A 273,701-nucleotide genomic window follows, 5' to 3' on the forward strand; every position below is an offset into this window, starting at 1 on the left:
GTATGGCGGTGGTGTATAAATAATCGAGTCTGGACTAGATAAACCAGTGAGCAACAGCATGACCATCGATCTACGCAATTAGGATTCGATGACGTGTCAGCCAAATCAGTGAGCCTGTCCACCCGATCCCATTAGTCGCCTTGATTGCCAGTATATACAAGGACGCACAAGGGCGTGCAACAACGAGAACGTTTGAGTAATACAACAGATCCTCCTGTGTTTCTCACTGGTTACAACACGGTGTCTGTATGCAGTTTTCGCTCCCCATTTCCTTCACATATTTAAACGTTTTAATAGCGCCACGATGACCCTTAATAACACGGAAATACTTCATCACAGTCCTGACTAACATATAGTTATATGAATCATCTGAAGTGTTTTGTGGTAGTCAACACACTGGAAGCAAACACACCTATTATGTTTTTTCATTATTTTTGTCTGAAAACTGTGATCTTCTTTGGAGGCATACTGGAATTTGCTGGTAAGCGTTTATCTTTACTTTTTATCATTCCAGTTAGGTATAAGGTGTGTTCTAAGTTTGTCATATTTTGGCAGAAACGTTTGAACTTATTTGGTGTTTTGTTTTTCGAAACATTCGACAGAACTTTAACTGAAGTAATCATCAAAGAGTGATTAATACGATGTGCAAGGTCGGTGTTGCTGGGCAACAAGCCACTGTCTGTCCACTTGATCCATATTACTCGCCTCCTTCCACAATGTCAGGTAAAATGTGTTATATCTTACACGAGGTCAGAAAGAAGGCCCAGGGAAGCTTGGTCAGAATGCGGTCCTTTTGTGAACATAACTGTTATCATAACTATTTTCTAGTAATTCATTCACACATGCTCTTGGCCGAAATCTGAAACCGGGACACCAAGCACCCAACTGAGAACCATCCTTTTATATCATCATTAGTGTTGAGTGAGTTTGGTTTTACGCCCCTCTAATTGGCAATATTCCAGCAATATCACAGCAAGGGAGACGGAAAATGAACTTCACACAATGAACTCCAAAGAAGATCGAACCCGAGTGTTTGGTGGGGCCAGTGAAAGTTTTAGCCACTAGGCTGCCCCGCCGCCATTTCTGTATGATAAAGAAGTCTTGTGAGGACATGTAACTAGATAAAGACATATCAGATCACAAAATCTTTAAAACGTCCTAAAGGACATGATAGTGGTTGGTTTTATGATGTATATTCGTCTAGAATGGAAGATAATGAGATCGTATTTTATATTTAAGACGCGGTTTATACTGTACGAATGGAACATTTCCATCAAAATACGATAGTCAGGCGTTCGTAAATCCAAACGAATGTTTTAAACGTTCGTGGCATGTTTACGGTACTTCAGAAAACTGCCATTAAAATTAGAAGCGGTGCGACTTGTGGCAACCATGTGCTGCTACAAATATCAATGATAACGAAAGTCAACTTCTGTTATACATTTGTCAACTTCATGAAATTGGTGAAAAGACGAAATAGATGCCAATCGCAACATCCCATCACGAAGTGTCCAAGCTGGAACGTACCAGACCGGTTTTGCAAATCACATCAACGTACACAAGAACACCATATCTCGTTTAATTAACCACCTGAAAGCAATCATGAATGTGGGGTAGCCTTGTGGGTAAGGCCTTCCATGTGGGTTCGATTCCCAACATGGGTACAGTGTGTGAAGCCAATTTCAAATGTTCTCAGCTATAGCTGGAATATTGCGAAAAGAGGCGCAAAACTAAAACACTCATTCACTCATTTGTCTCTAGTATTGTGATCAACCTTCAGCTGCTGGTGATCTTTTTTCATTCTTCTGCTGTCTGTAGTGATTGTCTTTATGATATCGTACAAGTTTCAAACTAAGAGCAGTGAAAATCTAATATTTTTACTGTCCTGTGATGACAGCTTTACGTTAAAAATCTGTTGATTTTAATATTGATATAAATGAAATAGTTCTCGTCACGATATTGGTGCAATAGTCGTGACGTGAGGCTAAATATTAATGCAAGCACTCACGCACTCACGCACTCACGCACGCACTTCAACCCGAGAAGTGGTAGTGAGGAGTCACCAATCTCGCAAAACATCGCAACTTTCGTGTCTTTTATCAACCTCACCGCCATATACCACCAACGATACTGCTGGACAAGTGTATACCCATGTGCTGTTGATCGACCAAACAACATGAAATTAGAAAGTATTTGTTCCTTTGTTGAGTGGGGAGTGAGTGAGTAAGTGAGTGAGTTGAGTTTTACGCCGAACTCAGCAATATTCCAGCTATATGGTGGCGGTCTGTAAATAATCGAGTCTGGACCAGACAATCCAGTGACCAACACCATCAGCATCGGTCTATGCAACTGGGAACCGATGACATGTGTCAACCAAGTCAGCGAGCCTGACCACCCGATCCCGCCTTTGTTGAGAAGTCTGCACCGACAACGCCGACGTGAGGCATGGAGAAACACCTTGCATGTGTGGAGAAAATGGCGTTGTGTCTGGAGCAATGATGATTCATGAATTCTCCCTCAATGCTGAAATTGTAGGTAGCCTGTCGTCTGACGTCAAATGAAGGTATTGAGCACTTTACAACAGGTCGACAGGTTTGGTGTCGAAAGTGTGATAGTGTGGGGAATCATGTCCTGCTTGGGAAGATCTACAGGGTTGCGGTTCAGGGAACTGGTGCAGGGACCATATGTTTCAAACGGCAGACATCGTAGGATCTTAATCCGATACAGTATCATAGTGTTTGCATCGAGGTCAACATACGACAGAAACACGTTTACAGTGCATTGCGGGAAGAATGGCAGAGAAATCCACATAACATAGTACAGAGAAGTGATGATCGACAGCTCACTGAGCGGGCATCTTACGACAGGGCAGTTAGCATTGCCATTATGTGATTATCACCATAATGTCATCTTTGTATCAATCAAAATGGATCAAATATGCAATTACGCGTATTTATTTTTCAAAGTTGGCCTTTATGTTTCTTTTCTGTATCGTGTACTAATTATGCTGACATGTTTCAGCTTCTTCTACCAACACTGTGGCCCGTGTCGGACAAAATGTCAACATGACCTGGAGTGTCAGTCAGTCAGTTACGGATTTTAAGATAACATCTATCACACATAAACAACGGACACCCAACGGAAATCGTCCCATTGTCCTGTTCATTGTGGGTGACAATAACCTTCTTGCTAGTGTCAACACACACACAGAGAACGGGACGAGGATACAGCTGACAGTCAATACATCCATGGACGGGAGGAAGCTAGTCAGTCTCAAGTTCCACAGTGTTGACGTACAGGACGCCGGAGTCTACAACTTCGGCACTCATAACAGTGACGAGTCTCCTGGGATCCAACTTCTTATTGTACTGCGTAAGTGTGAAGACAATCTGAGTACCAAATATAAATATAAATTCCGCATCAAAAGCTAGATTTTGAGACACATTGAGAGAAATATGGCGGCCACATGCAGATAATCTGCGAAATAATACTTAAAATGGAGTTTTATTATCTTAGCATCACAGTTTAATGTCGTTTACACAGATGTCATTGCAAGAACTAATTACGATAACGATGAACGCCACCATAAAACTTCATCCAGTAACAGAATCCAGATGAAATATTACTGTTGAATGGTACACTATGACACTGACCAATCTGCTTCCATGGCACTTTCATGAAGGTGTTGCTTGTGTTTTATGACACCTGACCTTTCTTTCTCCTTACAGACGTTTTGTAACACCTGACTTTCCCCTCTCACAGCAGACGCTTTATAACACCTGACCTTCTCTCCGTGCAGACGCTTTATAAGACCTGACCATCCTTTCTCCGTGCAGACGCTTTATAACAACTGACCATCCTTTCTCCGTGCAGACGTTTTATGAACAGTACCACGGATGTGGTCAACCAATTCTGCCTCACTACGTTATTGCTTCCTTGGGAATGGATAGAACATATGTCGGGAATGACGTTCACTAAGATCGATTCAAATATACTCTCCGTTCAAACGACATTCTGGCAAATGGTGACTGAATGTCACTGAATCTATAGTACATATTCATATATGTTATTAATAATTAATAAGACTAAAGGCAAGATTACAACCACTTCCATTCATCTTTTCACAGAGAAACCATCAGAACCGAACATCATCACGACAGTTCCTGACCCTGTATCCGGTGATCCTGTCAACCTGACCTGCTCCACAACCTTCCGGAGTCTTCCTACAGACCAGTCTCTGTACCCGTATACTCTGAACACGTCCTACACCTGGAGGAGAAACAACAGCAGTGTAGACAGCAGGGTAGACAACAGAGTGCACGTGGACGGACAATTCCTGGCCATAGACTACGTCACCAAGGAGGACAAGGGAGTGTACTCGTGTCAATCTGGAGAAGAAGGACTACTGTCAGACTGGAGTCGAGGATACACACTCAATGTTCTATGTGAGTTCAGGTTGATTAATAGTGAAACAATAACTAGAAACTAGATGTTTCTTCATATACAATCCTCAAAAAATCTCATTCTACACCATGTGTTGTCACTATCAACGTTTGATGCCTAAATTCAAGTGAACATGAAGCTTGCCCATTATAAACAGAAACTACAAACTTCCTGAAATGGATTTTTTTTTTATGGAAAGACCAGAGTTATTCTGTCTCGAGATATCGCCACAGAATTCCGATCCGATTCATCATCACGCCGTGTCCTTTGTTGCAATTGCTCAGCCATTCTGCACGTATAAGCATTAATAGAGACTATCACCTTCGCGTCTACTGATATCAGTTATATAAACACGAGTTGATAGAGTTACAAAGGCTTTCCCAGGATGTCTTTATTTTTATCAATGTGTGTGATATCAGTAGACACGAGGCTGGGATTCTAGTTACAATCAAATATCATTCTTCAATCTTGAATCCCTTTGGAAGACAGCCACATTAGATATATGGTGGCATGGGTATGATAGAAGACAATTTCAAATTTCAATATTTCAATATTTCTGACCATCTCACATTGGTGAGCCTGGACTCGACAAGGCTAGCAGATGTAGATGTGATCAGCACTAAAAGTAGAATTGGCATGAGTAAAAAATAAAACTTAACCAACTTCAAAAGTCTAAACCGAAAGTTGATGAAAAATTATTTCAAGAGAAATTGATATACGGTGGTATTGGTTTGATAGAAGAAAATATCAAGTTATCAAATTATTATTTCTGATTATATCACATGCTTTTTCAGATGGACCTGACCAGATACAGTTTGACGGCACAAGGGACAAGCTGCAGGTAGAAGAAGGGAAACCTGTAACAGTGAGATGTTCTGCTGACTGTAACCCTGCCTGCACTGTAACCTGGAGGAACACACCCAGAATGATGGTGATTACAGGACATAGGAAGGCTGTGTTGTCCATACCAGCTGTAGATGTGTCTGTGTCTGGAGGGTACACGTGTCACGTCAACAACAGCCATGGCAGTGCATCACGCAACCTTACACTGGAGGTCCTCAGTAAGACTTGCACACATTCTTTAGTAACATAATATGCAACATTTAAAGTTGTATTTGGACAAAACTTGGAATGACACTATTCAAAATCAGTGATCATTTCAACCCGCAGTATTCATTAAGAATTCAATTTTGACCATAATGCAATAGAAACATTCCGCCAAGGTTCTCATTTATCAGCTACAATCACAGAGGCGGTGGGGTAGCCTAGTGGTTTAAGCGTTGACTCGTCACGCCGAAAACCTTGGTTCGAATCTCCACATGGGTACAATATATGAAGTCCATTTTTGATGGACCCCTTTGTGGTGTTCCCAGAATATTGCTGAAAGCGGCGTGAAACAGAAAGAAGTCAAGCATTCAGTCCAACAATCTCAAATGTTTCTGTTTGTCCTATAAACTGAAAATATACTCTGAAAAAAAACATGCAACGTGACAAAATGAAATATTATTTTAGATGTCGTTTGGAAGTGCCACCGTATACCCTTTGTAATATTACGCATTGTAGAATACTGAGAGACATCCAAAGAAAGAAAGTGCCATGCACACGTACAGAAAGTGGATACGGTATTGCCGATATAGTAGATAAGGTATTGCATATTTGCATTTAAAACAGGATTAGACACATACTAAACTGCATGGTACATATTAAATGTTTCAGCACGTGCGGTTACTGTATCTGGTGTCGTTTCCGTCGTCCCCGTGGCTGCTGTCTGTTTGGTCCTGATCGTGGTCATCGCCGTTGTCGTCATAGTGCTTGTTTGTAGAAAACACAGACTCGGGGGTAATACGGTGTGATGTGAGAGTGAATGAAAAAGTGTTCCACCGCCGTATTTTAGAATCCTGCGTTCGTGTTTGTCTGTACGTGGTATTATTAAATTTATGCTATGCCATGATCCAGCTTGACCTTATAACCATGGAATGCATACGTTCAAAAGCACTTCTTTCGCACTTTAAGGGACGGTGGGGTAGCCTAGTGATTACAGTGTTTGCTCATCACGCCAAACACCTGGGTTCGATTTCCAACATAGCGACATAGGAAAAATATGTGAAACCCATTACTGTTGTCCTGTCCTATTGCTGAAATGTTGCTAAAACTAAACTTACTCAGTTGCAAAATTTAGTACTTTATGGTGTGTTGCGACTATTCCCTGCAATCTTAATAGCACGGTGTTCAGGCATTGATGTTAACAAGAAAGGAAGAAAGTCGCTTCTTTGTGAAGAAAAGGAGTCCAGCCTTTAGTGCAGTGTTTATACCCTTTAAGATACACTATTATTGAGTGACATAAACTCATCCGAGAAGTCATGTGAAATAACAGCCACCTGTGTTCTATCTACTTGATATTTTGTTCCCTGTCTTCACCTAAAAATTCTGTAAAGAGTCTAGTATTGTTCTGCAAAATTAAATTTTGTATTTATGATTCACCTGTGTGCAACTTTACTAATAATTCGTTGATCGTATATTTGTCATCTAACATTTTGCACGTGTGATTGTCTACTCCCTTTCAGGGAGGGGATACATTCTTAATCGGTGAGTATAATGGCTTTGAACTTTCTAACACAATCTTAATTGATAGCATACCACAGATCAGGCTGCTGGTGGTTGGGAATAAATACGTACCCTTGTAAGCTAAAATCTTGAGACTCACCATCACCACCATCACCACTATATCATATCTTTGGAGTTTTCATCTCTCTTGACGTTTATGTATGCACAATTGTATTAATCTAGTACCACCGCTTTTTTATGACAAGTACGAAACACGACCAATCCGGTCTACACACACAAACGTGAACATCAACATCGACTTGAAGTATGGTTCCCATCAGTGCGTCACCGACTGGGTTGTGACGCATTTCTCAAATCATGGTTACTAGACGAATCACCACTAGCGACCACAGGTGACTTGAAACGCTTCACAGTGCATTAAGTCTAGATATAATGTACTGTGAAGAGTTTCAAGTCGGGGATCATCTCAAAATTTTCATATTTAAAAAAGTCTTTAATCCTCCCAATGGTAGCGACCACATTAGTACCTAGATGTCGGTCTCATGACACATCCCTCAGTCTTCTTATAATGGGAATCAAGCCTCGATTCCTCTGCCATTCATTTTGTAGAACTACGTCAATTCCTCCAGAAGGATCTCCAGTCCAAATTTGTCATAACAAATAATCGAAAGACTTTCGATTTGGTTCATATCGTCAAATGATGGCTTACAAAATGTGGCACGACAACGGTATCTAATACATCCTGTTGTTAAAGTCGATCGGTGGCTGTTCCTCAGAACCGCAGCTACAATCTCATTCTAATGGTACTGGATAGGAACCCGTGAAATCCGGGTGAGTCAGCCCATGTTTGTTGGAGGCGACTAACGGGATCGGGTGGACAGGCTCGCTTATTTGGTTAACACATGCTATTACATCTCACATGTATAGGTCGATGCCTTCGGTGTTCATCACTTGATTGTGTGGTCCAGACTCGATTATTTACATCCCGTCACCATATAACTGAAATATTGATGTGTGCAACATTGAGAAAAACAAGCAAACAAACAAAACTAGTGGAGAGTTGGACTCGCCAGTCTTCATTACTGACAGAGTTCTTCTGTCTGTGTCATGGTATTACATGTTTCCAGACGAATTAAGACTCGATCATCAAGGCCATTGGTCTTTCTTCGTCTTTACTTTCCCAGTGGCCACTTGCTTCCTCACTAGGCGACTAAAACAGGTTTGGTGACCATACAAGTTAGCATCGAGTCAACAACAGGACATTTCATGCTTGTCAATAGCTTGTCATCGTGGATTTTCTGAAAGTCTGTCTTGCCGGTGTAAAAACATTTCCAGTTATATCACTTTCGTTAGGAAACTGCAATTATGAAATTCCCAGCACGTGTACATGTATGTAATAGATTTTGTGAAGCAATTACGTTCCAGTGTGTTTGACTGTCTGTTTGGACAAACTTTAACCATTGTAAAATTCTGTCCTCAGCATTGTCACATATACCCAGGACTCAGGAGCAGACGGGGGCTACCAGCAGATCGAAGGTTGGTGTCATAAGTCATTTTTCTAACATATTTAAATGAAATATGTAATACATCAGAAGACGTTCCTTTAAAGGTTAAAAGGTACCCATGAATCATTAAATACTTAATGCATCACTTTTGGGTAACACTTCCTGCTTTTCTTTTTTTCATTTAAGAAAACTGTCTGAACATTCTGAACATTTGAAAATTCACGACAAATGGTGGTTACTTATTTCAGCGCAGTTACTTTTACACTTGTAATTTCTTAAACGTGTTTAAAGAGTACCAAAGTCGCATATCGACGTGCAGTAATAAAATCATTAAGGGTGGACAAAGAACCATCTCTTTGAGTTCATCATTAACGACAGAATATTGTAACTTTCAGAGGCAGGATACGCTGATTATCGGTGAGTTTCAAATGAAATGAATAAACAGTTCATCGCCTCGAATAGCTGCCAAATTAATGCGACATGAAGCAATACTCACTCATTTATTCTCCACAAAACGGTGTGACCTTGAACGACTTCAGAGTGAAACTACACAAAATCCACATCATAATGTAATATTTTGTGTCAGTGACTTTGTGTGGACCTAATTATCATCACGTTTAATATTCATTTCCTCACATTTTCCTCGTGTTCAATAATCACTTTCATCAGTCTGGTATCGTATCACAGGGAAGGTGAAAATGACGGCAGCTACCAGGAAATAGAAGGTTGGTGTCTGAAGGTTAACTACGAGCATGCTGTGAAAGGACTGTGAACTGTGTCAATTCGGAGCCAAGAAATGTTGCCATATGAGTCTTATTAATTATTACGATTTTATTTTTATTCATGATTCCTGTTATAAATTAAATCCGATAAAAACATGAAATCCCTTAGTCACATTCTTATGTGTTCTGTTGTCATGACACGTCTATATGACACTTCTTAATTTCCACGAAACGTAACCAGGGTACAGTGATAAAAGATCCACTAGCCTGGATAGATGTAACGGTCATGTTTCCGGTCATGCCTCACGGATAATTCTTCCTTCTTCAGTAATTGCTTGCTTCCTTTTCCTTTTATGTGATGCAGACCGCACTGTCTTGGTTTATAAAGAATCGTAGTTTCTTTGACAAGTTGGTCATAGAACAAATACAATTTTGCTTAGTTTTAAAAACTCTTAGTTGGCGATTATTGATGTCCGAAATATATTCAGTGTTTAGTAGGAATGAGGTAATATTTCATACCTCACGAATGATTCTTTTTCCATTGTCCATCTCTCGCTTCAGTTGATGTTTTGTGATGAAGACAGGGATCTGTTACTGTGTTATGAATTGCAGTATCTTCGAAAAAAATACAAAAAGTATTTCTTCCAAATGTACTACAATCAGTATCTATGATTTGAAAGTAATAAGGAATATTAACGACGGATCTCATATGTGTCCAATACTAAATACATGTGTTATGTCAGGAGGTAATGTCAACGTAGGCGACATCGTCCCCATCGTAGCTGTCTACTCCGTTATGCTGACTGCTGTGGCAGTTGTGGTGGCAGCAGTCACTGTTCTTGTCTGCAAGGACGTGAAAGGTACAAAGAATGCATGAATATTTTTCATCAAATGAATCAAATGCATTAAGTCATCAGTTCACTCCCCCTATAAACCAACAAACCTCAAGCAGCACGCCCTTATCCTTTGCCCCAAAGTGAATTGGTCTTCAGCAACCCACTGGTATGCTCGTCATAACAGGCGAATAACGCTATCTGATTTCTTCAGCGATTTCAGTATAATTTACCAATCTATGAAGGGGTACCCGGTAGGATGAGATGATAATGACTGTAAACCATATACTGTCTTACAATACACCTTGGAGATCCGGGTTAGAATTGATCCTGTGCAACCTATGCTTGTCACAAATGCAAATGTCTCTTTTATTCGTTGTTGTTTGGATTCAGTAAAGGTCAGTGCAGTAGCCTAATGGTTAAAGCGATCATTCGCCACGCTGAAGACCCCTCATAATGTGTGAAGCCCATTTATGGTGTTGTTGCAGTATAGGTAAAGGTGACATGAAACTACAAGCAGTCTGTCACCCTCGCGTTCCAATCCGTGATATTTTATGAATATTGTCACAAGCAGAGAAAAAACAATACTCACTCACCTACTCGTGTTCAGTAAGTGGTAATGTAGACGATTAATTCATTTTAAGTCTTCCCTTTGTTTCGTTTTCAGATTACCAGGGAAGAAGGTACATAAATTTACTTTTGTATCTTAAATGCTGGAGTAGTACGGAGTAGAATCTTTTTTTCTTGCCCAGCTGCTGTCTCATGTCTATGTAAAGACTATTTGCTCGACTTATATCAGAAGACTAACATCATATTTAAAGAAACAACGACATTTGGTTGACCGATGCTTTTGCTGTTGATAATTGGATTGTGTGGTCCACACTCGATTATTTACAGACATCTGCCATATAGCTGAAATATTACTGAGTGTGGCGTTAAACAACTAACAACCAAACAACAACCATCAGGATCATCTATAGAAATATAAGTGTAATGTTGTAATTACAGATGTGGTGACTACCTTACTGTGATGGCAGAGAGATTATCCCATGACTTCAGTGATGTACCTCGTGCTTCCAACAACGATATCTTACCTCTACACGATTACGAGCGACTCCTGAGGGAACAATTCCACATCTACACGTCTCTCCACCCTTCATCTTCCTCAACAGAGGACCACAGTACCTGGCGAAACCCAAACTAACGGTACAGGTCCACTTCTACAAGTGTCTTCGCCCTTCCTAGCCCTAAACAGTGGACCACAGTAACAGGTGAAGTCTAAACTGACGGTACAGTTCCATATCTGGACATCTCTCCACTCTTCATCTTCCACAACAGAGGACCACAGTACCAGGTGAAACCTAAACCGACGGTACAGTTCCACATCTACACGTCTCTCCACCCTTCACTTCTTCAACAGAGGATCAAAGTATCAGGCGAAGCCTATATAGTTCAACATCTGCAAATTCTTCCAATTTCAGCTGGAAAAATAAGAGTACTCCAATAGGTGTGAACAGGAATGTCCACGATGTCCTCTTTTACAGAGGACGGTACTGATATCGACAGTTATGAGATATGTTCCTGCTTGCCCTCTACATACCCCTTCGAATGCAGTTACCGAACAGTATGTCCTTTCAGCGAGCGGACGCTTGTAACGAAAAGCTTTGAGCTTTACTCACAGTACATATAGTATATCAACAACACTGATTTGGCAACAGATTATGTTTTTCACCACAATGGCCCATGAGAAATGTCTTGGCAAATATTAAAACTGAAATTATAAATCTAGGTATCAGTAAAGCTGTTTCCACAAATGCCATTCTTGGTCAGACAGGCAGACACCCGCTTTGTGTTAAATATTATACTCGCTGTATCAAGTACCGGTGTCGACTATTATACATGGAACATACAGGATATCGAAAAGCCTGTTATGAGATGCTCAAGATATACGACAAAAATGGGATAATAAATTGGGTGTCACAAGTTAGATTATTACTTTGGTACACTGGTTCCTCATATGTATGGGTCGCCCAGGATTGTGGTCACGCTGGCATATTTATTAAGCAGTTTCAACAACGTTGTGAAGATATCCAGTTTCAAGACTGACATTCTAAGATTAGTAATTCTCACTTTTTTGGTCATAATATGAACTGAAATCACTATTAACTCCTGAGAAATACATAGCCGCACCTGCTGACAGACACGATTTGAGAAGAATCCTATGTAAGTTTCGTTGTCTTTTAAATAAGTTAAATATTCAACAGTATAGGTTTGATAAAACTGTTGAGAAAAGAATGTTATTATGCACTAAGTGCCAATTGCAGCAAATCGAGGATGAGTACCATTTTTTGCTTATTTGTCCTTACTATTCTGGAAGCCGCAAGAAAATTATTCCATCATATTATCATGCTAATCCATCACGTGCTAAATATTATCAGTTACTGACATCAACTCACTATGAAAACATACTAGCTTTAAATATCTATTTGAAACGAAACTTACCAATTTGAGTATAATGGCAGTACACAACCCTCCACTCTCCCTCCCTACACCGCTGTGCACTGTTTCTTTTGAATATTTAATGTACTTTAGGCCATGTGGTCTTCATACTGAAATAAATTGTCATTGTCATTGTCATTGTCATTGTATATCAACAACACTGATTTGGCAACATTTTTTTCAGTCAATAAAACTTTAACCTTTAAAACATATTTTAAATCAATATAGATTTAACCTGTTTTATCAAAAAGATATAACTGTTATGTTGTCTCCACACACTGGTCAGTATAAATGTGTTTGAACAAAATTATCTTATATCAAACACTGCACACATAAGATTGCCCATGATAATTATCACACGGGGTAGATAGGAATATCGACTAAGGTTCCACAAGTTTTGTTTCCATGACCCAGCAAGTACAGGTCGGTTTCCGATTGTGATATTCTGATTGTCAGCACCTCAAATAAAACTCCATATGAATAGAACACCCATTTCAAAATAAACACACGCATGCACACACGCGCACACACACTCACACACGATTCAAATACATAGCTAAAGAATTGTTTTCACATCTCTCCCACAAATGGTTTAAAAGCATTGCTGTAGTTTTACATGCTGTAAGCTTGATCAAACTGTTTATTTCATACAAATGGCGTGACAGGGGTGTCCATTATTGTACAGGAATGCTCAGAATTCACATTACTGCTATCCTACTTCTGTATTGGTATCATCCTGCCTAGAATGTATTCCTCGGGAAATATTTGTCTTAAGAGTGACGTATCGTGATCTGTAGCTTAACACCAGCTGACATTTGAACAACTGTTAACAACCCGTTTCCTGCAGACATCACTGAACCATTCTTTCTCGTGCAAAGAAATGCTGAAGCTGTCATAAGGATGGAATGTGAAATATCCCTCTTGAAAATAATACAGTAGAGTATTTCTGTACTGCAGCGCCGCAAACAATTTTATCCATGCGTGGCTTCAGATCGGACAAAGTCACAAGACTTGTTTCGATACAGTTGAGTTGAGTTGAGCTGCATTTTATGCTACACTGGTGTTGATGCAGCCATGTAGGAAGCTCCTGTATGTAATATGTGCAACTGTCCGAGAGGTTTTGTTTGAAAAACAACATTTCTCTCCTAAAAATCAAAGCAACTTTGCTGGAATAAATCTAACATCGAAATAATCTTGTCAAAGTTTCAACTACATAGAACTTTTAGTTTAAGAAGCCAAGTCTGAATACATGCATGATCACTAAAAACATTTCCATGTCGCTGTAGCTCACGTGGACATGTTTTACAAAGTTTAAAGGTCAACGTTGGGGATGAATGGGTGAGTGAGTGAGTTAAGGGACCTTGAAGGAGTTAAGTACTGACCTTGATTTATATTCCTAATGTGAAGGTGCTGTACCCTGGTGGACAATTTGTTCGTTCGTCGCGCCAAAAATCAGGATTCCGTTTTCCCCACATTCACAACGTGTGAAGCCCATTTCTGGTGCTCCCCGTCGTGATATTGCTGGAATATTGCTAAGGGTGGCGTAAAGCCCAACTAACTCACTCATATTCCTCAGACAGACTGGATATTTTGGAGTTTACCAGTGAGCAGAATTACCATTTTATACATCTGGGTATTCTGGGTATTCGCGTGTATACGTCACAGACACAAACAGCACGTATATATCTCGGTACTCATACATATACGTCACAGATATGATCTGTAAATACACCTCGGTATTCACACATATACATCACAAAACAATCTGTACATACACCTCGGTATTCACATTCGGATCATTATATCAAACCTTATACGCCACGACTTATCAAAAACAGCTACATGCACAATTTCACTCCCAAATCATGGATCACCAAAGACAGCGAAAACGTAAATTCGTTTATTAATTTCAGTTAAGGCCATTTATGGCCGACAAGTTGGTACGATTTTGGAAATGATATATATGATGTTGCAAAATTTTTTAGACCCGTGGAATACTGCTGTCGATCGATTCTAACCCTACACAGGTGAATTAATAAACGACTTTGAAAGGTGAATTTTGGCTGTCTTGGGAGATCCAAGACCACTATACAATAATTGCTCATATTGTGACCAGTCATCTACCTCCAGTTGCTGGAGATCTATAACCCATCCCTATGTTCTAATGTCCTACTTGGTATACAATTTTCAGCTACATGATAGTTTTTAATGCCTTACCATGATATACTAGTGGTGTTCTTGTCGTTTGGTGACAGGTTTTAATGAAATAAATTTACATAACATTAACTGTTTTAGTCACGAGATGGTTGAAATATTGCCAAAGTGGCTTTAAACTCACTCTATCATCGTTGCACTTTCTTCTGACTTCCAGCACATTCTGACTACAGGTACTTCTGACCTGAGATAACCGTCACTTCTGTCATCACAACGTTTACTTTTACCAACGCGTTTCGTAGACGGGTGCTTCGGACATAGCATAACCGATGCATAAGTGTACAATTGATCTTCATCTGTAACATCTTTTCTTCACCTGTAACATGATGTACACTTTAAATACATGCCCAATGTGGAACATAAAGACGGCAGTGGGTTCAACATTTTGCAGTCCGATTTATGAAGTCCATAACGAAGTCCACATCCACAGTGTTGATGTAGCAATACCTGGACACCACCTACCATTCGGGAAATATAAGCAAACTCCTGGAGGTGATTTGGCGATCTAATAGTATGTCAATAGGGTTTACTCCTACTGTGACCACCTTTTTAAATGCGCCTTGGCAGTGTCATAACAACATATCAATCTATCTGGAAACACCAGTTCACTGACAAAATATAACATCCGGCCATATGGCCTACGAAACACAAGACACTACAGAACGTATAGTAGTGCTGGAAGTGAATAATCTATGACAGTATATAAACACCAATGATAAAAAATGTTATAGTGAATAATGTATCGCCAGTTCCATGTTCACCAGTAAAGTGTTATATGTGTAGGTACAGGACTACAATATGCGTTTACGTCTATTTTGTTTTACATTGATACGTTATTGCTAAGCAAATTACGGGGTAAACTAAAAATGTTTGAAATATTTGACAATGTTAGATAGATAGAACTAAGTATATATATAGAGAGAGGTTAATATGTTAAATGTACTCCCGAGCGTAAGCGAGGATGCACTTTTGGATATCAGCTCATGAATATTCAGACTTCATGCCGTGGAAGAAGGAGAACACACACATCCTGTTGTACCATTCGAAATGGAGGTTGCCCAGTTCAAATCGAGACTCATTGATAGATCCAAGGAAGAGTGTACCCCCATACCCCCATCTACGACGATGAGGTTTCACTTCTCCGGCGCAACCATGACAGATTTCCAGACGGATTGCTGCCAGAGATTCCATCTTTCAACTCTGTGAAGACAATCATGTATAGACAGAGACACAGGACTGTTCCCAGACTGCCTGCTTCCAGACCCGAGATTCATCTTGAGGACAAGTGGGCTGAGACAGAAGCTGGCGAGAGATTCCTTCATCGAATCAGCAACGACATCCTCCTCTTCACCACAGACAAGAACATGAAGATCCTGTGTGACGCAGATACAATATATTGTGACGGAACATTCTTTGCTGCACCTCGTCTCTTCCACATATATACAATTCAAGCCCAGTTCCAAGGACACATATGTTTCCCCTAGTGTATGGACTACTACAGATAGGAAGGAGACAACTTACTCTGCTGTGTTGGAGTACCTTCATCAGTTGGCTGAGACCCTGAACTTACATTTCAGTCCTGTTGTTCAGCTGGATTTTGAGTTGGCAGCCCATAATACAGATCGGCTTTTCCCCCCAACAACCCATCTTCGGGGGTGCTTTTTTCATTATTGTCAGTGTCTTTGGAGGAGAGTCCAGAAAGAGAACCTCGTCAACGACTACAAGGAGGACGATGATGTGCGGAGGATAGTACGTCGGGCTGCTGCTCTTCCCCAGTGCCCCCTTGACAAAGTAGATGATATTTGGTTAGAATGTATTGCTGACAGCCCCGATGACCTCAAAAGTGCGATCGTTCATGGATTATGTGACTGCTTCGTGGGTGGAGGGTAACCAGTTTTCCCTATTGGTGTGGAATCATTTCGGAAACGAAGGACCAAGGACAAATAACCACCTAGAAGGGTTCCATAACAAACTTAATCAGCAAGCCAGAAAGAGTCACCCCAATATTTTTGAAGTCGTTGGACTTTTCCAAAGGGAGCAGTCAGTGAGCGAAGTGTCCTGTGCCCGACTAACAGCCTAGCCTAGTGCTCCACAGAGGAAACGCCACTACCGGCAGATAGACAGTCGTCTTAGATCCCTGAGTCAAGATCTACGGAACCAGGACATAGATGATATGGAATATGTTGACTGTGTATCTGAACTGTTAAACTGGAGTGATGTGAGGATTACAATAATGAAATGGCAGTAACTGCTTACAGGAATATTTTTTGTGTAAACTTACATTTTACACGTATATACATTTATTTCATTTACATTGTTTGTAATATATGGCAAGCAAAACCGAACAAATTAAATATGGTGAATACGGTAACTTAGTTTTTCATTGCCTTCATTCCCGGCAAAGCTATATCTCCGTAATCACATACCGTGACGCACCCCATCCTCTATGACCGGTAAAGCTACCCCTACTTTCCTCATAATTAAGAAAGTAGCTTTCCCGGCCCACAACCAGTGGGGGTACACCGTCAAAAGTATCGGTGTCAAGCATATGCCAGATCATTTCTACCTGATGCAATAAAACTGTGGAATTACCTAAGTTCTGAAATTCAGTTACTAGTATTTATACTTTTAAAAGTTAAAAAACTCGATATTAAAACCAAATAACAACACTGTTATGTTTGACCTAAACTGGGGAGTAAGAAGTCTCAGGTTCCGTTGTAGTGATTTGGATGCTGATAGGTTTGATAGACACATCGTCGACAGTCCCTCGTGTTTATGTTGTCATCCAGTCAAAATTTTGTGCATTATTTCTTCACATGCAATAAATACACGGAAAAAAGCAAAAATCGTAATTTTAATTAAAGACGTTTAATATCAACTTGCCACTATGGAGATGTGCATCCCTCACAAGCACCAATGTACATGTGTATGCCATGTGTATGAACCAAGAGAATCAAAATATTTACCAACTCATTAAAAATATTATATTGTTGTATGGTTTCTCCATGTACTGTATCGTTATTACCACCTGTTGTAAACTCAACCATCTGTATACCATGCTTTATATACATGTGTAAATGCATGTACATTTTGTATATGTATGTTATACGGGCCTGTGGCCTATAGACGATTAAAAAAAACTTGACTTGAAACTAAAATATTTAATTTTTAATTACCTTAATTGTTTGATCTTTGTTAGATATATCAAAGAGCCCGACCTATTCAGCTACTGTATTCCTAAGAAACAACTCCTATTCAGGTAGGCCTAAACTCAGCTTACTGTTTATGTCATCACAACGCTAACGCTACACTAAACGCCGTCTTTAACGTCAGTACGTATACCGGTTGTGACTTCCGTTCGCTTGGAGCACTGTTTGGCATCTCCTGGACATAGACAGAATAAGTGTTCAGATCCCAGCCCTGGGTATTCTAGGTCATTCATTATGCAATGCTTGCCGTAGTTGTTGAAGCGTCTGGGCTCGTGGAAGACGTTGTCGGAGCCGTCGATCGAGATAATCTCATAGGTGATCGATTGGGTTTAAATGCGTGGCTTTAAAAGGCCATGGAAGCATTGGTTTCTGGTTGGTGAAGAAGTTCATTGTTTTCTGAACTGATTTAGTCGACAGTAATAAATGAACTTCTCTTGATATAGCAAAGCGTAGTCGGTTAGAACAATCATGATGGCGATTCAACATTGGTGCTAACTTTAACCACACAAATTATTTGAGCGACATTCTAAACGCTGAGGAATCAATAACGAATCGAGCTAGAAGACTGTACCCTTGGTTTCAACAGACGCTATGCAGGTGATTAAGGGCACCGGTCCAGAGTTCCTTTGTCCGAAGTCGACCCAGACATCTCCTAGGTGAGTGGTACAATGGGCGAGGGTCCATCAACCGGTTGGTCATGCAAGGTTCTGTGCTACTATGCTATGTTACAAGTGATAACGAATGAGAACAGGAATATTTCAGCCTTGGACAAATGATTTGTATCTAGGAATGTCAAAAGCATAATTTCAGTTTTATTATTTGAATGGCTCATGGGCCATCGTGGTGAAAAAAATAATCTTTTAGTTTTTCTGCTGGAGTATATCATCTGAGTACCTTTGTAGTTGGTAACTTTTAGTTTCTAGCATCTTCTTTGTGATACTCCGTGGTGGGCGGGCAGCTCGGATGAACAAACGTAAACACTGAAACTGGCTTGAAAAACAATGAAGACACACCATTCACGTGACACTGATCCTGATGATAATAAACATGGTTGCCTGGATGTTTAACGTCGCGCTCAGCAATAGTGCAGCTGTATGGCGGTGGTGTGTGAATCATCGAGTCTGGACCAGATAAACCAGTGATCAACATCATGACCATCAATCTACGCAATTAGGATTCGATGACGTGTCAGCCAAATCAGTGAGCCTGCCCACCCAAACCCGTTAGTCGCCTTGATTGCCAGTATATACAAGGACGCACACGGGCGTGCAACAACGAGAACGTATGAGTAATGCAACAGATCCTCCTGTGTTTCTCACTTGTTACAACACGGTGTCTATATGCAGTTTTCGCTCCCCATTTCCTCCACAAATTAAAACGCTTTAATAACGCCACGATGACCCGTAATAACACGGAAATACTTCATCACAGTCCTGACTAACAAATAGTTATCTGAATCATCTGAAGTGTTTTGTGGTAGTCAACACACTGAAAGCAAACACACCTATTATGTTTTTTCATATTTTTTGTCTGAAAACTGTGATCTTCTTTGGAGACATACTGGAATTTGCTGGTAAGCGTTTATCTTTACGTTTTATCATTCCAGTTAGGTATAAGGTGTGTTCTAAGTTTGTCATATTTTAGCAGAAACGTTTGAACATGTTTGGTGTTTTGTTTTTCGAAACATTCGACAGAACTTCAACTGAAGTAATCATCAACCAGTGATTAATATGATGTGCAAGATCCGGTGTTGCTAGGCAACAAGCCATTGTCAACTAGCCACTTGACCCATTTTACTCGCCTCCCTCCAAGTCCACAATATGTGGTAAAATTTGTTATGTCATACGCAAGCACAGAAAAAAGGCCCAGGGAGGCATGACGGGAGCGACAGCTAGGTCAGAATGCTGTCCTTTCGAAAACACTATTTCGCGAACTATTTTCTGGTAATTCATTCACACATGCTCTTGGTCGAAATCTGAAACCGGGACACCACGCGCCCAACTGAGAACCATACTTGTATATCATGATGAGTGTTGAGTGAGTTGAAGAAACGGTTTATACTGTACGAATAGAATAATTTCTATCAACCTACGATAGTCAGACGTTCGTAAATCCAAACGAATACTTCTTAAACGTTCGTGGCATGTACTTCAGAAAACTGTCATTAAAATAACACAAGCGGGGCGGCTTGTGGCAGTCATGTGCTGCTACAAACGTCAGTGATAACGAAAGTCAGCTTCTGTTATACATTTGTTGACTTAATGAAATTGGGGAAAAGACGAAAAAGACGCCAGTCGCAACATCGCCTAACGACTTCTCCAAACTGGAACGTACCTGACTGCATTTGCAAATCACGTCGACGTACACACCATATCGCGTTATATTAACCACCTGAAACCAACCATGGCTGTGAGGTAGCCTTGTGGGTAAAGCCTTCCATGCGGAATCAATTCCCAACATGGGTACAATGTGTAAAGCCCATTTTAGGTGTTCCCCACTATTGCTGGGATATTGCGAAACGCGGCGCAAAACTAAAACACTGACTCACAGCCTCACTCACTCACTCACTCGTCCCTAGTGATCAACGTTCAGATGCTGGTGATTTATTGCCTTTTTTTTATAATACTGTTGTCTCCAGTTTATTTCCATGACAGCGTACCAGTTTACGAGTTGTGATATTTGTACTGTCCTTTGATGGCAGCTCTTACATTCTAAATGTATTGATTTTAATATAGATATAAATTAGATTGTTCTCGTCACGATATTGATGGAATATTGCCGGCCGCGACGAGACGCTAAGTATGAAAGCAAGCACTCACGCACTCACTCATTCACTTAAGCGATAACCCGAGAAATGGTAGAGAAGAGTCCCCAATCTTGCAAAATATCGCAACACTCGTGTCATTTCATCTACCTCACCGCCATCTACCACCGCCGATACTGCTCGACATGTGTATAGTATGTGCTGTTGACCGACGAAACAGCACCAAAGTATTTGTTCCTATGTTGAGAAGTCTGCACCGACGACGACGTGTAGCATGGAGCAACACCTTGCAGGTATGGAGAAAATGGCGGTGAGTCTGGAGCAATGATGATTCGTGAATTCTCCCTCAATGCTGAAATTGATGGTAGGCTGTCGTCTGACGTCCAATCAAGGTATTGAGCACTTTTCGACAGGTCGACAGGTTTGGTGTCGCAAGTGTGATAGTGTGGGGAATCATATCCTGCTTGGGAAGATGTACATGATGGCGGACCACATTTTTCAACGTCAGCTTCTTCAACTGAAGCAGAGACTTCAACATGACATGGCATGACATGGCATGACATGACGATGCCGCATACACAGCCCGTGTCATTTTTGTCTCGCTTAAAACGTCAGTGCCTTGCCCTGACCCTCCAGATCTTCGGATCTGAATCAGATACAACATCTTAATGTTTGCATCGAGGTCAACATACGGCACGTTTAGAAGAATGGCAGAAAAATCCACATGACATAGTACAGAGAAATGATGATCGACAGCTCACTGAGTGGGCGTCTTACGACAGGGCAATTAGCATTATGTGACTATCACCATGATATCATCTTTGTATCAGTTAAATTAGATCAAATATGCAATTACGTGTATTTGTTTTTTAAAGTTGGCCTTTATGTTTCTTTCCTGTATCGTGTACTAATGATGCTGATATGTTTCAGCTTCTTATACCAACACTGTGGCCCGTGTCGGACAAAATGTCAACATGACCTGGAGTGTCAGTCAGTCAGTTACGGATTTTAAGATAAAATCTATCATATACAAACAACAGAAACTCAACAGATCTTGTCCCACTGTCCTGTTCCTTGTGGATGACAATAAGCTTCTGTCTACAAGTGTCAACACACACACACAGAACGGAACGAGGATTCAGCTGACTGTCAATACATCCCTGGAGCGGAGGAAGCTAGTCAGTCTCAAGTTCCACAGTGTTGACGTACAGGACGCCGGAGTCTACAACTTAGCCATTCATAACAGTGACGTGTCTCCTGAGACTCAACTTCTTATTGTACTGCGTAAGTGTGAGGATAGTGTAAGCACCAAATAGAAACTTCGCACCAAAAGCTAGTTTTTGAGGCACATTGATAGGAAAATGGCAGTCACAGGCAGATAATCTGCAAAATAATCATCCATACTTACAAAGGAAGTTGTATCATTTTAGCATTATAGCCTAATGTCGTTTACACAGATGTCATTGCAAGAACTAATTACGATAGCGATGAACACCGCCAAAGAGACTGTAACAGAATCCAGATGAAATACATCTTATTACTGTTGAAGGGTAAACTATGACACTGGCCAATCTTCTTCCATGGCACTTTCATGAAGGTGTTGCTTGTGTTTTATGACACCTGACCTTCCTTTCTCCTTACAGACGTTTTGCAACACCTGACTTTCCCCTCTCACTACAGACGTTTTATATCACCTGACCTTCCTCTCTCCGTGCAGACACTTTATAACACCTGACCATCCTCCCTCCGTGCAGACGTTTTATAACACCTGACCTTCCTCCCTCCCTACAGACGTTTTATAACACCTGACCCTCCTCTCTCCCTACAGACGCTTTATAACACATGACCATCATTTCTCCGTGTGGACGTTTTATGGACAGTATCACGATTGTGGTCAGCGATTTTGTCTCACTACATTCATTATCCATCCACAGACACGTTATTGCTTCCTTGGGCATGAATAGAACATATGTCGGGAATGACGTTCACTAAGATCAATTCAAATAAACTTTCCGTTCAAACGACATTCTGGCATATGGTGACCGAATGTCACTGAATCTATCGTACATATTCATATAATTTATTAATAATTAATAAGAATAAGGGCAAGATTACAACCATTTCCATTCATCTTTTTACAGAGAAACCATCAAAACCAAACATCATCACGACTGTCGCTGACCCTGTATCCGGTGATCCTGTCAACCTGACATGCTCCACAACCTTCCGGAGTCTTCCTACAGACCAGTCTCTGTACCCGTATACTCTGAACACGTCCTACACCTGGAGGAGAAACAACAGGAGTGTAGACAGCAGGGTAGACAACAGAGTGCACGTGGACGGACAATTCCTGACCATAGACAACGTCACCAAGGAGGACAAGGGAGTGTACTCTTGTCAATCTGGAGAAGAAGGACTACTGTCAGACTGGAGTCAGGGATACACTCTCAATGTTTTATGTGAGTTCAGGTTGATTAATATTGAAACAATAACAGAAGCTACATGTTTCTTCATATACAATCCTCAGAAAATCTGATTCTACTCTATATGTTGTCACTATCAACGTTTGATGCCTAAACTTCAAGGGAACATGAAGCTTGCCCATCCGCTTATAACTCAGAAACTACAAACTTCCTAAAACGGATTTTCTCATGGCAAGACCCGAGCTGTGGTGTCTCATCCGATTCATCACCACGCCATCTCCTCTGTTGCAATTAGTCTTCACGTATACGCATAAATAAAGACCTTCGTGTCTACTGATATCAATTATATAAACACGTGCTGATAAGGTTACAAAGGCTTTCCGAGGATATTTTTATCTTAATCAACGAGTGTGATATCAGTAGACACGAGGCTAAAATTCTAGTTATAATAATAAAAACATTCTTCATTAGTTTCATTATCATCTTGAATCTAGATACTAGTATACTCTGGCAGGGGTGTGATAGAAGAAAATTTCAAATTATTATTTCTGACCATCTCACATGCATTGCAGATGGACCTGGCCAGATACAGTTTGACGGCACAAGGGACAAGCTAGAGGTAGACGAAGGGAAACCTGTAACAGTGAGATGTTCTGCTGACTGTAACCCTGCCTGTACTGTAACCTGGTGGAACACACCCAGAGTGATGGTGATTACAGGACATAGGGAGGCTGTGTTGTCCATACCAGCTGTAGATGTGTCTGTGTCTGGAGAGTACACGTGTCACGTCCACAATAGCCATGGCAGTGCATCACGGAACCTTACACTGGAGGTCCTCAGTACGACTTGCACACATTCTTTAGTAACAGAATATGTCACATTTAAAGTTGTATTTGGACAAAACCTGTAATGACACTATTCAAAATCAGTAATCATTTCCACTCGTAGTATTCATTAAGAATTCAATTTTGACCATAATGCAATAGAAATAATACGCCAAGGTTCAATTATCAGCTACAATCATAGGGGCGGTGGGGTAGCCTAGTGGTTAAAGCGTTGACTCGTCACGCCGAAAACCTTGGTTCGAATCTCCAGATAGATACAATATAGGAAGCCCATTTCTGGTGGACCCCTCTGTGATGTTGCTGGAATATTGTTTAAAGCGGCGTAAAACATAAAGAAGTCAGACAGCCAGTCCTACAATCTCAAATGTTTCTGCTTGCCCTATAAACTGAAAATATGCCATGAAGGAAAACCTGATATGCAAAGTGACAAAATGAAATATTATTTTAGATGTCGTTTGGAAGTGCCACCGTATACCCTTTGTAATATTACGTATTGTGGAATACTGAGAGACATCCAAAGAAAGAACGTGCCATGCACGCGTACAGAAAGTGGATACGGTATTGCCGATATAGTAGATAAGGTATTGCATATTTGCATTCAAAACAGGATTAGACACATATTAAACTGCATGGTACATGTTAAATGTTTCAGCACGTGAGCTTAATGAATCTGGTGTCGTTTCCATCGTCCCCGTGGCTGCTGTCTGTTTGGTCCTGATCGTGGTCATCGCCGTTGTCGTCATAGTGGTTGCTTGTAGAAAACACAGACTCGGGGGTAATACGGTGTGATGTGAGAGTGAATGAAAAAGTGTTCCACCACGGTATTTTAGAATCCTGCGTTCATGTTTGTGTGGACGTTGTATTATTAAATGTATACTATGCCATGATCCAGCTTGATCTTATAACCATAGAATGCATACGTTCAAAAGCACTTCTTTCACACTTCCAAGTGCAAGTACGGGCGGTGGGGTAGCCCAGTCGTTACAGTGTTCTCTCATCACGCCAAACACCCGGGTTCAATTTCCGACATAGCGACATAGGAAAAATATGTGAAACCCATTACTGTTGTCCTGTTCTATTGCTGAAATGTTGCTAAAACTAAACTCACTCACTCAGTTGCAAATACTTTAAGTTGTGTTGCGATTATTTCCTGCATATGTTATTTCCTGGAATCTCAAAAGCACGGTGTTCAGGCATAACCGGGAAATAGCTGGATAAAATATTTTAGTAACAAATCCAACCGGAATAGCTACAAAAATGAAGGAAGAAGAAAGTACAACTGAAAACTAGTGTTCTTTTATATAGTACATACATTATACCACTTTTAGTCAGGAGGTGAATATAGTTTTATCCTCATAACTGATATATTCACCCATACGAAAGTTTATTTTTTTACTTTGACTATAGCATAATAAACTCAGCACTACATAAATGTCTACATTTACAAGTTTCACATCATACCCACATACTATCATCTTCTTCTTTGATTTAAATCAATGGATTTATGTCACAGCAGATTAGTCTATTTTTTTATGTTCGATTTTGATTGAGTTTAAAGACGCCATTGGTGTTAACAAGAAAGGAAGAAAGTCGCCTCTTTGTGGCGAAAAGGAACCTGAGTCAAACCTTTAATGCGGTGTTTTTTATACCCTTTAAGAGACACTATTATTGAATGACATAAACTAATCCGAGAAGTCATGTGAAATAACAGCCACCTGTGTTGTACTTGACATTTTGTTCCCTTTCTTCACCTAAAAATTCTGTAAAGAGTCTAGTATTTTTCTGCAAAATTAAATTTTGTATTTATGATTCACATGTGTGCAGCTACACCAATAATTCGTTGATCGTATATTTGTCGTCTAACATTTTGCACGTGTAATTGTCTACTCCCTTTCAGGGAGGGGATGCATTTTTAATCGGTGAGTATAATGGCTTTGAAGTTTCTGACACAGTCCTAATTGATAGTATACCACAGATCGGGCTGCTGGTGGCTGGGAATAAATACGTACCCTTGTAAGCTAAAATTCTCATTTCTCAAATCACGGTTGTGGTTACTAGACGAAACTTCACACTACATTATGTCTAGATATAGTGTACTGTGAAGAGTTGGGGGTCATCTCAAAATTTTCACATTTAAAAAAATCCTGAGCTAGCGACCACATTAGTACCTAGATGCCTGTCTCGTGGCTCGCATCCCTCAGTCGCCTTATAATGGCAATCAAGCCTCGAATCATCTGCCATTCATTTAGTAGAACTACATCAATTCCTGCAGAAGGATCTCCAGTTCAAATTTGCCATCACAAATAATCGAAAGACTTTCGATTTGGTTCATATCGTCAAATGATGGCTTCCAAAATGAGGCACGACAACGGTATACTTTCTGTTTATAACGTCGATCGGTGACTGTTCCTCAGAACCGCAGCTACAATCTCATTCTAATGGTTCTGGATAGCAACCTGTGAAATCCGGGTGAGTCAACTCATGCTTGTTGGAGGCGACTAACGGGATCGGGTGGACAGGCTCGCTTATTTAGCGATACATGCCATTGTATCTCAGTTGCAAAGATCGATCCTCATACTGTTCATCACTTCATTGTCTGGTCCAGACTCGATAATATACATCCCAGCAAATTTAGTTGAAATATTGCTGTGTGCAACATTAAAAAACAAGTAAACAAACAAAACTAGTGGAGAGTCGGACTCGCCAGTCTTTATTACTGAGTTCTTCTGTCTGTGTCACGGTATTACATGTTTCCAGACGAATCAGGACTCGATCATCAAGGTCATTGGTCTTTCTTGGTCTATACTTCCTCAGTAATCACTTGCTTCCTCACTAGGCGACTAAAACAGGTTTGGTGACTATACAAGTTAGCACCGAGTCAACAACAGGACATTTCATCCTTGTCAATAACTTGCCATCGTGTATTTTCTGAAAGTCTGTCTTGCCGGTGTAAAAACATTTCCAGTTATATCACTTTCGTTAGGAAAACTGCAATTATGAATTTCCCAGCACGTGTACATGTATGTAATAGATTTTGTGAGGCAATTACATTCCAGTGTGTTTGACTGTCTGTTTGGACAAACTTTAACCATTGTAAAATTCTGTCCTCAGCATTGTCACATACACCCGGGACTCAGGAGAAGACGGGGGCTACCAGGAGATAGAAGGTTGGTGTCATAAGTCGTTTCTAACATATTAAATGAAGTATGTAACACATCAGAAGACGTTTCTTTAAAGGTTAAAAGGGTACCCATGAATCATTAAATACTTAATGTATCACTTATGAGTAACAGTTCCTGCTCTTCTTTATCCATTTAAGAAAACTGTCTGAACATTCTGAACATTCACGACAAATGGTGGTTACTTACTTCAGGACCCGTGAAGGTCCCGGGGTAGAATAGGCCTTCAGCAACCCATGCTTGCCATAAAAGGTGACTGTGCTTGTCGTAAGAGGCGACTAACGGGATCGGATGGTCAGGCTCGCTGACTTGGTTGACATATGTCATCGGTTTCCAATTACGCAGATCGATGCTCATGTTGTTGAACACTGGATTGTCTGGTCCAGGCTCGATTATTTACAGACCGCCGCCATATAGCTGGAATATTGCTGAGTGGGGCGTGAAACTAAACTCTCTCACTCACTCACTCACTCACTACTTATTTCAGCGCAGTTTCTTTTACACTTGTAATTTCTGAAACGTGTTTAAAGAGTACCAAAGTCGCATATCGGCGTGCAGTAATAAAGTCCTTAAGGGTTGACAAAGAACCATCTCTTTGAGTTCATCATTAACGACCGAATATTGTAACTTTCAGAGACTGGATACGCTGATTATCGGTGAGTTTCAAATGATATGAATAAACAGTTCATCGCCTCGAATAGCTGCCAAAGTAATATGGCATGTAGCAATACTCACTAATTTATTCTCCCCAAGACGATGTGACCTTGAACGACTTCAGAGTGAAACTATACAAAATCCACAGCATAATGTAATATTTTGTGTCAGTGACTTTGTGTGGACCTAATTATCTTTATAATGTCCTCATCACGTTTAAAATTCATTTCCTCACATTTTCCTCGTGTTCAATAATCACTTTCATCAGTCTGGTGTCGTATCACAGGGAAGGTGAAAATGACGGCAGCTATCAGCAAATAGAAGGTTGGTGTCTCAAGGTTAACTACGAGCATGCTTAAGGACTGTGTGAACTGTGTCAATTCGTAGCCAAGAAATGTTGCCATATGAGTCTTATTATTTATTACAATTTTATTATTTTTAATTCCTGTTATAAATTAAGTCACGAAACATAACCAGAGTTCAGTGATAACAGATCCACTAGCCTGGACAGATGTAACGGTTATGCTTCCCGTCGTGCCTCACGCATAATTCTTCCTTCTTCATTAATTGCTTGCTTCCTTTTCCCGTTATGCGATGTAGACAGGACTCTCCTACCTTATAAAGAATCGTAGTTTCTTTGACAAGTTTAACAAATACCATTTTCTTATGTTTAAAAAATCTTAGCTGGCCATTATTGATGTCCGAAATATATTCAGTGTTTAGTACGAACAAGGTAATATTTCATACCTCACGGATGAATCTTTTTCCATTGTCAATCTCTCGCTGCAGTTGATGTTTTGTGATGAAGACAGGGCTCTGTTAGTTTGTTATGAATTGTAGTATCTTTGAAAAAATAGCTACAAAAAGCATTTCTTCCAAATATACTGCAATCAGTATCTGTGATTTGAAAGTAAACAGAGGATACTAAACGACCTTCCGTGTAATACCATTTTTATTAAACGAATTAATGGTTTGGTATCAGACGAGTGAAAGTGAGTTTGATACTAAATCTTTAACGAGTTTAATGTTTATTACTCGCCAGCATAAATTGACAGAAACTGCGGCGAAATTGCCTACAGTGTGAGGACTCTCAGCCTTCAAGTCAAACAAGGTCTAGTAAAATCGCGACATCAACATTAGCATTGTGACGTCACAACTGTGAACCACTTTGACGTCATACGTGAAGCGATATTACACCAGTGTATTACTGCAACCGTCGGTTCCAAATGTATTCCCGTGCTTCAAATACTCAATAACACCCGGAAATTGGCCAACACATGATGTTTATCTCCTAAATATTAACGACAGATCTCATATGTGTCCAATACTAAACACATGTGTTATATCAGGAGGTGATGTCAATGTAGACGACATCGTCCCCATCGTAGCTGTCTACTCCGTTATGCTGACTGCTGTGGCAGTTGTGGTGGCAGCAGTCACTGTTCTTGTCTACAAGGACGTAAAAGGTACAGTGAATGTATGAATCCTTTCCATCAAATGAATCAAACGCTTTGAGTCATCAGTTCACTCCCCTCCACAAACCAACACACCTCAAGCAGCACGCCCTTACCCCAAAGTGAATTGGTCTTCAACAACCCACTGGTATGCTCGTCATAACAGGCTAGTAACGCTAGCTGATTTCTTCAGCGATTTCAGTATAATTTACCAATCAGTGAAGGGGTACCCGGTAGGATGAGATGATAATGACTGTAAACCATATACTGTCTTACAATACACCTTGGAGATCCGTTTTAGAATTGATCCTGTGCAACCTATGCTTGTCACAAATGCAAATGTCTCTTTTATTCGTTGTTGTTTGGATTCAGTAAAGATCAGTACAGTAGCCTAATGGTTTAACAATCGTTCGCCACGCTGAAGACCCTTCATAATGTGTGAAGCCCATTTCAGTCTCTCACCCTGGCGTTCCTATCCGTTATATTTTATGAATATTGTCATAAACAGAGAAAAACAATACTCACTCACTCACTCACTCGTCTTCAGTAAGTGGTAATGTAGACGATTAATTCATTTTCAGTCTTCCCTTCGTTTTCAGAGGACCAGGGAAGAAGGTACATATATTTACGTTTGTATCTTTAATGCTGGAGTAGTATGGAGTAGAATCTTTATATATTTGCCCAGTTGCTGTCTCATGTCTATGTAAAGACTATTTATTCGACTTATATCAGAAGCCTAAGGTCATATTTAAACAAACAAATCAATTGCGTAGACCGATGCTTATGCTGTTGATCATTGGATTGTCTGGTCCACACTCGATTAATTACAGACAGCTGCCATACACCTGAAATATTGCTGAGTGTGGTGTTAAATAACGAACAACCGAACAGCAACCATCAGGATCATCTATAGAAATATAAGTGTACTGTTGTAATTACAGTTGTGGTGACTACCTTACTGTGATGGCAGAGAGATTATCCCATGACTTCAGTGATGTACCTCGTGCTTCCAACAACGATGTCTTACCTCTACATGATTACGAGAGAGTCCTGGGGAAACAGTTCCACATCTACACGTCTCTCCGCCCCTCATGTTCCTCAACAGAGGACCACAGTACCAAATGAAGCCTAAACTGAGGGAAGAGTTCCACATCTACACGTCTCTCCACCCTTCACTTCTTCAACAGAGGATCAAAGCCTATATAGTTCAACATCTACAAATTCTTCCAATTTCAGCTGGAAAAATAAGAGTACTCCAGTGAAAGTGAACAGAAAATGTTTTCCACGATGCCCTATTTTACAGAGAACTGTAGTGATATATCGACAGTTATGAGATATGTTCCTGCTTGTCCTCTACATACCCGGTGAACGTTGATGTTTGTACAACGCCATGATGTATGCAGTTACCGAACAGTATGTTCTTTCAGGAAGAGGACGCATGAAAGGAAAAGCTTTGAGCTTTACTCAAAGTATATATGGTATATCAACAACCCTTTACTCACCGTATATATAGTATATCAACAATATTTTTTTTCAGTCAATAAAGCTTTAACCTTTAAAACATGTTTTAAATCAATATAGCTTTCCTGTTTTATCAAAAACATTTAACTGTTATGTTGTCTCCACACACTCATCAGTATAAATGTTTTTGTAACAAATTTCACTTATATCAAACGCTACACACAAAAGATTGCTCATGAGGTAGATAGGATTATGGACTAAGGTTCCACAAGTTTTGTTTCCATGACCCAGCAGGTACGGGTCGGTTTCCGATTGTGATATTCTGATTGTCAGCACCTCAAATAAAACTCCAGATGAATAGAACACCCATTTCAAAATAAACACATGGGCGCTAACACACATGTACTCACACACACACACGCTCAAACACGATTCAAATACATAGTTAAAGAATTGTTTTACATATCTCCCACAAATGCTTTAATAGCTTTACTTCAGTTTTACATACTGTAAACTTGATGAAACAGTGTATTTCATACAGAAGGCATGACACACATATCCCTTATTGTACAGGAATGCACGGAATTCACATTACTGCTATCCTACTTCTGTATTGGTATCACCCTGCCTAGAATGTATTCCTCAGGTAGTATTTGTCTTAGGACTGACGTACTGATCTGTAGCTGAACACCAGCTGACATTTGAACAACTGTAAACAACCCGTTTCCTGCAGACATCACTGAACCATACTTTCTCGTGTAAAGAAATGCTGAAGGTGTCATACGGATGGAATGTGAAATATTCCTCTTGAAAATAATACAGCAGAGTATTTCTGTACTGTAGCGCCGTAAACAATCTTAACTATGCATGGCTTCAGATCGGACAAAGTCACGAGACTTGTTTCGATATAGTTGAGTTGAGTTGAGCTGCAATTTACGCTACTTCGGCGTTATTGCAGCCATATAGGAACCTCGTGTATGTAATATGTGCAACTGGGCGACAGTTTTGTAAAAAATGTTTCTGGTTTTGTTTGGAAAACAACATTTCTCTCCTAAAAATCAAGGCCTTTTTGTTGGAATAAATCTAAAATCTAAATAATCTTGTCAAAGTTTCAACTACATAGAACGTTTAGTCTTAGAAGCTAAGTCTGAATACATGCATTATCACTAGTCACTAAAAACAGTTCCATGTCGCTGTAGCTCACGTGGACATGTTTTACAAAGTTTAAAGATCAACGCTGGGGATGAATGAGTGAGTGAGTTAAGGGCGCTTTTAGCGGTGTTCCATATCAGTTGCCATTATAACATTTTTAGCAATAAATACGAAGGATCAAAATCTCACACTAATTATAACGGTATATGACGTCATAATAACAAGTACGTACCTACATTTATATTCTTCTGGTGAAGGTGCTGTAGCCTGGTGGATAAAGCGTTCGCTCGTGGCGCCAAAGATCTGGGTTCCGTTTTTCACACAGTCACAACGTGTGAAGCCCCTTTCTTGTGCTCCCCGTCGTGATATTGATGGAAGATTGCTAAGGGTGGCGTAAAACCCAACTAACTCACCCATATTCCTCAGACAGACTGGATATTTTGGAGATTACCAGTGAGCAGAATTACGTTTCTATCTTACTGTCACTTTGCTCTGGGTCACGTTCTCTCCCTCACTGTCCCATTGGCACCCGTGGCGCGAGCCACCTCCTCGTGGTGGGTGCTGGATAACGCTGAGAGCTCGCCAACATCCCCGTGTGGACCCGGGGGCATATTTGGTCCACCAACCTGTTTGCCGGGGATTGAGGGGATTTTGTCGATAGAGGACGTTAGTCTGGGGGTTGACGCGTTTCCTTTGTTCAACACACCAGTGAACAGAATTACCATTTTGTACATCTGGGTATTCGCGCATGTACGTCACAGAAACAAACTGCAGATATATATCTCGGTACTCATACATATACGTCACTGATGTGATCTGTACATACACCGCGGTATTCACACATTTACATCCCTAAACAATCTGTACATACACCTCGGTATTCACAGTCAGTATTCACGGGATCTTTATATCAAACGTTAGACGCCACGACTTATCAAAAACAGCTACATGCACAATTTCACGCCAAATAATGGATCTGTCGATCGATTCTAACCCTACGCAGGTGCTGTCAACGTGGCTTGTATTAATAAACGACTTTGAAAGGTGAATTTTCGCTGTCTTGGGAGATCCAAGACCACTATAGAATAATTGCTCATATTGTGACCAGTCATCTACCTCCAGTTGCTGGAGATCTATAGCCCATTCCTATGTTCTAATGTCCTACTTGGTTTACAATTTTAAGCTACTATGATATACTAGTTGTGTTCTTGCCGTTTGGTGACAGGTTTTAATGAAATAAATTTACATAACATTAACTGTTTTAGACACGAGATGGTTGAAATATTGCCAAAGTGGCTTTAAATATTAACTCACTCTATCACTATAATCACTCTATCACTTTCTTCTGACTTCCAGCACATTCTAAATACAGGTACTTTTGACCTGAGATAACAGTTACTTCTGTCATCACAACGTTTACTTTTACCAACGCGTTTAGTAGACGGGTGCTTCGGACAAAACATAACTGATACACAAATGTATTGATCTTCACCTGTAACATGATGTACATTTTAAAAACATGCCCAATGTGGACCATAAAGACGGCAGTGGGTTCAACATTTTGCAAACCGATTAATGAAGTCCACACTCAGTTTTAGGTTCTTGTATCTCTACAGTCCATGTGTCTGTAATAGTGTCTCCCGTCCTTCTGTGCTGTGGCAACATTCATCCTAATCCTGGGCAGAATTATTCAGACCCTTTGAAATAATACATATTGGAAGACAAACTTTATTTCCCTGTCACAGAATTTTGACTTCTGACTTTAAATGTCTTACAGAAACAAGGTTGCACGCAGACATCCGCAGTGTTGATGTAGCAATACCTGGACACCACCTACCATTCGGGAAATATAAGCAAACTCGCGGTGGTGATTTGGCGATCTAATAGTATGTCAGCAGGGTTTACTCCTTCTGTGACCACCTTTTTTATATACGCTGTGGCAGTGTTATAACAACATATCAACATATCTGGAAACACCAGTTCATGAGAGACACAATCAAGGTATTGCGGAACAGAATTTCTTCCATGGTGGAGAAAATCCTTCAGGGTTAGGAAATTTACTGTTTACGTCTCAATACCTCCTCTTTGATGAACACAGCTTGCCGTAGTTCTACTGATGAAGGATGGTTCTTATTTAAGTCATTCATCCATAGTCGCTCGGCAGTCTTTGACACAGCATCTCCAGTAGTCTATTATTCTTTCTATTCTTAATCCTAAACTTACAGCTGCCATATATCAGATTTTGTCCACCACGTGCGTAGCTACAATAATATAGAAGCTCACTGATATGCTGTATTTTTTTAAAATGTGCCAAAAGAGGTGAGACTCTAACAAATAATTGTCTGTCCAGAATAAAAATCCCCGGGCTTACAATTGATTGTTACTAAAAAGGCTGTACAAGCCTTCAATACTATCTAAAAATGAAGTTTTGTAACCTATCGGGCTAACACCAAAAAGAAATGGCTTACAACACGTCTGTCCACCTTGTGGATTTATGACGTACTGGACGCCTAGTTGGGCATTAGCCATGATGGTGAATGATGAACTGGGGGATCGTTTTATCATTCATATTCATGGCTGTGACATTTGTTAGTGTTCACAGAGAGAAAAGAGAGAAAATTTGTATTTATGTGTCACGTGTTATGAATACATAAAATATACATACATAATTTAAAACACTGACAAAATATAACATCCGGCCATATGGCCTACGAGACACAAGACACTACAGAACGTAGTGCTTGAAGTGAATAATCTATCACAGTATATAAGCACCATTAATAAAAGAAAACGTTATAGTGAATAATGTATCGCCAGTCCCATAGTCACCAATAAAGGGTTGTATGTGTAGTTACAGGATTACAATATGCGTTTACGTCTATTAAACATTTCAGTAACCATTGCAGCTAGAGGTTTAATTATCTTAGCATTACTAAGTATGAATGCAGCGTGGTCGGTAGGTGACAGGAGAGGGGAAAAAGATTAGTGTTTAGTACATATTCCTATAAGTCATATCGTAAGTCCGAATATAACGGACATTTGTTCTGAAATGTGCTTACCAATTTAGTGAGACTTGTGGTCACGGTGTCACCAGACATACCTTGAAACAGACTATGTAACTAATCCCCCTGTTGTTCTATGGGTGACTGCATTTTGCTGTTTTAAGAAATTTGGGCATAGTGGGGATACACCGTCAAAAGTATCGGTGTCAGGCATATGCCAGATCATATCTACCTGATGCAATACAACTGTGGAATTCCCTAAGTTCTGAAATTCAATTACTAGTATTTATACTTTATCCCGATTAAAAAACTCGATATTAAAACCAAATAACTCCCCATGTTTGACCTAAACTGGGGAGTAAGAAGCTTCCATTGTAGTGATTTGAATGCTGATAGGTTTGATAGACACATCGTCGACAGTACCTCGTGCTCATGTTGTCATCCAGTCAAAATGTTGTGCATTATTTCTTCACATGCAATAAATACACGGAGATAAGACGAAAATCGTATTATTAATTAAAGACGTTTAATATCAACTTGGCACTATGGAGATGTGCATCCCTCACAAGCACCAATGTACATGTGTATGCCATGTGTATGAACCAAGAGAATCAAAATACTTGCCAACTCATTAAGATATTACATTGTTGTATGGTTTCTTCATGTACTGTATCGTTATAACCATGCGTTGGAAACTCAACCATCTGTATACAATGCTTTGTATACATGTGTAAATGTACGTACATTTTGTATATGTATGTGATAAGGGCTTGTGGCCTATAGACGATAACAAACTTGACTTGAAACTAAAATATTTCATCTTTAATTACCTTAATTGTTTGATCTTTGTTAGATATATCAAAGAGCCCGACCTATTCAGTTACTGTATTCATAAGAAACAACTCCTATTCACTTAGGCCTAAACTCAGCCTACTGTTTATGTCATCACGACGCTAACGCTACACTAGACGCTGTCTTTAACGTCAGTACCGGTTGCGACCTTCGCTCGCTTGGAGCACTGTTTGGCATCTCCTGGACATAGAATAACTGTTAAGATCCCAGCCCTGGGTATTCTAGGTCATTCATTATGCAATGCTTGCCGTAGTTGTTGAAGCGTCTGGGCTCGTGGAAGACGTTGTCGGAGCCGTCGATCGAGATAATCCCAAAGGTGATTGATTGGGTTTTAATGTGTGGCTTTAAAAGGCCATGGAAGCACTGGTTTCTGGTTGGCGAAGAAGTTCATTGTTTTCTGAACTGATTTAGTCGACAGTAATAAATGAACTTCTCTTGACATAGCAAAGCGTAGTCGGTTAGAACATACATGATGGCGATTCAACATTGGTGCTAACTTTAACCACACCAATTATTTGACCGGCATTCGAAACGCTGAGGAATCAATAACGAACAAAGTTAGATTGTACCCTTGGTTTGAACGAAGCCTATGCAGGTGGTCCCAGAGTTCCTTTGTCAGAAGTCGACCCAGACATCACCTAGGTGAGTGGTACAATGGGCCCGGGTCTATCAACCGGCTGGTCATACAAGGTTCTGTGCTATTACGATATGTTACACAAAAGTGATAACGAATGAGAACAGGAATTTTTCAGCATTGACCAAATGATTTGTATCTAGGAATGTCAAAAGCATACTGTCAGTTTTAATATTTGCCAAGACGGTGTGGCTCAAGGGCAATCATGATAAAAAAATAATCTTTCAGTTTTTCTGCTGGAGTATATAATCTGAGTACCTTTCCAATTGGTACCTTTCAGTTTCTAGCATCTTCTTTGTGATACTCTGTGGTGGGCGGGCAGCTCGGATGATGAAACGTAAACACTGAAACTGGCTTTAAAAACTAAAACCTAAAGAAGACACACCATTCACATGACAATGATCCTGATGATAATAAACATGGTGGTCTGGATGTTCAACGTCACACTCAGCAATAGTGCAGCTATATGGCGGTGGTGTATAAATAATCGAGTCTGGACCAGATAAACCTGTGAGCAACAGCATGACCATCGATCTACACAATTAGGATTCGATGACGTGTCAGCCAAATCAGCGAGCCTGCCCACCCGATCCCATTAGTCGCCTTGATTGCCAGTATATCCAAGGACACACAAGGGCGTGCAACAACGAGAACGTATGAGTAATGCAACAGGTCCTCCTGTGTTTCTCACTGGTTACAACACGGTGTCTATATGCAGTTTTCGCTCCCCATTTCCTCCACATATTAAAACGTTTTAATAGCGCCACGATGACCCTTAATAACACGGAAATACTTCATCACAGTCCTGGCTAACAAATAGTTATATGAATCATCTGAAGTGTTTTGTGGTAGTCAACACACTGGAAGAAAACACACCTATTATGATTTTTCATTTTTTTTGTCTGAAAACTGTGATCTTCTTTGGATGCACACTGGAATTTGCTGGTAAGCGTTTATCTTTACTTTTTATCATTCCAGTTAGGTATAAGGTGTGTTCTAAGTTTGTCATATTTTGGCAGAAACGTTTGAACTTATTTGGTGTTTTGTTTTTCGTAACATTCGACAGAACTCTAACTGAAGTAATCATCAACGATTAATACGATGTGCAAGGTCGGTGTTGCTGGGCAACAAGCCATTGTCTGTCCACTCCATATTACTCGCCTCCTTCCACAATATGAGGTAAAATGTGTTATATCTTACACGAGGTCAGAAAGAAGGCCCAGGAAGCTGGGTCAGAACGCGGTCCTTTGTGAACATAACTGTTATCATAACTATTTTCTAGTAATTCATTCACACATGCTCTTGGCCGAAATCTGAAACCGGGACACCAAGCTCCCAACTGAGAACCATACTTTTATATCGTGGTCAGTGTTGATTGAGTTTGGTTTTACGCCCCTCTAATTGGCAATATTCCAGCAATATCACAGCAAGGGAGACGGAAAATGAACTTCACACAATGAACCCATGTAGAAAATCGAACCCGAGTGTTCGGTGGGGCCAGTGAAAGTTTTAGCCACTAGGCTGCCCCGCCGCCATTTCTGTATGATAAAGAAGTCTTGTGAGGACATGTAACTAGATAAAGACATATCAGATCACAAAATCTTTAAAACGTCCTAAAGGACATGGTAGCGGTTGGTTTTATGATGTACATTCGTCTAGAATGGAAGATAATGAGATCGTATTTTATATTAAAGAAACTGTTTATACTGTACGAATGGAACATTTCCATCAAAATACGATAGTCAGGCGTTCGTAAATCCAAACGACTGTTTTAAACGTTCGTGGCATGTTTACGGTACTTCAGAAAACTGCCATTAAAATTAGAAGCGGCTTGTGGCAATCATGTGCTGCTACAAATATCAGTGATAACGAAAGTCAACGTCTGTTATACATTTGTTGACTTCATGAAATTGGTGAAAAGACGAAATAGATGCCAATCGCAACATCCCATCACGAAGTCTCGAAGCTGGCACGTACCAGACCGGATTTGCAAATCACATCAACGTACACAAGAACACCATATCTCGTTAAATTAACCACCTCAATGCAATCATGAATGTGGGGTAGCCTTGTGGGTAAGGCCTTCCATGTGGGTTCGATTCCCAACATGGGTACAATGTGTGAAGCCAATTTCAAATGTTCTCAGCTATTGCTGGAATATTGCGAAAAGAGGCGCAAAACTAAACTACTTACTCACTCACTCACTCACTCACTCACTCGTCTCTAGTATTGTGATCAACCTTCAGCTGTCGGTGTATAGCCCATCTATAGCCCATTCTTCTGTCTCTAGTGATAGTCTGTATGATAGCGTACTAGTTTCAAATTAAGAGACGTGATAATCTAATATTTTTACTGTCCAGTGATGACAATTATATTGATTTTAATATTGATATAAATGAAATAGTTCTCGTCACGATATTGCTGCGATATAACTTGCAAAACATCGCAACAATCGTGTCTTTTATCAACCTCACTGCCATATACCACCACCGATACAGCTGGACATGTGTATTCTATGTGCTGTTGATCGACCAAACAACATGAAATTAGACACCAAAGTATTTGTTCCTTTGTTGAGTAGGGAGTGAGTAAGGTGAGTGAGTTAAGTTTTACGCCGCACTCTACAATATTCCAGCTCTATGTGGCGGTCTGTAAATAATCGAGTCTGGACCAGACAATCCAGTGACCAACACCATGAGCATCGGTCTATGCAACTGGGAACCGATGACATGTGTCAACCAAGTCAGCGAGCCTGACCACACGATCCCGCCTTTGTTGAGAAGTCTGCACCGACGACGCCGACGTGCAGCATGGAGCAACACCTTGCATGTGTGGAGAAAATGGCGTTGTGTCAGGAGCAATGATGATTCGTGAATTCTCCCTCAATGCTGAAATTGTTGGTAGCCTGTCGTCTGACGTCAAATGAAGGATTGAGCACTTTAAGACAGGTCGACAGGTTTGGTGTCGAAAGTGTGAAAGCGTGGGGAATCATATCCTTGGGAAGATCTACAGGGTGGCGGTTCAGAGAACTGGTGCAGGGACCACATTTTTCAAACGGCAGACATCGTAGGATCTTAATCCGATACAGCATCTTAGTGTTTGCATCGAGGTCAACATACGACAGAAACACGTTTACAATGCATTGCGGGAAGAATGGCAGAGAAATCCACATAACATAGTACAGAGAAGTGATGATCGACAGCTCACTGAGCGGGCATCTTACGACAGGGCAATTAGCATTGCCATGATGTGACTATCACCATAATGTCATCTTTGTATCAATCAAAATGGATCAAATATGCAATTACGCGTATTTATTTTTCAAAGTTGGCCTTTATGTTTCTTTTCTGTATCGTGTACTAATTATGCTGACATGTTTCAGCTTCTTATACCAACACTGTGGCCCGTGTCGGACAAAATGTCAACGTGACCTGGAGTGTCAGTCAGTCAGTTAAGGATTTTAAGATAAGATCTATCACATACAAACAACAGACACCCAACAGAAATGGTTCCACTGTCCTGTTCATTGTGGATGCACATAAGCTTCAGTCTACAAGTGTCAACACACACACAGAGAACGGGACGAGGATTCAGTTGAATGTCAGTACATCTATGGAGGGGAGGAAGCAAGTCATTCTCACATTCCACAGTGTTGACGTACAAGACGCCGGAGTCTACTACTTAACCACCCATAACAGTGAAGTGTCTCCTGGGACTCAACTTCTTATTGTATTGCGTAAGTGTGAAGACAATCTGAGTACCAAATATAAATATAAATTCCGCATCAAAAGCGTGTGTTTTTGAGACACATTGATAGAAATTTGACGGTCACAGGCAGAAAATCTGCGAAATAATAATCCATACTTACACAGGAACTTTTATCATTATAGCATTATAGTTTAATGTCGTTTACACAGACGTCATTGCAAGAACTAATTACGTTAGCGATGAAGCTATAAAGCTTCATCCTGTAAAAGAATCCAGATGAAATATATCTTATTATTGTTGAAGGGTAAACTATGACACTGGCCAATCTTCTTCCATGGCACTTTCATGAAGGTGTTGCTTGTGTTTTATGACACCTGACCTTCCTTTCTCCTTACAGATGTTTTGTAACACCTGACTTTCCCCTCTCACTACAGACGCTTTATAACACCTGACCTTCTCTCCGTGCAGACGCTTTATAACACCTGACCTTCCTCTCTCCCTACAGACGTTTTATGGACAGTACCACGGATGTGGTCAGCGATTCTGCCTCACTACATTCATTATCCATCTGTTATTGCTTCCTTGGGAATGGATAGAAGTTGATGTCGGGAATGACGTTCACTAAGATCAATTCATATATACTCTCCGTTCAAACGACATTCTGGCATATGATGACTTAATGTCACTGAATCTATCGTACAAATTCATATATCATTCATAATTAATAAGAAAAAGGACAAGATTACAACCATTTCCATTCATCTTTTCACAGAGAAACCATCAAAACCAAACATCATCACGACTGTCGCTGACCCTGTATCCGGTGATCCTGTCAACCTGACCTGTTCCACAACCTTCCGGAGTCTTCCTGCAGACCAGTCTCTGTACCCGTATACTCTGACTACTTCCTACACCTGGAGGAGAAACAACATCAGTGTAGACAGCAGGGTAGACAACAGAGTGCACGTGGACGGACAATTCCTGACCATAGACTACGTCACCAAGGAGGACAAGGGAGTGTACTCTTGTCAATCTGGAGAAGAAGGACTACTGTCAGACTGGAGTCGGGGATACACACTCAGTGTTTTATGTGAGTTCAGTTTGAGTAATGTTGAAACAATAACTAGAAGCTAGATGTTTCTTCATATATAATCCTCAAAAAATCTTATTCTACTTCATGTGTTGTCACTATCAACGTTTGATGCCTAACTTCAAGTGAACATGAAGCTTGCCCATTCGATTATACACAGAAAGTACAAACTTCCTGAAACGGATTATTTATGGAAAGACCCGAGCTATTGTGTCTCGAGACATCGCCAGAGAAATTCCGATCCGATTCATCATCACACCTTATCATATTGCAATTGCTCAGCCATTCTGCACATATACACATAAATAGAGATTATCACCTTCGCCTCTACTGATATCAATTATATAAACAGAGTCTATATATTGATAGAGTTACAAAGGCGTTCCCAGGACATCTTTATTTTTATCCACGTGTGTGATATCAGTAGACTCGAGGTTGGGATTGTAGTTATAATCAAATATCATTCTTCAATCTTGAATCCCTTTGGAAGACAGCCACACTAGATATATGGTGGCATGGTTATGACAGAAGAAAATTTCAAATTATTATTTCTGACCATCTCACATGCATTCCAGATGGACCTGACCAGATACAGTTTGACGGCACAAGGGACAAGCTGCAGATAGAGGAAGGGAAACATGTAACAGTGAGATGTTCTGCTGACTGTAACCCTGCCTGTTCTGTAACCTGGATGGAGATATCCAGACAGGTGGTGATTACAGGACACCGGGAGGCTGTGTTGTCTATAGCAGCTGTAGATGTGTCTGTGTCTGGACAGTACACGTGTCATGTCAACAACACCCAAGGGAGTGCATCACGGAACCTGATACTGGAGGTCATCAGTAAGACTTGCACACATTCTTTAGTAACAGAATATGCAACATTTAAAGTTGTATTTGGACAAAACCTGTAATGACACTATTCACAATTAGTAAGCATTTCAACTCGTAGTACTCATTAAGAATTCAATTTTGACCATTATGCAATAGAAACATTACGCCAAGGTTCTCAGTTATCAGCTACAATCCCAGGAGCGTTGACTCGTCACGCCTATAACCTAGGTTCGAATCTCCACATGGGTACAACATATGAGGCCCATTTCTGGTGGACCCCGCTGTGATGTTGCCGGAATATTGCTGAAAGCGGCGTAAAACCAAAAGAAGTCAGACAGTCAGTCCTACAATCTCAAATGTTTCTGTTTGTCCTATAAACTGAAAATATACTATGAAAGAAAACATGATATGCAAAGTGACAAAAGGAAATATTATTTTAAATGTCGTTTAGAAGTGCCACCGTATACCCTTTGTAATATTACGTATTGTGGAATACTGAGAGACATCCAAAGAAAGAACGTGCCATGCACACGTACAGAAAGTGGATACGGTATTGCCGATATAGTAGATAAGGTATTGCATATTTGGATTCAAAACAGGATTAAACACATATTAAACTGCATGGTACATGTTAAATGTTTCAGCACGTGAGCTTAATGAATTTGGTGTCGTTTCCATGGTCCCCGTGGCTGCCGTCTGTTTGGTCCTGATCGTGGTCATCGCCGTTGTCGTCATAGTTGTTGTTTGTAGAAAAGACAGACTCGGGGGTAATACGGTGTGATGTGAGAGTCAATGAAAAAGTGTTCCACCACGGTATTTTAGAATCCTGCGTTCATGTTTGTCTGTACGTGGTATTATTAAATTTATGCTATGCCATGATCCAGCTTGATCTTATAACCATGGAATGTATACGTTCAGAAGCACTTCTTTCGCACTTCCAATTCCAAGTAGGGGCGGTGGGGTAGCCTAGTGGTTACAGCATTTGCCCATCACGCCAAACACCCGGGTTCGATTTCCGACATAGCGACATAGGAAAAATATGTGAAACCCATTACTGTTGTCCTGTCCTATTGCTGAAATGTTGCTAAAACTAAACTCACTCACTCATTTGCAAAATTTAGTACTTTAAGGTGTGTTGCGATTATTCCCTGCATGTGTTATTCTCTGCAATCTTAATAGCACGGTATTCAGGCACTGATGTTAACAAGAAAGGAAGAAAGTCGCCTCTTTGTGGCGAAAAGGAACCTGAGTAAAGCCTTTAATGCAGTGTTTATACCCTTTAAGAGACACGATTATTGAGTGACATAAACTCATCCGAGAAGTCATGTGAAATAACCGCCACCTGTGTTCTATCTACTTGATATTTTGCTCCCTTTCTTGACCTAACAATTGTGTAAAGAGTCTAGAATTGTTCTGCAAAATTAAATTTGGTATTTATGATTCCTCTGTGTGCAACTACACCAATAATTCGTTGATCTTATATTTGTCGTGTAACATTTTGCACGTGTAATTGTCTACTCCCTTTCAGGGAGGGGATACAATCTTAATCGGTGAGTATAATGGCTTTGACATTTTCTGACACAGTCTTAATTGATAGTATACCACAGATCAGGCTGCTGGTGGCTGGGAATAAATACGTACTGAGTTTTCATCTCTATTGACGTTTATGTATGCACAAGTCTATTAATCCAGTACAACCACCTTTTTACTTGATAAGTACGAAGCACGACCAGTCTTGTCTACACACACAAACGTGAACGTCAACATCGACTGGAAGTATGGTTCCTATCAGTGCGTCACCGACTGGGTTGTGACGCATTTCTCAAATCATGGTTGTGGTTACAACTGCTAGACACATATTAGATGATCCTGCGCACTAAACGCATTTGTGACAAGAGAGGCGGTACAACGAATTGGGCGAGTACACTTGACTGCTACAGGTAGCTTGACGATTATGCACGTGCAATACATGCTAACCGTGACATGAAATCAACACCGCTGCTGATTAACACCTGTCTCGCTACTGTTTTACACCTGTCTCAATACTGTTAAACAGATATAAACATATCAAAAAGTTAAATGAAACACAATTAACTATATGTAGTTATTATCTATTTAACATTTAGCAGACGAAAAGTCAACTTTACCCATTAAAACAACACCGCATATTCCTTCGAATGACAAGACTGCAATTTCAGGCATAAGATACTGATATTCCACGCTAACCTTTACTTAAGACGAAGACATATAGATGATTGGGGCATTGACAAGCATTTTAGATATTCAACAATTTTGTTTAAAAAAAACCCCAGCAAAATGTCATTTGCTTCGTTAATGGATCGGTGGTCCTAAACATATTTGCTCAGTATATTTTGTTGATTCAATTCGTTGGAATTGTACCTGTTCCCAAATCGAGTGTGCTATAACAATTCATGCGTGACACGCACGGGGAAAATGAACTTCTCGATATTTACCAGACAACCTGTCTCCCTCTTGTTTCAAGTGGATCGTTCTGTGGGGCGTTCCCAAGTATGCAAATTGGGGTCATTTGTCAGGTCGTGAATCATCTTATATGTGTTTAGCAGTAGACGAATCACCACTAGCGACCACAGGTGACTTCAAACGCTTCACAGTACATTATGTCTAGATATAATGTACTGTGAAGAGTTTCAAGTCGTGGGTCATCTCAAAATGTTCATATTTAAAACAATCTTTAATCCTCGCAATGACACAAGTGCCTGTGCTAGAGACCACATTAGTACCTAGATGCCTGTCTCATGGCTAACATCCCTCAGTCTCCTAATAAATGGGAATCAAGTCTCGAATCATCTACCATTCATTTTATAGAACTAATCGAAAGACTTTCGATTTGATTGATATCGTCAAATCATGGCTTCCAAAATGTGGCACGACAGCGGTATACTTCCTGTTGATAACGTCGATCGGTGACTGTTCTTCAGAACCGCAGCTACAATCTCATTCTAATGGTACTGGATAGAAACCCGTGAAATCCGGGTGAGTCAACCTATGTCTGTTAGAGGCGACTAACGGGATAGGGTGGACAGGCTCGTTTATTTGGTTAACACATGCCATTGTATCTCAGTTGCAAAGATCGATACTCATACTGTTCATCACTTCATTGTCTGGTCCATAATATAGATGAAATAGTGTCGTGTGCAACATTAAGAAAAACAAGTAAGCAAACAAAACTAGTGGAGAGTCGGACTCGCCAGTCTTTATTACTGACAGAGTTCTTCTGTCTGTGTCATGGTATTACATGTTTCCAGACGAATCAGGACTCGATCATCAAGGTCATTGGTCTTTCTTGGTCTTTACTTCCCCAGTGGTCACTTACGTCCTCACTAGTGGACTAAAACAATTTTGGTGAATGTACATGTTAGCACCGAATCAACATGTTTTTCATGTTTTCTGAAAGTCTGTCTTGCCGGTGTAAAAACATTTCCCGTTATATCACTGTCGTTAGGAAACTACAATTATGAAATTCCCAGCACGTGTACATGTATGTAATAGATTTTGTGAAGCAATTACATTCCAGTGTGTTTGACTGTCTGTTTGGACAAACTTTAACCTTTGTAAAATTCTGTCCTCAGCATTGTCACATACACCCGGGACTCAGGAGCAGACGGGGGCTACCAGGAGATAGAAGGTTGGTGTCATAAGTCATTTCTAACATATTAAATGAAATATGTAATACATCAGAAGACGTTTCTTCAAAGGTTAAAAGGGTACCCATGAATCATTAAATACTTAATGTATCACTTATGAGTAACAGTTCCTGGTTTTCTTTATTCATTTAAGAAAACTGTCTGAACATTCTGAACATCTGAACATTCACGACAAATGGTGGTTACTTATTTCAGCGCAGTTTCTTTTACACTTGTAATTTCTGAAACGTGTTTAAAGAGTACCAAAGTCGCATATCGGCGTGCAGTAATAAAATCATTAAGGGTGGACAATGAACCATCTCTTTGAGTTCATCATTAACCACAGAATATTGTAACTTTCAGAGACAGGATACGCTGATTATCGGTGAGTTTCAAATGAAATGAATAAACAGTTCATCGCCTCGAATAGCTGCCAAATTAATGCGACATGTAGCAATACTCACTCATTTATTCTCCACAAAACGGTGTGACCTTGAATGACTTCAGAGTGAAACTACACAAAATCCACATCATAATGTAATATTTTGTGTCAGTGACTTTGTGTGGACCTAATTATCATCACGTTTAATATTCATTTCCTCACATTTTCCTCGTGTTCAATAATCACTTTCATCAGTCTGGTATTGTATCACAGGGAAGATGAAAATGACGGCAGCTACCAGGAAATAGAAGGTTGGTGTCTCAAGGTTAACTACGAGCATGCTGTGAAAGGACTGTGAACTGTGTCAATTCGGAGCCAAGAAATGTTGCCATATAAGTCTTATTAATTATTACGATTTTATTATTCATGATTCCTGTTATAAATTAAATCCGATAAAAACATGAAATCCCTTAGTCACATTCTTATGTGTTCTGGTGTCATGATGCGTCTATATGACACTTCTTAATTTCCACGAAACGTAACCAGGGTACAGTGATAAAAGATCCACTAGCCTGGATAGATGTAACGGTCATGTTTCCGGTCATGCCTCACGGATAATTCTTCCTCCTTCAGTAATTGCTTTCTTCCTTTTCCTTTTATGTGATGCAGACACATGGTTTATAAAGAATCGTAGTTTCTTTGACAAGTTGGTCATAGAACAAATACAATTTTGCTTAGTTTTAAAAACTCTTAGTTGGCGATTATTGATGTCAGGAATATATTCAGTGTTTAGTAGGAATGAGGTAATATTTCATACCTCACGAATGATTCTTTTTCCATTGTCCATCTCTCGCTTCAGTTGATGTTTTGTGATGAAGACAGGGATCTGTTACTTTGTTATGAATTGCAGTATCTTCGAAAAAAATACAAAAAGTATTTCTTCCAAATGTACTACAATCAGTATCTTTGATTTGAAAGTAATAAGGAATATTAACGACGGATCTCATATGTTTCCATTGCTAAATACATGTGTTATATCAGGAGGTGATGTCAACGTAGACGAAATCGTCCCCATCGTAGCTGTCTACTCCGTTATGCTGACTGCTGTGGCAGTTGTGGTGGCAGCAGTCACTGTTCTTGTCTGCAAGGACGTGAAAGGTACAAAGAATGCATGAATATTTTTCATCAAATGAATCAAATGCATTAAGTCATCAGTTCACTCTCCCCCATAAACCAACAAACCTCAAGCAGCACGCCTTTATCCTTTGCCCCAAAGTGAATTGGTCTTCAGCAACCCACTGGTATGCTCGTCATAACAGGTCAATAACGCTAGCTGATTTCTTCAGCGATTTCAGTATAATTTACCAATCAATGAAGGGGTACCCGGTAGGATGAGATGAAAATGACTAAACCATACACTGTCTTACAATACACCTTGGAGATCCGGGTCAGAATTGATCCTGTGCAACATATGCTTGTCACAAATGCAAATGTCTCTTTTATTCGTTGTTGTTTGGATTCAGTAAAGGTCAGTGCAGTAGCCTAAAGTTAAAGCGATCATTCGCCACGCTGAAGACACCTAATAATGTGTGAAGCAGTATAGGTAAAGGTGACATGAAACTACACGCAGTCTGTCTGTCCAATCGGTGATATTTTATGAATATTGTCATAAGCAGAGAAAAAACAATACTCACTCACCTACTCGTGTTCAGTAAGTGGCAATGTAGACGATTAATTCATTTTAAGTGTTCCCTTTGTTTCGTTTTCAGATTACCAGGGAAGAAGGTACATATATTTACTTTTGTATCTTTAATGTTGGAGTAGTATGGAGTAGAATCTTTTTTTCTTGCCCAGCTGCTGTCTCATGTCTATGTAAAGACTATTTGCTCGACTTATATCAGAAGACTAACATCATATTTAAAGAAACAACGAAAATTTGGTAGACCGATGCTTATGCTGTTGATCATTGGATTGTCTGGTCCACACTCGATTATTTACAGACAGCTGCCATATAGCTGAAGTATTACTGAGTGTGGCGTTAAACAACAAACAACCAAACAACAACCATCAGGATCATCTATAGAAATATAAGTGTACTGTTGTAATTACAGATGTGGTGACTACCTTACTGTGATGGCAGAGAGATTATCCTATGACTTCAGTGATGTACCTCGTGCTTCCAACAACGATGTCTTACCTCTACACGATTACGAGCGACTCCTGAGGGAACAATTCCACATCTACACGTCTCTCCACCCTTCATCTTCCTCAACAGAGGACCACAGTACCTGGCGAAACCCAAACTGACGGTACAGGTCCACTTCTACAGGTGTCTTCGCCCTTCCTAGCCCTAAACAGTGGACCACAGTAACAGGTGAAGTCTAAACTGACGGTACAGTTCCATATCTGGACATCTCTTCACTCTTCATCTTCCACAACAGAGGACCACAGTACCAGGTGAAACCTAAACCGACGGTACAGTTCCACATGTACACGTCTCTCCACCCTTCACTTCTTCAACAGAGGATCAAAGTATCAGGCGAAGCCTATATAGTTCAACATCTGCAAATTCTTCCAATTTCAGATGGAAAAATAAGAGTACTGCAATAGGTGTGAACAGGAAATATTTTCCACGATGTCCTCTTTTACAGGGGACTGTACTGATATCGACAGTTATGAGATATGTTCCTGCTTGCCCTCTACATACCCGGCGAATGCAGTTACCGAACAGTATGTCCTTTCCGCGAGCGGACGCTGGTAACGAAAAGCTTTGAGTTTTACTCACAGTACATATAGTATACCAACAACACTGATTTGGCAACAGATTATGTTTTTCACCACAATGGCCCATGAGAAATGTCTTGGCAAATATTAAAACTGAAATTATAAATCTAGGTATCAGTAAAGCTGTTTCCACAAATGCCATTCTTGGTGAGACAGGCAGACACCCGCTTTGTGTTAAATATTATACCCGCTGTATCAAGTACCGGTGTCGACTATTATACATGGAACATACAGGATATCGAATAGCCTGTTATGAGATGCTCAAGATATACGACAAACATGGGATAATAAATTGGGTGTCACAAGTTAGATTATTACTTTGGTACACTGGTTTCTCATATGTATGGGTCGCCCAGGATTGTGGTCACGCTGGCATATTTATTAAGCAGTTTCAACAACGTTGTGAAGTTATCCAGTTTCAAGATTGACATTCTAAGATTAGTAATTCTCACTTTTTGGGTCCTGAGAAATACATAGCCGCACCTGCTGACAGACACGATTTGAGAAGAATCCTATGTAAGTTTCGTTTTCTTTTAAATAAGTTAAATATTCAACAGTATAGGTTTGATAAAACTGTTGAGAAAAGAATGTTACTATGCACTAAGTACCAATTGCAGCAAATCGAGGATGAGTACCATTTTTCCTTATTTGTCCTTATTATTCTGGAAGCCGCAAGAAAATTATTCCATCATATTATCATGCTAATCCATCACGTGCTAAATATTATCAGTTACTGGCATTAACTCATTATGAAAACATACTGGCTTTAAGTATCTATTTGAAACGAAACTTACCAATTTGAGTATACTGGCAGTACACAACCCTCCACTCTCCCTCCCTACACTGCTATGCACTATTTCTTTTGAATATTTAATGTACTTTTGGCCATGTGGCCTTCATACTGAAATAAATTGTCATTGTCATTGTCATTGTCATTGTCATTGTCATTGTCATTGTCATTGTCTATCAACAACACTTATATGGCAACATTTTTTTCAGTCAATAAAACTTTAACCTTTAAAACATATTTTAAATCAATATAGATTTAACCTGTTTTATCAAAAAGATATAACTGTTATGTTGTCTCCACACACTGATCAGTATAAATGTTTTTGAACAAAACTCTCTTATATCAAACACTACACACATAAGATTGCCCTTGATAGTTTTCACACGGGGTAGATAGGAATATCGACTAAGGTTCCAAATAGAAATCCATATGAATAGAACACCCATTTCAAAATAAACACACGCGCACACACACTCACACACGATTCAAATACATAGCTAAAGAATTGTTTTTACATCTCTCCCACAAACGCTTTAAAAGCTTTACTGTAGTTTTACATGCTGTAAGCTTGATCAAACTGTTTATTTCATACAAATGGCGTGACAGGGGTGTCCATTATTGTACAGGAATGCTCAGAATTCACATTACTGCTATCCTACTTCTGTATTGGTATCATCCAGCCTGAAATGTATTCCTCGGGAAATATTTGTCTTAAGAGTGACGTATCGTGATCTGTATCTTAACACCAGCTGACATTTGAACAACTGTAAACAACCCGCTTCCTGCACATATCACTGAACCATTCTTTCTCGTGTAAAGAAATGCTGAAGCTGTCATAAGGATGGAATATGAAATATCCCTCTTGAAAATAATACAGTAGAGTATTTCTGTACTGCAGCGCCGCAAACAATTTTATCCATGCATGGCTTCAGATCGGACAAAGTCACGAGACTTGTTTCGATACAGTTGAGTTGAGTTGAGCTGCATTTTATGCTACACTGGTGTTGATGCAGCCATATAGGAACCTCCTGTATGTATTATGTGCAACTGTGCGAGAGGTTTTGTTTGAAAAACAACATTTCTCTCCAAAAAATCAAAGCAATTTTGCTGGAATAAATCTAACATCGAAATAATCTTGTCAAACTTTCAACTACACAGAACTTTTAGTTTAAGAAGCCAAGTCTGAATACATGCATGATCACTAAAAACATTTCCGTGTCGCTGTAGCTCACTCGGACATGTTTTACAAAGTTTAAAGGTCAACGCTGGGGATGAATGGGTGAGTGAGTGAGTTAAGGGACCTTGAAGGAGTTAAGTACTGACCTTGGTTTATATTCCTCGGGTGAAGGTGGTGTACCCTGGTGGACAATTTGTTCGTTCGTCGCGCCAAAATCAGGATTCCGTTTTCCCCACATTCACAACGTGTGAAGCCCATTTCTGGTGCTCCCCGTGGTGATATTGCTGGAATATTGCTAAGGGTGACGTAAAACCAAACTAACTCACTCATATTCCTCAGACAGACTGGATATTTTGGAGATTACCAGTGAGCAGAATTACGTTTCTATCTTACTGTCCCATTGGTCTGGATCACATTCTCTCTCACTGTCACTTTGCTCTGGGTCACGTTCTCTCCCTCACTGTCCCATTGGCACCCGTGGCGCGAGCCACCTCCTCGTGGTGGGTGCTGGGTAACGCTGAGAGCTCGCCAACACTCCCGTGTGGACCCGGGGGCATATTTGGTCCACCAACCTGTTTGCCGGGGGTTGCGGCCCTGACGCGTTTCCTTTGTTCAACACACCAGTGAACAGAATTACCATTTTGTACATCTGGGTATTCGCGCATGTACGTCACAGAAACAAACTGCAGATATATATCTCGGTACTCATACATATACGTCACTGATATGATCTGTAAATACACCTCGGTATTCACACATATACATCACAAAACAATCTGTACATACATCTTCATATACTCACATATATGTCACAAAACAATCTGTAAATACACCGCGATATTCACACATATACATCACAAAACAATCTGTACATACACCTCGGTATTCACATTCGGATCATTATATCAAACCTTATACGCCACGACTTATCAAAAACAGCTACTTGCACAATTTCACGCCAAAATCATGGGTCACCAAAGACAGCGAAAACGTAAATGCGTTAATTACTTTCAGTCAAGGCCATCTATGGCCGACAAGTCGATACGATTTTGGAAATGATATATATGATGTTGCAAAAGGTTTTTTTAGACCCGTGGAATGCTGCTGTCGATCGATTCTAACCCTACACAGGTGCTGTCAACGTGGCTTGTATTAATAAACGACTTTGAAAGGTGAATTTTCGCTGTCTTGGGAGATCCAAGACCACTGTAGAATAATTGTTCATATTGTGACCAGTCATCTACCTCCAGTTGCTGGAGATCTATAGCTCTTTCCTATGTTCTAATGTCCTACTTGGTATACAATTTTCAGCTACATGATAGTTTTTAATGCCTTACTATGATATACTAGTTGTGTTATTGCCGTTTGGTGACAGGTTTTAATGAATAAATTTACATAACATTAACTGTTTTAGTCACGAGATGGTTGAAATATTACCAGAGTGGCTTTAAACTCACTCTATCATCGTTACACTTTCTTCTGACTTCCAGCACATTCTGACTACAGGTACTTCTGACCTGAGATAACCGTCACTTCTGTCATCACAACGTTTACTTTTACCACCGCGTTTAGTAGACGGGTGCTTCGGACATGACATAACCATTACACAAATATGGGATTCCAGCCTGTCCCATTTGATCTTCACTTGTAACATATTTTCTTCACCTGTAACATGATGTCCGCTTTAAATACATGCCCAATGTGGAACATAAAGACGGCAGTGGGTTCAACATTTTGCAGTCCGATTAATGAGATCCAAACTCAGTTTTAGGTTCTTGTATCTCTACTGTCATGTATCTGAAATAGCCTCTCCCATCCCTCTGTGCTGCGGCGATATTCATCCTAATCCCGGGTAGAATTATTTCAGATCCTCTGAAATAATACACATTGGACGTACGCAGCTTGAAAGACAAAATTTATTTCCCTTACACAGAATTTCGACCTTTTGACTTTAAATGTCTTACAAAATCCTGGCAGCACGCAGACATCCGCAGCGTTGATGTAGCAATACCTGGACACCACCTACCATTCGGGAAATACTTGGTGATTTGGCGATCTAATAGTATGTCAGTAGAGTTTACTCCTACTGTTACCTCCTTTTTTAAATGCGCAGTGACAGTGTATCAACATATCTGGAAACAACAGTTAATGAGAGATACAATCAAGGTATGGCAGAACAGATTTTCTTCCTTAAGGGTTACGTCTCAATACTTCTTCCTTGATGGACACAGCTTGCTGTAGTTCTGCAGTTGAAGGATGGTTGCCGTTCTATTTGATAGGTCCTTCATTTATATTCAGTGTCGCTCAGCAGTCTTTGACAAGGACTCCAGTAGTCTATTATTCTTTCGGTTCTTAATCCTAAACTTATAGCTGCCGTATATCACATTTTGTCCACAACGGGCTTAGCTACAAAAATATATACGCTCACTGATATGCTGTATGTTTTTGAAATGTACCAAATGAGGTGAGACTCTAATAAATAATTATCTGTCCATAGCAAAAATGGCGTGGGCTTACAGATGAATTGCTAAAAAGGCTGGACAAGCCTTCAATACCATCTAAAAATGAAGTTTTGTAACCTATCGGGCTAACACCAAAAGGAAATGGCTTGCAACACGTCTGTCCACCTTGAGAATATATAACGTACTGGACGCCTACTTGAGCATTAGCCATGATGATGAATGATGAAGTGGGCGGATCGTTTTATCATTCACGTTCATGGCTGTGACATGTGTTAGTGTTCACAGATAGAAAAGGGAGAAAATTTGTATTTATGTGTCACATACTATGCATACATAATTTGAAACACTGATAAAATATAACATCCGGCCATATGGCCTACGAGACACAAGACACTACAGAACGTATAGTAGTGCTTGAAGTGAATAATCTATCACAGTATATAAGCACCAACGATGAAAAAAATAGTTATAGTGAATAATGTATCGACAGTTCCATATTCACCAATAAAGTGTTATATGTGTAGTTACAGGACTACAATATGCGTTTACGTTTATTAAACATTTTAGTAACCGTTCCAGCTAGAGGTTTAATTACCTTAGCATTACTAAGTATGAATGCAGCGTGGTCGGTAGGTGAAAGGAGAGGGGAAAAGGATAAGTACTTAGTACATTTTCCCATAAGTCATGTCGTAAGTCCGAATATAACGGACATTTGTTCTGAAATGTACTCACCAATTTAGTGAGACTTGTGGTCACGGTGTCACCAGACATACCTTGAAACAAACTATATAACTAATACCCCTTTTGTTCTACGGGTGACTGCATTTTGATGTTTTAAGATATTGGGCATAGTGGGGATACACCGTCAAAGTATCGGCATCAGGCATCTGCCAGATCATTTCTACCTGATGCAATAAAACTGTGGAATCCTGTAAGTTCTGAAATTCAATTACTAGCATTCATACTTTATCCAGATTCAAAAAACTCGATATTAAAAACAAATACATGTAACAAAACTTTTATGTTTGACCTAACCTATATACTAAGAAGTCTCAGGTTCCGTTGTAGTGATTTAAATGATGACAGGTTTGAGAGACACATCATCGACAGCCCCTCGTGCTCGTGTGGTCATCCAGTTAAAAATTGTTGTGCATTATTTCTTCACATACAATAAATACACGGAATTAAGACAAAAATCGTATTTTTCATTAAAGACGTTTAGTTTCAGTCCGGCACTAATGGATGTGCATCCCTCACAAGCAATGGTCTACACAAATTCAAAAGAATCGATTCCCCCGCCGTGTCCCACGCCGTGATATTGCTGGAATATTGCTAAAAGTGGCGAAAAACTAAACTCACTCACTCACTTCAAAAGAAGTTCATGTACATGTGTATGCCATGTATATGAACCAAGAGAATCCAAATACTTACCAATTCATTAAGATATTATATTGTTGTATGTTTTCTCAATTCAGAATCTCCTTGTGTGATTTCAGTGAACACTCTGATCGTAAATGTGAAAATTTAAATCCAAGTGAATTTTTATGTGTAAAATGTAATAGCAATGAGGTCGAGGATAAATATCATGTGTTATTTGTGTGCAAGAACTACCGAGACCTGCAACAATAAATGTCTTTCAAACTTATGTACAGTGTATAAAGATCAACATTCCATGATAAATCTTTTAAATTCTAAGAATGGAGATGGTATTATCTCCGTCGCATGTTTTCTGAAAAAAAGTACTAGTTTTGAAACAAAAACATATAACTGTACTATGGGTCGTTTGGCCTGAATTACTGTATGTCTGTCTTTGTTAGACATATCAAAGAGCCCGACCTATTCAGTTATTGTATTCATAACAAACAGCTACTTTTCAGTTAAGCCTAAACTCAACTTACTGTTTATGTCATCGCAACGTTAACGCTACACTCGACTCCGGTTTTAACGTCAGTACCGGTTGTGACGTCCGTTCACTTTCAGCATTGTTTTGCATCTCCTGGGCATAGACAGAAGAAGTGTTCGGATCCGAGCCCGAGATAATCTCATAACTGATCGATTCGTTTTGAATGTGTGGATTAAAAAGGCCATGGAAGCACTGGTTTCTGGTTGGTGAAGAAGTTCATTGTTTTCTGAACTGGTTTAGACGACGGTAATAAATGAACTTCTCTTGACATAGTAAGGCGTAGACTTTTAGAAAATACACGATGGCAATTCAGTATTGGTGCTCACTTTAACCACACCAATTATTTGACCGGCATTCTAAACGCTGAGGAATCAATAACGAACGAAGTCTACGCAGGAGGTTGAGGGCATAATTTCAGTTTTATTATTTGCCAAGACGGCATGGCTCATGGACCATCGTGGTGAAAAATAATCTTTTAGTTTTTCTGCTGGAGTATATCATCTGAGTACCCTTGCAATTGGTACCTTTTAGTTTCTAGCATCTTCTTTGTAATACTCTGTGGTGGGCGGGCAGCTCGGATGAAGAAACGTAAACACTGACACTGGCTTGAAAAACTAAACCCTAAAGAAGACACACCATTCACATGACACTGATCCTGATGATAATCAACATGGTTGCCAGGATGTTTAACGCCACACTTAGCAATAGTGCAGCTGTATGGCGGTGGTGTATAAATAATCGAGTCTGGACCAGATAAACCAGTGATCAACAGCATGACCATCGATCTACGCAATTAGGATTCGATGACGTGTCAGCCAAATCAGTGAGCCTGCCCACCCGATCCTAGTAGTCGCCTTGATTGCCAGTATATCCAAAGACACACAAGGGCGTGCAACAACGTATGAGTAATGCAACAGGTCCTCCTGTGTTTCTCACTGGTTACAACACGGTGTCTATATGCAGTTTGTTTTCGCTCCCCATTTCCTCCACAAATTTAAACGTTTTTACAGTGCCACGATGACTCGTAATAACACGGAAATACTTCATCACAGTCCTGATTAACAAATAGTTATCTGAATCATCTGAAGTATTGTGTAGTAGTCAACACACTGAAAGCAAACACACCTATTATGTTTTTTCATTTGTTTTGTCTGAAAACTGTGATCTTCTTTGGAGGCATACTGGAATTTGCTGGTAAGGGTTTATCTTTACTTTTTTATCATTCCAGTTAGGTATAAGGTGTGTTCTAAGTTTGTCATATTTTGGCAGAAACGTTTGAACATGTTTGGTGTTTTGTTTTTCGAAACATTCGACAGAACTTCAACTGAAGTAATCATCAACCAGTGATTAATATGATGTGCAAGGTCCGGTGTTGCTAGGCAACAAGCCATTGTCAACAAGCCACTTGACCCATTTTACTCGCCTCCCTCCAAGACCACAATATGAGGTAAAATTTGTTATGTCATACACAAGCACAGAAAAAAGGCCCAGGGAGGCATGACGGGAGCGGCCGCTAGGTCAGAATGCGGTCCTTTCGCAAACACTATTTCGCGAACTATTTTCTGGTAATTCATTCACACGTGCTCTTGGTCGAAATCTGAAACCGGGACACCGCGCGCCCAACTGAGAACCATACTTGTATATCATGATGAGTGTTGAGTGAGTTGAAGAAACGGTTTATACTGTACGAATAGAATAATTTCTATCAACCTACGGTAGTCAGAAGTTCGTAAATCCAAACGAATACTTCCTAAACGTTCGTGGCATGTACTTCAGAAAACTGTCATTAAAATAAAACAAGCGGGGCGGCTTGTGGCAGTCATGTGCTGCTACAAACATCATTGATAACGAAAGTCAGCTTTTGTTATACATTTGTTGACTTAATGAAATTGGGGAAGACGAAAAAGACGCCAGTCGCAACATCGCCTAACGACGCCTCCAAACTGGAACGTACCAGACTGCATTTGTCACGTCGACGTACACCATATCGCGTTATATTAACCACCTGAAAGCAACCATGGCTGTGGGGTAGCCTTGTGGGTAAAGCCTTCCATGCGGAATCAATTCCCAACATGGGTACAATGTGTGAAGCCCATTTCAGGTGTTCCCCACTATTGCTGGGATATTGCGAAACTCGGCGCAAAACTAAAACACTGACTGACTGACTGACTGACTGACTGACTGACTGACTGACTGACTGACTGACTCACTCACTCACTCACTCACTCACTCACTCACTCACTCACTCACTCACTCACTCACTCACTCACTCACTCACTCACTCACTCACTCACTCACTCACTCACTCACTCACTCACTCACTCACTCACTCACTCACTCACTCACTCACTCACTCACTCACTCACTCACTCACTCACTCACTCACTCACTCACTCACTCACTCACTCACTCACTCACTCACTCGTCCCTGGCATGGTGATCAACGTTCAGATGCTGGTGATACCTAGTGATTATTTCCATGATAGCGTACCAGTAACTTACGAGTTGTGATATTTGTACTGTACTTTGATGGCAGCGCTTACGTTCTAAATGTATTGATTTTAATATAGATATAAATTAAATTGTTCTCGTCACGATATTGATGGAATATTGCCGATTGCGACGTGACGCTTAGTTTCAAAGCAAGCACTCACGCACTCACGCACTCGCGCACCCGATGACCCGAGAAGTGGTAGAGAAGAGTAGACAGTCTTACAAAATATCGCAACATTCATGTCTTTCATCTACCTCACCGCCATCTACCACCGCCGATACTGCTCGACATGTGCATAGTATGTGCTGTTGACCGACGAAACAGCATGAAATTAGACACCAAAGTATTTGTTCCTCTGTTGAGAAGTCTGCACCGACGACGATGACGACGTGTAGCATGGAGCAACACCGTGCAGGTATGGAGAAAATGGCGGTGAGTCTGGAGCAATGATGGTTCGTGAATTCTCCCTCAATGCTGAAACTGATGATAGGCTGTCGTCTGACGTCAAGTGAAGGTATTCAGCACTTTCCGACAGGTCGACAGGTTTGGTGTCGAAAGTGTGATAGTGTGGGGAATCATATCCTACTTGGGAAGATCTACAGGGTTGCGGTTCAGGGAACTGGTGCAGGGACCATATTTTTCAAACGAAAGAGATCGTAGGATCTTAATCCGATACAACATCTTAGTGTTTGCATCGAGGTCAACATCAGACTGAAACACGTTTACAATGCATTGCGGGAAGAATGGCAGAGAAATCCACATAACATAGTACAGAGAAGTGATGATCGACAGCTCACTGAGTGGGCATCTTACGACAGGGCAATTAGCATTGCCATGATGTGACTATCACCATGATGTCATCTTTGTATCAGTTAAATTAGATCAAATATGCAATTACGTGTATTTGTATTTCAAAGTTGGCCTTTATGTTTCTGTTCTGTATCGTGTACTAATTATGCTGATGTGTTTCAGCTTCTTATACCACCACTGTGGCCCGTGTCGGACAAAGTGTCAACATGACCTGGAGTATCAGTCAGTCAGTTACGGATTTTAAGATAAAATCTAATACACAACAGAAATCCAACAGAACTGGTTCCATTATCCTGTTCATTGTGAATGGAAATACGACTCTGCTTGCTACTGTCGACACACACACAGACAACGGGACGAGGATTCGGCTGACTGTCAATACATCCCTAGAGGAGAGGAAGCTAGTCAGTCTCAAGTTCCACAGTGTTGACGTACAGGACGCCGGAGTCTACAACTTAAACACTCATAACAGTGACGTGTCTCCCGGGACTCAACTTCTTATTGTATTGCGTAAGTGTGAAGATAATGTGAGCACCAAATAGAAACTCCGCGCCAAAAGCTAGTTTTTGAGACACATTGATAGAAATATGGCGATCACAGGCAGATAATCTGCGAAATAATTATCAATACCTATCATAGCTTTATCATTATAGCATTATAGTTTAATGTCGTTTACACAAATGTCATTGCAAGAACTAATTACGATAGCGATGAACATCACCATAAAGCTTCATCCTGTAACAGAATCCAGATGAAATATATTGTATATATTATATTCTTATATTTTGTTATCGTTCAAGGGTACACTATGACACTGACCAATCTTCTTCGATGGCACTTTCATAATGTTATATAACACCTGACCTTCCTCTCTCCTTACAGATGTTTTGTAACACCTGACTTTCCTCTCTCACTACAGACGTTTTATAACACCTGACCTTCCTCTCTAACTACAGACGTTTTATAACACCTGACCTTTCTTTCTCCCAACAGACGTTTCATAACACCTGACTTTCCTCTCTCCCTACAGACGTTTTATAACATCTGACCCTCCTTTCTCCCAAAAGACGTTTTATAACACCTCACTTTCCTCTCTCCCTACAGACGTTATATAACACCTGACTTTCCTCTCTCCCTACAGACGTTTTATAACATCTGACCTTCCTTTCCCCCTACAGACGTTTTATAACATCTGACCTTCCTTTCCCCCTACAGACGTTTTATAACACCTGACCCTCCTTTTTCCCAAAAGACGTTTCATAACACCTGACCTTCCTCTCTCCCTACAGACGTTTTGTAACACCTGACCTTCCTTTCTCCCTACAGACGTTTTATAACACCTGACCTTCCTCTCTCCCTACAGACGTTTTATGAACAGTATCACGGACGTGGTCAGGGATTCTGCCTCACTGCATTCACTATCCATCTGTTATTGCTTCCTTGGGAATGGATAGAACATTTGACGTTCACTAAGATCAATTCAAATAAACTTTCTGTTCAAACGACATTTTGGCGTATGACGGTGACTTAATGTCACTGAATACATACTACATATTCATATATGTTATTAATAATTAATAAGAATAAGGACAAGATTACAACCATTTCCATTCAACTTTTCACAGGGAAACCATCAAAACCGAACATCACCACGACTGTCGCTGACCCTGTATCCGGTGATCCTGTCAACCTGACCTGCTCCACAACCTCCCGGAGTCTTCCTACAGACCAGTCTCTGAACACGTCCTACACCTGGAGGAGAAACAACAGGAGTGTAGACAGCAGGGTAGACAACAGAGTGCAGGTGGACGGACAATTCCTGACCGTAGACCACGTCACCAAGGAGGACAAGGGAGTGTACTCTTGTCAATCTGGAGAAGAAGGACTACTGTCAGACTGGAGTCAGGGATACACTCTCAATGTTTTATGTAGGTTCAGGTTGATTAATATTGAAACAATAACAGAAGCCAGATGTTTCTTCATATACAATCCTCAGAAAATCTGATTCTGCTCCATGCGTTGTCACTATCAACGTTTAATGCCTAAATTCAAGTGAACATGAAGCTTGCCCATTCAATAATAACTCAGAAACAATAACATCTGAAACGGATGTTTTATGGAAAGACCCGAGCTATGATGTCTCGAGATATCGCCACAGAATTCCGATCCGATTCATCATCACGCCGTGTCCTCTGTTGCAACTGCTCAGCCATTCTGCACGTATACGTATAAATAGAGATTATCACCCTCGCCACTACTGATATCAACTATATAAACACGGGTTGATAGAGTTACAATGGCTTTCCGAGGATATCTTTATTTTTATCAACGTGTGTGATATCAGTAGACACGAGGTTGGGATTGTAGTTATAATCAAATATCATTCTTCAATCTTGAATCCCTTTGGAAGACAGCCACACTAGATATATGGTGGCATGGGTATGGTAGAAGAAAGTTTCAAATTATTATTTCTGACCATTTCACATGCATTCCAGATGGACCTGACCAGATACAGTTTGACGGCACAAGGGACAAGCTGCAGGTAGAAGAAGGGAAACCTGTAACAGTGAGATGTTCTGCTGACTGTAACCCTGCCTGTTCTGTAACCTGGTGGGACACATCCAGACAGGTGGTGATTACAGGACACAGGGAGGCTGTGTTGTCTATACCAGTTGTAGATGTGTCTGTGTCTGGACAGTACACGTGTCATGTCAACAACTCCCATGGGAGTGCATCACGCAACCTGATACTGGAGGTCATCAGTAAGACCTGCACACATTCTTTAGTAACAGAATATGCAATATTTAAAGTTGTATTTGGACAAAACTTGGAATGACACTATCAAAATCAGTAATCATTTCAACTCGTAGTATTCATTAAGAATTCAATTTTGACCATAATACAATAGAAAGATTACACCAAGTTTCTCAGTTATCAGCTACAATCACAGGGACGGTGGGGTAGCCTAGTGGTTAAAGCGTTGACTCATGACGCCAAAAACCTTGGTTCGAATCTCCACATGTGTAGCCCATTGCTGGTGGACCCCTCTGTGATGTTGCCAGAATATTGCTGAAAGCGGCCTAAAACAAAACGACAGTCAGTCCAACAATCTCAAATGTTTCTGCTTGCCCTATAAACTGAAAATATACCATGAAAGAAAACATGATATGCAAAGTGACAAAAGGAAATGTTATTTTAAATGTCGTTTGGAAGTGCCACCGTATACCCTTTGTAATATTACGTATTGTGGAATATTGAGAGACATCCAAAGAAAGAAAGTGCCATGGACACGTACAGAAAGTGGATACGGTATTGCCGATATAGTAGATAAGGTATTGCATATTTGCATTTAAAACAGGATTAGACACATACTAAACTGCATGGTACATATTAAATGTTTCAGCACGTGAGCTTAATGAATCTGGTGTCGTTTCCATGGTCCCCGTGGCTGCTGTCTGTTTGGTCCTGATCGTGGTCATCGCCGTTGTCGTCATAGTGCTTGTTTGTAGAAAACACAGACTCAGGGGTAATACGGTGTGATGTGAGAGTGAATGAAAAAGTGTTCCACCGCGGTATTTTAGAATCATGCCTTCATGTTTGTTTGTACCTGGTATTATTATATTTATGCTATGCCATGATCCAGCTTGACCTTATAACCATGGAATGCATACGTTCAAAAGCACTTCTTTCGCACTTCCAAGTGCAAGTAGGGGCGGTGGGGTAGCCCAGTCGTTAGTGTTCGCTCATAACGCCAAACACCCGGGTTCGATTTCCGACATAGGAAAAATATGTGAAGCCCATTACTGTTGTCCTGTCCTATTGCTGAAATGTTGCTAAAACTAAACTCACTCTCAACTGCAAATACTTTTAAGGTATGTTGGGATTATTTCCTGCATGTGTTATTTCCTGGGATGTCAAAAGCACGGTGTTCAGGTATAACTGGGAAATAGTTGATAAAACATTTTAGTAACAAATCCAACCGGAATAGCTACAAAAATGAAGGAAGAAGAAAGTACAACTGAAAAGTAGTGTTCTTTTATATAGTACATAATTTATACCACTTTTGGTCAAGTGGTGAATATAGTTTTATCTTCATAACTGATATATTCACCCATACTAAAGTTTATTGTATTTCACATCACACTCACATACTATCATGTTCGTCTTTGATTTAAATCAGTGGATTTATGCCACAGGAGATTAGTCTATTTTCTTATGTTCGATTTTGGTTGAGTTTAAACACGCCGTTGGTGGTAGCAAGAAAGGAAGAAAGTCGCCTCTTTGTGAAGAAAAGGAACCTGAGTCCAGCCTTTAACGTAGTGTTTATACCTTTTAAGAGACACCATTATTGAGTGACATAAACTCATCCGAGAAGTCATGTGAAATAACAGCCACCTGTGTTGTATCTACTTGATATTTTGTTCCCTTTCTTGACCTACAAATTCTGTAAAGAGTCTAGTATTGTTCTGCAAAATTAAATTTTGTATTTATGATTCACCTTTGTGCAACTTTACTAACAATTCGTTGATCGTATATTTGTCATCTAACATTTTGCACGTGTAATTGTCTACTCCCTTTCAGGGAGGGGATACATTCTTAATCGGTGAGTATTATGGCTTTGAAGTTTCTGACACAGTGTTAATTGATAGTATACCACAGATCAGGCTGCTGGTGGCTGGGAATAAATACGTACCCTTGTACGCTAAACTCTTGAGACTCATCACCAGTTTGTGCTCATTCGTAGGAGCTGTTTTGTCCCTTATACTATGTCATACCTTTGTGGGGACAGTGCAGACTGAGCTTTCATGTCTGTTGACGTTTGTGGATGCACAAGCATATTAATCCAGTACCACCACCTTTTTTCATGATAAGTACGAAGTACGACCAATCCGGTCTACACACACAAACGTGAACATCAACATGGACTGTAAGTATGGTTCCCATCAGTGCGTCACCGACTGGGTTGTGACGCATTTCTCAAATCATGGTTGTGGTTACTAGACGAACCACCACCAGCGACCAAAGGTGACTTGAAACGCTTCACAGTACATTATGTCTAGATATAATGTACTGTGAAGAGTTGGGGGTCATCTCAAAATTTTCACATTTAAAAAAATCTTTAATCCTCGCAATGACACGAGTGCCTGAGTTTGCGACCACATTAGTACCTAAATGCCTGTCTTATGGCTCGCATCCCTCAGTCTCCTTATAATGGGAATCAAGCCTCGAATCCTCTGCCATTCATTTAGTAGAACTACATCAATTCCTGCATAGGGATCTCCAGTTCAAATTTGTCATAACAAATAATCGAAAGACTTTCGATTTGGTTCATATCGTCAAATGATGGCGTCCAAAATGAGGCACGACAACGGTATACTTTCTGTTGATAACGTCGATCGGTGACTGTTCCTCAAAACCACAGGTACAGTCTCATTCTAATGGTTCTGGATAGGAACCAGTGAAATCCGGGTGAGTCAACCCATGTTTGTTGGAGGCGACTAACAGCATCGGGTGGACAGGCTCGTTTATTTGGTTAACACATGCCATTGTATCTCAGTTGCATAGATCGATGCTCATACTGTTCACCACTTCATTGTCTGGTCCAGACTCGATAATATACATCCCACCAAATTTAGTTGAAATATTGCTGTGTGCAACATTTAAAAAAAAACAAGTAAACAAACAAAACTAGTGGAGAGTCGGACTCGCCAGTCTTTATTACTGACAGAGGTCTTCTGTCTGTGTCATGGTATTACATGTTTCCAGACGAATTAGGACTCGATCATCAAGGTCATTGGTCTTTCTTGGTCTATACTTCACCAGTGGTCACTTGCTTCCTCACTGGACGACTAAAACAATTTTGGTGAATGTACAAGTTAGCACCGAGTCAGCAACAGGACATTTCAAGTCTGTCTTGCCGGTGTAAAAACATTTCCAGTTATATCACTTTCGTTAGGAAACTGCAATTATGAAATTTCCAGCACGTGTACATGTATGTAATCGATTTTGTGAGGCAATTACGTTCCAGTGTGTTTAACTGTCTGTTTGGACAAACTTTAACCTTTGTAAAATTCTGTCCTCAGCATTGTCACTTACACCCGGGACCCAGGAGCAGACGGGGGCTACCAGGAGATAGAAGGTTGGTGTCATAAGTCATTTCTAACATATTAAATGAAATATGTAATACATCAGAAGACGTTTCTTCAAAGGTTAAAAGGGTACCCATGAATCATTAAATACTTAATGTATCACTTATGAGTAACAGTTCCTGTTTTTCTTTATTCATTCTGAACATCTGAACATTCACGACAAATGGTGGTTACTTATTTCAGCGCAGTTTCTTGTACACTTGTAATTTCTGAAACGTGTTTAAAGAGTACCAAAGTCGCATATCGACGTGCAGTAATAAAATCATTAAGGGTGGACAAAGAACCATCTCTTTGAGTTCATCATTAACCACAGAATATTGTAACTTTCAGAGACAGGATACGCTGATTATCGGTGAGTTTCAAATGAAATGAATAAACAGTTCATCGCCTCGAATAGCTGCCAAATTAATGTGGCATGAAGCAATACTCACTCATTTATTCTCCACAAAACGGTGTGACCTTGAACGACTTCAGAGTGAAACTACACAAAATCCACATCATAATGTAATATTTTGTGTCAGTGACTTTGTATGGACCTAATTATCTTTATAATGTCCTCATCACGTTTAATATTCATTTCCTCACATTTTCCTCGTGTTCAATAATCACTTTCATCAGTCTGGTATTGTATCACAGGGAAGATGAAAATGACGGCAGCTACCAGGAAATAGAAGGTTGGTGTCTCAAGGTTAACTACGAGCATGCTTAAGGACTGTGTGAACTGTGTCAATTCGGAGCCAAGAAATGTTGCCATATGAGTCTTATTATTTATTACAATTTTATCATTTATCATTCCTGTTATAAATTAAGTCACGAAACATAACCAGGGTTCAGTGATAACAGATCCACTAGCCTGGACAGATGCAACGGTTATACTTCCCGTCGTGCCTCACGCATAATTCTTCCTTCTTCATTAATTGCTTGCTTCCTTTTCCCGTTATGCGATGTAGACAGGACTCTCCTACCTTATAAAGAATCGTAGTTTCTTTGACAAGTTGGTCCTAGAACAAATACCATTTTCTTATGTTTAAAAAATCTTAGCTGGCCATTATTGATGTCCGAAATATATTCAGTGTTTAGTACGAACAAGGTAATATTTCATACCTCACGGATGAATCTTTTTCCATTGTCCATCTCTCGCTTCAGTTGATGTTTTGTGATGAAGACAGGGCTCTGTTAGTTTATTATGAATTGTAGTATCTTTGAAAAAATAGCTACAAAAAGCATTTCTTCCAAATATACTGCAATCAGTATCTGTGATTTGAAAGTAAATAGAGGATACTAAACGACCTTCCGTGTAATACCATTTTTATTAAACGAGTTAATGGTTTGGTATCAGACGAGCGAAAGTGAGTTTGACACTAAATCTTTAACGAGTTTAATGTTTATTACTCGCCAGCATAAATTGACAGAAACTGCGGCGAAATTGCCTACAGTGTGAGGACTCTCAGCTTTCAAGTCAAACAAGGTCTAGTAAAATCTCGACATCAACATTAGCATTGTGACGCCACAACTGTGAACCATTTTGACGTCATACGTGAAGCGATATTACACTAGTGTATTACTGCAGCCGTCGGTTCCAAATGCATTCCCGTGCTTCAAATACTCAATAACACCCGGAAATTGGCCAACACATGATGTTTATCTCCTAAATATTAACGACGGATCTCATATGTGTCCAATACTAAATACATGTGTTATATCAGGAGGTGATGTCAACGTAGACGACATCGTCCCCATCGTAGCTGTCTACTCCGTTATGCTGACTGCTGTGGCAGTTGTGGTGGCGGCAGTCACTGTTCTTGTCTGCAAGGACGTGAAAGGTACAGTGAATATATGAATCCTTTCCATCAAATGAATCAAACGCATTCAGTCATCCCCTCCACAAACCAACACACCTCAAGCAGCACGCCCTTACCCCAAAGTGAATTGGTCTTCAACAACCCACTGGTATGCTCGTCATAACAGGCCAGTAACGCTAGCTGATTTCTTCAGCGATTTCAGTATAATTTACCAATCAGTGAAGGGGTACCCGGTCGGATGAGATGAAAATGACTAAACCATATACTGTCTTACAATACACCTTGGAGATCCGGGTCAGAATTGATCCTGTGCAACATATGCTTGTCACAAATGCAAATGTCTCTTTTATTCGTTGTTGTTTGGATTCAGTAAAGGTCAGTGCAGTAGCTTTATGGTTAAAGCGATCATTCGCAACGCTGAAGACCGCAAAATGTGTGAAGCCCATTTCTGGTGTTCGCAACATGATATTGCTGGAGTACTGCCAAAGGTGACATGAAACTACTCTTAGTCTCTCAGCCTGGCGTTCCAATCCGTTATATTTTCTGAATATTGTCATAAGCAGAGAAAAACAATACTCACTCACTTACTCGTGTTCAGTAAGTGGTAATGTAGACGATTAATTCATTTTCAGTCTTCCCTTTGTTTCGTTTTCAGAGGACCAGGGTAGAAGGTACATATATATACTTTTGTATCTTAAATGCTGGAGTAGTATGGAAGAAAATCATTATATACTTGTCCAGTTACAGTCTTATGTCTATGTAAAGACTATTTACTCGACTTATATCAGAAGACTAACATCATATTTAAACAAACAACCCAATTGCGTAAACCGATGCTTATGCTGTTGATAACTGGATTGTCTGGTCCAGACTCGATTATTTACAGACAGCTGCCATATAGCTGAAATATTGCTGAGTGTGACGTTAAATAACGAACAACCGAACAGCAGCCATCAGGATCATCTAGATAGATATAAGTCTAATGTCGTAATTACAGATGTGGTGACTACCTTACTGTGATGGCAGAGAGATTATCCCATGACTTCAGTGATGTACCTCGTGCTTCCAACAACGATGTCTTACCTCTACATGATTACAAGAGAGTCCTGAGGGAACAGTTCCACATCTACACGTCTCTCCACCCCCAATCTTTCTCAACAGAGGACCACAGTACCTGGCGACACCTAAACTGACGGTAGAGTTCCACTTCTACACGTCTCTCCACCCTTCATACTCCTCAGCAGAAGACCACGGTACCATGTGAAGTCTGAACTGACTGTACAGCTCCCCATCTACACGTTTCTCCACCCTTCATCTTCCTCAACAGAGGACCACAGTACCAGGTGAAGCCCATATATACTCGTCCAAAATAGAAAGCGTGCATTGAAGAAATTGATCAAACTAAAAAAGAAAACAATTTCGTAAGTGTAAAAAATGTTAACCTGTTCATGAAAAAGTTATTTTGAACACAAAAACGGTTTTCCCCGTTAAAATTGCGGTAACGTTAAATGACGTGCTGCACGTTTGTGAAAAGGCATGTTTTACACCTGGAGAGTGTGAAAATGCATGCAGCAGTGTGAAACCTTGGGTATTTAAACACAAAAGTAACGCCTTCCTATCGTTCACATTTAAACTTGCGCTGCTGTTGAAACGACTCCAATTTAGTATGTCAAGATTGACAATAAATCAACATCTCCTTGCCCGTGTTTATGATTAGAGCTGGCAGAACACACAGAGAGGTTGCCCAGCATTTCAACTGTCACCGTAACACTGTAGACAGGCTAGTCCATCGACCCCTCTCCTGGAGACCCCGAGTTACCACCCCTGAACAAGATCGGTATATCCGTGTCACCCATCTCCTTAACCGGCAACGACGACAGCCAGGAACATCCCTGACCTGAGACGGATGCATCCTCAAACAGTAATCAACCGGCAGAGAGAATACGGCTTACGTCCTCGAAGACCTGCAATTCGTCCGATTTCGACGTTACGTCATCGTCGTGCTCGTCTGCAGTGGTGTACACAACATCATAGGCATCCCTTACACTGGTGGCGACGTGTTTTATTCACAAATGAAAGTCGTTTCCATCTTTCATCATCAGATGGCCGCCAGAGAGTGTACAGATGTCGAAACGAACGCTACGCAGATCCATTTGTCGTGGAGCGAAACCGTTATGGAGGAGGGTCTCTCATGGTGTGGAGTGGCATCACTGCCCGTAACAGAACTGCGCTGGTCATTATTGATGGCAACCTCAATGCAACCAGATATCGTGATAAAGTGCTTGCACCTGTTGATGTACCGTTTCTGCAACATCACGGCCCCGGCGTCATTCTACAGCAGGACAACACCCGACCAAAAACAGCTCGTGCTGTTCAACAGTATCTGCAGCAACAGCAAGTGGATGTTCTTCTGTGGCCCGATATCTCACCCACTGAGCACGTATGGGACGAAATGAAACGTCAGCTACTCCGGCTTCCCCATGCACCGTCAACGCTTGTGGAACTCCAAAGACAGCTTATCAGAATATGGAATAACATCCCACAACACTCCCATGCTAACCTGTTCGCTTCCATGAGGCGTAGTAGATGCACAGCAGTAGTCGATGCAGACGGAAGTCATACTAGATACTGAGTGTGTGACTTTTGTGTTAGACCCCTTGTGTCTGACTCTCCATGGCACCAAGGGTAGCGTAATGAAATTTCTCGTGTTGATCACAAATTGATTGATCTGTGATGTAATGAAATTTCCATGAAATAAAATTATATATCATGGAAATTTGTGGTATTTGTGTTATTTTTTAGCATGCACACTTTCTTTTTTGGGGAGAGTATAGTTCAACATCTACAAATCCTTACAATTTCAGCTGGAAAAATAAGAGTACTCCAGCGAAAGTGAACAGAAAATGTTTTCCACGATGCCCTATTTTACAGAGAACTGTAGTGATATATCGACAGTTATGAGATATGTTCCTGCTTGTCCTCTACATACCCGGCGAACGTTGATGTTTTCATAACGCCATGATGTATGCAGTTACTGAACAGTGTGTCCTTTCAGCGAGCGGACGCTTGTAAGGAAAAGCTTTGAGTTTTACTCACAGTATATATAGTACATCAACAACACTGATTTAGCAACATTTTTTCAGTCAATAAAACCTTAACCTTTAAAACATTTTTTAAATCAATATAGCTTTAACCTGTTTTATGGAAAACAATTAACCGTTTTACATCTCTCCCACAAATGCTTTCAAAGCTTTACTTTAGTTTTATATGCTGTAAGCTTGATCAAACTATTTATTGCATACACAAGGCATGACACACATGTCCCTTATTGTACAGGAATGCTCAGAATTCACAGTACTGCTTTCCTATTTCTGTATTGGTATCACTCTGCCCGGAACGTATTCCTCAGGACGTATTTGTCTTAGGACTGACGTATCGTGATCTGTAGCTTAACACCAGCTGACATTTGAACAACTGTTCACAACCCGTTTCCTGCAGATATCAGTGAACCATACTTTCTCGTGTAAAGAAATGCTGAATGTGTCATACAGATGGAATGTGAAATATTCCTCTTGAAAATAATACAGCAGAGTATTTCTGTACTGTAGCGCCGTAAACAATCTTAACTATGCATGGCTTCAGATCGGACTAAACAACGAGACAGTTTTCAAAGGAGCTGTGCGTAATAGATCGTTAATGACCAGGAAGGAAGACGTCATTACATGCTGGTTCTTAAAATATGTATTCCAACTACTTCATGTTTCCACTCATTTATCAGTCTGTCATTAACATGCCCAGCCACCAGTGTCATGCCGTTATAGCCAAACGTGACTGAGAACCGTAGAAATACGTTCTTAACATCTAATACGTCAGCACAATTGTCACAATATATATTCTAGAAACCACACAGTTGATCTCCGTAACGGGTTATAATAGTCGGTATGGTCGAGTACGTTTACAGTGTCAATGCCACTGTCTATATTCTAGAGACCTCAAATGGTCTGTAGTCACGTCAACCGCCCTCGCATGGGTAATGAGAATCAGTATGGTCTTACTTACAATGTCAGTGTCACTGTCTATATTCTAGAAAGTCATCCACACTGGCATGGGTTCTGATGAGTATAGCCTTGTAGAAGTCGGTTCTACTCAAATTACTTGATTAAATTAGAATATCATGTCATTTAATTACAATGGCCATTTGACATATTGGCTTTGGCACAGACACACTATGAAATTCCTCATACGACACGAATAGTTTATTATTACATGTAATCCAAGGGTTGAGTAAAACTTGTGTGAACGAGTTGGTCTGCTAGCTTTTAACAATGTATTATTATTATTTATTATCCGTGAATATGCGGGTTACAATGAATCTTCAGCACCCCATGCTTGTCCTAAGAGGCGACTGACAGGATCAGGTGGTCAAGGTCTCTGACTAACACGTCATCGTATCCCAGTTGCGTAGATCGACGTTCATGCTGTTGATCACTTGATTGTCTGGTCCAGGCTCGCTTATCCACAGACCACTGCCATACAGGTGAAATATTGCTGAGTGCGGTGAAAAACTAAACTCACTCACTTCATCCACCCATCCCTTGTTTAAGTTTTGTCTCGTTTCTATATATCAAAAATGAATTCTTACTCCTAAAATTGGTCTTGCATATAATGAAAAGGCCCTCCAGAACATTCCACTTGCAAAGTGAGTGAAACGGGGTTGTCGCCTACAATTTAACTAATTTCCTCGTGCGAATCGTGTCTGCGGGACACGTGTTAAACAGAAGCGGCATTGAGTTCACGCCACAGTCAGCGTGTATTGCACGTGCTTAATCCCCGATCTACCTCATGTACCTGCAGCAATCAAATGTATTTGTCTACATTCCCGCCCCGCCTACTTGTCACACACGCGTTTACTGCGCAGGCTCATCGCATTCGTGTCAAGCAGTAGTATTATGCAAAGATATGTGTCACGATAACCTAACCACAGGTTGATTTTTTCGTACCATCAGTTCGCAGACAAAAACGAACTTCATTGTGCCAACCATGCACCTGTCCAGCATCAAGAAGGGGTTTTGCAGTTCACTGTATACCTGGATATTTCAATCCATAAACATTGGTAAACTTTTAATGCGAGGTTTATTTTTCAGACCATAAAATCTTGCCTCAAGACGTGCTCTCTCACATTGTAATGCCACGCCCACTTGATGCCACAGCTGTCATTTCATTCTTGCCTGCCCACGAATACACAGTGGATTGTTCACTACTTACTTGGAATCCTCCATAGTCATCTTTCTAAGCCTCAACATTTTGACAATGTGCATCTTTGACTATTTTCAAGACCCTTGTCTGGACTATGTGGTTTACGTTCACTCATCATTCATCCATTTACCCATAGGGGCACAGTGGTAGAAAATAATCTTTGTGTCTTTACTGTGATATTGCTGGGAGCAGTGTAAACACTGTGAAGACAGTGAGGGAGGGAGTGAGTTCAGTTTTGTGTTACTCGTTGCACTTTTCCAGTAATATTTCTGCAAGTGACACCAGAAATGAGCTTCACACATTGTGCCCACGCCAGGAATTAAACCCAGGTGTTCAGTGTGCCTTAACCACTAGACTACCCTGTCGCCTCATATTTGAATGGAAGTGATTATACTTTTTGTCAACATCCGTCAAATTTCCAAGATACTTTAACATTTGCAGCAAATAAAAAAAACTGCTAAATGGACAAAACATTCAAAAGCTAAGCATATAGAGCAGTTTATTGGAGTCAACTCACAGTGCATACAAATACATAAGAAACTGGTTTCCTCTCTTATGTACATATTTCAACAACAGCGCAGGGAGTGACAGACTTCCAGGTGTATTTACAAAAGAATGACATATACAAGACACATTGATAGTTTTATTTACCTACAGTCGTCATTACCATAAATAAGCACTTTGGAGATTAAATGCATTAGCATGTTAACTATTAACCCAAGTAACGCAACTGAGAAAAACAGATCATATTGTTATAGTAAATATATTCTGAGGATTACTCAGAAAATACTATATACCGTTAAAGGGCATCACAGAAGTTATTTATTTTTAAAAAATAACAATAGAGCACTGACGCAATGTAGGACACAAGGAATGGGCACTGACCATGCAAGGCATTGAACAAGTCCCTGTGGCATAAGTGATCACTACCCCACCTCAAAAACACCTGGACACAAATGTCTGGAACAGACCTCATTAGAAGCTAGGGTGATGTTCCTATTATTAAAAATGGATCAGTCTTGTCTCAAAATAGGTATCATTTACTGCAGCTGCCTGGAGATCAAAGGAATCAGTTCTACACGATGGGTTCATGCAGAAAACAATATTTCCTCAGCCAGAAAAACATCAGCCATTTTAAATATTACAGGTATTTGGGTTTGAGACCCCTACTATCTCTAAATAATAAACATAAAGGTAACAAAAATATGGAAAGACCATTGTATTCGTTCTCAGTTTTGAATTATGAAAGATTGTATACTTAATGACAACTGGACTACATCTTGATAATCTATTGGTTGGTGACTTGCTTTTCCCCCACCTGATCCTACAACCGTATCTGCTTGCCAGGCATCACGTATTGTCCTGCCATCTTACAAATGATACGCCCTCATTGGCTGCATGAATGTATCTACAATGCATCTTAATGATTCATTAAAAACACTGACAGATGTGTCATACGTATTTCATTTTTAGATGCTTCCATGGACACACCTTGGACCTTCAACAGAACATCTTTTGAGTTGATCGTGAATGATAAGCTGTCTGCCCTTGATTTGATCCGCAAACTATCTATCTACCAATTAAGTTCCTGCTTGCTGTCATACTCCAACAATGTTCTTGTCAGTGATCATATTAAGTTAGCCAGTAATGTTTCTGTACTAGTTTCCAGGGGTTGACCACCAGTTTCAGTTGTGCTTCCCCAGTAAACTCTCATGACAAGTATTTAGCATGCATGATGACTTACTCTTATGGCAACGTACTGAAATGTGTGAAAAAGTTGACAGATATGAGATACTTTATGTTTTATGTACAAAGAGGCTGAAAACATGGCCCACGTTTCCCCACACAGAATATATACAAGAACATTCATCGCTTTCTCTCCCACATGATAGAAGAAAACTTGGCTGCTGACTGTCAGACAGTGGACTTACGACATTCATCACACATCTCGAAACTCTTAATCAAGAATATTCTGTTCACTTCCGATGGGATGTCACACCAGTTTGTTATCATGTATGGATGATTCTCAAAGATACATCCTGATGTTACGTGATGTTTCACACAGATACACCATGATGTTTCATGAATTTTTCACGCATGCCAACCGTGATGTTACACAAATGTTACACAAGTGACTTCTTCCCCAAGGTGTGTGGATGTTCTTCACCAAATGAATGACAACTATACTGATCTTCAATCCAATGCCTGCTAGTGATCGTATATCAGCCGTATTCAACCCTAACTTTACTTCGTACACCTGCTTAACATTCACGTGACACCCAAGTTGATATAACTGTATTATAAATATGACATTCTAGCTTCTCATGCTGATGTGTGTTACATAATGTAACATCCCTGTTACCTCTTGGTGTTGCTCCATGCATGGCTTCCAAGCTATCATTTCTCTCTCTCAAGTCCACAGCCTTAATATGTCTTCATAACAGAGTTTAAGTTAACAAGTGTCATATTCTATGGGTACACTGCTATTACACTATCTCATACTTGTCCACGTAGAAGAGAACTTCGTCGGAGTACTTGACTGATTGGTCATCTTCGACTGACCTCACATCCTTGATCTGAAGTAAGAGAAATCAATCAGTGCTGCAGTTCCTTGTGTCGGACAAATGGATGGAATGCATGTACAGGATTTACTGGCCTTCATGCCAAGCCAAGCAAAGAAACAAGAATTAATTTCTTTCAACAAATACATCTACACATTAAAATTAAGAGTGTTCCTAATACAAAAACTAATGTTACATCTTGGATAAACCAGCATTGTATCTTTACAAAATGCAGGTTTTGTTCAACTCTCAAAGGCCAGTAGAAATGGGAAGTTGCCTCACCTGAATATCACAATAAGATTTCTTAGAGACAAAGGAAACATTGACAGGGAAGAAGTCATCTGGATGGCCTGCTATGGAGAACTCAAGGCTGCCCGACTTGTTGGCGGCATCGATGACAGGCATGGTCCACTTGAGTTGGTGGGCGCGGGAATCATACTGATAGTCTCCATCACAGTCACCGACCACAGGAGCACCCACTCCAGATCTGTAATAACATCATCGTTTTAAGGGGGGCATTTATGTCTGTCTGAAAGTCAAGGATAAGCCTTATTCAATCTGTATTAAATGAGTCAGGGGGTACAGTTTCATGCAGCTTCTACCAATATTGGCACCTCAAATGATCTCCACATCACACGTCTTTGACATGAGCAAAACCAAAAGTTTGAAGTGAGATGAATGACCACAATGAGTCAGGTCATGTCAAGTCATATCAAACATGGGTGACTGAGCTTAGTATGATGCTGAACTCTGCAATATTCCAGCTATATGGCAACGATCTGTAAATAATTCAGTCTCGACCAGACAATCCAGTAGTCGACTGCATGACGGGAACTTTTATCTCAGGGTGTAATGCTATTCATGCAAGCTGGCATTATTCCAGTGATCCATGATGTAAGTGAATAATTCATCCTGCTTCAGACAAACTGGTAGTCATCCATAAAAATAACCCTTGGCATAATTACAAGCTGTCACAGGTGTACTGCACATTACTTGGTCTATAATAAAGACAAGGTCCAATGAGATACACGGAAAGGATGCATGTGCAAGATTTGTCAAATATTCCAACAGCAAGATCATATACTCACGGACAAGGTATAGATATAACAACATCTTCAAGTTCGAGTTCTGTTCTTTCCAACTCAAACTCAATATTGACATCGCAGCCACTGCCTGTCTCGGACGGCCAGCAGTTGACTGAAACACATACAAATCTGTTAGCAAACAACATGAAGTGGCCAACTGTACATGGCCAACTGGACAAAGCAATCATAGTACCAGGACTTATTAAACCTCTGCTTAAGTGTAGGAAATACAATCACCTAAGTTCTAAGAAAAACCTGTCTGCAGCAACTTCCCCTACTCCAAAACTTTAGAAAAGACAAATGTTGATACTCAAGGATTGTTTTGTGTAATTTCAATCTTAATTTATGAGTTTTCGTTAACCCCACACAAATTATAGACAATAACAAGAACTACACAAGAGCACATCTGCACTGAGTGTACCTTGGTGACGCATTTTGTACAGATTGTACTCATCAGACCAATCAGACTTAATTTGGAACACCATGGCACAAATTATCTAAAATTTGAGATCATCACACAACTCAGAGAGAACCCCATCCTCGATATCTCCAGGGTATACGTTCCGATAAGTCTCCACTATACCCTGGACACATCTACAGCTCTGCCAGATAAATTTATTACCTCCCTTTGCTGGCTCCGCCTTCTCACAGTAGCCAATCAGCTAAGCCGTCGTTATAACTGTGCTTGCCAGTGTCAACAAAGGTAGCAGTCGCAACTGCAAAGGTTTGCTCGCAGTGCGTCCCAGATTTTAGGGAGATCATACAAACAAATTGACAGGTCCGAAACTTTAAAACAACATATGCAAGAACTCCTTCTACCTCTTCCAGAGAACCTCTGCATGGTTTCTGTTGCCAAGTATAATCGGTTAGATAATTAAAAAAACGAAAGTGAGTTGTGATTGGTTCGCTCAACTTCCCAGCGTAAACACCTCACTGGATCAAAAGACAGTCAAGGGAGGTAATAAATTTATCTGGCAGAGCCGTAGATGTAGAACGTATACCCTGGAGATATCGAGGATGAGAGAACCCAGACTCTCAACAAACCACCAAAAAAAGGTCTCTTGAATTAAGGTGGATTTTTGAGCTCCACATGTTCCAACTGCAAGGACTCCATGATGGGATAGTAGGTTAAAATATACCCTTTTTCACCTACTGTACTTTTTAACCACACGATTCTAGCTAAATGACAAGGAATCAAGTGGACCAGACAATCCTGTGATTGATTCCATGAGGTCTCATCTACTGAAGAGATCAGACAACATGCTATCAATCTGGTCCTGACCACCTCATCTGTTTTGTACACTGTTATGACAAGCAATATGTTGCTGCATACCCACAACATCTGCAAACCAAGTGTTACAGTGGAGTAGGAATGGAAATTAGGTAAAAGACATTTGTATATAGATTCACCAATAAATCACTTTTAATCACAGTTATTGACCAGTTTGACAGACTGAAACAGCCCTGTATTGACTTTTTTTGGGGGGGGTGGTAGGGGAGGGGAGACACATCCAGTATGTACGTGGTCATCAGTGAGAAGGTGGGTTGGTTACATGCCACTTTTCAAATATTTAAAAAATTCATGAACGGACAGTCTAAAAGAGGAATTGGTTTCGATCATTTGGAGAATGAGACTTATCTTAAGCATGGTTGAGACTCACTTGACAAGGGCATGAGAGACTCATCCTGAGTCTGTAGTCGCCACTTGAGGACTCCAATGTCTGTGTTGAGGGGAAAGGGTTTGTCAGGGTTCTTCAGTCCAATATTTGAGGATGCAAGGAACATCTTCTTGTCTATGTTAGGGTGGGTCTGTGAACAAATAATACAAATAAAAAGTGAGAAAGTTTGCCTAAGAAAAGAATAGTTGTGAATGTTAAGGTTGGAGGAAGATCAAAGGGAGACAACTTTTGGTGAAACTCGAGTTGGATTTTGATCAGAATTTATCTGAACGAAGGGACACAACTCACTCTTGTACATGTTGTGAACCATAATAGGTTAAGGATCAAGATCAACTACATAGACATGTTATGAACCCACTGTTTCAAAAACAGGAATACAGTAACCTAAACTGTAGCTCAATTTGTATACTACCAGTCTCTGTTCTTAAGTTCTGTGGATATGATCATGTTCAGGTTGAAAAAACACCAGAAGCAAAGGACAACTCAAATGTTTGTTATTAAACCTGCTCTTGGCAACATATAACCTATATGGCAGCAACCTGAAAATAACCAAGACGGGACCAGACAATCCAGTGATCAACTGCCTGGTCACTGATCTGCATCTGGGATAGTGAAAAGAGTCAACCACCCAATCCCAATAGCCACACTTCTACAAACAAACACAGGTTACTGAAGACTGATGCTAACCCTTACCTTCACAGTCAGTGAATGAATTATTGCCAAAGAATGGTTTCCGGGTATTTAAGCAAAATCATAGTTGGAGACGCCAGAAATAGGCTTACAACAGTACATACCTGCATTTGAACACCTTTGTCATCATTGGTTGCCAAAATAATTCTGACACGGCCATTGGTATCATCGGTTATCTTGAGTTTGATCATGCCAAGCACTTCCATGTTCTGCAAACCTCCATCACGACCAGCTGTCACGGAAATCTTCTCCTCAACCACTATATGGACACTGAAATGCAGACGTACACTGTCAGATCTTGCAGTAAAATACTCCAGGACACCACAAAGTTTCTAAACTTGTGGTTTGATTTAAAGCCTTAAACTGCATTATTCCAGTCATGACAGCAGAGGAGGAACACTTTTCATTGACAGACAACTTCTTTATTGCAACAGATGCACTGTTTTGTATATATGCTAACACTTATGAGACAAATGATGCATCTACTGCAACAAAAAGAGTGAGCGAGCGAGAGTGGTTGATTTTAGGCCATTCCAAGGCAGGGACCAAAAACGGTCTTCACACATTGTACCCATGTTAGGAATCAAACGCCTTGTCTTCAGCGTGACGAGCAGATACTTTAAACAAGAGGCTATCCCACCAAGACTACAACAAAAAGTTGTCTATCCATAAATTGCATTCTTCTTCTTCATACTAGCTTCTAAAGGCCACTAAAAGAATTCCTATGTCAGCAGTTTCAAATTACTTGAGCCTGGATCAGATAATCTAGTGACTGACATCATGAAGACCAATCTATGCATTTGGAATAAGACAACATGCATCAACAAAGTCTCTGAAAGTTACCATGCCATCAGATTAATCTGCAACAGACAGGAATCTGTGGTATTGCTGATTAAGATGAAAGAAGATCTGCACTTCCTGTCACTAATGGGAACTTACCAAGAGGGTCAATGTGTCTTAGCCATACCTCTAATATTAAATGCTAGAAAAACAGGGACCAGATTCAAATACTAATGGAGCAAACCTTCAGGACCACAGTGACTTCATTTGAGCACAAGGTCAAGATTAGACATTTTATTTTCATGGTGTACTCAAGGTGAGAGCGGGACAATAACTATAACTGTCCATGGAACAATTCATTTCTCCTTGCATGTCTTGCAGCCATAACCTATGGGAGACAAAAGTGTGTCTGTTCAGATGTCTGAGATTCTTCGAGGAAACACCATGTGACAAGTGCTTCTTTATTTTCATCACCTCTCTTCATTTTCCTCTCTTTCTTACGAGTAAGCCCATGGAGGGCCAAACCCGCCTTATCAAGAGGTCTAAATGGAGGACTATACAAAGCATCGAGAGAGAAAGCATGGGAGGTCCATGCCCTTTTTATGGAGAATACAAACTTCAGAATTATGACTATCAAACATAGGGGACCCAATGGAGTATGACCATCTAATAAAGGACGAGTGAGTGAGTGAGTGAGTGAGTGAGCGAGCCTCTAGAGGGGTACTCGTGATAAAAGCTTCACGTATCGTACCCATGTAGGGAATCTAACCTGAGTCTTCTGCATGATGAGCAAACACTTTAACCACTAGGCTACCCCACTACTCCTGCCACTAGAATACATTTGAACTGATGATGTACTATGTATCCAAATACAAAGATGAGTAGTTCCTCCATACATGAACATATATCCTTCACATACAACTACATCATATAGATCATATCTGTTGTCTCTTATTACCTCTCTTGATTGGCTGCTGGTGTTGACATTTTGGCGACAGTTGAAGACATGGACTTGTTTGAATCAACCACCTCTGCAAAATCATACAGTAATTATTGACCTTGTGATTGAAGACGTTATGCCAATATACCGAGTAAGCAGGTTCGATGCCACAACTACATGGCAGCTGTCTGTAAATAACTGAGTCTGGATCGGACAATCCATCAACAGCATGAGCATTGATCTGTGCAATTGGGAACCAATGATATGTCAACCAAGTCGGCGAGTCTGACCACCCAATCATGGTGGCCAATATCCTAAAACGGACCTTCAAGAGTCTTATGCCACATATCTTCTTCTCGGGTAAATAATTGAACCTGGGCCTTTATAACAAGGAGTCATTTAGAAGGCAGGTCAAATATCCTCAAACCAGTGGCCCATAAGACAAACACACCACACAGCCAGCACACAGCCAGCACATACAGTCAGCACAGTCTTCAAGGATTGTCAAACTGAAAATTTCAAATAATACATGAAAAAACATACAAAGAATGACAGACGCAGACAAAAAGCTTACTTTCTCCCTCTGACTCGAGCTGCCCTACGAATGTGTCCACATCCTTCTTCTTGGTGCTCAGCTTGAGCGCCTTGCTTGGACCAGTAGGTTTGCTGAAGAACGAAAAAGGGGACATGTTACAGAGAATACATGTTAGTCACCTCCTACAACAACATTCACTGGGTTGCTGAAGATCAATCCTACCCTGGATTTCCACATGTTCAGTAGAAATAAGGAAATCATGGTGAAACAGCACCTTGTTTAGGAGTTACAAATACATTACCTTCATGACAGTGGACATGATGCAGCTTAGTTATTAACTAACCTTGGTTGAGAGTATGATGATTTGACAGGTTCTACAGGTGTCGGTTCAAATACTGTGTCTGATCTGTAAGTATTGCTACCGAATCCCCCTGAGCCACTGAAGCCGGACCGAGACCCCTTGGCCATATCTCGCTGCCTCTGTTGTATTTCCTTGGCTTTCTTCCTCATCTGGTCCCGGGCTTCACGCTCTTGGGTCTGAAGCACGACAGAGTCAAAGTTTGGTCAAAAATAATCTAATTTGACAAAACTCATTTTCGGACACAGGAGAGCAAGAGTTAGAATACTGCTGCAATATGTTAGTCCCCAGTAAATGATCAAGTCTGGATTATTCATACAACAGAATGAGCAACAATCTGAGTCAGTGGGGTTCCATAACACTATCTGTTGTTGTTACTATCAATTAATCAGTTAAATTCCTCAATTTAAACACTTCATATTGTCTGTGAACCTGGTCTACCAAGGACGCAAATCCATCTAAGATTTGTCAACAAAATGTAATCTAGATCATAAGTCTCCAACTACATAATGATCATTACTGGGCATTGTGGGGAGTGATATAACTTTAACAGTACTGCAGCAAAATCCTGCCAAAGGACACAAGAATTAAAATCTAGGTCATCAGGATGAGAAAACACTTCATGTTCAACCATAAGGCTCCACCTGATCTAAGTTGTATTGCACACTAATAAGTGCATCTTAGTCAAGGATATTGTTTCAATCCTACAAACTCAATCAATTAAACATGAACATAAATGAGACAGTAATTAAGTGCATGCGAGTCTAGTTTTATGCCACTTTTAGCAATATTCCATCAATTACACGGTGGGGGAACACCAGAAATTGTCCCCATTATGCTCATGTGGAGAAGTGAACACTGGTCTTTGTCTTGTCAAGCTAACACTTTAATCACTAGGCTGCCCCACAATATACTAGCAGTCTTAGAACAAAACATAGTGATCTTAGCTAGAAGTTTAAAGTGAAAATGGGATTGAAACTGCAATACATTTTCTCTGTATTCCCTGTAACTCTGGAGTCTAATGCAGGTTGGTTTGGTTCTTGTTAAATGCCGCACTCAGCAATATTCCAGCTACATGGAGGCAGACTGTAAATAACAGAAGTGGCATACGATGACATGTGTCAACCAAGTAAGTAAGTCTGACCACCTGATGCTATTTGTCAGCTTTTACAATAAGTATGAGGTGCTGAAGACCAATTCTAACCATGGTCTTCATAGGGTATCTTGTGCAGGTAATCATGGGAGACAACTCACCTGTCTGACAGCCTGGAACACCTTCTCTTCATGGGAGTCCATCTCTGTGAATGTGCGTATTTGAGCAAGGTTGACATTCTCTCTGTAGCCAAGGGCAACAATCTCATCAAAGGCAAATATCAGTGAGAATGACTGGTCCACTATTTCGGACTCCTCCATGTTGCGACAATACTCTGGTATCTAAATGAAAGGAATGAAATTATAACAGTTGCTCAGAGGACATGGAACTGGGGACATGCAGACTGGAGCTGCAGAAATATTTCATGTAATATGATGTATGAACACACCCTCATATAGAGACATTGTGCTCAGAAACCTTTGAACAATTAGGTTGAATCTGTATATGAATGATCTGGGTTTGAAATGGGCTATAAATAGTACGCCAAGGCAGTTTCGTAAAAACAATGAAACTGCATTTGAATCAACAATGATAGGTTTCTGGAATAGAGAAAGGGACATAACTCTGCATGGGAATTGAGAAGCTTTAGGTGGCTCAGACACGTGACCATGATTTCAATCCAGAATCACAGTTCTGACTTTCCTGACTGAGTGCTGAACATTTTTAGAATTAAAAAGTCATCACTGCTATTAATGACAAAAATTATACCTACCACCTTAGCAAAGAGGCGAAGGGTCTCCAGATCCTCCAGGATGTTGCTGGCCTTGGTGGTGATGAGCAACATGTACAGTTTCTCTAATGGCTGGTATACATATCTCACACTCTCTGTCTCAACAAATGTGTGCTGCTTGCCAGTGTTCATCAACTTGGGAAAAGCAGCAAGTAAACCCTCTATGCGTGATCGAGTCATCTCCACAAACTGTCGGGATATTATGGCTGTGGGGTACAAAGAGGATAATGAAGGCAATGCCTAAAGATCTATAGATTATGACAATACCTCAAATATGATGCTGGTGAACCAAACTACAGCTGCTTGCATATATCAATCTTTCCAGATCATCAAGAAGTTGCATGAGTTCACTAGACTGAGTGATTAACACTAACGACAAGGGTAAAATTTTCATTCAGCCCCATCACTGTAGTAAATCAATAATGTCTGAAATACACACGAAGGCAGAAACTGCATTCAGTTGAACAGTCTCTGAAGGAAGCTTACAAATACATCCCTTAATTCAGAAAGCCTTAAAAATCCCCATGTTAGGTTGTGTATTAACAAAAAATCTGGAATGGATTGTCTATGATTTAAATCCATCCTGTAGGCCCCAGCAAATAACAAACACAACTCTGCTTAATGTTACATCACTGAGACATTAGAAATGGGCTACACACAATAAATAATGCTTTTCGGCATGTGGTGCTGTGCATAAGCTGAGGTCACAATCAGGTGAAGTTAAGCAATGATGGACGTGTAGAGTGCTCGGATGGGTGACAGGCAGCTTAACTCCTCAGAGTTTCTAGGCCTTTAGTCCTGCCCCACAACGAAGCACATGACACATGTGGTCTCACCCTAGGTCAGTGAGTTTGCTCCAAATTGCCTCTGTTCACCCAGCAGAAAATGGGTTACCGGTGGAATAAGTCATGTAACCATAACCTTCTGGCGCCTACCAGGCAGCTTGGGTTACCCGGGGTAAAAATATGCTTGCTTTGACTGTTAGCGCTATGAGCATTCACCTAGTGAATGGAGTTTGGTGCAATATAAATGCACATATTATTAAATTCTACAAGTTTCAGTATGAACAACAGCAATTAAACAACAATTTATTAAAAATTTACGGGGAAAAAATGATTTTTTTTTATCCTTTTCCACTCAATTGATTCTTTAACTCAAATTTATGTAACTGCAAATAATACACATGACATTAAAGGACGTACCTTTCCCTGCCTTATTGCACACAGCGGCAGCCAACAAAACCTGAATATAGCAAAGGAACAAGCATACTTATTAAAATTAGTACAGTGTACATACTTCTTGTCTATAGACTCAAAACATTCCAGTTCAAGCATGTACTACGAGCATCCAGTACTACAAAGATCATTACTTTGATAATGAAACAACAAAACTGATACATCCTAATAAAGCGAAGTTGACCAATTCTGACTTTGGATACATCAGTCCCATTCTTTTCCCACTGTGGTTACTCCTATCACATCTCTGTTCTAAAACAGCGATTTCATCATGCGAGTTTTCAAGAGTCGCGATTGGAAGCGTTCAGATTTAGTTGTGCAATCAGAGGCACTGTTTCAAGAATGATCATTGCAAGATCTCAGTAATTTCCAAATGCATCGGGAAAACTTGCCACTACCAGTTTTGTTTCTACAAACACACCATGGCGATTGATCCTACAGTCTCTTTTGCCAGTTTCTGATTTTCAGTTAAATGTGAAATACCGAATCTTTCCTTCGCACGTTGATGAACCAACTCCATGGGGGCCGCCATATTGGAGCTAAGTCTATTTAACACATGTTCCGATTGCATAGTAACAAGGGAGATAATTCCTGTTGCGATTTTTAGCCGCAAGAGGATTTCTCAATGACAGGGAACTATGGTCGTATTAGAACAGAGGTTACGTAGGAAGATATGACAGAAGTAACCTCTGTGGGAAGAGTATGCATCAATCCAGGCCATGAGTGCTTCAAAGGAAAGTAGCACTTGATTGCTCAGTCATTGGCATTCAATTGTTTACTTGAAACTGTGTGAACAGAAAGGCACTGTCACTGTGCAATTTTAATAACAAAATTGTACAAATTCCACAATGACATGTGATCATCACTGTGCATAGCTTTAACAGATTCTTACACTTCTGCATGAAACTGCATATTAGCTGACAATGCAACACTGATGAGCCCTGACATCACAGCAATCAGTTGAAATCATATACTCTGCCATGAATACAATACTAGTCATTCTTATTTAATCTACCTCAAAACTAGCCTTAATTTGTCATAATTGGTAGGGAGTTCAACCTAGAGTGAATGAATATTTGTTACTTCGCTTTAAGCACTATTCCACCAGTATTACAGTGAGGGACACCAGAAATGGGCTTCACACATTTTACCCATGTGGTGAATCGAATCTGGGTCTTCCTTGTAACAAGTGAATGCTTTAACCACTAGGTTACCTCAGCACCCCAACCCAATCTAGATATTGTGAAGGGGTGTACAATCAAAAAGAAGACCCTGCATTATTTGGTTAAATAGGAGTCATTCAATTAATATATTGTAGCAGCCACAAAATGTCCAAGTCCCATACTGGGATTTGCACTACGGACCTTCTGATCTGAAGTCAGACACATTGTCCACATGACCAAAGAGGTTAACCCGGTCAGCAAGCTGACAAGGTAAGGTTGTCCTCTGTGAGATGACTCCATACCTTACGATATTCTCCCCTGTCAACAGAGGGCATGTCCCTGGATGCATAGCAGGGTGCCGAGGCTAAGTTAGCTGAAATTTTATATGAATGTGCTCAGTCCCACATTGGGCACCAATATGGCAGCCACAAAATTTCCCATGCTGGGATTTGAACCATAGACCTTCTAACTGAAAGTCAGACGCCTTGTCCACATTACCAAAGAGGTTAGTCCTGTCAACAAGATGACAAGGTAAGGATGTCATCTGTCCGAGGACTCCATGCCCTGCTGCAATATCATCCAAAGTTTTAGGCAGTGTTGGGCAGCAGTGGCAATTCAAACCAAGGCTAGAATGCAGTTTACCTTGGGGTTAGGCTTTCAGGTTAGACACCCTTTACCCTTCACACTTTACGATCTTTGGGTAGGGTTTGGGGTTGGAGTTGGAGCGCAAATTAATGAGAAATAGTGCACCCGGTAAAGTGCAGTACTCCCAAATGCAATAACAAAATCAAAACAGCTAAGAAAAACTCCTGGTTGATTACAATTATGAACTTGGGTAAAAAATCTAAATTTTCAATATGTCACTATTTTGTCAGTGTTTGATACGTCTTCCAGTTTTCTTGGCAGTCAATGTGCAGGAACAGATCGTCTGTGGTGGTGTTTCAAAGGCATGACCATTCCAATGAACATACACTTTCTTCCTGAACTCTTTAACACAAATAAGTAATATCTACCATGACAAGTGCTCTCCGATTTTGATGACATGTAAGTGACAACTACAAGATAAAAACCGGTAAATAATTCTAATTGTCATGAAAAACAGCCCACAATGTGTGACACTAATCCGTGTCATTAGAGATATCAGCTTCCTGAACGTACACTTACCATGGTTATAATGCACAAAATATATACTCCTCTATGTAAAGTTGTCTTCACAATCTACCATGTACGCTAAGTTGTGATCTATCTTCCACGGGGGCACTTCCAAGATGGTGGTGGCCACGTCGTTGGAGATGTGTTATTACGCTACCCATGAACAACCTTTGGACACACTATGGGTGCATCGGAATAAACTAGATGTGACCATTGACATGCCTGATAAATTTATACAGCATCGCGTCGATAGAAGATAAATCTATTTTGGAAATACATTGGAACTACTTTTGTTTGCGTTACGATAGCCACGTCACATAGCCGGAAGTGCACGGCGGTGCTATTATTACATGTCAGGAAAATGCCTCAGCCAAATTAAAGAATGTTATCAGCTCGTTATAGTTATAATATATACTATGCATATTTTGAATTAACAGAAATATAAAACGACTACAATACATGACATTCTTGAACATTTTATTTTAGGCCAATCAAGTACTAATATATTCTTTGTGCACATCTGCGAATGGCGGTCTCTGTTGATTTGCTACAAAGAAATTGTCACGAGCATAGACGTTATCGTTGACTGCTGCGACCAGCTGAGAAGTAACTAAACTCTCAACTTAAAAACTAATCGTCAGTTTTGAAAATAGCCCGGTAAGATGAACGGTATATATCTGCGCTATGAATTTACGCATATGATTTTAATAAATTTGACACTGACAGGTGTTTGGCAGTGTTGAATCAGTTATAGGAGTGTTCAATGAGTCTGTTGACATTAGACACCATTGCCTCATCTGGTTTTCTCACCCAGACTACACAATGGCAACCATGTCATTATGACCGAAATATGAATTTGTACAAAGTTAAATTTTAGAATCAAGTATGCATACGTTACTGATCAGTTGAACTAGGCAACGTTGGCGATACCAGTCGTGTAAGGCGACATGTTTAGATTTCATTGATTTCATTTCAGGTTTGATGGTTTACTGATATTTCTGATTTTACTTTGACAATGACGTTTCAACAGGTCATCAAGGGATCACTCTTTTGTTTAGAACTGAACCTTCCTCATATATCTTTAGATTATCACCATGTTTTGGTTTTTTTGACGCCAAAGAACATCCTTTTTAGCCTTGATTTTCACATGAACAATTGTAAAACATGTCCCTAATTTAAATTAAATGCATTCAACCTTAAACACAAGCCATCATCACAGTATTTACAATTTCTATGTGAGTCAGTGTTCCTGTTCCAATACCAGAAATTGATGCCGGAAAACATGTAGAAGGCAATTACACAAGCTATAGCTATGATATTGTAAATACTTGACAATCCCGATTTTTTTGAGTTAGTGAGATGGATTACAGTTGTTCATGTATTTAGAACAATGTTTCTGAAGTGCCAGAAAAACCCTATAGTACAAATGTAATCATATGAAACAAAGCAACTTTGAAACCTCAGTCCTATGGTGCCTGTTTTAATGTGTCATTGTACCCTAACATGGTTTGGACCAAAGGTGACTGTCATTGATGCAGAAATTCACAGGAAACATTGCAGTTGGTTTCAGTTAGGAAACGTTTTTAAGTGAAATTATCTGATAGGCCAGTTGTTGTACTGTAGCCTGTACCATGGTCTGTTTCTTCATGGAAGTAGTTAAATGGACATGAAACAATAAGACAAGTGAGCCATTCCAAAACTTCTGTCCTGTACATCCCTACTGTTTGTAAACATATGAAGTACAGTCAGGCCGTGTTAATTGGGACACTTCTGTTTTTCATCAAAAACGTTCGGATAGTGAAACATACTGACTACTGAAACAAACTTTTATGAACACCCCTACAGTAGAGTTACTTCCCTTTGATACGGCAATACAAAAACATACGTAGACATAACAACTTGAATATTCATATAACAACCAATCAATGCATACAGTCATGTCTGGATAGATTATACATACACGTAACAAAGCTCACTGTGAAAGAAATCTCAGAGATTAAACTTTTGTGGCTGGTCGTCTTCAGCACACTGGATGAAATGCTTGACAAGATATTTCTTGTAGTGGACCTTGAGAGTTCTGCAATGTAGTGTCTGGGGGTAAGAAATGAACTTTCACGTTGGTCAGTTTGACGTTGGCTCACTTGTGACTGGAAGCATTCTCACAAAATAAGATCACATGTTAACCACGTGATCGCATCTGTCTGTCAAATGATTGTAGCCAAACACAAAACATATCCGATGTCATCCATGCTTTCTTGTTAAACCGATATCGGACATACATTTCTGGATTTAAGTCTCTTCCAAAACACCTGTGACGTCTAGAATTTCCGATGACAACGGTCTTGATTTTCACCAATCCAGCTGCATTTGCACACAAGGCAATGGTGATTCCTTCTTTCGATTTCTTTTGTGCCAGCCATTTTCTTGTTTGCCAGGGTGTGATTTGGTCCGAGTTTATGAAACAACCCCGTCTTGTCCATGTTGTAATCTAATAATTTTGACACGATCGGTGTTATTATACAGCAAGTTAGCATGACAGGCATTACTCAAACTAACCCAAAGTGAGACTTACTAATTAATCAAAATCACAAACTAACGACATGTTCAACACGGAAGTGTAACTTAACAATTACCACAGAATGGGGCTCACGGTGTGAGGGGATTATCCGAATCTTTTTGATGTACCGCCGGATTAATGAAGCAAAACTATGTGTAATTAACTAATCTGTTACCACTAATTAACATCCAGATACGGAGAATGAAGTACCGGATTAATGAATCAACAGGTAATGAGTTTACATAGTAAACAAGATTGGTTACAGCTAGCTATTGTTCGGATATCGCGGGAATCGGATTATTGGGACTAACGCAGCCTGACTGTACTAGTTGAGGACTGGCATGTTAGTGAGCATGTGACAGTAGTATCCTTGTTTAAGCATCATTAATTTTCTTTTCTTGGGACCGTCTGCTCGGTGCAGTGGTCACAATATCCCCTCAGAGAGTGAAAGGTCACAGGTTTCTTCTTCAGTGGCATTACACCAACAGATGTTGAAATATGGTACTTGTTAGTCACTGCTTGGTGACCGGCACTAATAGGTACAACAAGGACGTGTTGGCTCAGAGTCAGTTTAATGTGTCTGAGTGGGGTATTGAATGCTTAACTGGATCATGATATGTCAATGAGCTAGCACTATAAAACCAGCTTCAGTTTGAGGTAGTACAAGTAGCCACACATACAATACATACACATGCACATTGTCGTATGAGTGAAATATTCTTAAGTATGTCATTAAACCCCTTTTCACCTCACCTTGTTTCAGGAAATGGGTTCAGTGAGCCAAGATTTTGTACTTTTTATAGTTTTTACAGCTGTGGCCAGTGAAATGAATTGTTCTAAATTGTTTGTAAAGCAGATATCTCATGTTGATTCCATTGTTTATTTAGAAGTTTATTTAGAACTGTTGAAATGGTAAAATCATTTGAGAGTTGAAAAGAATTCAGTTTCAGAGACTAAGCATTAGCCAGCCCTGCTACATGTGCCCATATTTGATGTGTCCCCCCAGATATGGCAGAAAAAAATGTAAAATCTAACAAACTCACTGATATGAATGTTATACTAGTAAAGAAAACCAACAATACACAGAACCAGGATAACATGAACTGAAGTTTTACTCACATTTGCTATCAGGGCACATGTGCCAGCTTTTTGCCCAGGTATAATTTTGGTCATCCTTGATATTTCCAGGGTATATATATATATATATACTGATAAATCTCCACTATACCCTGGATGTATCTACAGATTAAAGAATTTGTTACCTCCCTTGGCTGGCTTTTTTATCAGGTGTCTACACTGGGAAGTTGAGTGTAATAACTCACCTTTGCTTTTTAAGTTATCTAACCAATTAGACATAGCAACACAAATGATGCAGAGGTACTCTGAAAAGGGTAGAAAGAGTTCTTGAATATTTTGTAAAAGTTTCAAACCTGTCAATTTGTCTGTATGATTTCCCCCAAATCCAAGTCACACTGTAATTGTGAACAAACCTTCACAGTTGCAACCACTATCTTTGACAGTGGCAAGATCGGTTGTAAAGGTGGCTTAGCTGACTTGCTACTGTGATAATGCGGAGCCAGCAAAGGGAGGTAATAAAATTATCGGGCTGAGTCGTAGTTGCATCCTGGGTATTATAGCGACTTACTGGAACATACACCCTGGAGGTATCGAGGATGAATTGTTGCGAATAAGTGTGGTTTTAAGCCTGTTTTACAATATTCAGCAATATGATGTTGGGAGAACATCAGAAATTGGCTTCACACACTGTAGCTATGAGGGAAATCGAACCCAAATCTTTGGCAAATGCTTTAACCACTTGGCTACACCACCCTTATAGTTTGTGTGTTAGTCACTGCATCTTTCTGTACACATTCTGTAATATGCTTTGTGTAAATTGTTAGTTATGCACTAGTTTCAGAATGCTGTGTTCTTGTCTTCACAGATCACAGATGTTAGGTGCTGCAGGAGGAATGCCTATGTGAGTGATCTGCTCTGTCAAGGTAAGGGTTGTCCACAGGGTTGTCTCCCTTGTATTGCTCACTTCAAGTTCATAGCCACCAGTCCTGAAAGGTATAGATGCTCTGTCAGCTAGCTTATCTCCCTTGGTTCTTGAGGAAATGCTTCAGCTACCTTCAAGATTGTAGCATAATATTTATGACTGTAAGGCATATGTTTTCTAATACAAACTGTTTTCATATTGTAAATATACTGAGGGAAACAAATAATGGAAGACCACTTCATTGCAGTGTTCCTTTATTTATACTCGGATTTTCACTCATCGTGGTGAAACCTGGAAAAAAAATCAAGGAACACTTGTACTTGCATGTGTTGCCTTATCTGTTTGCCTCAGTATATTACCTGCACCTATAACAACATCCATCAGCATGTGATTCCAAAAGTCCTTGAAAGTGGAATCTGTCGAAACCAAGCTCCTTGTAATAGATGTTTGTCGGTACTACGCCAAATTTATCTTTCTTAACCTATAACAATTACAGTTGATAATCATTGACGTTAAATATAAGCAATTTAAGTTATGGTTGTTATTAAGTATTCTTTTCTGGTAAACATAATTCAGCCCGCACGTTCATGGAATGAATAGCTGTATATGCAAGTAAGGCTTTCTGGTCTACGTGTCAGTTCACTTTTAAGCAGATAGAAGGCTTTCTGTCTTTGTTTGCTTGACACAATTTTGCTGATCTCTCTTTAAGATTGATGTCATCTATTTCATGTGACATGCAGAAGTAATTTAACTTGAGGCCTTTGGTCAATCTGCTCCAGAATGTATGGGTAAACATGTACCAGATGGAAGGGTAAAGATGTACTTGATGGATGGGTAAACAAGATGGATGGGTGAACATGTATCAGATGGATGGGTAAACCTGTACCAGATGGATGGATAGACATGTACTAGATGGATGGGTAAACGAGATGGATGGGTGAACATGTATCAGATGGATGGGTAAACCTGTACCAGATGGATGGATAGACATGTACTAGATGGATGGGTAAACGAGATGGATGGGTGAACATGTATCAGATGGATGGGCAAACATACTAGATGGATGGGTAAACGAGATGGATGGGTGAACATGTATCAGATGGATGGGTAAACATGTACCAGATGGATGGATAGACATGTACTAGATGGATGGGTAAACGAGATGGATGGGTGAACATGTATCAGATGGATGGGTAAACCTGTACCAGATGGATGGATAGACATGTACTAGATGGATGGGTAAACGAGATGGATGGGTGAACATGTATCAGATGGATGGGCAAACATACTAGATGGATGGGTAAACGAGATGGATGGGTGAACATGTATCAGATGGATGGGTAAACCTGTACCAGATGGATGGATAGACATGTACTAGATGGATGGGTAAACGAGATGGATGGGTGAACATGTATCAGATGGATGGGCAAACATAGCAGGTGGATGGGTAAAGATGTACTTGATGAATGATAACCTCATCTAAGATGGACGGCTAAACGTACCAGATGGAAGGGTAAACATGTCAGATGAATAGGTAAACATGTACTTGATGGATGGTAAACTCATCTCAGATAGATGAGTAAACATATACCAGATGGATGGATAGACATGTACTAGATGGGTGGGTAAAGGTGTACCCTGGTCTTCAGCGTGATGTGTGACCGCCTTAACCACTAGGCTACCGCACCACCCCTACACTTTAACTAAATCATATGGATCATCAGAGGTTCAGAAATCCCATTGCCAGACGCCCAGGACAAGTCAATTTTCATTTCAGGCAATCAGAAAATGATATCTTACTTAACTGTGGGCTACTAAATAATTTTCTGCTTACAATTTCAATTTCAAACTCAAATATGCTCAAAATGTAGCTGTTAAATTTCAGTGATAATAAAGTAGAGTTATCTTTCTTTATTTATAACTTCTCTATGAACAGTCACGCAAACATTAACATCAAATACCATGTTGATTTATTCTTTTAAAATTACATCATCATGATTACATCATAAAAATCAGGGCAAGTGGAAAATCAGTGAGGACAAGTTACTCTGCCCTCTGGCAAGTGGCTTTTATGCTACATGTACCATGGATATCATGTATCTTATTACCTATCTTGAAGGGCTGCTGGTGTTGACATTTTGGCGACAGTTGATGGCATAGACTTGTTGAAATCAACCACTTCTGCAAAGTTGTACAACAGTTACTGAGCAAGCGGCCAATGGTGGTTTTATGCCACACTAAGCAATACTCCTGTAGCAGCACAAAAGGTTGCCAAAAATGGCTTCCACTCATTCTTCCTAGGTAAAGAACTGAATGTGGGCTTTCATAATAAGGATTAATTTAGAAGACAGTTAGAAAACATTCTCATTAGTGTGGTTGATATGACATGTGCTGCTGAAAGATAGTCTTCAATGATTATCAAAAGGAAATTTCAAATTTTGAATGAAAAAAATGTATGATAGAATCACAAAGGCAGATGAAAAGATGGGCTTACTTTCTCCCTCTGACTGGAGCTGCCCTAAGAATGTGTCCACATCCTTCTTCTTGGTGCTCAGCTTGAGTGCCTTGCTTGGACCGACAGGTTTGCTGAAGGACAAGAGAGGGGACATTTTACAGAAAATAAATGACAAAGGTCAACAGCTGGGGCAGCTTGCTTCCATTAGGATGTCAAATGTTTCATATCATTAGTGTAGCACAGAGACAATATTTAGAAAGTGACAATGTTGAGAAATCATACAACCCCTGGATATGGTTGGTTGGTTGTGGCACTCAGGAACATTCCAGCTATGTATATGGCAGCAGTCTGTAAATATTCCAGTTTGGAAAAGTGCCTTGTATGACAAGCATCAGTTGCTGAAGAACAATCCTAACCTGGTTCTTCATGGATTTGGAAGGGATATAAATCATGAAACAGCACCTTGTTTCAGGGAGCAAATATGTTATAACCCACTTGTGGTTGTCCAAACTTTACACTATATGGACAAGTTGACACAACACAATTGAGTTACTGACTAACCTTGGTTGAGGGTTTGAAGACTTGACAGCTTCTACATGTATCCCTTTATATACTGAGTCCGATCTGAAGGAATTACCACCGAATCCCCCAGAGCCACTGAAGCCTGAACGAGACCTCTTGGCCATATCTCGCTGCCTCTGTTGTATTTCCTTGGCTTTCTTCCTCATCTGATCCTGAGCTTCACGCTCTTGGGCCTGGAACATGGCAGAGTCAAATTAGGATACATGTTGGCACAGTATAATCTAGTTTGACAAAACTCTTTTTCGGAGACAGTGGAGAGCAAGAGTTGAGGAAACAAGAACTGAAATCTAGGTCATCAAGATGATGAGCAAACACTTCAACCATAAGGCTCCACTAGATCTATGTTGTATTGCACACTAATACTGGTAATAGGTGCAGCCTTCTGCTGAATATTGTTTCAATCCTGCAAATTCAGTCAATACATAACATGAACATGAATGGGACAGTTTTTGAAGTTTTGACCTGAACAAATCACGGTGAACTTATCTGGACAATGAAAATAGGATTAAAACAGCAACTTTTTTTTGTGTGTGTTCTCTGTAGTTCTGAAGAGCTCTCTTCCCAGTCCCCAGTCCAGTACAGATTGATCGGTTGGTTGGTTTGTTGTTAAGCGCTGCACTCAATCTCAGCTATGCAACAAACATTCTATAGATAATCGAGACAACCCTGTGATCAACATAATGAGCATCGATCTATGCAAATGGGATATAATTACATTTGTCAACTAAGTGAGTGAGCCTGACCACCTGATCCCATTTGTCGGCTTTCACAAGAAGTATGGAGTGCTGAAGACCAATTCTAACCATGATCGTCATTGGGTATCATGGGAGACAACTCACCTGTCTAGCAGCCTGGAACGCTTTCTCTTCATAGGAGTCCATCTCTATGAATGTGCGTATTTGAGCAAGGTTGACATTCTCTCTGTATCCAAGGGCAACAATCTCATCAAAGGCAAAAATCAGTGAGAAAGACTGGTCCACTATTTCGGTCTCCTCCATGTGGCGACAATACTCTGGTATCTAAATGAAAGGAATGAAGCTGTAACAGTGGCTCAGAGGACATGGAGCTGGGGACATGTGGATTGGTGCTGCAGAGATATTTCATGTATGCACATACCCACAGATAGAGACATGGCGCTCAGAGACCTTTGAACAACTGGATTGAATCTGTAAATGAATGATCTGGGTTTGAAATGGGCTTTAAATAGAATCAATAATGATAGGTTTCTGGCACAGAGAAAGGGACATAACTCTGAATGGGAATTGAGGAGCTTAGATGACTCCGACACATGACCATGATTTGAACCCAGAATCACAGTTCTGACTTTCCTGACATAGTACTGAACATTTTCAGAATTAAAAAGTCATCTCTGTCCGTAATGACAAAAGTTATACCTACCACCTTAGCAAAGAGGCGAAGGGTCTCCAGATCCTCCAGGATGTTGCTGGCCTTGGTGGTGATGAGCAGCATGTACAGTTTCTCTAATGGCTGGTATACATATCTCACACTCTCTGTCTCAACAAATGTGTGCTGCTTGCCAGTGTTCATCAACTTGGGAAAAGCAGCAAGTAAACCCTCTATGCGTGATCGAGTCATCTCCACAAACTGTCGGGATATTATGGCTGTGGGGTACAAAGAGGATAATGAAGGCAGTGCCCAAGATCTATAGATTATAACAATACTTCAGATGTGATTTTGGTGAACTTAACAACAGTTCCATGCATATATCAGTCTTTCCAGACCATCAAGACATTGCTGGAGTTCAGTAGACTGAGTGATTGACAGGGGTAAAATATCCATTCAGCCCCATCACTGTAGTAAATATATTTGTTGCAAATTTAACAGTTTGTAATCTTGATGGATATTATTTTCAACAATCAAAATATAGTGCAGATGTTTGTTATGGACACTAATTCACATTCTTCTCAGAGCAAAAACTCAACATTGTTACAAAGTGCTGGAAAATGTTTTGCTATAATTTAAGCAAATGTAATCAACATAGCTTCAAATTCAGTAACAGTTCCTGAGTGGAGTAAAGGGACATTGTTATTCTCCTTTTTCTTTTCCTACTCAACTACTTTCTCAACTTAAGTATACCTGCATTTAAAACACGACATTGAAGTACATGCCTTTCCCTGACTTACTGCACACAGCGGCAGCCAACAGAACCTGAATATAGCAAAGCAATAGACATAAATATTAAACTTAATATGCTGTACGTACTACTTGGCAACAGACTTGTAAAAAAACGTTTCAGTCAAAGGGTGTAATATGACCATGAAGCCTCCAAACACACATGCCATTTTCTTTCTTCAAGTGTCACTTTTCCAACTGGTTCCAGTCTTGTGAAGAATCATTAATTTGACAATGAAATAATGTGGTTGATGCATCCGTTTAAGTCGAATTTGACCAATTCTGACTTTTGATACATTATTCCAGGCGTTTTTGCTCATGAAATGAGCACTTCATTGCCAAGTCATTGGCATTCGATTGTTTGTTTGAACATGTGCATGAACAGAAGGCATTTTTGCTGTGCAATTTCCATAGCAAATATTAACACACAATTTCTGCAAGTTACATTGGATATAATTGTGTACAACAAATTAATCAGTTTTAGTCACATTGATTAACTTAACGCATTAGTCAGTATAATTACAATCTCAGTGAGTTTTACTCAGTAAATACAAATCATATTTCACAACATAGTTCAAAATTTAACAACACCCAGTGATTTAATCCCTTATATCAACACCCGCACAATATCAAGGAGATGATATTGTAATAACAAAATTCTACTTCACAAGAATACCCCAACTTACCATGATTGTAATGCACAAAACATGTACTCCTCTGTGTAATGTTGTCTCTTAATGTTTACCATGCACAGGAAGTTGTGATATATCTTCCACTGGGGCACATCCACGCTGGTGGTGGCCACGTTGTTGGAGATGTTGTTACGCAACCTTTGGATACATTGTGAAATGTATCAGAATAAACTAGATATGGTTGTTGACATGTGATACATTTGTTACATTTGTGCAGCATTGCATTGATAATAAGACAAATCTATTTTGGAATGATGTTATAGATCTGTTTTACCAGTGTGTCCTTTAATGAAACCAGTGATCGAAATATTGACCTTCCTGTCTGACCAAGGCTGGCAACTTTCATGTTAGGCTGCTTGAAAAAACTCTTCACCAACCTGAATGTCTGATGTTTTTAATATAATTAATTAATTAATGGCTGAAGCTTCATGCGAGAAGGTATATTTGAGGTGGTTATCACCTTAAACTTTTGCTGGTAATTTAATCTCAGGGAATATATCATTTCATATACTAGAATATTGGAATAAGTTTAACAGGCTCTTTTCAAATGTTACAGACTGGGCGTGTAACTGAGTATTTAATTTCATGCTTGTCATTAATTCGCATTTGAAACAATAATGCTGTTTGCTTTTTGTAAAAAAAAGTACAATTTATGAGTCAAAAGTACGAGCAGGCAACTTTCAAGACAGACAGGCAACATTTACTGATCAGCTGCCCAACTGTCTGGTTGAGTTTGAAAATTATTTCAGTCACTGAATGAAATCATCCGCACTCTCCAGCACCTCCTTGATAACCTTGATAGCCAGTTGACAACAACATCTCCACTGACTCCATCATCCAGCTCATATCTAACTCCCAAAAAACTGGAAAGCATTATGTCACCAGGAGCTTAGCCAGCAGTATAGAAAAATGCCCAGGCTTACACAAGATTGTTGTGAAAAAGGTTGAACAAGACCTCAATACTATCTATTAAACAGTCAGCTTTGCAACCTATCAGGCTTACATGAAATAAACTGGCTTGCTATGCACCTGGTCACTAAATACATATCACATTTTTCAAAGGGATGTTCCTCCTCCACTCTCCCTTCCTAAATATTTTGGGATTATCAAAATTTCATTTTCCTGAAATGAGACAATACTGGAAATGGTACACATCTGCATAAGTCATTTTGATTGTTCCTATTCCAAGTTTTGAAAACAGCATTTAGTTACAATTTCTTCTGTTAGAGAAAACATTGAAACCTCATTGGACTGACCTTATTTGAAAGAACGTCTTCAAGGTTTAATCAGTGCTAATTAAATGCAGACATGGATATACACCCCACATAGTGAAATAATACAAGCTGGTCGGCAGGCTGGCTAAAGAGAAGTATTATCTTTGAAAGCTGTATATGAGCAGGTTTTAGTAGTTTACCCTGCACACTTCAACAGACACCTGTATACAGGTACCAGGTCTAACCAAATTAAGCCACAAACATAAACGTCTGCTGTTTATTTGGACAACAAGCCTTTTAGTTGTTTTCAAAGAAAGGGTTTGAGGGTGAGCTGACATGTATCCTGGCTCTGAGCCAGACAGCAGGTATAATTACTTGCACTTGGTAATCACTTCATATCAGGTAGTTCATTGGGATGTAAGTAAAACAGCTTTGAAATATTTACCTGAATTTGTGCTGTTTGATGTAGAGACTATAAAACACACGAGATGAAATGAGCAGGATGGAAGAGCTTTGAGTCTGATGCTGAGAAAGTGTATGGGATCTTGAGCTTAATATTTCCTTGAACCTAATAGCATTTGGCTGCATAAGATGTACTTCTGACTCATTGGTGATAACACATCAGCATCGTATAGATGTGATACCAGGGGAGAATGCATTGCTATTTTGAATCAAGAACCAATCAATTTTATTTTTAGTCTTATTATCTGTATTTCCTTCTAGCATGCACAGGGCGGTGGGGAATCCTAGCAGTTGAAGCATTTGCTTGTTACACTGAAAACCCAGGTTCAATTCCCCACATGAGTACAATTTGTGAAGTCTAATTTTGTGTCCCCCACCATGATATTACTGGAATATTGTTAAACTTTTTCCAGCGTAGAAGCCACTCACTGACTCACTCATATCACACTGTTGCCTGCTTGTAATTTTATCCCCCGATTTGTAAGTTAGACGGTAAGGCAATCAACATGTCTGTAAGTTGTCTGTTTTCTTTTTATGAAACTCTAAACCCATTGAATATGTATGGATGAAGCCTGCTGCTCCGCTCATTCTTTTGATGTAGTGGAGCCTTTTGATGTTTCATCTCTATTTGTCCTCTTTTTTTCATTTTGGTTTTGGACTTCTGAAAATGTGCTTGTTTCAGAAGCAGAACTCCAAAATTGTTAGAAAAATTTCATTGAAACTTGCTCAAACTCAAACAATTAGGAAGCTGGTGCTATTTGAAGATTTGAAATATTGAAAAATACTTAACAGCATTAAAATTTACTCAGAACTGAAGATACCAAATGGCAGTGAGTCGCCAAACTTCATTTTCAAACTGGTCCTGACTTAGCGCATGTGTTATCTCCTTATGACTCATGGCCTGTGAAACCTTTAATTGAATAGTTCATGAGTTCATATTCCAAGTGGATACGGATGAAGATATTTTAAGGTTTAATGTAGTCATGTCATACAGACCCTGAAATAAATATACAGAACCTGAAATAAGAAAGCGCATGCAAGTCAAGGGTGTATGGCAAGTTTAGGTTATCAGTTTCAGGAAATGAAGAAAGTTTCTGGGCCCCATTTTAGTATGTTTCATGAGATATTAGGAACTGTACTTTCTGTAGAATGTTTACTTATAATCTAGATGTTAGTACAGATTTAATGACAAACCGCTGTTAGTGTGAGAACATCATCGTTGCTAAGTCTTCCCAGCAGTTGATACCCTTAAGTAGAGTTTTTCTTGTTGTGAGTAATACCTCAGTAGCTAGTTTCCTTTACTACAAAATGAAAGCAGCTGTCAGCTAGCCTCGAGTGGTTAGGACAGATGCTGGTGACAATTGTTAGGTTCTAAGTATTTACATGTTGTCTTTAGCTCTGCATATTTCCCATTAATTAACTTGCTACTTTTGTCTACTTCCTTAGTATTTACTCAATTCTCTTGAGGATTGCTTGCTTTCAGATTCTTGTCCTGTGATGCTTTTTGCAGAGTTGTCTCCCATGGACTTGAACCCCAGTGCAGCCTGATGCCTTTCCATTTTCTTGAGATGAATTGATTTCTGGATTATTTGAGAAAAGTACTCTGACGGCTTAGTAAATTTGAGGGCTGTATAGAGGGGTGCACTCTAAGGTACAGATTCATGTCACCCTGAGTCTTCATGATGTAAGGGAAAACAATCATGACCACAAAATCACTCCTCGCTTGCGTGAGATATCTGTAATGTTTGAGTGGCAGTTTTTAATGATGTGTTTGCATTAGTAATTAGAATGGTGTTGCTGATACATTGAATATGTAGTTACTTATTCTCAAGGAAAGGGGTGTTAGATTCAACAATCTATTTTATGTTGAACCCTTTTTTTAAATCTTAGCTCCAAACACCAAAAGGAATTCAGTCAGCAATTAACCTGGATTAGGTCCATTGTGAAAAAAGCATTTCCACTGTTTTCAATTTGTCGCCATTGAAAAGTGAAAAAATCTTTGCCAGATGTCTGCTGAAGTATGCAAATCAAAATATCGCAAATTATCTTTTGGTAACACTGGGTGTAACTGTAATGAATCTGAGCTTGTGTAGACATGAAGTCCCTACTGGTCAAACTGATGCAATACCACAATGATACCTTGCACACAGGTGAAGCCGGGAATAGTGTTTCAAGACATGACCAAAACATTCAGTGATGTCATTCAACTTCATTATACTACTTGAGTGGGGGAGTTAGGTTTTATGCCGCTGTTAGCTGTATTCCAGCAATATCATGACGGGTGACTACAGAAATAGGTTTCACACAATGTGCCCATGTTGGTTATTGTACCCTGGTCTACCTGAGCTTTAACCATGTTAACTACTAGGCTACCCCACCACCCCTCAGAGTGACAAGCAAACGCTTTAACCACTGGGCAATTGTTAAGCTGAACTCGCTCAATGAGACCTGCATCATGTCCTATTTTTTCTTCCCTTGAAACTCTTGCACTGTTATTCAGCAGGAATGCTGTTGAAAGCTGCAGTAAACTTAACTTCCTCATTTACTGATAGATTTCCATTTATGAGGACACAACCACTGAGCTGAACAAAACCTCTTTGTGTGAAGATATCAGATACAAAGGAAAAAATGTGTTACGTACCATGTTATGGAAATATTGACCAAGTGGAATGAATATGATGAGATGTGTAAGTGTAAGATGTCTGCCATAATTGGGTGCTTGTTTTGACACTGAGATGTGCATGCACCCATAGGGTGCATTAAAGTTCAAGGATATGTATACAAGTCTACAACAAGCACACATTGTACCAGGGATTTGACATTTACCGATTCCTCATGGAATCAACAGGTTCTGGCAGAGGAATGCATTCTATGTATTTCTGGACACATGCAAATGCTTGCATCATGGCTAGTCCAGATTTGGGGCCACTGACATGGGCAACAGGTGCTCCCAATCACAATGCATTCTCATTATACCACATCTCATCACAGCATCACTTCAGTACAGCCTCACTATTACACATCCTGTTAACATAGTAATATGTTGGATATGGATATCAGTACCTTACACAATCTGATAAACATGAGAAATGGCCAATCGTTAAGCTTAGTATAAAGCATGACTTTCTCAGTTCTGATGTGAAGTAGGGAGATATGTATTTTGGCCTGGTGTTACGTGATTTCCGTATTTCTAGTGCATGTGTCTGCTATCCCACGGATGTTTAAAGAGGGGAAGGAAGCTGAAGGAGGTTTTGTGTTGTAGTGTAGAGGTGGAATTACACCAGCTCAGGTGCAGCTGTGTAAGTAACCTACATTCACAAAGATGGTAGAAACTGTCAAACTGCACAGCAATCAAGAACTGTGTTTGGTGTTGTAGATAGACACCTCCTTTCAGTTAGAGAAGCATATCGGGCAACTGATGCAGATTCATGAATGTTATGGTTTCATTTGTACAGAACCAGTTGAACTTGCTTAGTGGGTGCCTGGGTTCTGTTGGTGTTCACTGCTTGGGTTCTGTAAGTGTTGACTGCTTGGGTCCTGTTGGTGATGACTGCTTGTGGTCTGTGAGTGTTGACTGCTTGGGTTCTGTTGGTGATGACTGCTTGCGGTCTGTTGGTGATGACTGCCTGGGTTCTGTTGGTGATGACTGCCTGGGTTCTGTTGGTGATGACTGCCTAGGTTCTGTTGGTGATGACTGCTTGCGGTCTGTAAGTGTTGACTGCCAGAGAAAGAATTGATTTACTATTTAGATAAATGTTATTGTCAATCTGTACAATGGAGCAGTTTCACTCACAGTAATGCAGTCATTAGGCTGAACAGAATCCCTAATGATGGGAATATGAAGTATTGGGTAAAGAATTCAGTAGCAAGTGGTACACCTACAGAATACCGGATACCTGCAAGCCGTATTCATTAATGTAACGTCTCCTAACCCTAACCCTAACCCTAACCCTAACCCTAACCCTAACCCTATTCAAAAGTAAACTGCTTTCAAAGATGGCGGAAGGTATCAAGTATTCTGTTGTCTTACCTAACACATCAGCAGTTGGAGATTATTATTCATTTTATTCTGTGCAAAAAAAATAAAACAATTATTTGACATGTTTGGGGGAGACAGTGTTAATTTATCACGTTATAATCAGTCAGCACATTATTGTAAAATCAGATGTTAAAGGGTGTTGGCTATTATCTTTTCTTGGTTGGATATATTTTGCGCATTTTGATAACACCAAAATTCAAGTTAAAATCCTCCATGTTTTAAAAAGTCATGAATATTTTATTATTCATAGTAATTTGAATAATGAAATGAGTTCATGATACAGTTTGGTTCATTGAATACACAAGTTTATTGTAACAGCCTGAGTAGTAATGTGTATTTACACATATTTACATACACAGGAAGGGATGAACTTACTTAACTTTCAAATATACACACCTTGTGAAATGTTTATGTTAACAGGACACAAATAAACAGTTGTTTTGGGGAGTCCTGTGTGTATTTAGTGTGAATGTTTTAAAAAGGTTATCATAAACACTATCATCAACTGAGAGTATCTTGTGATTGAAATTTGGCAAGGCCCATTCCAGGGTTTATATACAAAATAGGCTCCTGTTTAAAAATCTGGTGTTATTTGGTTTTCTGTATTAAATTAGAATATCTCTATTTTTTCACTTGTGAGATTGTTTTTTCGGAAAATAATCAGGAGAGAAATATTGTATAAAATATAGTGTGTAGTGTTTGCCTTATAAGGAGTGGAGGAGCAGAGCTGGTATTGATGTGCTGGCTCCCACATGTGGTGTTATAACGAGGAGAAGCAGTTGTAAGTTGTGGATCTATTTATACCAGGAGTGGTGCTGCCTGCACTTCCAGGGAGAGAAAACAAGCCATTTCCTATCTGGCATCAGATACTCTCTCTTTTCCATACTACAGTAGTAGTATCTTCTTCATTATCTGCTGCCACAGCCGTCTGCTCTTAGTGTGTCTGCTTCAAACACAAGAATATAAGAAAATATTTTCCCAAGCATCGAAGATGGAAGGATTTGATTAAAGAATGATCTCCAAAGAGGATACCATACTCCTGTCTTTCAAGAACTTGGTCAAGGTCTGTCAATGTTCATTGAGATTGGATAATTACAACAACAGTGTTTGTGGTGATCAGTGGTGGTTGTTTGGCTGTTCTCAGCAGCCACTGAGGCAGCCGCTACTGAGACACTTTAAGCCTGCTTAGGTACAACCAGCACTGGTCAGCTGCTGGTCTGTGCAACTCAAGGGGGATTATTGGATTATATACATGTGTGAGATTATGTCTGGATTATGAAGTCAAATCAGCAGTGGGTAATGTATCTGTGGCCAGTGGCTGTAGGGGGTGGCTTCTTGATTTCACTCAGGATCTGCCACAACAATTGCCTTTCAGACTCTGTGATTGTTCAGATTAGGAGCAGGTTAATTCTCAATTCTCCAGTCGGGAATCCTTGTAAATTCAGTTTCATTTCAGTTCTCACAGAAATGTAGCCATTGTTGTTTATGATCATTGGTCAAGGATGTAGGTCCAATTTGGTTATCTGTGAACTTCTTTGCCTTCTTGTATTAGATGTGTATGGATGATGATGGATAGATTGTAACAGTTCTGGTGTCTTGGACACTCAGCATGCAAGGAAATCAATGACAATTTGTTTGAAAAGAGAGACAGCTAGTGAGGGAAAGCTGAATGTAAACACAACCACTTGGTCCATCAGTGCTACAGGCTCTGACATTTTCCCGAATGTGTCACTGTAAATGGGTCATCAAGCTAAGACCATCTTAGGTATTCAGACTCAAGGAAGCAGATATCAGTGGTTGATGAGAAAATCAGGAGGGGGAGCAGGTTCATAGTTGAATTAGCAGGACAGGGGCAGTGTGCAAAATTGTTTTCAAATTTTGCTAGCCAATCGGGCTAGCTATGCCTAAAACTTACTAGCCCAGGAAATTATTCACTTGCCCGAAATTTGAATGTAGAAATTAAACAAAAGATTACAAAAGGGTAAAATACCACCATTTATCTGGCCATGATTCAAAGTGTATTATAACTTAACAAGTTGTAGAGAGTGATATATTAAGTAAAAAATTATCCCAAAATTCACTAGCCAGTCAGGCCAGTGACTGTGGACATTTACAGGCCCAACTATTTTTTACTAGCCACAGGCCAACAGGCCAGTGGCTGTTCCAGTCACTGGATAGGATATTCACATTTATTACCTTGAAGAATGCTGGTGAACATATTTCTAGTTTGTGATGCTTCACTGGGTGAGAGTGCCTGTGAACTGACTTCTGGAGCTACTTCTGGTAGTGGTTCTACATATAATCATCCAGTGTTTTGAAGTATTTTTACCTTTTTTGTTCCATTCCCAGGGTTCTTCTGTCAGTATACAACTTGATTGATTGTGTTGGTGGTGGTCTGGATAATTTTTCATGCAGTTATGTCATTGTTTGAAATTGCTCATAAAAGTCAAAGGATCATTATCACTGCAATAATGTTATCAGCTGAATATTAAGGGTTCCTGTTGTCAAAGATATCAACATCATGGTCCCCCAAAACATGAACACAGCTTTTTCGCACACCCTTTTCTCTGTTATTGTCTTCACCTGTAATATTCTTTGGGGCTTTTTTGGCACTTTGACAAGTTTCATGTAGCTTGATGGTGATGGCAAGGGTACGTTCAGATGTCAGAGATCCTACATGGGTACAGACACTGGTCAGTAAGCTCACATGGGTACAGACAAGGGTCAGAAGACTAACATGAGTACAGACAAGGGTCAGATGACTAACATGAGTACAGACAAGGGTCAGATGACTAACATGAGTACAGACAAGGGTCAGATGACTAACATGATTACAGACAAGGGTCAGATGACTAACATGAGTACAGACAAGGATCAGATGACTAACATGAGTACAGACAAGGGTCAGATGACTAACATGAGTACAGACAAGGGTCAGATGACTAACATGAGTACAGACAAGGATCAGATGACTAACATGAGTACAGACAAGGGTCAGCTGGCACACATGGGTACGGACAAGGGTCAGCTGGCCAACATGAGTACAGATAAAATTCGGGTGTCCTGTGTGATTAGTAACAGACATGGGTCCGAAGACCAGCATGGGTACAGGTAAGGTGCCCCACATGATTACAGACAAGGGTCAGATGACGAACATAGGTACAGACTGCGCAAGATGGGTTCTCAGGTGACCTACAAGGATCAGATATGGGCCAGATGACCTCATATGGGCTTACTTTGGGCTGCTTTTTAGTAGCAGTTAGAAAGATAGCAAAGACCATTAATGTCACAGGTCTGAAGTCCCCACTAAATCTGTGATGTTTTACATTTTCATTCTCAATCACAGTTTAATTCTATGGAGAAGTGCATTTGATGTACCATTTAGCCCTACAATAAGGGAGCGTGAGACAGCTTCAATCAATATCCTCGGTCAGCGTAAACTGTTGATGTCAGGCTGTCATGAACCTCTCTCTCCTGGGCTGTGTTGTATTGTGTCCTAGTGAGTGAGTGAGTGAGTGAGTGAGTGAGTGAGTGAGATTAGTATCACCCCTGCTTAGGGACTGTAGTGTCAATAAAACTTCCCAAATTGAAAAAATCAGTATTTCAATTCTTGTTAGACAATAATTACTTATGCTATAACTTTGCTAAGGTGACAGTGATTTGACAGAGCATAATAATTTTTTCCCCAATTCATCTGCATCCATCATGGTAATATAGAACCTCATTCCTGTAATGAATGATCTGATAGCTTGTATGTTTCTTTCAGGGAATACCGGGTAAGCTGACCAACCCGTGTGCAGGATTACGTGGGGTGCTGATGTTCTGTTCCCGGTAAGTTCTGTCACCCTTTCAGTGTTTCACCATCAGAAGGTGTTCTAATACAAACAGAACCATGTCTCAAAACCACCAGACACAGTAGACAACAAACCATGTTCCATTATGCAGTCTTTCCAAAATTTGCATCAATAATAGTAAAGATCATGCTTGCATTTTTCAGTAATAATTCTGCTTTAGTTGATTGTAATATGAACAGTATCGCCCTTCTGTATGGTGATATAGATTGTATTCCATGTCTGTTGTATCATTGCACCTACAGACAAAATATTGCTGTTTTTGACCTACTTGTGCAGTCTGGTCATGTACAACGTAGTATACTCCATGAATCCTTCTTCACATCATTGTCTGGTATAAGTGCCTGCAAGGACTGCTGTTTTGATCGAATTGATTAAACCAGGGGAAACTCCGTGAGAGGCAAATCTGGAATGTCTTTATGGTAATATTCAGAAGATTTCAGTCAAAAGATGTCTGCCTTGAACATACACGTACTATACTCTGTTCAGATTGGATGGATATTTGCTACATGGCTCATAGTAATTATGGACAGTTTATGGTGTGGCTGAAATTTTGTGAAAATTCCTTGATAAACGTAGAAATTCCTTGATAAACAAATGAGTGAGTGAACTTTCCAGATTATTCTACTATTCCAAAGAACCATTATTCTGCCAGTCCAACCAAAATTGAAAACTATTGTGTAAAAATCGATTCTACTTCTTGTTTGATTAAGATGGTCATATCTCTCACAGATTGTCAGTTAAATACAGTGATGGGTGGTAGGATAGTGGTTGAAGCTGGTCATGTCAAAGATCCAGGTTCACTTCTCCACATGGGTAGAGCATTTGAAGCCCTTTTCTGGTGTCCAATGCAGTGATACTGCAGGAATAGTGGTAAATGTGGCATAAGACTAAACTCACTCACTCACTCATTCCATGGCATCAGTGAAGTAGCAATTCTGTAACACAACATTGTTACAGACACATAATGGTGTATGGTCTTATGAGATGATCTTTACTTTGATGAGGGCATTGGTACTCATGTCATTTGAAGTGCAGACATTTGCAAAGTAGTAGGGCAGAATCATACAGTATTCTTTTTCTTTTAATTGATGATTTTACTTGGTTATTGCTTCGACCTATGGCTTGTACCTGACCGACTGGATTGATGTTATTTGCGCTTCTGGATCTGCTTTCAGCATCTTACATTATTTATTATTCTGCATTTACATCTACTTTTCTTTGTATTTGTCTTTTTTATAAAGGTGTTTTTGCTTTTACAAGTTACTTCTGGCTTGGTATACTGTTGTCAATCGTGATGCCGATTTGGCAAAGATGTTGTAAGTTCTGTTCCAGGGTTGTGTTGATTCATATTTGTTGTTGTGTAATTACCTTCAAAGATATCAGTGTTATATTGACGTTTGTGTGTTCTTGTATTACATCAAGCATTATCTCCCCTTGTGAGAATGGGGTCAAAGAGGGGAGATAACTGGGGGTAAAGTCAATGAGTGCTGCCTTTGCCCCAAGTGCCCTGTGTCAGATTAAAAACATGGGGTAAACTCATAACCTCTGGTCTCCATGTGATGCTTCAAATATAGAAGCTATGCTTTGTTACTCCAGTGTAACACAAAGCCCTACTTGCTTTATCTTAGTGGGTCGCAAAAGAGGCGGATGTAGGCAAGTTTCAACCAGATTTGTTCAGCTATCTAATACTCTCTTCCTGCGTTCACAGATTAATATAGAGCCACAGATCAACACTCATCACCCTTAATTGCCTCTTTCAGGGTATTTTGGGGGAGAAAGAAAAGCTTTCCCGTATTTAAAAACTGAATCGTACAATTCTTGATTTCGGGAGTGAGTTCTTATGGTAATTGGCATTTAAGTGGCTGTGGCATTAAGCCTGCCTCTTGAAGTTTAAATATATGTAATTGTTCCCAAAATAGATACCTTTCCGTTGAGTTTTTAGGGTCTCTAGGCACTTGAAAGTTTATGGTGATTGTGGATGTTTCTTGTTTGAGGGATTTGGGCTGAGTGTGTTGTGTGAGAGGTCATTATCTGTGGCAGATGTAGTCTGAGGAAATACATACCATGCTTTCAACAAACTGACTGCTGCATTTCTTTCCTGTTTGCATGTAATTAACTCTCAAGTGTTCAAGAAATAAGAATAATTAATCAGACCGAGGTTGTGCATGTAGTACTTGCTGAAAATATTTGAACAATGTCTGATAGAAATGTATTTGAAAGTGTCCGAGAGAGGTAAACCACTTACAAACCCAGATATGTGAACTTACTCAGTCAACTTCAGCAAACATCTTGAGGTTGAAATAATACTAGTTGTAGGAAAGTTGTATGTGAGGAATATATGCAGCCATTCCTTTGATTCCCTTCATCTACACTGTAGTTGTTACAGGTTTGACACTCAGTAAATATTTATATAGTGTCTACAACAGAAAAAAGTTCTTGCCCAAATGACTTTCAGGATAAGACAGTGATATTCCTCTGTCCAAAGAAAAACATTGGATGAATCACATTCTTCGTCTGTAGCATCCTTGACCTTTATGTTAACTTATTCCTGTTAAGATGGTGATAACTTTGGGTGATACGATCTTGGTCTGCAGTATAATTGTCCTTTATGTTAGCTTATTAATCTTAATAGGATGATAACTTTGGCTGTTGAATCCTTTGTCTTCAGTGTCATAAGCTGTTGGTGTGTACAGAACATAAGTTTGGTACAAGAAGAAGAACTGTGAAGTTTCTTTCCTTTATTTGAGTAGATATGCATGATTTGGTACAATGAATGTTATTGCACATTCTTTTAAACACACCTTTCTTGGTCTTCTGCGGAATTTTGACCCATGAAGATCCCGGGGTAGAAGAGGCCTTCAGCAACCCATGCTTGCCATAAAAGGTGACTAAGCTTGTCGTAAGAGGCGACTAACAGGATCAGGTGGTCAGACTCGCTGAGTTGGTTGACACATGTCATTGGTTCCCAATTGTGCAGATCCATGCTCATGTTGATCACTGGATTGTCTGGTCCAGACTCGATTATTTACAGACCGCCAGCATATAGCTTAAATATTGCTGAGTGTGGCGTAAAACTAAACTCACTCACTCACTCACTCACTCACTCACTCACTCACTCACTCACTCACTCACTCATTCACTCTGAGGAGATTCTTGAGGCCATGCTCAGTGTTTGATTGCATCATTTCTGTGTCAAATAGATCCTGGAGATGAGATGTGTGGCATCTCTGCTGGTGATTGAGGAGTTAATCACCTGGCAACTCATTCCAGCCCTGTTAAATCCACAAGCATTCAACATCAGAATAATTTGAGCAGTTCCTTCCACTACCTGCTGATTTAGCAAGTATCATTAGAAGGATATTTACATGCTCATCCTCCTGTTGTTCTGGGAGTGTAGGCCTGGGAGTGGCTAAAGATGTGTATCGTAGGTATTGATCGCAATTTTGAATGTCTGGTGCTGGATCAAGTTCCATTCAGTTTCAATCAGAACTGTGATCATTAGGGGGTTCAGTTTTCAGTGAATTATGGAGGGAGAGTTTTCAGTCTCAAGACATATGGTGAGGTGTTCTTCAGCTTTATTTCCTACCTCCATGAATGAAAAAGAGCTGTATGCAAATCAAAGTGTGCCAGACATGCATGCATATTAACATTTGAGTACAAACAGATGGATGTAGAACTGCTTGTATCTGTCTTCCTTGGACAGACAAATGACTGTCCTTCTCAAGGAGGATACTAAATCTCTATCCTTTGAACTGTCAAAATGTCATAAATATTACAACATCTATGTTTTAGCAGAACCTATGCTTCCAGTAACAACTGAAGTAATGATCGCCATAGACCGATATAGAACCATATTCATCATCTGATAGCTTAATGCTGAATAGGCCAGTTTGCACATTCTTCACTAGACTTGCCCAAATCTCCAAGGTAAGAATTATTAGTTTAAATTATTATTTCTAAAACAAATAGTACTCAGTGGACTGATGTCTTAGATGTACTTGTCTGCTTGCTGTGCGTCTACTGGGGAGATTTAACTATACATCGTCATCCATGGGCTCAGCATTCAGTACATCAAGGGAGCCTTGCTAACACTTCACCTGCACCTCAGGATTTGTGTCAGACTAACATAGCCTGTGAAGTATTTTACTCTACAATATTTTCACTCCTCTTAAAGAGTGTTTCTGCTGCCAAAGGTTGGGCTTGGTTTTTTTCGAAGTTCAGTTTTGGTTTCATTAGATGCATATATTTCAGTCATGGTACCGCCATACAGGTGTAATGTGTTGTATACAGTAGAAATTTCGTGTATTCACTGACTGTGTTATAACTGTGATTTATTGATTGTACAGTGAGGGGAATGATAAACCTGTGTCTACCAGGGAAACCCTTCTCCCCATATTTGGTGTGCCAAGATTCTCCTTGTACCAGGACTCAATGATAAACAGAAAGACGATCTTAAATGATATAGTACTTTTTACAAAGCCCCGTTTATTTTGGTGTGTGGAGTGCACTCTTCAGCTCTGAGATAGAGAAAGAACCATTTGGGCAGTTGCCAACAGGGGCATGGTTTGTTGCTTTCATATATCAGGTTAAGGTAGAAATGGGGTTTATTGAGACAGGTCCTCAGCAAATACAAAACTGTCTGGCAAACTACTTCAGTAAATCACAACTTGTATTTTCATAAGTGTTTTGGTAACTTTTAAACCAATCTGAAAGTAGTTTTGAATAAACACAAATTCCTGTTTGTCTGGAAAACTGTTGTCGCATTGGTGATAAACTAGTTTTTAAAAGGAAGTGATTTTGAAGCATTCATTATTTCAATGTTAAGGTCTGTCATTGATAGTTTAGGATTACCAGAATTGGCACCAGCCATTGGTTATAGTTTCATGCCAACTAATGGTACAAATCAGCCTAAACTGATGTGAAAAAAAACCCCAGATAAATGCTTGTGGTTCAAGTATACTGATGTGACCAAAGAAAACAACATGTATAAAGAATACACCAGATATTTATATTGCATGTATTCTGCTCAATGACTTACTTTCTTTTCTCGAGGTTCCACATTTTGCTGACTCGACGTAATCTTTATGTTCCCCTTATAATTTTCCATCATAAGTATACATAGTCTTCGTTGGTTGTAACAATCATGTGAAACCCACACCACAAGGGCTTAGTGAGTTGCATGGTGTGCCCCAGATGAGTCTGGGGCGTATGAACGATTATATTCTGGTGAGTGCTTAATTAGAACCTATCCGCGGAAATTCTCTGATTGCTGTAATGTGTTCAGAACCTGGGATTCAGTGGGAAGGAAAGGTCATTGGTATGTGGGTTTTACTTTAAGTTAACAAGGACAGCTTTGAAAGAATATCTGTTTCTGAGGAATTTTGTCAACTTATACAAGTAACATTACGTTACTGAGGGATTGAGACCTGAGAAGTGCAAGATTGAGTTTAGTATGGAGAATCAGTCATCATGATAGTCAGATAACGTTGTAAAGAGTTGCCAGGTTATTGATGGGGCATTCATTGGTATTGTCTCTCACTCACTCATTCACTCACTCTGTAAATTGGTTAGATATCTAAAATATCCCCAATATTTTCATTAAACTTTTCTTATAGTTCTCACAGGACATTGTTTAGCTGACCTTTTGTTGACTGCAAGCTGACACTATTTATGACTGTTATAATCACCTTCAGACAGTACAGCATATTCGTTTCTAAATATGTAAATGTGATTGCAGTGTAGGTGTTGCAGTGGCAGCAGCGAGGACCACTGACACAGATGAGGTCCATCTGGGTATGTTATCTGGTTGCTTGTTTGTCCAGTTCATGTGTGAGCTCTCTAAACTGGCCACTTCCACTGGATTCGGTGACCTTGACCTTGGATTGTGTCCGTGACTAATGACATGATGGTCTAGAGGCAAAGGTGTTTCCAGATGGCTGTTTTGATTCCACACACATGGTCAGCCTATGGACCCCTGATTTTTTTATGTTGAACATTTCAGCTGTGTCTCTCTGTGAATTGAAGAGTGATTGTGTTAGTTATTTGTTATGCGGCATTTAACAACATATTTACCGTGGAACACCAGAAACGGGCTCACACATTGTTCCCATGTGAGGAATCGAACCCAGATCGTAGGCTTGAAAAGTGAATGCTTTAACCACCAGGCTACCTCACTGCTCCTTGAAGGGAGGATGTCAGTCAGGCTGAACATCAAGATGAATGAACATGGTGTTAAGAGATAGATTCAGAGAGGTGATATATCTATCAGTGTCCTGTCATGCTGAACATGGATTTACTAAGCTTGTTTTTTCATTTTGGAAAGATCTAGTGGATTCAGTGCTGTTAATAACGTGTTTGTTTGTTTGTTTACCATTAAACAACACTCTCAGTACTTTTCTGGCTGGGTTATAGACTTCCATTCGACCATCTGCAAATCTACCAGATTTGTCCAAGGGTTTGACGCACATTCTTGAACACTGCAACAGGGAAAGAAGTGTCAGGCTGAGGTTCTACCAACAGGTACTTTCACAGATTTCAATGAGACTGAAACACTCATTATTACTTTGTCACTTAGAGCTGATGAGAACCTTTGCATCATTCCTTGAATGACCAGTTTCCATGACAACTTGACAATTTACACCCTAATTTTTTCAGGTCAATAACCACCTGATGGAAGACATTTTAATTTGCAACCGTCCCTGATGAAAATTCTGATTTATTGATTTTTAGAGAATGAATGAAGTTCCAACAGATTTGAAATTCGATCAAATTTCAGTAGGTCAACGGAATATGATACAGATTAGGTGGGTGTATGGTGGCATGGCGATGAGGGATTACACAAACAACTGTCAGTATCAGTTTCTGAAGATGTGGGATTTCACAAACAACCATCAATACCTGCATCACAAGGTTTTCAGTGACTGCTGTAATCTGTTTTCATGGTGCTCAGGATTGGATTCTGTAATGGTGGTGCCATAAAAATAGGTTTCAAAAACCTGTGGGAGTTGAACCTGAGTCCTCTGTGTGGTGGGATATTTCACAACTGGGCCATTATGTTTTCTGAAACACCAGAAGTAGGATTAGGATTTGTGCTGATTTATTGCTCAAGCTTTGCAGTTTTATATCTTCAGATTTCAGGATCTCTACACATGTCTAATGTGACTTCATTTGCAAGACTCATTGTGCAAGAAGGAACTAAGGTATTTTTCTGTTTGAATTTATAAAAGAAAAGATCCAATACTAGAATGAAGACAAAATGAAGTCAGATCCATTGTCCTGAAATTTCAGATTAATTTGCTTTTTTCTTTCGTGTACTATTTTGTTGAAGAACACCAAACATGAAGATTAATTGTTGAATAACATCAAACATGAAGGTTAATTGTTGAAGAACATCAAACAAGAAGGTTAGTTGTTGAAGAACATCAAACAGGAAGGTTAGTTGTTGAAGAACATCAAACAGGAAGGTTAGTTGCTGAATACCAAACAGGAAATCAGTTGTTGAACATCTAACATGAAGGTTAACTGTTGAAAAACATCAAACAAGACGATTAATTGTTGAATAACATCACACAGGAAGGTTAATTGTTGAATAACATCACACAGGAAGGTTAATTGTTGAAAACCATCACATAGGAAGGTTAATTAAGAACATCAAGAATGAAGGTTACTTGTGATGAGCACCCAACATCAATATAACTTGCCCCAAGAAGAGTTTCATGGTGTAGATCTAGGGTAGTAGAGTAGAGGAGACCTTACCGTCCCCTTGATGGAATCAAGGAAATTCCAGCTGCCTGGAAGTTCTGTAACTGATACTTCCGAAAGCCCTCAAAAAGGAGGTTTTAGTATTGGCACATGGTGAAATGTGTTCCTTTGGCTTGTGTTAATGATAACTTGTGTATATAACATATAAACCTAAAGTGTGCTTCTCACTATATATTAGGTCATCTCTTGTTTTCCCAGAATAACCGCATTTGAATTTTTTGTTTTGGAGGGACAGGTTTTACTTTTCATTAGTAAGACTGCTTCCCAGGTTTTACTTCTAGTTAGTAAGACCACTTCCAAGGGTTTACGTTTCCTACCTTTATATGAACATTAACATTCAAATGATACATGAGTGTTTGAAATCAACTGTAAAATATCTTTCAAGATTAAGCTCACAATACACAGGTTTTCCGAAACGTGATTGGAACTGCAATTCTCTCATCTATAGGCAGATGCTCTACCGCACAGCCACCAGGCCAACGAAGGTGGAGGGGTTAAATTATCTACATATAATCATTAAATTGATTTTACGCGCACTTCAGTTATAGTTATGTATTTTCATTAAATGATCATCTACATCGTTAATTACCCATCATTGACAGTATGTACAATAGAGAAAACACTTATCCTCAGTTTTGGTAGACAATATAAAACCATCGAGGTCAGGAAATCCCTTCCCCTCCGGTTTCACATTGTCTACCAAAACCAAGAGGCATGTTTTCTCCTATACATACAGCCTTCCTATTGATTTGATGTGCTGATGTGATGGCTTCTAGAGTTGGTATGTAATTAGCGGCAAACTGTTTCAGTATCTCGGCGATAACTGGCTTGGTTTACTACTGATGTGTGGTTGCAGGATCTGCTGTACAAGAGGAAGTGGACACTCGCCACACCAACTGCTCCACTAGAAGGCATCAGACTTTGTATGGGCATATGCTCAAAGTTGCATTTGTGTCAAGTGACAGCATGTGTCCATGCATGAACCAGTGTTATCTGTGGTAGTTGTTTTCTACATACTTACTTGATGATGATTTTAGTCAGATATAATGATGAGACGATCAGCTTAGAGGACACATATTGGATATGTTGTGACCCAGTAGCAACAGGGGCATGTGTGTATACTATATCACACCATATCATGCAGGCTCACATGTGTAGAACACTATATCAGTGTTGTAAACTCCCCCAAATTTCAACCAAACAATTGGTCAGGTAACTCTGAAAAGTTACCAGACTGGTTGGAATGTTGTCGGTCCAGAATTTTCTGGATTGAGAAAAATAGAAAGAAGGTAAATATGAAGAAAGAAACTGGTTAGTGTTTTCAAATCAAGCTTTTAGTCCTCATACTCAAAGTCAGATTTGTCCAAGACCATCAGGTGTGCAACTTCATAAACCTGCCCATCCAGTTGCAAAACAGACCACACAGGGTCGCATGTATGTGTATCACACTATATCATAAAAGGGACCACATGTGTATCACACCATATCACACAGGTTCATGTATGTATCACACTATATTACACAGGTTCACGTGTGTATCACACTATATTACACAGGTTCACATGTGTATCACAGTATAGCACAGGGTTAGTACTGGTCTCAGACATAAAGTAAATGAAAGGACACAATAACTATTAACATGATTCTGAAGTGTTCGTTTTTTAATTGGAAAAATGTATATTTATTCAAATAATTTCTTCAGAATTGGAAAGGAGCCCTAATGAGATAGGATATTCAGAACTTGAATCTGAAGAATCTAGACCTGCTTCATTTAGGTCTTTAGCATTGCAGAAATAGCCTGGCGAAAGGAAAAATAATGAGGTTCATCAACTGTGAGACAGACAAGTGTATATTGGCCTCAGGTTACATAGATGATACATTGAGTGGCTATAAGTAGAGTCCTGATATCCCGGAGGCTATGCCGCTGTATCTGATACACCCTCAGGACTTGCAGCATTCCTTGTCTTCCTCAGCTGGGCCTCACTCAACTGTTATAAGTAAATACATCCCAAGGGATATAAATAATCCCAACCGTTTGATTGGCTGGGTCGTGCTGACATTGGATTAAGGGGCCATATCAGTAGAATCAGTATGAGGAAGGAATGAAGGAGCACCTTGCAGATTTATGTAAGAGTATGTGTCTGATGTTGTCTCAGTAGTAATTATAATGTCATTATTGGAGCATTGGTGAAAGACTATCCCTACACTGCAGTTGCCTGTGACTGATGGCAGTTCCAATAATGACAAGTTCAGTAGGCTGAGTGGATATTGATATCATGTTGGATCATCCATAGTGACATGCATGACATGGAAATTGTGCAAATGATTGCCGTCACTGTTTAATGGATGACCAAGCTGTAACTCGGTCAGAGCACCTGCATCAGTTGACCCATGATGATGTGGTCTTTAGCAACTATGTAGTGAGATGTGACTAACGTGATTGAGTGGTCAGGCTCACTGATTTGGCTGACACATGTCATTGTATCCCATTTGTATAGATTGATGCTCACTAGATTGTCTGGTCCATATTTACAGACCGCTGCCATAAAGCTGGAATATTGCTGAGTGCAGTGTTAAACAACAGACCAACCACCCAACTTGTGTCAGTCATTTTTTTTTTTTTTGAAGATCTGTCATTGTTTGAAGTTGGGTTGAAACACGATCCATGTCATTACACCTATGTCTAGGATTTATGAAGTCGTATATTTAACTGCTTGAACAGCCAACCCGAAGGACCCTTAGGACCCTTCAGTTTGTAACGTGTCTGTTTTAGCTCTGTCTTAACACTGACTGATTATACTTTGGTACTTTCAACTCTACGCCTGTTTCTGAAGTCTGCCTTGGAGACCAGCTTTGTTTTGGTAGGATGCCTCTCAGACCACTAAGGCATAAAAGTTGGTAATACTCGTCTCCATACTGTAGATCGATGCTCTTTGAAGTCGAAGATAAAAGGAACATGTCATCCCAATTTAGCAAAACCCGAAAAGTAAAAAGGGTCAGTGATAAAAGATTATTGTGTTTAAATATGTTCATTCATCACCATGTATTGATCTGTGGGTCATCTGCCCCTCCTTTGGTCAATCCCGGATTCAAAGTCCACACCCTGAGTAGTAACATTGATCCATTTGAAGGAAACATGAATTCAGGAAAGGACAGACAACATCAATTAACCCTGAGGGTATCTCTGTAGCCCCACCCACACAAGGGTCTCGTGTGTCCATAGGGACCAGACCTGGTGTGCCTTCCATCACTCTCTACTCCCAATACACTGCAGGTCAATAATTTATGATCAACCTAATTAGCAGCCTGCACTGATGACTGATATAGCCCTTTGTTTAAATGTCAGGTCAGAGGACACAGCCTTCATGCAGATTCCTGTACTTCAACATAGACTTCCAGTGAACCTTCAGAAAAGTATGAAGTGCTGTAACACTGGTCCATGCTGTTCTTTACACAACCTTGTCCATGTAGAGGTCATTATGGATATTCTTTACTTATAATATCCTTTGTAGAATCAACTTCATGTGGACTTAGGAAAGGAATTTAACATAGACTTATGATAGCTCCTGCAGGGAAAATTGTAAGAAAGAATTTATAGTGGATTGGTTAGTATGTTTAACACCACATTCAGCAACATTTCAGTTGTATGGAGGTGGTCTGTAAATGATTGAATCATGCAATCCCATTATGAGCATTATGAATATGGATCTTATTTACAGTGGAAGATTCCTCATCTTACAGACCCGCATCTCTCATAACAGTACTGTTTCTAACTGCCCCTGATAGATCCACCAACTTCAGCTGACATTTTGTATGGGACTATTCCTTAGAACTTTTATTTGTCAACACACCAGATTTCATCAGATGTACATCAGTTCATTGGTGCTGCTGTCAAAGTCATCCCTCAGCAACCCAGATCTGGTTTTCCCCATATCCTTATCCCCAGCCAGTTGGCACTAAATGCTTGGTTAATGGCTGCACCAAACATGTTGGAAAACACCTGAGTCACTCTGAGCTTTGTTCATACTGTTTGCTTTTGTAACACACTGTGCAAGTGTAGAACACAACAAACTTCCGCACTACACTGTCTTGCATGTTGACTTCATGTATTGACCGAGATGACTGGTGTGATTTGAGACAGACTAATAGCATTATATCTCTGCTGTGTCAGAATATGTGACTCTAACAGGATTAACACATGACCAGGGACCAGTCATAACACATGGGCAGGAGGGAATACGGCCAAGTTCCCCTATAACAGGATTACCATGCTTCTGACCAAGGATTTGGACTGGACCAACAAGGATTTGTAAGACCAAGGAAACTAAAGCTTTGTCATTACAAAACAGCAGAGGGTTGATATTGCTCAATGAATACTATGTTGGCTCACTTTATGAACAAAGATTGAAAGATGGTCATGCTTATTCATCTGAGCAAAAGTACCTGGTATTGTCCAAAGGCACAGTTAATCATCTCATCTTCAGTCGTTTGGCTAGGAGTGCCTGTTAACTTTTGAAATAGCTGTGATGGATTCTTGTGTTTCCATATCATTAGTAGTGTACAGCTCAGATATGTATAATTTCATTTCCAAACATTTGATTAATGATGTCTGTTCACTGTTGAACTAGATCGACTTTTAGCTAAGATGGTTTCTTCTCATATTGCCAGTGACCCGTGAAGGTCCCGGGGTAGAATAGGCCTTCAGCAACCCATGCTTGCCATAAAAGGCGACTCAGCTTGTCGTAAGAGGCGACTAACGGGATCGGGTGGTCAGGCTGGCTGACTTGGTTGACGCATGTCATCGGTTCCCAATTGCGCAGATCGATGCTCATGTTTTTGATCACTGGATTGTCTGGTCCAGACTCGATTATTTACAGACCGCCGCCATATAGCTGTAATATCGCTGAGTGCGGCGTAAAACTAAACTCACTCACTCACTCATATTGCCAGTACCTCTAGACTTTGGCATAGCCTAGTGGTTAAAGGGTTTGGTCATTATGCTGAAGGCCCAGGTTCTATTTCCCACATGGGTACTATGTGTGAAACCCATTTTCGGTGTTCCCTGCTGTGATATTGCTGGAATATTGCTAAAAGCGGTATAGAACCACTCACTCACTAACTCACTCACTCACTCACTCACTCATAGTACCCAGGTATGCAAAAGAACAGCAACTTTGTCCAACTACTTGATTTGGGCCTTTATACCTCCTCTGTATAATAGAGTTACCAGCCATGTTGATTGGTCGCTGCCTAGTCATAACATCTGCACAGGGGTGATACGGGCCATATTAAACTGTATCTGGATTACCACACCTCTGACCAAGCATGTCCAATGGACCAAGGGTTATGTGGCAATGGACTGCTGTAATACGTTCCACTCATAAAACTTAGCCAATTACTAGGATAGGACAGCCAGTCTTGCCAAATGGACATGTTCTAAATTGATTAAAATCATCCTTAGGGAAAGAATACTGTCATCACTTCATGGAATGTTATCATTACTGACCAACAGAAGCAGTCAAAGAACAGCTCAGTGTTGTCCACTTTTATCTTCGTGTTGGAGGCTTTCTGTCGTAGCTGAATTAACTAATCGTACTGGCCACCCTTCAGCTGTTTTTGAAATAGTTCTGTCACCATGATCATCATTGCTGAATGATATGAATCTGTCAAAGAACCATTGAAGAATTCAATCAATACATTCCATTAGAAAATTGAAAGAAACGACACATGTAGCTTCTGAATGTGTGATTTGGCTTGCAACCATGTATTTTATCAAACCTATCACGGGTGAAAAGGCTGTACTAGGCCATCACAAATCTGACCCAAGTTCAATTATTTGACTACTCTTTTTCTCCTCAAACAAAGTTTCCTTGTTCGAAACAAAATGTTGTTCATTACCTGTTGACTAAACGTCATATATCTGGTGTACAACCACAGCCCTACGCTGGCTGGCTGACTTGGTCTTGCCATGTACTTGGACCACATACACAAGTACAGTCTTCAGCCATGGTACAACCGATCCTTCCTAAACACAGTATATGTACAACATGACCTGTGGACAATCTGGATATCGCTAGTGTTGTCTAAGTTGTACTAAGTACACAACCACTGGCAATGCTGTGTCTCAGTGAACTGTGGTCACAACCTTCAGCCAGGGAACAACTCATCCTTGGCTAGAGTGGGCTGAAGCAGTATAACTGGCTGGAGGATGGAATGCTTGGTTACAATGTCCCACAATCCTGGGATTAGTCTGGCTCACAGACCCAAGAGATATAATTAAGAAGAGAGAAATCAAGTTCATAATGATGAGGAAAGTCTAGATCTTCTGCTGAAATTAACTGTTCCAGGCTTTATTTGGAATCAGTTTGTTTTTTTGGGTGGATGAATGTCTGCCTACCCAAAGATCAAAATCTAATATCCCTTACGTTTTCTGATTGGTATATATGTTCAGATGAGATATCTATTTCTGTGACTTTATGTTAGCCTAGCCAGGGATCATTTCACACAGATGCCCTCTAAGAAATAGATGCTTGCAAGGTTATTTCCAACATGAGTATTTCTTCTCGCACTTGCACTTCATGCTGAGTGCAGATATCTTCACAGAAATGAGCAAAAACCTGCAGTCTTGCATCATGGAGATGTGTTGTGCACACAATAAACAGACAGTTAACGATGACAACTGAACCCTCCCAGAACCGTCTCTATAGCTAAAATCACCACGTTGACTCATTAGACAGACAGGTAACTGGCAAAGGATGATCTATGTACCTTGACAAAGTAAAAAGTGCATATGTGTGAATCTGAGTGAGGGACTGTGTTCTAGCTGTGTCACTTTGGCCTGTAAACTGTAGTCTGTCAGGACCAAGCAAACCAGTGATTGATAACAGGAGTAACGATGCATGCCTTTGGGATTTCATGACATGTAATCAGCTATATCACACTCTGAGTGAGTGAGTTTTCATTTCAGTAGTATTTTAGCAATGTCACACTGGTTTGTTAATAATAGCCAGTCATGACCATGCAAACCAGTGACTGATGTCATGAGCAATGATCCATGTCTTTGGGACATAATGACACGTAATCAGCTGTGTCACAACATCAGTCGTAATGACACCTACAGATTGCAGAGACTGACACAAACTGAGAGGTGTGGACTGTCATAATGACCCTGGTTACATAGACTTATACAAGCAGAGAGAAGGTGTCATCTTTCACAAGTTACATGGACGGACACAAGCTGAAGTTAGGTATAGCAACTGAGCCCACTTCAGCCAGGCAATGAGTTTTGTCACTGTTGGATGATGGATATAGCATGGGAGCAAAAACTCCACCTAGTGCAAGTCTTTACATTTAATGATGCTTTTATGTATGTTTGCAAATAATCATCAGCTTGGCGATGTTGTGGAAGAATAGGCAGGACTATGATGAGACATACATTGTTTAAGTAGGCTGAGGTTGTTATGTGAAAGCCAGTCAGGAGAGTGTGGAAATGAAGTATGGGAACTTAGTGTTACAGATAGAGAATCTGTTAAGCAACTGCTTCAGCATGAAGGAAAACTAAGTTCTATGGATAGTCATGTTCTTTACTGCAATGGGTGCAACATTTCGGTTCAGGTTCTAACACCGTTATCAAGCAAGTGATACCTGGACCGTAACATCACACTCATTGCAATAAAGAAGTTGACTATCCATAGAACTTGGTTTTCCTTCATCTATACAACTTCTATAAATGCCTTTCTAGAATGCTTCAGCATGGTTCAGTTTAGGATTTTCCAACTTAAAAAGGACTGTCTTCAAGGAATCGTTTCAGTAAGATGACAGCCAATCAAATAGATCATTAGTCTCTTACATCTGGCCTACATTGGTGGCAACCTTTTTCAGCTTAGAATCACCAAGAAGCCTGAAAAGAAATGATCAAAATGACATTTTAGAACTGTAACTATTCTATATGTTAAGATATGGTGTCTAACAGGGCTGGGATGGGTTAGGATAGGATTATACTGACCTTTGATATATTGTTTAATGAAAAGGAATGTCCTTTAATACAGTGCCAGTCTCTATGTCCTTATGGACCTGTGAAGGTCCGGGGTAGAATAGGCCTTCAGCAACCCATGCTTGCCATAAAAGGCAACAATGCTTATCATAAGAGGCAACTAACGAGATCGGTTGGTCAGGATCACTGACTTGGTCGACACGTCATCAGTTCCCAATTGCGCAGATCGATGCTCATGTTGTTAATCACTGGTCCAGACTTGATTATTTACAGACCACCACCATATAACTGGAATATTGCTGTGTGCAGTGTAAAACTCAACTGAGTCACTCAGCCACTGAGTTATAAATGTCTTAATAATGATAAGGCTTTGCACTTCTAGTATCTATGGTCAGATGGTTGGTTGGTTTGTTGTTCAATGCTGCACTCATCTCTACAACAGGGATACGATGACATGTCGACCAAGTCAGCAAGCCCGACCACCTGATCCTGTAAGTCGTCATTTACAACAAGCATGGGTTCCTGAACATGCTGAATATCAATTCTAACCTGGTTCGTCAGTGGTTTTCAGTCATCATGGAATTTGCTCACATGAAGCATTTTCTTCATCGGTGATAAATGTCACCAAATACAACTTCAGTCATTACTTAAAAGCATTGAGTAATTTATTGGTCACACAAAGGAATCAAGCTCATAGTTCTCCATGATGTTTTATGGTTGTGATGGCTGTGTCATTGGTTGCAGGGAATTGCTTAAGGTTTTATACAACCACATACTCCACAGCAAGCTTAACAAGTGGGATCAAAGCAACTGCTGAACAAGTCTGTAGTCTGGCTAACCAACATCAATAACAGCCAGCATCTCTGTGATACCAAAAACCTAGTTCCAAGAACAGGAGAGTCTTTGTTCTTTGCAGATCAGTCATTGTGAGTGGAGAATGAAGTGCTTGAGGAGTTGTAGCGGTTTTTCTTGGCATAATTCCACAGTGAGATCCGGGACTGTGATGAAACTCTGAATAACAGCAGTAATTACCTGTTTACTGGGTTTTGAGACATGGTATGCAGTCATGTTGGCCTCCAGATAGTAACCAACAAAGTGTTGTTGTCAAGATGTATGTTTTGCCAAGCCTGTATGTTTGGGTCAAGATAGTGTCTTGTTTAGTGAAGTCATTATGTTGGTCTAACTATTGTGACATGTTTAACAAAGTCTTTGTTTTGGACTAATAATTGTGTCCGTATAGCCAAACTCACTAGATGACAAAAAACATTGGAGTCAAGTGCATTTTACAAGCCTGAAGTTTAAGATTTGTTTGGAATTCCTTCATGTACGTTAATTTTGTCTAAGATGTGCTTAGATGATCTTCCACTGGATGCAGACTTAGTAGTGGTTGCAGATCATGATAGTGTAAAAGTATGTATCTCACTCTCTGAGGGTGAAAGCATCTTTCAATACAATACAGAGATGTGCATCCTGTTGGAGGTTTTGGTGACACAGCATCATTTCCCCTTTTATGATGTGCTCATCTCAACATGTAGTCAGAGCTCTGTGTATATCAGGGATGTGATTTCATGACTCTCCAACTAGGGTCTGAAAGCAGTTGCCCTCTCAGTACTTTATGTCCCTTTGCATCTTCATCTGATTGCCACAAGGAGACGTGATCGCTTGAACATAGAGGTCCAAAGACGAAGAACATGTGCCATGTGGCAAGGAATGACAGAGAGTTTAAAAAGAAAAAGTCTTTTGCTTTCTCATTATATCTTCATGTTAAAATGAAGAGTAGATGAGATGGGTGAGATTGGTCAGTCATGTCCACAGTGGACGAGCCATCCCAGATTGCTGTGTCATGTCCACAGTTAACATGATGTCCAGATATTTGTTCGTTCTGACAAATGAGGTTCTTCAGTCAACCTATGATTAGTGTGTTTTGTATATGTTTTTTTTTACTATGAGTTTTCTTTCTGTAAAATATGTTTATTTCAGCGACCAGTTGTTAGTTTATGTCCACACCATAGTATGAAAAGGTGCCATGACCAAAACAATTACCTTGTTGACCATTCAGTCATTATAGGTTGCTGGGGTCGAAGTCTGCACCCACCCACCAGGTAGACAAGTTGACCAGGTGTTCCTGCTGGCTGTACTGTACCTAACATTAACGGTGATGTACATCACATGATACACTTCCTGTTCATTCACAACAGGGCTGACAGCCAGAAATATGCACCACTCAGTGGCATCTGCACTCTATGGAGTCTGTTTCAATTAGTCTTGACCATCTCCAACTTCCTCTATGTTTTGCACCCCTGCTGTTTTATGATATGCAGGTTCCGGGGCTTGCTGCGTTGAATGGTTTATGAATTTATGAAGTTAATGGAGATGTTCCCTCTTGGGCATGGCCAGGAGCCAGTGTTTCATGTGGTCAGTTTCTGATACAGTCCAGCTTAACGGAGAATGGACAGCTGATTTGAGACCAGCAAGAACAGCCCTTAGTGTTTACTTATATGGTGTCTTTATGAATAATATATTCCATTATAACAATAAGAGACAGTGTGTGTGTGTCTCTCTGTGTGTGTGTCTGTGTCTGTGTGTGTCTCTGTGTGTGTGTCTCTGTCTGTGGCCTGGCTTTGTGATAATGGAATTTGAACATGCAATGTGACCTCATTATTTGGAAAGATGGTTGGTAAACCTTGGTTGACATTTCGCCTGTACATGCCATCTATACAGTTTATCATGTTGTTGGTGACATGCTTGATAACGGTGTTACATCTACACCAAAATATGGAGTATACTGTAATGAAGAAATTGTTTAATAACCACAGATTAGTCCTCTTTTGGGTATTAATGAAACATACTGAAGCTTTGCTTAAATTGTAATAAAGACTTAATGAAACATACCAAAACATCGCATATGCATGTATTGTAACAAAGAATTTGTTTATACACAGTTCTGTCTTCATTTTGGTATTAGTGACACTTTGGATATTTTATTCATGATTATTGACTGTAAACTCAGTAAATGTCAGAATATTATGGAAACTTATCTAGATTTAGCTTATATTAAAACATGACATCATCCCCTATATGATGATAATTGTTGTTTTTGACTGAATGTATACGAGCATATCATCCCTCTTGAGTGATTTTTGAATTAATGATATCATGAGATTGACCATTTGTTGGGTGTGCTTAATCTTGGTTTCAGGTTTTGAGTATATTGTATTTGTTGTTGTTTGTGCATGATGAAAGTGAGTCGATATTCTTGGCATAATATAAAAATGAATAAATTTTAAAAAACAAAGAATAGTTACCATGACAGTATTTTCTAGCTGCATAAACAAATATGTTTCTGACAATCAAGTCAGTTTATAGACAAGTCTGATATTGAAATATAGCTTACCCAGACAGACCTAGTCAGCAGAGTTGTATTGGATAATGGAGTAATCTGTCAATATCTGAAGTATATGTTTCCATTTTCTTTATTTTTGGTAAATTTATGAACAAGTGTGATGTTTTTGAGTTCCATAGTTCAGTTAACCCCATCAGTGCCATGTCTTGTGATCTTGCTGTATTTGGTTGGTTGGATTGTGGTTTAATGCTGCACTCAGCAATATTCCAGCTGTACAACAGCTATTGTGTCATTTCTTACAAACACGGGTTACTAAACACCGATTCAACCAGTGATCTTAAATTTAATGTTCTTAAATGTGGATACTTAAAAAGATCAGATCGGTCAGAAACACCAGGGTCTGGCAGTTCTTACTGGTGTATTTGTTGTGTAACTCCGCACTCAGCAGTATTGCAGATATATGGCAGCGGTCTGTAAATAATCAAATTCATTGATCAACAGCATGAGCATCTGTCTATGCAACTGGGATACCATGACATTTGCTAGCAAGTCTGACTACAAGTTAAGTGGCTCTTGCGACAAGCATGGGTTACTGAAGATCAATTCTAGTCTGGATCTTCATGGGTCTGATTTGTTTCTCTTAGAAACTGATTATAGTTTGTATTGTGTTATCATAGAATGAGAATGTTCTCACTGGTGACATTTTACAGAGCTCATAACGGATCCATTATATTTCGGTAGCAGACAATTACCATTTTGAGTCATATAATACTGGGAAATAAACTCACACAAATTTCCATTTAATCAACATCCTGTTTGTTCAGTTCATTTGAGAATTGATGTCAGTATTGGATTTATGGAGTAATGATGAATGAATTTGGTTTCAAGCAGCTTTGAGGAATATTCCAGCATTATCAAGGTGGGGACACCAGGCTGTAATTCACACATTGTACTCATGTGCGGAACAAAACAAGGACCTTCAATATGACAAGCCAACACTTTGATCCCTTAGTTAGCTATTGGCCTAAATCTTGTTAGAATACTATTTATATCTTCTGAGGACTTACACAAGGTGTACCCAGGGGTATTCACTTAAGCATCTCAGTAAGTGGAATAACTTGTTAAACTCCATTCATAAATAAGTATTATCGTTGGAGAATTTGCTGGGGCTTAAAGGGGCTATGAAGTTATGGACCTAAAAACCAACAAGTATACTATTTATTGTATAGTATTTATATTTACACAAAGTGAGTCCTTTGGCTATCACTTTAATATCTCAGTAACTGGAAAAACATATATTAAAGTAAATTCTCAAACAAACACTGAAGAAGGTGTTCCTGTGTTGGGGCTTAAAGGGGTTAATCTGTTCAATTACAGGCACGAGTCTTGCTTCCTCTACATAACAAGTTGGGAGTTAATTGGCATTAGCTGAAGATGAGGATCTGTCTCAACTAATGTGGTATTTTGGCTTAAAGCAAATATTTCACTCTCCCGAAGCATGTGGAAATGTTTTTACTGACGGTTTGTGTGAAGTGTTGTAGAAACATTTGGAACTGGAAGGTGCTCACTTGAAATCTCTTCACTGTCAGTCACTGAGTGAAAAGTGTTATAATTTATTTGAAATGTAGCTATGGCTACTATGACGTCTTAAGTTGTTTCTGTTTCCTAATTTGGGTTGTCGGTCAGATCTTTGCAATCCACTGATACAAAAAAATCAAAACCAATTAAGAACAATTACTTCTTATTTGTTCTCAAATTGATATGGTTTCTTTGTAAAAAGTTCATGAAATGTTCTAGGATTTGAATGAAATTGAATGCTGGCTTTGTCAAATGCAGTAGCGGAAAATGGTAGCTGCAGGCTATGGAGGTAGTGTTGTAACTCATTTTAGACCCAGGCAGACTGTCGCTGGTGCAAGGATTTGATCTCCTGATGTGACTCTGACAAACTTCTCAATTAGGACCTGATTGTCACCCTGTAATTGAATCACTCATCTCTGATCCAATCCCACGACACTGGCAGCGACACGTTGACCATGTCAGATAATGCATGCGTACAAGCAGTTTTCACTGGCTGTTACAAAGAGGGCACTGTGTTTTGTTTACGGCTTATGTGAGTGGGCATCAACACGTCGCCACTGAGATGACAACATATCTCATTTAGCAGTTCATGATAATGGAAATTCATTGTTTTTATGTGTTAATGAGCAAGTTAGGCTACATGACAGAGAACGTTACATTTAGGTTACTGTAAAACATGTTGAGGACAATTCTAAGGATAATGAATAATTCATGATTCATAATTGTCTCTCTGAGGTATGCTGGTCAGTCATTTGTTAGTTCATGACAGACCAGACCCATGATGGTCTGCATTAGAATTGATCTTCAGCAAAGCATGCTTGCTGTAAGAGGCGGCTATCAAGAGATGGGACACATTGATGCATGTCATCAATTGCATAGATCTATGCTAATGATATTGATCACTGGATTGTCTGGTTCAGACTCGATTATAGCTGAGGGAGTAATTTTGCTGAGTGTGCCATGCAACAACATACAAATAAACACATAACTGAATATTTGTGTACGTTGTTGCATGTGTTAAGAATGTCTTTAGATTTTGAAGTTAATATCCCAGAGCTAATTTTTTTTACCAGTCTGAAATACTGTAGCTTGCCCACACAAATTATTAAAATGTCAAAATACTGGCAGACATGTGAATATTGACGCGACTGCATGGTCTTGCAATGGCCATGATAACAGTAACCACAGAACATGTTGCCTTAGTGTACTAGGGTTAAGATGTTGCAACTTAGAAGCACTTGAGTTGAGACGGTGCTGCGCCAGGTTTGTCAGGAATAACAGCGCTTGGTTGGTCAGAAGGTACAGTACACTGCATCCTGGGAGGGCAGGCAAGAGTGCTGTTGTCTTTTAAACACACATGATATATAAAGACAGTCCTAAAATATCTGATAAGAGTCTTAAAGTGTGTTAGAACCAGGTTGGTTAGCATTCCTCCCAGATCTTATGTTGGTGAGGGGCAACTGTGTGGAGCAGGGTTCACACACTTGATTGATGGTATGTCAGCGTGCATCTGTTGTGTGGGAGTGGCGGGGTAGCCTTGTGGTGAAAGTCAACACTCATCATGCCGAAGACGTGGGTTTGATTCCCGACATAATGTGAAGCCCAATTTCGGTCTCTCTCTCACTCACTCACTCACTCACTCACTCACTCACTGTTTTTGTTAGATGTCATATAAATGATTATTATTCAGAACACTAAAAAATCAAAAAACATTTTACCTCCATTTAGACTATGTCACATGTTAGTAATTTCTAATGTTTATTATCAAAACTGATGATATTGCTGGATCAAATACTTACCAAATGCAAGTTTAGCTGATGCGAGAATCTAACATTGATTAGTAACGCCATTCTTCCCTAAAATCCTCACCAAAGCTGATGGAGATTTCTAATAACAATTTTTAACTCTAATAAGCACTTTGTTGGAGGTAGTCATATTTGAATCTCTTGGGAGATTTCCTGAGATGCATGAAATTCCTCGAAGATAGAACATGCATATAAAATTTGACCACCTTTAATTAACAAAGCTTGTGATGATGATGATTTTAAGTCATTAGGCTGTCTGTATTTTTCCTTCTTCAACTTTCATTCCAATATGATAAAACGTTTCATGTCTCAGTTTTCGCCATTTCTGTGTTAATCATGCATGTAATATATAAAAATAGTACCACTGACATTGCAGACTCGAAAAAAAACAGTCAGCTTGATCTTTCTGCAGCTGTGTTTATTGAAAAAAACATCTTCTGAAGCAAATCAACTCTCTGTTAGTGTTAATTAATTTAAAGACTGATAGAAAGTGATTTCAGCTTGAAAATTAGATGGAATAAGTTTTTATTATTTCTTTATTTTATTTCACTGCCAGCTGTCTAGCTGGTGAAGACTGAGATGAGAAAAGGATGGCATTTCTGTCACTGGTTCAAAATGGCTACAGGAGGCGTCAGATCCCCAACCTCTCTGCCTTCGGTCAAAACCATGCTGGCCATTACATTGTTAATTCCAACTTGTGCAAATTAGCAAATCTCAGGGCAAGCAATCAGTAGATTGTCTGATTGTTCATTTCGCACATCCAAACATTGCAACTAGACCTGTCCGTAATATAATCACTCTAGTCCATTGGGATGATTGGTCTCACAGCTGATTTGGGGTTCCTGATTGCCTGCGGTCAAGTCTGTTATTACCATTCTGATTGGTCAGATTGAACATATTAATTCTGGTTGGTCAGTTCAAAATTTACATTATGATTGGTCAATTTATTTTATGGTCTTGTTCTCATTTCTAGTGATGTTGGTTTTTGTGACTTCTCAGGAGGAATAAAGTTGGGGAGGAAACTGGTTTTGTGATCAAGTTGGTGTTGGTCACAGCCTTTCAATCTGTATCTTCCATCCAGGCCATTTATTGAGATGATTCATGACCCATGGTATAATAACTCGGGCTCTACTTTATCACCTTGTTATGCTGAACAGTCACTTTCACTGGGGAATATTATGAATGGTCAGTCCTTTTTATGGTCAGTCTCGCTTCTGTGAGACCTCCAGAGACTCAGATGACACACATTAAGGCGCAAATGTCTTTAACTTTATGCTTTATCAGCTATAAACTGCAACTGCTCAATTTGCAAGTAATCATCTCTAAGTCAATACATGACTTCAAACATCGGTCAGTATAGAAAATTAGCATAGTATTTTTGTTTCTGGAAGTGTTTAAGAGACTAATTATGGAACGTGACTGAAATTGTCCTCCAGTTATCATGACGATATGATGGTTCTGTGTAACAGGTTTGGATGTCTTGTTGGCACAGCAGTCAGTGCCTCTACTCAGAGTTGGGGTCCACTTGGTATGGTTTGTCGGCCTCTGAGTGATGGGATAGATTTCGCCAATGTACACATCTGGCTTGTCAGCTTTGGCCCCCACATCAAGATGGCTGGAATATGAAAGAGTGACCAGCTGTGACATACATGTATGGAATATGGACATACTAGGGTTATCAACTCAAATACTGTTCACAATGTTGTTAAACCAAACTCACTCAAATTCCTCAGTGTCTGTTTTTGTCTCATTGTGTTTCAAGATCTGGTGACCATTTCAAGTCTGTTTAACATCTTTATTGCTCTATGTTTAACTTTGTCATTGTATAGATGAGACTGTTTCTGAAGGGAGTAAGTGACAGCAAGATTGATATGCATGTGTCTTGGTACAAATAACTCTGAACGTTTTGCAGAGGATGGTGCCCCTTTAGTGTTCAAATTGTTTCCTTCATGAAGGAGAATATTTTTTTATATCAAACTTCGAAAGCTAAAATTGTTTTTAGAGAACAAAAATACTTTGTTCAACATTTAATCCATATATTTTGTCAAATAAGATTCCATGAAATTTCAAGTTCAGATATAATTTGCGAGATCTGAGAGATATAAATTGAAAAGTTGAGATGGTTATTGTGGAATGAAAGGATCCCTTTGTTCCTGAACATGCCTCAAGTGAAATATTGATTAAGGGAGATCACCTGTAGTCCTGCCTCCTGTATGACACCGTCAGTGGAGGAGAATATGTGATACTCGTCATAATGTCTGGTCAGTGTAGCGTGGCGGGATAATAGTCGTATTTGCCACCTTTGTCCTTGTGTCGACAAGGTGTTACTGCATATAAATAATACATGTACGATGTTGCTTCAGACACATACCTTCATACCAGTCCCACATGAAATGGTTTTGTCCTCGATTTTTAAATGAAATATGTTAGAAATATTCGACATGGTCTCTACCTTACAGAGTGTTGCTGATGACCCTTAATTTATTTAGAAAATGAAAATGCAGTGATAATATTTTACATTTCTACCAGTTTTCCAATCATGATAAATAAACATATTTTAAGACATCATTAAAGCTGTCATGGCATCACTTTTAAAGGAAATCCATTTTACCCAGATTAATGATTCATAATTATTTGTATAAATATATGTTTTCAGGACATTTTAAAAACTTAATCTTAGAAAGATTTGGAGCCGTTTGGTAAGTTAAGTTATGATAACACTGACATACAAAAAAGGATGCACACACACTGCAATGGTTCGCCATACCCAGTAAAATCACACTGCAACAGTTCACCATACCCTGCATATCCTGTAAACTCACACTGCAACAGTTCACTTTACCCTGCATGTCCTGTAAACTCACACTGCAACAGTTCACCATACCCTGCATATCCTGTAAAGTCACACTGCAACAGTTCACCCTACCCTGCATATCCTGTAAACTCATACTGCAACAGTTCACCGTATCCTGTAAACTCACACTGCAACAGTTCACCATACCCTGCATATCCTGTAAACTCACACTGCAACAGTTCACCATACCCTGCATATCCTGTAAACTCATACTGCAACAGTTCACCGTATCCTGTAAATTCACACTGCAATAGTTCACCATGCCCTGCAACAGTTCACCATATCCCGCATATCCTGTAAACTCACACTACAATAGTTCACCATGCCCTGCATTTCCTGTAAACTCACACTGCAATAGTTCACCATGCCCTGCAACAGTTCACCATATCCCGCATATCCTGTAAACTCACACTGCAACAGTTCACCATACCCTGCATATCCTGTAAACTCATACTGCAACAGTTCACCGTATCCTGTAAACTCACACTGCAATAGTTCACCATGCCCTGCAACAGTTCACCATATCCCGCATATCCTGTAAACTCACACTACAATAGTTCACCATGCCCTGCATTTCCTGTAAACTCACACTGCAATAGTTCACCATGCCCTGCAACAGTTCACCATGCCCTGGATATCCTGATAACTCCTGCTGCAACTGTTCTCAACTATGAAGGAGGCTGTGGGCTAACCTTGTGGGTAAATTGTTATTTCATCACACTGAAGACCCGGTTTCAATTCCCCACATGAGTACAAAGCATGAAGCCTATTTCTGGTGTCCCTTGCCATGATATTGCTGGAATATTGCTAATAGCAACATAGAAGCAAATTCACTAACTCAGAGTCTGGTGTGAAGGATACCCAAACCATCTGAGCCATGAATCATGTGGATCAATACACAACTCATTCTTTACCCTGGCAGCCAAACTGAACCAGGCACACTTGTATGGGTGAATGATAGCAATGTAAATTATTTCAGCATTCATGCATGCATTGGACATTGTTTAGTCATAGCATATTGAAACATTCAGAATCTTAATTGGTTGTAATTTTATATTCAGACCTCTTTGACTGACCTTAATAGTAGCTCCAAAGGTTTCTTGGTTCAAAACTTAAGTTATGCAAAATCATTTTTGTCCGTTTAGGATGATTTTGGTTTGCATCAATTGTAGGTCCATGGCTATGAACTGTCATATTGTCATATTTAATACTGGCCAAGTTTCGGCATGTGAAGATGTTGAACAACCTGTTAGATAGTATGTCGTACAGACCCTGAAGCAAATACATCCAAGAAAGCTCCCACAAGTCTAGAAAATGTGGCAAAGCTAGATTTCCTTAGCTTCAGATGTTAGCTCTGAAAATGAACAAAGTCTCCATGTCATTGTATTATTTTTCTTACTATGAACTTCTTTCAGTAAAATATGTTCATTGCAGAGACTAGGTGTTAGTCTGCCCATAAGATTACATTACCAAAATATTTTGTTCCTGGCATTCATCAATTTTGGGATATTAGACATGAAGGCCTGCATTTCCTCACATGGGTTGAGTGTGTGCAGCCCATGTCTAGTGTCCCCCATTGGGATGTTACTGGAATGTTGCTAAAAGTGGCATTAAACCATACCCATGTACCCACTCAAGGACTTCCAACATCATCACTGACATATTACCTACAGCAATAAACAATGCTCGCTCAATTGCTCACTTCTCGCCCTCCTCCCTCACTCACTCCAGTGTTACTGAACATGAAATTTCCTTTTATATGGTAAGTGTCACATCAGTGAACACATCAGTAGTGGAGAAGGGATATGTGAATACCTAGAGAACAGTTTAGTTTCGTGAACATTTGAACTAGTTTTGTCTAATACTGCCTGGTCTCTGAGCACATGCATGATTTGGCAAGGTACACCCTGCTGTCAATTTTCAATGTGCCAAGGTCATTTAACAATATTACAGCAACTGCTTTATGCTATTTATACTTGTACTGAGGACTGCTTATTGAATATACCTGTTTACCCACCTGCAACAGGTAAACTGACAAGCACACAGGAGTATGTTGTATACCGGTCTCTCCACCTGTGACAGGTGTGTTGACAAGCACATGTTACATACACTATATAATGTCTGTACAGCGTCAGGGTCTGGTGCCAATGTATGTATGGAGGTAATGTGGCCGACGTTGCTTCATTAAGTCAGAATCAACTTTATTTTATGTTTGTGTAGTGAAGCTGTGTGAAGTCAACTTCATTGTACAGCAAGTTTTCCTGTCTCAGGATTAAAGTGTCGGTGGGGTAGCCTATTGGTTAAAGCAGCCACTTGTCATGGTGAAGACCCTGGTTCAATTCCCCACATGGATATTATATGTGAAGCATATTTCTGGTGTCCGTCACCATATTTCTAGAATGCTGTGAAAGCTGCATAAAACTAAGCTCACTCACTCACATTGAAAAAAAGATGAGACCTTCACTCTAATATTTTGCACATGTTCATGACACCAAGTCCTGTTGATGTGGATAAATGCTCATAATATCGAGACATGGATTTTTTTATCCAGTCATAATTATTTACAAGGTACCATCATATTGCTTGTATGTTGCTGAATGCAGTGTTAAACATGCAAAATATTTAGGAGATAAACAGACTGTGTTGAAAAATCAGAGGTATATAACAAAATCATATTAGCTCTAAATTTGATTTAAACCCGAACACGTAGCGTGAGGTTTTAAATACAAAATTTAGAGCTATTATAATTTCGTTATATACCTCTGATTTTCCAACACATTACATTTATCTCCATTCTTCCATAACTACATTATTCAGATTTTAGCCAAATACATAATGTGTTGGAATATTAGAGGTATATAACGTGATTATATACCCCTGAATGACGTTGATTAACCAATCACAATCCAGTGTTTAGTGAAGTCATGGTAGAATTGTTCTTTTATCTTTTTGTTGAAATCAAAATTGTTAAACTACAAACAACTGCCCATTCAAAGAGAGTGATAATCTGTCTCTCAGTCCCTGAACCATATTTTCTTGTCTGAGCAGCCCTTAGCAATGGTGTGGTTATAAATGAAGCAGGTTGAAGATTTCCAGGTTCTGAATCTCTTTTTCACCGGGATTGCTTTTCAGTTTGAAAATACAGTTGTCATTTCCTATCAGAATTATGTATTTTCATTGACATATATAAGTGTTAGTCTAAGACATAGCACACAGGTAAGGATTTAGTCAGGCATATTACAGCTGAATCCCTACCTCTCTTTGTTAACAGTGTATCACAGTGTTGTAGCTGTATCGTTATAGAAATTGATCCAAATTGATTTATTCTTCCGTAAAAGTACAAAATAGCCAAAAAGTTGTGCTCACATCATGTCCAAATTGATTGAAAATAAATTCATTCATCCATGATATTCAATATGGCCCAGTTAAATGTTCAATCAGTTGTTATAATGAGGCAGCTGCATGATCCCAAATGTGTGGTATAATGGAGTGACCAACTGCTCATTGAGGAGAAGAGGGAAGTGAAGCAGGGGAAATGAAGGCCATGTGTGTGTAGGAGAGACTGTGGGTGAAACGGGCATAACACTCTTAACACACTACATAGATAGTATCACCCACTACATGCTGTGTTGTCCTGCTGGACAGCTCATACTGGAGAATAACTGGATATACACTACCTCGTTGGCCTACCTGCTTGGACTAGCTCGCTATAGGTTAATGTACAATAGGTTTCTTCATGATGATTTGTGAGGTGATTCAAAAACACTGGGGAATAACTAGACATACACCACCTTCTCAGACTAGCTTGCTCTACGTTGATGTACAATGACTTCTTCATGGTGATATTTGAGGTATGATTGATACTGGGGAATAACCGGCTATACAGTCACCTCGATGGAGTGATTCCATATAGGTTGGTATACAATTGCTTGTTGATGGTGATGTGTAATTGATGGAGGGCTGTATGAATGTGTTCTCAAGAAGCTGGGCAGTGTTGATGAGAACGTTTGCTGAGGTGTTACTGATGAATGATATCTTTCATAAACAAGTGTTGGAATTTGTTTGTCTATGATGATTTAGAAAATTGTTAAAGGTGATTTTGGAGATAATCATGAAAGTTTTAGGATAAGGATATGATTCTCCTGTATTGAAAATTTTGATGATTCTCTGTAATCTCTGATCACAGCCTTAGTTATATTCGCTTATGAAGCAGTGATTTTTATAGCCTCTAAAGACAGATTTTACACATAAGTGTTCCAGCTTCATGAACAAAATCAAAGAACATATGCTCTTCACCTGAGTAAATTAATGTGAAATAAATACCTATGATTGAGGTGTCTGCCTATACAGATTCTAGTGGTTGATGTTCTGTGGACTGTTGCTGGTAGCCTGTGGTCCTGGCTTCCTGTGCTGTGTTCATCAATTACGCTTAATGAGAGGCATGCTCCATTACCCCCCTCAAGCTCACCGGCTTTAACAGTCGTAACTCACGGCTGCAGGAGCTGAGGATCAGCCTCCGTAACAAACAGGCTTCTACCGTTGAATCCTGAGATACAGCAAGTTAAATCTCCAAGAAACCTGTAGCTGCACAGCAGTAATGTATCAGGAATAAATTGGCCTTTGATAACTGATGTCACAGTGTTGAATCATGGCAGACAATGGGAGTGAGATACGCATGATAATTCCCCAGCTTGGCTGTCTTTGTGTACTGGAGTTAAGATAGAGGAAATCAGCTCGGATTGAGAGCCTGTTTGGTATCTGGTTGGCCTTTGTCATGAAAGCTCTCACCCAACGTGGTAGTGACTGCGTTTAACATACAACAAACACTTCACATATTTCAGCCTCCTTTGTAGAAGATTTCTTTGTGTCTGGAGTAATTTATTCACCTCGAGTTTACCTTGAGGGTGACATAGCTGTGTGGGCTATGCGACAAGGTGATACAAGATTTTATACAACCGATGTGGATGTTGTGTTTATGTACCAAGGTACGTGTGGATATAACAAGTTCAGCTGGAGTTTACCAACTCAGGTGTAGACAATACACAAGTGGGTCGGCTTCCAACTCTCATGTAAGTGTCTGGGAACTTCTGTACATGACCACTTTAGATACGATCTCCTTGAAAGGACTGGTTATGTGTAAACTGACATACGCAATACTTTCTGCAAGTGTTTGATCCAGTTTGGATATTTTTATCACAGAAGTTATTCCCACTAAATGCATAAGGTTAGTTTCTTTTGTATTGTCTGGTCAAGTTCACTATTGAATATAAGCCTTAATGGTTGACTGTAGAAGGATTGATTGATTATGATGTTAGCTAAAATGTTCAGGTATTAATGTTCTACTGACTGATTATTGGAAGTGATTAGTTTATTGAGATGAATTAATTATGGCAAATGATCAATCACAACATTCCATCCGATCACCAGAATTAGGCTGCAGATTCTTCACTATCCATGATGGACAGCATTGATGTTGATACTGTGGTATTGATGACATGACTCATATCTGCCAATATTGACATGCTGTTTTCCCTCTTTAGGTTTAAAACAAGTCAGTTGGTTGAATTGGTTTTGCCTTTGTCCTGTGTTAAAGCTGTCTATCAGTTAAAATGCTACAGGTTTTGTATGTGTCAGTGTCATCAGGTGTTTCCATATTGTGTCAGATAGTGCATGTTTGAGATGAACCCGTTGAGTACACAGACCAATAATTCATTAACTTCAAGCTCCAATGAATATGTTTCTGTGTAACAAGTCCGAAGCAGCATGTATCATATGGCCACAGGTATTTATATTGCAGTGTTACGATGTGACCCTCTGTTGGTTGACTGGATGTTTGATATGCTTGCTATACCATTCCCAGTGAATTTTGTAACCTGACAGACAGGGGCTTATTGTTATCGTGCATGAACTCTGAATGTGAGCTGTGATCACCAGTGGATTATTGACAGTTTTGTGGCCTTGACCTTCTGCACAAGACAGATCTGAGTAAACTCGGAGTACCTTGGTGGTCTATAGCAGTGATGTGGACCCAGGCCTTTGAGGAGGTTTGTTCTCACTAATTAGCAGTATGTGTTCCAAAGTCCTGTAGTTTGTTTAATTAGGAGGTTAACGTTCTGTTCTGTTTGTTGTCCATCATCCTAGTAAAGTAAGCGTCTGCTCCGACCACACAACAGAAGAATCTGGAATAGTGCTTATTGTGTGCTTCAGTTGAATAACTTGTGTTACTTCTAGATCTCGAAGACTATATATTCAGTTTGGATTATATCAATCCGTTTGTTTGTTTGTTTCCCATCTGTTTTTCGCAGTGTGGTCATCAAACATTGATTGGAGTGTTCAGGGAGTACGACATATGCAACTGAAGAGGCAAGATTTATTTATATCAAATTTGATTTGTACTCTACGGTTTTACGGACATATGATTCCTGCGTATTGGCCACAGAAATTTCATGAAGTACCCCAAACTAAAGTCCTGTGTATCCATATGGACACAATGTAATTTTTTTTTTTTTAAAAGAACTTTCTAAGTTTGTAATGATATCCCACATCTGTTTACAATCAATATTCTAATGGCATTGAAAGTAACACATGTTATAACATAATCAGTTGTTATCAAATGAGAAGCATCCATGCTCATTGATTTCATGCAAATTTATGGACTTCCAAGTTTGGAAATGGACTTCCTGCCAAACTTATAATGCCCTGAGTCCTCAAGACTCCCAGTTTTGAAGAGCATTGTTGAACACTGGATTTTTACCAAGAACTTGTAGATTAGAACATATTCATAATTTTGTCAGCATTTGATAAAACATTATTATTAGTCATTACAAAAATTAAATAAAATCTTCAGGATATTTTAGAATACTGTCAGTAGAAATGTGAAAAGTTTGGAATCGGAAATAACAATTGCAGTCATTTCTGTCGAAAGCTGGTTTTCCTGGTACAAAGGAAGTATTGTCATCAGACAATAGACAGCTGCTGCGCAATCAGACCCAACATAAATACATTCCTTGTGAAAACAGAACCTTCCTCTTTGGCAAAGGGGTGGTTGGGTAGGCTTGTGGTTAAGGTGCTCTTGCAGGATTTGATTTGAAGCCAGTTTCTGGTGTCCCCCAATGTAATATTGTTTGAATATAGCTAAAGTAGAGTTAACCATACTCACTCACTATCCCAAGTCTCACCATGCATCACTACAACTCCCTGCCAACAAAGCTAACGAAAAGCAACAGATCTCGGATATTGATTTCAACCCATGCCACGGTGCTTCTGCCACTGAATCCAAAATTCAATTTAGATCTTTTTATAAAATCTGTGAGAAGAGACATCTGTTGATAGCAAGGCATCAGGCTACAGCTGAATGAGCATGCATGATGTTAACCAACATGCTAAAAAGACAGGTTCAGGATGGGGGAGTCAAGATATCCCAGATATGAATAGGGATATGTCGAGTGAGTGAGTCAGTCAGTCATCTCATGACAAACGTGTGTGTAGGTGGCAGGTTGCTGTTTTCTTCCGTTGTTGGTGAGTCATTCCATTATTGAAGGATCATTTCTGTCAGTATTCATGTAGCAAGATGATGCACCAAGGGTCAAGGCACACCAATCTTTGTGCTTGGTCTGTTGTTAGCTGTACACAGAGCAGCTTACTTGGCAGGGGCTGGCTGTATCAATCAATTGTATGTAGAAGCTGTGATGGTTTTAGCACAAATGTGCCTTTGTAGAACCCCCTTTCCGGAGAAAATCCAAAGATGCAAACATTCAGCCCAAAGATATTTGATATGAGTTGTTCAGACATCAGTTCACTTTGACAAACAGCTCACTGCTTTGGACAGTAACATGCAATGGGTGAACTTACAATCCTAGTGGATATCAAACTCTCAAATAGCCAAAAAAATTCGAAACACTTTTCACAAGTAGAATCATTTCAGTCAATATTTTTTCTCAATGATCCATTTACATATAGTGAGGTTGAAATACAGTCAAACACCATTATGTTAAGGTCTAAAGGGCTTATGAGTTCTCTCAGTATCCACAAATGGTGTTTCTCTCTTACCCACTGAAAATTCAGGGGACTCACAGAATAAAAACTGAACACAAATTTCAGATTAAACAATAACATTTCTAATGACTGGCATTGAAATTATTAATAAACATGAACTTTAAGAACAGCAAGCCTGTATGACATGTCACTTCAGTCAAAGGCAATGGGAAATATACAGTTAGAATGTACCAATCATGTTATTTCGTAAATTTAAAAGTTACTGCTCACATGCTTGTATGTTAGCCAGTTTGTCCATCATTACAGCCATAATGTCGGAATCAACTGGGGACGTTGTTTGGAAAATGAGGGACTGGTCTTTGATCATTATCACTGTGAGTGTAGGCACTATTTATGTGATAATGTGATATGTGATAAACAATCTTGAATGTTTGAAAACTTCATTTTAATGGAAAAAAATATTATTTTGATGTTTCCTGTAAGTGAGTTGCACTAATTAGCAAAGAGGTGGTGAGTGCAGTTGATGGTGTTTGATGTTGCCTACAGCAGTATGTGAGATAATAGATGCATCTGCAGCATCCCAGGCCAGAGCTGAAGTGTAGGTAATCATAGTTTTGTCTTTCAACACTTTGAATGTTTAATTAAAATGATTGAGTTTCTGACCTGATCAGACTCAAAGATGACTTTGTTCATTTAGGCAATATGGAATGAATGTGGATGTATCAAATCATATAGAGGATCTCTCATTGTGTTTTTATGTCAAATATATCAATACATGCCCCTAAATGGTTCTCAAATCCTGGTCATTTGACATTTCAAATCATACGATTCTATTCTTTATCACAGATTATCATTATATAGACTGTGAATGAGTGTGATGATAAGTCTGTTGAGTATAAAATAAATCTACAGGTACAGAAAGATGATATCTTTTTATTGTGATGCCACAGAAAACAATGGTGTACAAAGAATTTTAAGGCGACTTCATGACAGTGAGCACAATATACTGTGGGAGCCAGATACTGATAATAAATCTAAATGTTCCATTAGGGAATTGAGATGTGTCGTGATCTGTTTCTGTGCATATATCTGTGCCGATAGATATTGTTTCGTGTATGCTGAGGTCATCGCTGTTAGTTTTTACTGTAACATGTTGGAAAATGTTCACAAAAAATGAAGTTGTTAGGATATATGGTAAAACTGGATTTTCTTTAAATGCATGCATTAGGGTTATTGTCACAGTACCAGTTTCAGAAAGGATTACAAGATATTGAAACAAGACACCATATCTTTCTAATGTTGTATCCTGGCACAATATGAATCAATATCACATTGCAGGCAGTGGGATATAGAGATGGAAGAGGGTTAGAGGGAGGTTAAGCCCCTGCTGAAGCCAGCTGGGGTCAATGTCCTGTGCCTGTAGACTCACTGTCAGTCTCCTACGCCATATAAGATGAGGATGCTGATCCTTCTTCCTCAGCTGGGAATAGTGATGTGTTCTAAATCTTCATGTCCAATCAGTGTCCCTACTTTCTGAACTGATCACATCTGCTATTCCATATTCTGTTAATTAGAGGGGCTGTTGGTCTGGTGGTCACATGGCTGATGCTATCACTCACAAAGGACATAAGGCATATTTTAGTCCGTCTTTCATTTCCTATTATTCTTCAGAATCAGAATAGGTCCCATATTCCCTCAGATTTGGCGTAAGAGGTTCCTAATACGGATGGATGACTACATGTCATTTTGATTCTACTGAATTATGCTCATGCCATCAGTCTCTGGTTTGCCCTGCCTTACTCAACTTGTTAGAAGACACTATGATATAATGGCTATGGACAATATAAAGAATATTAACCATTCCCTGAAAGATATATATTTCCCATTTTTTTATCAACTACTTATTCTGTAATTCTGGACCCCTACAAATGCTCTGGTATAAACAGGGAAACAAATAAGGGAACACCATTTCATGGCAGTGTTCCTTTATTGTTCTCAGATTTTCACCCACAGCAGTATATTCAAAGCTATGTTAACTAGAAATTATACTGAACAGCAAAAGAAACACAGGTTTCACAATTATGAAATCACATAATAGTAAGCATTCATGTTTATGTCTTCTATTCAAATGCTTGACTGAAAAACAGAGTTGCATTTCTTTTGTTGTTCAGTATATTAATCAACACTTGAATTATCCAATGTTCCTTTATTTATTTCTATCAGTATATTCATTGCTGTACCTGAGACAGATCTACACTGCTGTGATGTTACATTCAAAATGAAGTCCAGGGTCCTCGTTGTAACACTAATGATTTAGCAGTCCTGTCTTACGCAGACTCTGTAGAATAATCACAATGATTATCTTGATTACAAAAGCTGTGATAGAGTTTTGCAGATGTGGGTTTTCTACATCCCTGTCATCTGTCAGCGTTGATCTTTACTTGGCTTCTGTGTAATTGAGGTCAGTCATAGTATTTATTTTTGTAGAGATTGGAACTTCTCTGGGACCTGCTAATGTGTGCATGTGCATTTAGTGTAATCGGGCTATGAATCATGGTACTGGGGGGATTTTTGGCAATGGCAGTTTCAAAACCAAAAAAGTCATTTCCCATTTCACCACTTCAGTTTTCTTCTGGACCTCTGTCATGTTTAGCTTTTCTCATGAATGTCTACCCTTACTGAAATGTTTAAGCACTAAACAGACTTTTTACAAATACATGTAGTTGATATATCAGGCTTGTACATAATGAATATTTTCATTGTATGAATAAAGATCATTACTGTTCCAAGGGACAGGAGTCCTTTCTGTTCAAGACATAGGAGTAATATGACATCCTTGCTGTTCAAGGCACAGGAATGATATGACATCCTTACTGTTCAGGAAACAGTAATGACATGACATCTTGGATGTGTAAGAAACAGTAATGACATGACATCTTGGATGTGTAAGAAACAGTAATGACATGACATCTTGGATGTGTAAGAAACAGTAATGACATGACATCTTGGATGTGTAAGAAACAGTAATGATATGACATCTTTGCTGTTCAGGAAACAGTAATGACATGACATCTTGGATGTGTAAGAAACAGTAATGATATGACATCTTTGCTGTTCAGGAAACAGTAATGACATGACATCTTGGATGTGTAAGAAACAGTAATGATATGACTTTCTTGCTGTTCCAAGGCACAAAAGTGACATGCCTTCCTTATGCTGTTCCTTTGCATGGGAGTAATATTACATAACTGCATGAATTATTCAGAAGCCTACATTGACAGCCTGGCCGACAGGTCGCAAGAGTTGCTGTTTATTGATCCACAATCCTCCCAATGAAAGCAGTAATATGGTATCACTGGATGATTTTTTATTGGCCTTTGTGAGGCCACTGTGAGCCTGGACTATCGCCTGATTCTTCTACGCCACAAAGGGATAGTATTGATTAATGGAGATTTTCAGGTAGAACTATGGATTCTGTACAACTTTGTTCCAGTCCATATTTAATTTCTCCAGCAACAGCTATAGGCTTATGTTTTCAGGCAGTTTATTGTCTGTTAGGTTGTGTGATCACTGTGTCACCAGTGTTTCTCGTTAAAAGGAATGGTGGTGCAACACGTTGCTATCACAGAAAACAGCAGGGGCTTGAACCAAGGGGTGAATGTTTCAAGGCATGATTAATCCAAAAAGGTAGGAAGTATTTCAGATATATTTTATATCTCAGTGAAATGGCTTTTTCATATCTAGAAATAAAACAAAAGTATTTTTGATCTTATATGGTATTTGTATTGGTTTATTGTAATATTGTAGAAATGAGTGCAAATAGAGCTTTTTTTGCAATACATGTATTTGCTTATACCTAGTAGAGCACACCAGTGTATCATATTCTGCAAATATTAAATTATTAGTATCTCATATAGTGCAAATATTGAATAATTAGTGTATCACGTTGTGCAGACATTGAATAATCAGTGTATCATATTGTGCAAATATTTAAAAATTAGTTTTTCATATCATGCAGATGTTGAATTCAACAAGTAGTGTATACTATTGTGCAAATGTTGAATAACCAGTTATAACTTTGACTGTGTAAATGTTGAATAATTAGTGTATGATACTTGTGCAAATATTGACTAATCAGTCTATCTTATTGTGCAAATAGTGAATCATTAGTGTATCTTATTGTACAAACAGTGAATAACTAGTATATCATATTGTGCAAATTGTGAATTTCAAGAGAGTCATATTGTGCAAATATTGAACAGTCAGTGTTGAAAGTCAATGTATCATTAAGCAAGAATGTCATCTGTGACAGCCACAGTTAATCAGTAGCAGCACGTGTCAAACAAACAGCAGGATCAGTCATGAAAAAGTCAGTTCTTGTATTGGGAAGGTATCATACCTGACAGGTGTCAATCATCACAGTGTGGGTTGATGAACTTAATCATAGGTGAACCTACAGGTGATGACAGCTCAGATGTCAGCTGGTATCCTCATGTTACCATGACAACCACTTTGACAGTTCATTGAGCCTTGAGAAGAGTGAGGACTATTACCAAAGATGTCCTGTTAGGCTGGATGCAATCTCCCAACAGCCATGGCCTTCATACTGTTATGACAATACTTTATTATTGTTGAAAACACTAGTGTGAAACAGTAACCTTGTTGATTCAACACTTGCAACTACCTAGGGGAGATAACCTTGTTGAAAGTCACCTCTACAACTGTGAAATCTGAAACTTTCGTCTCAGTCAGTTTTAAACTTCTGTGTTGTGGTTTTCTGTGACTGAATAATGCAGGTATCAGGAGAACTCTCGCAAGTTACTGCAGTAAGAACATTTCAGAGATTGGTATTATCTTGTATGAGTGTGATATGTGGTGTGTCCTGTCCCTGCTCCTCCCATGCTGTAGTATGCTGCAAAAGGTGCTGCCTCCATCCTCACTGTGATGGTGTTGATGTACAGATGTGCAGGTGTTGATAGGAGCCAGGTATATACAGTGTGTATTCCACACCAGGTGCCCTGACTACAGCAGTCATTGGGGAGCTATTGTTGTGTATCTCATGACACAGATCTTTCTGATGTCTGTTGATAGACTGATTGTATTCCATGGGTGAAGGAGAGGTTGATGTGTTGCTCCTGGAAAGGAGCTTCCTTCCACCTGATGCAGACTGACATCCCAACCTCATTAGCCAAGATTTCCTGTAGTTCTTCAGTCTAGCATGTATGATTGCCAGGCCATCAGCAATGTTTACAACCATTCATATTTGGACATGTTACCATTGAAAAACGCAACACTCTCAAAGAACTGCTTTCTTTCTTTGTTGTTTAACACTCATCAGTTTTCAAGCTACATAGTGGCGATCTGTATCTAATCTGGACCAGAAATGCCAGTGATCAACATCATGAACATTGATCTATGAAATTGGCAAAGAACTTGTATTTTGAAGATGTTGAAAGTTTATTTAGTGAATGGTTGACTCTGTTGAAACTGACATGTTTCTTGTTTTTAGGCCGGCCATGAAATTTGATCAGAATCTGGTATGTGTTCGCTGCTTGTTTAAGTTGGTTAACATTACGGATATTTACTATATACCTCCATTGTAAATGTGGAGGTGGAATGTTGAATGTATTTCCAGCGTTAAATTTCTCTTCACTTTCCCAGAGTGAGTTGTTTATTGTGATACGGATACAGTTGCTTATCCTCGCTGCCAACATCAGCAGCAGGATCTATTGTTCCGTATCACATGGCATGAAGATGTTTCTTATCTTAACTGATTGTCTGGAGGAGCCAGCTAGGAAATGAGTTATCACATCTCAAGGACGATTAAGCTGTGCGATACAGTGACAAGGAAAGGGGATGTCTGGATCAAGGATACCATTTACATGATGATGTGATGTGGTGCAGTTGTACATCTGAGTTGGGTTGAGGGATATTTGATGTTTGGTCAGAGACATTCTCCAAATCCGAACAATATAACTTCTTACTGTTTGTTTTGTTTTTGTTTAACACCACACTCAGCAATATTCCAGCTCTATGGCAGTTGTCTGCAAACAAAAGAGTTTGGACCACACATTCTAGTGGTCAACATCATGAGCATCTATCTAACTATTGGGATATGATAACGGTCATCCAAGTCAGGGAGCTTGAACACCTGTTCCTGTTTGTCACTAAATGAAAGAAGAAATCCACAAGGAAGCATAACATGTTCTATTCCTATCTTTACTTTTGTAACCTGTGATCCTATTTGATGTCTGTTGTACAGTTGTATAGATCAGTTGCATAGCAGATAGTCTTATTAACTGCTCCACTGACTGGGAGTGTCGTAGACAAACCTACCATGATGTTCATGTATATCTCATCTGGTAGTATGGCTCCAGGGACAAACATTCAAAAAGATGAATCGCATTTTGCTTCAGCTTCTATCATGCACGTATTGTTGAAACATTGAGACATGATTCTAATCTATCCTAATCTGTATATGTAACATATAGTGACATGTATGTGAATGAGTCACCATGATCACTGTTGATAATAAGATCTGTGGATTTTGGAAGATGTTCAAATGTGAACCAATGACATCCTGTATTTAGCTGAAGTTAGCCAGTCGTATCTATGATAAGACATCAACTGTCATACATCTGTGCACCTTATGCTGTGAACATGCATTACTCGTAACCTCTCGACATTTGTTTACCAGCAACATCTCTGTTATTCTGACTGAGAAAAAATGTCAAAATTGTGATGTAGGAACAACAGTTTGAGGTAGTTTTGAACTTTGCTTTTTCTTAGCTACATAAAAACTGTCATTACGATGCTCCTGCTTGTTTGGTTTTCTTGCCACGTTTCCCCTGTTGGCGGAACCTCCACTTCTTTCTGCACACCAAAACAGTAACTTGCTGCACCAGCAATTTCTCAGGCATGTTGCATTGTCACGGAAAACCCATTTGTTGGTGTAAGTTTTTCTATAGCTTCCTGCATCCAACTGTCAAAAGTTTAAGTGAGAAAGTAATCAAATACAGGAGTATTGCAAGAGAAGCAAGACAAAATGTCAATTAAGTGGCCATCACTGTGGCTCAAATGTTTGAGGGTGATCTCCCCTTTTGCAGGAACCAGATCTTAAATATTGAACAGTGCTCATATTGGGCAAATAGAGTGGCATTTCTCTGTGTTCTCTACGGCTTTGAGATGATAAAGATGGTGGAAATGATCAGATCTGCAGTATCAGTAAAGATTTTTGAGATTATTGATCAATGTTGTATGTCATTTGTACACCAAACACTAAGTATATCAATCTGTTGCCATAGTTCATTGTTGGAAACTAACTATATTTTTCTCTAGCCTTAAAAAATCATCTGCTTAATGACAGATGAAATCCACGATGAAGTATAAAAAGTCCTTTTCCTGTCTTGACCTATGTAACCTATGATCCTCTTCGTGGGTCAGTTGTACAGTTGTATAAGATAAGTTGTATAGCAAATAGTCTTAGTAACTGCTCCACTGACTGTGAGATTTGTAGACAATGATGTGTGTGTATCTCACCTGGTAGTATGCCCCCCCGGGACTGGACACGAGACATTCTCTCTCACCAGTACAGGGCTATCATTGTTGTGGAATGTCAGGGAATATGGACTACATTGTCGTGGGAAATTAGGTGATTTTCTGCATACCTTTAAGTGAACGGAAGATGATATGTTTGGGAAACATTGTTGAAGAATGCCCAGGCTGAAAGGTCCTGGTAATTGTGGATCATATTGTGTAGGCATGTATGTAATTACACTGTCACAGGGTGGGGGTAGGGGTATGGGGTATACAGGTTATGAGCTGTGGTATAACCTGTATATACCTCACTCAGTGATCATATCTAACACCATAGTCATCAATTTCATGGAGGACATATACCAACAGATTGTGCCCATTATATGTCACTGGGTAAGTGAAAAGGAAAACTTTCTGTTAGTTTTCTTTGATGGGAAGACAATGGGTTGACCAAGTTTCTTTGAAATTTTACTCCCTTTTGGTGCTGGGTGGTGGGGTAGCCTACCATAGTGGATAATGTATTTGCTAGTCTTGCCAAAGGTCCAGGATCGATTCCCCACATGGTTACAGTGTGGGGAGCCAATTTCTAGTGTCCCCCACCATGATATTGTTGCAATATTGCTAAAAACAGCATAGAACTAGACTCACTCACTCACTCACTCACTCACTCACTCACTCACTCACTCACTCACTCACTCCTTTTGCTGCCAGCAAGAAGTTGAAAATCATAGCTTGGAATCTAAGAAATTATTATTGGCCTAAATCATTCAACATCATGTGTTTGAGTTGTTTAACTATTAGTGTTTTACATTTTGGTGAATTTCAGCTAATACAAACAATGAAGTAGAAGCATTTCCACTACTGTTTTCACAGGATATATCATTTCTAATTCAGAACAAGAAACACATAGATGGATAAACTCTGAATTAAATGTATTGGCATATCAACAAGGGCAAAAGTAGGCGACAACTTCAGTTAAGGCACATAAAAGAGTCTGTTGACATTTAAAGTTAAGTGTTATTTTCATAAACAACACTGCTAGGGTATAAAAGTCGTATAGCCCTGCCACTGTATATTTTCCTGCTGAACCAATCTGATGTTGGGACACAATATTATATCGCCATACATAATGCCTGTTCAGCAGTTACAGTGCCAGTCAAAATGTTGGCAAAGTTCACAGTTGAGAAGATGAATGTGTGAATTAGCTGCATTGAGGACTCTCTTTTGTGCTAATCCTGGTAAAGGGAGTATTGTTGAACAAAGGGTAAGCAGTGATTATACAGGCGATGAACTTCTAAAATGTCATGTCTCTGTTAATATCACTGACTACAGTCACAGATCAGGTTTTATTGTTATAGCATTGAGAAAGTTCATGCTTAACAGGAGCGATGGGGTAGCCTAGTGTTTAACGTGTTTGCTCATCACGACTAAAACACAGGTTTGATTCCCCACATGGGTACAGAGTGTTAAGCCCACTTCTGGTGTTACCTGCTGTGATATCGATGGAATATTGCTAAAAGTGGCATAAACCTAAACTCACTCACTCATGCTTAAAACTGCTTGTGTGCGATGGGTAATAGCTTTCCGAATGTGGGTATTTCTACTTAGTGAAATATTCTTGTCTTTCCTAAATTAGATTTCAAACCACCTACAGAATCAGACGCTATGAACTACATGTGATTATGAAATTTAAATTCAGATTTTGAAGATGCTGAATAGTGATATCCTGGTATGATAGCCATGTACGTTTTTCAGAGGGTAAATGTTCTCTGGTGCCAAGTGTGATTGTTAACTCTTGAGGATGTTCTTACATATTAATACTATTCAGGCTGAAATCAAATTCCCAAAATACACGGTTCTTAGGTGATCTCTCAGTTGGTTTGCCATCAAAATGAACCATTAGTATGAAATGGTATATTGAATTGTGTTTTTCTTTTAAATGACAAATGTTCTGTGCAAAATATAAATATCCTGAACTGATAGGGTTTCTATGAGTTGGCTTGGTATTTATTTTACAGATATACAATGGAAATGGAATGGTGTATCATGTTTGTTATCTGTACTACAATATACATACAGAACCATGGTCTATTACCTGATAAAGTATGGATGTGGCCTATATCTCCATATATAGCATTTTCTAAACAGTGTACATGCCAGTGGTGATGGGATCAAAAATGACCTACCACTGCTATTTGAAACTGAGGCACTTCTTTCAAGGATCAGTTTCGGTGGGAATTTTATCATCTCAGCACAATAATTACCTCCTCCTTGAAACCAATGAGTAAACAAACCCATTTGTACAAGAGTTGATCCCAACAGAAGGTGTTTTTTTCTCAAGGTATCACTTTAGCTGATTAATTGTGGAATTAGTCTCTCCTACCAGGCATATTTCTGAGTACAAGATACAGCTCTCTAATCACTTGGTATGGAATACCCTGTATAACATATGCTTTCCTCCAGTGTTGCCAGAGATAAAAGGATGGGGTCTGACACCCTCCATTATTTCTGGCTTGTGTTTAGAGGTCACTCCCAGCAACATATGGTAATAGCAGAAATATATACACACCAAGGTCCTAGAATGTGATTGGGTGAACTCAAAACAGCAATCTGACACCAGTGTTGTGTGTATGGTGAGACACTGGTTCGGTAAACTGGTGCCGATTATCTTGTTTTCTGTCTGTTAGAGGTTGATATGTTCACAGAGGAGGAGTAATTTCAGCCTGAAGAGATCTTTGAAGGAAAGTGTGTTATGTTAAGTTGTAATACATAAAGAAGTGTCCATTGTTGTATGTACACAGTTGTGGGTGTATTAATGTAGTGCCTGAATCTACACAACTCACCATCTTGCGGTATGACACTGGTCTTTAAACAGTCAAGTCTCGAGCAGATACGTCAGTGATTGACATCATGAACTTTGATGGAGGACATTTGAATTCAATGTTAAGCGTTAAAAATGACATCAAATGTGAGCATTTGACCCACAAACACACCAAGTAGTAAAAACTCACTCTCCCACTGACTTGCTCACTCATTCATGACACCTAGTAATCACACACACGCGCACACACACACACACGCACGCATACACACACACACACACACACACTACTGAGTAGCACTGTTGAGTATTGTTTTCAATTCTAAAACAGGTGTATTTTTATAAAGCTAAAATGTTATTATAAAAAAACTTTATAAAGTTATTGAAACAGGTTTTTAAAGCATCCCCATTAATTTCATGAAGTAAATGGAATAAAAACGTGCAGTCTGAATTCTTCACATTCCCGCATGAGTTTGTAGGGCAAGTGTGTTTACACAGATTTGATAGTAGTCATCCTGTGTGTGATTTATAGCAGTGTAACTGCTCATGTTGGGTAGCCTGTAAACATACCCAGGACAACAGATAATTGCTCAATACTGAACAGGTGCAACAAGCTTGTCAGTGTCCAGCCAAGTGCAGATAACTCTTGCACTCCTGTTGATGAGTATTTCAGTACTTCAGGGTACCAGTCCTTACAATCATTGTCACATGATTAAAAAAACATCGGGTCAAGGCTTTCACTAAGCTATTTGTCAACAATGATAACAGTACCTCTTTAACAGTTAAGAGTAAGTGAAGTATTTTGAAAATAATATTCAGTTATGTAAAAAAAAGCAGAACATTATGTTCTATCTTAAGAAGTAGGCAATACTATTTATGATTGCCACACATGGATTGAAATTCAAAACATGTTTTCAAGTTCTATTGTGTAGTTTTTTTTGTCATTTCTTGTTTCATTGTCTCCCAGATTACACGGAAATATTTTTCATGTGGTATACAGCATGTTACATCTAATATAAATACCTTCATCCATTGTCATGAATGTAGATCAGTGCCTGTGGAACAATACCTTGCTTATCACTCAGAGTAACGCATGTCTAGTGTGAGAGTCAGATCAAAGTGAACCCAGCCTGGATATTGTGTGTGGAATCCAGCATTATCTGACAGCCCAGTGAGAGACATGTCAAAGGCTTCCAGGCTCTCTGTCAGACAGAGGAACTTCCTGACCTTCACCCAGGGTCGAATAACAAATTACAGGTGTGTGATATAGGCTATGGGATATGGGTGGGATTTTAAGTGTTGGGTGTTGATGTTTTCCCCATCAGTACCTCTTCTTTGAAAGCATATAAGGTATGTGTCACTGTGGTATATCTGAGTGTGTGATACGGGGTGGGAGGTTTCAGTGTAGGGTGTTAGCATATCCCCTATTAAAAGTTAGGAAGAGAGTCAGCAGGTTCCTAATGTCAGTGTGGTTTATACTGGTGTGTGATACGTTGTAGGATGTTTCAGTGTAGAGTGTTAGCATGTCCCCGATTAAAAGTCAGGAAGAGTGTCAGCTGGCTCATAATGTCAGTGTTGTTTATACTGGTGTGTGATACGGTGTAGGGTGTTAGCATATCCCCTATTAAAAGTGAAAAAGAGTGTCAGCAGGTTCCTAATGTCAGTGTGGTTTATACCCGTGTGTGATACAGTGTAGGATGTTTCAGTGTAGAGTGTTAGCATATCCCTTGTTAAAAGTCAGGAAGAGCGTCAGCAGGTTCCTAATGTCAGTGTGGTTTTTACTGGTGTGTGATACAGGGTGGGCGGTTATGTATACAGTACAGACATTTTTTACCATCATATTAACATCAGTGGGAGATAGTGGTGTATGATATGGGGTAGGATGTTACAGTATATGATGATAAGTGTCATCAGATTTAATGGCCAAAGCTCTGTCAGCCAAGAGTTCTACTGCTCGAAACAAAGCCTTATTAATGGAAACGTCCTGTTGTGCATTCTGACTTCCTTGATACCCTCAATTACAAGTGGATTATCGCACCCTCATCACCTAACCATGACCCCTCTCTTCACCACCAGCTCTCCTCGATGTCACTCATGTTAGTTACGGATATGGCCCCACTCACAGCTGGAACTTGATTGCCATCTCCTCTGCCTGGCCTCCATGTTGTCACCCTTGTTAATTCCTTCCACCCTACACAGATCTGACCTTGCTACCTCAGTACTTCACCATCTCTTCCTGATAATCTTGCTGTCACCTCAAAATGTCCCCGGACCATGTTACCTTACCAACTCTTCCTGATCACCCTGCTGTTGCCCATAGAAATCCACCTCACCCTACACAGATCTGACCTTGCTACCTCAGTACTTCACCATCTCTTCCTGATAATCTTGCTGTCACCTCTAAATGTCCCCGGACCATGTTACCTTACCAACTCTTCCTGATCACCCTGCTGTTGCCCATAGAAATCCACCTCACCCTACACAGATCTGACCTTGCTACCTCAGTACTTCACCATCTCTTCCTGATAATCTTGCTGTCACCTCTAAATGTCCCCGGACCATGTTACCTTACCAACTCTTCCTGATCACCCTGCTGTTGCCCATAGAAATCCACCTCACCCTACACAGAGCTGACCTTGCTACCTCAGTACTTCACCATCTCTTCCTGATAATCTTGCTGTCACCTCTAAATGTCCCCAGACCATGTTACCTTACCAACTCTTCCTGATCACCCTGCTGTTGCCCATAGAAATCCACCTCACCCTACACAGAGCTGACCATGCTACCTCAGTACTTCACCATCTCTTCCTGATAATCTTGCTGTCACCTCTAAATGTCCCCGGACCATGTTACCTTACCAACTCTTCCTGATCACCCTGCTGTTGCCCATAGAAATCCACCTCACCCTACACAGATCTGACCTTGCTACCTCAGTACTTCACCATCTCTTCCTGATAATCTTGCTGTCACCTCTAAATGTCCCTGGACCATGTTGCCTTACCAACTCTTCCTGATCACCCTGCTGTTGCCCATAGAAATCCACCTCACCCTACACAGATCTGACCTTGCTACCTCAGTACTTCACCATCTCTTCCTGATAATCTTGCTGTCACCTCTAAATGTTCCCGGACCATGTTACCTTACCAACTCTTCCTGATCACCCTGCTGTTGCCCATAGAAATCCACCTCACCCTACACAGAGCTGACCTTGCTACCTCAGTACTTCACCATCTCTTCCTGATAATCTTGCTGTCACCTCTAAATGTCCCCGGACCATGTTGCCTTACCAACTCTTCCTGATCACCCTGCTGTTGCCCATAGAAATCCACCTCACCCTACACAGATCTGACCTTGCTACCTCAGTACTTCACCATCTCTTCCTGATAATCTTGCTGTCACCTCTAAATGTCCCTGGACCATGTTACCTTACCAACTCTTCCTGATCACCCTGCTGTTGCCCATAGAAATCCACCTCACCCTACACAGAGCTGACCATGCAGCCTCATCACCTCCCCCAGTTAATTCCTTCGACCCCACACCGAGCTGGCATGTTGTGGCTGTAATTAGCAGGTCCACAACACAATGGTGTGAGACATGAGAACCCTGGTGACAGTATCGTATTTCCATACATGTGGGGCATTTGTAGCCCAACACTCAGGCTTCCTGCCACCACTGAACACATATAATTAAATGGTACTTTTACAGTTGCATAGCACAGCTCAGCACAGCTCTAACATGTGCCAAATAGCTCAGGTTTTTCTGCAGCAACCTAAAGAGTTGTGACACATTTCATCACCCACTCTTGATCTTAATATCCATGAACATAAATGTTAATGTCTAGGATCTTATTAGCTAGTTTGGATGAATTATGGGTCATTCACAACTGGGGTTTTTTCACGATGTGTGTCCCTTGCTTCACCAAAGAATGGTTCTTTCCAAACAAAAGGAGACGGAATAGAATTGTGGTGAAAATGTTCATGCCCTTACCATGCCGAGCACGGGGGTTTGATTCTACACATGGATAACACGCCTGAAGCTAGCCATATTGTAAGTGGAACATTGCTAAAGGCAGCATAAAACTATACTCACTCTATCCTTCCAAACTGTAATGCTAGATGTATTCATATGAATTAGAAAGCAGTTTCAAGTAGAAGTGTTTGATGTTAAGTGTCGTGTTCCTTCACCAGGAAATATTGCAGGTGTCAGTACCAACTGATTGGAAATACTGTAGTACCTGGAAACGCCATGATGAAGTCCAGCTGTGGAGTCAGATGATGTGGAATCAGCATGGCATATGAATAAATGAATGTGTTTTAAATAACAACCTTCTCTGGCATGTTCAGGATGATCTATATGTGGAAACTGATAGAGTAAGTACTCTTTTACACCTTTTCAAGCAATACTCCAGCAATATCATTGGGAGGGACATCAGAAATGGGCTTCACAGTTTATCCCCATGTGGGAAATCAATCCTGGGTCTGAGACAGAGTAGAGTTTTAGAGGATATCTTCTCTTGTAAAGTGTCTCTTTTGGAGTTATGCATGACCTAACAAGTTCAAATAGCAATAAACAATAAACCAGTTTTCAAAAGCATAGTTCAATAGATAGATAAGATTTTGATCGCATAGCATTCCATGAAGAAACAGTAGCAATATTTTATGAACTACAAATATAAACAGTGGTTTACAAACATACCGAAATTAGAGATACATAAAATGTATTACACTATTTATTGCATAAAATTGGCTACCAAATGTAAACAAAAGTCTTGATTTCAACATACATAACAGGAGAAAATCATCATGAACTTGTTGTTCCAAGTACAAGAGCTTAGAGTGCCAGGAGTGCACCACTGTTGAACCTGGGTGCTGAAGGTCATAATGTTTCCAAATATAAATGTCCTCCCACCATGCACTTGCCTCCTGCTAGGTCCAGGGTCACACAGTGACCAGGACATCTTCAGAATTAGCTTACCCTGTTTTCCTTGCTGGAATATGCATGGTCATCAAGCCATGGGTCAGACTATGATTGGACATCAGTAATGAACCACCATCTGAACTTGCTTTTGTACACAGGCTTGCTGGGATATGCATGGTCATGTGATCTTAGGCGAGCTTACTATTGTGGATTTGAATCCAAGCATTACTTCTATTATCATTTGTCTGTTCATACTATACCTGTTGTCATCAGATTCACTTCGACTTTCCTTCTGCATGAAACACGTGAAGATCTGGGTTAGAATTGGTCTTCAGCAACCGATGTCTGTCGTAAGGGTACACTAACAGGATCAGGTGGTCAGAACCATGACTTGGATGACACGTCATGTCATTGTATCCCAGTGCTTAGATCAATGATCAGAGTCAATTATTTACCGACTGATGCCATACAGCTGGAATATTGTGGAGTGCAGAACAAACATACTGCATGAACCTGACATGGTGTCATATGGTTTGTTAAGCTATTCTAAACCAACTCACTCACCAAACTGAACATCATATTGGTCAATATCTTAAAAATAAAACAGGATATTCTGAAAATATAGCTGAAAAAAAATTCTGCTTGTTGACTTAAAGCCCTGGAAGAATATACTATATAAAATGATGATATTTTGTAATAAGCCATTTTTGATTCAGTACCGATAAGAGAAAATTTTGTATAGTCAATCTGATCGCTTCCATCTAGATTTTGTATCACTATGCTTGTCAGACTGGCTGTCAGGACCCCAGAGAAGTAGCTTGACTTGACATTGACATCTTGAGATGGTCCCCCCTTAGAACAATAGCATTACTCCAACTTTCTCTACAGTACACACCTCGTTTCATCCGTTCATCGCTGCTCAGCAATACACAGGAATGTCCCATGTTAGTTTTTCATCTTCGTTTGTTTACTAATCAACTCTTGAGACTTGAACGTCAAACTTGTGTGTTGTTGTCGTAGGACTGGTATGTCTGCTTCAAGCCACTGCCGGAGCACACGTAAGTTGTTTACACCCAATAGCTGATGGAGATTATGTACTGGGTTGTCACTGCATGTCCTGTTAAGATGCAGCTATATGTTCATCACATGCCTAGCCAGGAAACTGTGTCACTTACATTGCTGTGGTAGTGTCACGGATGCTGTTGTGTCACAGAAAATGTTGGAGTATTGTTGCTGATGTTGAGGTCTCTATCAACAGTTGGATGTTTACAGGTTCATCAGTTTTAAGGCGTTGTGATGCTGTGGAAAGTCTTGTGTCACAGAGGATTGCGGAACATTGTTGTTGATGTTGAGGTCTCAGTTAGTGCTGGATAATTACAGACAAGAACCTCAGGTTTGAGGTGTAGTGTACTTTCTGTTGAAGTCCACTGCCCATTGTGGGATGGTGGGTTAGCCTGAGGGTAATGTTCGCTCGTCACGCCAAAGACGAAGTTCAGTTCTACACATGAATACAGTGTGTGAAGCCCATTTCTGGTGTCCCCAATTGTGATACAGCTGGATTGCAGAACATTGTTGTTGATGTTGAGGTCTCAGTTAGTGCTGGATAATTACAGACAAGAACCTCAGGTTTGAGGTGTAGTGTACTTTCTGTTGAAGTCCACTGCCCATTGTGGGATGGTGGGTTAGCCTGAGGGTAATGTTCGCTCGTCATGCCAAAGACGAAGTTCAGTTCTACACATGAATACAGTGTGTGAAGCCCATTTCTGGTGTCCCCAATTGTGATACAGCTGGAATACAGCATAAAACCAAACTCACTTACTCACTGACGTCTCATCATATTGCTGAGGTAAACACGTTCTGGTTTTCAAGAATGTCTTTTCTTTTCTGTCATATCTAAATGTTTCAGTAACATGTGGGCAGGATATTAAGAGGCAAGATTATATTGTTAACAAACTGTTAGGATAAAAGTAATGGTGTAATATTATCATTTGTTGTGGGAAGCCAATTGCCTCATTGTTTCCGATATTGTAATTTGATACTGCAGCTGTGCAGATATTTCTGTCTATTGTAGTACTACTTGGTACATGCTGACAAACATCTGGCTGAGGCTGGAAGAATTGCAAATACCTGGCACTGCTATGCATTGTCTAAATATATACCCATACGTCTTGTATACTGCAAGTCTCAAGGCCATGTTGTTATATACGCTGTGGAATTTAAACTATTTGCTTAGCTGAGTGTATAATTAAAGGTGTGTGTGGGGCTGGGTGAGTATTAGCAGCATATCAAACAGCTGTCCGTGTCATGCTTGACTGAACTGTGTCAAGTGACGTAGAGGGAGGAGCTTCATGGGACGTCTGCCGGGACATTGTAAGAGGACTTACTGCACCTTTTGTCTTACGATTCTTCAAACACTAAAGCTACATACACTCTCTGGAAAGTTGTCTTTACACTTGTAGCTGATCCAACAACCATTCGAAGGACTTGCTGCCAGAGTTGTCAGCCAGTGTCAGGGGGTAATACCCTAGTTATACCATACCACACTGATCTAAGTAAATACCTTCTCCTGGGATTATCTGCTGTTAACACATAGGTGAGTGACGTACTTAATTGACCATCCATCAACATGGAATGTATATATGTGACAGCACTCAATGTTGCCTGGGTTTATCTGTCCTTGGGGTATATCCACCAGGTGGATTAAGGAGGGGAAACAGGTCCAGATCTATTTTGGGGTAAAAACGAAGATATTTCTGTCACTGACAGTTAGTCCATATTTTAAGTCACAGATTCTAAATGCTTTTGTGACAAGACTATTCTATTTTAGATTGTGACTCATGGACACCACCAGAAGTCCTGTATGAAGGTACATGACTTTACTACTCTAAGTTGAGATATGGTATTCAATACTATTGAAAGAATGCCTGTGTGTGTATCTGTTAGGGTAAACATCTCAGCCAGCAGTCTCTATGACATGTCTACACTTAGTTGGGTGTTTGAGGCAGGTTTCAGTACATACTGCTTTGATGACATGAATATTGCTCGAAGTCTACATTGATCAGTTAATGAAAAGACTGTCATCATTTGTTTTTGTGAATACACAATGCGATATAAAAATAAATCAAATGTAACATGTTGTATTTGGGATTACACTTTCTAGGTAAAGTACAGATTCTGTTCTTTCATTGGGTAGAGCCCACTTCTGATTCTGAGAGTGTAGGTTTCGAATTCCAAACGGGGCTCATCCTAGAATCTACCAGAATCTGTACCGTGGAAAAGGGGTAATTCGTAATATAACATGTTGCATTTGTTTTTTCATGTGATGATTAACTACACTGTTAGCAGTGTGAGCAACATACAGTAGTTTGGTAATATTTGTGCATGGACAGTGTTGTCGGAGAAAACTCCCATGACTTCCTCCAGTCTTAGTGTGTTAGGTGGCTGACTTTGTGTGCTGGTGATTAGGTGCTTGACTCTACAGGTGCGGGTTCGAATCTTAGATGGAACTCAACCATGAAAAGTACTATAATTTATACTTTTATAAGAAAATGTTCTCCCAAATATGACATAAGCTACACTTGATCACTTTCTACACTTTCTAAATGGTATTGTGTGATCATGGCTGGAATATAGTTGAATGTGTGAAAAATCTCAAGTCACTCACTCACTCACTCACTCACTCACTCACTCACTCACTCACTCACTCACTCACTCTTGGTGAGTAAAGCAATGCACAAGCTAACAGGCACAGCTTGAATTTAATCTGATCGTGTTATTATGAATCTGTATGTGCTGATGGGATTTAGAAATTGCCTGATGAGAAGTAATCACTGTGTTGACAAAGCTTGGTGTTTGTGGAGGCGCGGATATCACTCTGTCGTCATGCTCTCACTTTGTCCCAGGTTATTTGCTGGCTCTGTTGATCTTCCACAACAGTAAACTAACTGTGCAAGTTCTGCTGATTACGAAAGTGTATAATGACCTGAGTGCTTATGATTTATTTCTGTCATTTGAAAAATCCACAACATGTCAGTTCAGCCTAGAACTTTACAGAACCACCACGTTGTAATGATATTTTCAAATATGTAGGTGTGGATGTACTCGAACATGTTTAAACATTTTGAAGTTTGAATTCTGGTTAATTCACTGATGATTCACTGAACGATGGAAATGGACTGAAAGACGTCACATCAGTGACAGAAAAATCTACCTCAGATATCAGAGATAATAAACATGAAAAATGTTTTAATGTAAAGTATTATTTGATCAAATAAGGTACATTTCTCTATTCATGCGAGAAACTTGTTCATGACCAAAGCAATAAAAGTAAATCAGGTGCATGAAGTTATGTGTATCCAGTCTCATGGTATGTCTCAGTGAGTTTGAGTCATCTTCCAGTTTGTAGTATGACTGAATGAAGGCCTGTCAAATAGAATTAGCAACACAGATCTAGCTGCCATATACATTCAGATGGGTAGCCCTGGGGTCAAAGCATGTCCTTATCACGCATTAAAGGCCTGGGTTTGATTCCCTACATGTGTACGATATGTGAAGCTCATTTCTGGTGTCCCCTGCCATGATATTGCTGGAATATTGCTAAGAGTGGCATAAACCTAACTCACTCTTTCACAAATTATATACATTTGCAGTCACTAGTCTGACTGAAGACTACCAAAGAATGGTTGATTGTGGCAACAGCATAGATCTGTCATTTGAAATGGCAGGAATATAGCATTGAGTTCACTGATCTCAACCTGAAGATTGGTATAGGCTGCTGTTTTCTGTGATATGGCTTGTTCAGAATCAAATATCATAATTTATGGGAAACGAAGACACATAATGACAGTTTACAAGGAGAGTCATGGAAGGTTCCATGAGACCAGGATATGGGGCCATGTAGGGAAAGATAATTGAAAGAAGGGGATTTATGTCCTGGGTATGGTGGAAGGGGCAGCTGGATCCAGGAAATGATGGATGTGGTGTGTGAGTCACCGTGTCTAGGAATCTCTCCGTATTGATCAGAAATCACAGCATAATCTTTTGCTTCAATTTCTTGGGCCATTACAGGGAGCCAAAAGTCAGTTGTAAATGTTAGTATTGTCAGTTGTAGTTTAACGTCATTAGCTATAATGTGCCAATTTTGACCATAGGGTAACTGTGTGGGTAAAGTGTCTGATGTCTCCTGCTGTTTCAAGTGCTGAGGGAGCAGTGAGACTGGTATGTCCCTATGTGTATGTCCTATCTGCATGTGTTGGGTGGGAAGCCATGGTTAAACTTCTGTTCATACTGGATCCTGTTCAGGTCGACTGATACTATAATGTTTCTTCTACCCAGTGAAAATAGTGCAAAACCATCAGAAAGTATGTGTCAGAAATGTTTAATTCAGATTTCCTCTTGTACAAGAGAGTGGCTGATGTGGAAAAAGGCTTATCCCCCAATGTGGAGTTATTATGTATGTGTGTAGTATGATGTGTTAAAAGAACTTGTTCTATGAGGTTCAGTGGTTGTTCCAGAAGGAACTTTACTCTTTGGGCTGGCATGTTCGTGGAGTCTGAGGTGTTTGTTAGATCAGTGAATGCGGTATTGGAAACAGCTTTCTGAAGCAGCTCATTCACAGCCTTGTACTCTTTCAGGGAGAAATTAGCGCACACTATTGGAATTGGTCCAGCTCAGCACGTAATGGACTAATTGGTGTGGAGTCATTAACAGTTGTGGTTTTCCATCTCTCATTATGGATTGTGTGAATACAGTCTGGAAACGCCTTGGGTGTACGATGCTGTATTATTTGTGTATTCAGATGACTGTAAAGGAGTTCAGTGATTAATCGAACGAAAAACTATTGTATCAAATGCTGCGCTATTGTGTCACTATTTAAATACAGAATGCCTGGCTTTGTTCCACTAACAGATGCAGAACTGTTTAGAACTTGTGTGTGAGCTAACTGTTACTTTTATTCTGGTGACTAATCTATGTAAAATATCTGCAGTTTTGTACTGATGTGCACTCAGAACCATTTTCTTGGATGAGGAAATAGTGTGGATATTGCTTCTAGCAGCTGGTTGCCAGAAAGTATTCAAGAAAACTCATAATTTATACGTCAAATCATTGATGTCATCATAAAATATTATTTGGTTTTCAGATTTGGTGTCAAATAATTGTGTCATTCACATGGAGTCCGTTTTATATTCCCAGATTAATGTCAGTTCAAGACTGTCATAAAAATTCTTCTGTCAGAATTCACACTCATGTGATCATGTAGGAGAGTGATTATGTTTGCAGATTTGGTATGAAGGATTTGTAACATGTGTCTTTTCATAAGGTTGTTACGGCCATTATCAGCTCGGGGGATGTTAATGAGATGAGATATGGAAATGAATCTATTGATAATGCCCCTTTTAGATCTCATATCAAACAGTTTTTGATAATGGTCATTTGGCTCAAGCTAACAGTGATGTAAAGGAATTGTAAAGGAATTGCGATTCCTCATTCACCCTCAACCAAGATTCTTGCAGCAAGTGTGGTCCAAGTCAATGGAAGAGGGAGACCTCATTGTGTCTATTTGTAGCGTTGATTGAAATTGCTGCAGCTTTAGACAAAATACAGCAATGAATAGTCCCCAAGGGAACCTGATCAATAGTGTTGGTGATCACTTTGAGGAGGGGGGGATCTCAGCTGATGTGGGGCATTTAATTAACTACAGGGAGCATTCATGATGCCTCCTGTGATTGGCTAGCTACAATAGAACTGAACCTTCATTGGTTCAGAAGAGTCTGCTCAATGAATTGGTGATGAACATGGTTTTAGATCCAGCAGTTCCAAATAGAGCAAATTTTTAGGGTGTTTTAAATCAATAGTGGGCAGTTTATTTGCAGTTTTCATGAGAGAGACTTGTAAAGTATTGATACTGCTGACTGTGAAGGTGTTAAATGTGATTGTTTTGGGAATTCGTCACACCATTAGAAGGAAATGTAAAGATTTATAACACCAACGTGTTGGAACTCTTTTAAGATGATTATGAAAATATACGACTGTGCAACTATGTGAGGCTGGTAAATGATTTTGCATCATGCCATACTTTATTCCATGCTTCCATAACTTAAAGAATTGGGATTTCATTTTAATCCACAGAAATACTCATTTTATCGAAGGAAAAAGCAAGGCTCAACCATTGTTCTAAGTTAAGTATGAAGGTCAAGGGAGCCTTTACATAACTATAATGTTTTAAGTTTAAATGATATAAGATTGTGGAGTTAGTTGCCAAATGGTTGCTTAGGATAGGATTCCAGACCACAAGATACTTTGACGTGTTTTGTCTGATAATCAAGACAATCTTTCTTCCTGTTTGGGTCGTGACTTTAAGGCAATTGTCATTTAAATTACATTTTACTGAGCTAGTTTTACTGAGCTTGACTCTCAAAAACTGTAAAATAACTAGTTTTGAAAAAACACTATTTGGGTGATCAGTGATCATTTTATGCCCTATGCCAATACCAACTACGTATTTCTATTTCTATAAAGCCTTATTTATTGAAAGAAGCTGAAAGTTTGTACAATTGAGGATACAGGAAGTGAAGGCATACTGAACGCACCCTTCATGATTGAATGAACGAACGTAGATCCAGCATATATATTTTTCCAACTTGAATCATAAAAAAAAAATATTATTTCCCACAATCTGAATGAGAAAACAAGATGGCAGCCAGTGCCGTCTGCTTCAGTCTTGTAGCTGATCAAGTCTCCAAGTCTTTGTAGGATGAGCCCAGGTTTTTCAATCACTTAGCCCGTTTATGTACATCCTATGTTAACAGGATACCCTAATAAAGATAACAAGACTATTAGCTGTCACTTACCTCCCAGAGAGAAGCTAGGATAAGCAAATCTCCTGCTTGGAAAATGGAAAGATGTGTTCTGGGATATGCCAAACTGCTTCTAAATGTGAAGACATATTCGATTTTGTTTTTCTGAATGAAGGATTTTATGGTGCCAAAACATGACTGTTATCGTGTCATCACATTTTGCAGTGAAGACATTGTGCTAACTGAATGAAAGCAACATAAAATATGATTTAAAGACTCTGTTTGAATTTCTCACCTGATTTTATTGGTTTGAGTGTTTTTATTGGGAGATACCACAAATTGTCTTCCCAAGCAGCCCTCTGTGTGCTAGTGAAAGCTGGTTGGAATCATCAGGTAGGAGGCAAGTTTGAGTAATGAAGTATGCCGTGAAACATTAAAACACTCATTACCATGTATCTGTGGGATCATTTGATTTGGTGATAACGAAGATGATAATGACAGTTTAATGATCAGTTTGTGGTTATCATTTGATAGTTCTTTGCATGTTTGATTTCTACGGTAGATTCCCCCACAGCATTTGCCTACTCATGTGTGACTGAAGATCTGCAAAAGTCAGTGCATTATTGTTGATATCTCCCAGACTGTATAAAGCAATATTTCACATGCCAGACAATGGGTCAGGTGTGTATGACAGTCCCAGAGGTGGGACAAGTGGTTGTGATCAGTGAGGTGTGTGAGGGATTCATTGAGCTGTGACAACATCAAACCTTGCCCTTGACACCTCCTTCCCTTTGGGGAATCCAGGACATACAAGTCAAGCACTCAACAAGTCAGCTGAGAGATTACTGTGATGTTCACTTCATCATTCAAATTGAGCTGTTGGCTCTGATATTGTTCTGTGATGATCTTCAGCTGTGCTCAGCCATTCATCCATGTATTGTTCTGGATGCATCAAGCAGATATACTTCAAAGTATTTTGTGGGATAAAAAGATATACATCGATGTGTTCGATTGCGACAGTTTGTTGGCCTAGTGGTTAGAGTGTTCGCTCATCATGTCAAAGGCCTGGGTTCAATTTCCCACAAGGGTGCTTTGTGTGAAGCCCTTTTCTTGAGTACCTCGCTGTGATATTGCTGGAATATTACTGAAAGCAAAACAATACAAGCTCACTCATGGTTTGTGCTGGCTCTACTGCTACAGAATCGTGTCTTTTTTACACTCAATTTGTTCTGAAGAGTCTCCAAGAACATTTGTGTGTTTGGTCGATTTTTGACAACTTGTTGGCGTGTTTGAAGGGTAATTGTGAAGGGTGCTTGGTTCTAAGTGTGAGTTGTAGTTGTCTCTCGTTAAATTAGCATTTTAATGTGGGCAGGAAACTGATAATATTGTCTTTCAAATTCTGCTTTGAAGATCAATAATAATTTCAATAGCCAAATTAAACTTTCTTGTGATTTGCTTGAATTGAATGAGAATTATTGAAAAAAACGCTGTCATTATCTCCTTAAATGTAGTCTTTTTTTAGTTCTTTTTTTGCACAGTCACATTATTTCTTGATTTGTTATTTTTAATTTTGCACTTTTGTCATCTTTGTTGTCACATCATCATAATTCATCTTCTTTCAGAACTTAGGTCCAAGTGTGTAAAACATGTAACCAGAACTGGAAGACACAAGCAGACGTCACTGACCGCCATGTTCAGGAGTAGTACCAAATTTGAGCAACTTGAAGAGGATACATTTCACTAAGAAAGTTTTATCATGGGCAAACAGTGTTATTCGATAAAGGATAATGTGCCATTGGAATGTTGTACCAGAAATATGCTTTGAAGCAAAGGTCTGTGGTCCGACTTGCAGGACTGACAAGAAATGCTGGAAGTACAAAACACAGGAGCACCACTGGCTGCCATTGATGCCCCTCACTATAACAGACGGTAAATATTCACCAAGCTTGTTATCTAACACCTAATTGAAAAAAAATGTGGTTATTTACTAACATCATTACAAGGTGATGAGATGCGTTATATTGTTAGTCATAAATGATATAACTTGTATATTCACCAATATCCTGCGTACTTACCATATCACTTTTGGATTCATGTAATTACAATAGTAAGGGTAAACACTGAAGTTGAACTGCATCAGTAATTCATATAAAGGTCCAGGTGTCATTAGAGTAAATTGTCCACACTCAATAACTAAATGATCTGGATGACATTCTTGCTGTTTCAAGAGAGAATAATTTGTGTACTGCTCAAAATAAAAGATAAATTACAGAGGTTAACATCATAACCAATGTTAAACATAATTTATGATCCATTCAGTAACTACTTCAGCCATATTCCTCAAGGACCTGAGTACCTTCCTAGATTCTAACACTCTGTCATTCCTTTGTGTAAACAAACAGACCACTGACAATAAATAACCTGGAAGGGAGACCCCTGGACCATCCCATTTATCAGTAAGATGATTGGACATGGTACTCTCCTCTTGGTTTGGTTCAGATTGTTTCCTTGTCCTGGGGAGTCTAGTTCTGGAGACTTAGGTTGCCAGATGGTCATTCTTAACCTGGCCAGCCCTGCCTGTAATGTTTATCCTTGCTTTCAAAGTGTTCAAAGCAGTCCGTCTGGCGTCATGACATCTGCTTTGGCACTCAGACCCTTGGAGCTGAATAGATTGACATTAGGTCCCAAAGTCAAATTAATTAAAAATATATGTCAAATAAAAAAAAATTTAAATTCAAGGTAAACCCAAAGAAATTTGTAATTTCCATGAACTGAAGTTATCTAGACTTGCTCAGGTATTTCATATTTGAGCAAGATGTCATTTAATTCATTCTCATGGGTCTTGGAGAGAGACAAAGCTCTCTTAGCACTAAGATAGTCTAAGTGCCATACATTAACATACAACTATCTTAGCACTATTAGAGCTTCGAAAATCAAGGCCCAGGACCTAGCATGAGTTGTCACTGGCATGGCCATATTTGTTGTTTGGTAGCATGCTTTCATCAGTACAAAATATCATTCTTGCGTGATAACATTCTAAACATACAAGAGTTATCAAGAAATTATTGACTCCTAACAAAATAAGGTTCTTAATGAATGTTAGCAACTAAAAATATTTATTTAATTCCCAAATGATCTTAAGGAAATATTTCTATTGTAAGTGACGAATGAATACCAAAATGTTGATTTGTTTCTTAGGATGTGTTTAAATGGAAACCTAATTCTTATTTTTTTTTTGTTTATCAATATTTGTTTCCTTTAATTTATTCAGATACTTGCTGTGATTGTCTCATGTTGGAATTCAGAACCACCAAGTAACAACCAATCTTTGTGCCATTAATTAGGAGATACGCCTACTTAGTTTTGAACTTTCAGGCAGTTTAGCTGTTGATAAGATACCTTTCTAGTGTAAATGAGTAATTGTGCCTTTCCTGTATAAGGCTGTTATTGTGCCTGTTTTGTGGACAGCCGTCTGTGAATACTTTTCACATCAGTCAGAAACAATGTGTTCTAAAAACATGGATGAAAACTGGAAATTTTGTATCCCAAAGTTAATTTTGAGGTGAAAAAGGTGAAATAGAGGAGATTTATTGACTTGCTTTGAAACATAATGAACCTCAAGCAGGCCTTTTTACATTACAGAAATGATAGTAAATCCATGTTCATGGTCAGCAGGCGGCTCCAGAAAGTGATCCTACATTGTGTATAGTAGTTAAATATAAGCACTGACAGTAGTTTTCAGGAGGTGAATTAGTTCAAGGTCGTCCTAGAAAATCTATTCCTGGCATAGCAGTCAGGTGTAGGTAGGTAAATGTTTTTGCAAACTGACCTTTTGTATGACAAGCATCGTAGATCAGACAATTGTGAGAGTCTCATGATGAAATTGTTCGCATGAAGTTGCAGATGAGGAAAACACAATATGGGGAAAACACAGTTTGGCTGGAGTTAAATTGAAGTCTGTGTTCCATCACTATGAGGAACAAGAGCAATGGTAATCCGCTTTAGACATTGTACTCTCCTGTTTGGAATCAAACTCAGTTGTTGAGCATGATGGGCAAGCACAATCACTGCTAGGCCATCAGGAGAAGGGATATCATTGTAAATTTGATTGGCAGTCTAATGAAAATCTTAAGATAGATTTTTGAGTAATTTACGAGCAGTACAAGTAGTACAAGCCGGACAAAGACTTGTTTACTTAATTTACTCAACACCCAATTTGGACTGAACCTAAAAATATTATGCAAACTAGTATACAGTGGAGGCTGTCAAAAGTGGCATGTGTCCAATCCGCCAAGTTGTCAACTTCATGGTAAAGCCTCAGTCCCATCCATGGCTTGTACATTTATCAACAGCTCTACAATCCGGCATGTTGTCTAACCTGGATTATTTTTTCAGTCCCGATGAGTGCAGGTATAGACAGCTTTCTCTGTAGTAAGAGTAGTCATAATGTTGTTTTTCAAACAAGATGAGCATTGAGCATTCCACTAAGTTAAATTTTATGGTAGAGGTACTGTTTGTCAGCATGTATCTAGTAGTGCCTGAATTTAGTTGTGAAGTGTTACATTTGTAAGGAAGAAATAGAGCAGTCTTCTCCAATGGTACATTCAGATAAGAAAACCAAAACGTGTCAAGTAATATGCTGCTCCTTATGGTAAGACTAATTAATAATAATAGTTATAATTGATCACGGAAACTGATGCTGATAGTTTGTCAAGTAGACTTAAACAGTTTTATACAGACCAGCATACAAATCATTCAGAGCCAAATCAAGTCAGGAACACTAAACAAAAGGTTCAGTGTAAACCTTCTCTGAAGAACCAGAGTGCTTGCCTTTTGCAGGGCAAAGGGTAAGTTCACTTACATGATTCTCTTGTCAACAAACCAAAAAACCTGCCACATAATTCTAAATGATACATGCTATTGCAAAAATCCATTTAACAAAAATTCTGTTAAGTGACTAAGCCTCTTGTGCCCTGAAATCAGAGTTGCCCTCCAGACAAGAAGGTTCACCTCAGTTCTGTCATAAAACGTTATCGTAAATCACAGTTGAAAGATTGCTCTATATCAAAATTGCTCCCAAATAGTTGTTTGTAAGGCTGGTTGAAATCTTGATGTAAATGTCTGTCCACCATTGCAGTTTCTGAAACAGAGGAGTAGAGGATCGTGGGATAGATCAATATGGACACTGTGGAATCCCTAGTGGAGACAGGTCCTCCTACGCCACGACTAACATGTGTATCAATCTGATAACACCCAAAACTTGTACAAAAAAGTTTCAATTGATTTAATACACTTTCGCTGTAACCTGATTTTGACCGTATGGCAAGGAAGGATTGTTATTCGTGTTGGAGGAAGACGAACAGTGTGTTTTTGACTCCTTAGTAACCGAGCTTTCTTCAAGAAAGTCGGGGAAGATGATGCAGAATAACTGATTTCCTGCACCTCATTGTCATTAAATTGGATACCTTGTGCACAGAGAGGAGGTTGTGAGACTAACAAGAAGAGATGTGTTATTAAAGAACTATAGTTTTTGTGGAACGGCTCTGTGGTGGATTTGAATGGCTTAGTGACAGTATCAACATTTGTCCAAGACCAGAGGATATCTTGCCAGTTGGATAGGGGTCTTAACCCGTGGATTACTAAAAAGGAAGAGGACCCAACCAAGGCCCATGTTGATGGAATCTGCGTCCAGCATGTTCGACGTCCAGAACATCTATGGCACACCACAAATACCACGCAAGCGACCATGTCTTCGACCAAGACGAATGACCTTAATTGACCTCAGGTACTCGTACATGTATCCCTCCCAGAGTTCCTCACTTCCTGCCAGTGTGTTGCATGCTCACCAACTTCCTGCATCATGGATTGAAATCTCATAACCTGGCGTTTGTGGTCATTGTATGTAGCTGTATTCTTGAACACTGACCTCAGCTCAATTGCCAATGGACACCTGTTGGTATTTTAGCCAAAGGGCTGAAGTGCCTATTCAGCAGAAGGGGATGTTTCAGCTCGAGAGCTGAAGTTCATAGTCAGCTGATTTTGGAATTTCAGCTTGATGGGTGATATTGGTATTTCAGTATGAGGCTGAAATTCCTATTTCGCTGATATGGTATTTCAGCTTAAGGCTGAGGTTCCTATTCTGCTGATAATGGTATTTCATCTTAAGAATGAGGTTGTTTTTCTGCTGATAATGGTATTTCAGCTACAGGCTCAGATTTCTATCCTGCTGATGATGGTATTTCAGCTTAAAGTGGAAGTTACATGTCTGCTGATAATGATGTTTTAGCCCAAGAGCTGAAGTACTTGTTCAGCAGAAGTTATTATTCCTGCTGTTTTCACCTAGGTTGCTGTTGTATTCTGTGATAGATATAGCTTCTCACTGTTGTCACAGCTTCATCACAACCATCCATGTTCAAATGCTCACTATGTCCACAAAATGGACATTAAGAAAATAATTTCACAGTGTCTTTGAGCACTTCCCAGACTTTTTTTGAATGCTGCAGTAATGTGTCATCTTTATCATACCCCTTGATGTGCTTAGATTAGAAGTGTCTTATAGTTTAAACTATGTCTCTTAATTTGCTTGCAGTAATTGTTGTGTATCATGCATGCTGTGTATTATCATATTTAGCATGTTGTGAAATAAATGTCTTGCACAATATTTCAGTTATATGTTTATTTTTTCAACATTTTGTGCACAGCTTACTTTGCAGGCACACATATTGTAATGGAGATGGTGATAAGTGATAACTGCTTATTTACTATGGAAATTATTGCACGCACAGCTTCACCGTCACCGAGTCTGGTCTGGCAGATTTGTCCAGCTGTGGGCTTATCAGCTCATGAGGTGGGAGGAGTTATCTCCCTTGTGGCAACGAGAAATCAGCATGTGCCTGTACCATACTCAGGACCTGAGCATAAGTTTTTGAATTTTTCAGTGTTTTGCTTTTAGCTATGACTCAAAGGACTAGCTGTGTCCTTGTAAGTTTTGTATGTTACTTTTGATCTGCTGTACCAGTGTTGTGGTTTCACAAATCAGTTCCTTGTATTTATGATACAGTAGCCAATTGTGAAATGGATGGCCAGTACTTATCACCTGAAAAGTGTAAGCAGCATGTTTCTATTTCTTTGTTTTGAGTTTTCAGGTGATCACTGTTTGTTTGATAATGTCTTCTGTTTGCAAGCTATCATATATAATGATGTTAACTGATTGTTGACGTGAATGACAGTAGTTCAGCAGGTTTGTCATGTGAATGGTGTTTGAAACAAGTCCATGTAGCTATCCTGAATGAAGCATTTAGGTGATCATAACAGTGAAGTGTTGTCATGACAACAGCTAAACTTGAATGTCCAATCCGAAAAGATTTTTAATTTACATGGCTGGTCATAGCCATGTTCACTTGTTACGTTGTTGCTTGCTTATCTTTTTTAATAGAGGATTAATATAGTGTTTAGATAAATATTGCTCATGTAGACATGCAAGTCAATGTTAAAATAGACCTCTGTTCTATGAGGTGATTAAAACTGAATTTTCAGCCAAAAGGTAAACCACCGTAACCACTGTAAGTTTGGTATATCACTGGTATATTATTACTGTACAGTCAATATTCTGAAATGTGTTGCTATACAGCACCCAAATGACATTTTTACCTGTCCATTCACATTGTGATGCAGGTCAGAAATTTATCTTCAACAACCCATACTTGTTGTTACAGGCAACTAATGGGATCGGGAGGTCAGGCTTACTGGTTTGAATGATGCATCATAGTATCCCAAAGGCATAGATCGATGCTCGTGCAGTTGATCACTAGATTGTCTGGTATAGATTTTATATCTACAGAGAGCCTTATAGTTGGGGTTTTGCTGAGTGTTGCAATAAAATAAAACTCACTCACTCCTTTCCCTATCCAAAATATCCACATTTACGCATGCACAAACACAGAGACATGCTGTTGGAACTCTCTTGGCTTCCTTCTCCAGTCTGACATTCAGGGCCTGCATGAGACAATGAGGATCAGCTGATATGTGTCGGTGTTTGGTGTAAATGTCAAGCTGCACCAATGACTGTTGCAGCACATGTTGGTGCAGTCAGTGTGTCATCATAATGCTATGGGGGCAGATTCTGAATTGGAGCCATGTTCAGTCTCAGGGATCAACAGCAAAGCTAATCCCCTCACTCCCTCATCCCCTTACTCTTTCATCCCTCATCCTTTCACCCCCTCATCCCCTCACCCCGTCATCCCTTCATCCCCTCACCCTCTCATCCCCTCACCCTCTCATCCCCTCACCCTCTCATCCTCTCATCCCCTCATCCTCTCACCTACTCACCCCTTCATCCCCTCATCCTTTCATCCCCTCATCCTCTCATCCCCTCATCCTCTCATCCCCTCACCCCTTCATCCCCTCATCCTCTCACATCCTCACCCCTTCATCCCCTCATTCTCTCACCCCGTAATCCTCCCATCCCCTCACCCCCTCACCCCCTCACCCCTTCATCCCCTCATCCTCTCACCCCTTCATCTCTTCACCCCCTCACCCCTTCATCCCCTCATCCTCTCACCCCTTCATCTCTTCATCCTTTCATCCCCTCACCCCTTCATCCCCTTATCCTCTCATCCCCTCACCCCTTCATCACCCTTATCCCCTCACCCCTTCATCACCCTTATCCCCTCACCCCTTCATCCGTCATCCTCTCATCCCCTTACCCCTTCACCCCCTCATCCCCTCACCCCTTTACCCCTCATCCTCTCATCCCCTCACCCCTTCATCCCCCTCATCCTTAAACTGACTCTTCCACTGTCTACCTTCACACATCAGCCTTCACCCCTGAAATAGAGCGCTACCCAATTTGGACCCAGAAATATTCTTGTTCTTCTGGTGTACCCACTTCCACTTGCTGCTTAACACCATGACTCTTCTCCTGTTCACTCCTTTATCAAACTGCCCCTTCTTATTATACTCCCTGACTCTTCTCCCCACCCAACCAACTTCATCACCCACCCAACCACCCCAATATCCCTTCCCTTCGCCTTCTTACATTGATATACATCTCTGGACTAAGGCCATTTCTTTGGTCCAATAATTAATTTGGTGTGTGTATCATCAGACTTTAAAAGAACATTACGAAAAAGCTATTTCAGTGCTGGTACAATGTGATGATGAAGGGAGACAAGAGCACTTAACCATCACATAGTCAGGCTAATTGCTTGAATGACATAATCCATACATTCACCTCATTTCTGTGGCTAAATTTCAATACGTGGGTTTGTCTGCATGTGGAGTTTGCTGTTAAAACCATTGATTTTTCAACAATGATGGGTGCAGATGCATTCCGAAACGTGTTAGAGATGGAGATAGTAAAATTTGAACATGCCGGTCATTAGGCATGGCTCATCACTTTTTCTTTGACAACTGATTCAATATTCTGTCAATCCCGTCACAGAGCTTCATTAACAAGGGGGGTAGAATTATGAAAGCATAACAAGATTTTGGATGGGAGGCCACAGAGTGGAAGGGAAGCGTGGTTCTAATGTCTGCATTCACTGAGTCAGGGATGAGTCACAGTGATCTTCTCATGGAGCCTTGTGCCGTGCTTACACGACCATTCTCAGTGTGGAGATCCACTCCCTATGTTATAGACTTGCTCTAAAGCTTTACTGAATGATAAGTGTGCATTTTCAAAGGTTTTGTTAGAGCTGTGCTGCCAGGCTGTGCTGAATTATAAGTCTGCTGTACATCTATTGCCTATGTTGTAGCCATGCTCCAAGAAATTACTGAACGATAAGTCTGATATACAATTGATGCTTATGTTGTAGCATTGCTGGAAGGCTTACTGAACAATAAGTCAGTTGTACATTTGCTGCCTATGATGTAGCCTCACTCTAAGGCTGTACTGAACAATAAGGATGTATGTACACTGCCAGTGTTGTAGGCATTGACCATTAGGCTATACTGGAAGCCCCTGAATTTGTTGTAATTCTATCTTTCTAGAAACGTCTTGATAAAGGGACAGTATATTCTGAGGATGTAGGCTGAATGAGTTAGTGAGTTTTCATCAATATTATATGATTACTAAATTATTTTACTACTTTATTTCTTTCATTAATATAAATGTGTTGGTTTTTTTCACCATAACTGGAATATTTGGAATATTTTGTCCGTCAGTTAAAATCCCCAAAATGGGAATAGGCCCTCAACAACCTACACTGCTTGTGAGAGGAATCTAATTAAGATGAGACTAACGTCCTGTCAGTATAATTGCCGATTTAATTAACATGACTTTATGTTCCAAAGTGTCCAGATACCAGTGGTATCATTGCTGTGTTGTTTTAACACAACCTGCTAGGAATCACATGTACAGTGTGTAGGATAATTGCTCATAACTCCCCTCTCACTATGAGGAATCCTGGGGTTGTCGATACGAGGATGCAATTAACAGGCTTATTCTGGCTGTGTGATACAACAGTATGACACTTATGCAATGTGATAGCTCATCGTGTGGCCCATTTACCAGCCTTACACATTTATTGTCATTGATTTAGGTACAATGTGACGCGATAGTATGACACTACTGAATGTCACACAGAATGTCACACAGCTCATTTACTACTTATTTATAAAAAAAGAATAACAGACTTAGTACTGACTATACTCTCTCCTTATCTAGACTTGCCTCATTAAAAAATGGAATTACTATACCTCCATGGGCTTTGCACACAGTACAGCCTTTGAGAAAGGCTAGTGTAAAAGGTTCATGTGGTCAGTGAATCAGGTGCTTCAAAAGGGGAGTGAATGAAGTTTTTAGATTAGAGGTTTTTAGCAGTATTCCAGCAATATCATGGCAGGGGACTCCAGAAATAGGCTTCACACATTGTACCCATGTAGTGGTTTCAGATGTATAATAAGGGATAGAAAACTCAGTGCTTGATGTATTAACTTAAGTCTTTCAGTCCAATAACAATTTTGTAACGTTTCATTAATAGGATCAAAGCACAATATCACTTACCAGAGGTTTATATACTCTAAGAGACAGACAGATGCAAGCTTCAGATCTGTTCCATTTGGTTGAAAACTTGAAGCAAGTTGAAAACCTGAGGCAGAGTGCCCTACCAAGTATAATCATCGGACAAATCTAGGATGCATGTCACCTCATGTGTTAAGAAATCTCATCATCATTATCTAGATGCGGTAATGTCTGACCTGACCTGTATTAAATCTATCATTGGATATCTGACCTAGCTTGACAATTGGCCTACCAGCAGTCTGTCCTGATCAGTATTCAGTGTATGAGCTTGATGTCAGGCCAGACCTGTATCAGATCTATCAAGGATGTCTGACCTAACTTGGACCATCCCTATGAACTGTTTGAACTGATCTATATTCCATCCTTCTAACAAACATCAAAGAGGTCATCCATTGTCTGCAGGGGTACTACAGATGTGTACCACAGATACGTTTCTGTATACAGAAGTGTACCCTTGTCAAAATCAAAATACAGAAACGTAGCTTTGTGCGATTCCATTCTGTACTATGTTGTTTTCTAGATGAGAACTGTCATACTGTTGTATTAGATGGGTTTGATTGCATACTTGCTATCAGTTGTTTCGGTTTTGGAATGTTGTCTATGAACTCATCCACCAATAGAGTACTAGAGTATGTTTTGAATTTCAACCTTTGGTACATCAGATAAGATGATGTAAGATATCTACTGCACAGCATTCCATCAAGAAACAGTAGCAATATTCTATAAACTACAAACGTAAACACAGTAGTTACAAACAGTTATGAGGTAGTACACAACGTTCAGTTAAAATTGTACATTTCATGACATGTTTTAGAAATGGTTTTTGGATTTCTGTTAGAAATTGTTAGAAATTGTTCTTTTCTTGAGAGTGAAGAAAATATCTGATCATGAAAAAGCAATGTTTGTCGAAGTGATTCCCTTTCTTTGCTATACTTGGTACAAGATATTATATGGTGTTGTTCATCTTCTAAGACAATGCACGTTTCACTGAGACGATGTTCTAGTGGGGTTGCAGGTTTTGTGTATCTTCCAGTTTCTGTTTTGAGTTTATGATTACTTTATATCTGTAGTACCTGTGATGACAATAACCCATTCAGCCAAACTATCTATGTGGGGGCTGTCAGATAAATCTGACCAGACTGGTACTAAGTCTAAGAGCAACGGCTGACCAGATGTGTTTTGTCTATGGCTGTTGTGTACAAGATGTTGGACAATGTTCCTGGTGTTGGCCTGCCCTGCCAGATATACACACACTGTTCACCCCTTGGTGGTACACTACCTGCCCTCCCAGCACTTCCTACAGGAAATTACAAGGGTGTCTGCAGTTGATTTGTCCAGCAGGGACACTCTACAGACTCTCAGTTCTACCTACAGAAACTCACAGCCTTGTCTCTGATGAACGTTTCTTAAATAGTGATGATAGCTGGAAGTGTCTTGACAGTCAGCAGAAGTTGTAGCTGTACTGTCTTACCTTGTATGGAGATCACATGATGCAAACATCCTGGCATGAGGACAGATTCTTAGTACAATGGATTGTATCATTGGAATCACCTTGTGAAACTGAATTTTGAATCCTGCATGCATCATTGGACATCCATGTGTTGAAACTTAAAAATTATCCATTGTATCATGAATAATTTGTCTTACACTGAATCATGCTAAACACACTGAATCATGCAAAACAAATTGAATCATGCGAAACAAATTGAACCCTGAGAAACATGCACATGATAACAAGAATTATATATGCTGCCTGTGAGATTGTGTTTGATCTGATGTGTGACCAACATGGAGGGCATCTGTTATGGCAGCTGATCCACCTGTAATGAAGATCTGTTACAATGAGTGTTCTATGTGATTGAAGATCATTGTGACATAAGGCAGAGTATTGTAGTTCATGCTATCAACCACAGGCTTGCTGGGACAAGACAAGTATTTATAGGTTGATTAGTTAGGATAGTAGATGTATGTGTGCAGGAAAACTGTTCCCCTGACAACTGCATGTAGTTTGTGAATAGGATCCCAGGGTCGGGAAATAGCCTGAGTGATAGGTGTTTATAATAAACATCCTGTTGTAGGATCTCACAAGGGGTGTTCCTCAGCAAATCTTGCATCCCAGTCTTAATGTGGGTCATGGACATACAGAGAACTTGCCCTAAATGTGAAGTGGTGCAGGGATGGTATTTATAACACAAGAAAGTCTGTTAATGTTTGTTAAGCTACATTGATCAACTTGTATCGAATTATAATTGTGTTCATAAACCAGTCAGCCTTGAACATAAAATCAGTTAAGACCCAAATAACTACAGGACTATCTCAGGGAGATTATTGTTGTACAAACACAGGGAGACTTACTTACCGTGACTGAAAAACACCACTCTGTACCACAGTTGATAGTATTACTCCATGATTACTGATAGATACAGCTTAGAACAGTGGTGTCTCTCACTGCTACATTCTGTAGGGAGATGGTTCCTGCTAATGGCCCCATTACACCATTAAGCCCTAGAGCATGGTGATGGGAAACTGGTGCTATGCTTTGAGGGAGATTCTGCCATTCTTCCCTCTCCTGGTTGGTCCTTGTTTACAGTGTTTTACCTTGACTCAGGGGTTCAAATATATATTTGGAAGGGACTTGCCACAGGGCAAGTGACTTCAAGAAAGGAACTTGTCTGAACTAATTTTCCAGTTGCCCTGATTTTATGACACAATGTTTGATGTTAATGCTTACTGGACTATTCATCGAAGTGTGATAAATTTCAAAGAGCGATAGCTCTAAATTACTATTATCATGATTATTGTTTAGTGTAATAGCTACATTATGAGCAGATATGAAATGAAATCCAAGTTTATTTGCAGTTTGAGACCATAAGTGGAAATTATCTAGTAGTCCACGGACAAGTAATATACAATTATTTGATTGCCGGAAATGGAAAGTGTCTTGTCCCGGGCATTGGGCGTCATAATATACAAGTTAACATCCATAAAAATTCCCACCTTAATGATCATCTGGATAGTGGTCAAGATTGCATAACATAACATACACAAATAACTGATCTTGTGGAACTGCAGGCACAGTGAATGTTTTGGGTGTCCAACACATTTTGTTTTTCTGCGTCCATTCTCTACATTTGTTTACAGTGGAAGTACGTTTGTACAGGCTTGAAGCATGTGCTGAGCACAGCATTAGATGCCATTAGTCTCTCAGACTCCAGGGCATATATTTAATAAAACAATCACCCCTCTCCATTCCCATCCCATTGCCAGCTCTAGCAGCCTGTACTCATCTCTCCAGCGTGGCAGCTGCCCTACTAGTCCGTCCCTCAATGTACCTCTACAGTGCAGCTTGGTAATGGATGGGCTCTGTCATCAGGAAAGACCAGCTTAGGATATATGTGTCTCGCAGATCATTGTCCAGCCTAGCTATGAACAGATTGTTTTTGTCAGTAATTGTAACAGACCATGCTAGGATATATGTGTCTGCCAGCCTGGTACAGTCCGGCTGAGTCAAGAGTCAGACCATGCTAGGATATAAGTGGCTGCCAGCCTGGTACAGTCCTGCTGAGTGAAGAGTTCTGGGCTAATGTCTCTGCCCTCTCCTATGTCGATGGAAACCTTTGCAAGTCTAGAATATGTGGCAAGTCTAGATTCCACAGTTGCTGAAACTGATGAATATCTCATCAGAGACTAGATGTTAGTCTACCCTTTCTTATTAATGTCTAATTAAATTGTCCAGAGCCTTGATTTGGGGGAAGTGATGCTTTGGAGAATAGAATACTTGTCGTAAGAGACATTTTACAAGATTGGGTGATCAGACTTGTTGACTTGGTTGACACCTTATTATCCCCATTGTGTAGATCAATGCTCATGCATTTTCTCGTCCAGGCATGATTGTTTATATACCACCACCATATAGCTGAAATATTGCTGAGAGTGACGTAAACAACAAACCAACCAACCAATGACATTCTAGAGACACTCCAAGCATTGACCATAGTGTAGATAGTATATGGTCTCTGCTCCAAGTAAGCTACCTACTATGCTTTACATAAGTCGTAAATCCAAACTTTTTCTACTAGTGTCTACCTCTTCATAATGGTGCCAGTTCTTGCTGATGGAGTGTATTCTGTCTATTGGTGTCTTCCCTGTTAAAGGTATCTACCATGACCAAAGGTGTCTACGTATACCCTGCCTTTGAATAGTATCTACCATGGCAAATAGGTTCTGTCATTCTCAGTGCTATCAGGCTGCTACCAGTAATGTTTAGTAGACTAACACTTGGTCTTTGAATGTATATCATTGTAATAATAACAAATAAACCCATTAAATTGAAAGGGAACCCCAGTGAGATAGATATTCAGAACTTGATGAAATCTCAACTCACTTCATGTAGGACTTCAGCTCATTACTTGCTTAGTTTCTGCTTGTCCTTAATGACTAAGAACTTGGACAGAAGAGACTGGCCGCCAGACCAGATGGATGGTCTTTTTAATGATCTTCTTGATGTTCTCCTGGTGTATGTCAGCATATACACATATAAAAGCTGAAGGCAACCAGCTACTTTGTACCTCTACATTCCTAGCCGGCCATGTGTCTGGACGGTGAGTTAGCACTGACTTTTATGATACAAAGATACAGTGATCCTAATGGAGCTACAGGGACAGTATTTCTGTGAACATGTTGTTGATTGGAAGAAATATGTCAAATTAAGTAAGCTATGGGTTGAAGGAACTCATGGATGAATGATTTGTGATTAACACCAATATATCCAAGAATACAATTTCTGTCCTAGGTGGCCATGTGTCAGGGAGGATGGATTGGCACTAACTTATATGATACACTGATATAAGGGACGAATACGGAAATAATGGCAATATTCTGTGAACATGTTAATTAGTAGAAGAAATATGACAGGTTAAGTCATCTATGGTTGATGGGAAGGCACAAGTTGAATCTTGTAGCAAACATCATGATATAACCCAAGAATACATTAGCTCTTTTGAGCTGATTTTTCACAATTTTAACAAAAGGAACTGAGAAAATCACTTCATTTTCAGAAACTTCATAAAATCTACTCACCAGAGTATTGCAGATTCGTGTGTTATTTTCAGCTATTTGTTTAGAATCTGTATTAAAGAGACACAATTCCAAAACATTATTGTGTTTGATTTGCCATACATTTCTGACCACTTACTTTCTGTCAGTTAAACAGGCATTTTAAACATCTATTCATTCAGTTTTTATTGGTCAAGGATATTTCAAGTCCAATATTTGCCATGTTTTGATTGGCTGCTTGTTTAGAAATATGATGTTATCAACAACATTTGTCCCAAGGGACATGTGACACTGTGGTAAACTAAGTTTTTTACCTGCCTGAATCTGTCCTGTAGCTTAATCTGGAAGCTGAGATGTTGAACAATGGCAGAAGCATTGTATAAGGGGAAGCTACACGCCATATCTCACACATAGTCTCTAAAGCATTCTTTGACACTTGAACAAAAATAAACAAATTTCAATTCTTCATTCTGCCCTGAGCTTGTTTTACAGCTTTGACTTGTAAGATGAGATGTGGGAATCGGCCAGGAGTTACATAACGGGATGCTAACCCTGTATCCCCCACACATGGTATAACAGCAGGGATGTCTGCAGACTTGGAAAATTCTCCAGATGGAACAGGCATTCCCTCGAAACAGGGTTTCATTGCCAGCCTAATTTTCTTCAGCAGTAGAGAGGAGTGCCTGCCTGTAACTGTAAATTAGCAGACGGGTTATCCCCTAGTCAGGATGTATTGACTGACGGAGGAGGAAGGGAAGTGCGCGAGGTGGAGATATACTTTCACATTCATAGTGGAGTGCTGTCACTTAGGTCACAATTGTTTCCCTGAATAGTGGATCAGGATTTCTGTCTTAGCTTTTGTGCTGCCAACTGTGGAGTATTCCGACTGGAGTTTTGGGAACGGTGTCATGTTGTGTTGTCTGAATTCTCTCTGGAACTTTTCCCTGGATTAACAGCATATTAAGTTTTGATAGCTGGGTTTTTCATTGCTTTGGTCATTGGATGTGATTTATTGCCAGAATAACCATCACCCTGATGAAGACGATTGAATTTTGTGTGTAATTTGAATCTTTTAAAGACCCACAGATGTTTTAAAATTACTGGTTTATTTTGGTTTTATTGGTTTTGAAAGACAGGCAAATACTGGTGAGTGTCCGTGCTTGAGTGTCTTCCTATTGTCCCCTAAGGAGGGATCTGTGACCAAGGGAGCCATTCACATGGCTGCTGCTGGTACTGTAGGAAGCTGTGGAATACGGGGAACACTGCATGGCTAAACTGAACATGTTGTGGTATAACGAGGAACTCTTGATGCTGGAAACTCCCCTCTTCCAAGTGAAGGAATTTATCATCTGTAATTTCCGGAAGATTTATTTCCAATTACTTCATTAGCCATTGCCGATTGCATCAGGGTCATAGGGTCAGGTGGGAGAGACAGAGCATGTGTTGTGGCCTAGTTAGTAGACACACAGAGAGGACGGATACAGAAGGATATGTGCACCCTTCCCGGAGCTGCTTCTTTGTTTTGTTCCCCTGAAGACCCATAATGACTGACAGTGGATATAAATTTGTGGACTTACTTTGGAGTGGACTGGCATCAGTATGAAGAGGTAGGATGGGAGTGTTCTGAGATGTATATTGACATGTGTAGTCTCAATGATATTTACCATGTGTAGGGTTGGTCCAGCGTGCATTGCCATAATAGCGGTAATACGAGTCATATTCACCGAGATGCAGAGAGGTGCTGCAGCAGGCATTGTAATACTGTAATACGTTTCCAGCTTGATCCATTCTCTTCATTATTTATTGATTGTTAAGGGTTTGTGTGATTGTGTTGCATGCTGCTTTCACACTGTAGGATTGCCAGGATGTGAGGTACAGTCATTGTCAGCTGTGTCTTACTGGCGGTGACATGGTGACATATAGCAGGTTCACGCTCAGACCTTTTGTTTAGCTGATAGCACATGTTCAGCATCCCTGATACCATCATAGAGATGAGGGAGAGGATGACATGGATGCCAATTTAAACTCATAGTCTCTATGAACTTTAACCTCAAACTGTGCCTATACAATTGCATTAGAAATGGGAAAATATTCATCAAAATTTGGATATATAGACAAAAACATATATTTCCATTGAATAGATCCATTTTCACCAAAAACAGATAAGAGGAAATGTAATGATGGTAATTTGGAAATCTGCTGTCGGCGGTATGTGACATTAAAGCTTCACTCTTATATAGTGTCATATTATCTTTTTCAGAATGCATCATGATTTTAAGTATTTAGTTGACTACTAATTTTATGATGAAAGTACTACTTACGATCCTTGAAACTACTATTTGGGACACTCTATTGGTGGTATCTCTGCATGGAGAGCTAGGGAACATACTGGATCAATGGCTGACCAAACACCTCCCCAGGTGCCTTTACATGGAGCTGTGAGTTAATTATTCACCAGCTAGGCTACACATAGCCACATTAACCGGACCATCCAACTCCGTCTTGCTTTGTGCTTGTTGAACAATAATCATATTTCAGACAGTGATGGAATGTTTTTTCCTGTAAATCTCATATTTGAGGATGATGAGGGTGTTCAAATAATCTTGATGCTTGTGACAAGATTGCTTTTGAATGTCATAAGAAACATCAAAGTGGACATATTAGCTTTATACTGCATCAACCAGACTGCTATATTGAATACTGATGAGTTTTGTTGTTTGAAGCATTGAAATAGAATATCAGTGCCATTAAATCTGTCATTAACCTATGCGTGGAAATAGCATTCTGAGTAGCTCTAATTGAGTGAATGATGTTATTTTTGAAATGCTTGATAAGTTCTTTGACCAGTTTGAATTGTACACTGGAAACAATGGTTAATAAGCAGGCTATGTGCACCCTGATCAGAGCATGCATCAAGCAAAATCGATGTGCACACGTGCAAGCATGCATGTGTGTAGCTGGGTGTGTTAAGGTGTGTCCTTGGTTGATCCACGCATCAGATTAGATGATAGAAGATAACATTCAACCAAGTGACTACACTTGGAAATGCAGGCAGAGTTTCTAACTGCACAACTACCCATATGAATAGTCAAGTGGGCCTGAAATATTATTTGTTTGTTGTTTAGCACCACAGTACTGCTATAGGATATTTGCATGTAAATATTTCAATCCGGCAGCCAAATGATTGCTATTTTGAGCATATCCTGTACTATTGGAGTATAGCATGCAGGTAACCGAATCTCATCAGCATGAGATGTAGTGCAACTTGGAATCTCTTGAGTGAGTGAGTGAGTGAGTGAGTGAGTGAGTGAGTGAGTGAGTGAGTGATAATTCATGCTTGGGTCAATCAGTATGTAAGCCTGGACCAGTTGTTGATTGCATGAGTGATGATGCACAATGATGAGTGAGTGAGTGAGTTTAGTTCTATGCCACACACAGTAATATTCTAGCTACATGTCGGCAGCCCACTTCTAGTGTAAATAATTGAGTCTGAACCAGACAGTCCACTGACCAATGTCATGAGCATCAATCTACACAATTGGAATACGATGACATGTGTTAACCAAGTCAATGAGTCTGACCACCGGATCTGGTTAGTCACCTCTTAGGACAAGCATGATGCCTGAGACACTGTGAGTCAGGGAGTTGGGAGGGGAAGGGTAACTTGAGGAGGTGTTTTTCTGCCTTCTCCTTCACAATCCCATCACTTCCCCATGGTGTCATGCTCTCCATCCACAGATGTGCCTGTCATTAACCTTAGGGTCCTGTAACTTACACCTTGTATTCTCTCATAAATTGACTTCTTACTCCTGTTATATAACTCTTTAGGTACTTCTATTTCAGACACAAAATGTTAGTCTATGTAGAGAGTCTTCATTACTGGAGTTGTTATCGAGACTCTGCAACCCCGGAAGCATTGTACGAGCTTGTTGACTTAACCTAGGATACGCTCACTATAACAGGAAGTGAAGGTCAAGTGGCTGGCAAGAGACTGCCTGCTTTTGTAACAGTGAATAACAATGCTTATCATTATTTGTCACTTTGTTTTTCCTTTAGAACATAATTAACCATTTCACCCGGAAATTAAAATGATTGTCTTGTGATGGTTGTCTTCATTGTCTTGTTGGGGAGCGAGGGATGTTTGTCAGGTTTTGTCTTCAGAACTGAAAGTAGTCAATGATGATTTGTAGGCCAGTAATGAGATTTGTCTTCAGAACTGATGTTTTATCTTCAGAGTAAGTGAGTGAACGAGTTTGGTTTTACACCGCTTCTAGCAGTATTCCAGCTATATCACCTGGGGACACCTGAAATGGGATTCACACACTGTAGCCATGTGGAAAACTGAACCCGGGTCTTTGACAGGATGAGCCAAAGCTTTAACCACTAAGTTACCTCAACCCCACTTTATCTTCAGAATTGATCATGATAGTGCTTGATGGTTAATGGAGGTAGGGTGAGCTTTTTGCGAAGATTCAAACATTCTTTATCAGGTTTATTAAACTGACCTAATCAACAATAATCTGACAGTGATTGTTTTTCAGTAACTGTCAGTAGGATTTCTTGCCCTTGTTTCAACTTTGCCTTGATAATTTGTATTGCCTTGATGTTAGTTATTATGGGAGTATTAATTATAGTTTCTGGGAGTCATCATGACACCCTGGTGCCATGAAAGGGAGTCATTGACATATTTTTTGGAGTCAGATGTGCAGTTTTTTGCATCAAGGCAAAATCTGTCTTTAGATTAGCATTCAATAGTAGTATTCAATACAAGATATTCTTGTATTATTGTTGAATCGTAGAGTTGTGGGGAAGGAAATGCTGAACACTTGATGTTATCAGTAATTGCCTTGGATTCATAAGCACAATCTTGATGATACTGTTGCTGTCTAAGAATATCATTTTTATGATAACAGAACTGGGCTGGTCACTTCTATTTAAGAACCAATGAAGTATGACAAAGACTGCTCACACTTACAATGGACATTGTGGACGTCTGTCTCGAAGCTATATCCGTTATATGAATACAACTAACTGTCAACATTGCCAAGAAAAAGTCAGCATAGTCAAACCATAGACATATTTGAGTGCATAACTGTTTTCTTACTATTTGATTGGGCACAGTGGAGTAGCTTAGTGTTTCAGAGTTCGATCATTACACCATAGACCTGGGTTTGATTCCCCACATCACCACAATGTGTAAAGCCCATTTCTGGTGTCTCCAGCCATGCTGTTGCTGGAATGTTACTAAAAGTGGCATAAAACTAAACTCACTCAACTTATTGACAGACAAACTCATGCTAATGTTATGGTCAGAATCATACAATGGAGTTTACCTTTATCAGATATTCTTTAAGATTGTGGCAGTGTGTTTCCTACTTTCATTTGTGTAATCAAGATTATCATTGCTTGAAAATTACTTGTAGTGTTGTTATTTTGTTGGCACTACAGCAATGTCTTCCATGTTGCTTGTCTCACAGTTCACACTGAGACTGGGAGATGATGATGCTGCTTGGAGGACAGCCAAACACATTTGTGAATCAACTTGTGAAGGAACTTGTATCATGTAGGGGTCAAGTCTCTTAAACCCTTGCACTGCCATGTAGTCTATTACCTGAGCATTCAAGAAATACTTGCAAGTAATGTGTTTATCCTTCATGGATATAGCCCGTCTCTCCTACTAGTGGTTGTGTTGCATACTCAACTCGGCCACCTCAAGGAACTGTAAGATCCCATAACTTGACCAAGTTTTGTTGTGATCTAATGATCTAATCCGGGAGATCACAGACTCAAAATATGCACAGCTTCTTCTGGATATGAATTCATTAAATCTGCATGTTGAATAAAACAGCATGTTGATCTATGGGCCCTCAACTCTTGGATTACTGTGGATTCAGTAACAACAAGCCCGGGTCCCCTGGTGTTCCTGTATTTGTCAGAAGGTACAGATACTTGACATTTTGGTTCCTGAGAATGTCATTGCATGAGTTCAGGAAGCAGCTGCACTAGACTCTGCAGACCTTGTGTGTGAGGCATCAGGACAGTGTGGAGGCATGGAGAACTTTCACATTGTAGAATTAACCATTTCCATGTGTGATGAAACAGTAGCATCCAATGATATTATACTCCAGGGTTCCACTTCAAAAGGGTTATGCAGCATGTGAGGTATAATAGTGTTATGCCAAAGCAAGATTGTGAGATATGGGGAACACTATTACTTTAGTCAGCCTCTCTAGGGTTAACATCACAGACTGGATTGCCTTTCATGCGGGTTGCATAACTGATGCACGAAACATGTGAGATTTGTCTGGTGGAGTAGGGGAACATGGAGAAGGGGAGGGGAGATTTAAGGATGGGGTATTTAGGAGTGTAAGTTGGACTGGTTGTGGAACATGAAAATGCGAAGTGGGGTTTGGTAAAGTGTCCAGCAGGTGAGGGTATGTGTTTGGGGTAGAGAGACAGACCCACAGATGAAGGGGTGGGGTATGATGTGAAGAGTTTGCATGTGCTATGGGGGTGGAGAGGTCGAGGTGTGGAACTGAGCAAAGGATTGACTGACTCATTTATGTAGTTACAACAGTATCATGTTTACGTGTGTACAAACACAAGGCAGATGGAGAATATATGGTGATAACTGTGATACCAGTTGTAAGGAAAAAGGGAGCTGTTGTTTGACTGAAGGGACTGAAGGTGGAACATTACAGGGGGACGATAACAATGATAACATGGTTGAGGTAGAATAAGAATGTGGATATATCAAAGGAATTGTCTGTAGGCAGTTAATAAAGGACAATTTTGTAGAACATACATCTTTTGGTTGATGAGAAGTGAAAATTCAGCAACTGTTACTGGTGAAACCACATGTAAGTCAAGGTGATGTGAAGGATTCTGAAGGATTCACAGGTTAAGTGTTTACTGGTTATGTAAAGTCATCTGCGTTGTTCTGGCGAATGCATCAGGCATGTGTGGAACTGCTTGTCCTACATAGCCAGGATAAGACACAAGGTGATGTTGGTCAGACAATACTGCACCGATGCGATACCGCACTTTCTTACCCTCTGTAACAGAAGTATTTACAACTATCACATTAATTAGTTCTACAGCTCTTGACTTCATTATACTCAAGGTCACGTCTCCTTTTTTCTGGTACAAATGTGTTCCACCATCTCTGTCCTACAGTTTAAACACTCAGCTGTCAGGAGCGGTGATGTAGTCTGGTGGTTAAGTGTTAGCTTGTCACTCTGAAGGCCTTGGTTTGATTCCCCATGTGGTGACACATGTGAGGCCCGTTTCTGGCAACCCTTCTGTGTTGTTGCTGAAGTATTGCTAAAAACGACATAAAACTGTACTCAGTCACTCAATCAGTCAGATGTTTGTAGTGATGGATTGGCTAAGTATACCAAGGTATACATACTAAAGTTTCTATATTCTAGATTTCAACATGTGCCTTTTAGGGGAATTTAAACAAAATTAAAATTATTTTGCTGCCTTTTAACTCCAACAGGTCTAAAATTTTTGTGATTGTTGGTTATAACCACATCAATCAACCTCATAGAGATGTGAGGCCTTTCACAGAACTCACAAGCACATACACTTTATCATTCATGCTTGGTACAGTGTCTTAAGCCTATTTCTGGTGTCCCCCACCATGATATTGCTGGAATGTTGCTAAAAGTGGTGCGAAACCCAACTCACTCACTCACTCACTCTTTCACTACTATTCACACCTTGTATGATAGCTGTGTCCAGTTCTGCGATGTACCATTTATTTTTTTGTAATATGTCAAATGGAAAACACAGACTGTGGACTTGCTGAGTCATTTCCATGCAGGTGAAAAAACCCCGAATTTTTTAATATTATTTGCCAAGGGACAGTACATGAATAGAAAGAATGGGATTTTACCCCCAGGCAATATGTTCTACATGATTTATGGACATGTTAAACTGAAGTTTCAGCTGGGATTTTTTGTAATTTTTCAGACGATGCCTTGTCTGGTCTGTTTCATGTCGCTGTATATACACCACATGCATCTAGGTCTGCTTTGCTAGTTCCTGTGAGAGGCATAACTAGGCTTTACAGTGTTGCTATGCATATACAGGCGCAACTAGGCCTTGTGAAGTGTTGCTATGCACGTAGAGACATAACTAGGCCTTGTCTACCAGTTGCTATGCACGTAGAGGCGTTACCTAAGATGGCATCACATGCCACAAGCATGTGACAAAATATTTGGCTGTTGGTGAATCAAAGACAAGTTGACCTTTTCAGATGTTTAAGATGTTCATGATGTAGATTCAATTGTCTTGTGTGAGCTGAAGAAGACGTAAATGTCATCTGCTCGTTGTTGGTCTGAAGAGGATGTGCAACAGGGTTGTTATGTGACAGTACATCAGATGCCATGATGCAGTGTTATGATACCATTTAAATACAAGTAGTTAGTAACACATGGAGAACAGCTGCTGAGCATTGACCATACTCTGAAGTATTTCTTACTTCTTCAGTGCAACGAAAGCAAAATCTTTGGATTTCATTTGAGAAATAGATGTATGCAAAATAGTGTAGTTGAAAACTTGAATTGTTTGCTGAAATAGTTTGGTTTATCATTCTAAGATAGTGAATTTTGTTAATGTTTTAAATATTGTCAGTAATTCTCTTGCTGATCATGTGTTAATGTACATATTCAGTTGATAGGTTGACACCGAAGTTCCCATCAGTGACGTCTCAATATATCATTACTTTTGAAAGTTAGTTGATAATGGACATACAGAGTAATCTTTTGAGTGGTGATGAAATATATGTCACCACACTAAATAAGTCTCCTTGTTGACCTGGGGAAATTGATGGTTTCTGTGAAAGCAGTTCGAGGTTAGAATAGGTTCCATGTAGTTAACACTGGTTTTGAGATTTGGTCGATGGCTGGTCTGTCACACACACCCTAAAGAGAATGTATCCAAGAAAGTGCACGCAAAAAAATGTTGCAAATCTTTCCACAGAAAATGAGGAAAGTCTTGGGGCTCTTTTTCACTAAGTTGCATACAAATCACCACTGAAGAAGTGCAAGTAGTCTTTCTGATATGTTGTAAAAAGAATAAGAAAAGTTGTTATTATATATGAATATATCATATATTTATGTTGTATCAACTTCTTAATCCCTTTCATGTCCAGTACTTTCTCGGCAACACACAGGCTACTGTATGCAACTATAAAATTATTGAGTAAAATGTGGTTTATTTATAACTGTTTCCTGACATTTATGAACCAATACCGATAACTAAGATATTGATGACAATATCAGAGACAGCTACTTTTGTTTCATATCACATATGTTGTTATATAGAACCAGTTTCAAGATATTTTGGAAATTCAGTTTATATTTTTGTGTACTACAGTCTCTAGGCAACAATCAGACAAACTGACACAGCTATCACAGAGGAACATGCTTTAAGTGTCATATATATGTGTGTGTGAACAAGGATTGATTGATTAAGGCTTGAACAGAAATATCACAACCATTGCTTGATTTTTGAAGGAAATACTACATACAACTGGCACATTGTCACAAGGTTTGACTAAAAACAGGTTTTAGATATTTATAAATCATGGCTGATATAAAGGAAGACTTAAACGAGTATATGAGTGTTCCTAGTGGTGTATCAGTGCCCTCCATACCTATACAAGCTGAGATAGCACTTAAACATATCAGTGTTGGGGATATTCCTGGAGGTGTTGATAGCTGTGTTTGTAGAAGGATATGGCTGTCATGTACATTTTGAAACTGATGGAAATTTGTTTCATGGGAGGTTATTGTGCTGAGCAACCTGCATCCTTGACGTTTAACTGCATCTGACAGAGGGTGTTGTTCCTTGAAGGTGAACTTGATGATGGTTGCACTTTCCACCTTGTCAAATTCTGGATTTACCAAAGTGGTAAACACCTCTGAATTGAACAGCCTATGTTCCTGACGATTTGCTGGATCCTTGAGGTTCAACTTGGTCTGTACATGATGAGAGATGGTGTTCCAGTTGTTCATTGTTTAGTCATAGCAAGATTTTGTAAAGTTCGGTCAGGGTTGGAAACTTAAGCTTCTCATCAGTAGATCTTGTCTGAAGGTGGTCCGATTATCCTTTCTCTGTCCACCTTGTCAAGTACTTCTTAATTGTGTCCATTATATCTAAGAATCCATCCAGCTTGATCATGCACTCACTGATCTGAACACATAACACAAGCAGTCTGTGTTCATTCTGTCAGTATCCTGTGGAACAGCTTTTTTACTCAAGTTTGGTATGTCTTGCCTCAGCGCTAGGTTCAGTTCACAGTTGATCATTGTTCATTAGATCCTCTTAAATTTTAGTAATATTTTGTTTGTACAGCCAATGAATTTAAGTGTGGATCTAATATGAGTCTACAATCTCAAGTCAGCCATGTGTTGCAGTCAGTTTCAGTATATGGAAGATTCGTGCCCAGCAAATGTCTTCCATGTTCACAACTGATGTACTTATGGTATGTAGATGTGTATATCAAACTGATATCAATACATCGAATGTCTTCCATGTTCACAACTGATGTACTTACGGTATGTAGATGTGTATATCAAACTGATATCAATACATCGAATATCTTCCATGTTCACAACTGATGTACTTATGGTATGTAGATGTGTATATCAAACTGATATCAATACATCGAATGTCTTCCATGTTCACAACTGATGTACTTACGGTATGTAGATGTGTATATCAAACTGATATCAATACATCGAATGTCTTCCATGTTCACAACTGATGTACTTACGGTATGTAGATGTGTATATCAAACTGATATCAATACATCAAATGTCTTCCATGTTCACAACTGATGTACTTATGGTATGTAGATGTGTATATCAAACTGATATCAATACATCGAATGTCTTCCATGTTCACAACTGATGTACTTACGGTATGTAGATGTGTATATCAAACTGATATCAATACATCGAATGTCTTCCATGTTCACAACTGATGTACTTACGGTATGTAGATGTGTATATCAAACTGATATCAATACATCGAATGTCTTCCATGTTCACAACTGATGTACTTATGGTATGTAGATGTGTATATCAAACTGATATCAATACATCAAATAATTACTCCTTGAAGACCCTGACCTGTTCCAAAGACCCTTCACAAGTACATAGCCCTCTGTACAAGGTTGTATATTTATGCACAGTATAATCAAAAGCTGTTGTTTCTGTCCTACCTGTTGAAGGGGAACATTTAAGCAAACACATCCTACTCAAGCAGTGAGCCTGTAAAAGTCCTTCCTCTTTAATCAATGTTTAAATGTCGCTGATCTGCTATTGTCGTGAGTTTCTGTGAAATCGATGCCTGTCTGCTGGGCTGAAGAAATGAGGACTGCAGCACCGATCTCCATCTTATGCCAGACGTTTTATTTAGATTGCAGCTCATTGGGAATTTAATCTCTGAATCCATTTGAATTCAGCAACATTTGTTTTGCCAAGTTTATCTCAGAAACTGTTTCCTTTGTGACTTTGTTTTATGGCAGCGTGTCCAGGGATATTGACTAACACTTTGTCAGGAATATATTTAATTGTCGTAGAACAAGTAATTTGATATAAATTCAAAATGAACCCCAGGGGGATGGGAGATTCAGATTATAAGGAAATCTAGAATTGTTTCACTTAGAATTTAGTATTTACTGCCGTTCAGGGACAATGAGACACGCTATCAGTGTTGTAACTGTCCTGTATGTATTTGAACAAAGAACTTATTTAACCTTTTCTTTTCATGTAGACACATGTAAGCCTAACTGCATGAATTGTTTCATTTGGTCATAGGTTGAGATTCGGTTATTTATGACATGATGTGTAAGTAGACAGTGGGGGAGCCTAGTGGTTAGGCATCTGCTCATCACACCGAAGACTCAAGTTCATTTCCCCAAATGGGTACAATGTGTGGAGCCTGTGTCTGGTGTTCCTCGCCGTGATACTGCTGGAATATTGCTAAAAGCGGCGTAAAACAGAACTCACTCACTCTTGACTAGGACACACACATGTCTAAGATCAGCAGCATGACCACTGGTAATGCAGTTTGACCTGATGCTGTGAACATCTTTCGGGGCTCATGGTAGCATCCTGTTTCATTCAATTGCAACAATTGGTCATGGTTTATCTATATATTGATCTGTGTCACTGTTGTTTGCCTTCTATTGATTGTTTGATCCTTTGGTGGACAATGTGATGGTCATTTTATTGTTGTCTCTTTGTTTGACAGAAATGTGCCACTAACAGAAGAAGATGCTCCGCAGCGCAAGTCAAGTGCCGGCACCATCCGCTCCGAGGGCGGAGCCAGCCAGTACTATGCCAAGGTGAGTGTCACTCATTCACTAGGTCACTAGAACAGTGATACCATGGATATGGCTCTTTTGACTCCAAGCTTGTACTCTGCACCATCGTTGTAACAATACAGTTGCTCCGTATAGTTGCTGCTAAATATATCACACTCGGATATGCATTCATATACCCTAATATCATACACAAATGATTCACAAATAATCAATTGTGTCCCATCCCTATGAAGATACAGGTACTGAGACCACTGCTTTTCCATCAATGGCAATTCCCACAAACCATTTTACTGTTACCATATTTTTTCACTTAATTACTTTGAACATGTAGCATTATTGTGAGACTTCACAGTTTATCCAAATGTTTAAACTCACTTTGAGAAGAAGTCAAGAACCATAGCCTCTATTTCATTTCCAACACTGCTTGTAGATCTGGATTGCAGTTGGCCTTCAGGATCAGTTGGTCAGTTGGTCAGGCTTGCGGACTTGGTTGACACATGTCATCGTTTCCCAGTTATATAGATTGATGTTCATGACTGCTGCCATGTAGCTGGAATATTGCCAAGTGCGATATTAAACGACCAACTAAAGTTTCAGTCAGTGACAGCTGTATCTCACTTTTGAAGTCAGTGTCAGTGGACACACAAAGTCGCCATCAAGTAGGATACTAGTGAGTACAGCATTAAACAACAAAAAGTCCAACACTGCTTAAAGTAAAGTTCATCTGGTGGGATGCAGTGAACCTTTTAATGGGTACAGTACAGGGTACAGTATCTAGAAGCGCAGCGCATCACAGCTGCAACAGTGATGCAGCCTCAATAAATTCATCACAGGATATTTATGTAGCGTACATATCCATGCAACTAGTGCTTTATCAAGGCGCTGGTATTTTTTCCTTCAATCATTGGATGTCGTCGATCTCAACAGAACTGTGTATTATCAATCTCAACTCCTTTGGGAGTATTTCTTGCTGCCTCTAGGCACCCTGAGTTTATTGTGGCTTTCTCATCCAAAAGAGGTACCCATTCACAGCTGGGTGGACTGGAACACATAGTCACAGTACTTAGTCCAAGTTCACGGTATGTTGCTGTACCTGCAACCAGATGTTGGCAGGTATTCATGTGGCCACCATCTGGTCATACACCAATGGATTCACAGGTTCTTTTAAGTGCACAGGGTTGTGTACTGTACACTAGGGACAACACAGAAAGAGTCTGCACACAAAGTGTACTCCAAGGGTTTTACACCCGGTCAGAGGTGGGTTCAATCCTGACACCTCAACTTCGCTTGATCACTAGCCTGGTGCTGTATCCAGCTGACCCACCATGCCCTTAAATAAAAAACTGCTGACAGTTGAATAATCAGGTTGCAAGGTGGCCGTGATTGCATCACATCTCCTGAGTTAGTGCAGACTGTCAAATAAACCATGCAATAAACACACAATCAAACAGAGGTGACTGTCCTGGGTACCAAACATGATTGTCTCTGTCCCAAACCACCATCAAAGCAAGTCAGACCAGATCCGTACTGTAGCAGGTAGGAAGGAATCTGCCTGCTTCCATTTTTTGTTAGTTGTTGAAAAAATAGAGCACTTCATGAAAGGAGAGTGTGTCCCTTCCACATTTTAAAATTCCATAGCAGGTGACCTACTGCCAAAATGTTTTAGATGTTTTAGCAGGGTATTGACTGGTGCTGTCACTGTAAGCTGAAATAACATAAGGGCAATTCTTGGGAAAGTTAAAATAAGGGGAATTGTGAGTGGATGTTGTGTTATTGAATAATTTTCAGTCATGATCCCTTGTAACACAAAGCATTTTTTGCGATTTTTTTTATGCACTAGGTTTATTTTGCTGCATTTCAGTTTTACAAAAGCACATCGATACATATTTGTTTATATAATTTAATTTGAAAAAAGTGTCAGATTGCCCTGTACCTGAATGCTCTGAAATTTGAATGCTAGTGGTTGACATCATAAAGGCATACAGGTCACTCTGACTGATGTCTTGGAGTAATAGGATTTGCATTTGGAATGCTGACTTCGAGAGTTGAAAGAGTATTTCAGCATTCCCATGATCACAGGAACTCACATTCCTATCAGTTGACACTGTCAAAGCATTTGCTAGGGGCTGCCTTTCTGTCAGATGGAGGTAGTCTAATGGTTAAAGTGTTCACTGAAGACCTGGCTTTGATTCCTCACGTGGGCATGTTTAGCCAATTTCTGGTGTTCTCTCTGGCCCCCCCACCCCCCCACCACCCCATGATACTACTGGAATGTTGCATAAAACAAACTCACTCATTTATTCTGTCAGATAGAAATTTTTGGTGTTATCCAAGTTTTCATCAGATTTACTTTCAGAGATATGCTTTGAAGCATTTACAGAAAACCATTGCACTTTGGGAATGGCCTAAGATCATTTTCATCCTTGTCCATCCTGAAGTGACATTGTCTTGTAAAGTTTTTGTAACTAGTTTCCAGTCATGGATAAATTTGCTTGTAGAATGAACATGTCAGGTTGGAAGTGGATTGAGGCTAATTACATGGCAATATTTTTACAGCAATCTGGTTTCTCCTTGTATCAGTGTTAATGTCTGAGGATGAGACCACGCCTGAAGTAATGGCCGTGCTAGTGGAGTTAGACAGTTGTTGGCACTAACATTTACTGTGGCCAGCTTCAGGCTGGCTAATTGGGTGGTCTGTCAGAACTGCCCACATTTCCATAACACTGTCCACCATCCCATCTAGACTTGAAGCTCTTTAGTTTACATCTATATTTGCTGCTATTCAGTATGCATCTTTCCTTGCTGCTCTGCAGTTTATAATCTCTCATTTTTGTGTGGAAACAGCAGAGTTATGTCCCTTATCAGCATCTGATGATTATGTGCTCTCGTCCCGAATATAATCCTTGAAATCAGTGCTGGTGTTTCACAACATGGTAGCATCTATAGTGCGTGGCAGTTTTAGTTGATCGCTACAGCATGCCTCTTTCTTCCCAGTTGTGATATCACATAGGGCATAGGCCACAGTTCGATGTCCAGGATTTTGTCCTGCTGTAGTAATGTCAGTTTGCTGGTGAGCATCATTTCATATCAGTTTGTTAGGCATTGTGTCATTTCTGAGCATGGTGTCATTTCAACTTGCTGTTCAGAATCATATCATCTGAATTTGCTTTTGGGATTTTGGTTATTCCAGTTTGCTGTCAAGCTTTTGGTCATTCCAGTTTGCTTTTGAGGTTTGGGTTGTTACAGTTTGCTGTTGAACTTTGGATCATTCCAGTATAGTCTTGACATTTGTGTCATTCTGGTTAGTGATCGAAATTTGATCCTTCACCAAGCTTTGTTTGTCAGTACATAGTCTGCTGTCTCTATGGTCAGATCACAGGTTCATCAAGAATGTTTCTGCTGTTACCTGTGAGTTTCCCAGAAGTCTCAGACTGACAGGCCATGATGCATGATGGTACTGAAACTCTGTTTAACCTTGGTCACCCATGACGGTTTCAGCCACAGAATCATGAACACTTGTTTTATCAAGTGTCAGCCACCAAGCTATAAGCTGCCCTGGTTGATTTCTACTTTGTGAGGATGGTGAGATAGCTTAGTGGTAAAGGTGTTCGCTCATCATTCTGAAAACCTGGGTTCTATGGCCACATGGTTACATTGTGTGAAATCCATTTCTGGTATCTCGGTCCATGATATTGCTGGAATATTCCTATAGCGTAAAACCAAACTCACTTATTGTAGATGTTGAGGATATGTTGATTAAATGAGGCTGCTACATGTGACCCCGCAACTTTCCCCCATTCCACTTCATGAGTCACTCTGCTGGCTCCATCTTGCACAGTGTTGAGTAGTGATGTCCATCAGTGAAACTCTGAGTCTTGTCAATCTGTCATCAGTTGCTGTCAGATCCCATCACCACTCACTGTAGCATGATGATCTGTCATACCCCTTGTAGTGTTATTGTGTTGCTGGCTGAATATCTCATCAAGACTATAATGACATTTACAGTTCTATGACTAACTTATACTTAGTATAAGTGTGAGGGATAAGTGTTGTGAGGGACTGAGTGAATATGGTTTTGTGGCACTTTAGCAATATTCCAGCAATATCATGACTGGTTACACCACAATTGTACATTGTGCCCATGTGGGGAATCGAACCCAGGTTTCAGTATGATCAGCAGAGGCTTTAACCACTACACTACTCCCCACCCCTGAGGATGCAGTGTAACTGCTTTAAGGGAAAAACTCATCACTGTCCATGGAGAAAATTGTGTGTGTAAAATCTGTTGTCAGTTGTCAGAACAAATTTTCTGTGTTACCAGTATGTTTGACACTGATCCTGTTGTCAAGTCCTAGACAGGTACAAGGCTCATTCAGAAAGTGACATGATCTGTTGTTCCTTTTGTCTGGGTATTGCAGTAGAATATGGCACCTATGAGTACTAAGCTAGATGACCACTAGGAAGACTCATGTCTGCATTCAGTCTCACATCTGTAGGCACAAGACCTGTGAAGATCCGGGTTTATGAGAATTTGTCTTCAGCAACACATTCTTGTTGTAAGAGACTACTTACAGGATCGGGTGGTCAGGCTCGTCGACTTGGTTGACACAGGTCATCGGATCCCAATTTGCACAGATCGTTGTTCATGGTGTTGATCAATGGATTATCTGGTCCAGACTTGATTAGTTACAGACCATTGCCACATGGCTGGAATATTGCTGAATATGGCAATAAACATCAAACTAAACAGTAAACTACAGGTACAGGAGGCAAATGCCATCAGGATCATGTGACCACGCTGTACCTTGTAGTATCCCAATCAAATGGTCTTATGTTCATGATGTTACTCGCTGGATTGTCTGGTCAAGGATGAGTATTTTACAGAGAAACAGTGTTGTTGAGTGTGGCATTACACAACAAACTAAAGAAAGTGTTTTCTGTAGGTTCATAGGTGATCTTGACACTTTCCACAACAGGGAATTGATGAATTTATTTAGTCACAGACTATATATGGAAACTGTGCCAAAATGTGTTGAGTCGACTTGCATATTATATCCTACTAAACAATAATCCTTGAATAAAGACAGTACAATCACAGTTAACTTTCGAGTCAGCGTCATGGTGAGACGTTCTATTCAGCTTATGTCTATATTCTGTTCCTGCCGGGTCTGAGCCCTGTTACATGAACGTCTGTGGAATAAATGGTAGGCAAGCAGGGTTAATCCTGAGTCCACATGTGACTGGTGTACTTGACTGGTGCATGACACAATGCATTATGTGTGGGTATTAACCCTATAATACATGGTTCATCACACAGTGGGCATGCATGTCTCACAAGGAGATATATACTTTGCTACCTCTGTCGTACACAACAGCCGGTGTTATAGCCACACAGATAATTATTTATCCCCTGGCAGCATGCTCCCTGTTAGCCCATGGGTCCGTATGGAGTAATGACAAGCTCTTGCTGTGGTGCTGATGCTGGATGTGTCTCAGGTATGGGCAACAAGTTCTTAAGTACTTGTACTGAATCTTCACACAGCTCCTACGTAGTGATATGACTTTTTGACTGAAGAATTGTTAAAGGTATGTACAGAGTATGTTTCTAGCGACCAACCCACACTTTCAGTCATTTTCAGTCATGTATAGATGTGTACAGGTGTTATACGGCCTGGACATAGCTTAGTGGAGGTTATATTTATGGTTAAAATCAATAACTGTGACATTATTTAGTGTGGGACGATATGCCCACACACTTTGACAAAGCTTTAGACATAGGAGACAGTAGATATATCCAGGCATTTAGTTGATATAGAAATTGAACTCCTTACTGATGTAATAGTGAGTGAATTTGGTCTTACACCGCATGTAGCACTATTCCAGCAACCTCATCTCAGGGGGCATTAGGAATGCAAATGCCATGTCTTTAGCATTACGAGAGAACAGGGCTACCACTAGGCTACCCCACCACCCTTAATTTAATAAGCCTTGCTAGTTGTTAGGACTTAGTATAAAACTGTAGCTAAGGTGGAACAAGAAAATACTACATCACTGGAAATCATTAACTTTAAGGGGCAGTGTTCATTCCAGTTGGGACAAGGTGTGGCCAAGCCATCACCCAGACTTTGCTGATATATTGAAAACTGGAATAATATCATCAAGTGAAGGATCACAAATGTTGTTTTAAAGGTGAATGTTTAGGTTATCCAATATCTTTTGTGTGGGAATCCATGCACGTAACTCATATTTCTTGCGTCATTAATGAAATGGATGCAGCAATACCATGGTGTAGAAGAATGCTGATGACGTATGTGAACGTGATGGGGAGACTGTGGCCCTCCCTGAGTTTCGTCATCATCGTGAAACTAGACTCACTTTATGAAGCCTGAAGCCTCTCGCCTCATGGCCTGCCACTGTATAAGCTTGCTGATTCTGGAAGCGCAGTTCTCGATGTACTCATGCTTGAAGCTTTTAGTGTTGTGTCAATCAGTCAGTATGGAAGGAAGGCGAGCTAAGCGGACCAAGCCCCCAAAAGGGCAATAGATTGATGTTGATGGAGCTAATGGCTATAATGCTTGACCACTGCTCAATCACATGACATGTGGGGGTCATTACGACGTGTATCTCACTGGATGTGCTATGCTTATCATGGATGGAAAGAACATGGAGTGATATAATGCTGGGACAGGTACTGTGTCTGTAAAGTTGTAATATCTTTAGATCACATGTCTTGAGTTTATAAATGTAGATACGATTGTTTAACATGGCTGTTCTAGTCATTGCACTGAATGACCCCTTGCTGTAACATGCTCAGAGCTATATTCCCCTCAGGGTTCATTGTAGGGGGTTAGCATTTGAAACTGCTTTGCATTAATAGGTCTCACTCACTGAGGTCATACCCATGATTGTCTGCAAGCGATCATATCTACATGCCGATCACTGCTTTTGTTTTGAGTAACTTGTTTGCCTAGTGCAGTCATGGTTATTTTTAGATGGCATATACTGTTACTGATTGGTGATACTGACAACAATCGGTCTCCCCTGTAGCACAAGACACATCATGCAATCTAAATGTTTGTGACTGGGCCTTTTTTATTATTTCCCTTGACCCCATATTATGTTCTTCACCGATCTTCATTGTTCTTCATCGTTCTTCATAGCGTTCATCATGTCTGTCATCAGATTACCTGTGTCCATGATGCAGCAGTTAATTGTCTTTTGTGGTGGATAACTGTTTTTATCTTACCTCACACATAAACGTCATTTTCTGATTGGCTACTTAAATTCAATTATTTTTAGTGTACCCCACTTACAAGCAAGGTACATTGCGATATACCCTGCTGCCAATAGCAACTCATTCGGTGCTTCATGGTAGAAGGAACATAAACAGACACTCAGGGTGCATCAACCCATGAACAACATGTAATGTATACGTAGAGTGTGAGAGTGATTTTCATCTTGCATGTATCAGGGAGCGTGTCGGCATTCCTACCACCTGCAGTGTATTGGCAACAGGTGGCTTGTACACTGTGGGACAGTTGGGCTGTAACAGAGTGGTGTAACTGTAAAGAACGTGCAGGAGATCAATAGTGTAGACTACCCCAAACCGACACATACACATACACATACTTAATCATTCGATCACCAGTCCACTATCCTTCTCAGTCAGTCAGTCACTCACAGAAAAAACTTGTCCCAGCCAACTCCTTTGCAGGGTGCACCAGGGTGGTAGGGTAGCCCATTGGAGAAAGCATTAGTTATGTGAAAACCTGGGTTCAGTTTCCCACAGTGTCTGAAGCCCATTTCTTGTGTCTGTCACATGCAAGTCTAGAATATGTATCAAGTCTAGATTACCCAGTTTCTGAAAATGAAGAAAGGCTACAAGCTCTCTTCATGTTATTTTACGATTATAATAAGGCCCGTCAGTAGGACACTCACACACGGCGAAACCTTAGTAATTCTGGAACAAACAATGTTTCATATCTTATCGAATTTGTCTCATGATTGTCAGTTTACAGAAAAGAGCTGATAATCTGTCCGCAAATAACAAATTTCTGATCTAACCATCCTCAAATTAACCAACTATTGCAGCTGACTACAGCTGTGACAGCCAAATACACAAAGTCTCAATAGTCCGGTCTAGTAAAGTCATAGTTGGAGGTCATGCAACTTTGAACCAAAACTAGTTGTTGAATATATGCTTGTCACCGTAAATAAGCCAGTCTCTCATATTGTAATGTTGTCATGTGCAAAGGGACCAAGGAACCAGTTCAGTACGAGAAGTAGCACATAGTGAGACTTACGTTTTTTTCTGTAAAATATGTTCAATTCAGAGACTAGATGTTAGTCTAACTGATGCAAACAAAACCGCCTCAGCAATCTGCTGTTGCCTTGTGACTAGTTTCACAAAGTAATCATAGTGCTACAACTGTCATAAGTCTTATGTTAAAGTATGGCAGTTACAATATATCTTGCAATCACTCTGTGACAAGGTTGCCCAGGTGAGCTACAGCAGCCATGGCTGTGAGTGTTGCTGGAAGGGAGAGCTAGATGGGTTGTACATCTGGTGGCACACATCTCACAGATGGTGATGGCTGGGTTGAGCGAAAGGGGGATGGTGCTGGAGACGCTGCTGCTGTTGTTGTTGTAGTTAGAGGCCATTATGCACACTGTACTGGAAGATCTCTGAAGCCGAGGTAATTCAAGACCAGCTACTCTGTGAAATTGGTTTAGCATCACAGGGTGACATTATCATTAAAGGACCTCTTTTGCCTGAAAATTTAAACACGGTATTGTTTGTGAAAATTAGTTCTGAGAGTTACAAGGATGTTCATGACAACTTCCAATAGCATTATTTTTTCAACTTCAGCAATTTTTCACCAAGTACGCATTTGTTTTAAGGGATCAGAAACAGATACTTGTGAAATGTTTGCAAGCAATTGGTGGGGAGGGACAGGAGTGGGTATAAGTAGAAATCCACATGATCAGTGTTATGATGGTGTGATGGAGGAGAATGGATTTATAGTGATACTGTGATGGAGTGGATGATGATGATGATGATGATGGTGATGACGACGACGACATTTATGGGTGTATTGATGATGAGGATGGATGGATGATGATGGTGGATTATGTATGAATGGTGGTAGTGTGTGTGGTATTTGAGATGATGAGGATGAGGATGATAGCAGTAGTAGTATAGGACATAGGCAGTTGATTTATTTTTGTAAGGCTGCATATTGAGTACAAGCCAAGTGAGTGCTAGGTTGGGCACATCCCAGGGAAGTGTTTACATGAAGCTGCCTGCCATACAGCCAGCCTATCACTCAATCCAGGGTTAGAACACCAGGCTGTTCCTCTCTCCTCCCTTTGGTACTGTTGTTTTCACTTAGAAAACCCACAGGTCAAGGTTACCTGGAAGAACCCGTGTCTTCAACAACACACTTAAAGAACCATCTCGTTCTCAACATTGGATTAACAAAAATGATCGATTGATACACCCAAAGAAAAAGTATCTGTAGTTGTTATGATAAACAAACATTTCTATCACTATAATTGGGCAGTAGGGTATAGCCCAGAGGGCAAAGTGTTGGCCTGTAGCTGTATCAACTAGAGTTTGATTCCTGATCTCGGAAATACTTTCACAAACTACATAAGAGCTTTACTCACTCTGATATGGAAACTATGTACAGGAGTAGATACTGGGTTCAGCTCCCCACATGGGTGTAATGTGTTAAGTCCATTTCTGGTGTTCTGGCAACAAGAATTCCGTACACTGACAAAGATAGTGAATATATATGTTTTGTATGTAGAGAACATCAGCATTGGTGTAAGTACATGGTATCAAGTGATCTATGCTTGTGATGATGAGGTCCTTTATTAACCAACACTTGTCTACAGTGTTCGAGCAGACTTTGAAACACTGACATTTGGACAATTTACCCATAAAGAAATTAAATTCATTTTAGCCTTCAAAAGGACCTAATTGAAAGTGATGTTCCCTAGACAAGTCTTATATTACGAAAAGAAAGTGTCTAGATGTGAATTTGTGGTATTAATTCTTTACACAAAAAAAAAAACTTGCAATGATGTCAAAAAATCACCATCACTAACCAAACAGAGATGAAGTTATTTCCTTCTGATGGTCAGTCACACTTTTGACCACCCATGTGAGTATTCAAGTACTTATGTATGATATTTATTTCTAGGATTCCTTAAAAATGTTGATTGAGCCTTTAAAAGCCTTAGAGAAGGACCTCAAATTTGATGATGGATAATCTGTATGAATCCTGGCCAAGCAGCTCTTTGAGACACAAATACATGAAAGTCTATGTAGCTGTGATGAGGACTACCTCTGATTGAAGTCAGTTCCTTTCAGAAACAGGCTAGATCTAGAGGTCCTCCAGTTGATGTGTGTGGAGAAAGGGGAGGTAATAACAACTTCCTCTTTGAAAAGTCTTGCATCAGTCAAGTCACTTCAAGCCTACTTTTCATCAGTAACCAAACTATTTTAGTTATACATATGTAGGTTGTCAGGGCAACGCTCTTGAATTTGAGAATTTGCCAGGTCCACATTACTGGGGATTAGCAACAAATACATCAGCTTAGTTTTAATGTTAGAGTTTAAGACTGGTTGGTCTGTTGTGTAACACTGCACTCAGCAGTATTGAAGCCTTATGGCAGCAGTAGGTAAAGACTAGAAAATCCAGTGATCAGCATCATGAGTTTCATTCTGCACATTTGGGATGCAATTACATGTGTCAACCAAGTCTTCGAGCCTAACCACCCAGTCCCATTAGTCACCTCTTACAACAAGCACAGGCTACTGAAGACCAGTTTTCACAGAGATCTTCATGAATATTGGAGTATAAGATGTAATCATAGAACAGTAATCATCGGTATTTATTTCTTTATGTTTACTTTGTTTTCGTTTTATTCTGACAGCAGTGTAATCAAACAAGATAAATATCATTATTGTTATCTTGCTCTTTTACTTTTCTTTGAAGGTCAGCCAAGGTTCATGATTTCTTTGAATGCCTGACCTCTCTTGAAAATTACTGTTTTGGCTGTAAGTCACTTATAATTGTACTTACTTATGTTCTCTTCCTATAGATTATAGTTGTTAGGTAAACACTATGCCTTGGAAGAAATGCAAGTTGTCATTTCCACCCTCTTTACTTTTATAAAAACAAATAAGGTTATGTAATAGAGATATATTTGGTGTGTTTTTATCAGGAGCAGTTCTAAAGAGTATAATTACCATCATTAAACACAACAGACTTAGTGACTCATTAAACATATTTTCTGGGGTTTTTTTTATAAAAACAGCTGTAAAAACTGAATAAGACACAAAAAACTCTGTGGTTTATTTTTTATCTCCAGTTCAAATGATTACATAAACATTGAAACGTCAATTGGAGCGTTGTGTGTCCAGATAGAGAGCTGGCCGTTACATGGAAGAGCTGGAATACAACAGAAGATGAAACTATCAGCATACCAATCTGACAAGACTCTCTATCCATGCAAATATTTCACAGTTTCCTTCACTCAAACGACCCCCATTTCAGATCAAACAAACAGATGAAGTCTTTCTCTCTGACACCAGCCCTGCTTCTAGCAATGCAACAACACAAATGCATAGTGTTCCATGTTGGTACTGATGACCTCACAACTGCTTCACATTATGTAAACATGTTATGACCCTTGGTTAAATTGAACTGGAAATGAAACAATGTGTTTTTTGTACCTGATTTGCTGTATCTAGTGGTTGTGATTATTTCAGTAAAAAGTTCATCTGTAACAGTTTTTCTGTTCGGGGGTGGGGGGGGGGTTCATTTCCTAATAAAATGAAAGAGGTATTGTGAGTGACATTTTTTAGGGAACTGGAAATGTGTGTGTTTGAAATTTGTAGATTATGACTTTTAGTCATTCTGCATTTTGTCACAAAGTTTAAGCATTTATCTTTCAAGAAAATGTAGATTATGAGTATGTGTTCCAGTTCACCCAGCTGCAAATGGGGACCTTATGAGGATGAGGCTGTTTGAGAACTCTCTGTGCATGGCCGCATGAGTTGAATACTCCCAAGGGAGTTTACAGTATAGTTTATAATATAATTGGTTAACAGAATGTCAGAAAAAAGGCATCTGTTGATGAAGGGAACAGTCGTGCTTTGTGCTATATAAATATCCTATCCTATTCTATCCTATCCAAGCATACATGCTGCCATGTAAATTAGCTGACAGTGGCATAAAACAATGCACTTATATCAGATGCACCATGGGTCAGGATAATCATCTTGATACACTCCTGAGAGTACAGGCTTGCCAGGAGGGCATGATTCATCTCCTCTGTTAACCACAGCCAAGGATAGCAGAGAGGGAAATATTTCCCTCTGTTAGACACATCATCACATTCAAGTCTCTCTGTTCCGCAGAATTAGCACTCGCTTTATATAGCGGAACTATGCTGTGTAAAAGTTCTGGCATGAGGAGCCCAAACAGATGACACATCTCGGTCACTACCATAGGGCAGGTATTTGACAGACTGGCCTACCCATACCCTTGGTTGTTGTCAGAACGGACGACTGACAACTTACATCGTACACTCACCTTGAAGAAGAGGTGGGGCAGCCTAGTGCCTAACGTGTCCACTTGTCATGCTGATCACCCAGGTTCTATTCCCCACATAACCACATAAGTATAATGTGTGAAGCCCATTTCTGGTGTCCACTACCATGATGCTTCTGGAATATTACTAAAAGCAGCGTGAAACTATACTCGCTCTTGTCGAACCAAACTCCCTCAGTGTAGGTGTTACATATTCTCTTGTATGGTTATAATGCATTCCTCTTCATCCAGCCATTTCTATGGTTTAATATAACTTCTCTGTCTCTCTATTCCATTAAACCCTGATAAGATATGTCCCAGAACACTGTTGCCTGTCATTAGAAGCAAATGAGTAGATCAGAAGATCTGGATCTGTTACACAGCCAGTCGTTGGTCTTCATACACCAAGAGCATTTGATGTTGTTTGTAACATTGACCACTGGGATGTCTGGCCCATTTAACTTAACATCATACTGTGTCAGTATCCTTACCACTCACTCCCTCACCCACCCACTCACTCACTCATTGTCCGGGTCCATTATTTGTTTGGCTATTTTGCAGCCATGTGTATCTCGTGGAGTAGAACATGAACGGTAATGGATTGTGACCGTTCGTTTAGACAGCTGCAGTATCATTACAAACCATCCTGTATCCAAGGCATGAAATGAAGCTGTGGACTTAGCAGGATAGCTGTGGAACTATTCTGATACTATGTGCTGAAAGTAATTGCCACTCATTTGATTCTAGACCTGCCTCATAGCCAGGTCCATTTGTCTCTGTTCACAACTATAGGCAGTGATTGCATTCCAGCATTTCCATTGACCTGATCTTAGTGTATCACTCCGAGATTATAAAGGTCTTGGAGAACCAATTCCAACCACTGATTCCATGGTATATTGTGTGATATGGCTGATATACTCCACATGATACATTCTGTATTCCCCGGGCAGACAGAGATCTCAGCACAATCATGTATGTAATGGTAAGCTATACAAGTTTAATGTTTGTCCACGCCTAGGATATAATATGTGTATCTGCCGAGGGTTATTCTCAGAAAGGTGTGTCAGTTGAGTGGAAATGGTTCGTTCACTGGCACTCAGCTCGAGTGCTGTTGCAGCAAGACCAGGTAGGCTCAAATGGTTTGTAATGCCCACATTTAACTATCCAGATGGAATGTAATCTCAGACATTTACCATTACCTGGAGCATAGAGAGTAGTCTTTCTTTCTCGATGCATTGCTTCATCTATCTGCATTGTCACAGTCTACTGTTGATTGGGGCAGTGGGCAAACCTGGTGGTTAAAGCACTTGCTTGTGATGCTCAAGTCCAGGGTGCAATTCCCTACTTCGCTACAATGTGTGAAGCCCTTGTCTTGTGTCCCCTGCCATGGTGTTGCTAGAATATTGCTAAATGTGGTATAAACCTACACTCGTTAACTAGTGTTAGCATCCTTAATTCTTGAAATCATGGTCCTGTGAAGATCCAGGTAAGAATTGGTCTCCATGTTTGTTGTTGTAGGAAGCAACTAAGGGGATTAGGTGGTCAGGTGCTCTGGCTTACACTGTCATCATATCACAGTTGCATGGATTGATGTTCATGTTGTTGATCACTGGATTGTCTGGTCCAGTCATGATTATTTACGGACCACCGCCATATAGCTGGAAGGTTACAGAGTGCAGCATTAAACAACAACCAATTTAAGAATCATGATTTCTTTCATTTTTCAAAAATCTATTGTTTTCATTCTTTATGTACTGTTGAAGTGTTTTGTGTCAGTCTGAAGAGTTTGTTTTTTGCCTTTCTAGTATCTTACTGTCTTGTGTACACCGAATGAATCGTTGACCTGTAGTTGGTTTCTCTCCAGAAATGAGGGAACATTTTGTCATCTTGACGGATGAGATCTATGATAAGCAGTATTGATAGCCAAACCAGACATACTTAACACTAACTGAGTGTCAATCCTTGAAATATGGTTTGAAAGGTTGCAGTTTGGTCTCTTTGTTAGAGCATGGCCTGTGTCTTGGTTCTGGAGCAGTGGAGGATGTGTGGATCGGTTTACAGGAAAGTAGTATTACTTGTTTCACTCACTGTGTCATGTATCAGCTTGTGGTGGAGATGGAGCTCCTCCATGGGTGGTGTGAACCTGGGAACCAAATGAGGCAATATATTACTGGGTGTACTTACTTAATGTGGGGACTCACTCTGATAGAAACACCACCAGGGACACCATCTTGAGAGGATCTTCCATCTCAATATATTACAGGGTGTACTGACTCTGTGGGGACTCATGCTTGGTTGAAACGTCATGAAGGACACCAGTTCATTCTACCAGGGACAAGGTATAACTGAGGCAGCCCAATTCATGACAGTTTGAGGGGATGCTTTAGTCTGTCTCACAGTCCCTGAGCATAATTTTCCTGTCTGCGAAACCCTCATTGCAGGTTTCCTCAAGAATCTACCATTTCACTGAGAAATATACATTTTATATTTGGGATTATTTGTCACTATCAGAATTATATATATTATAAGACTCAGTGTTCGTCCAGTTAATGTTTATTCACATTGAGTTTTCTTCAAAATAATTATAATATGTCTGCAGACTGGAAGATTTGTAAGATTTGAACTAAAAATAAGCAGTTCCTGTTCAGGCATATCAGCAATAACGACAATTACTGTTCGAACCAAAATCACCACATTATTTTCCCTACAGCCTAGCCCACCCTGCAGTGTGGTCTGTCTCACAGTCTCTGAACCACATTATTTTCCCTACAGCCTATCCCACCCTGCAGTGTGGTCTGTCTCACAGTCTCTGAACCACATTATTTTCCCTACAGTCTAGCCCACCCTGCAGTGTGGTCTGTCTCACAGTCTCTGAACTACATTATTTTCCCTAAAGCCTAGCCCACCCTGCAGTGCTATAGCTCTAAATAAAGCAAGTCTACATTTCCCCAGGTTCAGGTTCTGAATCTGAATTCAAATGAAATAGGTAGGTTTCTTACAATTAAATATATATATATTCAGAGCCTGAGCATAAGTCTAGGTTAAAGTATTCGCATCTTATGCTGAAGACCTTATACTCTCTCCATCACTCTCATTTCATCACTTACACCTCACTCTCCCTCATTCACTGTCACTCACTCCATACACTCACACTCGCTCACTGATGAATCTGTTTGTGAAGGATCTCTGTGTATTTCCTGATACTAAAGCCTAAGACCGGAGCACTGATGACATTACTGAAAATGACTCCCAAAAATATATACTCTCAGTCACCATGACTTCTATTTTTTCAAAGTCTGCATTAAACCCTTACCTGATACAGAATGAGAGAATGGAGCAATGACACCAGTATGTCCATTACAGGATGTATATCAATCTCCAGGCATGCATCAAACAACGCTTATGAAGAAGCAGAACTAATTGTTTTCTCACTGCCACTGTGTACAGTTGCCCTGACAGCAGCCTTGCAGTGACACGGAGAGATACTATCTGCCTTACAAATGTCACTCAAGAGCTGTACCTCATGAGAAGGTCCCTCCTGTGTCTGTGAGAGTTAATACCCTTACTGAGCAAACCTTGACACAATCTCTCTACAGTAATTGCCTTCTACTTCCAGCTGGTGGAACAACACAGATGTTATTCTTGGAATGTTTCAGTCAAGACAGTTCACAACTACTCATGGAAACAATCCTAAATATGATCTTGTTAAACTTTGTTAGTGTTTCAGAAATGTGTTACAACAGAATGGTTTCCAGATAAAATTGGTGACTATACTGTGGCACTGTCAGTAGTCTTTAAGGAAGTACTCACAAACTAATTCAATTAAACTTGAAGCTCAGCTTGGTTTTTTTTTTTTTGGTTTTTTTTTATCCAGAAGGAGTAAAACCTTGCCCACGTTTGTTGCAAAGTGATATTAATACAGGATGCTCCATGCAGCTAGTGGCTCTGAATGTGAGGAGACAAGACTTGTGTGCTTGAACAGAACTTATCATCTGAAGTGTGATAACTTGTATATCTTACAGAAAACATTGATTTTATTGTGCAGTTTCAAAATGAAGAGTTGTTCAAGGGCACCAACTCTTCAAAATGGATAATATCTGTATATAAGTGGACATTGGCTTCCTACATCCAGTGTGTTAATGCAGGACTTTTAAGGAAAAGAGAGCAGGGTCACCAAATTAACACATTTGACTTTTAGCTTGATGGTGATGTAAGGCTCTGCATGGAAACATCACACCATGCTGTTGACAAAGAGTTGTCATCCATATGTTTCATTGAGGACAGACTGATACTGCACTCCAGTCTCCCTCAGACACCTTCGCTGGATCCACCATTTGTTAATCCTAATACAGGTACTGATGTAATGTTTTCATTACTTGTATGTCTGATGTATTCTGGTTGTGTTTCAGGGCGGAGGCATATTACCAGTGTATGATAGCTCCTCCAGCCTGGAGTCCAGATGTAGTAGCAGCAGCAGCAGTATGAAGATACGACACCACTCAAGGTGGGTAGATGGTAGACAGACTGTCTGGGTGGGTAGATGGTAGACAGAATACCTAGGTTGGTAGATATTAGGCAGATTAATTAGGTGGATAGAGTATGGACAGACTATCAAGGTGGGTAGAAGGTAGACAGACTGTCTGGGTGGGTAGATGGTATACAGACTATCAATGTGGGTAGATGGTAGACAGACTGGGTGGGTACATGGTACACTAACTATCTAGATGGATAGAAGGTAGACAGACTACCTAGGTTGGTAGAGATTAGGCAGACTAATTAGGTAGATAGAGTTTAGACAAACTATCTAGGTGGGTAGAAGGTAGACACCTACCTAGGTCACTAGATGTCAACAGATATGGATTGTCGGGTTATGAGCTTGATACTTACTTGACACAATGTTTCCCATGGTATAACAATGCAGTACTTACAAGCACTGCATATGTAACTCTAAGTGCAAGCCACACTAAGTCCACACCACACTAAGTACACACCACGCTAAGTGCAGACCACACTAAGTGCACACCACACTAGATGCACACCACACTACACCACACTCTGGGACATTACATTATACTTGCAGCTACTACTGTTTACATCTTTGTAAGTCTTCTGAGGTCTGTAAAGTACATCCCAAACCAGGGCATGATAATAAGCTGGGTCCAGGAGGCATCTGCTGTATTTACATGTATGGTTCCTGTACGCGTGATGTGTAGACAGGTGAATGTCCTCCTGCCCAATCTTGTCCAGATGTCCAGCATCATTGTACATACAGCTGCATCAACACAGCTAATGGCTCTCGTAGAACTGAATGTCTGTTTAGAACATCTTTCTTTGGAAGAATGTTGAGATTTGTGAGTTTGCAGAGTACTTTACGAGAAAAGACATACATTTTATGAATTATGTTGGATAACAATATTGTTTTTATAGGATTATCACAGGCTATTTATACAGCACACATATTCACACAACTAGTACATGTGCAAGGCACTGGTGTTTTACTTTGATCATGGATCATCCATATGACAATATATTGATGAACAACTTCTTTATTTCAGTGAGAGCGATGTTTTTAATCCATATTCTGTTCACCACCGAAACGTATCGTAGTGACTGTAATAGTTTTTCATCCATATATTGTTATCCTTCCTTACTGTTACTTCTAAATGGGTCTCAAAGAAGTTATGAATTATGTTTTTGGGGTTGTATGACAAGGAGGAAAGGATTCTTGACTGTGACAGTGTTTACAGATTGTACACTGAAACCACACTGATTCAGCATTATAGAGTTGTCAAACGTGGATGTTATGCCTTATATTGCCTGTATTTGTCAATGGTGGTAATAAAAATGCAGGTATATTAGTAGGCATTAGACACTAGAATTCACTATTGACAATAGTGCCAGTGTTTGGCTATACTGGCAATGTTGTACGACATTGCCATTATCAAATGAGAGTGCCAACATTAGATCACAGATCACCATTTGAAATCATCGATATCTTACCACTTTCATATTTTCAACTATATTGCTAATATTAGAAATTGTGTCTTATGCCGACAGTGGAGTGTTCGACGGTTCTACACGCTTTCCAAAGCTGGAGGAATGTGCTCACTTCCACTATGAGTCGGTTGAACTTGGACCTCTGGAGGTAGGTGTACAGCTGCAGAACACCAACGTGAATCTTGCCATGGTACTATTTCCATGCTGTCTCCATTTAAATAAGGATTTGATAGCATTAATTTAAAGTGACTTTTTTACAGTAAGGATATTCCAAAACTGTTTGATAGAAAATAATTTTAGCTTTCAACGATTCCAGATTTCATCATACTGTACCGATAGTGTTGTAGTTTACTGTTTTTTCCCCTAGGTCCAGCTGTGTGAGGAAGATCGGGAAAACTACCACCACAATGAAGAAGAGAATGGGGAATATTCATACCTCCTCCGTGTCAAGTCCAACGACAAGACATGGAACGTACGGCGGACGTACGGCAACTTTCGTATGTTGGACAGGCAGCTCCACAAGTGTATCTTCGATCGCAAGTTCAGCCATTTGCCTGAGCTTCAGAAAGAGGTGGACAGCAGCAAGAATAACAAGGTTTGTTTGAAGTCAGAAATCAAGCATGACCATCAGGGACTTGATGTTAATATACCATTGTGGTTATATGCGAAATGCTTCATATTTACAAAACAAAGAGGCTGTCTCATTGTGTCAGGGTGGTGGGGGTAGCCTAGTCGTTAAAGAATTTGCTCATCATACTAAGACTCGTGAAAATGCCCCCCTCTGTAAAAAAAATAAACACTCTCTCTCTCTCTCTCTCTCTCTCACTCACTCACTCACTCACTCACTCACTCAGCCACTTGATATAGCTTAGGAGTGAAAATTCTGAAAAAGTGCATGCTGGTGACTTAATTCTCGAACAAGTTCATGGGCTAGTATAAACACAAGTGATAGTAACATTCTTTTCTTTGGTCCTGTACCAAAGTTTTGCATACCATAACTTTATGAGTCTGTTGTCATGTAAACATGCAAGAATACCTGTCTAATTTGAGTATTTTGACATAAGATGGAACCAAGGTGCATGTTTCCTTTGCCGACAATCAGATGCAAATAGTTGTTGGCACCAAACAAAGTCTTCATAGACAACAGGGAAATGTTTGGCAAATGCGCACTGCCCTGGTGTACATCAGCAATAAGGCAAGCATGTGGACTTAATTTAGGGATGTTCTTGGAATAAGCAGTTAGATACGTAGTTAGTTACACTGAAACAGCTCATCCTGATGATGAAACAGGCCATGGGAACTGGTTTCACAAAGCCATAAATGCACTGAGACAATTGAATCTCCCATCATGATAGCTGTAGTGTTTAAGGTTTAGTGGCATGTTTGAGTCTAGGTCTAGACTATGTAACCTGAACCCTGTGTGAAACTGACTTAATACCCATGTATGGGCACCAAGTTAGTATATTTCACTACATCACACATGCTTGAGTTTGCAGGCAAGTAAAGTGCTTTAGGGAGATTTGATCCATGAAAATCCTTGAAAATGAAGCCAAATTTTGCTGTTAATGAGAAAGTCATTTCTGATATTATGTTTGTGTTAATATTATTCTATTATAAAAATTGTGATGTCACCACTTTTTGTGCACATAATTATATGATGTCATCATTTCATGTGAACATATGATGGTGAAGTCATCAAGCTTGTGAATCACCCAGAGGATAATTCAATAAAATGAGTGGTGAAGAGAAAAGCACATGTTATTGTGTGGCTCCCTGTGGTGTTGATCAAGACCTGTGTACGACATGTAAAGTGGTTGTGATTGGCTGAGTCATTGCCTGTTTTGAAGAGCTCGCATACTCACTGCCACAAATGCCATGGCTTGTTAATGGCAACAGCTAGGAAGTGTTAGTTATGGAAAATGTCCACAGATTTCGAAACCACAGTTTTCATCATGCAAAGGAAAATGAGGATTTGAATCTGGAAACAGTCACAACCTGAATTCGACAGCATATTCTGTTTCATGTATTTGTGGTATGAATTAAGTGGAAATGCCACCCAATGTGATGGAGAGGATGCGATTTTATGATAGACAAAATGATGGAAATATTGACAAGATGTCTGTCAACATTCTGGAGACAACAGTGGAAAGACAGAAAACATACAAAGAAATCTGAAAGTTTGGTGCAAATACTCATATATGACTGTAGTTATGATCAGAGGAATTTCTCAGCATGCTTGAGACAGCATTATCAAGAAGTCTGAACAAGTTTGTCACAAATATTGAAATATATCTTCAGCTGTAATCAAAGGAACATGCTAGAGACAGCAGTGGAGACAAAGCGTTATCAAGAAATCTGGACCATTTAATGTGATTTCTCTGGTGGATTTCTCTGGAGTATTGGAATATTGACTTCTGAGGTGCATTCCTTATGATAGAGTTCTGTCACCATCAGAGGAATATCTAGAAATATTGGAGACAACAGAAGAAGAAACTGTCATAAAAACACTTGGTTGTGACAATATTGACATGACTTTTCACACTGATTTCATGAACATGGACTGTTGAATTCTGAGGTGTTGTTAAGGTGATGTTAATGAATTAGATCTGTTTTTGTGGAATTTAATGGCCATAATTCATGAGAAGAATCACAGATGAAGCATTAGTGGTGTTTTGAAGATTATGTGTTGTTGAGGTTGCAGTATGGTGTAGTTAGGTGACAGTGACATTGATGCACAATGGGTGAATAAGATGAGAAAATATAGGTGACTCTGAGCCTGCAGACCAAGGCCATGTTTGACAAGCTTGCATCAGACTGTGTGTGTTTCTGTGTACATCACCCAGATCCCACATCAAGACAACATGTCATGTGGATATTGATTGTTGAGTCTATCAAGATTTCTTTAAAACTTCACTGTGACAGAATCTTACTTCAGGCATAAAGTTTCCTTGTGAGCAGAGGTTTTGATGTTCAGGACTAGATAAAAACCATCAGGTTTGACTTAAAGAGTTCCGCCTTGGATGTGGTGCTATAGGACTGTCATGTTGATGGACTGCAAAATGACAGGTGCTTGCCTGAATTATTGTCCTGGATTTCCTCCAGATGTATGTGGATGACACGTGTGATGTCTGTCATGTGAATCGATAGTACTGTGAACATTTGAAGATTTCTTTCATCATAGTCTTTAGACAGTGAAATGAAGATCTGGGTCTCCTTTCCCAAAGCACTGCGGTGATCATAAGTCACTAAGGTAACCTCAGTGCAGTGCTAAAGAATACCTTAGTAAAGGTTGCTTCATGAAACAGTTCTGTTGTTAAGGAAACAGCATGTGGTGACAGTGTCAGAAATGTCAAGGTGGAGTGTGGGAGAAAATTGTCAGCGAAAGGTGACAAGATGTCAACAAGTCAAAAAAACTTCTATTTATTTAACCAGAGCTACAGAACATCGATAATCCTCCTGTAATGTCAGTCATCACATAATTTGAATTTTGTGACAGATCATTCTAGTGAGTCTATTATAGGGTTCTTCTGACCATAAGGAATAGATATGGCAAGATCTTTACAAGACTGAATACGTGGAGGGGCGTTGTCACTACCATGAGGACAGATGTTGTGTTATTTACTGCAACTGCTGCACATATAGTCCACATGGTCAAAGGTCAACTAATACAGGAAGTGTCAGATACAGGCTTTTACAAAACTTACCGTCACATGTTATCATCCTGAACCCATTTTATATCCATACAATCAGTTTGTCATGCCAATAACATGTGGATTATTGATAACACGAGCTAAAATAGAAATTAGGAAAACAATTCTTTGTGGCCTGGATATAGTCAAATATGTCTGTGGGTGACTTTTTGCTGTCTGGGCACAGCATGTCCACGAAGATAAACTACTGACTGTTACACATTTGAAAAACTGCTTATGACCTGGAAAAGGTGGTCTGGATGTGTTTATACTGTGTGAGAACAACCCGTTTGTGATGGCTGTATAGCAAACTTGGATATGATTTTAAAGGATTTAGCTTGCAGCAAGAACAAGGTCATGTATACCAGACAGTGGGTGTCTGCTGTGTTAGAACAGCCTGTACCTGAAGACATTGTGTGACATTTGTAACAGAACTCCCTATGTTACTGTGACTTTGAACTCAAGTATATTGGTAGAGGAAGATGATTATGGCCGTAGGCAGCTTGGTGGTGAAAACCTTCACTTGTAAAGCCGAAGATCTGGATTTGATTCCCCACATGTGTGAAGCCCATTTATGGTGTCCCCTGCCATGACATGGGTGGAATATTGCTAAAAGTAGCATAAACTATCTCACTCACTCTTTCACTCACTCACTCACCCACTGTGTATGATGAGCAGTCACTTACTTCCTGACCTCTTCAAGAAGTGGAACATGTGCTGTCAGTCAGAAACAAAGTGGCAGACTTTCTTGTGACTGGTTTGGATAATTATTGTGGTAGGGTTGTGACTTTGCTCTTGTGTTTTTCTATGACTAATGTGTCCAAGGTATTATTCATCGCTAGGATTTGTTCATGAGATTACTATAGCCAAAGGGAGACAACTCTGTTGTCTTGGAGTCCAGTGCATCTACCAACAATGATTCATTTCTAATCATATCCATTGTGTTGTGATTTCAACAACAGGACACACAAGTCCAGATGTATTACAGTCCCACCTGATACCAGTTACTCAATTCTACACATTTTGGGAAGGTTCACAAGTGTCTCTGGATCACCTGTTTTTCTGGATCACACTAAACAAACAGTTCCTGTTTCACCCAGGTCCATGTGTTCAGAAGAACTTGTATCCTGTTGAAACAATGTCATCAACATAGATGTTGTCACTGACAATTGTGACAAGAGCCAATGGAATATGAGCTGTTCTAAGGCATGTGCTTTGTCAGGATAAATGAAAATGTTATGTCTTTTGTATGATCTAGATAGGGTGGATGGATGCATTTCGTGATCTGAACTCACAACTGGGTAGTCTGAGCTCTGATATTGAGGTCTGAAAACTCAGTTGGGTGGTTTGAACCTATAGATGGAAGATCACAACTCTCAGTTGGGTGGCTTGAACTCCTATTTTGTTAGTTTGAACTCACAATAGGGTGATATGTATTCTCAGTTTGGTGGTCTGAACTCGAGAGATTTTAACTGAAGTCATTTGAAAGAGCAAATCTTACAGTGGGTTGTTTGCACTGAAAGATCTGATAAAGTAAGAGAGATCTTGATTAATTCCATATGTCATGGGTGTTAGTCTTGGTTTTTTTTGTGTTTATTGATGTTGTTCTTGTTGCAGGAATTGGAGAGGGTATTGAGGAGGTACCTGAAGCACTTCTCGGAGATTGCTGGAAGTATGATCAACTGTGGATCGGTGCTTAACTGGTTAGAGGTATGCTGTCTGACAAGTCTATGTGTCGTTTGAGAACCAAATGGTTTAAATGGTCTTCATCAAAGTTTTCACATGGAAATGTTTCTGAAGCCTGTTTCACTTTTTCTTCATTATGACTGATATTACTGAAGGTTATGCTGCACATTTTATAGTCAAGTACAGTTGATGATAATGAAAGGTACATTCTTAATGCAAGGACTCCTGAATAACTTCTTCTCTTGAGGGGCGGTGGGGTAGCCTAGCAGTTAAAAAAATCATTCATGACACCAAAGGCCTGGGTTCAGTTCCCCACATGGGTACTGTTGAGCCCACTTCTTGTGTCCCCTGTAGTATTGGAATATTTCTAAACTCTAAACTCACTCGCCCACTCACTCACTCACTCACTCACTCACTTGATATCCCTCTTGATGTCCATGTTTTAGATTGACAATAGAGGTAATCGGCTGCTGGCTGTTGACGACTCCGGTATCAATACCCCCGCCATTGCTGCTGCACACGTCGTCAAGCGCTACAATGCTCAAGCTGTAGATGAAATATCTCTCGATGTAAGTCGCAGAAGATACTAAGCATGCATTATGCGTCACCTGGCATGTCTGAGGCCAGGGTGACCTGCCAGTTCTCACGACCAATGAATAAGAATAATCACATGGAATTATTAGTTACAGCTTTAAACATGTCAAAAGACATTAGAAGACAATCTGAGATACAAATACTGTGTCAAATAAGGTGTTCAAATACACCAGCTTTGCCAGCAATTAATCAATGCTGGAGAACATTGTTGGCATTAGTGTAATAACAAGTGGGACCTCAAATGATCAATGAATGAACTAATATCTATAGCTTTCTAGGCACCAAGTAACATCAATATTTGTATGTCATCAGACACAAGCCTTTTGTCCAGCCTTGTCACTTTATTGATTATTTTCAGTTTACTTTTTACCCTTTTCACAGTTTACTCATACAATGCAATCCATGTCTGAGTAGAGCAATACTGATCATGAGATGCTCCCCATTACAGGTGGGAGACATTGTGTCTGTGATTGACATGCCTCCAGCAGATGATACCATTTGGTGGCGAGGGAAGAGAGGGTTTGAGGTAACAAGGCACCATCCAAAACTCTGGAAGTTTCATGACCAGATGTTTACTTCAAAATGTTGCGATAACAATTGGACTAGCTTAATGATTTCCTGACATTATTTCTTCCAAATTTGTTGCCATAAAAGGCGACGATGCTTGTCGTAAGAGGTGACTAACGGGATCGGGTGGTCAGGCTTGCTGACTTGGTTGACACATGTCCTCGGTTTCCCAATTGCGCAGATCGATGCTCATGTTGTTGATCACTGGATTGTCTGGTCCAGACTCGATTATTTACAGACCGCCACCATATAGCTGGAATATTGCTGAGTGTGGTGTAAAACTAAACTCACTCACTCACTCACTCACTCACTCACTCTTCCAAATTTGAGATTTACAAAAGAAGTTTCCTTCTACTATTATGCACAGTAAAGAGCCTGTGAGATTTCTGGGTTTCAAATCCTTGTACCATAATCATATAATTAAACAGATCAGATAACAGCACACTTCCTTTCATTTTTGATCGGTAAAGATCCAGGTTAGAATTGGTCTTCAGTAACCAATGCATGTCATAAGAGACGACTAACAGGATCGGGTGGTCAGATTTGCTGACTTGCTTGACACATGTCATCATATCCCAGTTACGTAGATCAATGCTCATGCTGTTGATCACTGGACAGTCTCATCCATACTTGATTATTTACAAACCGCCATCAAGTAGTTGAAATATTGGTGACAGCTAGGTTAAACAACAAACAAATCACAGCCAAACCCTTTCATTTTACAATGTTGTGTCAATGTTTGTATTGGCAGGTTGGTTTCTTCCCAAGTGAGTGTGTGGAGGTGATCGGGGACAAGGTACCGCCATCCATGGCATCACGTATACCTCCACCTCCAGCTTCCAAGAAGCCCTGTAAGTATACCCTCTAACCGTACAGCCGTAGTGTAAGCACAGTTTGGAGTCGCACAATCTGTAACATGCAGTTAAACCATTGCAAGGAACTCACTGGATTTCAACATCAATTATCAACTACTTTGTGTACTTTTTCAAGAAATTACAAAACAACATGAGAGTATCTGATGAAAACCTATTTTGATTTGAATTCAGTTATAAGTTTCTTCCATTTTCAGTACATTTTTCAGAAATCAAAGTATCTGATTTGTCTTAATCTGATTTTTTAGTTACACACAGAGTCAAAAAGTTTCAAATTAATAATCACCGTGGAAAAAGTAATGTTTTTAAACCAATTTATCTAGATTCTTATTATGGTTATGTCATAAATATTTAATGATATATAAGTTTGTGATTGAAACATTGCTGATATTCCTTCTAGCAAGTTTTTCTTCAGCATTATATATTATCCATTTGGCATGTTTTGCTGCGTGTACTTATATCCTTTGAATTGGAACATTTGAAAAATTTAGGAATGGATGTTATATCTGAAGTACCTTATGAATGTGATGATTTTGTCATTGACCAAGGCTGTAAGGTTGTGCATGAGTTGAATAACAGCATGATTGTGTCCTGGGCCTGATTACTGCAATGAGACTAATGGAGGAGTTAACAGGGGTGTTGAATGTAACACAGCATTAACTGTCCATGCACTAGCTATCTTGACTTGAACTTATTTGGCTCAATATCTAACAATGGCATTGAAACCAAGACAAGAAATATAATGAGTCCAGGTAAACATGATGAATAGACAAGTGTCATTGGCTGAAATGACTAAATTGACTCAAACATGGACTATCAAGGCTGTATAGAGACAGTTGATATGGAATAACATGCTATTGAATGGACTGGTATCATTGGCTAATGTGATTGTACAAGTGACATGGAATATCATGGCTGTACATAGTCAATTGACATGAAATAACTTGCTTGTGAGTTGACAACGGACATGGAGTAACATGCTCGTGAATAGAAGGAACATAGACAAGTGTCATTGGCTAATATGATTGTTCAAAGACATGTCACATGGAATATCAAGTCTGTGAATAGGCAGTTGATGTGGAATAACCGACTCATGAATGGGCATTTGATATGGAATAACTTGCTTGTGAATAGACATGCGGCATATGATATGATTGTTCAAAGACAGTTACATGGAATGACATGCCTGATATCAACGGTTTTCAACACCCCTTTCCTATTCCAATATATGTATTCCTCTATTTTTCATTATTGTCCTCATTTACATCCATATTAATCAAGCTATATATATGCTACTAAACCAGTGATTAATAACTGGCGACAGTGTTTATATTTTCCGATTATGTCTGTGGGCATGAGTAAGAGGTTTATTTGATCCTTTGTGAACACAGACTTGCATGAATCTTGGATTTGTTTTGACTCAATACATTAAATGGTTTGTTTTATTAACTGACATGATTGTGAGCGAGTATGGTTTAACGCTGCTTTTCCAGCAATATTCCAGCAATATCACAGCAGGGGACACTAGAAATGGGCCTTCCACACTGTGCCCTTGTGGAAAATTGAACCCAGATCTTTGGCATGATGAGAAATCACTATAACCATTGGGCTACCCCATCATCCCGATATGGTTATGCTCAGAACACCTACCTTCCATTCATCAGAAGTATTGTTGCCTTCAACAGCTGTTCATGTTCTGGACCAGACTTGAGTATCTGAAGCCTTCCAGAATATGGCAGACTAATACAGGCAGCTGTGCAAAATACCAATTATGTTTTTCAACCCCAGATTAATTCAATAGATGTAGAGCTTTCGATGAAGCTTTCTGAAAATTGTGGATGATTACCAGCTTTACACTGCAGGAATGTATCAAAACATGTTGAATGGTGACTTTGGCAACACTATGCTCCTACCCCAGACCTCCCACTTCCTGTACTGACCCCAGCATGTGGAATTGAAGGGAGGCAACTCACTCTGTAACATCACTAACCTACCTACCTGTGTGTTTGCTTGATGCATGAACCTAGCATTATGCATGTTGTTTTTGCAGTGATGAAAAAGCATGGCAAGTTGATGTCCTTCTTACGGACGTTCTTCTCCACCCGTCCAGCTCGCAACCAGCTCAAGCAATCCGGTATTGTCAAGGAGAGAGTCTTCGGCTGCGATCTCGGGGAACACCTCCTCAACTCAGGCAATGATGGGGAGTTGAGTAAGTACTTCAACATTTTCACCAACTTCAGGTTTTCCCCAACACCTCTGTTGTGCAGCTCCATGTGGAGATTCCATGTCATCTGAGTTTGTTTGTTGATTAATGCTGCACTCATCAATACTCCAGCTATATGGAGGCAGTCTATTCAAAAACAAGTCAACACAATCAAGTGATCCAGCAGCATGAGCATCAGTTTACATGAATCGGATACAATGACATGTGTCAACCAAGTCATCTAGTCTGACTACCCAATCCTGTTAGTTGCTTTCTATGACAAGCATAAGTTGGTGAAGACTGATCCTGTGTGAACTGAGCTCCCAGTATCTTGTCATGAAAGTAAATGAAAATGAGGAGATCCAGGTCTATACTTGGTTACTTGTGTGTCCTGTACCAGGAAGTAAGTATGTTATGTGTCACCTCATTTCTGACATGGAATTTGCTACCTTCATGATATTGCTAGAAATATATCCAATGAATTTTATAAAGCTGGTATGTTTCTCTATTCTCTGGAGGAAACCTCAAGTCAGTTCTCCACCACTGATGTTGCTGGAGTGTATTACTGAATGTTTAAGTGTTGGCACAAACCCTGCTGGGGCAGTGTATGTCATGGTGTATGTTTGCAATGTGTTTTGTCTGTTGTAGTCCCGCTGGTGTTGAAGAGCTGTACTGAGGTGATAGAGAAGCATGGCATTGTAGATGGCATCTACCGCCTCTCCGGCATCACCTCCAACATCCAGAAGCTCCGGTATGACACACAATATCAAATCATGTTTCTGATTATGAGGAATGTGTTCAGTGTTCTGAGAGTTGACCAAAGAGGTTCAAGTGACCTAGCTTGGCAAGGATGGAAGTGGTTGTTCTGTATATTGTCCACAGTGTTGTACTTGGAGACCTTTGTGATGTAGGGGCAGTGGGGTAACCTAGTGGTTAAAGCACTTGCTCATCACAAAAAGCTGGGTTCGATTCCCCACATGGGTACAAACTGTGAAGCCCATTCCTGTGTGCACTACTGTGACATTGCTGAAATAGTGCTCAAAGCAGCATAAAACCACTCTCACTCACTCACTCACTCCTCTGTAACAGGGAAAGCAGAAATATGCAGTTTCACTGACTTGTGACATAAGTGAGCTATTGCTTACTGCAGGCTAAAGCACATTGATCAATCCATTGATCTCTCCCTCACTCATCATTATGAATATTTTTTAGCTGTATCTATCAAGAATTGATATTTGTCATCTCCAATTTTATCATCAGTTACATGCTTAGCACTGAGTTCTGTATATCTGCTGTGGCAGGTTGGCATTTGACGAGGACCGTGTACCGGATCTGACTGCCGACTGCTACCTGCAGGACATCCACAGTATCAGCTCACTCCTCAAGATGTACTTCCGTGAACTCCCCAACCCCCTCCTCACGTACCAGCTGTATGACAAGTTTGCTGTAAGTATGACCCAGCTGTTACTCGCCAAACCCCTCCCACATTCCAGCTTCTTACTAAAACTAATTGTTTTAATAGTGGACGTCTTGCTGTAAGTATACTGTAATAGTTACACTCCAGTAGTTCCACCTGGATGGTGATCTTTGGAGCTGTTACCATGTGCCTTAGTGTTCTATAAATCGAACCATGTCTCTTCATGAATTCATTGTGTTATTCATGAGCACTAGAGGTGAATATTTATTAATGTTTTAAAAAAGGATTGTTTTGTGAATTGTGAATTTGAGGTTAGAGTGAAGCTAGATGTGAGTATAGTGTAAATACAGTCTGAAGTAAGACAACACCTCCATGCCAGATGTTTCATAAGCTGTAAGTGTACCTCAACCTCTGTGATTGTTATGTTCCAGGATGCTGTACGGGACGAGGACAACAAGCTCCTCAAGATTCACGATGTGGTGCAGCAGCTTCCCCCTCCTCACTATAGGTGGGTGTTGTTGTCTGCGTCATCATTACAGCTGTCATTATACTGCTGACTGAAGACAATAGAGATCTAACTGATATTGCTGACTGAAGACAATAGGCTGACATAAGGTTGTGATATAACTGGATATAATCAACTGATGGCCATAGCAAACTGATTTAGTCCCAAAGAAACCTCTGTATATTATCATATAAAATAGCAATGAGTAAGGAATTCTCTATAACAAACTTAATGGATATAGCGAACTGATTTGCAATCCCAGGGAGTCCCAGTTAACACTCATTAATGGTGTGAATAACAAACTAAGCGAACTCAAATCAGTGTCAGTCAGCAGTGCTCACTTTGAAATCTGACCTCAGAGTTAGACACACCTGACTGATGATGACATTGTGAAGGCCGATTCCGATCAGCACAACAGAATGACATAGACTGATTCTCAATGTGATGATTATGACACGAACAGTGATGAAACAGACCAGGCCCCTCCTTCATTTGCTGATACCAATATGGTGCTTCAAACATTGACGAACTCTCTAGTTCCGCAGAAGACAACTGATATGTCTTCATTTGATTCACTTGCCGATTTGAATTAGGCTGTAGCATGTATACAGTCAGCCAGAAGTGGACAAAGTAAGATCACAGACTTTGTAGTGAAACAAATGTAACTGTCGCATGAATGAATGAATGAATGAATGAATGAATGAATGAATGAATGAATGAAGTGAGTAGGAATGTATCGTACGATATGCCTTTATTGTTCTTGCAATGGAATTTCATGAATAGCAAACAGCAGATATAGTGAACTAATTTCAGTTGAGTTCATTATGAAAGTATTTTACTGTTTTAACTGATATTGCTGACTGCTGTAATGTAACTGATACTGCTGACTACTAATTGATGTGTTATAACTGTTTCTGACTTAAGGTTGTAATATAACTGATATTGCTGACTAGTCTATCCTGTTTGTTACAGAACCACAGAATATCTGATGCGGCATCTGGCAAGGGTGGCAGGCTTCGGCCCTGACACTGGCATGCATTCCAAGAACCTGGCCATTGTCTGGGCACCCAACCTTCTCAGGTACTTTTCCAGACTAGTTTCTGCTGTTCCCCCCTGTGATATTGCTGGAATATTGCTAAAACCATACTCACTGACTTACTCCCTCTTTCTTCTGTAACAGGGAAAGCAGAAATGTCAAACCCAAAACAAACAAAAGTGACCTTGCTGCCATTGTTTGACTGGAATAATGTTGAATACAATGGAAAACATGAATCTGCTATTTTCCAAAGTTTGCTGTTGATGTTACAGGTCCAAGGAACTTGAGATGGGTGGCGGGGCAGCAGCCCTTCAGGGAGTAGGGATACAGGCTGTGGTGACAGAGTGTCTCATCTGCTACTGTGATATCATCTTCAGTGATAAAATGCCTTCATATTCATCACCAGAGCTACAGAGTAAGTGTCCAGAAGTGTACCATATTGCAGTGTCAGTTGTTCGTTAGTAGGAGCTGTGAGGGATTTCACAAACTGAATTGTCTTAGAGGCAAGAATTTATGTCAGCTTCTTTATATATAGGAACATGATGTTTCAGAGTATATTCTTACTCCTTTATCAGGTGGATGAGTCAGCAAGAATATACTCCAAAATATAGTGTCCCCTATAATTAAGTTCACATCCCTAAATTCTGGCCTTTATATGTATCACCTGAAATTGGGGTTCAAAGACTCAGAAGAGTACAGCCACAAGACTACAGGGACACTTTGTGGCTCTCAGTTTAGTAACTGAAGCAGTGTAGGATCAGTTCTGATTTCTCAAGTGGCCATCTTTTTTAAACTAAATTTGCCTATGTTGAATTCCATTGAATCTTGGAAATTGAACAAACCAAAGAAGTGAGTTCAAGTCCCCATATGGGTACAATGCATGAAGCCTGTCTCTGGTGTACCCGCCATAATATTACTGGAATATTGCTGGAAGTTGCGAGAAAGACTTGCTATGTCATAATGATATCCATACCACCACCTTACATGAATGCACCTGACCAATCAGATAGCATGTCATGATTATGTCATCATACACTCACAGAAACAACCAGCACTGAAAATTTACATGACATCTTGCGGATTAGCTTGTATTAAAGGCAGTTTGTATGAATGCTTTATGGTTTGACTTTGGCAAGTCTTGGAACCATTGATAATAAGTCTTACTTGCCCCGTAATCAGTTGGATACCATCTTCCATTGAACCTGTTTATATCCTTATAACGTTTTGGTGTATGGTCGCAGTCATTCTATTTACAAGATTTTGAAGTCGATGCATATTTGTACAGAATCTCACAAGAAACCGCGGCCCAAGTCCCTAGCGATCTCCACCCCTACTCGTCTGCTCACCCTGGAGGAGGCAAGAGAGAGAGCCTTCCTCGGAGGTCTCAACCCGAACCAGCGCTACATTGATGTTGGGGGTGGCCCTGACAGTCTACCTTCCAAGTACCATACGGTCATCGACCTTCCTGGATACAGGTAATGTAACTAACATGGATTATCTGTCAACCGTTTCAAACATATGTAGACCAGTTCTCTGGGCTCTAGAGTTCTCTTTTGTATGGATAAGTCTGTCAGGCTGTATCACTAGTTCATTGCTTCTTGTTGTAGCCAGACATAAGGGAACAGTATCACTGGTTTGTCTGGTCAAGACTCAGTTATTTATAAAGCATTTCTTCATCATGCTGAACTCATTGGTTTGATCTCCCATGTGAGTACAACGTGCGAAACCCATTTCTGGTGTCTGGAATACAGCTTTTAGAGGTATCAAACTACTCACTTGCTCACTGGCCGTGGGGTAGCCTAGTGATTGATATGTCTGCTTGTCATGCCAAAGACTTACATTCAATCCCACACATGGATACAATTTGTGAATGAGAGATGTCTTCTGTTGATGCTGTTGGAATATTGCTAAAAGCAGCGTAAAACCATACAAGTGTAATTTCCAGGAAATATACAAACAGTAAACATGTATATAAGGGGTACAGAGTTATCATTGTAGTTCTCACAGAATCTATTAAAAAAGTTACATGTCCTGTTGTGAACATTCACAAACACTGTCTCAGGTATGTAATGGATAAGATAAGTCTGGGTTATAAGGGTGTTCAGTATTCTCACACTGATTTTCATATGAGTTCAAAGTCCCATTTTGCCTCAACAGGAAGAAGGCCAACACGGTGAAGGAGACGTCGTCTAAGGGCAACAAGAAGTCGCCAGTGAGCGGGTGGAAATCCTTCTTCTCCAAGCCCCGGGCTGGCAGCATCAAGAAGGCCCGCAAGTCAAGCATACAGGGCAGCCACAAGGAGCTGGGTAGGAACACAACACTGCTGTCGCTGTTACTACTGCTGCTGCTGCTTCTCAGTGTCAGATCTTTAAGGGGAAAACCCATATGCAGTCCATGCCAAAACTTTCAGTTACCTCTAACGCTGTCACTTGATATCTTTTTCAGTAGATTGGATGAACATTTATTAGCCAAGCTTACCTGCTTAATAGGCTGAATGAAATGATGCAGACTTATCAGTCTGTGTCAAAACTTTGCAGTTATTTTTTAAGCTGTCACTTGATATCATTTTCAATAGATTCTAATTTTGAGTGAAGGACATTCATCAACAAAGCTTACCTGCTTACTTGACTGACCTAAATGATACAAGCCTCGCATTCTGTGCCAAAACTTAGTTATTTTTGAAGCACTTGATATCATTCTAATGTTAAGTTGAGGACATTCATCAGCAAAGCTAACCTGCTTCTAAGACTCAGCAGTCCTTGTCAAAACTTTCAGTCCTCTCTGACACAGCCAGTTGATATTTCAGTAGATTCTAGTATCAATGTCTGGATATATATAGCGGAGCTTACCTGCTTGATGGACAAAAATAAATTATACTGGTCTTAGAGTATGAAATACTGCCTGAAGTCATACTTGTTCTCTTTCAAGTTAAAGCTTGTATGGTTCAAGATATGTTCATCTCTCTGCCTCTCAACTCATTCATGCTCTTGTGACTCATGTGCTGTCCTTTAATCTAAGTTCAGGTGAAATTCTGTTTAACATTTCCTGTTGGTCCTCACCATCACTGGTTCGTTCAGACTCCCAAATTTACAGATTAGTGCCATATTAGAATGTTGCTGTTGGAGGCATATACAGCATTCATACTCGTTGTCACAAGTCACAGAGGTGGGTGGTGGGGTAGCCTAGTGGTTAAAGCTTTTGCTTGTCACCTTAAAGACACAGGTTCGATTCTCCACGTGGGTACAATGGCCTTCCCCAACTGTGATATAGATGGAATATTGCTGAAAGTGGTGTAAAACTAAACTCAAGCATTCACTCACTCACAACACTCAACTTCTACTGCTGTTCAGTCTCATTCTTTCTTCACTTCTCCACTGATAACTATGGTTGTCTAGGTACCTATCAAAATTATGTCTCATAGTTGTGCAAGGATCCACTGAACTCAAGCTATTCTCCTGTATTACCCAATTTCTGTCAGCACTGGTTCCTAAAGGTATCAAAGGTGATAAGACTTCTACAATCTTCTGATTGTACAGAGCTGAAATAGCCATATAGACCTGACATGTTGTTCAGTCGGAGTTCAAGCCAGGCGTCCCTCCTACTCACCCACGTTGTGTTGCAGACACTGTGAGTCTTGGTGGTGTGGGGTCGCGCCAGGCCAAGGCCCTGACAGAGGAGGATGTCCACAACTGGAAGAAGAGACTCCGGACGGCCAAGAGTGCCGAGTCTCTCCTTTCTCTGGCAAGCTCCAGTCGGAGTTCCAGCAGCAGGTGCTCCAAGGTCAACGACAACCTCATGGTCGTCAATGTCTATGGAGGTACGGGGCACTACTGTTTCAACGTTATTATGGTTCATATACTCATAGACAGTATGCATTGTCACTTACCCCTACCCAACTCCCCCCAGACTCCCTCAACACACACATCTGTGCCAAAGACTTTTGAGTCTTGCTTGGCTCTTTGCATCATTGGTAGATTAGCAAATTAGATTAGAACTTAGTTGGTTATGCATGAAGCATGTTTTGTCACTCAATATTTGTGTTTTATATTTATCAAGTTATTAATTGTAGACTATCATGGAACCAGAATAATAATAATAAAAGGTTATTCTGTGAAATAATTTAATACAATGTTTGTTGGAATAATTGTGTTCAGACTTTGAACTACAGTTTATCCAAACTGTGAATCAAAAGTATTTCCCGAAAACTGAATTACTTGTATGTATGATAATATGTAGCGAAGCAGAACATCTGAAGTAGGCTGTTATGACGGTTAGTATTACTTTAACATTAACATTGTGTTAGTATGATCTATTTATTCTGTCCATGTTCTTCAGTGGATGGGGACAGCAGGTTAACTGAGTGGTTAAGGCGCTCACTCATCATGCCAGAGGACCTAGGTTCGATTCCTGCGTGGGTACAATGTATGAAGCCCATTTCTGGTTTCAGCTGCTCTGATGCAGCTGGAATATAGCTGGAGTAAAATTACACTCACTCACTCACTCTATCACTCTATCACTTACTCACTCACTCACACACTGCCAGGGATGACAACCATAACCCATGGCTGCATGGTGTTTGTAATGGTCTGTAGTAACACAGTAATATAGTAGTGTTAGTGTTTGCATGCAGAACTTTAATTGTTTCATATTAATTTGCTTTTCCCCCTAGAAGAGAAGCACCCACACACAAGTCACCACAAGAGATCCCTGTCATCCGACGCCACGGCAATCCTCCATCACCATTCTTATGACAACCCTTTCACCAACAGTGGTCGTGAGGTCCCGATTGACGTGGATCTGTCAGTGACTCCTCATGGTGGGTGCATCAACTCAGTCAATGCATATTGACCTAAAACATTTACTAGGCCATATGTGGTCCTATAATTCGCCAACCACCCGTAGCAGCCATAAAGATACTGCTTAGAATTGGTCTTCAATAACCCGTGCATGTCATAAGAGGTAGCTGATGGGTTCAGGAGGTTAGGCTCGCTGACATCATCATATCCCATTTGTGCAGAACAAGACCGCACATGATGTTGATCACTGGATGGCCTGGTCAATACCTGTTTATATACATATTGCCGCCAAATAGCTAGAATGTTGCTGAGTGCGGCAAGATTACAACATGAGAAAATGTAGCACTTCCGACATAGCTGGATGGTGACATGAAAGTGTCACACATTACAGGCATGAAAAACATGATTTGGCAGTTAGCCAAATACTGGTAACACATAGAAATCACTAGATACAGACAGTATGGAAGTAGCCTCCTGGTGAATAAAAGGGAAATGGAGGGCTGTCAATGACAGATACAACTAACCAACCAAAACCAAGTATACTTTTGCTCTATACAGATTAGTATTGTTTTGTGAGCCTTTTCTTGATAACATGTTGTATTTAGAATAGATGTACTCTTACGATATATATCATTGAAATAAGATAATGTGGATGAAGTTGGATCGTACATGTTTGAATAGGATTATCTGTTCTTTTCTTTCAGAGCAAGGCATTGATCCTCACCAAACTGGTAGAAGGTCAAGGTCTGAGAAGCGGGGAGAACCTGAGAGGAAACAGTCTTTTATTCGAGGGGATTCTACTAGGAAGGCCTTACATCGTAGGACGCCGTCTGCTCCCAACACACCCCGCAATGATAGGAGCTCTAGTGAATCTCGTAAAGTCGCATCTCGACATAAAACCTCATCTCAGCCTTCACTAGAGAGCCCTCACCTTGAACTGGGCCGGGATATGGATTCATCTGGCAGTTGTGATGAAGACGAGCAGACGGATCGATGGTTGGGCAGTCTGCTTGGCAACTCTCCTCAAATTCAAAGAAATGTGGTGTGCCAGAATGGTGACGGAAAACCACCAAGATCTAGTGAGGAAATCAGCCCACAGAAACGCTGTGCTAAAATGCCACCGATTGGGAGGAAGAAACAGAAAGCAAATGTTGAGAAAAATATCAGCCTTGGTTCAAGTGAGGAGGACATCCTGACTGTGCAGCTACCTGAAAGTCCTGGTGCTAGGAGAAAAGGACAAAATGAATCCGAGAAAAGTGGTGACAAAAATAAAAATGAACCAATCATTACGCAGTATTTCTACTCACGGCATCACGATTACGCTGAGATTCTTTCAGATGAGGACTCGCAGCAAAATGGAAGTCCTAAAGTTCGAGAGACCATGATCATGGGGTCTCCTTCTAGTATGAGTGAGTTGATTGACCAACTGGACAATAAGTTGACCTCCACTGGTATGCAGTATGGTATCTATGAAACAATTCCTTCCCCTCCTGAGAAGACCATCCAGAAAGCTGATGGTGAGAAGGTTTTGGAGGAGAAACACGCTCCTCCAATGGAAGTGAAGACTGAACACCTTCCCAACCGCCCAGTTGAATTTCGAGAAATTGGTCCTCATGAATACAAGGAAATAAAAACACCCGAGTCCAATAAAAGTTTGAACTCTGAAATCAAAACATTGGAGAGCAATTTACAGCAAATGCATCACAGTCAGCCCCAGCCTCAAATGTCAAAGTGTTTAAGTGTGCCATCAGACATAGCTAAATCATTAGAGAATGTGAATGTAGGCAGTCAGTCCGACCTCCTGTCATCTGTGACAATCAGTGAACTGTCTCAGTCAGTGGACAGCTTCAACCTGAGCCTTTGTGATGACAGCCCAATGGGAGAGGCTCGGCGCCGACGGAGTGCTTCTCTAGACAGCCTCACAGACTCCCCGTTAAGCCGAACCTTGAAGGAGATTAACATGCAAATTGACAATGCTTTCAAGAGGAATGTTGACCGTGCACTGGAGATGGAGGAAGAAGGCTATGGTCGACACGAAAGCCCTGTTGACGATCTTCCCCCTCTCCATATATCAGAGGACGTGCTCACACCTACAAATCCACAAGAGACAGACTTCCCCAGTGAGATCCCTGACTATGCTCGAATAGACAAATCCAAAACAAGGCATAAAGCAGAAAAACAGGAGAGTAGTGGTCTCCCTAAAATGAGGTTTTCGCCTGTTGATCAAATTGAGATTGTTTCTGGGAATGTGAAAACAGCTCCACCATCAGCTCAACAGCCACATCAAGACCGGACTGTACGTGACAGTGTAATGAATGGGCAGACGGGGGCAGTGAGTTTCAGTGAAAGAAACAACAACAGCAAACAAACCTCCATTGCTAAGCCTACTGATTTGAAAATCGTAGCTGCCCCAAGGGTTATGAAGGCTCCATCTAAGTCTTCCGGTGAGTCTAGTTCTGGGTCAGGTTCTCATGTTGCAGATATATGTGCTCAGGAAGATTCCTCCTCCTCCTCAACCACGTCTTCTGATTCAGAGTCATCAACAGAGACAGAGTCAGAAGACAACAGTGAGTGCAGCATTGAGTATGTGTGTCACAACAACTCTCAACCCACAAACTTTGCAACAGGCTTTCCACAGAGTTTCTCTGAAAGCCACATATCAGATTCTGCCATGGTGAAAAGTTCTTTAAGAAACAGCAATGCCAGCCTGCCTGGCTACAGCTCCTCTGGCGGCAGAGACTCTGACATGGTGGACCAGGAGTCTCTCACATGGAGGGACAGTCCGATATTCTCAGATAGTGGCAGTCAGGACACACCCACTGGAACATTAAGATCTCAAACACCAAGAGGTAACATCACCAGCCCCCAAAGCATGGGAAGATCCAGTCCTAGAATCCCGTATACAGCAAGCAGCAGTTCAGTAGAGAGCAGTCCTCGGCTCAGTCCTCGGACATCTCCCAATGTTGTACAGAACTTGGACCACAGGTCGGTTCAAGATAGTCGGTTTGGGGGAGATAGACTCGTACTGCCAGGAGATTTCTACTGCACAGGAGGTCAACCTGGAGGTCCTGCTTACTCCCCGACCTCCCGACACCGAGACCCCCAGTATCCTAGTGTCAGCTATCGTGGAAACGTCTCTCCCAGCAACTTTCACATGTCTCCATCACTCCCTGAAGTCCATGTTGTCCATGACACTCTCACTGTGGAGAAATCAACAATCAAGCGATCAACCACCGAATCCAAACTTGCTGACAAGACGTCACAACAGGTTTCAGAGGCATACTCTTCTAAAACATTTCCCAGGAAGGATCCTGAGAAAAGATTCCATCAAAGATTGCCATATAGACATGATCATGACAGGAGTAGTGAAATGATGGATGTGGATCACGTGTGCAATATGTCCGACAGTGTGCAGTCGGACCGGACGTCACCATGTTCTGTTTCTTACAGTATTGACTCTGGTAATCTACAGCAGCACTCCCAGTTTGGCGATGACGGCACAGTGTCCCCTGACACCTCAGTGACCTTCACCCTCAGCCCCCAGTCTTCTTCATACCACTCTGAGGTGATGGAGGTGGAGACGTCACTGGTGCTTTCATCTGAATCAAACAGTCAAAATTATGTTCACAGTAGTTACAAAAAGTCCCAAAGTAGAGGAACTGAGATTGTAAAAGTTGAAAGTTTTGATGAGGTGCGGTCAAAAGTAGTTAAAAATGTGTTGCATTCTGGGACAGAAATGACTGGAAAAGAGCCTGTGTCTCATCAGAGTCAGATTCCTGTAAAACGAGAAAGGAAGTCAGTGCCTGTTCCAAAGAAGCGCCAGCAAAAACATGCTCCTCCCACCGAGTGTGATGATATGCCCTCTCTGTGTGGTGGCTCCTTCATGGAACCACCTATTGTGAAAATTCGCTCTCCCTCCCCACGACAAATGCCTGACCTTGCTCCTCCAAGCCAAGAGGTCATGGAGGTCAAAAGGCCCACTGTGAAAAGAAGTGAAAGACAGGAAACTCCCCCTCTCTCCTTTGGCCAAGACAATATTTCTAGGACAGTTATCGTGAAAGAAATTACATCCGAAAAGGGAGATGCTAAGTTAGTGATAGAAAGACGTCCAAACCTTAAAAAGAATATACAGACTGTTCGTGCCAAAAAAGTTCCACATCCTCCTCGACAGCTTGCAGAGGCTGTGGATGATTTGTCAGACTCTGTAACCCCTGACCTCTCCAGCACAGGTCCTTCTGATGCTGACCCTTCAGGAATCTCAAGTCAGGAGGATGATGTTTTCTCAGACGTTGATTCACATCGCCAGCGACTCCCACTTCATCCTCGTTTCACCCCCGACCCTGATGTTTTGATGATAGAAGAAGGCAACATGGTTGAGTACTCTCATTCCCTCCATGTGAAGACATCCAAGCCTGTGATGGCAACCCGACATGTCGAGGACATGATCGGAAGCAGGTCGTCCCTAGATGAATCAGTGCTCCAACTTGCAGCTGAACGCCATGACACTTTCGGACCTGAAGATCTTGATTCTGAAGAATCTGGAACCTACCACACAGGATCATTGCGAGTGAAACGAAGTCAGAAGATGCAGTCTTTGATGGATCTGTTTGAGAAGGGGTCAGACCAGAACCTGGCCGACAGTTCCAGTCCAAATGAAGACTGTCAGCCTTCTCCCCAGCTGTCTATGTCTCTGCCCTCCAGCGCTTTGAGAAGCTTGGATGGAGATATGGACACTGATGACGAGGCCTCAGCACCCTCGCCTCGTCTTGTACACACCAGTCTCAGTCGGAGGTCACGATCTCGCGAGAGGATGAGACGCAGTGGTATGGGCTCAGACAAAGAAAACAGGATCACGTCAAGGAGCCCGACACCCACCCGTCCGAAGGTTTTGCTTGACCGGGCTGTGGAAGAGCGTCACCCTCCATCTTCCCCGGCTGAGGTTGGACGTGAGTACAGAGCAAGGCGAAAAGAGAAATACAGTAACTTCAGTAAGCCACCCCGCTACAGGAGCGGGTCACATGGCCGTACACAGAGTGAATCATCAACATCAGAGTCAGAAGGGTCACACTACATGGAAGGTTCCTTCCACAGTCGGTCAAGTGATTACAATGCCAGTTCGGGCAGTGACACTGTCTTGAGGGACAAGAACAGGGCCCATGACTGGTCCGACCCAAGGTCACAAAGCATCAGACATAAAAGTGACGAAAATCCTCATGAGAAATCAGGATCAGGACTACAGAGACGGGGTAGCATCAAGGAACTCATGGATTATTTTGAGAGGCAGAAAAATCAGGAAGAGCAAGCTCAAGGTCAGGTTCAACATAAAGATGAAAGGTCACCTCCTGTAAAACCAAGGTCAACGAGAGGTCGAGTGCGAAGTGTGTCCCCATGTCAGGGAGCTGTGTCACGTCCTACCATGGATGCTTCCACCCCTCCCAGTTACAGGTTCAGTTTGGAGCTTCCTAGTTCTGCAGCAGTCACCATCAATGAAGGAGGAGGTGTAAAAAATCAGCCTCTCAGACTCGGGCCAAAACCTTTTTATGGGGTCAAGAAATAATCTCTGCAAGACCAAATTACTCATTACTGCAGGGATAGAGCTTAACCCTAGGTCCAACAGCCTGAACCATGATTATACAAAACTATTGCTCAGACTTCTGAAACATGTGTGATGTCCAAGTCACTTTATAAACTTCTGTCCTCGGTCAAGCAGGTTTAAGTGGTAAAACATGCAATGTTGCAGTTTTTGTCCAACAATTTATTTATGAACTTCTCTAACCTCATATGATATGGGTCCTGTTTAACAAAGTGGTTGTAAGGACAGTGGACTAGCCTAATGGTTAAAGCATCTACTCTTCATGCTGAAGACCCAGGCTCGATTTCCCACATTGATGTAGTGTGTGATGCCCATTTCTGGTTTCCCCTGCTGTTTGCTGTAATACAACTAAAAATGGCGTAAAACCATGCTTACTCAAAAAGTGGTTGCAGACCATTTTTGCAGTAGTACTGCCACCATCAGTCTCCACCATCATGACTACCTTTCGATTTACTTCCATTTCTGACATATAAATCACAAAGACACTTAAGAGGCAACTGGATTTACGGTAAAGCTCTGTCCCTGCTCATACCGTCTCAACTGTATTGCAACAACACCATGAAATGTGTGTTTGAATGGATGGACAGATACTCATTGTGTGATACGCGTGTGATGTCTGTGAGTGGAGGTTTCTGGTCAACTGCTGTATGCTGAATCTGCAATGGAAGCTGAGATGTTGGGTGAATCTCCACCACAGCCTACAAGTGCTAATATTCAATTTGCTGTCGTTATAATTTTATTGATGTCTTGCCTTTTATTTATATTTTTTAACTGAAATCAAAATCAAAATCATTAATGGAATGAAACATGTTTTTTGTACACGAATATCAAAGCATTTAATATATTAGAAACTAGTGTGGCATTAGAGTCTGTAAATACTGATTTTAGATACCATACTTCATTGTGTATAGTTCATTCACATACCATGACTGGTATGATCTGCTCAGTAGAGGCACAATGTATATTAACAAGTTTGGATGTGTCATTCACAGAAAATCTCCGCTCCTGTTGAAATCCTCCCTTTTGATTTGCTGTATATACGTCCTGAAGACAGTGTCTGAGAAACGACCCAAAACATACGTCACGAGTAAAATAACGTTATTGTCGTCCACATCGCAGCAGTGATGAAAATCAAGTATAAGAAGATGTGTGAGAATTTGATTTTGTTTGTTTCAATTTTAAATAAGGCATTCTATACTGTCAACATATTGGTGTGTGTTACCTCAGGGATGTCTTCAACAGATGCTGACAGGAGTTACCTCCCCTTGTTTGTTAGGTGTCTGCTTCAGTGGATATGATGATCCACCACAACCAGTATAGACAATGTTTGTGTCCAGATCTACTCTGTTTTGATTTCTGTTTCTATTACTGGGCTTACTTGTTTCTCAAACAGAATTTGGAAGTTTCACTGTTCATTCGTCTCTCTCCATCCAGACAATTTTAATCATTTTAGTTGAGGATCCACCTTGTGATGTTTTTATTACTAAAGGCCTGTACAGATATTTTTTCGTCAGATGGAGGATTGTTTTCTCAGCAGGGCATATGAGCTACCTTCTGCACAAGGTGTTGCATGGTCTATGAAATACTAACTTTGCATATATATCTGCAATTTTCTTATATTAATTCATGCCGATTCTGTAATACTGGTCTCAGAAGAAGCATAATACAACATAGATCACCCATCTAACAGAGAACAGCCAAGATGAAGGTTTGGTCTGGACTGGTTAGAACCAGTTTCGACTGATCATAACCAGAATGAAGTGCAATGAGAAGATTGCAAATCATTTGTTGAAAACTTGTTTATTTGCATACAAAGTGTATATATTTGCAGGATATATATAAATAATCTTAGCTGTCCTGTATGTAACACTGTCTGTTGGTTTAAGCATTGAAAGTGCAATATTTAAGTATTCATGTGCCTTCTGACAGGTCTCAGGATGGACAGCTGTATGTGCAGGAGATATGTTAATCCCATCATGGACAGTCAGAACACTTTAGGTAGTTGACCAGGCTATCTCAGTTGACTGGCCTTTAGCATTTGTTCGTGTGTCCAATCAAGATTTATGATCTTTTGTGTCTTGACCAAGATAATTTGTGACTGGTCTGAAATGAACTGGAAAAAAGGAGGAAATATATATGTAATTCTATCCTTTAAAAGTTTAATATTCGGTCAAAATTATCTATGTATATCCAAAACATTATTGTCACTCAGTATCTTTGATCTGGGTTGTAAAATTAATGCCTTTTAAGACCTGTTCCTCCTTCCTCAAAGAGATCATAGCACGAAGATATCCGTAACTCCCATACATTAACATAGTCTTATGACAGTCATAGGAATATGATCACTTTGAGGAAAGGTGTCATGGACTGGTTGTGAGTCAAAAGGGCCAAAGCACAAAGAGGCCAAAATTGAAAAAGTCAAAAGGGCCATAGCTAAAAAAAAACATTATGTCATACAAACTAATATCTATTTTACATGTTTGATTGCATTAATACTTATTATTATTGTTTATATTTGTATTCTTTTGTAAATAGTAACAAAAATGATAATTTATAGTGTGATCATCATACATTCAGCAGTTGAAGGGGACTTAAAATTGAAGCATACATTATTTGATATGAGATATTGATATGGTCATTGAATTTGAAATGTTCGTCTCTAAAAGCATTCAGAATCATGACACCAAATACAACTAATTAAATAACTGACTAGTGTAACTGACACCCATGACTAGTTTAAACCTCACAACAAAATATTAAAACATTGATCTTGTTTAGATTACTGCCTAGTGTCTGACATTCATGACTCTGTTACGTCTTGTAGTCTTTACAGAAACAGATGCATGGTTGACTGTACTCATAACATAAACACATAACCACTACTATTAATCTTGTTTACATTACTGACTACTTGCAATCATCACACAAACAGTTGTATGTTATAAAGTAAACGCTTAACCACTCTGAGATGTCTTAAATAAACAACACTTAGACACTCTGATATTTTTAGGAGTAGAACTACTTCAAAGACTTGTTATAAATTTCTATTAATCTTACTCTTTTCTAATGTTTGGCCATTTTGACTTATGTCTGCGGCCCTTTTGCCTTTCCCTTGGCCTATTTGACTTTTTCAATTTTGGCTCTTTTGTCCTTTGGCCCTTTTGAACTGTTCCCTGTTGGACAGTATCTGACTGATCCAGCGTCCAGTTTTCTGTGTGAGCAAGTTTTATCCAGAAAGTTAGACATTAACTATCCCAAGATTGGAATCCATGATTACCGCCTTTGATCAGTTTTAGTCCACAAACAGAGTTTACACATATGGGGCCGTTAGTGGAGTCTTGTTAGTTGTGATGTGATGATATCTCCTGCACAAACAGTGGACATCTCGACCTGACATATGATGGCATCGTCGTCATCCCGCTTCTGTACTCGTGTAAAACGATCGCATCCTCTTAGCTGAATCTGTTTCTGTAGTGTGCTGAATCTGGTCAGTTCTGAGGACACGGATGTAACCCTCCAACTTCTTGGAAACAAATCCAACCTAAACAGGACATTCTAATATTCAAAATACAGTCTCATCTTATAGTAAATCAGGCTGACTTTGAACACAACAATATTAACACTATAATTATTGTCATTCCCACAGTCGTAAGACAGTCACAGCACAAAGATCACATTGTGTTAGTGGCACTGTGGGTCCTAAATTTCAAACTCCAAATTAAACATGTAAATATTTCAATTTGAACAGGCTTAATTTCATGAAATGGCAATTATTTTTGTTCAGAATGTCTGTACCTGCAACCATGCATTAACATATGTTAATTTGTTATTTTTTCAGGGTATAGTTGTTTCCCTAGATTTTGGAGAAGGTAGCATGTGACTTACTTCAACAATGCTAGTCTTTAATATGCGATGAAGCAGCTTGGTGGTGCAAAGTGACAGGGTTTGGTGGAGTGACATAAGTCCCAGTTGGCAATAAGAGTCATTGTTTCTATGCATAATGTGTACATGGTCACATGATGGTCACAGGTAACTCCCGATATTGTACAGACATCTATTCCCACCTGTATGCGGTATTTACTGTGGGTACATATTGGCCATGCTAGTTGCACTTATCACTGTCGTCGTCATCCTTGTAGGACACTGTTCATTCCGTTAACGATTCCAGCCAAAGTTCAGAGTGAACATTCCGGAAAGATTATATCTTAAACAGTTTTATCTTTATTCAGGAATTGTCGCTTTGTATCTTTTATCCCATAATCAAATATATTATCTTATGACGTATAGTCACCAAATGTATACGTTGAATATTGACAGTGTATTTATGTGTGACTCATAACTGATGTGATTTCTTATAGATGACACCTGTTTAGCATCATCTCTAAGAAGTAGAAAATATGAAGGTGTTGCTTTGGAGGGTTAGAAAAAGTCCAGCTTTTGTTGAAATGACCTTGTTATCAAAGGGACATAACTAGGTAACAAATTAATTCAGATTTGTTTCGGCATGTAATAACTAAGTTATATCATGCCAAATATGAAGCTGTTTATGGTTAACATCTCTAAAGAATTTCATAGATTTGATGAAGATTTAAGCTTCACAACATACAGGTCATGAGCCAGATCATGAAGAATTTATGTAATCTTTGTACAGAATTGGATAGTGTCACTCCATCAAACCAACCAATGATCTAGCTATGAATTGGTCATGTGACAGTTTCTGACCAATTAGCTGTTTTGTTGATAACAGAGTATACTTTCCATATTGTCAGTTTAATATTGTGCTTATGAGTGGTTAATTGGCCATTACTACCGTCAACTAACACTACTGTAGAAAATAGATGTTTATTTATTTTGTTTATTGAATTAGTTGTCCAGTTCAAACATCTCTCGTGGCGATGATCTTAAGAAGTGGTTCAGGATGTGCATCACACACACACACACACACACACACACACACACACACACACACACACACACACACACACACGGAGGGAGACTAAAAGAATCCCGTGATCTATTCTCATTCACAAACTTCTTCAACCAGCAATATTCCATCTATAAGAGCGACCTGTCTTGACAATATACAAGTAATAAGTATTGGATTTCAGTATTGAATAATTGAAGTGACTATTTATAAGAAGGCACCCATTTACCTTCACTTCTATTACATATTACCTTTAATTCGCCCAGCATTAAAATATTTCCCAAAGAATGAGAAAGTCTGTTGTAACATCATTTGTTTTTGGGAAAACAAACTATTTAATATTTCATTATTTTACCACGTTAATGTAGCATATTATGAGCAAGAATATAAATATGATTTAAGAGAAGGGTGTAGCATAGAGTTACAAATCTATGCCTAGTTACCCTGAAGACCTGAGTTCGTCTTTGACAGGTCATGGAGACCCTAGTTCTTAGGAGCAAAACGGCTTATTATGTTGGCTGACGTGGAGCTAACAACAGCACTGACAAGTCCTGAACCAGTTCTTCAGATCAGTCAGCGCCGACGGTATCATTTTTCACCTATTGTTATTACTGACCACTGCTTCAGAATAAACTCATGTGGTTCGCTGTATTTATGTTACCATGGAAACTAGTGATGTCATCGTATGTTAGCCAATGATATTGAAGCGAGTGTGCTGTGTGTCACATGACCTTAGACCAATAGCGTTGTATGGAGCTGAGGTACCTCATAATAATAAATTGATCATTGATACACGCTGAACTTCTCGTTCTTCTTTGGATGATGGAGAAATGTTCTTTAAAACTCGAGAGAAAGCCGAGACAGGGATTGCATAACCCTGAATCTTTACCACCAATGAGTTCCTTAATCCACCATTCTAAAGATCAAGTGGCATGATAACAGTGAAGACAAATATAAATGGAAATAACATTTTCAGACTTCTCGACAGAACAACAGTAATTCCGTTTTTCCCCCTTTTGTCCACTTATGAAGCACACTGGATATTTAAGCACATACCTTGAAAAGTGCCACCTCGTCTACCAAAATAACTGTTGACAGATCAAGAGTGAATGGGTTGAGTTTTAGTAATACCATGAGAGGGGACATCAGGATGGGCTTCACACAACGTACGGACATGGGAAGTCAAACCCGGACATCACAAGGAAACACTTTACTGCTAAACTACCTCAAAGCACCAAGAAGTGCCACAACATGTTACAAAATGTTACAGTCAAAGAACCCTTATCAACGCCACCGGTGTTGACCCTCGACTCAAACCAGCAATGCATAACAACATACAGAATCACAAAGCACGAATGTCATTTTTCACGCATTGGTTAACTATTTGTCGTTTTGTCAATACAGTTTCCCTTGAAAATTGCACAGAATTTATTTCATGGTGTGGATGAAAACTAAAGATGAGCATTGCCACGTCAGATTCCACTAGCAAAAGACATTTTATGTCAAATCATTCAATCAATAGTATGACCCAAAATTGGGTTGAGTAGATTATCTATTCACTTTAATCAATTGGACAGTTAAGAGGAAGCACACATTAACACGATTATTTTACTACACAATAACTATACAAAAGCATCACAAGACTGTTTCTCAGTCACGAAAAGTCTAAGTGATGATAAATGCTGATAGTAATCCCTTATCAGGGATTTTCCCAGATAGTAGACGTTGGTGCAACATTGGCAAACGTTGGGCCAATGCTGGGCCAATTATGAATCCTATCTGGGTAGCCTGACCTTGCACAACCAGTGCTATTTGATTCCTCAAACACTTTCACAGATTTCCTCCACTGATACGTCACTTTCATTCACGAAAATATGACCACTTCCTGTGTATTCATTCTTACTGTCTTCTAAGACAGTTTGGGGGCACCTGGCTGCTCAAAGTATTTGTAGTATTATTTATTAAGTACATATATATAGTTCTGTTGTATGCTAAACCCGGAACGTAAATGCCAGGTCCCATCGTACCGCAAACTAAACCCAGGTCATGGAGGATTTATGTGCCCAAAATCAACTCCCGGAGATCCATGTCCAAGTTGTGGAACATGATTCTAAAGATTAAGGGCAAAGGATCCAAAGGTGGTGTTCGCCATCTCAAAGACGGTGACTCTGTTTTAACAAATAAAGTTGAAACTGCAAACAAACTTGGTGAGACTTTGGCAAACCATTCCTCCTCATCCAATTATAACCCCCAGTTCCAGTGATGCCAAGAAAAGAAATCAGTCAATTTTAACTCTAATAATGGCGAGGATTACAATGAAGCGATTTTCTCTTCACGAAATACGTACTGCCCTAGGGCAGGCTCACAACACCACGAGCTGGTGATATTCATTATCAGCTTCTGAAATACCTCCCTGTGTCAAGATTGGAAACTCAATATATTTGACGACATTTGGACAACTGGAAATTTCAATGGGACTCCCATCATTCCTACGAGAAATCTGAAAGATCTGTTTTCTTGTGTGAGCGGGCATCTGATCGTGAATTACCTGAGGGATGTTGACCTGTATCATAAATTGTAGTTTAAGTTTTGTAAAGAGAATAACGAATTGCTTGCTTTCATATTTGGTGCTATGACATTTCCGTCTTTAAAGTTGGTAGTGAAATGAAAATATTTTGGGACCATGGACCATGAACTGTAAAAAAATGCAAACTTGATCTCGTCACTATGTGGCTGGAATAGTGCCAGTGTGACGTAAAGCTCAACTCAACTCAAAACCGCAAAAAGACATACTGTCACATTACTCTCACCAATACCTCTCTTTACTTTTGTATTTCATGACACTAGGTACACCTGCATATCATGTATATCACACCAAAAGGTACATCTTAATGTCATGACAGTAGGAAAATGTATATGTCAAGACAGTCGGTACATCTGTATGTCATCAGTGTAGGTAAATGTATATTTGTTGTGTGCCTAAGTTACAACTACATACATTGTTGAGCGTGCTGAAATCTTGTCAAAAACAGCGAAAAACAAGGTGTGTCAGTTTTTCAAAATCACTACACCAAAATACGAATGTTTATCACCCGAACATTAGATCTTGTCCATGTGTAGTGACGCCAATCAGAAATCCACATGATGACGGAAGCGCCTTGGCCAATCGAAAGCTGGTGTGGTGTGGTGTGTTGTACGTGCGCAGAATACACCTGGCCATCTAGGACAGAGACTATTTCTGATGTGACAGTGAAGACATTTTTCAGCAGCCTCATGAAAACTTCAACTGTCTGATTCACCGTTTAAACTCAATGTCGGAGATCTGTTTCATGACGACACAGCATGGCTTCTTTGCTGTCAGCACTCCAACGTCTCACCTGCAGGCACACCTCTACCAGGGCCGTCTTGAACTATAGGGTGACAGTTTTTGGTAAAGCTGGTGTTGGAAAAACTGCCATCATATCTCAGTTCCGACAGGTGAAGGAAGACGAGTCCGCCAACAACATTGAAAGATCTGTCTTCAAAACCCACAATGCAATACTCACCTTAGACATAGTTGATGCCTCAGGCATACATGGACTGTTTCCCATGTTGAGATTGTCCATTTGTAAGAGTGATGCGTTTATGTTGGTGTATTCGGTTGGAGATCAGGACTCCTTTGAAAGGATGCAAAGGTTACGTCATGAAATCATCGAGTTGAAGATGGACAAAGACGTTCCTATCGTCTTTGTTGCCAATAAGCAGGATCTCCCTGATGATGAGAAGGTCGTGCCGTGCAACAGAGCCGAGTATTTGATCAGGAGGAAATGGAGACATGGATACGTTGAGGCATCGTCCTTCAACTACGATCAGGTTTGTGAAGCATTTAAACAAGTTGTCAGACAGCTGACTCGCAATGTTTCACTGACTCCAGTTCTAAAGAGACGGAGTCCATCTGTACCAGAACGACCAGCAGGGTCACAGTGGAGAACTTTTACCTCGCTGTTCCGTGGGTTCTTCAGAAGAGACATGTAGTGTGTTCACATAGTAATCAGGTATGTTCAGGTATGAAATATTGCTTATCCGAGTGATATTTAGTCCATCCAGATCACTGTTTTAGGACGAAAAAAAATGTAAATTGTTTTTGCATTACTTATGCCATATTTAGTTTATTTAGTAGTTCTTGGTCATCATGTATATATATACATGTCTAAGCAACATCAACATATAGCTTTTTTGTTGTTATTTACATCATGAGGAAGTAGTCGTATATTTAAGGAAGTTCGTACAGTTTGATGTACGAGTAGTTTGTCCAGTTCTTTAAATCCAGAGTGCCATGGGGGGACCCAGGGTCAAAAGTAACCGCAGCTAGCTTACAGAGCTTATGCGTGCCAGAATCCCAGGGCTACCCGAGTCTATGTATGTCAACACTAACACTTGTGATCATTGTGTAAGGTCTCACGGGCGCAGACAAGGTTACGGTTATAAGATGGGACACAAATATACCATTGCTACCGTTACTATAAGGAAGTAAGATTTGTTGGTATCCTCAAAACATGTCTGCCTCTATTTTCTATGTCTCATAAACGTTCAGATTATGCTGTTACTAGATACTGTAGTCATGTACTGTAGCAACTTGTTCAGTATTGTTAGTAGCATTGGCGTTGTAAACTCTAAAGACTAATCTCAATAAAACTATTTAACTCTAACATTTTCACATTTTCTTTGGAGTGCGTGGATTGGTTGAGCCTGCTTCTTTGTTATTTCACACGACAGTCGACCATAGTCTAGCTGTGTGACGATGGTCCAGTAATAATCCGATCTTGACCAGACGATCAATTGACTGACATCATTTCTTCGGATCGGCTCAATGGCGAACATTCCTGGAGTTGCACCTCCATGATGCGAAGCAGGTAGCGGTCGTGTCAAAATCACCAAGCTCTATTCTGAAAACAAATATATGTCGCTGAAAATACTAAAAAAGCACTTGAATCAAGAACACAACCTCATAGTATCATATTACACACTCTGGCGACTTTTACACTCTTTCGGGTGTCGTTTTAAGAAAATTTCAAGGGAGAATACGTCAGTACTCTGTGAACGCCCTGATATCGTTCGCTAGAGAAATAATTTTCTCAAGGTAATAAAGAAGAAGCGCGATGAAGGGTTCGAGCCAATGTACTTGGACAAGACCTGGGTCAATGCCTCGTACACTGCCAGCAGTCAGTGGATAACCCGATGGGGTGATGAGAGGTCACGTAGAAAGCTGCCCCTAGGGAAAGGAGAGAGACTAATCATTCTCCATGATGGTTGCTCCAGCTAAGTCTTTCTCCCAGGCTGCGACTTGCTATAGCAAAGTCCACAGATAACAGATACTACCATTCCGAGATGAATGGTGTGGTTTTCCTCGGTTGGGTTAAAAACAAGTTGGTTAGGGGTGGGGTGGCGTTAGGGGAGGGAATACTGGGAGTGCGAGTATGCGGAATGATCTTTGTATTAGTATTAGTATCTTGTATTAGTTGCTGAGACTTAGGGATATAACGGTTTATTTAGATTCTTAACATTATGAAGTTGTATTGGATGTAATTTGTGACCATGGGCAGTCGTCAAAACTCTTGAAATTGTCCAATCAGTAATGGCGCCAAATGTGGTGTCAAGTGTGTCGGACTTGAAGGAACGCAAACGACAAAGACTTGCGGACACGTCTGTATCAGACAACACCATATCAAAAACAAAAGGACAGCTGTGGTTCATTCTTATAATAATTCACCAGATGCAGATGCGCACTGACATTGTTAATGAAGAAGACAATAATCATACAGCCGTAAGTAATCCCTGACATATAAACGTGTGTAGTATGCAAGATGTAATGTCACTATTTAAAAACTTCTCGTCAGATATGCGTGTGTTGTTCACTTATGTAAATCAGAATATCGTCAACCTTGAATCGAGTCTCGAAGTAAAACTGAAACAAAACCATGGAAGAAGTAATCGACCAGCGGTTACAACGTAACGAACTGAGTAAAGTGCGGACTGAATTTCATTCTGAAATAAATTAAGAAACTGAAGGATCAGATCGTTGATGTTGAGACATCATACAGCAGCCCGTCAGAAGATTCTAAAGAAAATCTGGACAGTTCAGTCACCAAGGGTAAGGTCTTTCCTGTTGAATTTGGTGTAAAGCAGTTTTGTGTCTTATCCCATGCGCTGTTCGCGATATAGATTAACCATCTTGCAATGGAGTTGAAAGAGAGCAAATGCTTTATCCAGATTGACAATTTTAATGTTTTTATTTTATTAAATGCCCTGATCCCGTGAGCCTCCATCTTTGGACTGCGAAGTGCCGAGTCAGCACAAGCGCAAGCAAGACAAGCATTGTACATTTCAGGATAAAGAACGTGCCTCGACATAACGGGACTCTCCACTGTGTCCGTGCGACACACTTCACGCATTCTCAGAATTGGTGCACAATTGATACAATGTCGGACATATAAGAATAATGAAAAATGAAAGCAGTATCGGCATTCATCACGCGGGATGTCTTATTCCATCCATGTATAACATAACGGGACGCGTAAACAGAGGTTCGAGCAATGTTATTGCATAAAATATGTGATGGGATGACATAATTTAATCAAAATGACATCTGTTTACTCACTAATGTAAATTCAATGAACGCACATGAACAATACCTTCAGAGATTCGATGCTCAGTACGTGATTTCTCAGTAGGCTGATTACACGGTTTCGTGTTTAACCCTGAATGTTGATTACACGACATTAATTTGAACTCAGAAATCACGAGTGTATACATAATAGTTATTACTAAGTTTATTAATTATAAGATTAATAAACAACATAGGATTGGATAAGAAAGATAATCTCCAACCTACGAGATGAGATGAGTAATCTGTATCTACCAAAATGGATATCTAAATATACTTCATAAACTTAGGTAAGGACGATGTTATTTCCGGTCTCCTGGCGTCACTTCCGGGCCCATGGCGTCACTTTCGGTTAATATTCTCACTGCATGGCCTGCTACGTCACATCCGGTTGATGACACCCACTGGTATTATGACGTCACTTCTGGTCACAGTAACTGATCTATAGGATCTAGACGCATTGGAAGGAAGGGCTGATGCTCTTGATGCTGTAGCGAATGCTACAAATGAGAAGTTTTAAGATGTCTTCCATAGGCTCAAAAGGATATATCTGCAAAACTTGTAAAACTACACACAAGTCCTAATTTGGAAAAAACAGTTGGTGACGTAATGTCTTTGATCTGGAATGATCTAATAAGTCAAGCATGTAAGGAGCGAACCGATCCTAGCTGATCTATAACCCTTTATGATATTATGCTTTAACCTCCTAACAGTTCTTAAATATAGGAGAAAATCCGTTATGGAGACCAGAGAATTAAGGAAGTGTCGCTCTGATCTCCACCTTATAAAAACATTCCACATAAAGAACTGCTGTTGACGGTCTAATGGACTCAGAGATGGCCATAGTTGTCTGTTCATTAAATCCCTGTTGCTCGAGGGAACTGCAGATAGCTTCCAAACGTGAAACGACCGGTTTCTTAGATACCCATGAAGTCTGGTCGACTTTGGCTGAGTGAGAAGATGCAGTGGTTTATCTGTCTATAGCTGAAGGAGATTTGTGAACCACGTCCTGGGACTACCAGGTAAATTACTCAATTTTTGCTGGGACATCGGGGATTAGTTTGAACGGAGGACACGCCTAAGTAAGGAGATTCTCCCAAGATATTGACAGATAAATTACTCAATTTTTGCTGGGACATCGGGGATTAGTTTGAACGGAGGACACGCCTAAGTAAGGAGATTCTCCCAAGATATTGACAGATAAATTACTCAATTTTTGCTGGGACATCGGGGATTAGTTTGAACGGAGGACACGCCTAAGTAAGTAGATTCTCCCAAGATATTGACAGATAAATTACTCAATTTTTGCTGGGACATCGTGGATTAGTTTGAACGGAGGACACGCCTAAGTAAGGAGATTCTCCCAAGATATTGACAGATAAATTACTCAATTTTTGCTGGAACATCGTGGATTAGTTTGAACGGAGGACACGCCTAAGTAATGAGATTCTCCCAAGATATCCCAAGATATTGACAGAGCATCCACTGTCCATGATGCTTGAAATGAAACCAGACTCACAAAGGTTGGAAGTCTGTTGTTCCATGAAGTGGCACCCAGATCTATTGACGGTATCTCCGTCATGTCCGAAACGAGCTTGAATGCTTCCATTCTGTCGACACAATATTGTCTTGTCTGGATAGCAAGTCCGCCATCTGGCAAACCTCTGAGTCTATGTGCCCTCTCCATAGCCATCAATCTTCCCTGCATACAGAATTGACTGCGAGTCATATCTGCTACTGACTGGTAAACCACATCCAAAAACTAATGCGCCATGGCCACCTACTGTGCTGACATAGATACTAGAGTGTTACATTAGATGTTTAAGTTTACATGTTACCATTTACAGTTTTTGCTTGTAAGCTAAGCACAGTTGAGAAGCAGTGGCATTATATTTAACAGACCAAACAACACTACTGTTAGGTTATAACTTCTCAAGTCACCAATAACTTTACCATTATGCAATGGCCATCTCAAACACGACTCAGCGCCCACGTGTCTCAAACTGTGGTACAGCAATTATTAAAACTGTGGTACAGCAATTAATAAAACTGTGGTACAGCAATTATTAAAACTGTGGTACAGCAATTATTAAAACCGGATGTGTTTCCTCCTGCAGTAACTGACCCTCATTTATTATTTGGAGCTCTTCCCAGCATCACGGAGTTGACACAATATGACTGGAGCTATCACAAAGTAATTAAGATCCAATAAAGACAATGCATCAAACTCACTGGAAGCTGTGTCGCATTTGTTTAATGTGAATTTACACAAACCTTTTAATGACAAGACCTTGTCGCAACATGTCGAAACAAAGATCCAGTATACATATATATCTTAAATGGGTCTGATTGATCATATCTAAAAATGCTTGATCATGTAATTTCAATCGATCGATCTGTTACAACCTCAAATTTTAGGTTAACATCGTTCCTCCTCTGATCAATATTTTGTTCCCTCCGAATTGCGAGTGTCACATGTTGCACAGGAGTGACCAACACGGGTCACACAGGTCTCATACACTTGGTCAACAGTTTCCACATGAGTGACCAACATGACTCTCACTGGCTGTGTCATGCGCTGCACATGCATATAAGGGATATAAAATTTTAGGCAGTAGGTGGGTACACCTGTATGTCATCACAGTAGGTACAGCTGTATGTGTTTACTGTATGTCATGAGAGGAGGTACATTTGTATGTCATGACAGTAGGTGCATCTGTATGGCATGACAGTAGGTACATCTGTATGGCATGACAAGAGGTGCATCTGTATGACATGACAGTAGGTACATCTGTATGGCATGACAGTAGGTACATCTGTATATCATGACAGGAGGTACATCTGTATGTCAAACTATACAAGTGACCAAGTCAGTGGCCATGTATATCGCCATTGGGTTCAAATCTGCAAATAACATATTTCAAGCACTTTGATTAAAGTAATACAAAATCACTTATCCTGGGAATCGTTTTTAGCCTCAGTTTTTAATATAAACTGTATAACTTTTCAGATTCAATCACAGCTATGTAAGTTATGCTAACAGTTTCCTTGTCCTTAAGTCATGACACCTTCCTCTAATAAAACTTTCCCAAATCCCGACCACCAGAGTCAACCACCAGCGTACTGCACATTATCCACCACCCTGTCTCAAACATACGTCTGCTGTCTGGGGTTTCAGAGACAACTAACAACTGTCTTCTTTCTGGCAAGTTTCAGACATCTGTCTGTTGTCTGATAAGTTGTAGATGCACATCTGTTGTGAGGCATACGTCTGCTGCTCTGCTGTCTCCTGTCCAGCAAGTATCACACTATATCTTGTGCCTTAAGCTTCTGAATAGATGTCTACTATACTGGCAACTTCAAATGTACATCTGCTGTCTGGGATTTCAGTTACACACGTGCTGTTCATCGTTTTTCAAACATACATCTTTTGTCTGAAGCTTCAAGGTAGATGTCTTCTGTTTGCTGAGAAACTGCACATACATGTCTGCTGTCTCATAAGTGTCAGATGTACATCTGCTGTCTGGAACTTCAGGTTGTATGGATGAACATCTGGCGTCTGGCAAGATTTTGCCCTGTTTGCCGGGGATGTTTCAGGGCAGGAGTCTGTTATACTCAGACAGCAGCTGGGACTTCCTGACAGTGTCCCACATCCGCGCTGCATAGTGAAACCTGGAGACAACAGGTTGCAAATCAAGAACAATAATACATGCATTCATGTTTTTCTATACTGAAACAACTGCTCTGAGGAGCTTGAGGCAAATAGTTGTCTACACTATAGATCTTGGTCAAGCAATCAGGATTTCAAAAGTTAGCAAAAACATAACCTTAATCTCTTTTTCTTCTTTGCAAAAACCTAAAAACTCATGTTGGAGTGAACTTTCATGGAAGTATGTGAAGGCATCACTGAAGCTAGCCTTTCAGCCAAGACATCCTACAAGATCAGGGCACAATGTTTATGAAGATCAAACTCACTGAACAGGCAATTTTTATTGCTCTCATACAACTTTAGGAGGATGGTTACCTTATTGAATGTGCCCCTGGTGAAGAATGTCACAAGGAATGTGCCCATGGTGAACAATGAACTGCTGACTAGGTCTATAGAGAACAAAGTCCTACTATGTCCAAAGGAAAACAATGTCTGATGAACTGAGTGCACAGATAACAATGCCCTAACAACTATGTCCACAGAGAAAAAAGTCCTACTATGTCCACAGAGGACAATGTCCTACTATGTCCATACAGAATAATGTCCCACAAACAATGTCCACAAAGAACAATGTCCTGCTATGTCCAGAGAGAACAATGCTCAAACAGATAACAATGTCCTCTAAATAGTTCCAGTGAATAACAATATCCTGCAGATTTTGCCATGAGAGAACAATGCCCACAGACTGAGGCTACTGACAACAATACCCTGCTCACCAGTTTTTCTCAGACAATGTAGTGTGTGTAAGGAGGTGGCGTGGCAGGGAGTAGATCTGGTTCCGCAGCGATCGAACCAGCAAGATGAATGTTGGGAAGCCTCGGTATTCTGGTAGCAGGGTGAGAATAGGTTCTGAAAATATACAGTAAACTGTAAAAGTTATGATACTCCTCGTGCTGCAACTTGTGGAAGTGAAAATTTCAACACTCCTGGCTTCAGTTTGACGAAGAGTTACGACAGTCACCTGGTTCAATGTTTCATTTCTAGGTAAGATAAATGATACCAACCTGGCTCTAGCTTGTAATACTCCATCTGGGGGATGCAGAAGACATTCATATCGGATTTGACTGTCTTGGAGGTAAGTCCGGGGATGACATTTCCTCGTACCATGTTGACAGTGCCTGCAGAGTTAACAGTCAATATTGTGGACCATCAAATAAATAAAGACTTGAGTGAGTATAGTATCGTGCCGCTTTTAGCAATATTAAAGTAACATCATGGCAGGGGATACCAGAAATGGCTTTCACATGTTGTACCCATGTGGGGAAGAGAACAGGAGCCTTCAGTGTGACAAGCTGACACTTTGCCCTTAGGCTCTCAAACCACACCAAAAAATAGTTCAGTGTTATAAATATATGGCATGAAGCATAGATATTCAATAATGATAGGCTCTCACAGGGTATGAAAAGTAAACAGGCTACTATGATATGATCCATAACAAACTGAGAATGGAGTTGTCAATACAGTGATAATATGAGATATATCTTCTACCTGTACACTTGAGCTTAGTCATGTCAAACGTGCTGCTCAGTGTTTGTGTCATCATCTTGTAAGTCTCCAGGCCGTAGTCGTCGCGGTTTGCTCGGTTCTGTACAAACACTGCAACAGTAACATACAAGGCAGTGAGAAGGTGTACAAGTGAACTGGTGGGTGGCTGTGTGAGTAAATGAATGGTGGTAACAAAGCATGATCATATACATTTTGGATTCAAACCTACTTTCAGAAATCCTGTCCTGAGTGTGCGAGTTTAGGTTTACACAGCACTCAGCAATATTCCAGATATATGGTGGCAGTCTTTAAATAATCAAGTCTGGACCTGACTATCCAGTGATCACCAACATGTGCATCAAACTAAGCCATTGGGAAACTGCAATGTGTCAACCAAATCAGTGAACCTGACCACCCGATCCCTTTAGTTGCCTCGTACAACAAGCATGGGTTACTTAAGATCAATCCTAAACTGGATCTTCACGTGTCTGAGAAATGAAAATGCTGGTGTTAATTCATATTATACAATGAAGATATTTTTAAGTTCCATTAACAACCTATATGCATACTGTAGATGCCCTGATAACTGTAGACTCACCAACATGGGGGAAGTAGTCAGGTGCATCTTCAGGATGTGAGGAGCCCTCATGTCCAGATGGAGTGGCTGGTTTCAGCATCTCAGCATTCTTCAGGAACCTGAAATGAAGCAGAGATACAGTTCAAACAGAACCAAATCCATCACATCAGTAAAAAAGAAGGATGCATAGTTATTCAAGTAAACAAAAACACACCTGTCATCAGAACAAGAATATTGTTTTAGCCGAGGTCATCACAATTCCAGATGAATGACAGGCAGACACAGATCATACTAACTGACATGAGAAGGATGAAACACTAACACATACATAAATACACACTGGCACACATTACACTTACTGGATAAATACCAGGGGATACAAGACATGGCTATCACACATTATCTAGCTTTATGTAGGAATGATTGGTCCATGTGACTCTGATAAAATACCATGTACATCCATCACGATCCGCGAGCGGGAGTACAAAAGTTGTGTACTCCCGCTACGAAAGTCATATCACCTCGCTACACCTCAGTGACGATGTCAAGTGAGAAAAGCGTGCATCGACAAGCCTTTAGGAACATGCGGTGCACTGAGGTCAAACGATCAGCTGGTGTCAACATGGCAGCAAGTTGATTCGATGCGTGTTGTTTTGTTTTGTTTTAGTGAAAACATTCAGCTAGATAAATGCGTTATCATATCGTGTCTCAGGAAATACGGGGTTTTATCAGCCCCTCGTAAAGTTGTATTCAACCTTGTAATACAACCTTACTCGGGACTGATAAAACCCTGTATTTCCCAAGACACGATGTGATAACTTATATTGTACACTGAAAATGCAGACACTGACTAACTTACACACAAACTGACACACTGACACACCCATACACTGAGACAAAACTGACACATTAGCACACCCATACACTGTCACACTGTCACACTGACATAAAACTGACACACCCATACACTGAGACAAAACTGACATACTGACACACCCATACACTGTCACACTGACATAAAACTGACACACCCATACAGTGACACAAAACTGACACACCTATACACTGACATAAACTGACACATTGATAAACCCACACACTGACACATCCATATGCTGACACATAACTGGCACACTCATATGCAGACATAAAACTGACACACCCATACTGATACAAGTGACACATTGACACAATGACACAAAACTGGCACACCAATACATTGACACAAAACTTACACATCAATACACTGACACAAAACAGACACACTCATTCGCTGACACAAAGCTGACACAATCACACACAAATACACTGACACAAAGCTGAAACACCATTAAACTGATATAAAACTGACACACCCACATGCTGACAGAAAACTTACACATCAATACACTGACACAAAACAGACACACTCATTCGCTGACACAAAGCTGACACAATCACACACAAATACACTGACACAAAGCTGAAACACCATTAAACTGATATAAAACTGACACACCCACATGCTGACACAAAACTTACATACTGACACAATGACACACACATACACTGACACAAAACTGGCACACCAAGACACTGACACATCCATACACTAACGCAAACTGACATACCGATACACTGACACAAAACTGGCACACATATATGCTAACACAAAACTGACACAACCATACACTGACAGAATACTGACAAAATCACATACTGACACAAACACACAGAAAGACAGAAAGACATATCAAACTTTGGACACTAATAAGGACACACAGAGGAACACCCTGACTGACCTAAGAAAGCTGACATCAGTGAACCAGTCTTGGACCACCAGGATCACATTACACACTGTCATCAGGAAGGCTGCCATCTGCAGGGACTGCAACACACACAGTACCATCATTGTTGAGTGTGTGACTTTAGTTTCATGAATGGATTACTGACAAATAGTGATAAAACGAGGTGCTTGCAAAAGTGAGTTTGTTTAGTATTACGCCGCACTCAGCAATATTCCAGGCATACGGCATCAGTCTGTAAGTAATTGAATCTGAACCAAACAATCCAGTAATCAACAGTATTAGCACTGATCAACGCAATTGGGATATGGAGACATGTGTCAACCAGGTCAGCAAGCCTGACAACCCGATCATGTTAGTCGATGCTTACGACAAGCATGGGTTGCTGAAGCTCAGCTGGATTACTCCATGGAGATGTACTCTGTCAGATACACACCTGCATCTCTATACAGTTCTCTACTGAAGTGTACTCTGAGGGGTACTTTTTGTCCTGGTGTATCATCTGGTCCAGGATGGAAGCACTGAGAACTGGCTGGTGATGACACACAAAATAATTCATATCAGCTATTAGAAAAAATGTGAGTGAATATTGTCAAAACTAACAGTGTGAGTGTTGTTTTATGGCAAGGCAGAACCATCCCTGTAATATGAGAAATATTCAAGCAATATCACGACAGGGTCATTCACAATTAGCTGCACCAGTGAGCAAGAGTTTGAAGGAGGGACTAGAGATATGAGCTTATGACTTGCCACTGAATGAGTCCCTCTGCGAGTGTAAAAGTGTGATTGAACAGGAGTGACACACAGTGAATGAGAATGTCAGTGGGAAAGTGTGACTGATTGAGAAAAAGTGAATTTTACGCCACTTTACTAATATTTCAGCAGCATCATGGAAGGGGACATCAGAAATCGGTTTCAAACAATGTAATGATGATTGACAAGTGAATGCTTAACTACTGGGGTATCCAAGTGTGACAAGGTATTTGTGCTAACTTTAATGGAAACAGGTGTCTAACAGATAGCTGTCAACCTGAATACCCCATCCTAACATTTCGAAACTAATATGGAAAGAAAACACATGTCATTTTACTAATCTGGTAAGCAAGACTGTGGTTGAAATGGATCATGGGAACAAGTTGTCCTCAGATGTTCGTTTAACACCCCTGGATGCCGAGTTTTTTTTCAGGTGCACATTTTCGTAAGGTTTGAAAAGTGAGCGTTGTGCGAGATTTGCGCTCGCGTGGTCCTGGATCTGCGTACGGCTATGAAATTGCACAGACATGTAGAATATTTAATTTCCTATCCGTTGGTATAAATATAATTGCGGCTACCTCATGGGTTTGAGAAATAGACACTGCTAAAAGTTGTCCAAAACTTTTGTGTGTGTTCAAAAACAGTAAATTTCTCAGTTTTTTATCGTGCACCAATAAAAGCACTCTGCTACCATTTTTTTAATTTGGCATCTTTACGGAAAGTGTGAGCGGAAAAAATACAGCTTGATATCTGAACGACATAAGTGTATATGAAATGGATGTATGTGCTAATGCATTACCTCATACTCACAAAATCAAAAATGACCCGCAATAAATGTCAAAAATCGATTTTCTACTATGACGTCAAACGTCGACAGAGAGGTCATGCACGGATAAAGATAAGGCGGCATAACTCAGCTATGGTTTACATTAGGTCAATGTAACTCCGATCACATGGAGAGAATTTGCTGTGGATATGGACAGTCTATTTTCGTGATGTTTTGTTCACTGTGAACCAAACTATTCCAATACAAAGTTCCCCAATGTGAGAGGATACCTTTTGGTAGTTTCACAATTTGTAAGAAAAGATGCAAGTGTGCTACATCAGAAAGCAGGTAATAGCGATTTGGATGTCCCTATCCGATACATATTTTAGTTTTTAGATTCCCATATTCTCCTATTTGTGTAGATGTATTCTTGTTAATTTTCCATTACTATTAACTGAGTAACAGCCGCATTTTCAAACGTAATGAAATAACTGAAAATAATGCAACATTTTAGTTGACGTCACGTCATGTTTTGTGCATTTTGTGACCTCGGAAAAAGACTACTCTGGTTGCTGATTAGTATATATCTAACCTAATTTCCACTCAATGTGTAAAAGGTCTCGGCTTCTGTGTCAGAATTCAACACTTTTTAGCCAAAATATAAAATGAATGGTTTTATCACTGAAATAGTGTCCTGAATATATCAACAATTACACGGTTTTACTACATATCTTATTGTGAGCAACACGCACACCTGCCTAGCATCAATTTAGCGTAAATAAAAATTTCACAACACCTGAATATTCAGTGAGTATTCATTTAGGAAAAAGACTTTTCTTCTCATGATTATGAAATCAGTTCCCTTCATAAGTATGCAATGAAAGGTACAAAGAGATCGCTTTTTCAGTAAAGAAGTATTAGAAAACGTAAGGCTTGTCCAAATTAAGACTCGACCTGATTTATATATTTTTAACAATTTCCGTATAAATATTGTTTGAGTTAGACATTCTGCCATCAGATATAATTTAATCGCATTTGAATTGACTTTATTATCGAAAAACAATGATAATGAATCATGAAACGTTTTGACAAACTCGCACCTGGTCAATTAATATTCATAATAGTTTTGTCTATAAAAACGACACAAACCAATACAATGAACAAGACAATTCCTTTAAATAGTAGTATGTGTGCTCCTACATTCGATAAAATGTACAAATCATTTTCATTAATATTATCCGTTTTACTTATAAGTTGGAATTAAATCGTTGTTTATTAACCTGTTCATATGAAACTGCAATATTTGTGCCAAAGTATTGAATATTGCACATGACGGGAACAAAAGCACATGTTGCAGTAATGGCTACGTGTGATCTTCCAACAATTGTGTAGAGGCTTAAAATGTGGTATAATACACTTACTGAGTCAATTTCCCATGTAAATATTATTGAAACAATCAAAAGCTTTCAAAGAATAAAAACAGATACCTTATATCCACACATGATATGGTGTTGAACATGGATATATGTTGATACTGAAATCAATTTCATGAAAAAATATCTGAACGATGCGCAAAATATACATCACAATACTAAAAGTGCAATCGGACTGGTATGGGCATTGTGTTTACTCTTGTTCAACCAACCTTCCCCTCAAAGAAATTGCCTAATATGTGCAACAATGTTGACACTACCTATGACCGATTTTTTTCAAAATGGCGGCTTCGCTGAGAAGGGTACACAGGATTTTGCGACGACTTTTTGCTTGATTCAGGGATCTTTTGTATATAAATGTGAGATGTAAGTAATCAGAATTATTCTGACTATCTGAGTATTGTTATATGTTCTTATTGTTTACATTGTAAATGACGGAAGGAGCCAGAAATGCCGATAAGGACCGTTGTCGTTCTGTGTGATTTTGCGTCAGTCATGGCGTCACACTGCACTAAAAGTTTGACAGTTTCTTATGAATTACCAAATTATTTCACTGTATCTATTTTCAATTTGCTATTTTTTGCCACAATACTCTTCCCCTGAATATACTAAGCGTATTGAGCCATTGTAAGCAATGATTAGACGGCTGGATGTTGGGAAATTTCCAAAAATGCTGGGCAGTGTAAAATTGGAATTTTTCTTTGTTTACATTTCAGTCAAGCGCTGTCTTTCGAGCACAGCGTTCGTTTTCATACAAAGTATATTTCGTTTCGTTTTGTCTAGACAGTTGGTATTGGTGACAAAGACCATTTGTAATTTGATTCTAAGATGCTTGGGGAGTTCAATGATGCATTTGTCGCAGCTAACTATGAAGTATACATGATGTCATGGGCTTCTCAATACCGGCCTTCTCGAAACGTGATTTTGTAAACACTATCCAATATGGCGGAAAGCGCACTTCGGCGTTCGTGTAAGTGTATTTTCGAAAACATCCCAACCGATTCTGTGTACATCGGTGACGTTTCAGAATTATCATTCCTGGTTACATGAAAACTTGATATCAGTGATCTTTAATATGCTATTTTGGAAATTCATTACTCCCAGTAATTACCCGATTTTCACATTTCAAAACATACTGCAAATAACGCTGTGAATCTAGATTTTGTACAGTTTGAAAAATGGTGACATTACCGATGAAGCCTATTTTGAAAGGCGATTTTAAGCACTTTAGCTTGGTCTGAGATAATAGTGGATGGTATCAAGAAACTGGGAATTTTCCGCAGAATTCATAACTGTGAAGTATTTATATATGCGTGGTATATTTAGAATTTTATTGGACTTCCAAGTGAGGTATGTAGAGGAAGGACATATATGTCCCTGTGGCATCCAGGGGGTTAAAGTACAAAGAAAACAATAACAGATGAAAATGCACTCAGAGATAAACCAAATATCAACCACAATAGGGTAGTACCTGTGTATCAAGGAAGATGATGCGCTCTGGCGTCACATACATGTCAATGCCATTGGTCTGATGTGCCCCGTTCTCCTTCACTTCTTTTGTCTGAGGCTGGAACACATAGCTCCTGCAAGTAAAGAAAAACGAATACTCTCAGACATCTACACAAGTGAGTGAGTGAGTGAGTGAGTTTAGTTTTACGTCACACTTAGCAATATTCCAGCTATATGGCGACGGTCTGTAAATAATCCGAGTCTGGACCAGACAATCCAGTGATCAACAACATGAGCATCGATCTACGCAATGGGGAACCGATGACATGTGTCAACCAAGTCAGCTAGGATGACCACCCGATCCCGTTAGTCGCCTCTTACGACAAGCATAGTCACCTTTTATGGCAAGCATGGCTTGCTGAAGGCCTATTCTACCCCGGGACCTTCACGGGTCACATCTACACAAGACTCAGACACCTGTACAAGGACACTTCTGCTATAATTATACTGTAGACAATCAGATACCTGTACTGGGACAATTCTACTATGATTATAACGATGACAATCAAACACCTGTAGGACACAGCTACTATGATTCTTATGATGACAATCAGACACCTGTACAAGGACACTTTAACTATAATTATCATGAAGACAACTGCATACTTGTACAAGGACAATTCTACTATAATTATCATGATGACAATTGGATACCCGCACAAGTGAGAGAGTGAGTTGAGTTTTACGCCTCACTCAGCAACATTCCAGCCATATGGCAGTGGTGGTCTGTAAATAAGTGAGTCCGGACCAGACAATCCAGTTATCAACAGCATGAGCATCGATCTGCACAATTGGGAACCGATGACATGTGCCAACCAAGTCAGTGAGCCTTACGACTTGATCCCGTACATCGCCTCTTATGACAAGCATATTATAGCCTGGACCATCGTGGGTAGTACATGCACAATGACACTTCTACTATAACTATCATGGTGACGATTGGATACCTATACAAATACACTTCTACTAAAAATATCATGATGACAATCAGATACCTGTACAAGGATACTGCTGCTATAATAATCATGATGACAATTGGAAATCTGTACAAGAACACTTCTTTCATGATTATCATGATGACAATCACATACCTGTACAAAGTCACCTCTTTTATACCTAGTATGATGACACTGGATGGGTTACCTGTATGAGTCTTGAGGGGAGGTGCCTGCCAAGAGAGAGAGGATGGTTGACTTGCCACTGCCCTGTGGGCCAAGGACTCCCACTACAAGGAAGTCAGTCTGATCCAGCAGCATCTGCCATAAATATAAGTAAGATAGAGGAGCACACGCATTGTCAAACACCAACATGGAATGATACAGGAGCATCAGCAGTCAAAACATCAAAAAGCAAATCCCACAAGTGTACTTTTTCATTACACAATGCCTTTCAAGAAGTGGTCAAATGAATCATATGTTATTTTACGCTTTCTGAGTAAAATAAAGATTCTATTACTTTGGGGGTTAAGTCCTATCCAATATTCGAACCCAAACTCTCAGAGTCAAAAGTATGTGATCTTGACTACCAGTTGTCCGACTTTCAACTCTGTGGCAGCTGCGGTGGCTGAGTGGGTCAGATAGCTCACTATGTGTGCTGGTGATTAGATGCCTGACTCTGAGAGTGTATGTTCCAATCCTTGATACAATCTTAAACCAAAAAGTACTAGAATTTGTACATTACTGAAAAATATAATATATGTTACAAAAGTGTTTAAATCCCAGGGTCCCTTTCCACAAAGTGATCATAGGGCTACAACGATCATAACTCCCATACTTTCTCAAAAATTGGCGACAGTCGTGGCACTATGATCGCTTTGAGGAAAGAGGCCCAGATCTGCGGACTGTGACCCTCTATCTGCCAAAAGAACACCAGAGCTCCATCATCAATGTCACCTCTATGTACCTCTATTCCTGCATCGCACCAGCGGAACGAATCATCCACCACCTTTACACAGTGCTTCATCTCAGGGGGCGGAGCTAGGCGGTTCTGAGAGCTGTCTGTAACATACACAGTAGTGAACCGAAAATTTATTCTTTCGACAACGAGAAAGAACATGATTGCTAAAAAGTTTAAACCAGGTTAAGTGTATTTTTTCAATTATTTCCCCTAACCAAAGGAGGGCCTTACTTATTTAAATGACCACCCTTCACAAAAATAGACTGTCAAGGATGGTGGGATGGGCTATATATTATACACTACTATAATGTGCTCCTCAGTGAGATGAAATGGGTTCAGTATTGTCTCAAAGTTGTGCATATGCACGCTTGCATGCATGTGTTTCTACTAGTCTGGTTTGTTGCATAAAATCAGCACTCAGCAATATTCCAGCTATATGGTTGCAGTCAGACAACCCAGTGGTCAACAGCATGAGCATCTATGTACCTGACCATCTGAGCCTCTTACAACAAACATGGGTTGAAGATGACAAATTCTATCCTGGATCTTCATGATTCTAGACTGATATACATTATGTTGCAGTCTAACATGGATACCCACACACAGTTATACACAGTATATGCTGAGTACACCATACCTTGTGTTATCCTAAATGTCCTATCCTATGATGACAGTGCACCTGAATGCAACATACACAGGGAAAACTCAATGTCAAGCGCTGATTTGGTCCTAACAACACTGCAAATCAGTTGAATGCAGTCACAGGTGATGGAATGTACACTAGTCAAACTCATAATGTGCAGACAGTGCTGTGAAATTCAGAATGCTGCTTAAATAAGAAAAACTCACTTTCAAAGGCTAAATGTCCAACAGAGGAATGCCGCTGAATGTGATATGCTGCTGGTCCCACAGTTGTCTCCCCTTGATTGGTGGTGGTTGCCTGGTTGGCAGCAGTGGTAGTAGGTGCAGGCCTGTTTTCATCTCGAGATCGTAGCACAACAATCTGTTTCTCTAGTGCCTTGTTGACTAAACCTCCTTGGGAAAGATTGGTTGTCTGCATGGCTGCTGTTGTTCCTCCACCCCCTCCTGAAGCCTGCAATACACAAGTACATGCAGTTCAAATACTTAAAAATAATAGTTTGTCAACTTTGCTTCTAACAACAAGGTTGTTGTGATTTAATTCATCCATGCCTGTTTGTGTATGATGGCAATTAGATATGTGGATATTTGTTTTTGCTATTCTTTGATCTAACTAGAAAAAAAATCATTTGCCATTACCCCACAAGATGGGAGCACAATGTGAAATCCTCCTTCAAATAAGACAAGTAAATTCAAAAGGCACATGGCACTTAAAGTTAATACTGATACTTTGATACAAACATATTGCTCAAAGTACTGAGACAAACATTGTTTGTCAGTGTACCTGCTCAACTGCTGGCTTTGCAAGACCAAGGATGATAGGTGGTTTGTTGGGAGTTGGAGACTGGTCAGGTTCACGCTCTCGCTCCTAAATAAAACAACATACTGACATACAACAAGGTACAATAAAGCAGTCTATGAATTATAATTACCTCTTCAAGTTATTGTTAACATCACATTGGACCACAAGGATCACAAAAATAAGTAATTATGACATAAATAAGTCGTTAAATTGAAGGCTTGACAAGCTAGAAATGTCTGTTTGTCTGTTTCTACTTTTCAAAATTTCATAATTTGTTTTATAAGCCAGTTATACCATTTGTATAATTTCAGTCATATGCACATATCATTCCTCTCAGTTATAAAGTTTAACCTCACTTTATTTGTTAACAGACGCTAATTGTGGATATGGTGACTGCTAAAAAATGAGGCCATCTTTCACTGAGGACCAAGAATTGACAGCAGGTGACATACACTGTATGCCGTACAAGCATAAAGGCAAAAAAAGGGAATTCTTTGGCAAGACTGTCATTTCATGCCCTCAAAACATTTACGTTTCCTTGTTGATTTGTTTTCTTTTTTTTAACCATTTGAATAAGAGCTATTTTTTATATTGGTCTGAAATTCTACATGCAAATACGACTCAGGTTCTAAAAGCAATTCCCTGACACCCTCATACATTATTGGCATTAGAAAACACAGTAATTGATGTAATTCGGCCACATGATTTTATAGATAACTAATATCAGAAAAAGTTGATGAACACAAGAGACAGCAGCTGTGTGTCACTGCTGATCGAAAATAGGACATACGGCAAATGCCATACTTTTCTTCCTGGTCTGTCTCGTCTTCGGCGGCGTCTACCTCCTCTGTCTCGATCTAAAGGGTCCGACATCGAAGTCAGTTGTCAAGATTAATAATAACCCTCCGGAGCTTTGATATTAACGTGCTCCAATTCTTGATATCACTTTCGTCTGCAACACCGAAAGTAGTTACAACAAAAAGTATGACCAAATACTAAAACGAAACAAGTGATCCTAACACGTTTTCATACAGAACAGTGCTATTATGATTTTATGGATTAACTGTATAGGTTTGGAACAGAAGGATATGGTGGGTGGGTGGGTGGGGGAGGAGTTGGAGTCGAGTTATCCTGGTTCGTATGTATCCCTGTCTTTATGCCTCCTCCATCCTCTCATCCGTGAAACCGAAAACAATCGATTGGAATTGACCTTCAGGAACCAGTGCTCGTAGTAAAAGGCTGGTCAGGGTCGCTGACGTGATTGACACGTTTCATCGTAGCCAGGTTGCGTAGATCGATGGCCATGCCGTTGATCACTGGATTATCTGGTCGAAACTCGATTATTCAAAGGCCACCGCCATATAGTGGGAATGCTGCTGATTGCGGCGTAAAACAACAAATAAACAAGCACTCATCCATGCAGTCCTGACCGCACGCGTTACATACGACAGAGTCAGCGGGAATGTTGAGCATTGGTGGTAAATATTTAACATGTTCCAGGAGGCTACATTCGCCATTCACATTAGCTATAGCCTGTCATACAGATGATCACATGCCTAAAGCTGACAAGGGGAGAGTGTCATCTTTGGGACGTATCTATGCGTATGTTGTGATATATGAAAGCTAGTGTTAAACCGAAATCGAATTATTAAAATGAAAGTCAGCGTTTATCCCTTTCAGACGGCCAGACAGCCATTTATACTCAATGTTGTCATCATATCTGAAGTGGAAACTGTTTATGTTACAGCATTGTTGTCAGTCAGTTTTATCTCACGTTGTCTCAAGTGGGATAGCCGCTGAAAAACGACGCATATCTGATAACCGAATATCCCTCGACACTAGAGATGGTAAAATTCTGAAAATTTTATCCAAAACGTCCAAGGATATTTTAGTATGTGAAGATTTGGCCTTCCAAAGGCAATGTTTCAGTCATACTGCAAATCACTAAACTATTTAAAGGATGGAAATATAGGTGCCATACCCACACGGTCTCATCCTGAAACGTTGTGTGGGTATCCATTTTGGTCGTCGTTAACGGTTAAGTAATGTTGGATATTTTCTATTCTAGTGAGATGACCCGTGAAGGTCCGGGATAGATTAGGCCTTCAGCAACCTATGCTTGCCATAAAAGGCGACTATGCTTGTCGTAAGAGGCGACTACCGGGATGGTCAGGTGGTCAGGCTCCCAGACTTAGTTTGATATACTATTATGTCATCGGTTCCCAGTTGCGCAGATGGATGCTCATGCTGTTGACCAATAGATTGTCTGGCCCAGACTCGATAATTTACAGACAGACGCCATATAGCTTAAATATTGCTGGGTGCTGTGTAAAACTAAACTCACTCACTCTATGAAGTGACCTAAATGGCCTGGCAGTCGTTTTTCGTTTCCGCAATTCCTAGTTTTTGAAATGCACGTATAGCCTCTAGTACAAAACGGAATATATTTCCTTGGGTATAATTACTGTATATTGTTAATATCATGTGTATAAAGCCTAAATACCAAGCCTAAAGTATTTTAAGTTATCACAACTTCGAAGAATATTGACAAATTACCATCAGTCAGCCATGAGCAGTATAGCACTTTTAAAGGTGACGAGGTTATGAGTAATGGTGGCCAGTGACAAGTGCTGAAATGAACTGAAGTTTGATACTTCTACAGATTTCTTTCCGAAGAATGGATAAGTTTAGAATACCAGCATTTTTGTCATCTGTGTTGCTGCTGTGCGCAAGCCTGGTCAGTTGTCAGTTGGTTGTAAACGTCAAGAACAAAGGTGGCGACGTGCTGGTGGAGTCGATACAGGCCAACACAACGGAAGACACTGTTACACTCGAGTATCAGAATACAGACGGAACATTGATCACCCAGTTTATTGACTTTAAATCGGTAACATTGTTTTCGGCGAGAATTCTTTTACGGATGGATCTAACTATAGGACTAGATTATTTGTTTATTATATCATGTATATATTGGCTGATGCCGAGTTTTGGGTTGTCGTTTCGTGTGGCCCTCTGATCCGAAGTTCAAGTTTAAGTTGGTTACGTTAGCATGGTCAGAGTAGGGTAGGTTACCTCCAGCGCTGCGTAAGAGCCTATTTACGGTCATTAGAGTTGGGCACCCTTTTGTGGTGAAACGCTTCACGAGGACCTCAAACTGTGAAGATGGTTAATTTAAAGCACACTTTGTACAACTTCTTTCAAGTTTTGTGTTTTGCTGACAAAATTGTAAGTCTCCATGTGCTTAAAGGTAAACAATCACATGCGGATGAAAAGTGGTAGTGCCCATGGCCCAGTGTTATGGTGTTGTGTAGTTAGATTAACCCATTAGCCAAGTTTTATTTCCAGTTTACCGTGCATGACTTTGATCTAGAATGCTAATTCAAATCAGAATATGTGTGCCCAGTAAAGTGCATGACACTTGCTATAGGCCGAACCTAAATAATATAAGTAATAGATAAAATATGTCAATAATCAAAAACAAATTCAAGAAATGGAAAATCCCCAAAAGAGACATTTGTATGTGTTCTTCATCCTATTATTGATGATCTCCTATTATCCTATTATTGACTGATTAATCTCTCCTGTAATTCATGTTCATTCAAGACTATGTGCGTACATTCCTTTATATATCATGTCTTCCTGAGTTTCTCTCCACTGCAGTAAGTAAAAACATTTTTGTTCAAGCATTAGGTTGATGTCCCAAGATCAATTCCCTGTTTGGGAGCAATGTAAGAAGACTATCTTTGACTGTGTGTGTGCATGTGTCCTTGTGTGTGTGATGGTTGTATTGAATATCAAGAAATGTTTTATTGCTCATATATTTTCAGGAAGTTCAAATTTTCCGGGCATATGTAGCTGGAGAAGAAGAACGGGGTCAGAATCAGCTTCAAGTCCTGTGTTTCATCAGCAGGTTTAGCAAGAATGACTTCATCTCATCAGATGCCATGTCAAAACTCAGACAGGTAGTGAAGCTCTCGTAAATCATGCGAATACCAATGTTCTACTTGGGCTGTGGGGCATCAGGGTACTGAGAGCCCCCACATCCTGCACAAGGCATGGATTTCGTATAACAATCCATAAGGGTCCAGTGTTACATTGTCGTGTAACCATTGGTGAAAAACTTTTAGAACTGTCAACTACATTGTTCACTACCACTCTGTCAGACACAGTCTGAATACATCTGGGTTAGAATTGATCTTCAGCAATCCGTGCTTGTCATAGGAGGTGACTAAAGATATTGTGTGGTCAAACTTTGCCATCTTGGTTGAGACATCATCATATTGCTATTGTGTAGATCGATTTTCATGCTGTTGATCACTGGATTGTCTGTTCCAGACTTGATTATATGCAGAGCACCACCATGTAGCTGGAATATTGTCGAGTGCAACAACCAGTCTTAATACGATATTTTGTACAGCAAAAATTCTCAAATAGGTGGAAACATAGTTTTCACAATTGATGTTATTGCAGTTATAACCTGGTATCTTAACTACTAATGTTATTGCTTTGTAGGTATATGAAAAGCCTTTATCACACTGAATTCAGTGTTAAGATACCTCTGGATTTTATAGATTGCACTTGAACACTAAAACAGTTCATTCCTAATATGCCCCTCAAAATCAAAGGCACTTCATTCAGAATTGAATCCTATATTGGTTTAACGCTTGTCTTTTCTGTTTCCTCAATGATAGCTTCTGGGATATTTTTTTTCCAGAAAAACCCAACAGCTATTAGGAGCCCTGAGGAGGAAAAGGGCCCTGACCTGATGGTCTATGACCTGCTGACCGACCTGACCAAAAGTCACATGATCAGTCCACATGTGTTTAACATCTGCCAGGAGGCAAGGGAAACAACATTCTTCAAAGAGGGAGATCTCACCACCATATCAAGATGTAGGTACACCCACCATCATATATGGATGGAATAATAAGTTGGTTGGCTGTTAATGGTCGATAATCAGGAAAAACTGTTGATGAGAAAACTATATAAATGATTATTGATATGAAAAATTGTGTCAACAATAATCTATTGAATGAACTATTGTGGTGAGTATAAAGTGTTGATTTACCCGAACACAATACATAAACTTAGTTTATGTATGTATTCATGTGATGCTTCTAAATTATGTTTAGGACAGTGTTTTGCTTGTAATCCAAGCCTGATTATGTCCCCACTCACCGTTGATGTGAAAAATGTTGATTTCATTCAGATTTTTTGGGCATTTTTGCTCAAGTTGCTTCTCCAATATTTATCAAGCAATCGGTATATACTTGAGGATTATCCATCTCTATGAGCTATGGTAATAGCCAGTCCTAAGGTACCATGTCTAGATGTAGATCCACCCAGCTCCTTATATGGATATGGATACACCCACTACCATATCTAGATGTAGATACACCCCCCTCCATATATGGATATAGACACACCTATTACCATATCTAGATGTAGGTACAATGTGTACTGGGTTTCATCTCAATGCAAACATATTGTTGTTTGGTGGAATAAACTAGGCTGGTTTCCCCATGGGTAATTGAGGTAAGAATTTTCCATGTGAGCCTTTTTCTCTCTTAGTCTTCTTTGATGTTTCAGGAAGGGTGGGCAATGAACATTGATAGTGCGACAAAATGAATTCAAAATTCCTGTACGTTCATATTGTAAATGAAAAGGGAAGGAGATGCCAGCATTTTTGCAAACAAATGTATGTTTTGACATTATGTTTTCTTCCATTGTTTCAGCATTGAATAAAGACTATAATACACTAATGTCAGCCATGAAGAAGACATACCCATCTAAGTATGCACGATGTCATGATACCAATGACCTGAGCAAACCGTGTCTGTGTCACTACCAGATGTGTGTGGGGTGGTACCCTTGTGGACTCAAGTACTGCCGAGGCAAGGACTCCACTGGCAAAGTGGTCAGCTACCGGTGTGGCATAAAGACCTGTCGCAGGTGTCTTGTCTTCGAACATGTTGCCAGGCAACGATTGTGGTGCCTGTGGGATGATTCGTGAACGTGAACCCCATGATTCTAAGGATCTTGATTGTTTTATACATCTGGTGTGAAAGAAAGTGCTGTTATATAACATAAAGGAAATATTATTGACACAAAGTGGCCAAAATGGAATAACACGTAATGCGATACAGTGGTTAATTGTGTAGCTGGAAATTAATCTCCAAATGCAGGATTTTGTATTGATGTTTATACTTTTAATTTTAGGATTACTGGTCAGATAGATGTTTCTGTTGAATTTGTGTTACCAAAGAGTATTTGTTGAAATTAGTCCATGCTGCAGGAGCTGAAGCTGTCTAGCAAGAATTGAAGCATCCATGTGGTCAAATTGTAAATGTGTTAATATCCAAATATGTTGTTCTAGAGATCTGCCAGAGCTCTCTATTAAACACTGCCAAAACAGCCAAAAGACGGTATGCTTACATACTCATGAACAGAAATAGGGGAACTGCTGAACAAAGAAAACTTTTTGTAAAGTGTGTATATGATCCTGAACAAATCCCTGAGATCAGCAGTATAGCGTATAGATTAAAAAGACATACCCGTTATGCATCTTGGTGATAAAGCCATGTCACTACCAATACAACTTATTAGCATTAATCTGCACTTCATGCATGTTTTTGAAATGGTCTGTTTGTTTGCTTCAAAAATTTTACTGACCTCTGACTAGACATATGACTCATTACCCTTTCTTTCCTGATAAGGGACCATCCATAATCAATGGCGAGGGGGGTTAATAATGATTTGGAGAAGCATGTACAATGTAAATCTTCCCCCTTTATTTATGGTTAAAGTAAGTGACACCCCCCTGCAGTTCGTGTCAAAATTAGATGCATAACCCTCTCCACCCCAACCCCGCTCTACCCACACACCCCACCGACAGCCCTAGAACAAGATAGATGGCAAACCCACCCCCTAAAATCATTATCACTCCCCCCTTGCCTTCAGTTATGTATGTTAAATATTGCTTCGCTGACCCAGTGTCATCCAAAGCTGGCCCAGCAAGGTATTGATATGAGAAATATTAATGTGTCTGGAACTGAATCCTCTCCTACTACCGGTTCTACTACCTACAACCAATTCTGGAAGACCTTGTGCAACTACTGTTTACAATCATGATTGTCCTGGTATAACTCTGAAGTCAAAATATTAATCAAAAACAATCCAGGGACAGTTGGTGAGCTTCCTGTCTTGCATCAACGTGATACATCACCAAGTACCTACCCAGCTACAACAGTAATACTAATAACAGGACACTTGTATTGCACGTTAGTCCATGAGCCAAAGCAGTCTACAACTTGTACATTATTGCATTGGGATGGTGTACAATCATGTGATGTAGTGTTTTTTTGGCAGTGGGGTAACTTAGTGGTTAAAGCGTTTGCTCGTCACGCTGAAGATCAAGGTCTAGTTCCCCTCATGGGCAGAGTATGTGAAATACATTTCTAGTGCCCCTACCATGATATTGCTGAAATACTGCTAAAAGCGACATAAAACTAACTCAATCAATCTAGTGTCGTGTTTGTATGTCAAGGAAAAGTCATAATGTCAATTTATGTGTTGTGACAGTTATGCACCTTACAGCATGTTACATGGCACAAGAACACTGTGCGAGCATGTTTTACGTCACCTGTAGCAATATTCCAGCAATATCAGAGCAGGGGACACCAGAAATGTGCTTCCTACATTGTACCCATGTGGGGACTCAAACTCAGATCTTTGGTGTGACGAGCAAAGGCTACAGTCTCTAAGCTACCCCACCGTCCCAGCCAAGCAGGCTGACTGGGATGTTGTCAGTACTGGGACACATGGTGACCAGAGACACAACACAATGCTTGGAAACTGAGTCAGAAATTGCTTCTTAATTGTTTTCCATGCCGTCAAATTATTGCATTTATGATGAATTTCATTAAATATTATCTTCATCAGTAGGTTGTGGCTCAATATAGGAACAAATTTAGACCTCCCATTTCCATGACATCGACTTTTAATTCTCAGAAGAAATGATTTTGTCACAGGTTTTCAAAATTCTTTTGTTAATGAACAACCAATATTAGATATGGAACAGATGCATATGGTAAAAGGGCTGTAAATCGTCATTACTCAACTGTGAAAAAGAATAAAAATTGTGATAAAATTCTGTTCCATGCTATACAGAGGCATTCTGCTCGTTTTCTATAGTTTTTGTTTATCTTTGTAAAATCAGGATCACAAAGGAGATTGTTCTGTTGTAACTGTTGCAGCTTGTAAAATCTATGCTGGTCCTCTGGTTCCTGCATAGTAAAAATTCACCAGGATCACTGAATGATAAGTTAAATCTATGAATGTTATTTAGGACCAGTGAAGTACAGGCATGACCACTCATTATTTTCCATGGTTGTGGTCTTGTGGGAAATTTTCTTTCCCTGCTGTTGTCACAGCTCATTGTAGAATATAGCTTTAAAATAACGACTGGCTAGCCTGTCTGTATTGACAGTGACATTATGGTGTTGGCGTGTTGTTATGTGTTATCACATACTTTTTGGGTCATCATAAAACCATTCTCACTCACTCACTCACTACTGATAATGTCATCTTCTAAAGCAGTCCCGTCTTTTTCTTCTAAATCAAAATTGAATACTATTTGAATGTTTCATATTTGTATGCCTGTTGCTATGGTGACAGTATTGTTACATCCACCGAATGAACTTTTTGCACACATTGTCATAGTAACAGTGTGACATCCTGTGGTGTAAGCTGTATTAAGTGTATTCCATATTAAAGCATGATAAGTGCTGGTCATATATAACTCATGCTTTTATATAATATGTTTCATATTTATATATGCTTTCTTATGTGTAAATAAAAGACTTTGTTATTAGTGGTTGTTGTTGAGTTATTTGAGATTTGAGACAGGTGAGGTCTTTTTTTTTTCAGTTAGTTTTGGCAGGGTATGAAACTCCCAAAAATTTCACCCAGACCAAAAGGCTGGTTAGATGTAAAACTTCCCAGTCCTGACCCAGACTTACCTGCCCACAAAATATATTCACATACAGGTCTAAATTGGACAGGTGTATTTGAGAATCTGGCGGTCCATGTTAAAAATAAACTGTCTTGGGCGGTCGAACAGGCAGGTATTTCGAGTGCTGGTTTTGGTATACCTCCATCATTCACAGATTACAATGGAAAATTGTCTTCATTGTCTGCTACGATGTCTTTATTGTTTTAATACAATGCCATATGTTCACAACCCAATGCTACCTACTGCCATACATATGGAATCATGCCCATTTGCATTCATTAATAACTGAAATAAACAGATGTAATCCAACATACTAAAGTTTAGCACCAGACAAGAACAACTAGTCAACCTTCAATAAGTGATAACCTCCAAAGAAAAGAGGAAACTCTGCCTAATTACACATTTTCAGTTCAAGTATCAGGCATGGTTCTGGTTGAAATGACAGTTGGTCAAAAAGTTGGTTTGAAAGCTCTCCACAATGTGCTAAAAATGCTGAAAAATTGAAAAAGAAAATGTTTAGGGAAGTGTCTGAAGCTGAGAAATATAATGTTTATCAGAGTGAGTTAGTGAGTTTAGTTTTAAGCTGCTTCTAACAATTCCAGCAATCGGCAACATCACAGTGGGTCACCCAGACAAGTGACTTCTCACATTGTGCTCATGTGGAGTATCAAACCCGGGTCTTTGGTATAATGAGAGAATGCTTCAACCACTGGGTTACCCCACTACCCCTCTAACAATGTGCATCAGGGATTGGTACACATGGAGACTGGGGCAGTTCATCTCTATACAGCATGTGCTATATGGTTGATGGGTTGGCTGAAAAGTTCTCAGCCTGAGTGGTTTTTCCCCACCAGGTAGAGACAGGTGTTTGCCAACAATGAGGACAATCATTTAGTGAATCATAGACACAAGAACTACAAACGTACTAATAGTTTTATCTCAACTACAGCTCTTTTGGCAAACCTACCCTCTGAAATCATCAGAAATGGACAAAACTGAATACAGGGCAGTCATCAAGTACTTGCTAAAGAAAGGGATGTCCCCAACACAGATACATGCTGACATGGTCTCCTCTCTAGGGGATGATGCTCCTTCATTTTCCACAGTAAAGAAGTGGGCTGCAGAATTAAAGCGTGGCAGACAAAGCCTTGATGATGACCCACGCTCAGGAAGGCCTTCAACAGCAACCACTCCAGAAAACATCACGCGAGTGCTCGATATGTTGATGGATGATCGACGATTGACTACTCGACATATTGCTAGTGTAGTGGGCATCTCTCATGAGAGGGTTGAGCATATTATCACCAACGAATTAGGAATGACTAAAGTTTCTGCAAGATGGGTGCCAAAGCTCTTGACAGCAGAACAGAAACGTGTCAGGTTCCAGACGTCCCTTGACAATTTGCGTCAGATCCCGATGATTTTGTGGCACTATTTGTAACCATGGATGAGACCTGGATACATCACTTTCAACCAGAAACAAAACTACAGTCAAAACAGTGGAAGCATCCTGATTCACCAGCTCCGAAGAAAGCCAAGTCTGTTCCTTCAGCTGGAAAGGTGATGGCATCAGTCTTTTGGGATTCCAGGGGTATTCTGCTCATTGATTATCTTGAAAAAGGTCAAACTATCAACGGCAGATACTATGCTGATCTACTGAACTAGTTGCGAGAAGCAATCAAAGCCAAACGACGAGGGATGATCGCTAAAGGTGTCCTCTTCCACCAAGACAATGCGCCTGTTCACAAATCGGTGGTGGCCATGTCAACAATCCTCGATTGTGGCTTTGAACTCATTGACCATCCTCCTTATTCACCTGATTTGGCTCCTTCTGACTTCCACGTGTTCCCCAAAATGAAAAAGGAACTCGCTGGTCGCCATTTTGCAAGTAATGATGACGTCATTTCCGCTGTGACTGATTTTTTTAGGGTAGCTGAAGAAGATTTCTTCCTGACTGGGATTCGGGCCTTGCAGCATTGCTGGCAAAAGTGTGTGAACTTGGAAGGGGACTATGTAGACAAATAAATTACAAACGTGGACTTTGTAACTTTTTTTTCACAGTGAGGCTTAGAACTTTTCAGCCAACCCTTGTAGAACCGGTAGAGAACTGATCTTCACTAACCCATGCTTTGTCATAAGAGGCAACTAACGGTATCAGTAGCCAATTCCATAGATAGAAGCTCATATTGTGATCAGTTTATTGTCTGGTCCAGACTCAATTATTTACAGACGTATGCCATATAGCTGGAATATTGGGGAGTGCAGGGTTAAAAAAAATATAATCAGCTAACAACCTGACCCAAGGTTATATCTAGAGTTCTGTATCTCCTTCCTGTACACATGAGTACAATGTGTGAGGTCTGTTTCTGGTGTCCACCGATATGATTAGGCAGGAATACTGCTAAAAGTGGCGTAAAACCCAATTCACTAACTCTCCCTACTGTCATTACTAGTGCCACAAGTGGCAGTGTCACAATGAATTGGTTTTTTTGCTTTGTGAAAAATGCCATAGAAACTGGTCATGCTAAACAGTTACATATTGTTTGTTATTACTTGATACTAGAAAATGTATTCATACATGGCCATTTGTTTTTGTTTTTAAACACATATTCAACTGAGTGTGTTCTCTGCAGCAATTAGTATGTTGTATATATTTTTATTTGTTTGGTATTCAGATCAAGCCAAACAGTTGCAGTCCTGCTAGAAATATCTCTTAGAGAACTTAGAAAAAATTCTTAAAATCTCCTATTAAATTGTACAATTTATTAGATTTACAATTAGGGTAAAAATTATTATACTCCTCCAGATCCACTGTGGTGGGGTACGTTGCCTTCCTCCATGACAAAGACTCAAACACAGATATGTGAGTATGTGATGTTTTAATGCATATGAACCAATACATCTGTGCACGTCTAGGTAGCTATAATACACTTCCATTTGCAGCCGTTATAAAGCTTATACATGACAGTTATACATTAGTTGGACATGTTTCATTAAGTGGAGTTGATAATCCTAGGATGAACGTCTTCCCCACTGTCCTATTCTGGGTAGACACAACATGTGGAATGTAGCGTGTCCTGATACCTCAGGGTGAAAGTCGTCCCATGTGTCTTCTCCTCTAGGAATACCTGAGCATGATCCCACACAACACAAGGGAACACAAGTCTTGACCTCATTAAGTCACATTCCATGGTCCCGCCTCTGAGAATACCTGTGGGTAACCCCACACAACACACAAGTAGAGAAAGATCTATTAGCCCTGGGTGAAAGTCTTCCCATGTGTTCTCTCCTCTAGGAATACTTGAGGGTAGCTCCACACAACACAAGGGAGCATAAGTCTTGACACCCCAAAGTCACATGCAATGGTCCACCTCCGAGTGTAACCCTACATAACACATTGGTAGAACAAGACCTGTTATCCCAGGGTGAAAATCTTCCCATGTGTGTGTTCTTCTCCAGGAATAACTCGAAGCAACTCCACACAACACACGGACATTCCATGTCCTGATACCCCTGGGTGAAAGTCTCCCAAAGTGTTCTGTCCTCCAGGAAAATCTGAGGGTAGCCACACACAACACAAGGGTATTTCAAGTTTTGTTACCACTGGGTGTTACCAATTATGTTGTCCTCCAAGAACACCTATGAAAGGGCAATCTCACACAACACAAGGGAACACCCCAGTCACATTCAATGGTTCTACCGCTGAGTGTACCTGAGGGTAACCCACAATAACACATACTATACAGCAAGTCCTGATACCATGAGATGAAAGTGTTAATCAATGGCTCCAACCTCTAGGAATGCCGAAGGCTAACCACCCACAACACATGGGTGGAGCATGTTCTCTTACCCAAGGATGAAAGTCTCCCCTGGTGTCCTGTCCTCCAGGAATACCCAAGGGTAATCCTTCACAACAGATGGAGCATAGCAAGTCCTCATACTCCAAGATGAAAGTGTTCCCAACACTAACTTTTCACATCAGTGGACTGTAGCAAGTCCTCAATGAATCACAATGTCATTATCAGCAACAAAACAAGGCTATTAGAATAGGATGCTATCACTATCTGGTTAACTGGTTAGGAAAATAGAATTATTAAATGATACCTTGGAAGTAACTCAAATCAACGCATCATTAAAATATATGTTTCTGCTCAATGCTAAATACAAAAAATAAAATAAAAAACATATTCTCCAGTTTGAATTATGATGTTTCATTCTCCACAGATCACGGGATTCTGTACAATATAACTACAAGATTTTATGTGCAATTTTTTTTTCAGAATAAATCTGCTTTTCAGAATAAATAAGACTTTGCTTCCCTAATTATAAATATTAATGAGTAATATTCAAACTGGAATGACACAAGTGATTGTCTGTTCATTTTGATTTTGTTGACCTATAACTGAAAATAACATTGATGAATCCGTGAGTTGTATTCAATATGGCAAGTACGGTACTCCAGTTATGGCGTGTCAGAAGGAAAGGTAAGGTGATGCAGATGTCATATGTTTACCACTTTCACAAAATCAACAAGTATCAGTTGGTCCTGACAAATCTAAACCCATTAAAAATGGTTTTAAACCCACAAACAGGTATATTGCATGCCAAAGGTATGTAACTCTGAACTCACAGTGAATTGCAATGCCCTAAAGCGGCTATGTGACTCAAGAATGATCCTTAAGCTTCTGGTTGTCTCTCTTGAATTGGAATATAGATATGATGGGCGAGATTGTAATCCTGAGGAATCAAACCCAGTACTACAGGTGCTAAGTGCAACCACTGGGATGCTGTCTCCTCAACCATCAGTATTCATCTAACTACCAATACGTTATCAATTGTCTTTGGCCCTGATCACACTATTGACAAAGCAGAAATAGGTTATCATAGTTTACGTAAATAAATACATAAATACAATAGATTAAAAATAAAAAATGGCCACCCAAACCTTCCACTGTCTTCCTGACCCTACTGAATACATTAAATAAGGACTATAACTCAGTTCTAAAATAAACTGACAAGTCTTAACTGCCTCAGCTTGGAAATAAAGAATTGTCCTGAACTGTTTGGATTTTATTTCATAATTTCTGCAACAGCTTTGGATACCTACTGACTCTAAAATATGTACGGTTTAGGCAATACATGGCCATGATTCTGTGTTGAGGTAAGAATATTTCAAAATTTAAACCCACTCCAACATTATAGTAGATGCCAGATATCCCAACTTGCATGTTAAAAAAAATAATATGATCAAACAGGTATGACAATATCAGCTCCATACACACTACACTGTTCCCTGTAAGACATTGACTGGTTAAAAGTCACATTCAACATAAAACACAACTTTGCAGATTCTGATACCTTTTGCTATGCACTTACCGAAACAAATCTCATCAAAAATGCCAATTCAACCTATAGAGTTAAAGAATAAACGCAATGAAAAAACGCCCATGAAATCAGGGTTCGAACAAATCACTAATTTTCCCCCAGTGCTGGGGGAAAAGGTGGTTCAACTCCTATGCTGCACTACACTCATAATGCATGTGCAGTGAATAGGTTTGCGGAGCTTGAAACAGTATGCCTGCCTGGAGTATGAGGTCTTGAGCAGTAGTCTAATTTTGATTGTGT

At 39.9% G+C, this 273,701-nt stretch overlaps 8 protein-coding genes and 2 pseudogenes across 15 annotated transcripts; 7 read left to right on the top strand and 3 right to left on the bottom strand.

Annotated features, from left to right (window-relative positions):
* Nucleotides 1-417: 417 nt before the first annotated feature.
* On the top strand, nt 418-16,671 carry LOC137263643 (uncharacterized). The gene is given in 14 exon segments (XM_067800138.1): nt 418-481; nt 3,022-3,372; nt 4,128-4,445; nt 5,238-5,504; nt 6,160-6,282; nt 7,008-7,029; nt 8,489-8,544; nt 8,909-8,930; nt 9,183-9,238; nt 9,979-10,095; nt 11,049-11,249; nt 11,364-11,497; nt 15,867-16,158; nt 16,283-16,671. Coding segments are annotated over 14 exon segments (2,412 nt in total).
* Nucleotides 16,672-19,499: 2,828 nt separating this feature from the next.
* LOC137263809 (leucine-rich repeats and immunoglobulin-like domains protein 1) lies at nt 19,500-30,446 on the top strand (annotated as a pseudogene).
* A 6,845-nt stretch (nt 30,447-37,291) lies between these two features.
* Nucleotides 37,292-48,395, top strand: LOC137263975 (carcinoembryonic antigen-related cell adhesion molecule 2-like; annotated as a pseudogene).
* Nucleotides 48,396-56,334: 7,939 nt separating this feature from the next.
* LOC137264141 (uncharacterized) lies at nt 56,335-69,091 on the top strand. The gene is made up of 13 exons (XM_067800139.1): nt 56,335-56,398; nt 58,671-59,018; nt 60,134-60,436; nt 61,004-61,270; nt 61,912-62,034; nt 63,090-63,111; nt 64,592-64,647; nt 64,988-65,009; nt 65,276-65,331; nt 66,364-66,480; nt 67,115-67,130; nt 67,457-67,629; nt 68,562-69,091. Exons 1-13 carry the CDS (start codon nt 56,335-56,337, stop codon nt 69,089-69,091), a joined length of 2,097 nt encoding a protein of 698 aa, XP_067656240.1.
* A 3,106-nt stretch (nt 69,092-72,197) lies between these two features.
* On the bottom strand, nt 72,198-86,105 carry LOC137288977 (coatomer subunit delta-like). The gene is made up of 12 exons (XM_067820828.1): nt 85,789-86,105; nt 83,429-83,468; nt 82,209-82,432; nt 81,598-81,777; nt 80,329-80,522; nt 80,025-80,116; nt 79,469-79,541; nt 77,835-78,000; nt 77,023-77,170; nt 75,365-75,473; nt 74,559-74,763; nt 72,198-74,291 (listed from the first exon to the last, which is right to left on the bottom strand). The coding sequence occupies exons 1-12, from the start codon at nt 85,789-85,791 to the stop codon at nt 74,202-74,204; spliced, it is 1,524 nt and encodes a 507-aa protein (XP_067676929.1). The 5' UTR covers nt 85,792-86,105; the 3' UTR covers nt 72,198-74,201.
* A 174-nt stretch (nt 86,106-86,279) lies between these two features.
* On the top strand, nt 86,280-234,576 carry LOC137288891 (uncharacterized). Of its 8 annotated transcripts, none has more exons than XM_067820819.1 (24): nt 86,289-86,433; nt 90,276-90,333; nt 105,676-105,740; nt 163,785-164,091; nt 167,300-167,947; nt 190,511-190,604; nt 207,598-207,692; nt 209,246-209,333; nt 209,553-209,780; nt 214,492-214,584; nt 215,007-215,129; nt 215,603-215,680; nt 216,473-216,572; nt 218,644-218,802; nt 219,445-219,547; nt 220,098-220,242; nt 220,645-220,721; nt 221,691-221,798; nt 222,027-222,169; nt 223,040-223,229; nt 223,912-224,060; nt 225,377-225,571; nt 226,424-226,570; nt 227,255-234,576. In XM_067820819.1, the coding sequence occupies exons 5-24, from the start codon at nt 167,832-167,834 to the stop codon at nt 232,105-232,107; spliced, it is 7,284 nt and encodes a 2,427-aa protein (XP_067676920.1). In that variant the 5' UTR covers nt 86,289-86,433; nt 90,276-90,333; nt 105,676-105,740; nt 163,785-164,091; nt 167,300-167,831; the 3' UTR covers nt 232,108-234,576. The 8 variants fall into 8 exon arrangements, with proteins under 8 accessions (XP_067676923.1, XP_067676920.1, XP_067676921.1 ...); XM_067820820.1 differs by having other exon boundaries at nt 226,427-226,570; XM_067820826.1 differs by having other exon boundaries at nt 218,704-218,802.
* Nucleotides 86,521-94,987, bottom strand: LOC137264308 (coatomer subunit delta-like). Its single transcript, XM_067800140.1, has 5 exons — nt 94,768-94,987; nt 94,209-94,388; nt 93,349-93,542; nt 92,827-92,918; nt 86,521-86,591 (listed from the first exon to the last, which is right to left on the bottom strand). Exons 1-5 carry the CDS (start codon nt 94,963-94,965, stop codon nt 86,521-86,523), a joined length of 735 nt encoding a protein of 244 aa, XP_067656241.1. The 5' UTR covers nt 94,966-94,987.
* Nucleotides 234,577-240,409: 5,833 nt separating the features above from the next.
* Nucleotides 240,410-241,081, top strand: LOC137264474 (ras-related protein Rap-1A-like). The gene has a single exon (XM_067800141.1). It carries the CDS (start codon nt 240,410-240,412, stop codon nt 241,079-241,081), a length of 672 nt encoding a protein of 223 aa, XP_067656242.1.
* Nucleotides 241,082-245,946: 4,865 nt separating this feature from the next.
* On the bottom strand, nt 245,947-260,064 carry LOC137277951 (nonsense-mediated mRNA decay factor SMG9-like). Its single transcript, XM_067809969.1, has 13 exons — nt 259,868-260,064; nt 259,046-259,129; nt 258,472-258,715; nt 257,629-257,723; nt 256,870-256,982; nt 255,689-255,800; nt 251,702-251,797; nt 251,263-251,348; nt 249,503-249,600; nt 248,908-249,015; nt 248,424-248,537; nt 248,136-248,268; nt 245,947-247,382 (listed from the first exon to the last, which is right to left on the bottom strand). Exons 1-13 carry the CDS (start codon nt 259,934-259,936, stop codon nt 247,304-247,306), a joined length of 1,431 nt encoding a protein of 476 aa, XP_067666070.1. The 5' UTR covers nt 259,937-260,064; the 3' UTR covers nt 245,947-247,303.
* Nucleotides 260,065-261,642: 1,578 nt separating this feature from the next.
* Nucleotides 261,643-267,935, top strand: LOC137288993 (out at first protein-like). The gene is made up of 4 exons (XM_067820829.1): nt 261,643-261,950; nt 262,891-263,025; nt 263,778-263,955; nt 264,799-267,935. The coding sequence occupies exons 1-4, from the start codon at nt 261,741-261,743 to the stop codon at nt 265,074-265,076; spliced, it is 801 nt and encodes a 266-aa protein (XP_067676930.1). The 5' UTR covers nt 261,643-261,740; the 3' UTR covers nt 265,077-267,935.
* Nucleotides 267,936-273,701: the final 5,766 nt, after the last annotated feature.

Source organism: Haliotis asinina, chromosome 1, assembly GCF_037392515.1.
Source record: "Haliotis asinina isolate JCU_RB_2024 chromosome 1, JCU_Hal_asi_v2, whole genome shotgun sequence".
Lineage (NCBI taxonomy): Eukaryota > Metazoa > Mollusca > Gastropoda > Lepetellida > Haliotidae > Haliotis > Haliotis asinina.

Excerpts from the sequence above, each read along its gene's own strand:
- LOC137264141 (XM_067800139.1), top strand. The coding sequence starts at position 56,335 with ATGTTTTTTCATTTGTTTTGTCTGAAAACTGTGATCTTCTTTGGAGGC. Across the intron at positions 59,019-60,133 it reads TCAACTTCTTATTGTATTGC|GGAAACCATCAAAACCGAAC; the intron begins GTAAGTGTGAAG and ends AACTTTTCACAG. Across the intron at positions 65,010-65,275 it reads ACAGGATACGCTGATTATCG|TCTGGTATTGTATCACAGGG; the intron begins GTGAGTTTCAAA and ends CACTTTCATCAG.
- LOC137288977 (XM_067820828.1), bottom strand. Across the intron at positions 80,523-81,597 it reads TGTTCCAGGCTGTCAGACAG|ACCCAAGAGCGTGAAGCCCG; the intron begins GTGAGTTGTCTC and ends GTCGTGCTTCAG. Across the intron at positions 74,292-74,558 it reads AATCTTATTGTGATATTCAG|ATCAAGGATGTGAGGTCAGT; the intron begins GTGAGGCAACTT and ends CTCTTACTTCAG.
- LOC137264308 (XM_067800140.1), bottom strand. The coding sequence starts at position 94,965 with ATGACTCGATCACGCATAGAGGGTTTACTTGCTGCTTTTCCCAAGTTG. Across the intron at positions 92,919-93,348 it reads TCTTCAAACCCTCAACCAAG|CAAACCTGTCGGTCCAAGCA; the intron begins GTTAGTCAGTAA and ends CTTGTCCTTCAG. Across the intron at positions 86,592-92,826 it reads GCTCCAGTCAGAGGGAGAAA|TCTGGGTGAGAAAACCAGAT; the intron begins GTAAGCCCATCT and ends GCCATTGTGTAG.
- LOC137288891 (XM_067820819.1), top strand. The coding sequence starts at position 167,832 with ATGTTGATGGAATCTGCGTCCAGCATGTTCGACGTCCAGAACATCTAT. Across the intron at positions 209,781-214,491 it reads ACAGCAGCAAGAATAACAAG|GAATTGGAGAGGGTATTGAG; the intron begins GTTTGTTTGAAG and ends TTCTTGTTGCAG. Across the intron at positions 216,573-218,643 it reads TCCAGCTTCCAAGAAGCCCT|TGATGAAAAAGCATGGCAAG; the intron begins GTAAGTATACCC and ends TTGTTTTTGCAG.
- LOC137264474 (XM_067800141.1), top strand. The coding sequence starts at position 240,410 with ATGGCTTCTTTGCTGTCAGCACTCCAACGTCTCACCTGCAGGCACACC.
- LOC137277951 (XM_067809969.1), bottom strand. The coding sequence starts at position 259,936 with ATGTCGGACCCTTTAGATCGAGACAGAGGAGGTAGACGCCGCCGAAGA. Across the intron at positions 251,349-251,701 it reads AGAACTGTATAGAGATGCAG|TCCCTGCAGATGGCAGCCTT; the intron begins GTGTGTATCTGA and ends TGTGTGTTGCAG. Across the intron at positions 247,383-248,135 it reads ACATTGTCTGAGAAAAACTG|GTTTCACTATGCAGCGCGGA; the intron begins GTGAGCAGGGTA and ends TGTTGTCTCCAG.
- LOC137288993 (XM_067820829.1), top strand. The coding sequence starts at position 261,741 with ATGGATAAGTTTAGAATACCAGCATTTTTGTCATCTGTGTTGCTGCTG. Across the intron at positions 261,951-262,890 it reads AGTTTATTGACTTTAAATCG|GAAGTTCAAATTTTCCGGGC; the intron begins GTAACATTGTTT and ends ATATATTTTCAG. Across the intron at positions 263,026-263,777 it reads CCATGTCAAAACTCAGACAG|AAAAACCCAACAGCTATTAG; the intron begins GTAGTGAAGCTC and ends TTTTTTTTCCAG.